General features: G+C 41.6%; 1 protein-coding gene and 1 long non-coding RNA gene across 4 annotated transcripts; one reads left to right on the plus strand and one right to left on the minus strand.

Moving 5' to 3' along the window:
* The first annotated feature begins 85,699 nt into the window (after positions 1-85,699).
* Positions 85,700-194,983, plus strand: Atp10b (ATPase phospholipid transporting 10B (putative)). 3 transcript variants are annotated; one of them, XM_027938720.2, is made up of 22 exons: positions 85,700-85,974; positions 86,918-87,112; positions 102,928-103,132; positions 118,980-119,065; positions 123,101-123,207; positions 126,827-126,958; positions 130,214-130,341; positions 132,041-132,293; positions 133,337-133,575; positions 142,585-142,776; positions 144,122-144,722; positions 146,998-147,107; positions 149,068-149,194; positions 151,800-151,984; positions 156,401-156,722; positions 169,533-169,609; positions 171,141-171,266; positions 174,607-174,807; positions 180,560-180,640; positions 181,829-181,933; positions 189,828-190,015; positions 194,527-194,983. In XM_027938720.2, the coding sequence occupies exons 1-22, from the start codon at positions 85,700-85,702 to the stop codon at positions 194,981-194,983; spliced, it is 4,392 nt and encodes a 1,463-aa protein (XP_027794521.2). The 3 variants fall into 3 exon arrangements, with proteins under 3 accessions (XP_027794521.2, XP_071467916.1, XP_071467917.1); XM_071611815.1 differs by having other exon boundaries at positions 132,077-132,293; XM_071611816.1 differs by lacking the exons at positions 85,700-85,974; positions 86,918-87,112 and adding an exon at positions 88,057-88,442.
* Positions 194,984-281,872: 86,889 nt separating this feature from the next.
* LOC114095469 (uncharacterized) lies at positions 281,873-283,898 on the minus strand. The gene is made up of 2 exons (XR_003583259.2): positions 282,517-283,898; positions 281,873-282,057 (listed from the first exon to the last, which is right to left on the minus strand). It is a non-coding gene; the product is annotated as an uncharacterized lncRNA (long non-coding RNA).
* Between the last annotated feature and the right edge of the window lie 4,460 nt (positions 283,899-288,358).

Raw genomic sequence — 288,358 nt, forward strand, 5'->3', positions numbered from 1 at the left:
AGTCCCAGTGTGGGTCTTGCAAGGCTAGAATCAAGATATTGGCAGAGCTTTGTTCCTGGAGGTGCTGGGGACAATCCATTTCCTTCCTGTTTTAGATTATTGGCTGAATTTAGTTCCTTGTCATTATAGCAGTGGGGTACCTCATTTCCTTTCTGACTGTGAACCTATTCTCCTTTTAGAGGCTGCCCATATTGCTTGGCTCATGACCTCTTCTTCATCTTCAAACCAGCAACAGTGGATCATGTCCCTCTCATGCTTCTAACCTCTCTTCCTCTTATCATAGTATATCTCTGATAATCTCTTCTGCCTCCCTCTTCCCCCTTTAAGAGCCCATATGATCATATAGGACCCTCCAGGATGATCTCCCTATCTTATAGTAAGGTCTGTAACCTTAACTCCATCTGCAAAGTTCCTTCATGTAACAGATCCATAAGTTCCAGGGATTAGGGCATGGACATCTTTAGGAAGCTATTATTGTACCTACCACGAGGAACATGAGATTCCCTCAGCACCCTCATCTCCCTGTAATGTATGATCTTGTTTCAGCTGTTCTCTATGTGCACAGACACAGTGACTTAAGGGGTGACTTTCTATGGATGTTTACATATAATCCAAACACAGTCAGGAGTCCTGTCCTGGTCTAACTTTCAGGAGTAATGCAGTACCTTTTCCCAAACCTCTATGTACCATGGAAGTGATGCACCCTCTCCAAAAAGACACTAATGGAGCTTTCAGGGACCAGATTTCAGGCCAATTCACATTGGGAGCGGTTTTCTCAGGTAGGTCCTGAGTAGTTACCGGGTTTAATATTAGAGTCTCGAACTTTCCTCAGTCTAAACATAAAACTAAACTAAACTAACTAGTACTAAAAAACAAACAAACAAACAAAAAACACTAAACTGAAAAAATTACTCTTGTCTGTTGAGTGAGTTGCAAAGTGAAAATTTCTTATAGATTCTTTCAAGTTCAAGTTGAGGATAAGATTGGAAATGGGTCTGTCATATCCAAGGCAGTAATTTCAGAGAGATCAGAACAGCATAGAGATTAACATATTCCCCCTGAAGAAAATAAGAAGATGGGGTATCGCCTGTTTTAGTCAGGTTTTTGTCACTGTGACCAAAATGCCCCAAAATAACAATCTGAAGAGGGAAAGTTTATTTTGGCTCACCATATTGGAGGTGTCACTCCATAGATGGCCAACTCCATTTCTCTGGGCCCAAGAGGAAGCAGGACGTCATGGTGGAAGAGCCCAGCAGAGGAAGGCTGATCAGCTCAGGGCAGGAAGGAAGTAGGGAGAGAGGAAGAGGGGAAAGGGGACATAGGAGAGTTGTACCCTTCCAAGGCACAGCCCCAGAGACCCCACTCTTTCAGCCCCAGTGACCCACCTCTTTCAGCCATGCCCACCTGCCAATAGTTACAACCCAGTCAGTCCACTGAAATTAGGATGGACTGATTAAGTCACACCTCTCATAATGTAATCATTTTACCTTTGAATATTCCCACATTAACAGAAGATTTTGGGAGACCACCTCTTATCCAAACCATAACACCATCCAAATTATCTGAACAGAACTGGGGAATGGCTATCGAATAGTCCTCTCTTGGGAAATCAACTTGAAGACCAACTCTGGTCTTTGTACCAGGAAGGAAGGCATTTCAATGATGTTACTAGAACACAAATTTCAAGAAGACCAGAATCTTGCTGTTTCTTTTATCCCTAGCTTTAGGAATACTGTTTTTCTCAGAGTAATCAACAAATACATATTTGCATAATAAATGAATATGTTGGTTGATGGGAACCCAAGTCATCCTTTAATACCCCCACAACTAAGCAAAATTACCTAGCAGTAGATAAAACTTGTGCTTTGAAATCAGACATGGATTCAGGTCTTATCCCTGTCATCTATTCTACCAGCATATTTCCTGAGAACTTACTTGAGACTGTTTGCTGTCTGTAATTTGTAGCCAATGATTACTATTTTGCTTTGTGAAGTTTCATTAAGATAGTACGTAGAAAGTGCTCAGCACAGTACTTCGCAGTGCTCAAACTAGCTCTGTGTGTGAGTAAAAATCCTCAGCTTCTGCTAACATGGGTCTCCCCTCGATTTTCAAATTTAATTTCCACCACATGCCTCTGCTTGTATTACTTGGCTTCTCCATCCAGCATTTCATGTATCACTATGAATATATGCAGGCGCAGAATAACAGGACGAAGGCAAGGTGTTATCTTCTTCATGAAACTAACCACCACTGTGGCCTTAGTCACAAGTCAGCTCTTAAGTTTAGAATTTTTGAATGCTGGTTACATCATCTGTGTATTCATCACATACCAGGCCTCACTGCATCCAACATGATTTAGAAACAACATGTTTGGGATGGATGGATGGGTAGGTGGGTGGGTGAATGGTTGGACTGAAGACTCTTAACGTTCTCTGGCAGCTCCACAGTAATTTCTTATCTTTACACCCCTGACGAGGCAGCATAGCTTCTTGCACATGCTAGACACTGAGTGTTGGATGGAGGAGAAGAAAAATCAGAAAGAGAGAGAATGAAGACCAATCCCCACCTGCAATCATTCTCCTTTCAGGGCATCCTGTTGAAAAATGTTATTGAGTCGAGAAGTGGGGAGTTGACAGCCACTCTCTGGACTCTCTCCCAGGGCCTTTTTAGAACAGAAAAGTTAATTATGGAACCAGATTAACAGTTTCTTTTTTGATACAGTCAAAGTAAAACCAGCAGGATGCAATTTAGCTCTTCCCCACTTTCCAAATAGCAGCAAATTTTCATACAAAACAAAGAGACACTTGAATTGCAAATTACTTGGAGAATCAGCTAGCAACCCCAACGGAAGAATATTTCTGCTGCTTTCAAAGGCAAGGCTGTTGCCTTTTCAGGTTTAACCATGTAGTGGGTCCTTCACGAAGGCCTGGGTACCTTGTGGCTTGCACTCTTGGTCACGTGGGAAGGAGGAGCAATTCCTGAAGGTTCACTGGAGTGCTCCCATGTGATCTTTAAATGCCCAGTTTTTGGTAAATAAGAGTCAAATGGATGAATTTCATGATTGCTTTTATTATTTCTATAAGGAATGCCATTAGGATTTTGATTGGAATTGCATTAAATCTGTATAGTGCTTTTGGAAGTATGGTCATTTTGATAATATTAATTCTATCTATCCAAGAGCAAAGGTAGATCTTTCCACCTTCTAAGGTCTTCTTTGATTTCTTTCTTTAGTGTTCCGTAGTTTTCATTGTAGAAGTCTTTCACCTCTTTCATTAAGTTGATTCCTAAGTTTGGTGGTTTTGTTTTTCGTTTTGTTTTGAGGCTATTGTAAATGGGGTAGTTTTCCTAGTTTCCCTTTCTGAGGATTTGTCACTGATGTACAGAAATGCCTTTGATTTATGGATGTTGATTTTATATCCTGCTACTTTGCTGAATTCATTTACTAGTTCTAGAAGTTTTCTGGTAGAATTTTTTTGGATCTTCTAGGTATAGAATCATATTGTTGGCAAATAGTGCTAACTTGAGTTCCTCTTTTCCTACCCGTATACTTTTATTTATTTATTTTTTTTGTCTAATTGCTCTGGCCAGTGTTTCAAGAATTATGTTAAATAGAAGTAGTAAAAGAGGGCATCCTTGTCTTGTTCCAGTTTTTTAAAGGGAATGCTTTCAATTTTTCTTCATTTAAAATGATGTTGGCCTACATCAATGATCATAGCGGCACAATTCACGATAGCTAGACTGTGGAACCAACCTAGATGCCCTTCAATAGATGAATGGATAAAAAAAATGTGGCATCTATACACAATGGAGTACTACGCAGCAATAAAAAATGACAAAATCATAGAATTTGCAGGGAAATGGATGGCATTAGAGCAGATTATGCTAAGCGAAGCTAGCCAATCCTTAAAAAACAAATGCCAAATGTCTTCTTTGATATAAAGAGAGCAACTAAGAACAGAACAGGGAGGAAAAGCATGAGGAAAAGATTAACATTAAACAAAGACGAGTGGGGGGAGAGAAAGGGAGAGAGAAGGGAAAGCATATGGAAATGGTAGGAGACCCTCAATGTTACACAAAATTACATAGAAGAGGATGTGAGGGGAAAGGGGGGGGAACAAGGGAGAGAATTGAACAACAGCAGATGAGGTAGAGAGGGATGATGGGAGGGGAGGGGAGGGGGGATAATAGGGGAAAGGAAAGGTAGCGGAATACATCAGTCACTAATATGCCATTATGTAAAAATGTGAGTGTGTAACTGATGTGATTCTGCAATTTGTATTTGGGGTAAAAATGGAAGTTCATAACCCAATTGAGTCAAATGTATGAAAGATGTTATATCATGAGCTTTGTAATGTTTTGAACAACCAATAAAAAAAAAATGATGTTGGCCTGGGGCTCAGCAGAGATAGCTTTTACGACGTTGAGATAGGTTCCTGTTATCCCTAGTTTTTCTAGTGCTTTGAACATGAAGGGGTGCTGTATTTTGTCGAATGTTTTTTCTGCATCTAATGAGATGATCATATGATTCTTATCTTTAAGTCTATTGATGTGATTAATTACATTTATTTTTCTTTTTTTATTGGTTGTTCAAAACATTACAAAGCTCTTGACATATCATATTTCATACATTTGATTCAAGTGAGTTATGAACTCCCATTTTTACCCCGTATACAGATTGCAGAATCACATCGGTTACACATCCACATTTTTACATATTGCCATACTAGTGACTTTTGTAATGAATTACATTTATTGATTTCTGTATGTTGAATCAACCTTGCATCCCTAGGATGAACCCAACTTGGTCATGGTGCACTATATTTTTTATATGTTTTATATTCAATTTGCCAGAATTTTATTAAGAATCTTTGTATCTATGTTCACTAGAGATATTGGTCTGACGTTTTCTTTCTTTGATGTGTCTTTGTCTAGTTTTGGAATCAAGGTGATATTGGAAATAGTACTGGGAAAACTGGAAATCCATATGCAACAAAATAAAATTAAACCCCTATCTGTCACCATGTACAAAATTCAACTCAAAGTGGATCAAGACTTAAGAATTAAACCAGAGATACAGCACCTATTAGAAAAAGTAGGCCCAAATCTCTATCATGTCAGATTAGGCCCCTACTTCCTTAATAAGATTCCTATAGCACAAGAATTAATATCAAGAATCAATAAATGGGATGGATTAAAACTAAAAAGATTCTTCTCAGCAAAAGAGACAATCGAGTGAATAGAGAGCCTACATTTGGGGAGCAAATTTTTACCACACTGTAATCAGATACAGCACTAATCTCTAGGATATATAAAGAACTCACAAATCTTAATACCAAAAATACAAATAACCCAATCAATATATGGGCCAAAGAACTGAACAGATATTTCTAAGAAGATGATATCTAATCAATCAACAAATACATGAAAAAATGTTCAACAACTCTAGCAATTAGAGAAATGCAAATCAAGACTACTCTAAGATTTCATCTCACTTCAGTCAGAATGGCAGCTATTAAGAATACAAACAGGGGCTGGGGTTGTGGCTCAGCAGTAGAGCAATTACCTAGCATGCGCAAGGCCCTGGGTTTGGTCCTCAGCACCACATAAAAATAAATAAGTAAAATAAAGGTATTATGTCCAACTACAACTAAAAAATATTTTTTAAAAAAGAATACAAACAACAATAAGTGTTGACGAGGATGTGGGGGAAAGGCACATTCATACATTGGCTGCACCAATTTGCAGTCCCACCAGCAATCTGGAAAGCAATATGGAGAATCCTTGGAAAACTGGAAATGGAAACACCATTTGACCCAGCTATCCCACTCCTCTGTCTATACCCAAAGGACTTAAAAACCACATACTACAGGGACACAGCCACATCAATGTTTATAGCAGCACAATTCATAATAGCTAAACTGTAGAACCAGCCTAAATGCCCTTCAGTAGATGAATGGATTAAGAAGCTGGAATATATACAGAATGGAATATTATTCAGCATTAAAAGAGAATAAAATTTTGGCATTTGCAGGTAAATGGATGCAGTTGGAGACTATAATGCTAAGTGAAGTTAGCCAATCCTATAAAACCAAATGCTGAATGTTTTCTCAGGTTTAAGGGTGCTGGTTCATAAGATTGGGGGCGGTCTGGGAGGATTACATGATCTCTAGATAGGGCAAAGGGGAAGGTGGGGAAGAGAGGGGGCATGAGGGAAGGAAAGATGATGGAATGAGATGGACATCGTTACCCTAAGTACATGTGTGAAGACATGAATGGTGCGACTCTACTTTGTGTACAACCAGAGATATGAAAAATTGTGCTCTATATGTGTCAAATGAATTCTAATGCATTCTGCTGTCATATATAACAAATTTAAATTTTAAGAAGGAAATGCTGTGCTGAAGCTAATCTATACCAGTTCATGAGAGCCAAGTGTTAAATTATCAACAATATTTCAACCCAATTTTTAAACAGCCTAATAATTAAATTGTGTAACAGATGATCTTCAAATGTTTAAAAAAAAAAAAAAAGTCAAAACTGATACCAAGTGGCAAGATTTTGGCTCTGAACTTCCTCTTTGTGACCTGTGCTTAGTGGCTCCCTGAGGGTGTATGGGGCCCTGGGCAGCTAAGTGAGCTGGGTGAAGGGTTTGCTTGTGATCAGTGCAGTCACAGGTCAGGAGTGAGAGACCTGTATCCTGCATGGAGATGACCTGGTCAGGACCCAAACTTAGGGCGTCAGGCCCCTGTGGGGAGGGGATTTCAACCAAAGCCAGCCTACAGCTGGACAGATCCTTCAGGGAGAAGATGTGCTCAAATCCAAAACAGATGTAGCCTTTGAGAGAGAGTGTGTGAGAGCGTGTACACACATATACAATCTTCTCCTTAAATAATAGATCATCTCCCTTGGCAACTCTAAAAGACATCTTCATTTTCTTTAAAGGAGAAACATTCAAAGTCAGAAGCACTCAGAGACAACAAATGTGGCGACTTTGCATTTTACTTTAATGAGTCAATGAGTAGGAAGCAGAATGAAATGGAAGGAATCTTGAATGTGGGTCCTGGACCTCCCCATCCTGACCCCTCTCTGAGCTTCCATTTCTCACTCTGTAGAGTGAGAACTATGACACCCGTCTTATCTCCCTAGGTAGATGAGGATATTTGATAGAAAGAGACAAAAACCCAACTGCCTTAAGGGGGGAAAAAAAAGTTCAAATTGGTTTGTTCTACTGAAAAGTTCAAGCATTCCAACCGTAGCTGAATCCAGGACCTGAATATCAAGGTCGTGTACATTTTGTTTGAAACTTCAGTCTCAACACCCCCAGTGCTCCAGGAACTCATCCCCACCAGGCCATCTGCAGTGGCAAGAATGTTCCCTTCCCCTGAATTGTCAACACAAGTGTCAGGACCGACTTTTACTGGCCGCAGTCAAGTCCCATGCCCATTCCTGAACCCATCAATGTGGCAAAGAAGATGAAATATGCTGAGCGACTGGACCAATACACATTCTGTGGAGCAATGAGGCACTTAGCTTGGAACATGATTTCTCTTCCTGATAGTGGCAGATGAAATAGTAGACCTGATGCTCTGCTAGGAATAAACCATTCCCATTGAAAGAACTTCCTGGGAAAATGCCCAGCCTGCTCTATGAGGTTTATTTAAAACTAGAGTCATCCAGCTGGTGAGAACAGGGCAAAATACTTAATTACTGCCTGGTGCCAAAATGAGATGGTCTATTTTATGTATATTTTCTCTCCTGTGTCTTTCAGGCTTGCTTTGACAGAATCAAGAGTGACAGAGGACGCTTGTTTCATTGAAAGCAAGAGGGTGAATAGTGAGTAGTTTTTCTTATTATTCATAAGTGGTAGGATATAGACTCCTTTCCAATGCCAAGATGAGCTTCATTAAACTACAGTTCCTTCCCCTGATCCATTTAAACAGATCTCATCCAGCCTCGTTGGAATATCGCATATCATAGCTTAAGTTTCTTTTTTTCTAATTTATATGTGTTCTCCAGAGCATTAATGGGACTGCCATGGTACATGTCACTTAAGATATGTTCTTCATTGCAAGTAACAGAAGATGCAGATTCCAAGTGGTTCAGTAAATTTTTAAAAGTTACTCTTGAAACAAGGAGTCGTAATATAGGGACAGGTTCCTTGGAGCTAAATGGAGTAGATCAACACTGTTGACAATACCTAGATTTAAACATCTTCAGAAGGATCTCTCTTCATTTGCCTTTCTAGAAAGTCTCCAGGGAATTACTACTCACATTCATTTGTCAGAGTGGGTCACATCCCTTGCATCAAAGTGTACTGGGCCACCAGGATTGGCTTAGACGAAGCATTAGTCTCTTGCTAGGGTTAGGAATGGAGCCCAAATCCCCTAAAGCACATGGTTACATAGAGAAAAGTGAATATCTGAATAAAATTTAAGTCTAGAAATGAAAAAAAAAAGATGAATGTTGTGAAAGCAAACAATAGAATGTGCTAGAAGGCGATGCTGTGTAAATCTTGGCCTATATGGGTACCCCCCAAGTCCTAAGACCTCCTAACTCCATCTCTGATGAAAAAAGTAAGCACTCAGCCTTGGCTAACCTCCCCTCAAGCCATGGGTAAAATTAAAGAAATACTTAGAAATGCTTTTGACTCTGGAAATAAAACCCAAGGCATTATCATTATACCATATGCAGACTGTTTCTCCAATTTGCATAATTATAAACTCTCCCTCAAAGAGTAAACATTGATTGCTGCCAACTTAAAAAAAAAAAAAACAACTACAAAGCAGTATTAAATATGCATTGCTAATTTGACTTTCTGATTTGTCTAAGAGCTTCACAAAGACATGCACAACTCCACGGATATTGAGTACTTAATAAAACCTTCCACCTGTCTGAAGTCAACAGGAAAAGAAAAGCTAAATACCAGTTTTTTAGCTAAAGAGTGAGTCGATGCTGGAAAATTACCTGTGGGAGTTCATTCTATTAAATGACTCTGATTTATTCTTCTATGCATTGACTGCCACCGTTCAAGCAATGGCTTTGTTCAGCCAAAGGAAGGTAATATTTCCTCAGGATGTCTCCATTCAGTTTTAAAAGTCTCCTGTGAACTGGACATATATTTAGACAATTATAGGAAGTGATTCAATTGATGCAGGAAGACTTTCCTGCCCCAGAAGTCTATCTCATTGATTTGCTTCAATAACCACAATAATTCTGGATTGGGCTTTGAAGTTCCTTGCTATAGTGTAAATATGCTACCTGGACAATATTCTCAATATGATAGTTCACCAGTTAGTACCCAAAATGCCTAAAATACAGAATATAGATGTACATAGAAGAAGACTGGAGTTGTATTACAAATCACATTTAAAATATATGTGTATGATAATGAATACATGTGATAGGTATATCTGTATTCATACATATCTATATGCCATGTTACGTAAGGGTGCTCCTTTTATACAAGCTATTTTATAGCCTGCTTTTTAAGTTCGACAACACATTCTTGCAATCTGTGTATGCACGTGTATTATGTATGTCTATCTTTTTATGGTTGATTAGTACTGCTTTTTGGGAATTAATGGTCATTTATCTATTCACCTATTATCTGCCATTTCTGCTTATATTTTTACTATTTTAAAGTAAACCAAAGCATTCTTCTGCACAGAGATTTTTTCTCCACACATATGGCTTTCTTCTGGAAGGTTAATCACTATCAGTGTGGGGTCACTCAATTGGGTCTAGGGCTGGAACAATGAGGTGCCTGAGGACTACCAGAATATGGCCTCTGAGTCTTCTGGACATGAGGGCTCAGGTTCCTACAGAAAAGTCTAAATGTCAGGAGCAGGAAAATGAGGACAAAGTGCACCAATAATAATAAGAGATTTGCTGATATGACAGGCAACCGACCTGTCTTTGTGTTTACTAAATAATGTCTCTCTACCCTTTGTCGAGACTCTGCAGACTCACTGTGGGCAGAAATGAGCTCTGTTTTCTGTGGTGATTATTGCTCACCAATGTACAGTGAGTGCCTAGCATATTTATATTACCACGTATATGTATTTTTTGGCAACCACCTGTATGGGTGGAATCTTCCAGTAAAAGTTATGACCATACAAATACACATGTGGATGTCCCCCTTTTCCTGTTGCCAAAATGGTTCACCCTCTGTCTGCACTTTTTTTATTCACTTTATTATTTCTTGGAGATGGTGTTCCTTTAGTATGTTTAACTTATCATTATTTTCAATGGCCACATAATGTTCTACAGTATGAATGCATCAAGTTTATATAACCAGTGTCCTATAGATGGATACTTAGGTTGATTCTGATTGTTTGCTTTTATAAATAATGCTGTGATAAATATATCCCTTAAAGAATTGCTTTTGGAAAGCACTGGACTTTCACCGTTGGTATCAATGGCTTTTTTTCTGATATCGTAAGAACCACGAAGTCATTGCTAGGGCCAGATTGGGGGAGTGGCATTGAAGAGCAGGAACATTTGATCCCCCGTTGTACTTCTCCAATGTAATTCTTCTACAGTGATTCCCTTGTTCCAGTCCTGGGTGCCTTAGCTGATCAAGTCCCAGAAAGCAACTAAGAGAGCACTGTGGCTTTTCTGGAAGACTAGAGACTTCCATCTTTGGACTTCTCAATACAATTGTGGGAGATGCATGTAAGACTGCTCCCATGGGCCAGCTGCCAGGCTTCATCCAGAGTGGCACAGATGTCCCTGAACAGTGGCAGCATGATGTGGCAGGAGAGCACCAGCTGCAGGTCAGCATGATTGACTCATGTGGGTGTTTCCCCAAATCAAGACACTGTCACCAGGAAATGGGGGAGTAAACACTGGAATGGCACAAACCATACACTCTTTGGATGTTGACCCTTAGTCACCATTGCTCATGTGGCTTTGACATTTGTGGCCTCTCTAGTCGTCTTTCCTCATAGGCACTAAATGCTTTGAACTTTCCCCAGGTTTGTGGTTGGCCACTACATATTGGGACATGAGGTCTCAGTCAGGCACCTGCCTTTATTTCTTTAATCTCCATCTTGTGAGATCACACAGAGTTCTCTAGATGTGGCAATCCACCCTCTTGCCTTCTGGCTAGCTGGATGTGGGCATGATTAACAGCTGCAAAGCTGGAATGCCTTCTGAAGACACATAGTATTCTGGGCCAAAAACACACACACTGAAACCTCAGCCTGAGTTCTGACTGGGTGAGGTTTTCAAATGCAGGCATATTGTTATAAGAGTGGAGTTGACTAGGCAGACTAAATCTTCCCCTCATTTCTGGTGTTGTGGGGGTGGGGGGAGGAACCAAAGCCTGTATATAACAACACAAGTGGCAATGGGCTACCTTTGAGTTCCTGTTTTGCCCCAGAGTCTGTATGAGGTGTAGAGCATGGTGATTAAGCATAAGGAACCAGTCTAACAGGGTTGGGACTCCATCTCCACCCCTCAGTAGCCATGTTGCCCTGGCACGTGTCCCAACCTCTCTGAATGTCAATTAGAACATCTGCAAGACCACGGTAACAGCACCTACCTGGTAGAGCTATTGAAAGGATCAAATGATGTAGGCCATAGAAAGTACTTAGCCAGGGCCTGGCACAGAGCAAGCGCACCGAGCTAGCTGACAAGTAGTATAGCTCTCCCTGCAGGATCGTTTCTCCCTGTTTCCTAAGTGTGCAGAATCAGAATCAGAGAAGATAAATAACTTGCCCAAGACCAAAAGTAGCCGGAGTGGGATTCAAACTTAGGACCATCTGCCTCATTAATTGTTCAGATATTTATTGTTATTCTCATAAGCACTGGGGATAGGGAAACAAATGACCAAGACACACTCCTGCCCCCTCCTCCCCCGGAGCTCACAGCCTGAGGAGAGGCCAGGAGTTTCCCTGACATATCTATTCATTCATTCTCTTTGTAAAGCTTTCCAGAGCCCTTATTGGAAATGCCTCTGGAGATTCTTGACGATAACTGCAGTAACTGATATTTATTTGGTACTGTTAAGTGCTCATCTACTCTCCCCAGCAGTCCTGTAAGGCAGGTACAAGTATCATCCCCATTTTACAGATTAAGTAACTAAGGCTTGAAAAGGACAAAACACCTTGTTAAGCTCACAGATAGAATGTGGTGGAGCTGGGATATGAAATGGGAGCAGACTGGCATGCTGTAGTATGCTATTTAAAGGATTCAGGGTGACTTGTGACTATCTCTGAGGCAGACTTCATAGAATCACATATAAGCTCTGTCCTATATTTGATCCCCAAGCTCCTGCTGTTTTACCCTCAGATCTAAAAATACTCCAATCAGTACCAGGAAGCAGGACTTATACTAAGTGCTCCTTAATTGCATTTTTAAAGACCCCTGTATCAAGCTCAGCTAGGCCCACCAGGGGCCACTGCCCACCCACATGGGATCGTGGTCATGGAGTTTGCCTGGGCCAGGTGCAGATAGGCATGACCTGGGCAGACAGAACGAGGGAGTCTGGCTGGCCGACACCGCCATGGCCTGGTGACTTCTGCAGAGCCACCACAAATCACAGGAGTCAAACAGACTTCAGTTCTGCCTCCCTGAATTCTAAGATGCATCTGAATCTCTCCAGGTGCCTGGTGGGTCCAGGGAGCCACCGTGATTTTTCCCTACTCACTGGCTTTATTCATGGCTCACAGTTACTGCCAGTGGGAGCGTGGGGGCTGCGTAGCCCCAAGACACTGAGAGATTGTTGACTAGGAGTGAAAACAAGGCAGAGAAGAGAGGTTCCCTGCAGGAAACAAAGCAGACTCGCCCTTCACAGACAAAGGCAGAGGCCACCGGGAGCCTGAGCTTAGGTCTACATTGCTTGCAAGACAGAACACCTAGCAGAAAGCAGAGGCTAGATTTGTATTCTGGTTCCCAATCTGAAATTGAGAAATCTAATGCATAGAATCCTTCTCAGATCAACTCCACGCCTGCCTCCCCGGCTAGACAATCACCTCAGGAAGACACACAGAAGGTCCTAGGACTGTGCTACAGAGGAGCAAGTTAATAGAGTCATACGGGTCTCCTTGAAGCCTCACAGCACCAAGGGAGGGGACATGGGACATTTTAAACTCATTTTACACATGTACAAATTCTGAATATCCAGACAGGCTACTAGATCTGCCCAAAGTCATGCAGCAATCTGATGGAAGGAAGACAAATAAATCTCTGATACCTCTGCCCTCGCACACACTTAGACTTTAGCTGCTACTTCGGGGGAAATGTGATCATGCGTGGAGGGTGCTGGCCTGGCCAGAGCAACCTCAGAAGCACTCAGTCCTCAGTGGCTGCCATTCCATTGCTGAGTCTTCCAGTCGCTCTTCCTGCATGGCAAAGCTGGACACCAATGTCACTTATTTTGTATGTGCACCTGCGGGGATTATATTGGTGAAGTTTGTGTTGAGCCACGTCCTCAATTAGCGCCCTTAGGAAAGCCTGCTGCACTGTCCCTACCTATAGAGGGAAAGAGTAAATCGGGAATCTATACATGAATAACAACAAGAAGAAATATCTATGATAATTCCACCAAAGGTCAGTTTTTATAATGGCGGATGGCCCAACAGCCTTCAGAGTCACCATTCTAGCTTTTTGTAAAGTAGCTGTGGTGCTGTTCATGGAAACACTGGGCTTTTACCTAGACAGATTTTGCAATTGTGCATCAGAGGGGCTTAGTCTGCATGGAAAAAGAATGTTTTCCTGTCCTGTGACCACCTGCTAATACAGATCGTGTCCCAAACCACTCTCACCTGAAACTTGACACTACATTGCTAAAGAGTGAACTGTAGAAGGGTGGTCAAGGGTCAGCTGGAATTAGGTTTGAGACCTAGATCTGCCATATTGTGATGCCTAAAAAAATATTAACCACTTCCAAGACTAATTCTTCAACTGTAAGATGGAGCTGCTAACATATCTAACAAATAGCTCTCTTAACAAATAGTATTTAATTGAATCAAAGAGCATCCCCATTCATATTAGGAGCAATAGTAGTATCATTTTAATATAACTGAAAGGAATCCTCACCCAGAGATTCCCACACTGGCTGAACATCAGCATCACATGGAATACTTTCTAAAATTATATATGGCTGGGCCCCACACCTGTTAACTGTGCAGCCTGATTTAATATCCTCAGCATCCTAGACTTCCTTTCCTTTGATAAGCATATATAAAAATCTATCTAGGGCTCAAATGGAGTGCTTCCATTAGCCAAGACTACAAATGTTTTTCAAAATCCCTGAGTCTAGAGACCAAGCTTCAGTACTTTTTAGAGATTCTCAGACAATTATTTTTCTTTTTTGTGCCGGTACTGGGGATTAAACACAGGGGCACCCAACTACTGAGCCACATCCCCAGCCCTTTTTTGTATTTTATTTAGAGACAGGGTCTTACTGAGTTTCTTAGTGCCTCACCATTGCTTGAGGCTGGCTTTGAACTCATAATCCTCCTGTCTCAGCCTCCTGAGCCACTGGGATTACACTATGCCTGGCCTCAGACAATTCATAAGCAGTCAGATGAATATCAGTACTTAGGGTCATTTTGGAGAGCCACTGAACTGAGCCCTAAAGAGGCTAAGCAACTCTCAGGTCATAGGACAATAACACTCAACAGCAAATGGTAATAAGAATGACAAATACAAACTCCCTCTTTCTGATTTCCAAGGTAATAACCTTCTCACCAAGTCAGCACAACAAAAACTAAGAGAACAGGCAAGTTTTTGTTGTTGTCTTAGGTGGACCAGATGACCATAGTCTTCCAAGTGTTTCAGTAGTTTAAATCCATCAATAGATTTCTACCTGAGGCCTTACCTGTGGATTTCAGTTTGAATGACAGACCCAGTGATATTATGGGATCTCAGCGTTTCAAAGTATTGCTGACTTTCCCTAGGCAAGGCTGGCTTTTTAGGACCTGAGATTATAGCCCAGGTATCACAGCTACATCCCATGGATACCACCTCTAGTTAGCTTCCTGAATCATAATAGTGCCCAGAAGGGAATGAGCAGATCAGAAGAACAAATCTGGCACATAAATCCGTAAGGAATAGGACACATTGCAGGCATAATCTGAAGATGGTATTTAGAAGAGCTTGTAGAGAGAAGGGAGCCCTCATACACACTGTTAGTTAATTAATACAGCCATTATGGAAAACTGCATGGAGTTTCCTCAAAAAAACAAAACAAGAACAACAAAAAGATACTATACAGCAGTTCTACCTCTGGGTATTTGTCTGAAAGATCTAAAATCAGCTTGTCAAAGAGCTATCTGAACCCCATACACCACTGTTCACAGTAGCCAAGGTACTGAATTCACATGGTATCTACCAACAGATGAGTGAATAAGAAAAATGTGGTACATACATATGCAATGGAATGCTATTCAGCCTTTTTTATTAAATTATTTATTCTATTTGTTATACATGATGGCAGAATTCAATTCATTTCATATTATACATATATAACACAATTTTTCAAGTCACTGATGGTACACAAAGTATTTTCACCCCTTTTGTGTCTTCATACATGTACTTAGGGTAATGATGTCTAACTCATTCCACCATCATTCCTACCCCTTTTCCACCTCCCTTCCCTTCCCTTCATCCTATCTAAAGTTCCTCCATTCCTCCCATGCTCCCTGCCATCACCATTGTGAGTCAGCATCCTCATATCCAAGAAAACATTTGGCCTTTGGTTTTTTGGGATTGGCTTGCTTCACATGGCATTATATTCTCCAACTTCATCCATTTACCTGCAAATGCCATGATTTTATTCTCTCTTAATGCTGAGTAATGTTCCATTGTGTATATATTCCAAAGTTTCCCTAGCCATTCATCTACTGAAAGGCATCAAGGTTGGTTCCATAATTTAGCTATTGTGAATTGTTCTGGAATAAATATTGACATGGCTGTATCCCTGTAGTACCCTGTTTTTAAGTCCTTTGGGTATAAACCAAGGAGTGGGATAGCTGGATCAAATGGTGGTTTCACTCTCAGATTTCCAAGGAATCTCCATACTGCTTTCCAGATTGGCTACACCAATTTGCAGTCCCACCAGCAATGTATGAGTGTGCATTTTCCCCACATCCTTGCCAACACTTATTATTATTTGTATTCTTGATTGCTGCCATTATGACTAGAGTGAGATGAAATCTTAGAGTAGTTTCTATTTCCATTTCTCTAATTGCTAGAGATATTGAACATTTTTTCGTATGTTCGTTGATTGATTGTATATCCTCTTAGAAATGTCTGTTCAGTTCCTTGGTCCATTTATTGATTGGATTATTTGGATTTTTTTGGGGGGGGTATTAAGGTTTTTGAGTGCTTTATATATCCTAGAATTTAGTGCTTTTTCTGATGTGCTTGTGGTAAAGATCTGCTCCCGTTCTGTAGACTCTCTATTCACCTCATTGTTTCTTTTGTCGAGAAAAAGCTTTTTAGTTTGAATCCATCCCATTTATTGATTCTTGGTTTTCATTCTTGTGCTATAGGAGTCTTATTAAGAAAATTGGGTCCTAGTTTGACATGATATAGTTTGGGGCCTACTTTTTCTTCTACTAGGTGCAAGGTCTCTGGTTTAATTTCTAGGTACTTGATACACGTTGAGTTGAGTTTTGTGCGTGATGAGAGATAGAGGTTTATTTTCATTTTGTTACATGTGGATTTCCAGTTTTCACAGCACCATTTGTTGAAGAGGCTAGCTTTTCTCCAATGTATGTTTTTGGAGCCTTTGGCTAATAGAAGATTAACTGTAGTTGTGTGGGTTAGATTCTGTCTTCTATTCTGTACCATTAGTCTACAGGTCTATTTTGGGTGCCAATACCATGCTGTTTTTGTTACTATTGCTCTGTAATATAGTTTTATATCTGGAGTAATGCCACCAGCTTCACTCTTCTTGCTAAGGATTGCTTTGGCTATTCTGGGTCTCTTATTTTTCCAAATGAATTTCATGATTGCTATTTCTATTTCTATGAGGAATGTCATTGGGATTTTGATTCGGATTGCACTGAATCTGTATAGTGCTTTTGGTAGTATGATCATTTTGACAATATTAATTCTGCCTATCCAAGAACAAGGTAGATCTTTCTATCTTCTAAAGTCTTCTTTTATTTCTTTCTTTAGTGTTCTGTAGTTTTCATTTCACCTCTTTTGTTAAATTTATTCCCATGTATTTTTTTAGGCTATTGTAAATGGGGTGGTTTTCCTAGTTTCTCTTTCAGCAGATTTATCACTGATATACAGAAATGCCTTTGATTTATGGATATTGATTTTATATCCTGCTACTTTGCTGAATTTATTTATTAGTTCTAGGAGATTTCTGGTAGAATGTTTTGGGTCTTCTAAGTATAGAATCATATCATCTGCAAATAGTGCTAATTTGAGTTATTTTCCTATCCATACCCTTTAATTTCTTTCATCTGTCTAATTGCTCTGGCTAGAGTTTTAAGAACTATGTTAAATAGAAGTGGTGACAGAGGGCATCTCTGTCTTGTTCCAGTTTTTACAGGGAATGTCTTCATTTTTTCTCCATTTAGAATGATGTTGGCCTGAGGCTTAGCATAGATAGCCTTTAGAATGTTGAGATATGTTCCTGATATCCCTAGTTTTTCTAGCATTTTGAACATGAAGGGATGCTACACTTTTTCAATTGCTTTCTCAGCATCTATTGAGATGATCATATGAATTTTATCTTTGAGTCTATTGATGTGATGAATTACAATGATTTCCATATGTTGAACCAACCTTGAATTCCTGGGACGAACCCTAAACTTGATCAGTATGCACTATCTTTTGGACATATTTTTGTATTATATTTGCCATATTTTTATTGAGAATTTTTGCATCTTGGTCTGAAGTTTTCTTTGATCTGACTTTGTCTGGTTTTGGAATAAGGGTGATATTGGCCTCATAGAATGTTTTTGGAAGTGTTCCCTTTTTTTCTATTTTATGAAATAGTTTGAGAAGTATTTGTGTTAGTTCTTCTTTAAAGGTCTTGTAGAACTCAGTTGTGTATCCATCTGGTCCTGGGCTTTTCTTTGTTGGTAGCCTTCTGATGACATCCTCTATTTCCTTGCTTGAAATTGATCTGTTTAAATTGTGTATATCATCCTGATTTAGTATAGGCATCTCATATGCCTCTAGAAATTTTCCAATGCCTTCAGTATTTTCTATTTTATTAGAGTACAGGTTTTCAAAATAATTTCTAATTATCTTCTGTATTTCTGTAGTGTCCGTCATAATATTTCCTTTTTCATCACAGATGTTAGTATTTGAGTTTTCTCTCTCCTTCTCTTCATTAGCATGGCTAATGGTTTATCAATTGAGTCTGTGTTTTCTTTGTTTAGCTTTTGTTTGGTAGATCTATCTAGTGGTGAAAGACGCGTGTTAAAGTCACCCAGAATTATTGTGTTATGATCTATTTGACTCTTGAACTTAAAGAGTTTGATTGATGAACATAGATGCTCCATTGTTTGGGACATATATATTTATAACTGTTATGTCTTGTTGATGTATGATTCCATTAAGCCGTATGAAATGAACATCTTTATCTTTTTTGATTAATTTTGCTTGAAGTCCACTTTATTTTACATGAGTATGGAACTCCCTGCTTGCTTACATAGGCTATGTGAATGTATATTTTATCCCAGCCTTTCAACTTCAGTCTGTGCATGTCTTTTCCTATGAGTATCTTGAAGGCAGCATATTGTTGGGTCGTTTTTTAATCCAGTCTATCAGTCTGTCTGATTGGTGAGTTTAAGCCATTAACATTTAGGTTTATTATTGAGATATGATTTGTATTACTGGTCATTTTTATTCATTTTTGGTATTAGCTTGACTTGGTTTCTCCTTCGGTTGACTTTTATTTTATTGTAGTTCTTCCCTTTGCAGATTTTCAAATTTGTTTTTCATTTATTCCTCATGAACTATTTTGCCAAGAAATGTTCTGTAATGTAGGCTTTTTTTGCTGTAAATTCTTTTAGTTTTTGTTTATCGTGGAAAGTCTTTATTTCACCATCAAATTTGAACCTTAATTTTGCTTGATATAAAATTCTTGGTTGGCATCCATTATCTTTTAAAGCTTGGTATACATTGTTCCAGGATCTCCTAGCTTTGAAAGTTTGGGTTGAAAAATCTGCTGAGGTCCGAATTAGTCTTCCCTTATAGGTTATCTGATTTTTCTCTCTTGTGGATTTTAAAATTCTACCTTATTCTGTATGCTGGGCATTTTTATTATAATGTGTCTTGGTAGATCTGTTGTAATTTTGTACATTTGGTGCCCTACAGGTCTCTTATATTTGATTTTCCAATTCATTTTTCATGTTTGGGAAATTTTCTGATATTATTTCATTGAAGAAATTGTGCATTCCTTTGGTTTGAATCTCTGAAACTTCCTCTATCCCAATAAATCTTAAAGTTGGTCTTTTGATAGTATCCCATAATTCTTGGATACTGTTCTGTTCGTGGTTTCTTACCATCTTCACTGTGATGTCAACTTTATTTTCAAGATTGTATATTTTGTCTTCATTGTCTGAGGTTCTGTCTTCCAAGTGGTCTAGTCTGTTGGTGATGCTATCTATTGAGTTTTTTAATTAGCTTATTGTTTCTTTCACTTCAAGGATTTCTGTTTGTTTTTTTCTCAGTATCTCTCTTTCTTTCTTAAAGTAATCTCTTGCAACTTATATTTGTTCTCTTATCTTTTTGTTGGTGTGATTGATAGTTGCTTGGATTTGTTCTCTTATCTCTTTGTTGGAGTGATTAATTTTTGCCTGTGTGTACTCACTTAGGTCATTCTTTAATTCCCAAATCATTTTAGTTATGTATATTCTGAACTCCTTCTCTGACATTTCACCTACTGCACTATCTATGGATTCTATTGTTGTAGTATCTTGGTTTGTTTGGGGCACTCTCCTCCCTTGTTTTTTCATGATGTCTATGTGTCTTTCTCTCTTGCACTGCAGATCTGAGGTATTGCAGCTTCTGCCCTATGGGGGACTGGCTGAGATGTTTATGAGGTAGGATATGAGAATATGGAGGTATTATATTATATGACTAGTGAGAGGGTAATCATAAGAAGTTGGCTGTAAGTAGGAGAAACAAGAGATAGGCAACTCCATGCAAGACTCCCTGTTACTACACCTCTGGTGTAGCCAGGCCACAGGGACCTTGGTGACATCTTACCAAGTCCTTGTTGTCTCTTAATAGAAGTGGCGATGGTGGTGGCAGCCTCAAGCCTATATGTATCTTGATGTTGGGCTGTGGAGCCACAACTTTGGTGAATAAGGGACCCCAGTGTATGGTGGCTCTCTCCCAGAACTCCAGGCCACGGTGGTGCGGGATGGGCAGGTGAGCTGTGCCTTGCTCTTCAGCCTTTTAAATCAGATGGTTTTGTCCTGTGTGACAACATGGATGGAAAGTGTGATGCCATGTGAAATAAGTTATGCTCAGAAAGAGGAAACCTCATGTTCTCACAATGTGGAAGGCAAAATAATCAAACCCCAAAGAGGGAGAGAGAAGAATGGTGGTCATATAGGCTGGGATGGTGGGGGATGGGGAGATGATAGTGAGGGGGTACCAAGCCCCAATTAGATAGGAGGAATAGAACTTTTTACTTTGAGATATATCGCAAGATGAATACTGTTACTAACAACATATTGTACCTTTTAAAATCACCAAGAGTAAATTTCAAATGCTCTTACCACAAAAATTATAATATCTGAGGTGATGGATATGTTAATCTGATTTAATTATTGTGCATGTATTCAGAGATCATGGCAGCACTTTGTAACTCATAAACATAGAAAAATATGACTTGTCATTTCACCAATAGAGTAAGAGGAGCTACCTTTCCCTGGGAGGCAACAGTTCCAGGAAATGTGTTGCATGTTGAGATAAGACTCAGCAGTTCTAGAAGAACAAAGCCTGCATTTATTCTGGCTTTTTAATTAGTATTTTTGCTCATCAACGTTGAAAAGAGAAGTAGACATAACCTTGAAAAGGGGAATGCCTGTCTGTGGGGAGCATAAAGGCATATGAAAAAGTCAAATGGAAGAATCCTGCATTTACCAAAGGGAAAAGTTTGTTTTTAATAAGTGCCTCACTGTGGGAACAGAATTTTTGTGGCCATCAGTGTTCCTCTATATTCTAGTTTCCTCAGGATTCATAAGTGTCCACTCTTAGGTCACGAGGACAAAATGATTTAATGTATATAAAACACTTAGCAAAATGAACACATCATGATTATTCAGTGAATGTTAGCTATTATGATAATTGCAGTAGACTGTGGATTTGGTTTTTATCAACAGTAAAATTTACAATTTAAGAGTAAAAAAATATGATTCAGTTGAGTGAATTTATAGATAATAAAACTAATTATATGATTATTGCTATATTTAGGGTTTTGGATATTAATTTTTTATTACTATGAAATGACCAGAAATCACAACTTAAAACCTATTTATTATGTCACACTTCCTATGGGTCAGAAGATCAGGTGGGGTATGGCTGGTTCTCTGCTCAGAGTCTTTTAGGACTATAATCAAGGTGTCCAGGGGAGTATGTCCTTTTCTGGTGACTTCAGGGAAGAACTCTCCTTAAAACCTATTCAGATTGTTGGCCAAGTTTGGTTCCTTGCATTTATAGCTTGCAGGGTCCCCATTCCTTGCTAATTGTCAGAGCTGGTATTATTCTTAACTCCCAGAGGTCATGTGGCTCTGTCTACCCATCCACTGAAAAGCCAGCAATAGAATATGTTTCTCGGGCTTCAAATTTCTGTTGCCAAGAAGAGCTCTTGAGGGGTCTCTCTGGATTAGCCAGTCTCATTCAGGTTAATCTCTCTATCTTAAGGTTAACTCTGTTGGGACCTTAAATATGCACCAAACCCCTTACTAGCAATACTTAGAATAGTATTCTTTGAGTGAATGAGAGAAGGTATGTGTAAGACAGGGGTCAGGAATCTTGAGAATCATCTCAGAATTCTTCCAGTACAGACTCATTCTCTCATGTACTCTGGCTTAGATTAAAGCAAGATGGGACATAGAGCTAATTGACAGCATGTGACCTATAGTTAATAATATTGTATACTGGAAATTTTCTAAGATTTATAACACACAACTATTGAGATGATGGATATGTTCATTTTCTGGGTTTTAGTAAGCATTTCTCTCTATGAATACACAAAAAAAAAATCATGTATATACTTTAACCATGCAAAATAAAAATAAAGGTACATGTATCTTAACAAAACAAGATATCAAAGTAAAATAAGTGACTTTATGGGCACATTATAAAATAATACCTTAAAGATTATTCTCATTTTTTAATAATCATGCCCCACATGTGGGACACACCAGACCCTTGGCCTCCACTTAGAAATGGGGGTTAAAGATGCTAATGATACTGTATTATTAAACAGTATTCACAAATAATTCCAAACACTCCTCAGTATTGGCTACAGGTCGCTTAACTTTTTAATGTCTACTTCATTACCTGTAAAAAAGAAGAGATGGAATGTTTACCTCATAGGGATGATTTGAGAGAAAAAAGATTTGTTGTTGTTGTTCTGGGAATTGAGCCCAAGGGCCCTTTACCACTGAGCTCGTCCCCAGCCCCTTTTATTTTTTGTGTTAAGACGGGGTCTCACTAAGTTGCTGAGACTGACCTCAAACTTGTGACCCTCCTGCCTCAGCCTCCGGAATCCCTGGGATGACAGGCATGTACCACTGTACATAACGAGGATGTTTCGCATCAGTGCTGGTGCTGATAAACATCTGCTGTTTCTTCAAAGCTTACTATTAGACCCACTGTGGGCACTTCTGAGAGCACTGTGGGCTAACTGAAGGTGCATGACTCAGAAGTGAAGCCAGAGCTACGATTCCATCCCAGTTCTGTCCCCTTCAATGAACGTATTAACCCCTCAGTGCCTCAGTAACTTTGGAGAGTGGGGACACAGAGGATAGGTGACAACCTAAGTGTGGACCTTGTGTATGGTGTCTGCACCGCATATGGTGTGTCAATCCCAGCTCTTTCTAAACTTGGGACACCCAAGTAACACTTTAAGTTTTTCCAAACTGCAAACCATCTACTCTGCAGTTTGCTTGACATTCTTTAAATCAATTTTTTTTTCTTACCCATGACATGGCTTTGATGTGCTTCTTCCATTTTTTCCCTAAGATCATGTTGAAATAAATGCTTGGTTATTAAAATAAAACTATAATGACCAAAATTACCATCTGTACCATAAGCAAGGAAAAGCTCCAGTGAGAAGACAGGAGACCCCTTGAAATTGGTAAAGAGTCTGCTTTAGGGCCTCTGATGAAATGAATTGAGCTACCACATTTTAAATAATTTGGGGTTTTGAGAGAGTGCCTTGGAATTAAATTCATTTGATTTTTGAAATAAGTCTTAGGAACAGGGGGAAAAAAATGTGCTCCGTTAAAACAAAATGAAAATGTCAGGGTCAGGCCTCATATTCAGACAGCTCAGACAGTCCTAATTTCAAGGTCAATGTCGCTGTTTGTTTGTTGTTGTTTTTTTAACCCAACAAAATATAGGTACAATGAAGAAGCAGGGAGGTTGGAAGAATGGGGTGAGCGAATGAAGACAGAAAGACTGAGGAATAGGGAGGAAAACAGGAGTCCCTAGAGACGGAGAAAGAATCTACATTAGGAAAGAGGGCGAAGGAGGATATGGTAAACTCAAGTGAGTCTAAACTTTCATTATCACCCTGTTCTTGGGCTTCTGTGAGCTTTAAAATGCAGTTACCTCCCATCCGTCCACTTTGTATGTCATTTAGGGGATTGACAACTCTTCACCAATTCCGTTCTCTCAAATTTTTAGAACTCAGTAACCAGGTGACACAGCTGCCCCCTCAGTCAGAAGTATGAACCGTACAGCACAGTGGTCATCAGCACAATATGGCTCTGCCATCTGAAGGAGCAAGCTGGGGTCCTCAGCTCCAAGTCTCTTCCCTGGATCTAAAACATAGCAAGACTAATTGCATTATGATACCAAAGTGCAAATGATGTCGAACAAGAAAATGAGACGGTTTCTTTTTGACTTTCCACAGCTTGCTAAGTGGTTCTCAGGAGGTGGATTTCTTGCAGCCATTTGCTTCTACAATGAGAATTAAATTTCCTAGCTTTGCCATCCCCTGTCCCAAGAAGCATGGCAGTACTGCCTGCTCAGTACCTAGGGAAGAGCACTTTCATTCTATATTTTAATTAGGCCCTGACATCTGGTGTGGACTGTGAGTGCTTATTTGCACACCTGCAGGCTATTGGCTGTAAAGGAGCCCAGCCTATGGGAAGATTACGCGCCCAGATGGAGACTGCAGTCGTTTAATTTAATAGAGCAATTGTGTGGGCCTTGTCGAATGTGCCGCAGTTGTGAAATGTGGGCCTCGTCTCAATTCCAGGTACTCCGCACTGTTCCTTATGTAACACGCATTTCACCTCCTCTGTCAATCTTCATAACAAATACAGTCAGTCAGAACAGAAACTTGGCAACAGAGCAATCTTTGAAATCTTTCACAGGAAAGGGAAGAGAGGGCCCTGGGAAGGAGCTGGATTTATAAAGATAATGAAATTTGCCAAGGATTTGAGTGATCGTCTTGCCTCTGAATGTTAAACAAATGAGCTGTGTGTGGCTCCAACCTCATCTAATGAGACTGTGCCTTCCAGCATGCAGGAGGTGCACATCTGGCACAAGAGGGAGGGGAGTCAGGCAGAGTGGGCATGTGCCACCCTCTTCAAGACGTGTGGAAAGACCCCTGCTTCCCCAAGCCTGGAGTGCTAATCAAGTCTTCTGTCTTTGGGAGTCTCACCTCTTATATCTGCTGTATTGACCACTATGTCCCCAATACCTCTCATGGTGTCTGACATAGATTATATGCTCAGTAAGCATTTATGGAATGAAAGAACAAATAGGAGGACAGAAGAAGTATTGCCAGACCACTGAGCCCCATTTGCTTCCTGAATGAGTCCTTCTGGATGGTCTCTTTGGGCCTACTCTGGGTCACTTGCTGGCAAATTCTAGCTGTCAATGTGTTCACTGGTTATAGAACTAAGTTTTTCTTAGTTGGCTTAATCTTGCTTCCTAATTATCTCTTGCATGCCTTTGGGAAGGCAGCTGCTTACATTTCACCTGAGGATCAAGGCCCTTGTAACATAATAGCCTATGATAAAAAAAATAATAATAATAATACCTAAAGTTGTAGTATTAATGAAATGTTGAGAGGACAAGGAATTCTTTATGGCCCAGGAATGTGAGACAGATTTTGCTTTAGACCTCAGGGTGTGGGTCATCAGCATAATTGCGGGAAGTCTCCCAGAAAAGAGGAATGTAAACGTAAGATAGTTAACTCGGATTATGGATGTTCCTGGTTTACACTGCTAGTTTCACCATTATCCAACCATATGGAATTTAGGTGAATAGCATCATCTGTCTAAACCTTAATTTTCTCCTTAAAAAAATGGGAATAATCACTGGGCACAGCGACACACACCTGTAATCCCAGCTGCTCAAGAGACTGAGGCAGGAAGATTACAAGTTCAAAGCCAGCCTCAGCAAAAAGCAAGGGACTATGCAACTCAGCAAGACCCTATCTCTAAATAAAATGTAAAACAAGGCTGGGGATGGGGCTCAGTGGTTGAGTGCCCCTGGGTTCAATCCTCAGTAACAAAAAAAAAAAAAAAAAAAGGAATAATTATGATGATTCCACATACCTTCCACAAATAATTTAAAAAGGCAATATATATTATAATTAACATATTGAGATAAAATATGTTTATCTATATTTATAAAATGTGTACCTTCTGGTGCATACTAGAAGGCAGTAGGTAATAATATACAATTTAGAATGGAGGGGGGTCTGCAAAAGGTTGGGCATCACAAATGTAAAACCCAACTGTATAAGGTAATAAAGGGTACCAAGCTTGCTTTTGTCTATTCATATTGGAAGAACAGCAGCTTTCCTCTGTGATTACCATATTCACAAAGGTCAAGCCATGTCCACAGACACCAGCATAGCAGGAATCCAAGATAAAATTGTTTTGTTGGGAAGTCAAGGATTATGTGATGTTATCAAGGTTCTAATATTTTGAGGATAAGAATCAATCAGGGTTTTCCTGAGGATGTGCCCCCGACTCCTCTAGTGGAATCAAAGTGTCAAGTTTTGCTTCTGCTGATGCAAGGATTAGGATTCACTTCATTGCCTCAGATATTTAATTACACATTGAGAACTCTGGAGTCAGGCAGACTTGGGTTCAAATTCTAGAATTACCCTAAGGTGGTACTGTGAGGGCAGAGAAGCTGCTTCACCTCTCTAAAACAGCCTCTTCATTTATTAAACGGGGTGAATTGACCTCTCTTGTTTTCCCCTTATGGGTTAACACATAGGTAAGGATTGAGCACAGTGAACGACATATTGGAATGGAGGCAGAGACAGCTCATTTTATTGCATTGGGCAAAGCAAGACTTCTTTAGGCTGCCCAAGTGCCTCAGGGAAAATGAAAACTTAAAGGTGAGAATATTGCCCAGGTGACTCTGGGAGCCTGGATCTTCTCCACTAAGACTGGAAAATCCCCTGCGACTGAGCAGGGGCAGGTGTCAAACTCCAGCTGCCTTCTACCAAGACCTGGGTGGATGTGCTTGGATGAAATAGTACCATAGTTACCCTTGAGGCAAACTGCAGAAAAATAAGAAAAATGAAGGCAATGTCATACATGGGTCAGAAAGTTAAATTTAATTCATTCCAGGGCTTTTATTTATTCTAAGATCATGTGCTGCTGAATGTTTTAGCTAAAACCATCGAGAGTGAAAATATCTTGTTGAATTGGGTTTTGCTATTTTACATGACTTTTATTGGAAAAAGCAAAAACTTGACAGTCATAGATCAGCATCCAAAATGTCTTTGGAAATTTTTACACCACCAGATAATGCAAATGCCTGGGGATCTTGGTCCAAAAAGCAGAATTTCCTTGTTTTGTTGTCTGGGGATTAAGAGCAAGCACAGTAGTTTTTATCCCTGGATATTGTATATTTATTTGAGCATTTCTTGAAAGCAAGGTCTTGGGGAAAAGGATTCTAGCCTGCTTGGTTACTGATTATTTCAAGCGGCATGTACATACTTTAAAACCAGTCACATCTCCCTTCACTGAAATACCAAGGCAGCAGCTGTTAAGTGTTCATAAAGTGCCTTTTAATACTTACTAAGTTGATGTGTCACTTTATGTTTTGAGGGTAGCAAGGTGCTCAGACTGCCTCATTTGCCTAGAATAGGAGTTGAAATTGATCACTCAGTTGATGAAAGAATCTGGAAGCCATACTCTAAAACCACAGGCACTTTCCTCTGTGACCTGAAGATACAACTCTGAGAACATGGTAGGGTGCTAGACAGGGCCCTGGGCCCTCTGAATGTGGCTAAGACCCTGGCTCTGTGGTAGAAGTATTCGTGGTGATGGAAGGACTCTGGCATTCCTGTTCATAAGCTCATCCTGGAGTAGAGCCAGATCAAAAATGAGAGATGAGTTACTACAGTCAAACAGAAACAAAATTTAAGGAAATAGATACAATATTCAGATTTCCTCTCCAGGGAAAGATATTTCTAAAAATGTTAGTGATTGGTGAAGAGGCAGTGTGAAGAATGAGAATGAAGTATTTGCATTGAGGAAATGTAAAGAGGTCATTGGAGGAGCATAGACACATGAGTATTTCTTTGTGTCAGTGTACATATTGACTATTCTTAAAAATTGTTTTAATTGTCTATAAAACATAAGTTCTGATACCTGGCATATTAATCAGTTTTCCATCACTGTGACAAAATACCTGAGATATTTGGCTTAAAAGAAGAAAAGGTTCATTTGAACTCATGGTTCAGTCCATGCTTGCTGAGCCCTGTTGCTTTTGGGTCTGTAGCAAGATAGTACATTATGGTAGGAATGTATGGCAAAAGAAGCTCCTCACCTCATGGAGGGTGGAAAACAAAGAGAGAAGGAAGAAGAAGAACCAGGGTCCCAATATCACCTTCGAGGGCATGCTACCAATGACTAAATTCTCTTCCACTAGGCTCCACCTCCTAAAGTTCCACCACCTTCAAGAGCACCACAGGCTGATGACCAAGCCTTTAACACACAGGTCTTTGGGGGACAATCAAGATCCAAACTATTGCATTTGGAAAGATTAGATTTAGAAGACCTCAAATATTCACCCTGCCTTACTAAGCTCAGTAAAACACATGGACAAACTATGATCTTTTTTTTTTTAAGAAGGAAAAATATGGCAGATTTTTTTTTCTTTTTGTACACTCAATGAAAGATAATTATGGATACATCGTTCATAGGTGACAGAGCTGTTCTCTTAGTGTGTTAGAGCCTTGAGAATTTACCTGTGTTTACTTATCAATACAACTTAAGACTGAGGTGTTGTGCAAATTCTATCCTTCCAAAAATTACCATGTAAGTTGATACACTAGATAGATACCAGGCAAAGCTGTCCTGATCATGAAGGGTACAAAATACTTAATGATGGCTGTGCCTAGATCTCTATTCAAAGTCCAGTAATAAGGCAAACTCAGAGAAAATAATTAGAGCTTATGAGGACTCTTTGAGGAGTCCAATCTTCTTTTAAAGATTTTTGAATTATAATGATTTTTATGATCCAAAAGGAAATCTAATGATCCTATGATAATTTATTATGGATTGGGTAGTTGCTTTGATGCTTACATTGGCATTAGGCTGGAATCCTCAGAGGTCCAAATCTAGCTAATCATCCTACCATTTTATGGTTCCGCAAGAAAATGGCAAATGTATAATGGCAGAAAAGAGATGGAAAGTGCTACAGAACTGATGGCTTGGAAGGCGCACAGATCTGGTGTGGATTTTAGGTTGTATCACAGCACTAAGACCTCAATTGGTCATCTTACACACATGTCACATGCGGGCAGTCTCTGTGTCTCTGTCTTCCCTCGTTTAAATCTTGACCCCAGTATTCCAACACATGTCTGTGGTAAAAGAGCAATGACTAGGCCCCAAGAGGGACTGAAGTCCACTCACCTGCTTGGGCACACTGCATCTGAAAAGGAAGACGCTAACAGTCCAGTTTCCAGGCTGCCTGCATCTGTTCACCACACAGAAGATAAGGGCATCTTCTCTTGTAGAAGAACAAGGAGGACCAAGGTGAAGGGTGCAATCCTGCAACATCTACTCTGGATGAAAAATACATATGTGCTACTCAGCTGCTCAGAGGGCTTTAGTTACATTATTTCACTTTATCTCCACATAACCCTGTGGTACTGGTATTATTATTACACTCGTGTTACAAGTAAGAAAACTGAGGCTTAGAAAGGTCGGTTCCATCTACTTCAACTAACTCTGTGTTTAATGTGGTGATGGGCAGCCACCTACTCTTGGCTGATTAAAAAAAAAAAGAAGTTCACTTTCATCACCACCACCTCCACTCTTGGTTTTACCGTTGGTAATTCTTACCATGATTCCTCCTCCTGTTGAAAATGGTCTCCCTCTCCCTCACCCTACACTGAACACTATTTGCACCCTCTATAGAAGTGGTTTTCAAACATGGGGATTTTGACCCAGTGGACTTTTTGGTAGTATCTAAAGAAATTTTGGGCTGCCTCACTTAGGATGGAGGTGCTACTGGAAGCTAATGGATAGAGTTCAGGATCCTGCTAAATATCCTCCAATGCATAGGACAGACCCACAGCCAAGAATATTCAGCCTAAATATTAACAATCCCGAGACTGAGAAATGCTTCTCTGCAGATACACAAAGCAAATTAAGTTGCATTCTGTCTTGGCCTTTATGTCTGAAGAGAGCTATGCTGACATGTCTAATCCCCCTGGTCTGCAAACACCTCCATTCTTACCACATGGACTCTGGTGTCTTCCTTTACCTACCCATTTTAATATTCCCCTTTTCTTTAAAAATGAAAACAAAGACAAAAAAGAAAAAACTTCAGACGATTACTCCAGGTTCAATGTAGTGAACTTCAAAGCCAGGGCTGGGTCTGAGATTATCTCATTCCCATTTCAGCTGTCCTTCAAGTTTATTGTGTCTAGTCTTCCAGTCTATTCACTGGGAATAAAGGTGAATAACACAGTGTCTCTGCTCCCGCAAAGTTTATACACCAGTGAACATTAACCCAACGTGCTCCCTGCCCACGTATGAATTATCTCCCCTCTTGTCATTTGATTTGGTCATGTCTACTTTTAAAGCCAATAAAAAGATTCCCAGAATCAAGGCTCTCAAAGGAAAACATGAATAATTTCGTGTCAAACAGAAGTCTCTGTATACAGATCAATAGAACAGAATAGGGAGTCCAAAAATGGACCTGCACAATTGATTTTTCTAAAGTGCCACAGCAATTCAATGGGAAAATGATAATCTTTTCAACAAATGGATCATCATTTAAAAAAAAAAAATCTTGAACCTTACACCATAAAAACAGTGAGTCAAAATGGATCATAAACCTGAATGTAAGGTCTAAAATTATAACTTTGAAAAAAAACTTAGTGACCTTGGGCTTGGCCATGATTGCTTAAATACGACAAGAAAGCATGAGGTATAAAAGAGAAAAATCAATAAATCAGATCTTATAAAATCAAAAACTTTATACTTCAGAAGACACTGTTCTAAAAGTTACAAAAGCAAAGCAAGTTTTAGACTAGGAGAAAATATTTGCACAACATAAATGTAACAAAGGACCTCTCTCTTAAATATATGAATAATGTTACACAAAGGAAAAAAAAATTAAGAAATGTAAAATATGGGTTGGGGCTGTGGCTCAGTGATAGAGTGCTTGCCTAGTATGTGTGAGGCACTAGTTTTGATAATCAGCACCACATAAAAAAATAGATTTTTTTAAAGGGAAAATAGTTGAATACATTTGTCAACCAAAAAAAAAAAATTACAAGTAGTAAATACACATGAAAAATATGCAACATCTAAGGAAATGCAAATTAAAATCACAATGAGATACTACTGCTACTCCTTAAAATGGCTAAAAATGAAAGACACTAACGCTATCAAGTATCATGAAGGTAGAGTCACTGTAACTTTCTGACACTGCTGTAAGGAGCACAAAATGGCAAAGTGACTTCCTAGAATAGTCTGACAGTTTCTTAAAAAGTTAAATGCATACCCACCATCCAACTAAACCATTGCACTCTTAGATAAATAAGAGAAAAGAGAAACACAATCCACACAGACTTAGCCTGGGTTCTTTATAAAGCTACTCTCATTTGTCTATCAACTGTTAAATAAACAAGATGTGTTAAATCCACAAATAAAAAAGAACTACTGATATATACAATATCAATCTCAAAGTAAGTATGCCGATTAAAAGAAGCCAGACCTCCCCAAAAATAAAAGAGCACGCATATTGCAAATAATCTATAGAATGGAAAGTAAATCAGTGCTTACCTGGAAAATAGGTGAGGAAGGCTGGGGAGTTTTAGAGAAGCAAAAGGAAATCTTGGAGGTGATGGGTGTTGCTGTGGTTTGGATAGGAGGTGTCCCCCCAAATCTCCTGTCAAGCAGGAGCAGTCAGTGGTGAATTGGTTGGTTTATGAGAGGTACAACCTATATCGCCCGTCCTAGTTTGAATGCACTGACTGGACGTTAACTGTAGGTAGGTAAGGTGTGGCTGGAGAATGTGGATCACTGGGCCATGCCTAGGAAGGGTGCATCTTCTCTATAGAACCTCTCATTGCCCACTCCACAACCCCGCTTCCTCCTTTCCCAATGATGTGCTACTTCACCTCGGATCCAGACCTCCAAAACTGTGAACCCAGAGTAAACTTTTCTTTCTCTAAGTTGTTCTATTCAGGAATTTTGGTCATAGTAACAAAACAAAAAAAGAAAAACATGCAAAAAAAAATTTAAAAAAGCTTTGCTCCTTGCTTGTGATGATTTCACGAATTATGCATACACAAAATTTATCAACTTGTGTGCTTTTAGTATATGTTGTATGTTGAGCTTCAGATATATTTCAACAGAAGTATACAGAAAGGAGATAGAGCAAAATAAAAGTATCTGTGGCACAGGTGATATGTATGTGACCTTTGAATCCTTTTCCCCATTTCAGGGGCTCTTGCGCCTTTTTCTATCCCTCTAGTGCTGAGTGTGGTGGCTGTGATCAGTACTTGCTGTCTCTAGTGTCAATGGGTATGATCTCCTAACCCCTGTCACCTCTAAGAAGATGTAGTTACTCAGTGCTCAACCTGCCCATCCACAAAGAGCTAAAAAGGCAGCAATTTCTTGGATATTTTGCATTGGTGACATCAGTGACCTCGTCTTGGGGAATCTTTGTCACTATGTATGAACTGACTTTCAGTCATTTTAGAGTCAAAGCTGTAGCTTGGAGGTCACCTGAGTCCCAACCTGCCAAAATATGTCATCTGAGCCTGTCCTTTGTTTCCATGGAACCCTACCATACACCATCCTTCACTCTCATTTCACCTCTTTATTTGCATATCTGATGACATGTCTTGGAAAACTTATTTGTTTTGACTTCTCAATGTCTCATTCCTGACCAAGAAACAGTGAAATCCTGAGCCACTTAAGACCTACAATTCATCAGGACAGATTTGTTTTCCAGCAACTGTTTTCTTGGGTACAGGTTAAGCATGTTTGAGAGTGAAGAATTTAATGGACAGTGTTTGGGATGACAATGATAATGCTCTTTGACAAATTTTTATTAACATCAGCTTCCTTCATATCTGTATATAAAAAATAGGAAGTGGCTACAATTTATATTATACACAAGAGGCTGCCAATATAGTGGAAATTACCACAAACTTTGGCTCCAAATCCTGTCTCAAAACTCATTTGATAAATTTCCTAGCTGAGTGTAAACTTTAGCAAGTTTCTTTACTTCTTTTGTTTTAATTGGTTCTTTTTAGTTATACATGCCATTAGAATCCATTTTGATACATTCCATGCTTGTAAAAGGTTATCTTTTTCTAATTAGCACCCCACACAATGGTGAAATTCACTTAGGTATTTTCATATATGTACATATGAAAATTAGGTTAGATTCATTCTACTGTCTTTCCTATTCCTGTCCCTCTCTCTTCCTTTCATTCACCTTTGACGAATCTACTGAACTTCTCTTCTTCCCTCCCCACCTCCTTTATTGTTGTTTAGCTTCCATATATCAGTGAAAATATTCAACCTTTGAATTTGGGGGATTGGCTTATTTCACTTAGCATGATATTCTCCCAAATCTCGTTTTCTCTTCTGCAGTTTGGAATAATTGTTGTAAGGGTTTGGTTAGCTATTCTCTTTCAAGATCCTTGTACAATAAGATATAAAACCATGGGATATAAAACCAGATGGTCTAATTCAATCCAGACCTTACCAATGAGTTTATAGCCCTGTGCCTCAGTTTCCTCACTTACAAGATGGAGATAGTAAGCTCATCTACCCACTAAGGTTAACATGTGGGTTAAGTTAGTCAATACATGTAAAACATTTACATATTCCTGGCACAAGATGGGGACTCAATGTTAACCGACATCATCATCATTACAGTTTTTTTTTTTTTTTTTTTATCTCATCTGATAGATGTTGGATAAATGATTGGCATTTTACATTTAAACTTGTTTGGTTTTGAAAACCACTTCTGTCCCAAACAGTCACCCGTAAGTATTTCCAAGAAATTTCCAATGTTCTTTGAATCCCAGTAAGAATGATATATTTTTCTGTGAATGAATGTGTGTGTGTTTGTGTGTGTCACTCAGCAAAGCAAATAGAATAATAACTAATGTGAGATTTTAATTATCATGTATGTGAGTGAGGCTGTTTTGTAAATCAAAGCTAATTGATTCTGAGTACTGCCACTTCTTCAATCTTCCCACCAGCTCAGGAGCAAGCATGCTATTTTCTATGTAAACAAGAAGTGTGCTTCTAGAAGGGGTGTTTTGAAACAGCCGAGCGCCATCTTTATAAAGGCAATTCAAGGCCAGCAATTCAGACTGGTCACACTGAGTTCCATGTAGACACATCCTAAAGGGGCAGAGTATTCTTAGCTGTCCTCTTGGGTAGAACGCAACTTTCTCTGTCATTTATCCTTTGACTCATCCTTCACAAAATGGTCTGGACTTTTGAACTGACAGTTTCATCCTAACAGTCCTGGGGAGCACTCTTTAATAAAATAGGTTCAGCAATCTAATTGGCTGTTTGTAAAGCAAAAGTTTTATTTATCCAAATGCCTGATATTCATATGTGTTTTTTCATACTAAGTCTTGCAGGGAAATGTAATTCATGAAGCAGAAAACAAAAGCCGAGAGGTGCAGGTTGAAAAGGACAGTAAGCACCAACCACACACAGGCGCACACTCTTGGTCCCTGCAGCTGGGCCTAAAGTACTCCTGAGAAATGCAAAGTGCTCTTCAGATCACAAGTGGAAAACTTTTGCCTTAAAGTAACACTCTTCAGTTTTTCAAAGCAGCCTCTTGATGGTTGCATTTGCATATTTTATGAAAAGACTAGATCTCCCTTGGCCTTACTGGTTTTGCTTTTATACATTTTGACCCTATTGACTTTAAGCTGCTTGGTTTTCAAAATGAAAAATCCAGGGATGTGGAGTGTAACTCAGTGGAGGAACATCTGGTTAGCACACTGAATCCCTGGTTTCAATATCAGCACCACTCCCCACCCCAAACAAAATCACAAAGTTTTCAACTTGACTTAAGCTTGGTTTACACCCTGATTAAACCCATCCATACGTTGACGATATCATAAACCAGAAGTGCATTGGATACCCCTAATCTACTCTCTATCTTAGCTTACCAGGACAACACCCCGTAGAGTACTGGTTCTTTACCCTCAAGATCATGTGGCCAATTGATGCTGCCTCTGACCAGCATCACACCTCATCACTAGTCCAGAAAAAGATCAAAGTCACAATTACAGTCTCTAGCAAAGGGGTATTGCTTTTATACTGTCATAAAGTCCCAAAATTATAAGTTGAAGCTTTGTAAGTGGGGGACTCTGTGTAAATCAAAAAACCTTTCCCATCCTCCCATCCACGTCTATGAACACTTTAATGACTGGGGTGGGGGGTGGAGCGGGTTGGGGAGGGAGACTTAAATTTTCAAGATATTTTAATATGGAAAAATATAAGAAAAACTGAAATGATAAAAGTCCGTGAACTCATGGTGGGGCTGGGGAGAAGGAAGGTAAGTTTGTTCAGCCATTCTTTGTAGTGGATCTAGAAAGGAATGTTCCTCCGTATGGCTTGAAAATAAAGATCCATGAAAGTAGGGGAATTTATTATTTTTGTACCCAATAGAGATCGAAATATAGATGATTTTGCAGGAGACTGAGCAAAGATGATCAAACTACCAAGGCTTACCCATTCAGTCCTGGGTTGGCGAGTCTGACACTGGTCCTCCCATCCCCACTTCCAGGGCCCATGACAAAGGCACAGGTGAACTGTCAGCCCTGCATAGCACATTCCAGGTGGCACCACCAATTAATGAATCAGCCACTGAAGGCTTTCTACCAATTGTCCAGCCACTATATTTCACACATGAAGGAAAAAAGGCCCACAGGGTGGCAAGTGTCCCCAGTATTGCACATCTAAGTGATAGCCAATGACCATGTTCTTTCACCAACACATCTCTAGGTCCCTTAACACTGAACACGTTAGAAAAATCCTCAGACCCTGTGTGAGAATTCCTGTGTTTTCACTCCCATCCTCTCTGCAGGGAGGAAAGATCTTTGCAGCCTTCTTCTAGTGCAAAAGCTGTTGAATGGTTTCCATTCCCCTTCAAAATCACTGATGGTAGAGTGACAGGAGGTGGTAGCCTGTGAAAGTTAAGGACACAGGATTTGCCTGACCAGGCATAACCAGGCTGTGATTACTACCTTACTGCTTGATTTTTTTTATCTACTGAAGGCAATTGAACCTCTGTTTCCTTATGGATGGATTCCAAAGCCCCCTTACAGAGAAGCTTGAGATTAAATCAAGCACTACATTTGAAAATGTCTAGTGCAAGGTCCAAAACGTGGTTGATAGAATATTTAACTGTCAGAGTTTTTCTTCCTCCCCTTCCTTCTCTCTTCCTGTTTGTATCACAAGTTGTTAACTCCTCAACTTTAGGCAAGGGAGTTAGCCTTTCTGTGCCTCTTTGTTTTTAAAACAGGGATTACGTTAGTACTGACCACACAGTTCTGTCAGGAGAGAAAGGGGTTGTATCAGCAGTGATAGCAGCAAACTCAACTCATACTATGAGTACAGGTTACATCGAATCTTCCAGAACACTATCTAGTATGCTGTGCTCAAATTTCTATCAGTAGAGACTTTTGTCAGAAGTATTTGATACAGGCAGGGAAGGAATAATGCAAAGGGTAGCTACTGTGAGATGAGCAGGACCAGCTCTTTCTTGAGGAGTGCTTGTACAATGAGTGGATTAGTGTCTTAGTCCATTGCTCTAACAAACCACCTGAGACCAGGTAATTTACAAAAATAGAAGCCTCCTAGTAGAAAATAGAACGGAAGCAGGGACATGTGGAGGAGAGATCATGATGAGAGAGAGAACTTTATTGGTTTTTTGTTTGCTGAGTTTTGAACTTGTGATCCTCCTGCCTCAGCTCCTGGGTACAGGTGGGAACTACTGTACCTGGTTTATTTTGCTCTAAACAACCTGCTTTTGTAACCAATCCTGTCCTAGAAGAGTGAGAATTCACCCACTTCTGAAAGATGGCATTAATCTATTCATGAGGGCTTTGCCTCTGTATCCCAAACACCTTCCACTGGGCTCCATCTCCCAACACTGCCACATTGAAGAAATAAACCTCAGCATATGTTTTTGTGGGAACAAACCATATTTAGACAGAGCAAATAGTCACTAGATTGCGAATTTGAAGACCTGGATACTCTTTGAGCCTGTGACTCTTGGCAGATCATTTAACCTCTCTGAACTTTAGGGTTACCCACCACACCTGCATCATGGCATTGGCAACACCAATGAGGTGCTATCCATTGAAATCCATGGCTGTACAGATGAAGGGCGGCATATTTTGTTTCCCTTTTTCCTGGAATAAGTAATGGGAGATATGCACCCTGGAGTGAGATTCAGCTGCAGCTTATCTTTATTTTCTTGCATGCACAGATGGCTTACTATGTGTCAGTACTTTTTTTTCCCTTTAATAATTGGACATGTGTCTTCCCTGCTCCAAGTCAAGAATGTCTGTGAGCAGCTGTTTTTAACTCCCACATATACAGCTAGTTAGAGGACTAATCCTGGGCCTCCAAGACCCTCCTCATCCTTATAGTAAGGACCTCATGTTTAGAGACCTCTTGAGTCAGTGTAGCTCATGACCTGGCTCGGCCAAGACAAAGATGGGAGACCTGTCTCCCTGTTTTCCTGTTGTCCACAAGTGGACACGTGCATGGCATGCATATTCTCTCCCCCTCTCCCCCTCCCTCCTCTACCCCTCTCCCCCTCCCTCCTCTCCCCCTCCCTCTCCCCCTCTCCCACCCAACACACCCCTCCAGATCCCGTGTCAAAAATTTTACAATTCCTCCTGTCAAGACTTTATGCAGCTCCAGGGTAACCAAGGGGATAGTGCCAGTGACACATGCCCATTCAGATGGACCATTTTGACCAGCAGCAAAAAGTGTCCAGAATGGCACAGAAGCACTAGGTAATGGAGAATGAGTCCTTTGGGCTCTTAGGTATCTTGCAGATAGTAGGATAAATTCTCATGTTTTGCTAGTTATGGAAAAAGAGACGTATTTTCCTTCTACAAGAGAAAGTGAAAGGAGTAGGCTATATCAGTTACCATGGCAACTGAGATCCACTACGTGCCTAGTTCATCCTGTCACTATGGAAGAGTAGGGGGGAGGAATCACTGAGCTTCTGTTTTTTGTCAAATATTTCAAAGTGACATTTCATGGCATGAGCCTGAAACACCTTTATAAGAGCGAAACAGAGAAGGTGGCATGAGAGGGAGATAAAGTGGGGAATCATGAGCCTTCGGTCAACGAGGATGTGTTTAAGAGGACCTAACTGTGGCTGATGTGGTCAGTACCAAGAAAACTGAGAAGGGAAGAAGAGAAAACAATAAATATTTATTGAGTGTCTACCACATGCCCGGTGCAATCTTTAATAATGTACATCCCTTGGTCTCTCATGAGCTCTGTGTCTGCAAGAGAAAGACTGGTAAACAAGCAATTAAAATGCAAGGGGCCCATCCCTGGATCCCTCAGGGCAAAATCACAGGGCAGAATGGGAGCAGGTGGCAGGTGATGCTGACAGGTGTTGGGGTGGGGAGGGAGATGTCCCACTAGAAATGTCTGTGCTGGTATCTGAAGAATGTGTAGGGGAGACCAGGCTTTCCTGGTATAGAGAAATGCATAGTCTTTGGGGTAGGGGCAGAGAGACAGACAGACCTGGGATTTGGAGGAGTTTTGAGCTCCTTGTGAGTGGAGGGGAGTGTAAAAGGCTGAGGAGGAGCTCAGCTGAGAAAGTTAGCAGAGGCTAATTGTGATGTCACTTGTAAGAAGTCGTTAGGGGTTTGAAATCTGTCTAGAAGATAATGAGGAGCCATGCAAGTGTTCGAAGCAGACTTGTGACAGAGTCATACCAACCACAGAATGAAGGATGGCTCTGAACCAAGCAGTAATGGTGCAGGAAATGAAGGAGTTACTCTAGTGTCAAGAGTGTGGATGACAGATTAGACAAGAGTAATGGCGGGGGATGGAGCAATGGGAATGAATTCTAGAAATGTTATGAATTTAGAACCAACAGTCCTTATTGGGAGGAAAGAGAAGAAGTAAAAAATGAAGCCCAAGTTCGCACGCCATTCTCTAGATGGGTATCAGGATTGAGGGAGGAATCTGGAGCCGTTTCATTGTTTACAAAGACCCCAAGTTGTCTGGGTCATGTTAAGTCTTTGCAATGGCCCCGGTGAAGCTTTTGTGTGAGATTGTGCTTGAGTGTGTTCAGAGTTTAACAGGTCTCATGGGATGCTATGACAAAGTGACATGTTTAGCTTAAGATGTGACAAAGGGGATTCTAGAAGGAGATCATGTGGAAACCTGTCAGCAACCACAACAAAATGACTCAGAGCATCTGTCCTTAATCAAAACTGCACACTTTCCAAAGCTTTTGTTACTATTCCCTGCACGTGAAAGATGGGAGGTAGTTGGTGGTCCTTAACCTTGGAAGAAAGAAAGTTAATTCCCCTGTTGGCTATTTGCACTGTTGTTTGGGAACTTAACTCTTGCAGAGTTCAACAGTCTCATTCAGGTTTGAAGAAATTGATAGTGAGAATTCCCAAGTGGCACCTGATAGGCCACATCCCACCCTCACTGGATTCTATGACTTCTTCTGACACTGGCCAACAAGCTGCCTGGCGAAGGAATTCACCTGGGATCCTCCCTGGTGCTCACTCGCCTTCCATTCTCTTCCAGAACTCCAATGCTGAACTCGTCATCCTCATCCTCTAGTGGTCCACAGGCTTGTTCCAAAGGCTGAACTCACTCATACACACAGCCAGGTGAGATCTGGGTTTATGCCATTTCAAATGCCAGGCATGCACCTAAAATGAGAGCATTTGAGACCCAGCACCACAACTAGCTGACCTGTTGATCCTAAGCGAGTGGCTTAAATTCTCAGTTTCTTTCTCTGTAGTGGAGGGACAAGAATGAGTCCCACCCCAGAAGGTGACAATGAAGAATAAGACAAGACCTGGGATGGAGGTGTGGAAACTGGAACAGATGTTGGGGCTTACTTTCATAGTATGGAAATGGCAACAGGATTGCAGAAAGAGAATAGGACCCCCACCTTCTTATTGCTACTATCTAGACCTGTCTGGGAAGCATGCCCTCTGAGTGACCTTGAACCTTCTGTAAGTGGGCATTGAGGTCCGAGAAGATAGAATTCTATGTTTGTAATGGGGCTACTTCCATGTGTTTCTTCTCCCATCTGGATCAAACAATTAAGAACAAAAGCTCCTTTATATCTTCACTGTTGGTCAGCCCTCTAAGTTAGCCTAGAACACACTCCCCAAATATGGTTACTCAAATTATGTTCCCTCCAGGAAAGTAATGAGTCACTCCAGGAAGAACATGGATTTTAATTCAGACTACCTAGACTGATCTCTGACATTTGCTAGATGTGTCATCTCGGATAGATCATTGGACTTCTGAGAGTATGTGTTCTCTCCTCTGTAAACCAGAGATAATCCTTCTCCAATGTTGTTATAATGATTGGAAATAATTTATGCAAGGAGCCACATGTGGGGCCTAGCATAAAGTAGGCATTCATCAACAATAGCTCCATAATTTTATTTCTAATACTTTATAACAATAAACAATGAGAGGACATTTTTCCCCAGACCCTTAGCCTGCCCTCTCTCAAATTTGCTGTGAATTTCTATGTCTGCATAATAATTTTCCACAGTCCTGAGGGAAGCCTCTGAATTCAGTGATTATAAAACCAACATCAGAGAGGGATGGGGAAAAAAATCCCATCTCTGACTCTAGTCTGTTCAGAAATCTCAGCCCGCATTGCTTGGGCTGCCATCTAGAAGTTGCTCCTGCTTCTCAAAGCAGCTCTGCAGGAGCCAGGTCTGGGGAGAGTGGGCAGCCTGTTCTGTAGACAGAGAGGGAGGGAGAGCTAGAGGGTGCCTGGCTGGGCCTGTGCTCCCTGCACTGTTTGTACCCAGTGTCTGTGTGAAGGGTGGATGAAGGGTATTTGGTTTTAATTGGGAAATGCTATCAATTGTCCTAGGCTCATTTAAAAATCCATTAGTATCAGGAAGTGGACAGATTAAGCAATGAGGAAAGAAAAAGAAAAAAGCTGTCAGCGCCCTGCTTTGTAGGGAGCCTGCGGTCTGTCTAAGCTTCACCAGCGAGGGCTGAGCTGAATGCTAAGAAGCTGCTAAAGTCGATTTCAAGATGCTGGGGAGGGAGAGGAGGTGTCTCGGCCAATTCACATGAAATCCTGGGTGAGCTTGTTGTTCTCGCAGCTTCCAGAAATGAAATTGCTGAGATCTACACTGCATATGTCAGGTTCTTATAGCTGCTCCTGGCAGCCTGGTCCCCGCCACCCAGCTGTAAGCCACATCAACACCTGCAAATAGGTGCTCCCCTTTGCTCCCTCCCTATTGGCTGAACTCGCGACTGGGTTGGGTCACCCTTTCATCCTGGGAGCCATCAATCCGGCTGAAGGTCCATAGTAGGCTGGAGGGGACTGTAAGAAAGGTCTTAGAAATGTGCTGGAAAGCGGATGAAAAGGGGGAAGAAGAGAGGATAGAGATAGACAGCTCTGAGAGCAGAAAATGAAAGAGACCTGTGGTGGGCTGTGTATTAGTTTCCTGGGGTTTCTATAACAAAGTACCAAAAATCAGAAGCCTTAAAATAATAGAAATGTATTATTCCCTCATAGTCCAGAAGCCAGGAATCTGGTGTGGGCAGGAGCAGTTTCCCTCCAAAGCCTCTAATACCAGATCCTTCTTCGATGCTTCTGGCTTCTGGTTGCCAAGGTGCTTGTGGTCCTATCACTCCAGTCTCTGCCTGTCTTCACAGGACCATCTTTCCACTGTGTCTTTATTTTGTTAATAAGGTCACACTATTCTGTATAAAAGTCAACCCTAATCCAGTGACCTCATTTTATCTTGATTACATCTGCGAAGGTCCAACTTCCAAATAAGGTCCCATTCATAGGTACCAGGGGTGAGCATTTCAGCATCTCTTTAGTGAGGAAGTGGGAGGACAGGGACACTGTTCAGCCCAAGCAGGCTCCTTAGGGGACTGATGCCTGGTTCATTCCATCTGGTAGTATAGAAGGTGCTGGGAAGGTTGGGAAAGTACTAGTCCAGAATCCAGGGTCACAAATTGAAAAGCCTACCGAGGTCCAGGCAGGTATCATAGGCTCTGAAATAAGAAAATGTTTTTTCTTTAACCTGTAGCTGTGGGGACAGCAGTGACCTGGACTGCCTGCCCTTAATAGAGGCAAAAGCTAATTAACTCTAGTCATTGTTGCCTTGTGGGAAAGAGGCCCAAGGATACCAGTTCTGATGTGGGATCAAGAATCCAGATTAATGTGAAATTCTCAGTTTTGTTTAAAACTTAGGCAACCTTTTGCTTCCCCCAAAAAAACATGGTGGAAGCCACACCAAGCCCATCGGCAAGTAATGTGGAGCTATGGGTAACCAGCGCCACCAATGACCCAGAGCTCGGGTTAAAACCCAAGGATTGTCATTTACGATGCGACCTTGGGCACTTCACCTCCTATCTCTGGGCCACTGTTTCCTAGTAGGGGATGAGACAGACTTATTCATCCCATAGAGTATGGTGGTGAATGTTCAGGTGTTCAGGATGCCAGGCCCCTCCTGGAGGTGCTTGCAGATCAGTGGAAGAAACAAGAATTACGTGCTGGGAAATTGAGCAGCATCACCTGGTGGTTCTGAGTGTTACATAAGTCGATCAATTTAAAGCTGCTGAAAAATGCCTACCCCTGCCTCAGGCTGAGTAATTCCCAACCATGTGTTTAACCCTTTACAGGGGCTCCTCTCTGGGTAAGACTGTTTAGCACAGGGAGTTAAAAAGCATGAATTCTGCATGCAGAGATGTAAGGGAGTGATGATCTCATGGATACAAAAGATGTAATAGAGACAGACTTGGGTCCTGGTTTTAACGCTACCAATGATGACAGCTAACCACTAATGTGTGCCTGTGCATATTCTATACATGAGGCACAGTACTGATAGCTTGCATGATTACTCACAATTGGGCCTCCTGTAAACCCCATAGATAGAGGGTAGATATTATAACTGCCCCTACTGCATTGATGAGGAAACAGAAGCTGGATTTTAAAGTTTCAAGTAAAATCTAATTTCTTTAAGTTCTGGAAGCTCAATCAAGTATTTTTTTCAAAACATTACACAGTCTAAATTTAAGTTCATCTGCAAATTGGGTCTAGCCATAAGCAATCACCTTGCAACCTTTGATCATGAGCCTTGGGTTCCAGACCTAGATTTGCCATTGTCTGAGTGACCTTAGATGAAATCATACCTGGTGGTGGGACTGCAGATTGGTGCAACCACTCTGGAAAGCATATGGAGACTCCTTATAAAACTTGGAATGGAACCACCCATTTGACCCAGCTATCCCACTCCTCGGTCTATATCCAAAAACAGCATACTATAGTAACACAGTCACATCAATGTTTATAGCAGCTCAATTCACAATAGCTAAACTGTGCAATCAACCTAGATGCCCTTCAGTAGATGAATGAAGAAAGAAACTGTGATATACATATGTATATGTATATATATATATATATATATATATATATATATATATATATATATATATATATATATGTGTGTGTATGTGTGTGTGTATATATAATGGAATATTAGCATTGAAAAAAATTATGCCATTTGCAGGATGGAGTTGGAGAATATCTTGTTAGTGAATTAAGCCAATCCCCAAAAACCAAAGGCCAAATGTTCTCTCTGATAAGTAGATGCTGATCCATAATGGCAGGGGGCGGGGCATGGAAAGAATAGAGGAACTTTGGATTGAGCAAAGGGGAGGAAGGGTAGGGGGCATAGGGGTAGGAAAATGGTGAAATGAAATGGACATCACTATCCTAGGTACTGCACAAATGTTGTGACATCATATACAATCAGAGAAATGAAAAAAGTTGTGCTCCATTTGAAAAAAAAAAAAAAAAGAAAGAAAGTATACCCAGGCCCTGAGTGGCATATTCAATAACAGGCTCAAGGTTACAGAGCTTGTATGTGGCAAAGTCCAGAATTTGAACCTAGGCTGTCCAGCACCACTAAGTTTAATCATTATGCAGTCTTTAGTATGTCTGATAATTTTCTAAAAATCCTTCAACTAAGCTACCCAGATTTAGATGAGACACAGAACACTCACTCTCTTGTGTTAGTTTACATTGTTAATAAACTCCAATGAGTCGGTGAAAATGAAAATGAGTGTTTCAAGGGTTGCATGGACTTCTGCAAAGGAAAAAGGTGAAACAGAGACAGGAAGGTCCCTGCTCAGCCCTGGATCAGTTGGCTTAAGATTACATAATGCAGCTCCCTTGACAATATACATTCATGAGACAATTTCAATTCATGCCTCAAAAGAAGAGAAATCTGGCTTTAATATTGGGTGTCAGTTAGTCTTAAGAACTCTTGATATGAAAATGAAGCTGCCCAGTGGTTTCTCATATTTATTTTTAGCAGAAAACCTTTTTTTAAAAAAAGAAATCTTACATAGAATGCAAGCATATAAAATAGAATCAGCTGGTGTCCATTATGTGCTGCTAAGCCATAATAATGATGATGATGGCAACAACAGAAGTCATTAATCCATGCTAAGAACTTGCCAGGTGCCAGGCACCATTTATTCTAAGACCTTCCCAGAGTCACTCATCTGAGCCTTGCAATAAGCCTAGAGAGAAACTGAGGCACAGTGGGTTAATGAATGAGCTCAAGGTCATAGAGTTCAGGTGGAAGTCAGGTAGCTGCCTGGGGATCTATTCCATGCTTTCCCATCCCACTGCTCTGCTGTTGGCCATAGTACAGTGCGATGCCTGCAGAAGAAGCAGCTGGTCACCAAGGACAACCAGTAACAGTAACTGTGTGGCTTGTGATTTGGGCTCATATTTGAAATACCCTTTTATATATATAAATCTACAGGGACTTAACACATGTAGAATGTCTGTCCCAGATGACAGTCACACAGGCCTGTCATTGAATCTCAGTTTTAGCAATCGGTCATTGAAGTGCTTCATAGTGTCTTGTAAAGAGAAATTCATGTTTGCTTCAAAGCCAGAATTATGTTAGGATATTCTAGCTGTTACTTTCCAAACTTGTTGAAAATCTGTGTGGTCTTTACTGTAGTAAGGAAAACACAGGTCCAAACTCTAGTGTATTTATTTAAAACAGAAGCAGGAAAAGGGGAGCCAGGATCCCCAGAGCCTACTGGCTACTGAAGAGGTGTGTTCAGGGAACCTAGTCCCTGGGAATTTGCAAAGCTGTGGTCTACCCAGGTAGAGATGGGCTTGTCTACAGACAGGAAGGGAGATCATTGTTCTGTCCTGGGGCTGGAGAAAAATGACAGAAGTGGGGTCAGCATAAGAGAGATTGGGAATGGAAAGACGGCAAACCTGGGAATCTGACCCTCCAGCAAGAGGGTGTTTCCAGAACCTTCTGAGATATTTGGTAAAGGCACAGCTCAGGTCTACGAATGCACTACTTGCATCTTTCTTGTCTGGGATTGAGCATAAGAGATTTCAGTTGCATGATTAGGCAGGGGCCATTGATGCTAAGCATGAGGTTTATTTTTTCTGCTTTACTAATATAACTTTTAAATAAAATATGGACCTTAAATTAAGCTCCAGAGTTGAACTAAAACAGGTTTCTCAACCTTGGCATTTTGAACTAGATCATTTTTTGTAGCGGAGGCTGCTCTGCGCATCGTAGGATGATTCAAAATGTCCCTGGCCTCTACTCAATACAAGTCCCTAGCATATCCCACTTCCTCATCTGTGACATTCAAACATATCTCCAAATAGATCTCAGTTGAGAACTCTAATTCAGAGTCTTTCAGAGGTGTTTGTTAGCTATAGTCCTATGATTTCTCAGATAATTTTAGGTGACTTTTAAATAAAAATTTCAACTTTATTTTTTTTATTCTGCTAATCATGTCCTTTGTCGGGAAGCCTGGTTCATAAGTGGAGGCCAGGATCATAGTGGTGTGCTGTCAGTTCACTCACTCTTGGCTACCTGACCCCAAGTCAGTTGCTAAAAACATCACCTTAATCATCCTGAGATTAACCTCTTGCACAACATTTTCTGCTTCTAGCTTCCTTCTGTTGACAGCCCTCCTCTTCCCACAACTGTGAAACTAGAAGAAAAATGAAATCTCAAGTGTCTCGGTTAAATTGGTATAGCTTACCCAGACCACTTTTCTCTTACCAAGGGGAATTACTTACTTTTCACTTTATACTTTTAGATTGTCTTTTTCCCACTGACTTTCTCCAGTGATTACTGCCTCCGTGAAGGTAATAGAGAATTAGGTCTGCGCAGGGGTAAGAGTAGGAATTCCACAACCAGACCAGAGCCTGGCTTTGAATCCTGGAAAGTTCCTAGAACTCAGCTTCAGTTTTACTGTCTAGAAAACAGGGGCAATATCCTGCCAGCCTGGGAAGGATGTGATGAAGATTTAATAAAACATTCTAACTTTGTAGCAAAGAACTGCTCATCCAGTAGGTAATCTGGTACATGCAATCACCCGAATCACCATCACCCTCCTAATTGTTTCTTAATTGTCCCTTCATTCCCTTTCCTCCTGCTTCAGCTGGAAATATCTAAAAGTGAGGACTTCAGGTAGCCACAGGATTCCTTTAGGAACTTTTGTAGAAATCAATATTGTTAAAAGCTATTGAAACTTCTTTCACCATACCCTACCGTACCCTTCAACCACTCTGAGGTCACCAGCCAAGATATCCATAGAATGTCCACAATGGGTACAAGGAAAGCGGTCAGCATGAGAGCCAGGGAGTCCCCAGAGATCTTACTGCTGCATTTCTCTAGGCACCTGCACAGGGTCGCCTCCTGCTCCTTTCCTCTTTCCAAGAGTAGCACTGCCACCATTTGAAGTGGCTACACTTGAACTCAGAATGACAAGGGAGAAAAGATCTCATTTTCTTGGTGGCATTTATTTGCTCAACAGGTAAAAGAAAACTCCCACAAGAAAAGGGTGAATGACACCAACGAATGACAACTCCTATGTCCCATTGGAGGAAAACAGCCCTGTGAGACTTAATGAGAGTTAAGATCTGCCAGTCCCCCAGCTTTTTTTTTTTTTTTTTTTTTTTTTTTTACTACGCAATACAGTTTCTTTTTTGCAAGGAAGCGACTCGTCATGAGAGGTCTGGGTAATGGCTTTGGGGGGATGTCATTACTCTACACGGAAGCATCGTGCTTACATCTTCATTCTGGAAATGCACAGGCTTGGATTTTAATCCCAGCTCTGCCATTGATGAGCTCTGAGAAAGGGATTATCCCTGCACACATTTCAAGATATTTTACTGCCAGTTAGCACAGATGGTTCCCCCATACCAGCTCTTAAAATACTGGCAAATATCATTAACCCCATTAAACCAAGAGTCAGAGAGGTTGTCATTTGCTCAGAATCACACATTACTTCATCATCAATTGAGAAGGACAACCAGAAAGTCATCTGACCTGTTGGAGTCTCTGTGTTTCTTCTGCATTTCGTTGTTGTAATGATTTGGTACATAGCAGTGTTTATAAAGTATTTAATTAAAGCCTGGCACTTAATAAGTGCTTAATAAGAACAATTATTTGGATGATAATGATGTAGTAGATCATGATGACGTCCTCCTACAAAACAGACCCCTGGGATGGCAATTAGAAGAGCCAAATAGGTCTCAGACACCAGCTCTGTCTTTAATTGTTCTCTTGAGCTGCTGTCTCACCTTCCATAGCATAACATCTTATCAAGATCAAATCAAATCAAAACCCTTGCCTGTACATGCTGATAAAGAGAGTGAAAGGTACAACTGAGACATAGGGACCCCTGAATAGTATAAAGTGAAAAATAGATTCAACTAATGAATGGATTTCTCATCTTTTCATGCCGCTGATGTTATTATATTTGTTCCTGGTGATGGTAGTTGACAAACTGGTTCACCAATAACCGCTTGTAATACTATTCCTCAACAAGGAGGGGCTTCTAAAACCTGTCACTCAAGGCAACTCAAGGCAGAGTTATGATTGGAAAACAAGTCCCTGACCTCAGTGGCTTATTTCTCCCCCAGGGAACGGGAGGGCCCCACAGTGACACGCCCTCAGGCTCACCTTCCCGGGGAGACTAGATATAACCACAGTGGCATTAACGAGAGGAGAGGCATCAGACCATTCCTTGTGGCCATTCTGTTTGCTAAATGTACAGAAGCATTTCTTCGGAGCGCTCTCTCCTTCTCCAGTTCTTCAGAGAGTGTTCCGGGGCTGACAGCTGGTGATGTGCTGACTCTGTGAACAGTTCATAAAGCATGACTGCTTCCAGGAGAGCTGTTTGCACAAGCCTGGGAGAGGGATCCGTCCACTATTGGAGGCAGCGGAGATTGCCTGCAGAATAAATATGTGGATTCTTAAAAATCATTCCCATATACTGAATAGTTCCCTAAAGGTAGCTGGAGTAAGGACTGGGGACTATTTTTTTTAAACCAGAGATTGAACCCAGGTGCACCCAACTGAGCTGCATCTCCCAGCCTTTTGTTTTTTGTTTGTTTGTTTGTTTGTTTGTTTGGAGAAAGGGTCTCCCTAAATTGCTTACTCCTTGAGCTTATCAAGTCGCATTGAGCTGGAAGCCTAGTAGGTCAGAGCTGTCAAGGGAAGATGTTTCTCCCAAAGCAGATGGACAACAGGTTGGGAACAGACATCAATCAAAGGTCCAAAGACTCTCATCACTGCTATTCCTTCTCACAGAGCCCAACAGTGAAAATATAACCAGCATAAGAACTCCTGGTATTCCAAGGTTTCCGGTACCTTGCTAGCTGGAGTGACCCGAGGACAGGTGGTACCAGTGTACTCTTGCCTAACTCGGCATTTGATTGGGTGAAGGTCACAGGCCATTGCTGGGCTGATTACAGAAGGGAAGAGAAAAATCCCTGTCGTACTAGGATTGTTTGTTTTTAAGATAAAAGACCAGATGTGAACCTAATAACCCTTCAGGTTTTTAAAGAGAAAAGTTGACAATTTTTCAACATGTCCCCATAGGGCAGAATCAGAACCAATGAGCAGAGGTCATAACAAGATGAAGTCACTTTTGGAAAATTGATGGTCTAGCAGCTTAAAATGGAATGAAATGCTTTGTGAAGTAACCAGTTTCCTACTACAGGTGCCCAAGATGCAGAACAGTTCGCCAGTTGTGTTCTGGGTAGACTTAAGCCGCTTCTCCTGAGGTTCAATATAGTCACAAGACGGGAACTAGCTTTGGCAGCTAGCCCTAAAATCAAAAATTATTTTTGGTTAAAATTACCTTTGAAAATTCTTTAAGTGGTCCATATGTTAGAATATATGCATGATTTTATTTTTTCACGACTCTGAACAGTTCAGCCTAGATTGCCTCTGGGGACACTGTTGTCAAAATGGCCATCTACAAACCCCAGAATTACTTTCAGTGGGATTAGATACTTCAGTATTGTAGGAATGAATCTGGCTGTTTGTGTCTTTCACCCATGATCTCTCCAGGACACAGGCTCTGCTAGTGAATGGAATGACAGGAGGAGCCACCATATGATTTAAATGGTTGTGCATTTAAAGGTGTGTAGTATATAAGTTTAAATGTAGTATTTTAGTCAGTTTTATGTCACTGTGACCAAAATACACAACAAGAAAATCTTAGAGGAGGAAAAGCTTATTTGGAGACTCATGGTTTCAGAGGTCTCACTCCATAGATGGCCAACTCCATTGGTCTGGACCCAACGTAATGCAGATCCTCATAGGAGATGGGTGTGACAGAAGAAAGCAATTCCACATGAAAGTCAGGAAGCAGTGAGAGTTCTGCTCACCAGATGCAAAATATAAGCCTCAAAGACAGATCCCATTGATCTACTTCTTCCAGTTACACTCTACCTGCCTGCAGTTACCAGCTAGTTAATCCATATAAATGGCTTAACCCAATGATTTGGTTACACCACTTATGATACAATCATTTCATCTCTGAAAAATTTTGTATTGTCTCACACATGAGCTTCCAGGGGACATCTCATATCTAAACTATAGTATGTACTAATTTAAAATAGAGACACTTCTGGTTTATGGGATGAGAGCAGGGATAAAACCTCAACTCTTCCATCTTTGCTAAAATTTCAGATTCCTTTTTCTCACACATTAGGGTTAAGGTTTATTGAGGATATAATTATATAATAAAAATTCTCATTTTACATCTAAGTTTTAGGAACTGTATTTTTAGGAACCATTCTCAAATAATTTTATAATTACTATAAATTATTATATTAATATATATTCCATTACCATAAATTATTATATTTGATTTGCTAATATCTTATTAAGGACTTTCAGCCTATGTTTATGATAGATATTGATATATAGTTTCCTTTGATGCTATTTTCTTGCTAATACTGTGCTTATAGCTTCAAAATTACTTGAGAAGGATTCCCTTCTCTTATAAAATTTTGTGGGATGTATGCTTTGCAGTAACTCCTTAATAGTATGACTCACCTTTAGATTTTCTTTAAACACAGAAGATTTTGATTTTTCTATAATCCAGCTCATAGATTATTTCCTTTTATAGTTAGTACTTTTGGTGTCCTTATCTGAGAAACCTATACTAACCCATAATAATAAATTCCTAAAACTTACCATCCATGGTTCCTAAAATCCCATCTGAGTTTTGGGAACTGTGTATGGTTCTGTGACCATCAACACAAGAACAAGACACAGAACATTTCCCTCACCACTAAAGGTCCCTTGTGTCTGGAACCCTGTGCAGGTAATATTCTCCTCTTACTCTTGGATCCCGGAAACCACTGGTCTGCTTTCTGTCACTAGAGATCTGCCTTTTTAGAACTGCCTCTAAACAGTCAGAGTTTATAAGCTTTCTGCATTTGACCTCTGTTACTCTGCATGATGTTTGTTAGATGGATTCACCTTCCTGAGTTTATCAAGTGCATTCCTTTTCATTGCTGAGTAATAGTCCATAGAATAAAAATATGACCATTTTTTTCTATTCAAATGTTCATCTATTCAATGGACATTTCAATTGTCTCCATTTTTTTTACTATGATGAATGTTACTATAAATATGTACATTCATATCTTTGTGTGAACATATGTTTTCTTTCCTCTTTGATACATTCTAGAGGTGGGATTGAGAGATTGTGTTAAGTGTATATTTAACTTTGTGAGAAGCTAAGCTGTCTTTCAGGCCAGTTGTCCTATTTTGCATTAGCATCACACTATTTGAAGGTACCAGTTATTCCAAATTCTTCTCCACACTGGATATTGTCACTCTTTTTCATCTTAGCCAATTTAATTTGTGCAAATAAGTGGCTTTAATTTGAATTTTCTGATACCTAATGAATGGTGTCAACCAGGTTTTCATGTGCTTATTGGATGTTTTATCTTTTTTAGCAAAGTGCCCATTCAAAGAGTTTGTTCACTTTCCAAATTAGTGAATTATCTTACTATAATTGAGTTTTAACAATTCTTTCTCTCTTCTGGATAAAGTATCTTTCTCAGATGTATGCTTTGCAGTAATTCCTTTAATAGTATGGCTCACCTTTTTTGTTTTCTTTAAACACAGAAGATTTTTATTTTGCTAGAATCCAGCTCATGGATTATTTTTCTTTAATGGTTAGTACTTTTGGTGTCCTTATCTACGAAACCTGTACTAACCCACAATCACAGATTGTCTCCGATGTTCTCTTGTGGAATTTTGTTATTGTTTTAGCTCTTACATGTTGGTCTATGATTCATTTCAAATTGTTTCCATATCGTGATGTAAGAGTTAAGGTTCATCGTTTTTTCCCTACACAGGTATCCAGCTGTTCCACTACCATTTGTTGAAATGTCTATGCTTTCCCATTGAATTACCTTGGCACCTTTGATAAAAACAATTCACCATATAAAGATCCACTTTAGGATTCTCTGGTCTACTCCATTGATCTGTCTATAATTTAAACATTAAATCCAACCTTGATTCTTGGAGTACCTCCTAATTGTTCATAATATGCTCTATTTAATATCTTATTAGATTTGATTTGCAAATATCTTATTAAGGACTTTTAGCGGATGGATATTGATACATCGTTTCCTTTCTTTTGATGCCTTTGTCTAATACTGTGCTTCTAATTATAAAATTGCTTGAGAAGGTTCCTTTCTCTTCTAGCACCTAAAGAAGTTTGAATAAGATCAGTCTATTTTTACCTTAAATGTCACATTAGAACCCACCAATGAACCTATCTGTACCTAGTTATTTTTTTAAGATTATTATATACATAAATAAAATATTAATTTAAAATTTTTAATGAAACAATTTTTCATTTTTGTTTTCCTTTGTTTTTGAAGGATTTGTTCATTTTCAGTTGCCACATTTATTCCCGCAAAGTTGTTTGTAATCTTCCATTATTACCCATTAACTACTATAATATTACAGTGCTTGGTGATTTTAGAATTTTATTTCTTGGGTCTTCTTGAGCAATCAAGGAGAAGTGTATCAATTTCATTAATCTTTTGAAAGAAACAGTTTTGGCTTCATTGATTATTACTTGTCTATTATGTTATCAATTTCTATACTTATCTCTATTACATTCTTTTTATTAATTTGAATTTAATATTTTTCTAATTCTTAGAAACCTATATGCTTGATTTTAACTTTCTTCTGTTCCTAATATAAGCCCTGAAAGCTGCAAATATTTCTCTAAGAACTCATTTTAGCTGCATCCCACAAATGTTTCGTTGAGTTCAAAACATTTTATTTTTCTACTTTTTATTTAGCCCACAAATTATTTATAAGAGCATTGTTTAATTTTTAAACTTGGACCTTAATGGATACCTTATTATTGATCTTTGACATAATTCCATGTGGTCAGAAAACATGCTTTGTATGACTTACTGATGTTTAGTATGGGGGCTACTGAATCCTGGTTATCACGGGTCCTTAGAATGTGTTTGCTGCAGCTGTTAGGTTCTAGCTCTGTGACTGTTGATCAAGGAAAAGTTGGTAATAATGTTCAGATCTTCTGTGTCTTTACCAATATTTTGTCTGGTTTTACCAATAGATGAAAGAAAGGTATTACATTTCCAACTATAATTGTGGAGTTGTCTGTTTTCCCCTATAATTCTGTAATGGTTGGCTTCAAGTATTTTTTAAAATATATTTTTTAGTTGTAGATGAACACAACACCTTTATTTATTTTTATGGGGTACTAAGGATCAAACCCAGTGCCTCACACGTGTTAGAAAAGAGCTCTACCACCGAGTCACAACTCCAGCCCTGGCTTTGAGTATTTTGAAGGTCTATTATTAGATGTATACATGTACATGATTATTAAATTGATATATAACATTATGAAATCTCTCTCTTACACTCTTTTCTCCTGTTATTAATGTAGACACTTGAGGATTCTTATGCTTAGTGTTTGATACTCTTAATCAGTTCATTTGATTTCATCCTAACTTTTTTATCTTAAAATTTACTTATTAATTCATTGACTTTTTTTTCCATTCTGACAATTTCTGACTCTTAATAGAAGAGTTTAATCATAATGTAATTTTATATGGTTATGTTTAGTCTGCTCTTGTGTTATTTTCAATTTTCAGCCTCTGTTTTGGTGTTTGTTTTGTTTGGGGTTTGGTTTGGTGATTGTTCCTCTTTTTCCTGAAATTTTTGGCTTACGTTAATATTTTTTATAATTTTAATTTTTCTCTTGCCTTTTTAGCTATATGTCATGTTAAATTTTAGATGTTTGTTCATCTTATAAATTAATATAATTCCTTAACTTTTAGTGATCTACTTGGAGTTCATACATAGCCCTATGTATGGAGTACACATACACAGTTTTGCAATCATGTAAACCCATTTATTCTACTTGCAACCTTTATGCTATTGTTATATGAACATTGACTACACAAAGCTTTTCAGAAGGCCAGGGATTTTTTTTTAAAGAGGCACATGTATTGAAAACAATAATAAATGTTCTTTTTTTATATTTAAACAGAAATTTATCACTTTTTGTACTCTTTTCTTCTTTCTGAGAGTTTGAGTTTTCATCTGGTATCATTTTTCTCTAGCCTGAAGAAGAACTTTCAATATTTTCTGTAGTGCAATCTGGTGGCAGCAAATTCTCAGTTTTCTTTTATCTGAAAATGGTTACTTTACCTTCACTCTTGAAGAATTACTTTTGCTGCTCTATATAATTCTGTGTTGATATTTTTTATTTGATTTTTTATTTATATATGACAGTGGAATATATTATAATTCTTATTACACATACAGAGAACAATCTTTCATATCTCTGGTTGTATACACAGAATATTCACACCCATTCGTGTCTTCATACATGTACTTTGGATAATAATGATCATCACATTCCACTATCATTAATAAACCCATGCCCCCTCCCTTCCCCTCCAACCCCTCTGCCCTATCTAGAGTTTGTCTATTCCTCCCATGCTCCTGCTCCCTATCCGCTATGAATCAGCCTCCTTATAGCAAAGAAAACATTTGGCATTTGGTTTTGGGGGGATTGGCTAACTTCACTTAGCATTATCTAACTCCATCCATTTACCTGCAAATGCCATGATTTTATTCTCTTTTATTGCTGAGTAATATTCCGTTGTGTATACATGCCACATTTTTTTTTATCCATTCATCTATTGAAGGGCTTCTAGGTTGGTTCTACAATTGAGATATTATGAATTGTGCTGCTATAAACATTGATGTGGCTGTGTCCCTGTAGTATGCTGTTTTTAAGTCCTTTGGGTATAGACCGAGGAAAGGGATAGCTGGATCAAATGGTGGTTCCATTCCCAATTTTCCAAGAAATCTCCATACTGCTTTCCATATTGGTTGCACCAATTTGCAGTCCCACCAGCAATGGATGAGCGTACCTTTTCCCCACATCTTTGCCAACACTTATTGTTATTTGTCCTCATAATAGCTGCCATTCTGACTGGAGTGAGATGAAATCTTAGAGTAGTTTTGATTTGCATTTCTCTAATTTCTGGTGATGAGGAACATTTTTTCATGTATTTGTTGTATATATCATCTTCTGAGAAGTGTCTGTTCAGATCCTTGGCCCATTTATTGATTGGGTTACTTGGGGTTTTTTTTGTTTGTTTGTTTGTTTGTTTTTGGTGTTTAGCTTTTTGAGTTCTTTATATACCCTAGAGATTAGTACTCTGTCTGATGTGTGAGGGGTAAAGATTTGCTCCCAAGATGTAGGCTCTCTATTCACCTCACAGATTGTTTCTTTTGCTGAGAAGAAACTTTTTAGTTTGAGTCCATCCCATTTATTGATTCTTGATTTTAATTCTTGCGCCACAGGAGTCTTATTAAGGAAGTTGGGGCCTAATCACACATGATGGAGATTAGGGCCTACTTTTTCTTTGAGACGCAGGGTCTCTGGTTGTATCCCCAAGTCCTTGATCCATTTTGAATTGAGCTTTGTGCATGGTGAGAGATAGGGGTTTAATTTCATTTTGTTGCATATGGATTTCCAGTTTTCCCAGAACCATTTGTTGAAGAGGTTATCTTTTCTCCAATGCATGTTCTTGGCACCTTTGTCTAATATAAGATAATTGTAATTTGGTGGGTTAGTCTCTGTGTCCTCTATTCTGTACCATTGGTCTACTGGTCTGTTTTGGTGCCGATACCATGCTGTTTTTGTTACTATTGCTCTGTGGACTGGTATAGTGATGCCACCTGCTTCACTCTTCTTGCTAAGGATTGCTTTAGCTCTTCTGGGTCTTATTTACCCAGATGAATTTCATGATTGCTTTTTCTATTTCTATGAGGAATGTCATTGGAATTTTTATCGGAATTGCATTAAATCTGTATAGTGCTTTTGGAAGTATGGTAATTTTGATAATATTAATTCTGCCTATCCAAGAGCAAGGTAGATCTTTCCATCTTCTAAAGTCTTCTTTGATTTCTTTCTTTAGGGTTCTGTAATTTTCATTATATAGAGCTTTCACCTCTTTCGTTAAGTTATTTCCCAAGTTTTTTTTTTTTCTTGAGGCTATTGAAAATGGGGTAGTTTTCCTCGTTTCCCTTTCTGAGGATTTGTCACTGATATACAGAAATGCCTTTGATTTATGAGTGTTGATTTTATATCCTGCTACTTTGCTGAATTCATTTACTAGTTCTAGAAGTTTTCTGGTGGAACTTTTAGGGTCTTCCAGGTATAGAATCATCATTGTCATGTAGTGCTAATTTGAATTCTTCTTTTCCTGTCTGTATACCTTTAATTTCTTTCATCTAATTGCTCTGGCCAGTGTTTCTAGAACTATGTTAAATAGAAGTGGTGAAAGAGGGCATCCCTGTCTTGTTCCAGTTCTTAGAGGGAATGCCTTCAATTTTTCTCCATTTTAGAATGATGTTGGCCTGGGGCTTAGCGTAGATGGCCTTTATGATTTTGAGATATGTTCATGTTATCCCTAGTTTTTCTAGTGTTTTGAACATAAAGGGTTGCTGTATTTTGTCAAATGCTTTTTCTGCATCTATTGAGATGATCATATGATTCTTATGTTTAAGTCTATTGATGTGATGAATTACATTTATTGATTTCCATATGTTGAACCAATCTTGCATCCCTGGGATGAATCCCACTTGATCATGGTGCATGATCTTTTAGATATGTTTTTGCATTCAATTTGCCAGAACTTGGGGATCTCCTTGCTGAATCATTTCTAGACTAGTTTGCCTGCCCCAGAATTAGGCTCTTGTTATCTACACCAAAAAGACAGAGATTTTTTTTCCATAAGCATCCCTACCAACCAGTTTTCATCAACCATATTTAATTCAAGTCCAAAGTAGCAAGAAGGGAGAACACAGTCCACACAACTTCCATCCTCCACTCAACTCATCTCCTGACTGATACCAGGTTCTTCATTCAAACACTGAGTATCGAGAGTTCAGAAAGTCACTGCATCTTGTGCATGAAAGACACCAGTAGGGTAACTTTCCTCTGACTCAGACACGTGCAAAGGTGTTAGGAGGTACTGCTCACCTGCCAGACAGTGTCCTCTTTGCACACTCCCACAGATTAGCCCAGGTACAACAGAAGTTTGGTTTGGGGCCACGCAGCTGCTCTGAACTTAAGCACATTATGAACATTTTGATTCTCCATCTTTTCTCAAACTGTAACAAGGCAGATTGGTAGGTATCCTAGGGCTTAAGACTTTGATGTTGAACGTGAACCAAAAATAATGAGAGTCTATTGTCAAAAAAAGCAGCTTCTATATTCTCCCTATATATAATGTAATTAAAATTATTTTGTTGTTTCAATTTCTTTGGTTTGCTTACTTCAAACTTGGGGAAAGGCATGCATGTGAAGGGTGCCCCAGAGCCTCAGCAGCAGGGATTTAAGACACTCACACCAGTGTTCTGCCATTGGAGAGATTCCCCATTAACTCTGAGTGTGGAGAGAATCCAATCGACCCATTCAATGAGAGGATGCATCCAAGTTCAACCTGTCACAAGAGGGGAGGTCCTAGAGCAGAAACATAGTTTCTGGGGTGGGGAAATCCCTTTCAAAAGAGAGGGATCAACTGGACTACACCCCAAAAAGTGCCTAGAACATGTGCGAGGCATGAGGGGCCTTAGGGGACCAGAGCAATTTCAGAGGAGCAGCTGTGTGGCCAATGTAAAACTGCAGAAGGAAAAGGCCTTTCATTCTCAGTCATCCAGTCCAAAACAAAAAAAAAAAAAAAAATTTTCCTCCCAGCATTCCAGCATCTCATTCAGGCTTAAGCACGTGAATTCAGGTGTGCACTAACAATTGCAGTGAGGGCGAGGGGTGGGGGCACATTAGGATGCCAAAGAATTCATTTCCATCCTGGCCGTGTGGCCTTGGGCTAATTAATTAATCTCTATTTGTGTTGGGTTCCTCAGCTATAAAATGGGAAGGCTAATATTTTTCCAATGCAGGATGAAAGGTAGCAGGTAGCAGAGGGCAGAAGTCAAGAGCGCAGACGAGTCTTAGAGATGGAGCCTGGTCCTGGGGTCTGGAACTCTGGTGCCCTTGGTGTCTCTCACTTCTACTTTCCACGTCTATAAAACAAGGGTAAACAAGGATGGGCTTTGTCCGCATTGAATGATTTATATATAAATCTCCATGCATAGTAACTAACAGTTACCTGACTTACAATTGTAGTTAAAAAAAAAAATACTTTTTAAGAGACAGTGCTTTGAAAAATGCAAAATAGCTACAGGTGCACACCGTGGGGTTTCTTTCCCCCCTTTGAACTTTTTAAAATTAGTGCATGTGAATTTTACAAAACGAGAGATTTGGCAGTAACCTTTCCATACGTGCATGCGGCATGCTCATCAGAGGATTTTTGTGTGAATCTTGTCCCCATGACTGTTAACTAGTGTTGCAACTGATTCAAGGAACCACAGGCAAGGAAGAAAAATGAAGAGACCATAGTCTCAGATCACAGTCTCATTCTTCCTCCTTTAAGTGACCCCTAATTCTTTCTCGCGTGGTTAAAATGCCCTGATGGACAGGAGAGGCTGCCTGAGCTCAGGTCGCTATCTTTCTAGCCTCATTTCTCTGCCCTTCCTCTGCTCCATACTATACCCCAGACCCACCAGCCCTGGGCATCCCCCACCTCTATCTTTCTTCATTCCTGTGTCTGCTCTTGGAAAGACCTTCATATTACAGAACAAACTCCCCCTAGACCCTTAATACTACGGCTGCCATTGTCACTGCCTCAATAACACATTCACTCCTTCAAGCCTTACCTGTGCCTCTACTCCTACTCAGCCCTTATTTTATTTCAACATTCTGTTTACTTACTAGCATCACTTCCCTCTAGTTCCTTTGAAAACCCACATAGAGCAGAAGGACGGGACTGTGCCCTCATCATCTTTGTGACCCTGTTACCTAGCACCACAGATGACATGCAGGTGGATGCAACAGTCGTTGGAAACAAGAAGGAAGGATGGCAGGAGGGCGGGAGGATTTGTGCCATAAACTGCTCTCCGTGGAGCTCAGATCTGTGACCGTGAACTCTGTGTTCTAACCAACCAAGCTGCCGGCCCAGCAAGAATAGACAGAAATGGAAAAATAAACTTATTTCCTTGATTCTAAGCTTCCAGAGGGGTTTTCATCTTTCTATGCTGTCAGATCAGGAAATCCCAGAAACTCTGAAGCCTTAGGGACCTAGTGATCATTTAATTTTGCATCTCCATATTACAGGCATAAAACCTGAGGCCACGACAGATTTAACCTCTGTCCCCAAAAGGCATTCGGTAAATAAGCAGCAGAAATGAGGCTAGGATCAGGGACCTCTATGCCTGCTGCGGCCAACAGCATCCCTCAGCTCCTATTCACCGCCCTTGGCTTTGCCTGCTTTTCCTTGCTTGAGCTTGACCCCTAGCCTCATGTCCCAGTTCTCTGCTGGACCAGCCAAGTGTGGCTGATCCCAGAGGCCTGTCACTCAGACAAGGAGAGAAAAGAATAACATGTTCCAAGAAAACAAAGCTGCCAGCAGGAGAGCCAGACAGCAGAGTTAGAAGGGCATGTTCCTTGAAACCAGTCTCACTCCTGACATCAAGTGCAAGTTTGGGGGTCCCTCGGGTTTGGTGATTCATTAGCTGATTCACTGAAAGCTGTTATGGTTAGGTTCTGTTTGCTTGTTTGTTTTTTTATGTGAAAAGGTGATCGATTAAAATCAGCCAAGGGAGAAGATGCATGGGTCAGAGTCCAAAAATATTCTCAATGCAGATTCACTGTCCTCTTTCTCTGGAGTCATGGAGAGCATTGCTTTCCTGGAATCAGGTGTGTAAGGAGATGGCACAGAGTATTACCAACCAGGGAAGCACCTGAGCCTGGTTGTTCTGAGTTGTGTTTTTTGTTCTTTTTTCGGCGGGGAGGGGGAGAGTCCATCACGTAAGTGTGGTTATGCCACACAGCTGATCTCAGACTCCAGTCCCTCTGACCCAAAGACTGAACCCTAAATCACATTGTTAGACTCTCCAGCATAACCTGACACTCCCAGGTGTGGTATTCCAAAGGCTTAGAAATTACTTCCCAGAAGCACAGGACAAAGGCCAGACCTCTGGGGGAAAAGATTAAATTTTTTACTACACACAGCCCATTGCAGATATTTTTCTTGACCTTCTTGGGCCCCATTTGAGCAAAGCATATGGAGAATGCTGTACGTAGGAGCAGGATCTCCCACTAATCACCTGTGTGAATTCAGCCCGTCAGTCAGGACTCTTGAGTTTTTTCCTTTGGAAAATGGAAATAGAGATGCCTGTGCCTTGCATTTTTGTAAGGATTGGAGTTCATGCTTTTGATGTTCTGAATATAATGCTAATGTATACAGTTACCCAAAACACCAGAGCTCACATTAATAGCCTTTTCGTATTCTTAAGTTCCTCTTCCTCCTCACACTCTCTTTCTCTCTCACTGTCTTACTGTTTCCTTTTCCATCCTTCCATATTCTCAAAGGACAGGAGGCTGTCGCGTCACTTGCTGTGACTAAGGAAATACCAAACACAAGGGATCCACATTTTCACCACACTCTTGAGATCTGCCACTGGCTAGAGACAGTCCCTGACGGTATCTGTTTAAAAGAGCTAGCTGTCCAGGGCTGAGATGAATGGAACTAACACTTTGTAATGACTTAGCTCCACTCCAGGTTTGGTGTAAATTGAAGATGAAAATGTGTTTTCCAAAAATACACAGGCTGCTGCGGATGTCTGGTCCTGTCTCACCTTTGGTTATGTAATGGTCTTGTCAGCTCTTCTTCTGGGCTCGCGTGACTGGGCTTGCATGTTGGGAAACTTTCAGAAAAAAAAAAAAAAAGCCCAGTACTTCTCCCTGGTTGGAGCAAACTCACTACACAGAAAGAGTCTAAAGTACCCTAGAGAAGCATTGGCCACATTATGAAGCAGTCTTGGTGAGACCACAGGACGGGCGTCAACCCAAGTTAGGGTCATGCATCTCTCAGGGGCTCTCCTGATGTTTTCTTGGAATTGCTCTGCAGTTTGAGGAAAGATGGACCTTCTCAGATCCATGTCTTTGATGGAGATGAGGCTTGATGTGTGCTTTTTCCAAAATTACCTTCCACTCCCATGCTCGCCCCCTGACTATGCATCCTTCTCTTTTACAGAACCCTAATCACAAAGAAAAACAAAAGCAAAATCTCTGGCTCAGTGCCTATTTTCAGATTATTAAAATCAAAAATCCAAATCACAGATTTTGCCATTTCTTCCCTTCACCTTCTCTCTCAAATGGGGCATTGAGAATGCTAGCAACAGGCCTGGATGTTTTCCACCTGAGAACCCTATAGTAAGCCTGTGATGGACTCCAGGTGGTCACACTGGGAAAGAGAGTTCAAGGTTCATGCACTATTTTACTTGCAAGGTCAACAGAGAGGGAGGTACTTCTCCAAGGTCAAAATGTTCCCAGTGAGCAAAGCAGAGTCATCTCCATCAGCCTAGGCATTATGAGGGCGAGGAGCTCACCCACCCAGTCCATGCTACATCATCAGCTTCTACGAGTGTTTTAGCCTCAGCACGTGCAAGGTGCATATTCAGGAGTGAACAAAAGCACTTTCAAATTACACTTCCTCTGAAAATATCCCCTCCTTCCTTCATCTATTATCATTCTTCCTTCTTTTTCTCCTCTGGACCAAATTATGCCCTCTTTTTCAATCTTAAACTTTATTATCAAGCCAGAGGAATAGATCTTCCTTAATTCATTCATTTAATGGATATTCATTTAGTGTCTTCTAAGGAGTTACTCTGAGCATTTTGGAAAAAGAAATGAACAACAGACAAAAACTCCTGCCCTCATTTAGTTTTTTTTTAGTAGTAGGAAGCAAGCAATAGGAAACAAAAGAGTAAAAGCATGCATTAGGCACTGATAAATGTGTTGAAGACAAAAATGTAAAGAAGGACATTCAATAAGACTGGGCAGAGGAAGTTTGTAGTTTTAAAGAGGGTAATAAAGGAAGTCCTCACTGAAATAAAGCAAGAACTAGAGGAAGGGATTGGAGCCTTGTGAGCATCGAGATAGTAGTAAACACAGGTTGGAGGGCTTTGAGGTGACACATAAATAATGTGGCCTCAGACCCACTGGAAAGGAAATCAACTGGAGCAGAGTGAACAGGAGAGAAGAAGGACTTAGGAACAGAGAAGACAGGAGGGGTCAGAATGTGTCAGTCCCTCAGTAGTAACTGCAGAGTAACAAAAGGATAGGCATGCCAAAAAAAAAAAAAAAATGGAGTTGCTTTTATTCTGAACATAGAGGAAGCCATTGGAGGGTTTTGAGCAAAGTCAAGAAATCACTTGACTTTTTTTTTTTTTAAGAATAATTACAGTTTCTCTATTTAGAATCTAAGGAGGCAAGACATGCAACAACCAGTTAGAAGTTGTTGCAAGAAGCCAGTTGAGAAATGATGGTGGCTTGGACCAAGATATTACCCCCAGAGGAGATGAGAAATGGTCACACTCTGAGTGTGTGTGTTGAGAATGTGGTATTTCTTGAATCATCGTATGTAATTGGGTTTAAGAATCAAGAGAGAAACAGAGGGAAAGAATGATGTAGAAGTTTTTGGCTAACAATTGGAAGGATGACAGGGTTGCCATGGCCATTTGAGGAACAATTATGCTCCTCTTCTCTCTGCCTCAGTTTTCTCATCTGCTAAATGGGGAAAATAACCAAAATGATAAGTTGCTATGAAAGTGAACCAAACAAAATGCTTAGAATTGTTCCTGTGCATAAAAACCTTGGAACCTTGGTTTAGCTATCACTATCATCTTTCTCTTTTTTTTTTTTTTTTTTTTTTGCTTGAATCCTTCAGAGAAGTAAGCAGAGTCTGGGACAATGTGGTTTATTTTTCTTCATTTTCTCCATCAGCCTAGGCATTATGAGGGCGAGGAGCTCACCCACCCATTCCATGCTACATCATCAGCTTCTACGAGTGTTTTAGCCTCAGTGCGTGCATGGTACATATTCAGGAGTAGAAGCATGAACAGGTCTGACACTCGGGCAATCTGGATTTCCCACAATAGCTGTCTTGACATATGTACTCTTCTTTGGCTTGAAAATTTTTTCAATGCCACTAGTTCACTCAAAAAAAAAAAAAATCTCTGTTATGTTTTGATAAAGGAGAGTTCCAGGCACACACAGGCATTAGTGGCTCTGAGACTGCAGTACAGCAGCGTAGCCTGCTCCTTCTGATGCTGAAATCAGCACACCTGGTTGTTCTCTAATTAGCAGCACTGCTGCCCTGCCTATCCTCTGGTCCTGCTGTCAGGGTGTTGCCCATCTCCAGGCTGGCTTTCCGTCCCAAGATGACTTAGTTCGCTGTGCATGGCTGAAGGAGGAAGGGAAAGGGCAAGGAGCCAATTAAATTGAAATGGAATCTAGTCTGTGGAGGCGCTTGTCAGGGTGAGGAGTATTGGATGTTCTCAAAGATGACAGATGCTTCTTTATTTGAGCTGATCTCGGGGGTTAAAGTTCATTTGTAAATAAGATTTGCTCCATTTGGTATGGCAAGTCCTGTTCTCTGTGCCTTATTGTTATTTTTTTTTTTTAATCCCTGAGTCTTTTTCCCTGCATTTTGACATGCTTGCTGCCAGCAGAAAGGCCATTTGGTCTGGAATGAATATTTCAAATCCTTTGTAGCAGCTGAAGTAGCAACTAACAGGTTCCTAAGGGCACTGATGATCGGTTCACATGGTGCTGAATCCACCCAATGGGATGGGGGAATGCACAAACAAATGGTAGAATAAATGTATGAATGCGAGAGTCAAGCCTTAGGGACTGTTTCCCGTGATTCTAGCTGAGGGAAGGGGGAACAAACAAAATTCTACTATTTCACCTGCGTGTCGTTGATCAAAATTGCTCTATACACAATGTTCCATGGAATGCGATTTTCAAGGAAATGATATTCTGAGTACAAAATTTTAATCCAAATTAGGGTATTGTTAACCCAGAATAATAAACTCAAAAGACTCCATTGACTGTCTGAAATATGTGTATTTAGATAACAACAACTTATTTTTTTTTTTTTTTAAAAAGTGCTTACTCTCTTTGGGGCAGTCCCTGTTCCAATGTTTTAGAAATGTCATTAGTGTTATTCCTACTCTGAGATCCTGAATTCACAGCTAGTAAGCAGAACTCACAGCTAGTAAGCGGCAGCGCTAGGATTTGCAGCCAGATGGCCTGTATCCAACTGCATGAAAAAAGGCATGATGGGTCTCCAAAAAAGGTCTGGATTAGAGGCTTGTTTTGTCTCATAAAGAGTGTATGCTGAAAGGTGCATTCACAGAATTCAAGAGGAAAGGTAGCAGTCTGTTGTGTAAGGCGCTGCACTCAGAGAGGGAAAGTCTCTGGAGTCTTGGAAACCATGGATCTGGTCTCTCAGCCCCTCAGAGTTCGCAAGACTGGCCACGGACCCGCTTCCCAGCTGGAGTGAGGCCCATCGTGCTGATGAGCAGGGCAGCCCCAGCCTCTTGGCCTTTACCATCTGGCTCTCGCATCCACCTCTCATCTGTCTCCCAGTCAAATGCAGCTTTAAAGATAATAAAGACTAAGGTAAATGGGCAGAGATTTAGAGGCTTAGTTTTAGAAGCTTTGGGGAGAATCTTGAGTTGGGTTGCAGCAGCCGGTTCAGAACTCCCCATTCCACGCTCCTTCCTTGACACTGTGGAGCCCATGGCAGTGAACCTGGGCTGTAGCATGGGTGCTGTATCCCAGGCACATTGGAGGTCTAAAAGAACCCGTTGTGTACCTTGAAACCTTATTTTCCCCTTTGATAAAGATCAGCATTTTAAATCAGGTCAATGTCACCATGACTTCCTATGGAGGTCCACTATTCAGGAACTGTTAACATCCCATAAGGTCAGAGCATCACTGCCCACGACTCTGGGTGTGCTTTGTGTTTTGTTTGTGGTGCTGGGAATGAAACCCAGGGCCTTGTGAATGTTGGGCAAGTGGTCCACCACTAAGCTATATCCCCAGCGCTGCCCTGCCCGGGGTGTTCTGAGACACCCTGCTTCATGAATCAAGCAGTGTAACATGTGTGCACTGTCTTCAATCTGTGAAGGCCTACCTGGCAACTCCACATTCAAACAGCTTTTTTTTATCATAAATATTACAGACACACCTCTCAGTAACCCCAACTTGTATTTGCAACTGACCTACTTCCTGCAACCTGTTCTCATGTCAGTTCTCCGCTGAGTGAAGAGGCAACAGTCCAGTATAACCAACAATAAAAAGGGAGCAACAGGCCTAGTCATGAGATGGCACATTTTTGATGGCATGGCTTTGCATGAAGACATGCAAATCATACTTTTCCACCAAAGCTTCAGTGTTGACCAGAGCACCAATTTTCTTTGAAGCTAAGCACAAAAGGGCAACGTGAAAGAAGGCATGTTCAGCATGAGCAAAAGGATGGTTTGAACTCTTCAGAATGAGAGACCTGTAAAGTCGGGGAAGGATCATCCAGAGAACTGAGCTGAAATTGGTGGAGTAAGAGGCTAGTAATTGCAAAGAGCATTTTATAGCACAAAACCAGAACCAAGGTTTCCTGGTCAACACCTGATTGCAAAGGCTTTCAGGCATATGGACTCATAAGAAAAGTTCTAAGAGAATTGACTTTAAATTCAGTTCAGAGGGCCCTGGAGTGAGGAAGAGTGCTTAAGAAGCTTGTTACAGGGATCTTTTCCACTAAATGAAGCCAGTGTTTTCGTTTCAAACTTCGTTGAACACAGATTTTTAGAAAAGCCTCTTATAAAGAAAAAAAAATTACAATGCAGCTTTTCTATGCAGGGTTTGAATTTTTGCTCCTTAAAAAAAATATTTGCAAAAGCAGGCATTTGGGGGAGGTGGTATTTTTTCTTCATTTACTTTCATGATTAGTGTTGGTATTTTTTTGTGGCCTACAAAGAGTTTCCATTAGCATGATATGAACTCATAGCATACCAATGGGAAATAACGGCTTATATTACAACTACTAGATTTGCCCGCAGAAAGCAATTAGGTTAGGAGTTCTGATATGCTCAGAGTAGTTCGAGTTCCCAGTGTCTTGGGAAGTGTCACAGAGCATTATAGAATCTTTCCTCCTGGATAAATGCATCTCTTTATTGCCCTTTGTTGACGTTTGCAACCCAGGATATAGAAAGAAAAGGGTCTAGACAACAGAACAGCTCTGTCAGTTTTGCTTACGATGGCAGAATCAGTCTTCGGAACCCAGAAGAAATTCATTTAAATCCTAACTGGGCCCTTTAGGATTTGATCTTTGGAAAATCATTTAACCTTTGAGGACTGAGTCACTTCCTTATAAAGTGACAATAATAAAACTTACTGTGCAATGGTTTTAGGGGGAATCTTCTCAGCAGTGCCTGGCACACAGAATAGGCCAAATAGATGGTGACCATCATTATTTTATTTCTGATAATGAGAATAATCATGTTTTTTTTTAATTTTTTTCTTGGGTACTGGGAATTGTACTTGAGGGCATTCCACCACTGAGCCACATCCCCAGCCCTATTTTTGTTTCTATTTAGAGACAGGGTCTCACTGAGTTGCTCAGGGCCTTACTAAATTACTGAGGCTGACTTTGAACTCTCGATCCTCCTGCCTCAGCCTCCTGAGCTACTGGGATTATATATATGCTCCACCGCACCCTGCTATAGATGAGTTTTGAATCAGAAATTTGGAATGGTGGTCCTCAAAGGGAAGCTCTTTACATACGGTTCTCTGGAATGCCCCAACACTATTCCAGTTTATTATTAGAAATCCTTGTTTTTATTTGATAATCCATCTCAGTTCAACTCGGCAGTTTTTAGCAAGCACTATGTTGGGTACAGGGCTGGGGCAAAGTATAGAAGTACACATGCATTGGCCTCTGCCCTCCAGGAATAATTTTCTGTCTGTTGCACTAAGCACTAACCTTAGACCACAGAACTCCACTGATCCTCAGTCCTATGAGTTTACTTTTATTCATTTGTTTCTCCATCTGTTTATTCAATAAACACTTAAGTTCCTACCATGTGTCACTGCTGTGGGAGATCATGAGCTAGACAAGGTTCCTGTCCTCAAGGAGCACTCCAGAGGGGCCACAAAGGGAGCAGGCAGAGTGACAGGTGTCAGGCCCTGGCTTAGATTTTAGAAAAAGGACACTAGGAGCATCAGCATATGGAGACTCTGGCCACACTTTCTTCCTCCAGCACCTCACTGCTTCCTGCCCTGCAGAGGCAAGACTGTGAATGACAGAAGGTTGTAAATCCTTCTTTATTTCTTCAGTTTCTAGAAAGGTACAGTCATCCCCTGTCTTGCTTTCTCCTTTATCCCTGGCCCTAGGCACCCCTCTCAAACTAAGACCACACTGAGCGCAAGGGAAATCCAGCCTATTTCAACATTCCTGACCCTACATCCACCTTATCCCTGTGTCTTGTTTTAGGTACACACCAGAGTCCTCCCTAGAAAGTGGGCATGTGACTCAACACCAAGAGCTATCCCAGTGTCTCAGTACAGCATATGGTTTTGAGCCGGGTTCTGGAGTCAGACAAGGGTGGATTATAGCCCCCTGTGAGCTGGAGAGTCAGGGGGAAGATGTTTAACCTCTCTGAGCCCCAGTTTCTTCTTCTGTACTATGTAAATAACAAGTCCTTAGCTCAATAATTAAATAAGTTAATACTTGCAAAAGGACTTATTATGTGGCATTTGATAAACTCTCAACTGGTTCATTGCTAGTAAAGAAGATATTCTTCAAAAACTTCACTTTAGAACAAACTGCCCCAAGTTCAGTGAGGGCAGTTCTTGGGGATCTAGAGAATTGGAGACACATATATACCACCCCCGCCCCCCTTACCCTTCATTCAAGTTACCAAATGTAATCTTGTCATTTTTGCATTACATTAAGTGCAATAAGTACATTAAAAATGAGGGACACAATTTATTGTGTCTCCCTTTCCTTCCTGCCTCTCCAAATATAACTGCTATCCTAAATTTGGTATTAATTATTCCCATGAGAGTGTTAGACTTTATATATACTTATTGCAGTATAAAAACAATCATTTTGCATACTCAAAATGTAGTATTGTTGGAAACTTTATGTAAATGGTATTTTTGACAGAAATCCCTGGTTGCCTGCTCCTTTGGTACTTTTCTTACAGAGTACATAGTTTTTTCTGGAAATTTCTTAAAACTGTTGGGGCAGCCAATGAGATTAAAGCAAGTAAGTGAGACTAAACTTTTGCTTCAATCTTTTAAAAAAAAAAAGAAAAAAGAAATCAGTCGGCATTTCCTCCCTTTTTTTCTCGTCCTGCTTAAAACATGACTACAGTGGATAATGTACCAATAGCCCTTTCATTCATGAAGTGGCCTTGATGTTGGAAACCAAAACTAAAGATAACAGAACAGATAGATCTGGGTCTCTCATGGCCTTGGAACCTCCCTATCAGCCTTAGACTACCTACTTCTACACATGTTTTATGTCATAAGTAAATATCTCTGGTAAGCCACTAACCGTAGCTAAACCTAACCCTATAATGTGGAATCTTGCTATACAGATCATCTTCCAAACTGAATGTTTTGTCCAACATTATCCTGTGTGGCTCAGCATTCTGTTTGATGAGGCAAGTGTGGTGTTTAAAGACCAGGCCTGTGGTTAGAATGCCTAGTTCATAGCCTAGCTCTACCTCTGACACCTATGAGACCTTTGAGTAATTATTAAACTTTTCTGTACCTTATTGTGTTCATTTATAAAATGCAGAATCTCATAATACCGCTATCAAGGGTTTTCATGGGAACCACATGAGTTAATAATCACATGCAAAGTGCTTATCGTAGTACCTAAAGCAAAATAATAATTAGACCTTAATGAGACTTCTTATTTTGCTCTTTTCATAATACAGTTCAACCTTAACGGCCATATAACATTACCACTTTATGAATAGGCTAAATTTATATTTTTCATTCTACCATTAGATAGGCATTATTTCCATTTTTAACTTTGACTCAATGATACTGTAATAAACACTGCGAAATAGATCTTCTTGTGTGCACATGTGCAAGTTTCTCCAGTGTGACTACTAGGAGTAGACAAGCTGGCTCCAGGACATGTGCCCTTGGAATCTTAACTTGGTTTCCAGAACTGGCCATGACAATTTTCCTGTTGCATCTCCGCTTTGCCAAATCTCAACTTCATTAGACTTCGAAGGCCAATCTGATGGTGTAACAAGGCACCATCTCATCATTATTTTAATTTTTATGTCCCTGTTTACTAGCACAGCTGGGAATAATTTTGTATAAGCAACGTGTTCCTATCATTTCCTATTTTTCTCCTGGGTTGTTTTTGTTTTTTTTTTTTTTTTTTTTGTAATTCATCTATGTAATAATGTTACTAGCATCTCCTCCCAATCTGTGACTGGTCTTTCCTTGTTTAAGGCATAGAAATTTTAATGCAGTCAGATCTATTAGTCTTTAGTTAATCCTTGATGCCTGTAACTCTAGAGTTCCCTCCTGCCCTGGAAGCATAAGGACCATTCTCCTGTATTGGTTTTAAATTCCCCTTCCCCAGGAGGGAGGTCCTTAGTGCACCTGGAACTGAATGTGTGTGATGTGAAGTGGAAACTATTTACTGTTGTTGTTGCCATTGTTACATGGGTTACCAGTGAGCGCAACACTTTATTGAGTGGTCCATCTGTCTGCACTGACTTGCAAGCCTGTATCTGTCATGTCTCAAGTTCCCGTGTGCATGCAGATCAGTTGCCCCCCTCTGTGGAGTGTATCGTTTGCCTGTTTGCTATCCTGGTGCCAATACACAATACACACCGTCTGGGTTTTAGTCTCTTGGGGGCATTTAATCCATGCCATAATTCAAGAAATTTGTTTGGTTGGCATCTTGCAGATACATCAAATCATAGTTAAGAGTAAATATTTTCATCAGTGTACAAGTCTCAGTGCCCCAGGAGCACAGCAGAAGGGAGATTTAGCTCAAACTTGCCTTTACTTCTCTTCTCAATGTGCACCCTGCGACGTTTGAGACTCCAAAACCCACACGTCTGCTGCCTCCTTCAAAGGCACCCTCCCTGACTCTGCTCAGCAGTGTCCCATCCGCATGGCTAGACAGCAAAATCATTTGTTTTACTAATGCTCCAAGGAAAATAAAAGTTGCCTAGATGAAGTATGTGCAGGCTGCATAACTGTGAAGCAATGTGACAGAAACCATTATAATGGAGATGTGAAACGTCACCAAATCCCCACATGCAAAACTCAGAAAAGATTGAGAAACATTGAAATAAATTATCCACTCGCCAGATGGGGTGTTATCTCCTTGGCCCTTTGATGAAAGGACAGAATGAAATTATTAGGGGGTAGGAGTGGGGGGTTTGAGTCTAGATACCTACATGTGCTAATTTACTTTTATCTCAATTTCCTATAACAGAAAAAGAAGTCAAAGTACCCTAGAGATAATGCTAATTTTGTTCTATAAATTAGACAACAAAACTCCCACAAAATCCTAAAAATGTTTCAATAGTTGCCAACCCCCTGGGCATCAGGAGATGTCAGCAGGTCTGCCTCAGGAGCCTCCATCAAAACACAATCAGAAAGGAACAGGAAAACAGTGCCAGTGGGTTTTCTCAATATCCAGGGTCTCTGGTCAACACTTGAGGTTTCATGAAGAGGGGAGAATCAAGCCTGAGATGCTGTCCTCAGCAGGCAGATGTTTCTAGAGCCAATGTGGTGCCTGACCTTCCCCAAGCTGTCCAGTCATGGATGTCTCTCTCCTCCTTCAAGCTCCTGGGTGCCGTTTGCTTGATCACTATTTTAATTCCCTGTGTCTCCAAGAGCCCTGGCCACAGAAGCCAGAGGAGTAATGGAATGTTGAAACTTGTTTCTCTACTTTCTTCCCATTTCCTTTTTCGTCTTTCCTTTCCTTGCCTGTCCCTGGGCTTGTGGTTTTGTGGTCTCATAAGAGATTCTAGGACACGGTCTCCTTATAGAGCCTTTCTACAGGTTTCGTGGGACTGGGAGAATTTCAGGTGAAGAAATCTGTATTATCTTTGCAATTTTTCTAGTAACCAAAAGTATTCTCAAATATGAAGGTTATTTTTTTTAATTTTTTTATTAGTTGCTCAAAACATTACAATGATCTTGACATATCATACATTTGATTCAAATGGGGTGTGAATTCTTATTTTCCCACGTGTACAGATTGCAGGATCACATTGGTTTTACAGCCACGTTTATATATACTGCCATACTAGTGTCTATTGTATTCTGCTGCCCTTCCTATTCCCTCCTCCCCTCCCCTCCCCTCCCATCACCTCTCTTTACCCAATCTACTGTGACACATTTCTCTTTTTTTTCTTCCCCCTCATACCATCTTATATGTAATTTTGCATAACAATGAGAGTCTCCTTCCATCTTCCATGCAATTCCCCTTCTCTCTCCCATTCCCATGGACCTCTCGTCCCTATTTAATGGCAATCTTCTTCTCATGCTCTTCCTCCCTGCTGTTTTGAGTCACCCTCCCTTATATCAAAGAAGACATTCGGCATTTGTTTTTTAGGGATTGGCTAGCCTCACTTAGCATAATCTGCTCTAATGCCATCCATTTCCCTGCAAATGCCATGATTTTGTTATTTTTTAGTGCTGAGTAATATTCCATTGTGTATAAATGCCACATTTTTTTTTATCCACTCATCTATTGAAGGGCATCTGGGTTGGTTCCACAATCTAGCTATTGTGAATTGTGCTGCTATGAACATTGATGTAGCTGTGTCCCTGCAGTATGCTCTTTTAAGGTCTTTTGGGTAGAGTCTAAGAAGGGGAATAGCTGGGTCAAATGGTGGTTCCATTCCCAGCTTTCCAAGGAATCTCCATACTGCTTTCCAAATTGGCTGCACCAATTTGCAGTCCCACCAGCAATGTACAAGTGTACCCTTTTCCCCACATCCTCGCCAGGACTTGTTATTGTTTGACTTCATAATGGCTGCCTTTCTTGCTGGAGTGAGATGGTATCTTAGGGTGGTTTTAATTTGCATTTCTCTGATTGCTAGAGATGGTGAGCATTTTTTCATGTATTTGTTGATTGATTGTATGTCCTCCTCTGAGAAGTGTCTGTTCAGATCCTTGGCCCATTTCTTGATTGGGTAATTTGTTTTCTTGTTTAATTTTTTGAGTTCTTTGTATACTCTGGAGATTAGAGCTCTATCTGACGTGTGAGGGGTAAATATTTGTTCCCAGGATGTAGGCTCCCTATTTACCTCTCTTATTGTTTCTCTTGCTGAGAAAAAAACTTTTTAGTTTGAGTAAGTCCCATTTGTTGATTCTTGATTTTAACTCTTGTGCTATGGGTGTCCTATTAAGGAATTTGGAGCCAGGCCCTGAAGGTTATTTTTAGAACAAATCCCCCAGGGCAATATCAGATGCCTCAGGCTACAGGGAAGCACATGTGGAATTCTGCATCACATTGAGGTAGAAAAACCAAGGGTCATGGCTTTCAGGCTGTAAATAAAGGAACTGACTTGAACTCTGTTACTCACTATCTTTGTGACTTAAGAAAGCCACTTAAGCCAGGCATGGTGACGCACACCTATAATCCCAGCAACTCAGGAGGCTGAGACAGGAAGAACATGTGTACAAAGCCAGCCTCATCAACTGTGAGGCACTAAGCAACTCAACTGACTCTAATAAAATATAAAATTGGGCTGGAGATGTGGTTCAGTCGTTGAGTGCCCCTGAGTTCAATCCCTGGTACCAAAAAATAGCCACCTAACATCAATTCATTTTTGTTGTTTATTATCACCACTTATATATATGTGCATATGTATACACACATAAGTATGTTTAATATATATATACATTTATATAGTTAAATGTTATATAAGTAATATCAAAATATTAATTATACATCATTATAAATATTATATCAAAAAAGCACTTAAATTCATCATATGGAAAAATTCCAGTTTACCCAGCCATTCTCTAAGCCACAATTTCATCATACATGAAAATCCTATATAAACAAGTTTACTTCTGCAGATCATCTAGTTGATGTAGGCAATTTCAGGTCCAGTATATGCAAATATCTGTTCATTTCTAAGAAAATGGGGAACTATAGGGTTTGAAATAAAGATAGCATATGAGAAATAATACATGAGGAACATCCAAAACAGGTAAATGGGGATCCCTGGGTTTCCTGGAGGAGGCTTTGATGTGAGACCCCATCCCATTACAAGTACTTTGGCCAGAAATCCTTCTTAGTGGGCATGAGAATTTGAAGCCCTGGGTAATGGAAGGGTGGTTTCAGCAACACTTCCTGATCACTCATGTGTCTCAAAAGTCTATTACTCAACAGTCTCTGAGATTCAAGGAACTCTAAAGCCCTGAGTCATAGGATCAGAGCGATTTTGTTTTAATGCTTTATAACAGATGCTAGCTGCAAAAAAAAAAAAAAAAAAAAAAATTTTATAGCAAGTTTGTTGTGCCAGGAGAGGCAAGCATTAGATTCTAGGAAGCAGATCCAAAGAGAAATCACATCATACATATTGTTATTAAATGCCATTTATGTTGATGCTATTTATTTACTATGTTGTCTTGATGCACTCCCAATATTTTTTGTTATACTTCCAAAACATGGCCCCAAGAAAAGGGAATTTCTATGAGCTCTAAATCTGTAACTACAGAGAGCTTCTCCATGGGAATACTGAGAAACTTCACACTTGTGTTGCAGAGAACCACTATGATACACACCCAACCAACCTCCCAGGAGTATTCAGGGAAGAAAATGGGATAATAAGAATGAAGGTTTTTAATTTAAAAAATAATAATAAATTGCAAATTTGGGGATTTTATTCATTGCACAAATCTAGCTTACCTTTGTGCTAGTCATTGCACCTGGGAAGATCTGAAGTGGTGAGTGTCCTCACAAGGTGCTGGGGTAGAGTAGGGACTATCCCCCGGAAGCAAAGGTGGCTGCTTCCAAGAGGCCTTAGGGTAGATTGTGGCCTGTAGAAACCCTCAATTCGGACAAGTCCATAATCAATGCACAGAAATAAGAGGTAAAATGGGACAAGGACAGAGTATACACAGCACATGCCCCTTTCAACTATATACTTCAGAGGTCCAGGAAGCCTTTCTGGGGGAGGTAACCTCTGTGTCTTAAAGAATGCACAGAAATTAGCTAAGCATTTGGGGAAGGGGAGAGGGGTAGAGAGTGCTAGAGTCAATGGTATGACAGAGAAAAATGACAGAAAAGAAAAGAATTTACTTATGACTAGAGGAAGAAGGAGCCCAACAAGATGGCGTCGGTGAGAGAGGTAAGTGGGTTCACAGAAGAGCTGCAGGCTCTGTCAAAGTGTCGTTCCTTATTTGAGGAAAACGGAAACCAGGAAAAAGTTGTAAACAAGGTGGTGGCACCCGTGGGTTTACAGTTTGACAATGCCTTTCTGGATTCACTGTGGAAAACAGATTGGGAGAAACATTGGAAGCCAGGGATACAACATGAAGTCATTTGAGTAAACCAAGACATGAGAAGGGTTGGTAGCACTGGCCCAGAGAAAAATGGAAAGAACTTAAAGTTTATGGTTTAAAATCAACAGGACTTGATGAAACACTTGGGGGAGAGAGGATAGGTTTGGGCAACTAAAAGAATAGTGTTGCCACTCCACAAGGTGGGAACGAGGTGGCAGTGCCATATGCATGGAGATTAAATCAACCATCTACCTGCAGGCAAACTGAGATTGACATCCTTGGGAGATGTCCTAGTGGCCATGTCCAATGGACAGTTGGATCTTTTCCAGAATTCCTCCCTATTTGGGGCCCAGAACTTGGAAGCCTTTTGGTCTAGTTATTCTATTAATCTAATATAAAAGAGGACAGAGATGAAAATGTTCAGTTTTTTTCTTTGGAACTATGAAAATGTCTGGCTCAAATCACATGTGAGAGGAAACTCGACCTAAACAAATGGAAGTCTCCATTCCTGGAATGAGAAGGAAGGGATCAGCCACTTAGCAATCATGCCCTGTGAAGTCGTTTAGCTTTTATTGAGAGTTGAGGCTGCCATCTGGGGTGGAAATAAGCTGCCCCCTGGAAAGGTCCATTATGCCCCGACTTCACATAGTATGGCTGAGAATGAAACCCGAGATGAAAGACGCATATGTGAGCACCTTATCCCAATTTTCTTATTTTATAGAAGAATGAATTAGGGCCCAAAGAGAAGAATGACTTGCCCAGGGTCACACAACTGATTAGCAGGGTGTATGAGCCAGCTATCTGGGCTCACCTTATTCTGCCCTTTAAGGTCTACATGAGATCAAGGTGAACCCTAATCCCATATCCTCATGAAACCCCAATGCTGTTTCCCCCACAGCTTTTGTGATTCCTCAGGACATATGTTTCTCCCAGTTATCTCTGGTTCTAATTTCCAGCATTTGCTATTTCTTGTTTTTCTTTCTTGTGGCTTTTCTTTTATCTTCTTCCATGTCACTGAGCCAAAGCTGGGAATAATTCTTCCTCCTTGACTTAAGAGACCTCTACCTCCAGTCATGTGAAACCAAACAGAGCAACTCTGTTTTAAAGTTTTAATAAGAATCTTAAAGTAACATGGAAGGACATTATAATTCTGTGTCTCATATTTTAAGTGGACATTTCACTTCTTTAAAAAAAAAATTCCCCTGTCCCTTCTTCCAATAGATAAACTGCTATGATCCAAATCACCATGTTTTCAGTTATTTTTCCAAATTCTCCTTCCCTTCCCCTTAATTCTGTCCCCTTGTCTTTCATCCCAGTTGCTGATCAGAGCACATTCCTTCCTGAAAGAAATTCTAGAAGCAGTTACTCTTTGAGTTTTTCTCACTCCCCTTTGCGAATCTGGTCTCATCACTTTGCACTAAACCAGGTGCCCAGTTATTTTGAATTTAACAAATCTCCCAAGTTTCTCAGGTCCTGCTCCCTGTCTCCACTTAATTCTATCATTTCTGCGTTTTATGTCAGCAATGTAATTTGGTGCCATGCATATGTTTGAGTGCAGTGAATCAAGTCAGTCAATATGTATTATTATCTGTTAATTGCCTTCAGCTTTATGGACTTTGGACAACTTTCTTCACCCTTCAGATCAACACTGATATATTCCAGCTTCTGCAAGCAATTTATTCACTTTTAATTAGACCCAACTTAATTATTTTGTCTACAAACCAAAAGAATCTATAAAACAACTTTTAAGTGAAAACACATTTCTGCCTGGAGGGATATTAAAAATGAAATTATGCATCTCATTTTACTTGTCTCTTAGAAAAGATTGCCTGCCTTGTCATTTCCTTTCCCAGATCTTTTTCACTGGAAAGATACCTGGGAAATCATTCTCGAAACAGGGAAGAAAATGGGAATAGGTAATTCAGCTTTCAATAGAAAAGATAGGTAACGCATATTAAGTGGAGTCTCTTCAGGTTTGCTGTGTGGCCACCCCTACTTTACTGTGATGTAGGGGCTGCTCAAGACTGAAAGCTTCCCACCTCCACACCTAGAGCTTCTGCTGCAGGGGGTCTGACATGGTGAGATGTTAAGGTTCCCAGTTACCCATCTGGCCTGCTCTGGATACCCAACACTTCAAATCACTAAATGGTTACTTGCACTTCTTCAGGAAGGTTGCCGCCTTAGTTATCCATGTTTTCTTCCATCTCTGACTACTTCTGGTGCTTACCATCTTCTCTTTAATTCTCCATTGAAAGCCTGTCCAGTTACCTTTTCATGTGTGTGTGTATCTCATCTCTCCAGTCATTGTATCAGGACAGGAACTCTGCACTACTGATCTTCTTTTCCACATGTCACTGATGACCCCACTCTTAGTTCTAGGCTCCTTTAACCTCAACAGTATTTTCCAAACTTCAGAGCTCTAACATAATTTTTTTTTTTGTTATCAAAGAATTCACAACCTTCACCCAAGACTAGCTATTTCAGTTTTCATGGAGTAAGAAAATACAGAAATAGGAATTTTTACCATGAAATTGGCAATCCCTTTAAGTTTGTAATGTATTGCAACAGGATCTACTACACATAAAAATACTGGCTCACATAGCAAATATTGCCATACTGCCTGGCAAACACCTAATATGTGGCCTAGCGTGTATCTAGCAGAACATGAGTGAAACAGGTAAAGAGAAGATTGTATCCCGGGGGATTCATGTCAGAAAAATGAAGGGGAGTCCAACTTGCTTTCCCTTTGAGTTGGTGGCTCACATGACCACCTGAAGAGGGTCAGGAAACTGAACAGGCAGGTGTGAACATGCCCAAGGACTAAGCCTGGGAAGGTTGTGCCCTTGGGCAGCAGAGTGTATGGAGGATTGGCTTCCCAGCCTGCAAGTAGAATTCTTGGGAGGCTCCTGAGATCCCGACACCTGACAGAGATCAGCAGCTGCCAGGCCCTCAGGCTGTGTTGATCTAATCTCTCCAAAGAAGATACCACCTACACACCCTCTAAGCCCCAGTCACTGGAACTCCGTTATAGAACTTCAGCAGCCCACCCTGGGAATGCATGGATCTGGTCTGTGCAGGTGAAACTCCAACTGACAGCACTTCCCATTCTGTCTTACCTCATACTGGTGAGAAGGGAAGCTGGGAGTTATTTCAACAAGCTCCATTTTAGCCTATTCCAAGTGACAGCTCAGTGAGTGACACAAGAAGATAAGGTTAACAACCCTCAGCACCTGTGCATGTGCTCTCTCTCTCTCTCTCTCAGTACATAGTCTAAGAAGAAATGGAAAGGACAGTTGGGCAGAGGCAGTAACCCATCCATTCCTATCAGCAGTTGACACCTCAGTGGAGATAATTCTTTTTTTCATTTAGAATCTTTTTGGTGTGTGTTTTGCTTGCTGTGCTGATTGGTTTGTAGACATATATGCATATACATATTTGTTTCCTCTTTCTCATTTTTAGCATTTATTAATATAGTTATTCTTCCTTGTCTTTTAAGGGTTAGGGTTTGAGATTGTTTATTTTGATCTAGGGTTTGGTTTCCTTTTGTTCTTTCTCTGCTTTAAAATCATCACTTGCTAAATCTCTTCTACATTCTCTGTTCATATCTTGACCTTTTAAACTCTCCTACCTTCCTATACATTTTCTCTTAATGAACTGCATTTTTACCACTTAAGAACTATTCGCCCCACTGTTCATATTGTTGCAGTTATTACTGCCGTAGATGACATAGTTGACACCTATCATTTGCTTTAATGCCAGATATAGTTTAAAGTTATTTATTGGTTTTGCTGTTGGCAATTACCTCACCATTTCTGCTTCTGTGGTAATTAGTGTTGTGCATGTCATAACAGGCACCAGATACTTAATGCTGTGTATTCTTTGCAGCAGTTACAGCTATTATTTCCCCTTTTCTGTGAGATGCTGGGAATCTACAGGGACACTACAAGTTCACAGGGTAGAGACTCTGCTGCTGAACTAAACCAGCCAAAAGATACTGCACCTTGTTCCACTTACAAGTTAGCAATACTCAAATTTCAGTTACACTTCAAAACATAGAAGAGTCCAAGAAATCCAAATTTATAACCATGCCCCACGGTAGGAATGGCTAGGGATGGACCACAGTTCCCACTCACAAACTCCCATTACTACAGCAAAAACAGAGAGCTAACACAAGGGCTGTGGATGCCACACCTCTGAGGGGGATTCGATCTAGATCACTCCAGGACACTTTAGAAAGAGAAGGCTGTGCCCTAAAAAAAAAAAAAAAAAAAAAGTCCCACATATAAGAGTGGAAGAGAAATTCATCCCAGGAGATGCATAAAACCTAACAAGGGAATACAAGAAATATGAAAAAAAAAAACAAGGTAACAAAACATCTCCTAAAGTTCATAATTATCCAGCAACTGACTCCAAAGATCTTGAAGTAGAGAAAATATCAGATAAAGAAATAAAAAGAATAGTTACAAAGATGACAAATGAATTCCAAAAGAATACAGAATGAATCAAGGAAGTTAGTATAGAATAATAAGAAATTCAATAGGGAAAATAGAGATGTTTAAAAAGAAACAGAAATGTTAGCACTGAAAGACATAATAAGTCAAACATTCAGTTTTAAAGTCTCTCTAATAGACTACACCTTACTGAAGATAGTCTCAAAGCTAGAATACAAAGTGGTTAACCTTGAACATTCAGACAGTATTAATAGGAAATAAGTAACCGTAATCTGAATACACAGAACTATGGAACAATAAGACCAAATTTAAGAAGCAATGGAATTGAAGAGGGTTGTTAGACACAGGTTAATGGAATGAATAACCTCTTTGGGGAAATAATCACACAATTTCTTCCAACCTTGAGAATGAGCTAGACATTCGGTGCAATTAGATGAGAAAGGAAATATAAGGGATAAAAATAGAAAAGAAAGAAGTCAAAGTATCGCTGTTTGTAGGCGATATAAGCCCATATTTAGACGGCTAGCGCTGATAATCAAATCAGCAAAGTAGCAGGTTACAAAATCAACAGCTTTTCTACATACCAATAATCTTCTGAGAAAGAAATCAAGAAAATAATTCCATTCACAATAACTTAAATAATAATATACATAGGAATAAATCTAACCAAAGCAGTTCAAAGATCTCTATGATAAAACTACAGAACATTGAAGAAAGAAATGGAAAAAGACACAAGAAGATGAAAAGACCTCCCATGTTCATGGAGAGGCAGAATTCATATTGTTAAAATGGCCATACTACTAAAAGTAATATACAGAGTCAATGCAACACCCTTCAAAATACCAATGATATTCTTTACAGAACTAGAAAAAAACTAGTCCTAAAATTCCTTTGGAAGAATAGAAAACCCAGAATAGTCAGAGAAATTCTAAGCCAAAAAAGCAAAGCTGGAGGTTTCACAATACCTGACTTCAAATTAGACTACAGAACTATAGTAATAAAAACTTCATGGTACTGGCATAAAAAACAGATATGTAGACTAATGATACAGAATAGAAAGCTCAGAGGCAAACACACACAGAGGCAGTCATCTCATCCTTGACAAAGGCGCCAAAATATACATCCGAGAAAAGACGGCCTTTTTAACAAAAAAGTGCTGGGAAAACTGTAGAAGAATGAGACTAGAGGCTCACTTCTCACCCTCCACAAAATTCAACTCAAAATGGATCAAAGATCTAGAAATTAGACCAGATCTAGAAATTAGACTATGGAACTCCTACAAGAAAACAGGGTCAACACACCAACATATAAGCACAGGCAATGACTTTCTCAATAGGAACCATAAAGCTTGGGAAATAATGCCAAAGGTGAATAATGGAATGGTATCAAATTAAAAAGCTACTACTGCACAGCAGAGGAAACAAGAAGTTGGAGAGCCTACAGGATAAGAGAAAATCTTTGCTAGTTACTCTTCTGACAAAAGATTTATATCCAGAATATATAAAGAAGTTAAAAAAAAAACACCAAAAAATCCAATTAAAAAAGGGGAAGTAAACTAAATACACTTCTCAAAAGAAGAAATACAAATGGCCAACAAATATATGACAAAAATGTTCAACCTCATTAGCATTTAGGGAAATGCAAATCAAAACCACACTGAGTTTTCATCTCTCACTAGTGAAAATGGCAGTCATCAAGAATACAAATAATAATGATAAATACTGAAGAGGATGTGAAAAAAGGAACACTTTTACATTACTGGTGGGATTGACAATTTGTACAACCACTGTGAAAATCAGCATGGACATTCCCAAAAAGCCTAGGTATGAAGCCATTATTTGACCCAGATTTTCCTCTCCTTGGTATTTATCCTGAAGAATAGTTATCATACTACAGTCATACATGCATACCCATGTTTATAGCAGAACAATTTACAGTAGCTAAACCATCCTAGGTATCTATCAACCAAAGAATAAAGAAACTGTGGTATATATACACAATATGGTTTTATTCAGCCATAAAGTAAAATGAAATGATGTCATTTGCAGAATAATGGATGCAATTTGAGAACATTATGTTAAGAAAAAGAAGCCAAACTCAGAAGGTCCTATCAGGGACCCAGATGTGAATTACCCTGCTTTGCTCATCACCTAATGTCCAGAACTTGTTTCACAGCCTCTTCTACGTACAAGGGATGTTGGGCTCTATGGGAAGTACTTAAAAGTATTAGAAGACAATTGACTATCTCTGTCAGGACCCAGATTGAAAGACATTTTTTTTGAAGAGTTGGGCATAGGATTAATCTGTGAGGTCTACTGGGTACTGTTATAATAGCCCCTACTAGCAGAAAGTACTTTTTATTAATGCCAAAACTTTTTTATTAATACAAAGTACTTCCTATTGGCAATTCCTATTTAAAATATGCATATATATCAAGCTTCTTAGTTTCAGATATCGAAGCTTTTAGCACAAAGCTAACATTAGCACAAAGTCAACATTTAAGCTTTTAAGAGGCAATTTGATTTAAATAAAGTATAACTGCATTTAATTAAACACATATTTGGGTGTGGTAAAAATTGGGAATGTGATTCAAGAGTGGTCACCATTTGAGGAAGACTGATAGAATTCACCAATTCAAGGAAGTGCCAACTTCAGGTCATTTCTTCCAAGATGGTTATTGTGTGTTTATTGTCTAGTAGTAGAAAATTCTTAGTGAGATTTACACATTTTGTCCTGAGGATTGATTACTTTAAAAATTCCGTGGTTAATTGATGACCCAGCTTTATTAGATTCTAATTAATTCTAATATCAGGGTAATATACTGGTTGTCAATGGAAATTTCCAACAGGGTCTCAAGAGTGTGCTCAAGTAAGTCACTAAATGTGTCTCCATCAAACACAGAGAGTCATCAGCTAAACCCTACTGATTACTCACTGGAAGTCTCAGAGCAAGGTGCTTCCCAAGAATTGATGGGCAAAATATCTACCTATCATACAAGCAAGCTTAGAAAATATCTTCTTAAAATTGTGATAAAACTAGTTAAAATCCTGATAAAACTGGTTTTCCTAAACCAGTTAGCATCTAATAAAACCAGTGCGAAGAACAATACAATTTAAAACAAAAAAAAAAAAATCTAAGTATAGATCTTGATTGCATAGTAGCCCCCCACACACACCTCCACCCACCATGGCCCATGGTCCTGTCCAACTGATTCACATGTTTTTAGAGAATTGGTCTGCTGCATCCTGCTTCCCCTGCTCATTCCCTGATCTCAGCTCAAGCCCCACCTCCTCAGGGACAAACTCAACCCCACTGAAATGTAATCGAATTGCCCCCTGCTCTCCTTTGTGATACTTATCCTGGTTGGTGAGTATCTATTTATCTCTCCAAGCGTCCATTTAAAATCTCTCAGCCACACCCAAGTAAGCTCCTAAGGAGAGAGATCCGAGTGTAGTGTTTACTGCTCTTATACAACAGAAGGATTCAATATGTATGTATTAATCTGGTGAATATCTGTTTAGTTGGCCCCCTGCCTGTAAAAATGGAATTTGCTAATGATGGGATTTATTTGGATTCATCAAAAAGAGGAAGGAACTGAGGTCAACTGAATGGGGCATGATTAAGAAAGTTTGGGAATGGCAATGAGTTTCCAAAAATAAAAATAGGATATTAAGCTAATGGCACACCTCATAAAAATGCCCCCTATAATCTAGAGGACATCCTGGCAAGAGGAAAGTCATGTTGGGGTACTTGTGAGGGTTGCCAAGGTGATCTGAGCGTGACTTAGCAAAGCTAGGCAATCCTGACGTCCTCTGATAGTGGGAGCTGTGGTTTCAGGAAAAAGCAGGATGAGACAGACTGTAACAGGAAGGACCTTGGGCGGCTCTTCCAGGTGCAGTAATAAAACACACCTCCGATAAAAGAATCGTGAAGTGCCCTGTGTTCCTGTCCCACTGTTGGCAGGAAGCACTTTATGTAGAGGAGACCGGGCAGTGGGTGGAGGGTTGCCTCCACACTCCAACCTTGGTCCCTCCACCCATTCCTACCTACTTTGCCAGCATAATGTGTGGAGTCCAAGATGACACCATGTCACTTTCTGCCTAAAACACTTGAGAAGCCACACACACACACACACACACACACTGCCTCTCAGCATAAGAGATTCAACAGGCCCTCTGACCCTGCTCTGCCTCTCTAGTGTCAACTTTTGCTGGCCTCTGTTCCCCAGTTCCATGTCTTCCTGGGACACCCCTATGGACTTCTTGCTGTTTCTACTACTGGTTCATCTACCTAGAACACCATTCCCCAGCCTCTCTGCTAGCTCTTATATTGTCTTTTGGGAACTATTTTAATAAGTATTCCTTTTCCCAGGAAGACTCCCCCGATTCTTCCACTCTGTGTGTGAGTGTGTGTGAGCATGCGTGTACGCCCGCGACCACACTCATATTCAAACACACACTTTTTTTTTCTGAATCTTTGAGACAATTTTCCCTTAACCCTAACTACTTTAGGATAGATTCCCTAAGAACAAGATTTAAAAAAAAAATTACCCTATTATCACAAAATTCAGAAAATATGACATTATTAAAATACTTTATCTAAGACTGGGGATGCAGCTCAGTGGTAGAATACATTCCTAGCATGCCTAAGGCCCTGGGTTCAATCTTCAGTCCCACAAAAAAAAAAAAAAATGTATACACACACACACACACACACACACACACACACACACCCACAGAGGCCTAATTTTTAAGTTCCTATCCAAATCTCATCTACTGTGTAATAAAGCCCTCTGTACCTATTTATCTCCCCTCTAGTCTAGGCTGCTATTCAAATCACAGATTATATTCCATTCTTACGTCTTTTTAAGCTTCCTTCCATCAAACAATTCCTTTACCTTTTTGACTTGAAAAGCACAGGCCAATTATTTTGTAGAGTAACCTGTAATTTGAGGTTTGTTATTGTTCCTGCTGAAATGAGGTCACATTCTTCTCAGCACGGCCTGTCAGGAGGCACAAGAGGTCAGCTTATCCCGATATTGGTGATACTTGCTTTGCCCTCTTGATTTGTTTGGTGTCCGCCAGATTTCACCATACCAGGATGATCATTTTTATCATTGGAATTCATGATTGGGAAGAATTCTTTGAAATTAGTTCCTCATCAAACTAGATGCAAGGATTTGACACCTATCTTACATTCGCTTCGTTTTTACAGAAGCTTATTTTATGTTGTTAGAAAGAATGTGATTATGATAAATGGGCATTTAAACCACCCTTCTAAAATACCTTCATCTCCTGTATCAATTTAATCTCTTCATTTAAAAAGATGTTAGCAGCTAAAAATGAGAAAAGTCTGATGTGTATGGCCTTAGCCAAGGCAAAATTTCTCATTTGTATTTTCAACTCTATTTGTGAGTTATCTTTTCATTTCCTTTTCCTTTGCAATAAAAAAAAGAATCCATGAAGGGGGCATATTTTCTTATAATGAGAAAGAAGATGTATGATATTATTTCTGGCTTGATGAATGTCATAATATTGCTTTTGGTCATGTTATGATGGGCACCTGTAATTGCATTTATTTTTTCATGCTTGCTACAAGGGCTTGCTAAGACTCTGAAAAGCTTCCAACAAACAGCCTTGGGGTCATGGATTAAAAATCATTTGGGTTGATTAAAGCTATGAGGAGAATTATGATGAGGTTCTGATCATATGGGCATCAAGAAGATAAAATATTACCATTCATACTGGAAATGGAACATTTTTTTTTCCTAAGTGATAATATTTACAATGACAGGCTGGGCCATTCAGAGTAAGATTAATAATACCTGACACTTACTCATTCATTTACTCAAAAGAGAATCATCCTCTGAGCTTACTAAGTGAGGACAACAATTATACACCACTTCTAACTTTGCAAACTGAATCTTTGAATAATGTATTTCTGAGTCTTTTTTTTTTTTTTTTTTTTTTTTTTGCTGCTAGGGGTGTTTAACCACTGAAGCCCAATCTCCAGCCCTTTCTTATATTTTATTTAGAGACAGGGTCTCACTTAGTTGCTCAGGACCTCACTAAATTGCTGAGGCTGACTTTGATCCTCCTGCCTCAGCCTCCTGAGCCGCTGGGATTACAGGCATGCGCCACCATGTTGACCTGTATTTCTGAGTCTTAAAGCAACATTTGGCCATGAGGACACTTGCAGCTTTACTCATAAGTTCCATTAAAGCCATTCAGGAAGCAGAAGAGCCTAGGTGGACCACATTCCTCCACCATCTGAGAAAAGCATCACTGTGCCAAGGGCTCAGGTTCAGAAACCACCAGGTGGAGTTGGGGAAGAAGGAGGGCATGACCATCTACCGCCAGCCACCAGCTGATGTCCAAGACTCCAGCAGTGATCAGCACGGCCATGCCACCTCTAGCACCTGTGGAAAACCTCCCTGTGCCATTCTCCCCACCATTAGAGGTTCTGAACACAGCTGAGCTTTTCTGAAATGTCATGACTATCAGAAAATTTCAGAAGCAAAAAAATCCTAAAGAAAAAAAATACCTTTCCCTTTGTTTTAAAAGGTGTCGACATTCTTTTCTGTCTTGTGCAATTTGTTCCTTTCAAAGTTCCCACGAGAAGGTACAGTAAGAATAGTCTTTCTCAGTTTTCAGTAAGGAAAGAAAAGGTGGGCAAGGTGAAGGTGGGCAGTTCAGCCTCGGGCATCAACCAGCTCTAGGATTCTCACCTCCAGGGCTGAGCTCATGAGCCCACACCTGGGCTTTTCCCTCAGTGTCACCAACTGTGTCATTAACACCTCTTATTCCCCTTAACTGCTTCCAAATGCTTACCACAGCTCAGTTGTATATTTTCCATGTGATTCTTTTTAACATCACTCATCCTAGAATGCATGGATTATAGGGAGCAATCCTAAACTTAGGACCCCAGCATCTACCTTGCTTGGACAAAGGGATGGGCTGGCATGACACCTGCTTCTCTTGATACTGATGACCTCACATGTCTGCTTTCAGACCTTCGCTGGAAATGGCCCTCTCCGTGGACTCATCTTGGCCCAGGTGGCGGTGGCGAGTCCCAGACGGCTTCCCGGGGTCTCCATCAGAGACCACGGCACTGCTCCCTCCAGAGAGGGGGAGGCAGAACCCGAGCCTGCCGCAGCAGCGGGTTGTGGTCCCCAACAACAGCCTTTGCCACCAGGATTGGGAAAAGGTCTCCAGGAGATACTCGGGCAACAGAATCTGCACGACCAAGTACAGCCTCCTCACCTTCCTGCCCCGGAATCTCTGTGAGCAGTTTCACAGGTACACAGCCACTTGTCCAAAGAGCACCTGTTTTAACCAGGTGTTTGCCCCTGAGATGAACTTAGATGCTGCTATCTGGGGCCACCTCTCCTTTAATACCCTAATGCAGGTGCCTAGAGAAGATTTCTTCATTAAATATTTATTAGGTCCCTTGTTGAGCACTTGAGGTACCTGAGAAAAAAAAAGAGACCAAACTCATGAGTGTATTCTCTAGTGAAAGAAACACTAATTTCTAAGTTATGTAACAAAATAAAATTACCACTAGAATAAATACTTTCAAAGAGAGGTATATGGTGATATTTGAGGGAAATTGGACCTAGTTAAGGATCAGAAGAAACTTCCCTGAGGAAGTAGCAGTTGAAATGTAAGCTGAAAGGAGAAAATGTATTAGCTGAGTGAAAAGAAGCAGGTAGAAGTCAGGCAAGGGAGCAGAAGAGTGTTTCAGCAGATAGACCTGCACATGCAGAGGCACTGTGGGAAGAGGACATAGGATGTGCTTGAAAACTTTGAAAACTCAAGCCACTCTTCTGAGATAAGGTATGAAAAATCATTGCTGGTTAAAAATAAAAAGGTGGTCTTGGGAATCATCCTAAATTTTATAATTATTATAAACTGCCATTTGTTGAGTAACTACTATGCTCTGGAGCACTCTGTATCCTAAGAAATATTTTAGTATGGAACATTTATAAGAGCTTTCTAAGGTCAAAAGTACTCTCCCCACAGTATATAAGCAAAAATAAGATCAGGTGGTTAATCAACCAGTAAACAATAGGAATAGCATTTATATCTAGATCAGCTGGCTTCAAAGCCCTACCGCAACATCTGAGATGACATGGAAAGTAGAGGTCATTTCTGTCCATCCGGGCCAAGAGTAGGAAGAAACAGGAAAGGGAGCAGATTTTTCCTCTGCAGCCTTCACTCACACCTGGCTTGCCCCTTGCAGAGGGGCCAACCTCTACTTCCTGTTCCTGGTGATTCTGAACTGGGTGCCCTCCCTGGAAGTCTTCCACAGAGAGATCACCATGCTCCCACTGGCCATCGTGCTGCTCATCATCATGGTCAAGGACGGCATGGAGGACCTCAAGAGACACCGCTTTGATAGAGAGATAAACCACTCCAGCGTCAGAATATATGAAGGGTAAGGGAAACTTGCTTCTGTTTTCTCCCTTGCAATTGGGTTATACAAACTCCCCAGTAGGTTCCAAGAATGTAGGTCTCTTTCCCTACATATTTTCTTACATTCATTTAATTCAGTGATTCTCAAGAGGAGGCAATTGAACCCCCCAGGTAGCATTTGTTATTGGGAGATATTTGGGGCTGTCAGACTAGGAGGGAGAGTCCTACTGGGATCTACTGAAAAGAATCAGAGGGTACTGGTGAGAACCCTACAACTCCAAAGGCAACCCCCGCACACAGTGAAAGATTATTATCTGGTCAAAAATGTCAATAGTGCTAATGTTGAGAAAACTTAATGTAACTTGGAAAAGCACAAGTGGTTGCATTATTAAGAGTGTGGGGTGGGGAGCTGGGGTGGTGGCTCAGTGGTAGAGCACTTGCTTCACACGTGTGAGGCACTGAGTTCGATCCTCAGCATCGCATGAAAACAAATAAAGACATTGAGTTCATACAACTAAAAAAATATATTTAAAAAAAAAAGAGTGGGTTGGAAACCAAAAATTTAAACTCAGTGAAGACAGAATCATCTCAGGAGACAGTTCAGGAGAAACCCTTCGGAAGGTGTTGGGTAATTTCTCCCAAGAAAATGCCATCTCTAAAGGCTCAGAATAAAACTGTTTGCTTTTAGAATTGAACAGGTAGGTTTTAGGACCCTGTTGCTGGCCGCCCTGGATGAAATAGGAAGACACCTGCTGGTGACGTCCACATTCCAACAGGTGGGGTTTCCAGGAGTAGAAGGAAGTGGCCTGGTGGGTACACACCCATTCCCTGAAGGCTCCTGGCTTGTCCTGGCTGTCTCCTGGCTGGTTATTTTGAGTCTTCCTTTTTGAAAGAAGAGGAGAAGTTCTCAGCCGAGCAGGCCAGTGGATGGAATTATGAGGATTGGAGAGGCAGGGCTGCATGGAGATGAGAAAGGAGGGGAGGAAAAGGCGGAAGAGGAAAGACGACAAGAGGCGGGTGGTGGTCTCCAACCTGCCCTTTGAAGGATGGTCCCTCAGGGAGAACCCCAACCAACAGTACTGTGGGAACCAGATCAAGACCAGCAAGTACACGGCGCTGTCCTTCATCCCCAAGAACGTCTTTGAGCAGCTGCACCGGTTTGCCAACCTCTACTTCGTGGGCATCGTGATTCTGAATTTCATCCCCGTGGTCAGTGCTTTTCAGCCTGGGTTGAGCGTGATTCCAGTCTGCGTCATCCTGGCGGTCACTGCCATCAAAGACGCTTGGGAGGACCTCCGCAGGTACCAGTCGGATAAAGTGATCAATAACCAAGAGTGCTTCGTCTACAGCAGGTAAAGCAAACAACCTGGGAGGTCCTGCCGGCCCCCAGTGTGATCCTTAAGAGTTGGGGGGCTGGGGTTGTGGCTTCTGCCACTCCAGCTGGGGCCGGTAGAAGGCTGGTGAGGGGAGCTCTCCTTGGATCTCAGTGCTCAGTTCCCTAGAGCGAGGATTACAGTCTGAAACCCAAAGGGGGCAAGTCAGTCGGAAGACTTCATTATGGAGCATTTTCTTAACTGTTTCAGATTGATCCAACTTTAAGAATTTTGTGTGAATTGTCGCTCCTTTTTCATTTGATGTGGCCATAGGCCCATTTGAGTGTGTCTGGGGACCTTGAAGGGAGGAATTCTGACTTTTCCTAAGGGAAGTAGTCCTCAGAAAGCCTTGTGTTAGGAGAACCAGGACCAGAGAACACTGCCCGGGTTGAACGCTAACTACATGACCTTATGCAAGTAAGGTGACCTCTCCTAGCCTCGATTTTCCACTTGTAAAATTGGAGCCATTCCTCTGGTCATCATAGGAGTTGCACAAGATGATCTCTAGAGAAAGTGCTTAGCATTATGCCTGACCTGACATGTAATAAATGATCAATAAGTGCAAGTTGCAGTTATGGTTAGAATGTGCAATTTGAATTTCCCCCAGCACTAAAACTGCCCTTGCATGTCCTTTCTGATGTTTCCTGACAGAGACTGCAGGTCACCTTCGTGCCACATGATTTAGTGTCACTTGCTACATATTGCTGTTTTACAAAGCTTCTTTTGGGCGAGGGACCACCTTGGGCTAGGAGGATAAGACACACTCCTGATGGGCAAGGGAAGGAGACAGAGTTAGAGCGAGTCATGACTTCATGACCACCTACGTGGCTCTCAAGGAAGCGTGGGAGTTGCACCTGGGCTTGCTAAGAGATGACGATGACAGGGTACATGTGCCCCAGCAGTCAGCAGCCTCAGGTGATTGACTGGCCAGCAGAGTAGGGCTCGGCTCCCTGCAGAGAGGAAAAGCACCCACCTCTCCCAAGAGCAGCTTGGGTCTCTCTCACTGCCTCTGACCGGATCAACCCCTTTCAGGAGAAAGGGCACAGCTGCTGGCCCCTGCTGGGATGATGGGACCAGCTCCCGGGCTGTGGGCTGTGCACTCCAGCCAGGAAGAGCCACTAATCTTCAAGGGGGGGCTCTCTTCCCCAGGAGGATGAAGTGGCCAGCTCAGAGCTGGCTGGCAAAAGGGTGGATGAGAGAAACTCCCCTCGAAAAGCGGTAACTGGGGAAGCCTCCCAGGAGGGGATCTGGTACAGGGACTTGTTTGTCACCAAAGAACCCCTAAGTGAAATCCCACCCTCATCTGTGAGCGGCAAGTGAGCTTCTGCCTCTTTGCTGGATGGGCCTCAATTCCATGTGCAGAAAAAACTAAGCTGAGGGGTTTGGAGTTTTTTTAATTTTAATGTTTTTTAGTTGTTGATGGACCTTTATTTATTTATTTATATGTGGTGCTGAGGATGGAACCCAGGGCCCCACACATGCTAGGCAAGCACTCTAACACTGAGGCACAACCCCAGCCCCATAATCTGAGGGTTTTAATTCGTTTTCCAACCAAACCTAATTGTTTTGCATGTTGTGAGCACACTGGTCACCTAGAATTGAGAAGCACATGTCCCTTTCCTTTGAGTGAGGACACTGTAAAAAGAGGAAAATTAATGACCGGCTGCGAGGCTTTTGTTGGAAGAGGCAGATTTTAAGTTGCATTATTTTTCTGTGGGTACCAATCCCCCTGGGACCTTTCTCCCGTCATTTTTTCCCCCAGGAAGTTGGTTCCTTGGTGTGAACCAAGAAACTGGTTCCTTAGGGAGGAAAGTGAGTGGGCTGCAGAGAGCCTGGTCCTGTTCTCCTTGCTCTGCCAGAATGTCCCAGAATAATGAGCCTCTTCTTGGGGATAGTCTCATGCTCACCTGTGCTAGGAGCTGGACCCACCTGGGCCAGCCTGCTATTATTCTGTTCTCAAAACAGCTTTCAGGGAACATCAGAAAAACAGGATGATAAAAATCTGAGGAGGAAAGAAAAGACATTAGTCCAACAGCTCTGTGTGAGGACACAGAACAGCAAGGGTCCTGAGGGCAGTATTCAGTAAAATAATAGTGGCAGAGATGGTCTCTGAAAAGATGTCCATAGCCAAAAAATGGATGCTGGCCCTCACGCCCTGCAGATGAAGACCCATAAGTAAAGAATCTGTTCCCTCTCTCTTTAACTCAGGGTTGCTCCAAACTGATTGGACTTTGGACCTATTTCTTCATATCTAACTTTGGGTAATTTAACTTTCTCAGTTATAACAAGATTATTGACTACGAGGGCAAATAGGGAATTAAATAAAATGGACTAGTTATAAAATGTAAAGCAACATTCCTCCTGTCCTGGTACTGCAAATGGCATCTGTGTTGGGAGGTAACAGGGAACAGTGGGGACTGCGGATCACTGGAAGCCAAGAATTCATCCCAGGAAGCAGAGCTGGCCTTCAGCCAGCCCGGATCTCACCAGGGGAAAAGAGAGGCGTAGTGTTGCCAGATTATCTGAGCTTTATGCAGGGAGCTAGAAACTGATATTTTTGTCTGAAATACCTGATTGTTCAGTGTTGGCAACTGATACTTCAAACACTTCAGATCCATTTTATTAGACCTCATGTTCTGTTCTGCCTATGGAACCCATAATTTGCAACCTATTCCAGTAAACTGGAGTTTCTGCAAAAGAACCATCCCGCTCCTGAGGTTCATCAATGAAGAAGGCTCTTTAGACACAGAAGAAGGGCTTGATGTTAAGGTGAGAAGCAGACCTGGGAGTCAGGGGCTTGGACTCTGGCATGAATTGGCAATCCTAACAGCCAGGAAGCTCACCTAAATCTCTAGATCTCAGTCTCCATTTTTGTAAAACTTGGTAGTCACACTAGATCCGGTCCTTTGAGACGCATTATGAAAGAAGAGAACCCACAGCCAATTTAATTGGGGTAATAGTACATGCGTGATGCTTGAGTCTTGATGCACATTAATATGAAAAGGTTCTGATCACCCTAAGTATTCTGCCCAGTTTTGTTTAACTTATGTGTGTCAGTTGAGATGTTCCCCCCTGCAAGTAGCAGAAACCTTAATTCAGATTTAAGCAGAATATTTGTTGACTTAAGTTACTACAGAAGTCCTGAGGTATGCAAGCAGTCGGCATGGCTCCTTCAGCATTCTGGATCCAGTCTCTGCCATCCTTTTCATTCAGTCTCCTTCTATGTCCTCTTCACCCTCTGACTTGCTTCATGGCAGTGAGATGGCTACAGTAGGACCAGCCCTCACAACATGTGGTAACCCAGGAAGGAAGGAAAGATACTTCTGATGACCCTCTTAGAAGGTCGAGGAAGCTTCCTTCATAAACCTGCCTCATCTCTCAGTGGCCCCCAGTGGTCATATGCCCACCCATGATCTAACCCTTAGGGAAAGGAGCTGGGAATGTGGAAATGAGGTGCCTCCAGAGCCACAGCGCTTCCCCACAGCACCCAGCATGAGGTTAGCTTCCCTGAAAGCACATGGGCTGCTCAGGGGAGAAGTAAAACCCAAGTGATAAGAGAAGAAATGATTTCTAAGAAAAGGGGGACAGATGTTGCGGGGGTCACCTCTATGTCCTCACCACTGTCACTTTAAAGTGGTTTTTGAATGTAGATTCTTTGTAAATTGCTTTTCACCAATGAACAGGAACCTGCCCACTTTTTTTTTTTTGGGGGGGGGGACATTCTGTACCATTCTGCCCCTACAAGTTCTTCTAACTGGAAAGGACTGAGTCTACCAAAGACCCTGAAATGAGAAGCTAGGAATCTACCTGACTGTTAGCCATCTTGACGGACAGGTGTCAAAGGGCAGATCTAGGATGTGTGATGGAATCGCAGGCAAAGAACACAGGATCTGAGAGCATAATTTTTTTTTTCTGAGAAGCAACAAAAAAAAATAAAAACGTATGATCTTGAGCACCGACTCTATCCATTTTATCTCAGATCTACATGTTTCAAGACCCAATGCCCTTCTTTTTTTTTTTTTTTTCCCTTTGCGTTTTTGTGCAAACATCAGGGCCCTTCAAATTTTGCTTTTACTTCCTAATTCCAGGCATCAGCCAGCCCAGGCTTGTTAATACCGTGAGAAAATGTCTCTCTGCAAACAGCAGAAGCCTTGTTAACAGAATTACAATCCTGTTAGAGTGCTTTCTTTTAATACAGCAACTGTGCTTGTGGTCGAAAAGTGACCCATTAATCAGATTTATGGAATGACTTGGAGGAGAGATTAGCTTCAGAATTGTATTAGCTTAGTTTCTCCCAGGGCTCAGTTTAATGAATCTAGAAACCATACCCAGCAAGAGACTTGTATTTTTCCATCTAGTTTAGTAAATTTGTATTTGCATTCAGGAAACGTGCAAAACGGAAGAATGTGAACCGAGGGAATCCAGGGTGGGTTTTGTCCCCAAATCGAAAGGAAGCAAAAGCCACCCAGAGTTTCATTAGCCAGGCGTCCGCTTACTCACCTGTTCAGCAAATATTGTTTCAGGATTCGGTGTGTGTGCACCCCTGGGCAGGCCCTGTGTGCTCTCCTGGGCTGCGCAGTGCGGTTCTCATGAGGAACTTACAGTTGTAATGCCCCAGGAGCTTTGGAAGCCTATGTTCAAAGTGACACAGTAGTACGGAGGACGTGGTGACTTGGCTGCCTGCAGGAAACTGGGGACCCAGGGACTCCTTCCCTGCAGAGGTGACATTTCAGGAGGGCACTGAAGGGGGAGTAACATTTTTCCAGGCAGAGAGGACACACTTCAGTTCACAGCCTGTGCAGACCTCAACTCAAAGATGCACTTGTGGCTTCTGCCGATATCAGAAAGACCAGGTCCTGGAAATGTCAGAAATTAGGGGGGAAACACAACAGCTTCAGCTTCTTTTTTCCATCTGACTTTTTTAACAAGACTTGGAGAGGGTCCCTTCTGTAAATCAGGCAGCTGTTGTAACATCAAAGTAATTTGCATGTCCAACAGGAGAACAGGCAGTCTCCTGAAAGCCTGGCGCTGGGGGACCTGGCCTGCTCCCTGATTTTGACTGCCAGTTCCTTTTCATGACTGGGTCCCCAGGGAGACACCTGAGGGATGAGGTTCTGACCCTTGCTATATTACTAATTAGCTATGTAGCCTAAATGAAGCTGCTTCAGCTGGGACCCTCTTGGTCTCCTCTTTCGATTGTGGCCATAATATCTCTGAGATATTTTGTGAAAAGATAGGCAGATGATGTACAGGCAGGCTTGAAAATAACAGGTCTACAGAGGTAAACCACACATCACAGTGCCCAGGAGGGTGAAGCAGGCACCTCAGGGGGGACCTTCCTGCCTGCTACCAGCAAGGACTTGGGTGTCAGACCTGGGCTTGTCTCTGAGCTGCCACTCAGAAAAGGAGTGGCCCTAGATAGTTGCTCCCTCACCTGAGGCTCCATTTCAGCATCTATGAAATGGGGAAAGCTGTAGTACCTACTTCCCAGGGTCGTGTAGATTGAATGAGATAATCTTATAAACCATTTAACTTGGTGCCTGCTGAAAGTAGCAACAAATAATTATTTTTTAATCCCACACATCTCAATTCTAATTTTTTCCATAGCCATCCCAGACCAAGCCTTCAACTTTCTTGCTACCTTCCCCAGGGATACAGGGGAATTGCTCATTTTGTTGTTAAAAGCCAAGAGCATTCACTGAGCCATGTTTACCCGTCAGTGGGCAGAGAGAACAATGGTTTTAAAAACAAACACCAAATTTCTCCTGTCTCATATTTTCTCCCATTTTTTTCTATTTATTTATTTATTTGGGGGGTACTAGAGATTGAAACTCAGGGGCACCCAGCACTGAGCCATATCCCTTCCCTAATTTGTGTTTTTATTTAAAGACAGGTCTCACGAGTTGCTTAGCACCTCGCTGTTGCTGAGGCTGCCTTTGAACTCACAATCCTCCTCTTTCAGCCTCCCGAGCCACTGGGATTACAGGCGTGCACCACCATAATCAGCTCTACTTTTTAAAAATTTATTGTTTTTAGATATGCATGACAATAGGATGTATTTTGACATATCATACATACATGGAGTACAACCCATTCCAATTTGGACAGCATTCTTGTGGCTGTACGTGATGTAGAGTTTCACTGTGGTGTGAACAATATGAACATAAGAAATTATGTCTGATCCATTCTATTGTCTTTCCCCATCCCATTCTCCCTCCCTTCCCTTCATTCCCCTTTGTCTACTCCGGTGAGCTTCTATACTTACCCTCCCTATCCTTTCATTATGGGTTAGCATCCACAGAACATTTGGCCTGTGGTTTTCAGGGATTAGCTTATTTCACTCAGCATGACATTCTGAAGTTCCATCCACTTACCAGCAATTGCCATAATTTCATTCTTCTTTATGGCTGAGTAATTTTCCTTTTGGGTGTGTGTGTGTCTGTGTGTGTGAATGTATCACAGTTCCTTTATCCTTTCATCTGCTGAAGGGCATCTAGGTGGGTTCCATAGCTCAGCTATTGTGATTTGAGCTGCTATAAACATTGATGTGGCTGTGTCACTGTAGTATGCTAATTTTAAGTTCTTTGGGTATAAGCTGAGGAGTGGGATAGCTGAGTCAAATGGTGGTTCCATTCCAAGTTATTTTCTCCCTTCTATGTGGCAGGATTTTAAAATCCTAAATTCAGCACGCCCCTCCGGAGCCACCCTATCCACAGCACACCAGAGCATAACTATTCTAAGATTTAGATTCAGAGAAGCCTCATCCAGGGGCCTCATCCAGTCCAGAGCATCAGCCACTTGGTCCAACCCAACCTCTAATACAGAAAGTGCAATGGGTCATCAGGTGTGTGCAGCTGTTCATAAAGCAGTTATTTGAGCGAGGCACAAGGGCGCACGCCTATAATCCCAGCAGCTCGGGAGATTGAGGTGAGGGGATCACAAGTTCAAAGTCAGCCTCAGCAAAAGCAAGGCACTAAGCAACTAAGTGAGACCCTGTCTCTAAATAAAATACAAAATAGGTCTGGGGATGTGGCTCAGTGGTCAAGTGCCCCTGAGTTCAATCCCTGGTACCAAAAATAAATAAATAAATAAATAAAGCAGTTATTTGGCCCCCATTTTGCCATAATTTCCCCTAAAGAGTAACTCTCTGGAAAACTCTAAAGGAAATAAATTGTTTGACAAGGTGGAATGTACGCTATGCCAGGGCCATCCTCACTCCAAAATATAATCACGAAACATCCTGGGGTCGTTTCTGGTATTAGCGGAAATAACACATGTAAAATGCTTAGCATAGTTCCAGGCTTCAGCAGTGCAAAGAAGCTATGATCTACACTATTGCTAAGGAGAGTTCTAGAAACTCGACAGCTGGGAGTCATCATGAACTTGAGCCAAGGGAGTAAGAAAGGCCACTGGCTGGAAATTTTAAATGTACAAGACAAAAATATATAACAGCAAACTTAACTGCAAGCTCTAATAATCTAGCAAAACAGGCCTTGGGGAGAATCTGGAAAAGGCAGACTGTGGAGGAACACCCAGCACCATTTGAAGCATGATTAGGAAAGGTGCCCCTGGCTGGAGTTCACAGACCAGCAGACTGTGGCAGAAAGCCCCCAGGACTTGTTCAGCATTTGACAACAGCAAGTTGGGCTTCCTCCAGAGGTGTCCATCTCACAAGTGCCCCCCAACACGAATACACACTCCCGCTCCCTCCCCCTCTTCTCCCTACTTTCCTCCTCCCCCTCCCCCTCCCCCTCCCTCTCCATTGCCTTGCCCTGAGCCCAAGGTAGGCTGTAAACCACTGGGGCCAATTCACCTTGTCATTTCAGGAGCGAATGCATTAGCTTCTCCCCAAAAGCAGGGTAGGAGAGTCATAAAGAATTCAGGTGTCCCTGAAGCTCTGTACTCCAGACACCAGACATGATTTGTATCTCACAGGTGAGGATTTATAGCCACCGTCTTGCCATTATGAAGCTCAGAATTCCCAAAGGCAAGGTCCCTGTTCTCACCCAGCCTCTGCTAGGTTTATGCCACCTACTTCTTAGGACTTCAGCTGCTATGTCCCTCATCCCCCAACATTGCCACAAGTCCCCTGGAGACAGGACACTCCCGCAGCTGCCGCTCATGTCCTTGTAGGCACACTTATTGTGACCACCTTATCCAAGTTAGGTAATCTTTCTGGACCTCAGTTTTCTCATCTATGGAACAGTGATGATAATAAAAATCATTTCATTATTAGGCAGATAAACGGCCATGTAAATCAGGTGCTGCATTCATTATAGGCGCTCCATACTACTAGGTAGGCGAATAACATCATAATGTTGTTATCGGAAGTCTCCACTGGGGGGTCTGTAATAAGAAGAGTTTGCATGCTACAAGGACTAGAGAGTAGCAAAAACTTTCCTTCCATTGTCTTGTGTTCAAGACAGATCTATAAGAAATTAATTAATATTTACTGAGTGCTCCTTATGTGCCAGATACCATACCCGACCCCGTGAGGTACATAAGGGGCAGGTCCAGGGTCGTCCCAGCTCTCACAAGCCTATTACACAGTGGAAAAGGTGCATGAAACAATGATGAAGGAGACCATGACATGCAGTGTGGCAACAAGACGGGCACCGTGGGCAGTCAGAGCCCAGGGGGAAGGAGAGAGAGGCTCCAGGTCTGCACGGGTTAGCAGAGAGTACTGAGGGCATCATGGCACAAACCCCCAGGCTGCTTCCCCATAACCTGAGGCCGTGAAAGCACCTGGCTCCCCATCCTCTGAGGCACGGTGTTTCCATAACCCTCACTTCCTGGTAACATTCCGTACTCACTGCTGCTTTGTGTGGGTGGCAGCCACCTGGTCAGTAAGGTCAGGGGTGGACTACCCCTGGGCCTGGGATTCCAACATCCTGCTGTACAAATGGGGCCAAATGTGTCAGGCCTCCCCAGCCTCTGGATAAGAGTGAGGTCACATTCGAACAGATGCCCCACTGACAGTGGCGCTCACCCCAACCTGTCGATTTGGGACTTCAGTCCTCCCACCTAATCGTCAAGGCTCCCCAGACAGAGCTGGGCAGCTTGGGAAGGGTGAATGTCACTCATGTCCCCCAGTGTCTCCAGGCCAGCCAGGACTCCTACTGTTCTTGGGCCTCAGCTGTTCACTTCTAGGGATTCAAGTCCTCCATTTCTAGCCTCCACTTTGCACCGTGGTCTACAGCAGACCGGCAGGTTCAGAGAGCAGAGACTCACCTGTGAAGTGGGGGAATTCAGCCCTGCTGCCCTCTGCCCCAGGCCCAAGCTATCTTTACCGTAAGTCCTTCAGCCTCTGTGCCATTTCCTGGGGCCACGTCAGGGACTAAGGTCATATTGGCCTTTCTCCCTTTTTAATTCCTACTTCCTCTTAAGTTGTTTCTCCAGCCAGAAGGTCTCACACCTCATGTGTGTCAGGTAACAAATACAGACAACTGCATCCCTTGCGACTCTACTGTCTCCCCAGCCATGATTCTTCCTGCTCCAAGCTGGTGATGGCAGCAGGGACACTTTAGCAGCTATAAATGCCGTTTGCTGGGAGGTAATTAGGTACTGTTCATATGCTATCTTAACTTTCACCCACAGCCTGTAGGAGAGGTTTGACCCACTGGATAGATGAAAAAGCTGAGGATCAGAAAGTTAAGTAGCAGGTTCAAGGTCGCACTCCATGTAAAAGGGAGCACCAGGTTGCCAATCCAGTTCAGCTGACTCCAAAGCTCTTACCCATTCTACTACAAGGCGGCCTCAGCACATAGCTATCCAAAAAGCCGGGCATTCTGAGTGTTCCTAAACCAGCCACCAGACCCTTGGTTCTCCTCGTGGGAGCCATAAAAAGAAGGTCCAGCCTGAGTGGTGACTGTGCACCTTGGCCACGAAATCCCTTCCCTGCCCAGTCTCAGTTTCCTCATCTGAAGAATGTGGGTCAGTATTGGAGATCTATCAAGTCCCCTCTGGCCCTGACTATAAGGACATGCAATTCTGGGAATTTGCCCCGGTAGCCATGCTCCAGGGTCAGAAATATTTGATCTGCTAAAATTCAGTCCCTCTTTGCAAGGCTGGGGAAAAGGTTTGGATTTTTAGTTTGTGCGTATGTGTGTGTGTGGTGGTTGTGCTTCAGCCCAAGCCGTGAAATGTGATTATCAGCAGAAAACAGAATGAAGAGGAAAACACTGGGGGCCATAAAACAACAACATTAACAGGCATGTTCATCCTGTCATGAAGAAGCTGGTATTTAAAGAGGACTTGCTAAGGGCCGAGTCTGAGCCCAGTGCCCCACAGTGGTCATGTTGGCAATTCTTTTTCATCACCTCTCTGTGGCAAGAGCACATGTTATCTTTTACTGGAAGGGTCAGAGGCTCTGAGAGGTTAAGTAACTTGCCCAAAGTCACACAGGTCAGAGCAGTGAAGCAGGGATTCAAAGATGCTCTTGATTCCTCTATGGTGCTCCTCCTTCCTGGGGTTCTCCCTTCACCCTGGGGTGGCCACATGAAGCCTTCTGGGCCTGGCGTTGGAGCTCCTGAAAGACAGCCCAGGTCAGCTCATCACAGTACTTTGACTAGGAGATTCCTCCAGACAGCTGATCCTCCTGACACTGTCAGTTCTCTGACATTCTTTTTTATGCCTTTGGCATCCTCTCCTCCTCTCTCCTCCCCCTCTCACCTGTTCCCTTCTGGCCTACAGTTGGTTACAAACCTCTCTTGCTGTCTATTTACCTTTTAATAAACCCCATCTCCTTTCGGAAAGCTGCTTAAAACTGCACCACTTAATTTCTCCTCCAGGCGGAATCTGCCAGATGGAGCCTTTGTCCCAAGCCACGTTGATTTGTCTTATTTTTAAGCAGCCCTGAGCATGAAACCAAAATAGCACTCCGTTCCCAGGTGCGGACTCACTGAGCAGGGGGACCATCAAGAGTGTATCAGTGCGTCCACCTGGGGCAGCTGTTCCAAATGGGCTGGATTCATGAGGGAACGGCTCCCACAGGCGGCTCCCAGCCAGCTGCTGGTCGCATCTGGGCGTCACTCAGTGCAGACGCATGCTGCTTTTACGCCTCAGCTAGATTCTGCCACTTGTGTCACCTCTGCTGGCTTGACCCCCTCAGGCTGTGCATCCCTGGCTTCTCCACAGTCCTGATAGCTCAGGGGACAAAACAGACCCTGGAGAATGGGGTGACAAGTACAGAGTGACCAAATGCAAGGAGGACATGTCCCTCAAATCTCTCTTTTTTTTAAATACCCCAAAGTCCTATCACATTTGCCTGATTGTATAGAATAACTATAGTGAGCTCATGATAGATGTCATTGTTCAAATTGTGTATCGGCTCAATCACTCAAACTCTGTCCTCCCAAAGCACAGTTTTTTAAACGAACACCCTGAAATCACATGGGTGCCCTAGTGTCACTCCTCCTGACAGGGTATCCTGGGAGAGGTATGCACGTTTGCCTATTCGAGAAGGGCATTCTCTGTCTTGGGGAGGACCTGCCCCCAGGAAGGTCCCTTCACTGCCAGGTGCCATCCTAAGGAAGGGAAGATTTCATCTAAAAGAACAACAGGGCCTCTGCTGCCAGTCCAGTGGTGACTTCCTTGGGATCCAAGGAATGATATACAGAAGACAGGCACAGATCTGACTTGTGGCTTGTGGGTGGCTCCTTGATCTTGCGTTGCCTTCGTCATGATGGGGATTGACAAGACGTTTCAGTCCAGTTCCCATAACTGACTCTTCTTGAACTTGGGCATGCCCTAAATTCATCTCCGAAGTCCTCCTTCTTCCGTCATCTTACTCACCCATGTCCCAGAATAAGCAGTGGAAGGAATGAGTGAGATTCAACATTCACAGAGGGTGGTGCTTCAGCCACCAGCTCACCGTTTGCCAAAACCTTCAGAAACAGAGTCCTCTGGAAGCACTGGCCATCGGGATGCTGCTCAGAGTCGACGGTGTTTTCCCTAAATCCAAGCTCCAATACCAGGTGGAATGCTGAGATTCTCCCAGGAATTCTCCAGTGGAACATGGCAGCTAGAAGGGGTTGGGAAAGGGGGGGGGGGCGGTGCTGATGTGTTATAGATAATCATTGGTTCCTTGGGGGCAATTTTTGCTACAATATTTAAAAATTCTTCTATTAAGCTTTTTCTCAAAAAGAAAGAAAGATTTACAACAGAGAACCAGTCCCCTCTTGACTCTTGAGATTCCTTTTCTCACTGACATTACGAGCCTTTCCAGTGCCTTTAAAGAGCTTTATACTTGAATATTGATCAAGTGATCCCAGAGCTGCTTTGAAGAAAAAACTACTGTCCCCAGAGCAGGCAGAGGGACCCTAAAGTGTTTGACAGTCACAATGGCACTCGTGGTGGTGAGGTATCTGACCTAAATATATAGACAAGCATATTTTCAAACATATTTCTGAAGTGACATGGACAGAAAACCATGGCAACCACCCCTATTCTTCATTTTTTAAAAAGTGATATTCAGCAGAGTGGTATTTAATAGATTGAGATAATCAATTGAAAGGTGCTTGGAAACCTGTTGTATGCTTTTTTGCATGAAAGAAAGAATTCTCACTAAAATGCTACAGACACTTTACTCTCCTCGGCCACCAAATATGCAAAAGTGGTCTTGGTAGTCACTGGGATGACATAGCCCATGCTTTGATTCAACTGAGTCTGCTGCATTGAGTCCCCAGGGCCATGGGCCACTGCCAAAGAACCCTGAGTGATAAGCTAGTTCCCCAGTTCAAATGTCCCTGTTTATTATAGACTGATCAGGTTTTCCTTCATCCTTCCAAATGGAAGCACCTTCATTTCAAGGGCTTGAGGGAGACTCCTGGCAGGACCTTTTAGGACCAGTAAGATGGACTCTTAGCAGGGGAGCCCCAAGAAAATAAGACATCAAACCCCTCAACCTCCCAGGTACTTTTGTTCACATCCCTTTCTCTGTGAAAGAGTGATATTGTCCTGCCCAAGACAGCTCAGATTCCAAAAGAAACAGTAACAAGCCCAGAGAGGGCAGCATCTGTGTAGAAACAGCAGAGGAGCCGGGCCTCTCCAGACCATTGCCCTTGGAGACCCCCAGCTTCAAGCTTCCGGGGCTCAGGTAGAAAGACCCCATGTGGAATACTGGTTTGGTTCCAAATCCCAGAAGAAGAACGTTCCAAATGCAGCCTTAGAAGATCCCACACCTCCAGGGCAGATCTTCAAACTCATTCAAGAAATAATTTAGGACTCCTGGAAGGTTGAATTTGGCCTGGCCTGTGCTAAGGTTTCATAGGACCCTCTCATGAGGACCTAGAAATATTTTTTTTAAAAGCAGAAGATGGGTTGGATCAGATTACCCAAGAGAACAGAACTCTTTAAATGTTCAGGAAGACTTTCTGGACCAAGAGCTCTATGGAAAATGGAGTGTGTTGCCTTCAAAAATGGGGAGATCCTGTGGGGCCCCTGGAAAAGGCTGAACACTGGATGCCACCTGATGAAACCTGTGAGCTTCACTGTCACGTTGGGTTCAAGCTCAGGACTCGGCTCTCTTTTTTTGTGAGACTGGGAAAAGTTTTGTTTTGACCCTCAATTTCCTCATCTGGGAAATGGGCATGATAAAATATACACGATGGATCATTAAGCAACTGAACAAAACATTAGCCCCCATGCTCGGCAAATTAGAAATGCTAAATTTTCAATTGTTACCGCTACTGCTGATATCTCAGCTTGACAAATTGAATGGGAAGATGTCTTCCCCTCGGCTTCCCCCAACCCATCGAAATTCCTGTTGCCTTCTTCCTAATGCCCTGACTACCTAAGGTTTTCTATTTTATCACTGTTTCAAATATTCCTAAATAATGACCAGCATCCCCACCTCTCTCTCTTTTTTTTTTTTAATCTATTTTTTAGTTGTAGAGGACTCAATACCTTTATCTTATATATTTTTATGTGGTGCTGAGGATCGAACCCAGTGCCTCACACATGTTAGGCAAGTGTTCATCTGCTGATCCCCAACTCAGCCCCGCCCAAAGCCACTCTCCCCCTGCCCCCGCCTATGATCAAAGCAATCTTCTTTGCAAACCTTTGCAAACCTCTTTTCTTCAATGATTTCTGGTTATGTTGGTAAATTATATAAATGAAGAGTTTCACTAAAATAGAAGTAGAGTTCATTTTCTTCTGGAATTTTTCTCCTGCTAAGAAGCAAGGGCTGAGCACAGTTACCTGGTCAATAGTTGGCAGTCAATCAAAATGCTAAAATCATCACCAGGAGAAATCTTTCCCTGGTGGGCTTCTACAAACCATGTCTCGGTCTTCGAGAGAGAGATCATAAGGGTGGTCCTCTGGGGGAAGATAGTATCCAGAACAGTCTCGTGACAGGCTGACCAGGGAGGTTGCTAAGTGCTGGCGGGACCTTCTTCCATTCATTTATTAATTTTTTGGGGAATCTTAAAGCTCACTGAGACCCCTGTCTTTTTCGTCCCCCAAGAAAACAGCAGCGCTACGTGCAGAGGTGCTGGAAGGATGTGCGCGTGGGCGACTTCATCCAGATGCAGTGCAATGAGATCATCCCTGCGGACACACTCCTCCTCTTTTCCTCAGACCCCAGCGGGATCTGCCACCTGGAGACGGCCAACTTGGACGGAGAGACAAACCTCAAGCAAAGATGTGTCGTGAGGGGCTTCTCCCAGCAGGTAGGACTTTTTCTAAGCTCTTCGGTGGTAAGGTCAGAGGGAAGAAGCGAGCTATTTCTACTGGAAAGTTAAACTGGAAGGTAGTGCAAACAGGACTGGATGACTCTGTCCCAAGCACCTCAGAAACACTTCATCCTCCCAGCACCCCTGTGAGATGGGAAGAGTACCCATATTGCAGATGAGGAAGTTGAGGCTTTGCTAAATGGCTTTCTGAAAGTGTTCAAGTTCTCTAATGCAGACTGGTTCTGAAAACCCAGGAGACTAAAGGCTGTTCAGTTGCTATGGGGTCAGCCACTCCTACTCATTCTGCTCAGTTCAGCTGCAGTAGCCACTCCCTCCTTGAATCTTTAATACTCCGTTGGCCACTTCTAAGCAGCAAGGAATAAATAACTATTTTCCACTCATGCATGCCTTCTCAACAGTCCTGAAGCCTCTATGAGTTCAGGGAGCCATTGCACTTATATCAGTGGTTCCTTGGATGTCATGGAGAAGCTGTTTTGCATGGTGGTTACCAGCTCAGACTCTTGGGATCGATAGAGCTGAGTTTAAAGATTAAACCCTGCCACTTACAACCTGTCTCTTACCCTAGGCACCCTCATCTAGAAAATGAGGACAAAAATCGTACCCTCTCCACAGGGTTATTCTAGAAGACGAAATGATATGCACACAAATGACTTAGCACGAAGACAAAGCACAGGGAGAGACTGGTTAATAGTTGGTACTAATATCAATGACTTTTTTAGGCAACCCGTGTGTTGACTCACTGAAGCTGGGTGTCACGTTCTAGTTTTCATTATAAAATTCCCTTTGTAGGTGTTGACTTCCAACCTGTCACCTTTATCTTGTCATAGAAAATAATAAGATTTTTCTGGCTTCTCTTCACTCCACCAGCCTGTGGCTTGGGAGAAATTGAATGAGTCACAGGATTCGGGAGAAAGAAGACCAATGGTCAGTTCCTCAGAGAGTCTCCTGAGCAGGGGTGCAGCTGTCTAGACTGACTCTTCTCCAGAGTTCAGCTCTCCCTGCCCCATGCCACACTCCCTGGTGAACAATCCTCATGGTTTATTGTGTGTGATTGATCTAATTCTCAGAAGTCTGTGGTCTCCTCCTCTATTTAATGCTCAACGTTTTAGGTTTCTCCACACTTTTACTGGTGCATTGTAGTTGTACCTAGTGATGGGACTCGTTGTCACTTATTCATGGATGCACATAATACAGTTTGGCCAATATCATTCTGCAGTATTTCCCTCCCTTGGTCCTGTTCCTCCCTTGGACTTTCATGAGATCTCTATACCACACACCTTTCTTTTCCTTTTTTCCAAATTCCACATATGAGAGAAAATATATGACCCCTGACCACCTGAGTTTGGCTTTTTTTTCACATAACAGAATGTCTGCAGGCTCCATTTTCCTGCAAATGACATAATTTTTTTTTCTCCCTCTTTCAATGGCATGCTCACAGCTACTCCAGGGTTTTGCTGGGAGAGTCAACGGGGACAAGGAGAGTAAAACAACAAAATACAGGGCGTGGCACCTGCGGAATGCACAGTAGGGGCCAACTATTACTGCTGCACTGGAAATGGGCTTGTCTCACCCCTCTACCCCCCACCCCTGTGTCATCACACTGCCACTGTCACCACAACTGTCTGCCTGTTGGGCAGTTCTGGAACTAGGCATTGGCCCCTGAGTCTCTCACTCTTTGCTTGTCCCTCCCACAGTCACTGAATCACCCCCATGTTGATGAAAAGGCAGGGTGAGATCTGCTCTGAGTTTACCAAGTCAGCCTCGTCGAACAGCAACAACCTGACCTGGCTTCAAAGCCCTGCGGCATGCTTTCTTGGCCAGAGGTTTTCAAACCTTTCTACTCGTTTTTATTTACAGGAAGAAATATATATTACACACATGTGCATAACACTGACGTCTTAGCCTGACTACTACAATGAGGCGCTCTCTCCCCCTCCCCCTCCCCTCGTCCTCCCTCCTCCTCCCCCCTTCCTCCTGCTTCTTATAGTAAATTTCTGTTTGCTCACAAATCTCGCCCCTCAGCCTCCATAACCCCGACATTCTCATCCAGTTCTGAACCGCTCTGAACTCTCTCTGGCAGTCAGGCCAATGCTGTTGCCTTTCAACCAGTGACATCATCTTTGGCAGTAGCTCCCAAACCGTTCCATGCATGTTAATTAGATGGTTGGGGATTAGAATGAAGTCAGGGGAAAGGGTCATTCACACTCCGTAGACCAGCCAACTCAGTAAGTCTCTCAAAGTCTCGCCCTGAATTCTCACAAGGCACTTGGCTTGAAAAATAAAGTCAATTCACTTGTGGAAAGAAGATGTATAGGAGCTTGACGTTTTCCAGAGTTCTCTGCTATTGGATTAATTCTCCTTCTCCTTTTGTTCAAGAGCATTTTTAATACAATAGTGAACTTGGGCCCATAATGAGGGCTTTGCATGGTTATCTCGTTTATCCTCGTGACAACACAAGAGATAGGAACTACCACTGTCCCTTCTGAGCAGTAAGGAGACTGTAGCACAGAAAGGTCACATAACTCACCCAGCATCACTAAGCCAGGGAAAGTGGGAACTAGGACTCAAAGCCGGGTTTGTCCAGAGCCTCAGCTCTTAAAGTCTGTACTAGTTCATCTCCATGGCTATTTGACTGTTACCTGAGTTTACCCAGAGATGCTAACTTGAAAGCACGTATTTATTATTTTCAATAATCTTTTCACATAAAAGTATCAGGTGGCAAGAAGAATTAAAGTAATAGAACTAAAGAATTAGATCTCAACCCACTGTCTGGGCAATAGTGTTGACTACTCTTTGCTACCTTGTTTCTCCCCTATACTTTAGTGCAAAAGACATATGGATAGAACTCACTTTGGGCTAACTGTATCATGTAGGATCTCTCAAATATGTTGGTCAAAGATGCAGATGAGAGTTGCAAGAAAAATGTTGCAAGGTCAAATAAGGTGAGAAGACAATTTAAATATTATGTGCCACTAACCTTCTCTGATACTTGAATATAATCCCCAAGGAGGAGAAGGGCCAAGTGCCAGTGTGTAGCATTTCTTAACATTTAAGAACAGAAACCTTTTATTCTAAGCAATGTGTCCCAGAACCACCATAGGAAGAGTAGCATCCCCACTTGAAAATTTGCTGCAGATATATTACAGGAGTTTAGGGTGTATCCCAATCATCACTGGGGAAGCTTTTAAAAGACACATGCATCCTGCCCTACTGCCACCACTAAGTTACAATTCACTGGGACTGAATAGGGACCTGAGCATGAAGATCTTGATATGAACCCACCACCACCTCTGTTTTAGCCAACTTTTCCACTGCTGTGATCAACAGACCTGACAAGAACAATTTGGAGGAAAAGTTTATTTGGGGGCTCACAGTTTCAGAAGTCTCAGTCCATAGACACCAGCTCCATTCCTCAGGGCTCCAGGAGAGGCAGAAAATCATGGCGGAAGAGTGTGACAGGGGAAAGCAGGTCAGGACATGGCCTTCAAGAAGCAAAGAGACTGTATTAACCAGATACAAAATATATACCCCAAGGGCATGCGCCCAAGCCCACCTCCTCCAGCTACACCTTACCTGCCTTTAGGTACCACTCAGTTAATCCCCATCAGGGGATCAATTCACTAATTGGGTCAAGGTTCTCATAACACAATCATTCCACCTCTGAATGTTCTTGCATGGTCTCACACATGAGCTTTGGGGGACACCTCATATCTAAACCACAATAACCTGCTTGAAGACCCTTGAAACCCTTGAAAAACAAAGGTGCCACCTTGAGTCCTTCCAAAAGCCACTTAACCATGATGAGAACAAAACCACACCTATGCGCTTTATCCTGTGTGCCTGTGATACATTGTCCCTTTTAGTCCTTACACCCACCCTGTAAGGTGGCCATCGCTGTCCTCATTTTACACATGAACACTCCGTGAAACAGAAAAGGTGAATCTTACTCATGGTCTCAGAGAAGATTTGGAACCCCTACAAATATGAAATGTTTGGAAACTTGATGTCTTAAATAACGAATACCAAGGGCTCTCATTGACTTTTTCCCCCTCTAAATCTCGCTTCACCTTCCCAAAAGGGTTTTAACTAATAACATAGATTTCTAGAAATTCCCCACCTCATCCCCACACAAAATTTTTACTGTCTTGTGGATGACAAGAGATCACTAAATTCGGTTAATTCAATGTTGGCTTCCCTAGATCAGCATTTCTCAAGGCCCAGGACACAAAACACTTATCCCAAGAGACAGGTTTTGAAAAATATGGTTCCTCGTCGAATCAAATTGGGAAGCCAATGTCTTGGGACCACCCCCCCCCCCTTTGGAAGTTCCAAAGTTCATGAATATGTGAAGTTCTCTAAGTTGTACTGGGACAACCAGGTGTGTTAGACTTTAACGCTGAGCTCTCCAAACTATTTGAATAACCTTTTTCAGCACAAATACTTATTCACATTCCTTTTTGGGAAAGATTTACCTGAATTGTGGTTCAGACGTGATCCCAGTGGGTGAAGAATGATGGAGAAGTTGACAGCCCTCTTGGCCCATGAGGTTCATGCTTCCCTTTCCTATTTAGGCTCAAATGGAATTACAAACAAAGAGCCCTGGAAAGGGTCTTCTTTCCATGACACTGTGGTTACTAGAGTTGGTTTCAAAATCCTTTTCTCAGAATCCAACTCTGGATCAAACCAATTACTTGTTCCGTTGAACCCTTTATCATGATATGCACTGTCTTTAAATTCACAAAATTATTGATCTACTTGTGAAATATTCATTCCCATCTCATCTCGTGAGGGAAAGGGATTAGGATTAGGATTCTGGTAAATTCCATTGCCCAGCAGGCAAGAGGACTGGATTAGAGCATTAAATTGTACAGTTTTCTTTGTGGTGGCATTCTGATGCCTAAAACCTCTTCTTTAAAGAGGGTTTTAGCCTAGAAAATTGACAGGTGAAAATGAATACCTGTGGCATTTGTTTTTGGTAAAAGGAAAAGTTACCAAAGCCAAAGAATCAGAAATGGATTCTGCCAATTAATACTTTAAATCAAGCATGTTTCTGGAATCTATAATCCATATCATTGAAGCTCAAGTCCTATTACAATGTGTATCAGATCCTTTCCTGATGTCAATTAGAAACCTGCAAAGTCAGAACAACAGACTAGTCATTTCAGCATCACCCAAGAGCTTATCAGAAATGTGGACTCTCAGACCCCACCCCAGAGTAAACCAGATTCTGCAGTTTAGCAAGATCCCCAGGTCGTTCACACTCCTATTAAAGTGCCGAATGCTTTGGCCCAGGGCATCATTGAGGAATGTAATAATTTGCTCATCTGTTGATTGTTGAAGTTAAAAGTTCTTCATTGAGTCTCCCTTCTCGCTTGCATTCCACTCATAGTTAGTGCTTAACTGTCATGTGCTTAGCTGAAACAGTTGTTTGAACTTGGATCCTCTGCAGTGAGAATACACACTGGTTCTAACATAGTCAGATAGAGGAGGATTTTTCCCACAAAAAGTGGAGGTCTGATAAGGAGAAATTTATCACCATCCCAGTTCAGTAATGACAAATGTCAGATGGAACAAAAGATGATTGCCTGTCTTCTCAACCTTGGCTGTCCTAAAAAAAAAAAAAAAGTACTCTTCCCTGGTGGATTTCGTAATGGGTCCTGCCCTTAATAGATTGTTCCAAATTTCCATTAAGAATGCTATTTAGTGTTTTCTACCTGTTGATTGTTTGCCTAAATGTTGAGCAGAGATCACATTTTCTAGAATTATTTTAATATAGGATCTGTGTAGCAATGCATAATAATGAACAGCATCAATAGAGAACGGGATTGAACACATACCTGATCGAACTGCCGTGGGTCATTCTTCTAAATGTTGGACACCTATTGTCTCTGTTCCTCACAAATAATCCTGCTCGGTGGCACTAGCAACGGACTGAGCTCAATTTAAACGCAGGCAAAGTTCTTTACTGCTGCTTCTTCCTTTTATTGTGGAAATTTCTAAATATGAACAAGAGAGAATTATATAATAATTTTTATGTACCTATTGCCTAATTTCAACAATGAACTCATCACCCATCTCGTTTTTCAACGTCCCCTCCTTTTATCCTCTGCAAATTATTTTGTAAAAGATTTTCCATATCACAACATTTCATCTGTAAACATTTCTGTATGCATCTCTAAAAGATAAGATTTTTAAATATACCATGGTACCATTTTCACACCTAAAAAAAAAATTAGCAGTAACTCCTTGATATTAACTTTCAAGTCAGTGGTCAATATTTCCTCACTCGTTTGTTTAAATCAGGAACCAAACAAAGCCAAATATTGATATTAGTTTCTTAAAGTTAACTTACTCTACAAGTTTCTCATTTAGCTCTTTTTTCTGGTATATTTAGTTTCTGTTGGGTAATAAACCTAATCATTTCTGCAAAATTTCAAATAGTCTGGATTTTGCTGATTGCACTGACTCCCTGTGGTATTATTTAACATGATTCCCCTTGCACTGTATTTCCACAAATTGGTAGTTGGATCTAGTGCCTGAATCAGATTCAGAGTAGATCTGGTGTTTGTGTGACATATGCTGCATGACCATCTTGAGAGAGAAAATGTCTTTTTTCATGTTGGTAGTCCCTGGTAAAGATTCTTTATATCCATTAAGCCCATGGGCTTTGCAAAATGATGCTACTCTAACTCACATCTATTTTTACAAATTCCCCTTCATTATTGGGTTGTGCTGAGTTGTCTTCTGGACAGGAAATGCTGGGTAAGTGTTTGATGCTTTCTTTTCATTTATCAGTTTTCAATTTAATGATTTGGTTCACTAGCATCCTCCAAGGTGGTCAAGTGAGTTTTTCTCTTTTAATATCCGTAAGAATTCTTAGATATAAAAGCAGTGGATGCGAATCAAATCAATGCAGCTGTACTCTTTACTGGTTGTCCATCTTTAGCCAGTAGGAACTTCAAAAATAGAAGTGGCTCCTGAGTCCTTCTGACAGGACCTCAGTAGTTGCCAACAGATCTGGTTCCTTTCCACAGAAACTTATATTTAGAAACTGCAGTAAGTATATGCTAGAGGTGCTCATTGCTGTCTGGATGACCATTATTTCTATGTTATTTAAGTGACAGAATTAGGACTTTTTTAGAATTGAATACATCAGAATTTGTGCTGATAAGACAATTCCAACTCAGGACTAGAGGTCTGAACTCTACCTCATCAATACTGAACGTGTCAATCCTCCCGCCACATCAGAAAGAGTCCTTAGCCACTTTGCTACTCTACTCCCTTTTAATATTTACCACTAACAGGAGCCTGTGAGGTAGAAAAGGTAGGAATTAAAAACATTTTAGGGTTAAGGAAACCTGATCTCGAAGAGATTGGATTTTCAAATATCACCCAGTTAGTATGGCACGTAGTCAGAATCAGAATTCAATTCTGATGATCCTGGTTGTTTTTCCCACTGATAAAGTAAATCCTTTTATATGTAGTTTTTATTTCTCAAATGAATATCATTTTCACGTATATGAGTGTGCTGAAGCTATCCAACTTCTAGGTTATAATTGTTTAGGGTAACTAATAATTTTATGGTGAAGAAACAACTCTATGAAAAACCATTATCATTTCTTCTGGACTCTGTCCTCCTTTTAGTGAGTTTCTTCTCCAGTCTCCTACTGGGGTGTGGACACACACATGTACATTGTAGAAGGGAAGAGTCCCTCTTCCCAGTGTTTAGCAGCATTTGTACATTTCCACTGAAAATCATTTTCCACTTGTATCCCTCCAGGGCCCTATGAGGAAGCTCTGCTAGGTTATATGAAAGATGTAATCAAGCTAAGGTGCATATGGATGAGAACTGAAAAATTGCCTCCTACCTACTATTTCCATATCTCAAGATAACACATTCACATTTTCATATTGACCATCACCACCTTAACCAGTAAGAATAGTCATTATGGGAAATATTTGGTGTCTCAAATGATAATCATACCAATCTACCGATTAGTCAAAACTTAGTTGTACATAACAGAACTCGGCTTTAAAGTAGCTTGGACCAAAAGGGGATTAACTGGAAGAATTCAGGGCTGAGGGGGGCCTTATGGTCCTGTGCAACCAGAAAGTCAGAATCCACCAGTACAACCTCCAGCTCTCATCTGCATTTCTCTCAATGTTTAGCCCCAACCTTTCAGACCAACAGTGCTTGTGCTTACAGCTTAACCCCAGAGAGGGATGAGGAACCTTTCGTGATGTCTAGATTGAAAAAACATTGCAGAGTAAAAGGCTGAGTGGCCCAACTGGTACCATGTGCCCACTCTTAGGCCTGTTAGCTCTGGCCAGAGGAGAAGGAATCTGTGAGTGGCAATCCACAACTTGAACTTCATAGCAGAATTTGGTCTATGGGGTGGAAGATTTCTGAGCAGTGCAGAAATAAGTATCCATGACACCTATTACACACTGGGACTGTGTAAGCCTAATTTATATATGGACAAAGTCATCCATTCTCAAGGAGAGGGGCTAAATATCCTCTGTGTCTCCCCCGTAGCCACTAGAGTTCTTTCTCTTCCCAAAGGGCCCTTCCCTGCCTGGCCTCTCTCTGCCTGGGCAACATTCTGTACTGTGCAACAGGGTTACTTAACTTCCTTATGCTCCCATAGGTTTTGTTCTTGTCTCTGTTGAAATCTATTCAACAAATTCACTTAGCATCTTAGGAGGTCCTCCTGTGGCAGACACTGTGCCAGGAGTTTGGTTGTTATCAGCAGAGGTGACGCATCCTGATCACACCTTCTGCCGACAACTCCTTATGATTCCTCAAAACTGAAATTCATGCTTTTCTTTCTTTTTTATTTATTTCTTACATATATGACAATAGTAGAGTGCATTACATTCATAATTATCCATTCACAGCACAATTTTTTATAATTCTGTATGTAAAGTATGTTCATGCTTTTCTTCTTTGCCACCTCTTTTGACAAAACATTGGATTTCATATCATTTTCTTTTATCTCAGTTATGCCAAGGAAGAAAAAAAATGGGCACAGAAAAGATTTGTCTGTGTACTACTCATGTAAGGCACCAATGTCCATATTTTAGACATCTTGCTATTTGTCTACTCATCCATTCAAGCTTTGACCCCTTTATGTATGGCCTCTACATGGCCCTCTATGTGGTGGGTCTGTAGCATACTCTAGGGGTGCTGGAGTAAGCGAGAGACAGGCAAGCTGTGAAATTACACAGACCATTGTTAACAAACAATTCTACTAATAATTCCTCTTAGAAATGACAGAAAAAGATCAATGGTACATGCCTATAATCCCAGCTACTCCAGAGGCTAGGACAGGAGGATTGCAAATTCAAGGCCAGCCTCAACAACTCACAAAAACCTATCTCAAAATAAACAAGTCTGGGGATGTGGCTCAGTGGTAGAGTACCTCTAGGTCAATCCTCAATACTGAGAGAGAGAAAGAAAATGACATGTGTTAGTTTTGAATGACAAACTCATGCCTTATATGTTAGGAAAATGTCCTAAAAAGATCTCAAGATTACTCAGCCCTGAATATGAAACAGAATAGTTGTCCACTTACAAAAAAGGACCTCAGACTATATGGAATCCTTAGATGGAGTCCCACTCACCGGACCCTCCAGTCCAATCTGTGTGCTTTGTGCAGATGGCTGGGGCAGCAGGGACCCTGTGGCTGATTGAATACCCATCATTCCTCATCCAGAGCCAGAGGAGAGTAACTGGCAGTCGCTCTGTTGTGTGTTATCTTGAAAAGGATTCTCACCAACCAGGAAGCAGAGAGGTTATCTAGTGCTGGGTAGCTGTCATTAGTTTTCAGATTGCATTTTCAGAAATCATGGTGTTGTTTAATTTATATTCCAGGAAGAAAGAGTCAGCAGCTAGGGTGTGAAGAACATTTGTATCAGACAAGCTGGTAATGGAAAAAAAAAGAAACCTGTAAGAAGTAGTCTTCTGAGTTTTCAGCACATACTACCATCCCTGTGTGTCACTACCTTATTGGGTGCTGCTTGCCTGTCCTGTAACTCCTATGACCTGGGGTGGTCCAGGTGAGCAGTCCATGGCTGAGGGTCACTGCACTGCCTACCATCCTCATGCTGGGCACAGGTTCTTCTTGTAGTCCTCTCACCCAAGGATCGCAGAGAACAGACTCAGAGCTGCTCAAAAGCATGATCCCTCACAGTTCCCTTCTTCGTTTTCCCAGATATCCTTGGCTCACAGGAGACACTCCATGTTAGAGGTGTTTGCTGATTTTCCTTTCTTTGATCAACAAATTATTTGTTGAATGATATTTCTTAGTATCCATTGAAGGGGTGTCACAGTGATCTAAGGTGTTCTTCTTGTCCTATAGGAATTTCATTGTGGGCCGCTTTTTCTTTGTAATGTCAAGATCCTCTATGACTATGTAGTTTTTTAAAAAGTGCTTTCAATGTTTATTATTTAAGAAATTTGATTTTTGGGAAAGCTATGCATTTGGTGGCCTTTAAAAATATATTTGTAATTTACTAATCTCAAGAATTCCTGAAGAAATTTGAAAAGTAGCGGTATATGTATGTCTGAAACTTATTTTACACAGTTTTTTAGTTCACACAGGAAATTCGTGGATAAGCTACAATAGTTTAGTCTACCAGTTGAAAAACAACTGACTTATAGAAACATCTTGGTATTTGACAGTTTAAAATGTAAGATATCACAAGTGATATTAAGAATTGTTGAGGTTCAAAGAAAAAAAGATTGCTCAGGTCTGTGGTGAACAGAGATGGGTTCCTGAGAAGTGAACCCTCGACCTTGAAAATGGAAGTTTAAAAGAGCAAGAGAATTGCCAATATAGAAAATTTAGGAATAAAACATTTAAGGCCCAGATCATCTAGGCAGGCAGCACTAAATGCAGCAAGTGAAAAACAAGGCAAACTTTATAATGAGACAAACCTGAGTTCTCTTGAGACATATGACCTTGGGCCAGTTACTTATCATAATCAGCTCAGTTTTCACCTCAATAAAATGGGGCTAATCAGTTTCAAACACTTCATAAATAAGGAGTAAATAAGGGGTAGCCGTTTTGAAATGCAATTTTACCAAACACCACCAGAGGAAAATATTTAATAGCCTGTGGCCTGAGTAGATGCTGTATTGGTTAGGAGTCTTTGTTTCAATAAACAAAAGCAGCTGGCACAGGGGTGAACACCTGTAATCCCAGCAGCTCAGGTGGTTGAGGCAGCAGGATCACAAGTTCAAAGCCAGCCTCAGCAAAAGGGAGGCGCTAAGCAACTCAGTGAGACCCTGTCTCTAAATAAAATACGAAATAGAGCTGGGATGTAGCTCAGTGGTCGAGTGCCCCTGAGTTTAATCCCTGTACTCCACCTCCCAAAAAAAGAAACAAAAGCAATTCTGCTTAACTGAAGCAAACTGGAATATTGGTAAGAGTGTGGTAGGAAAGGGGAGAAATCACACGACTTACAGAATCAAAGGTAGCTGAAGATCCGGGCTCAGAAATAAGAACCAGGAAACTTGAAGGCAGTGGAAGTCTAGTAGCAGCAGGAATCATTTGATGGTCTTATTCTTTTGATTCCTTCCTTGAATCATTATACAGAATCCAAAGTCTAACAGCGGAGAGTGTCTAAGGGTCTGGGTTTCTGGACTTACAATCCCCTCAAGATTATGAACCAAGGAGGGAAGGTAACATCCCCTAAGAAAGTCAAAGCATGTTTATGCAGGAAAAGTGGAATGGGAGGCAGGCAGGCAGCAAACAATGACCCAGTGCAGGAAAAAAACTTCAAAAGATCATGCGTACACATATTATTTAATCACATTTATTGATCAACTTGATATTCAGTTGTGAAAAATAGTGGAAAGCAAACCCCAAAGGTACAATGTGTGGCAAGCACCAGGGAAATGGCCTGTTCTGGTTGCCTGAATGTATCTCAGTCTGACGATTTCTTCTTGGCCTCCCCAGGGGCTCAGGCTGTATCAGGGGCACAGGTCAGCCAGGAGCACCTCAACCCTGGGGAGTTATTGCACCCTGACCTTTGGCTCACTTTCTCTGGCCTTCAGAGGTCCCGCCATGGACACACCTAAGCAAGACCGGGAACTGCAGTGTTTTATAACTCCAGTAATTCATTTGGTTTCTAATCTCTTCCTCCTTCCCTCCTGGCTTGTATAACATGGGTATTCAGTAAACGCTTGAACTCATGAATGAATGAGTGGGATCTAGGATTTTGAAGATGTTTTTTATTTGCTGAACCAAAATGCATTCCCATAAAAGAAGTGACCACCTTCCTTCATATCAATTAAGATCAGACCTGAGACTTTACTTAACGTGTGGGTAAGTCTTTACAGCAAGGCCTGCGTTCTATCTCCTCGTCCATCATCTTTCATGATGTACATTCCTAGAATCATGCTCTCCAAAACTAACTCTACTTTAACAAATCTTCATGGTGTATCTGTTGAAATAAAGTGTTCCAGGAACCACTCTAGAGGAGATCGACAGTCTACTAGACCTAGATACACATGTGTTAAACAGAGACATAAACCTTGCACCCAGAAAAGAGCAATCAATTCTGATGGGGTGGAGTAAAAGGGTCTATGGGGATTAGAGTGGGCTTCATAGGAGAACTGGAACAAAATCGCCTCTTCAATACTAAATTTTAAAGCAATCCTTAAGAGAATGTTTTCTAGGCAAATTAGTGCCTTAACTTCTATGCATACCCGTCATGGGTACCCTACTTTAAAAAGCAAATGTGTTTGAAAAAGGCAACATTGCACTGAGTACTATGGCCATTTTATGTATTTTCTATGGAGAATGGATTCACTTAGTACATCAGGCACTTCATTCACAGGAAGTGGGAAATAAAACCAGAAAAGGAAACAGGGCCAAGCGAAGAACTCATGCTAGCCTTTCCTTCATACACCCAATGACACTGTGGTCAAGAAAGCAGACACCATAGTATTCGAAATCATAAGGGTAACCCCTGTCTTCCTATTCTGCTGGCCAAAAGACACTGGGGAAAGCAGGGTTTCTTCCTAAGCCTCAGTTTATTTATCTGTAAAACAGGATGATAATGGAAACTATGTGATAGTTAATCATAAGAATTAAAGAAGCGAGCATGTTTAAAATACTTAGTTCCTTTTACCAAGCACTCAATCAATGCTGACAATAATGACAAGAGCAGGAAGAATAATCAAGGTGATGATGATGGTGATGAGTAACTTTGGATTTCAATGATGTGAGTTGCAATTCCAGCCTGTTACTCAACAACCACAAGACTTTACTTCAGTCTCCTCTTGTACCTTTGTCCAAACCTCTTAAAGCTACCGCAGTAAATTAATGACAAGTGTCTGGGACAAAGTGCTCACGATCGGTAAGTCTGCCCTAAAGAACCAAGGACATACAATCTTCCCTGGAAGAAAGACTTTCCTTGTGCCTTCCTGGCAATCAGTGAGACTTCACCAAAGGGCAGCACCTTAGATAAGAGACTGACAGATCTCATGTGGCATGGCGGTTCCTCCCATCCCCGGGCTATATCCCAGCAACCTCCCTGGAAGGAGCTCCAGCAAATCCTCAAAGGCAAGAGGGCATGAGTACCCTTCTCCAGGGTCTGTGATGCAGAGGGGAGGAAGGAGCCAAGCGACAGGTGGCTAGAGAGAGCAAGGTCACCTTGATATGGAGAAAGGCAGGCAGAAGACCCAGGCCGGTGCCCAGAGAGAAAGGAGAGAAGGGAATCAGGGAAGGGAGGCCTCAGGAGGAAGTCACAGAATCAACTTCACCTTGGCTGGGGATCCAGAGTGTGATGAAAGCACAGTGTGGACTCAGTCATTGCAGAAGGCTCCTGACTGCCACTCATCTGTGAAATGGGTCTGGATGCGGAAACCCAGTGATGAGCTGAGTGGTATGGGTCAGAAGTGAACATGTGAGGGCTGGGGCTCAGCAGTAGCACACTTGCCTGGCACATCTGAGGCACTGGGTTCGATTCTCAGCACCGCATATAAATAAAATAAAGGTCTATCAACAACTAAAAAAATTTTTTAAGTGAGCACACGACTTAATCAGGGGTCTGAAAGCTAACAAAGTACAGCATGATCTGTGCGTCTCAGAACTCGGCAACTGTTTGTCCCTGAAAGGATCGATTCCTGGAGGGAAGGGGGCCATATTTTTAGAAACTCCTAGATGGGTAATTTATTTCAAGTGAGTAGAGAGCTTATTTATATTGGCACCGTCGCAGATGCAATGGAGAGTATATTTACACAAAGGCAGAAAACGCTATCATTTCTCCAAATCAATCTGCCCTTTCGAACAGCTGTACCTTGAAACTCTAGGGATAAATTCATTCCTAGTGCTATAAGCTCTGCCTAGGTAAGCATTTCCAATCTGACAGAACTACTGCCTTCTATTTGTTCCACATTTCCAAACTTTTCCATCCAGATTCTCTCTTCTGAGGCGTGAGTCAGGCAGGGTAGGTGGTGTTAATCAATGTGTAAACTGAGGCTGAAGAATTGAACATAGAATGAGTCAACCAGGAGTGTAGAGTTAGAAACAGTTCTTCACCCCTAACTGAGTTTTACCCATTATACCATAAAATCTTGTACAATTAAAATGCCTTTAATAAGCAGAGTTGAGAATATGTTTAGATACTTAGCTACAAGTTTGTTCCCCAGGAAGAGGTTTTGCAGTTGGATTTGAATTCAAATCCCTCTCATGGTATGACCTTGGACAACCTCCCTTACCTTTTTTTAAATTAATTTTATTCTTTTAAATGCACAACAGCAGAGTGCATTACAATTCTTATTATACACATAGAGCACAATTTTTCATATCTTTGTATATAAAGTATGTTCTTGCCAATTCATATATATATATATATGTTTGTTTTTCCAAACTTTAATGGAGGGGGATGATAAAAGTTCCTGCTTCATAGGATAATTATAAGCCCAAAAACAAATAAAAGTGTAAACTTCTCATCACAGGGTCAGGCAGAATTAAGAGTCTGGTAAATGCGATTTATTTTGCTTTATTAGCTATTATTTTCACAGTATTTTTAGAATAGAAAATGAATTGAAACATTGTAACTATTCAATAGTGAAATGCTTTTACAGGTAATAGGGCACATTCACACAATAGGTTTCTATTCAGGTCTTCATAGACAAAATTTGTAGCATGTAAAAATGTGCAAGATACAGGAGCACCAACTCATTTTTGAAATGCATAAATGTACCTGTGGGCATGCATATGTGTGAATATATCTTTTAACACCCTAGAAGTATTATATTTATATAAGCGTATAAGTTGTGGCTCTCTCCAGGTAGTGTGATTTATGACCCCTTCATTTTGATCATTTATTTTTGTGCTGCCTAATGTATTAGCCACTGGCCACAGGTAGCTATTTGACTTTAATGAAAATTCAATTTGAAAACCAATTCCTGGGTCAAGCTTCAAGAGTTCAATAGCCACATGTTTCAAGTGTTCAGTAGCCACATGTGCTTGGTGGCTCTGTGTTGGACAGCACAGCCTTAGAATGTACATGTCCATGATTGGAGTAGGTTCTATTGGACAACACTGGGCTGGGGACTGGAACCCTGGCCTGCCTGAGAAACACAGTCAGTTCAGAGGCATTCCTGCACCCATCTTTCCATTCATATCTACTTTCTCCTCCTCAATGAGGATTTAACTCTGCTTCCTACACGTTGCAATTGTCACTGTGTGACAAAGCAGGAATCACCTTATTCGTGATGGTTCTAGTAGCGATCAGCTCTCTGGATGATCCTATTAAGACTAAATCAGTAGGACTTAATAACCTCACAGAATTCTGTCTCTCTCAGGAGTTGCAGTTCCAACCAGAGCACTTCTGCAATACCATCGTGTGTGAGAAACCCAACAACCACCTCAACAAATTTAAGGGTTACATGTAAGTATCTAGTGCCTCCGCTCTGCTAGCAAATGTCTCCTCTGCAGCTAGGAAATTTGCTTGCAATGCTCAAACAGATAAGCACCTGGATCCTGAGGAATCTTATTTTTTTTTATCATAAAGGAAGATTAGAGAGAGATAAGTTGGATATTTTTTTTTTCCTGAGTGACCTTCATTAAATGTCAAGGTGAAATTCACCAGAGACTTATTTAGAATCTTAGTGAAATTGCATCACAATGAAGATCATCTCTGAGTTGGGGGAGTAAAGGATAATTTAAGTAAAATGGATTATAGTTACGAAAGGAGACCTCAGAGTTTGACAGACCTGGGCTTGAATTGAAGTTCTCCCATTATAAGCTGTGTGAACTTGGGCAAAGGAATTAACTTCCCTGAACCCTAGTTTCCACATCTGTCAAATTAATATCTATGTCATAGGACTTTTCCATGAATTAAGTTATCAAGACCCTCAGCATAGCAACTGGCAAAGAATAAATGCTCATCTATTGGTATGCTGTAGTTGCAATTACTGCCACTCTTCCACTTTGGTTCAGTCTAAAAATTTTACTGTAATTCTGCTTCCACATCAGACTACTGTGCTGTCTGCAAAATAAGGGCGATGGTAACAAATGTGAGTACGTGCCTTCTACAATGCTCGAAAGGTTCTTAGAGCACTTCACACGACATCTAAATGTTCCCAGCAACCCAAGGAAGCAGGTGTCATGATCCCCATTTTTCAGATGGGGAGTCTGATGAACTAAGATGTCAAGATGCACCAAAGACTCACGCAGGTATAGACAAAGCCAGGACTTAAATATGGGTCTTCAGACTCCAACCCTGAAATGTTTCTACTGTCCTGCTTCACAGAGTCATGCCAGCCTCTCACCAATAGGCCTGGGATGATCTCGAGAAGACTTCTGTGCTTCTCTCCATTCGCATTTCCTCGGCTGTCTGGGATGTCAAGAGGGAGAATGTGAGAAGTGAAAGATTAAAAACAGTGCAGGAGAAACCACAGCTTTTAAGGCAAATTGCTTTTTAAATACACAGGAAGGGTGGTGGAGACAGGCAGGGAAAGGCATAAGCTGGGGACAGGGAGGACTTCATGGCGGGCATCTGGCAAGGCAGAGCTTGTCACTAGCCCTGGCAAGGAATGCACTCCTCGCACCTGCGGTTTGTGGATTTGGTTCATCCCAAGTCATTTTCATTTTCGTAGAGAACAGCCTCATGGATGGGTTTCTATCTGTGACCCTGTCTCCTTCAAATACCTTCTGTCCAGCTGAACTTCTCAGCTTTTAACCTAGGCTCTAGCCTATTTTAATCAGAGAGATTTTGGGACAGAACTGTCCCAGCTCCACTCAACCCCAGCATCTCCTCTTCCTGGTTGCTGCTGCCAGAGAGCTGACTCTCCCCCACCGGCCTGAGCTCCACAGATGATCCTGAAAGCCCAATGGGTCAGTCCCATAGCCAACCCATGGACAATGGGCCATCTTGATGTGGTCCTGCATCCTGGCCATGCTAGGCAAGGAGAATGACCCAGAGACGGTTTGCACCTTCTTCATGAGGGAACCCACTGGGCCCTGGGTGCAGTGGTGCACGCCTCTAATTCCAGCAGCTCAGGAGGCTGAGGCAGGAGGATTGCAAGTTCAAAGCCAGCCTCAGCAAAATTGGGTACCAAGCAACTCAATGAGAGCCTGTCTCTAAATAAAATACAAAATAGGGCTGGGGATGTGGCTCAGTGGCCAAGTGCTCCTGAGTTCAATCCCTGGTACAAAAAAAAAAAAAAAAAACATTGGTCTGATGTCTCTGGGTTTCCCCCAGAAGCTTCTGTGGATCTTCTATAGTGTTCACTGTGACTTCACAGGTCAACTAGAAGATGAACGGCCTTTATTGATCTAATCAAAGATTATAAATGTCAAATTTGAAAATGCAATTTTTAAACAAAAGAATCTATAGAACAGTGGCTGTCAATTAGAGGAAATCTCCCTCTTCCCCAGCCAGGGGACACTTGGGAAGATCTGGAGGCATTTTTGGTTGTCACACTGGGGAGTCGTGTCACTGGCATCTTGTGAGTTGGGACCAGGGATGCTGCCCAACATTTACAGTTCATAAGACAGCCCCCGCCACACTGAATCACCCAGCCCAAGATGTTAATAATGCCAGGATTGAGAAATGTCTCTGAGTCCTTTAAATAGAGCATCCCTGTAAACAAAGAGCATTCAATAAAGCAGTAGTTATGAGAAAGCTAATCCTTTCCCCCACCGGCCTGCTTATTCCTACTGTCCTTTGGAAAAAAAGAACGTTATTACTAGAAGTGGAAGCTTCTGTTATGATATCTCCTCAGATCATCATAAATGTGTTCCTTAAACCATAAGCTACTGACAGACACATTCAAGATTCATTAGCCCGAGAGTCAATCCACAACTAGCCTCTTCCTTGATAGATAGATAGATAGGAGGAGCAATCATGGGTCCTAAAAGTCATCCTCAGACCACCTTTATGATTTTTTTATCATATTCATCAAAATCTATACTTTTTCCTACCAAATTTGTAATTGCTTGATTTTTAAAATTCATTTCAAAAGGAAAATTTATACAATTAGACCTTTGAAAAATAATATCACTTGCTATACATAGAAGGTCATAGTAAAACGCATATGGTGACATCAAAACCTTTATTGTCGAATTTAATGAAAGACCATTTGTCATAAGCCTCCTCTGTGTTAAAAAATAGGATGGACAAGTGGCATAGCAGGGTTAATACTCCAACCTGAAATGAGGACATCCTCCTTGACAGATTCACAGAATCAGGTAAGGGGGTGGCACTTTGAGAACCCCAGAGTAGTGAAAATCTCATCAGGGGTTGTTGTCTGCTACCTGCATTTCCAGGTCCTCCAATGCTCCAGGCACTAGATGTGTGGCCTTGGAAAAACTCTCAGCCTTTCTGAGCTTCAGTTTTTTCATGAGCAAAAATAACCACCCTGATAGCTTTCCAGAGCTATAAAGATTCAAATAAGGCCAAGTAAGTGAATGTAGTTTATAAACACAGGAATTATTAGCATTAAAATGCACACTAGGTTGCAGCCGAGCACTCAGGAGCCAGACCTCCTAAGTGTGAATCCTGCTCTGCCACCTACTAGCTCCACAAACTTGCCCCTGTTTTCCTGTCTGTGAAATGGGTATGACAACATGCCCTAGCCTCTTATGAGGCTTAGTTAACACCTGGAAAAGTCTTGCAAGCAGATGTAGGGAAATGAAATACTGAAGAACTATAAGGAAAAAAAGCTTTTAGAGTCTGAACTATTTTTTTTCCTCTTAATGTTTCTGGAGCATTATATTTAAAGTTGGTTTAAAAAAAAAATTCTCCAAGGAAAGGCATCATGATAGACTAAGGGCCAGAACCCAGGAAATAATATAATCAGTCTTACTCAGAAGTTTCTAGAGCAATGGAAGATGCAATGTTCCCTAAGGCTGCAGGAAGGAAGAGATTTCATCTCCTAACTAAGAGGCTGCCACCAGTGAGTTGGGCAAATAGCGATTATCCAATTCTGCTTATTTTGTGGGAGATTGAAGGAAGGATACAACGGGAGAGAGGCCAAATGCTTCTCAGAATGAGACGAAGTGGCGACTGCCCTTCCTTGCCTGACCCTACCGCCTTTCCTGTCTCCTGGTAAAAGAGAGACCTATCTAGTGTCCACGATGCACTTGGATGTCCAGTTTGGGTTGATCAGGTCCCTGGCAGCAGCAAGCACAAGTGTGTGAATGCTGCGTAAGGGGCACCAGAGCAGGCCTCACAGGGGAGTAAGTGAGGATTTCCTAGGGTGGACAACTCCATTCTGATGGTCCAGCCCCCCACCCAGGCCTAGGAACCATGACAGGTGCCCTTGAACCTACAGGAGAGTGGATTCCCGGTTACTACCGCCCTCTGAAAATGAGGGAGGAGAAGGTTTAATCATATACTCACAGTTTTCTTCTGTGATACAAACCAGTGACCATGTGGACAGGCCACCAAACCACCCTGTGTCTCCTTCATCATCCCCAGGGAGCATCCTGACCAGACCAGGACTGGCTTCGGCAGTGAGAGTCTTCTGCTTCGAGGCTGCACTATCAGAAACACGGAGATGGCTGTTGGCATTGTCATCTATGCAGGTCATTGTCCTTGGGCCTTTCTGTTGTCCAACATTTTCTTTATTCTTCTATCCTTTTCCTCGAAATCTACATTCACTCGATAAGAACTCTCCTCAGTTCAAAGGAGCAGAGTCACATAGCAGCCCATCCCTCAAGTAAACAAACTGAGGCTGGGACCACACCTGCTTGCTCAGTCCACAGGAGGCTTCAAAGTAATAATGAGATTCCAAAGTCATATCACTCATCTGAAGCAGATAGGGTCACACTCACCCACCCAGTGGATTGGTGACACTAACCAAAGGGAGGATAAAGAGGGAGTGTCTTGTGACTGTCTTCTTGGGCCTATAGAATAACCTCACTAAACATAACAACCTCATCTTTTATGCCCAAATTTACTCATTTTGTACAGTGCAAACAGTACTTGTATCTGCTCTGGAGAATTCTTGAGGATCAGATGACCCAACCCATAAAAGGCACCCGGCACTCTCTCTAGCACAGTGAGAGCTCAATGGGCTTGGATTATGGGTTTTGTAATTTTTTTACATAATTTTTGTAATTATGCTTTTACTGTTATCTTTATTTTATGGCTGTAGATTGGAGAACTCTGAGTCCACTTTCACTGCTACTATGAAATACTTGATACATGGTAACTTTTAAAGAAAAGAGGTTTATTTAGTTCCCAGTTTGGGAGGTTCCAAACTGGTGTTGACTCAGCTCTAGGGAAGACTAACATTTGGTGGAATAACTGACATCCAAACCATAGCAGGGGTCTCCCTCCTTTCTACTTTGATTAGCTCCCCAATAACACAGGGGTGAGAGCAGTACTCTTCCTAAAGTAATCAAAAGTCTCAAAGGGCACTCTTGTGAGTCCCTGTTGCCTAACTGCTGGTGTGTGGTAGGTGCTCGGTAGATTTCTATCCTTACATGAAAGACATTGTCCTCTGGAGAGGAAGTGGTGTCTCTGGAGAGTCTATAATTCACTAGAAGCATCTCCATTTCCTGGGATGCTTTGGAGTTTTTTTGCTTTTTTGATTTCATTGGTTGGTTTCATTCATTTTGGTCTGAGTAGAACTCCATATTGATAGACATGAAAGATAGACATAAGTATCCATCTACTCTAAGGTTTACTTTTTAGGGTTGTCAAAGAAAAACAGGTCTTTTTAAAATTAATGTCACTAGTTAGCTAGCTTTTCCTAATTGGGGGGAGAGGAGTATGTTTTTCAGTTCAGGTGACTTCTTTCAAGGCTCTTTGGCAAGGAAGTTCAGCACCATCTGGTAGACCTACTGTACCTGAACTCTCCAGAAATCTCTGCCCCCAGAAAACAGAAAGAGAAAAGCCACACAGATTTAGAGCTGTGCTTCTCTGCCTGAGTGAAGACAAAGAACCACTAAATGAGTGATAAGTAACTTTTGGAAAGGAATTTAATGGATAGCCAGGCAGCCTGGGGAGAAGATCCACTGTGTTCTGAATGTTCCTGTGTGAGCTGGTGAAATTTTCTATGCAAGAGGAACTAATAGTTCCTACCTGGCAGCAGTGTAAGGATCAAAGGAGGTTGTTTGTGAAAAGGCCTGAATAGTAACTAGAAGGAATTAGACACACACAAAAATGGAGCTCATTGTTTTGAGTATCACTATGTAGATCAGGGTCTCTCAACCTGGGCATGACTGATGTTTGGTCCATTGATAACATTTTTTGCAGGGAGGGGCTTTCTTGTAAAATGTTGAGTGACATGTCTGGTCTCCACCCAGTACAGCCATTAGACCCACCCCATTTCTGAGTTAAGATAGTCAAAGATGTCTCATACATTGCCAAATGTATGAGAATAAATCACCACTGGTTAAGAATAACGGTCCAGAGTTATCTTCTCTTTTGTGAAACTGTCGACAGACATATAGGGCCAAGAACTCAGGCCAAGTTGAGCTTTCCAGAAGGAAGAGATGCAGTGTGGAGGTGTGTGCTCATCACTGCAGGCAGTGTTCAAGCCCCTACTATGGGCTAGGAACTAGTTTAGGTACTTGATCTATATTCATTCAGGCCCCCACCTCAAATGCACCCATGATCATTATCTCCCATTTGACCAATAAGGAATTGAGGAGCAGAGGAATTCATTGGCCTGAAGTCACATGTCTTTTAGATTAATTCCCTGTAACCCAAGATCAAATATCTGCCGAATTGAGTTCTGACTCAAGAGCCACAATACCACAGGGCCTCCCTATGTACCCAACTCCATCCCAGGTAACAGGTGGAGTCTCAGCAGGTGAGGAGCAGGTGGGCAAAGAGCATGGTCCCAGGACCCCCTGCGCACACTGAGCTTGAGGCGGGTGGAAAGCTATGCGTGCACTTGGCCTGTGCTCCTCATCTGCAGAACTCCTCCCAAGCACAGCCACTTGAGCCTAACTTAATAAACCTGGGGTTCAGTCCCTCCTGCTGTTCTGTTGCTGCTTTAAATCCACAAGGCAACCAGCGAAGCAGCATTGAAGCCATTTGCTTCTGGAACTGATGCATTGGTTTTCTTTGATTTTGCACAGAAAATATGTGACTGCCATTTTTAAATTTGACCACCGAGGAAGAGTGCAGCTTGGACATTAAAATCCAGCAACCCTAGAGGGGAGGCTCTGTCCCAAGGCAGTGTCTCAGGTTGACTCTTAGCTCTCTGCTGTGTGACGTGGGGCACCACAGGTTGGTGGAAGGAGACCCAGACTGGGACTCAGAATCGTGGCTTCCTATGGTGACTTTATTATGTCAACTTATTCTCTCTCTTTGGAAAGGTCCATTCCACTCTCTGGTTGTTCCCTTTCCCAACTGAAAAAAGGAGATAACTGGAAGAGATAGAGAGTCTTCAAATTTTGTCATCCTTTGGTTGAATGAAATTTTATACAAATGTCCCAGTTAGGGTTGAGGCTACTCGGAGTCAGTGCTAGGGTGATGGCCTTTGGTCCCTATTACTGTCGCACAGAAAACACCATCTCTTCAAGCACAACCAAAAAGGGAAATATAGGAACTACTGGCCCTGAGTGCTGTCCTACCACAGAGTCTTTGCACAGCACAATCTCACAGCCTAGAACTTTTTTCTCCCTCCCTTAAATGTTACCTCTTTGGAGAAGCTTTCTCTGACCATGCTGTCTAATGGCATCCCTTACCTGCCTCAGCCCTTTGATTACTACTTTCATTTATTTTATGGGACTAATTAATACTGGGATCTCTTATTTGTTTCTTTGTATAACTTTGCCAGAAAGGGAACGCTTTGTCTTACCATAATGGCCAGAACAGTGCCTCTGGGCAAATTAGAAAGACACAGCCCTTCCTAAAGACAGCGGACTTTCATCTGCCACAAGTTTGTCCTACTAACCTTACTAGTCTCCGACTACTAAATAAGGGGTACCCAGAGAGCTGAGCCATGGTAGCTCTGTCAGTGTCCACCACCATGCCTGGCGCGTAGGGGACACTCGGTGAACACCTGCTGGCACACTGGTGAGGCCCCTCTACCCATCCTCAGCAACCTCCTCAAGGCAGGACAGGCTCCACTAGCAAATGAAACCTTACTTTTATCCCCAGCTCTGATGAGGAAAGCCAAGGGTGTGATCCAGGGCAGAGGTAACAAGGGACCAAGGGACTGATTTTTCTCATTCTCTCCCAAAGGCCATGACACAAAAGCCATGCTGAACAACAGCGGCCCCCGGTACAAACGCAGCAAGATGGAGCGGCGCATGAACACAGACATCTTCTTCTGCATCGGGCTCCTCTTCCTCATGTGTCTCATTGGAGCTGTAGGTATGGAATGTTCTGGAAAGGAAGCACACTAAGCTGTTTCTTTGAGCAAGTTGCTTCAATTCTCTGAGCCTCGGTTTCCTCATCTATAAAATAGGGCTCAGAAAAAAATGAAATTTATGCTGCCTACTTGACTCAAATGCCAAAGAAATAAAAATGCAGAAATCTCCTGAAAGTAATATGTGCTCGTAAATATTGGGGCTATCATGTATTGGTTCATGAAATACTTATGGGACCCTGGCACTCTCTGGGCGTGAGAGACTCACAAGGTGAGTTGGCCACAGGACTGGGCCTCCAGGGCTCCTGTCTAGCATGAAGGAGTCAAACATGAGCAGGACCACTGGTCCAATCTGCCCCTCTCAGTGAGGGCTGCACATGAATACTACCTTCATTTTCTATCACTGCTTTTAAAAATGAACAGACTGCATCGATCAGTATAAAGTTCTGTTCTGGAGGTCAGAAGTCCAGAATCTGTTTTTTCTGGGTTCAGATCAGCAGGTCTGGTTCCTTCTAGAGGCTGAGGGAAGGATACATTCCTTGTCTCTTTCAGCTTCCGGTGGCTGCCTGTGCCCCCTGGTTTATGGCCATTTCCTCCACCTGCTCTCATGCTCAGAGCACACCTCTCCAGGCCCTTCCTGTCCCCCTCTCATCAGGAGCAGTATCTCCCTCCTATATAAGGATACTTGTATAACTTATACTTGTATAACTATATACTTGTATAGTATAAGGATACTATATAAGGATGTAATTAACATCCCTGAACCCCCCCCCCAGGTGACCCAGCAGACTCTCTCCATCTCAAATCCCATGACTTAATCACATCTGCAAAGTCCCTTTTGCCATATGAGAGAGCATATTCACAGGGCCTGGGGACTAGGCTGTATATTATGGGATGGGGGTGAGGGAGGACAAACATTATTCAGCCTAAAGTGGGTGTCATGGGAACACCAATGTCATCTTCAAGAGGCAGCTGCTTGAGCTGATTCCCAAATGGAGTAGGCATTCACTGGAGGAGGAGATGACAGAGGCGAGTTTAGGGGTAGGATGGGGTGGCCAGTGGTGAGGAAAGAAAGAGGGAGGGCTACTATAGCCTCATGGACAGAACCCATAATGCACAAGGAAGAACACAAATCACCACAGACAGGGAAGCAGTTGGCTATCTGACATGGCAGGAGCAAGGCCAAGAACAGAGACTGAATCCACACCATGCCATGGCCAACTTCAGGAAGTATGGACAGGAGTGATTTGGAGTCTTTAAGTTGATCCTCGGATTGAAGGTAGAGGACCCTTGATAAAGCTTTTACACATTCACCCCCTTAAGTTGAAATCTAATAATGATACTTGGGATGCTAAAGGAGACCTCAAAAGAACCAGGGATGATCATGAGGAAGGACTTGTGGGCTGGGTGGAGACCCCACTGCTAAAACCAACCCCATGAGCATGATGGTGCTTGCTCTCTGCTTGCCTTAGAAAATGTAACATTGCTGCTGCTGAGATAGTATCTGAGAGGTGAAGACCTACCCTGGGCTCAGATCTAGGGTAAACCACCCTGGGGGTGGCCTGGAGTTTTCAATAAATATACTTCCCAAGTTTGTCTAGTAGCACTCCATGCAACGGTGGCTCATGGCTGCAAGGAGAGCACTGGGGACAGGCACCTGCCCATGTGGCCACCTCTGTGCCCTCAGAGTTCTGCAGGACCCTGCGTTGGGACAGGTTTTTCAAGGCCTGTCAGCACTGAAAGGACATTTAAGATCATCTCACTGTATCTCCAGAGAAAGGAAATTAATGATTAAAAGGCCTTATAGCAAGATAAGGCACAGTCAACTAGATCAGCTGGCAGGTTCCCAAAACAATAAATAGAAAGATAAAAGAGGAGGGGATGGGATTCTGAGATCAGCAGCTTCCATACAGCACAACAATGTGGGTGCCTCATTAAAGCTCAGCCCTGCAGGAGCAGAGAGCTCCCAGGTGAGAAGGAGCAGCACTGCAGGGTTCCTGACCACAGGTCCACCTGGTTTTTCTAAGGGTACTGTTTTTTGTTTGCTTTTATTTTTTTTTTAATTGTAGTCGACCCAATACCTTTATTTATATGTGGTGCTGAGGATCGAACCCAGTGCCTCACACGTGCTAGGCAGGCGCTCTGCCACTGAGCCACAACCCCAGCCTGCTGTTTCTCCTTTCTTTGCTCCAACTGCCCTTCCTGGCCTTTCTGACACCCCCCACCACACACATACATACCCTAGTCCAGGTTCTGGGACTCCACATGTCCTCCTCCTCCTGACACCTTTTTCTGACTTCTCCTGTGTTACCATCTTGTTCCTATATAAAGATCAGGGCCCCTCACTGTGCCACAACATTTGCTCCGTAGTATCACCCTCAAACAACACTGTGCCCATAAGTCTCCTTCCGTCTGCCATATGTGGTGGCATCTGGCCCATCTTCCTGGGCAATGACGTGTCTTTGGGCAGAGCAACATTCTCCAAAATTCCCTGTAGGTTATACCCTGGAGCTGAAAGCTTTATACACAGTAGGTTATAATGACCCTGTAGTGATGTGTCATTACTGAGTATTACTGATTACACTGCTGATCGGAGATGTTCGGAGAGCCCTGCAGCAGGTAGTAGAAGCACTTCACCTGTGTAGGCCTCAGACATGGGTGTTATCATCCCCTTTGCAGATAAGGAAACAGTGTAGCGGCTGTGGCTCTGATGGCACTCCAGGCTCTGTGTAGCACCCCTCATGCTGTGTGCAGTGTGTCCTTTTACATCGGGTGGTTGGTAGGGAACTCCTCAAGAACCAAGACAGACTCCTTGAATCGATAAGCATTGGCTGAAGGAGGAGTGAGTGGGCAAACAGAAAGATGGGTAAATGGATGGAGGGGTAGATGAGAGAAGAAGGGAGATCAAGACTCCCAGCCACACACTTTTGCCCACACAACTAAAAGGAACACACGTCCTTCTCCCTGTGTCCAACCCCTCGGGAACCAGTCTTCACCAGAACACAAGTAATCCGCATGTTCATCTCCTCCAGGAAAACAGACTTAACGGTGATGGTGAAATCTAGGGATTGATTGTAGGGTACGTGAAGAGCGCATTCGAGAGGGACGAGCTACAGACCCCTACACCTGTGTCGTGTGACATGAGGATGGGCTCCTCCCAAGCCCTCCCATTTCCAGGAGTATGTCAAGAGCTGATATAATGGACCGACTTCCGGCCTAAATGCAGACTCTTTCTCATCTCTGGGTCCATTTCTTCTCAGGTCACGGCCTCTGGAATCGGAACTTTAAGGAACACCCTCCCTTCGACGTGCCGGATGCCGACGGCCACTATCTTCCCCTTGCTCTGGGGGGCTTCTACATGTTCCTCACGATGATCATCCTGCTCCAGGTAGGGAGGCTCTCTAATCCCTACAACTTTGCAAAATAAAGAAAGGTCAGTGTTGGCCACAAGAGAAGTGACTGGACGGAGGTGAGGAGGTGGCTATTGCTTTCCTGTGAGGCTTTAAAAATATTGGCTTTGAGGTCATTTCAGAGCAGCCCAGGCTTCTAGAGGGGACCTGGTCCCTCAAGATAACAGCTGTAGGGAAATGTTTATCAGGCTTTTCTATTAAGAGTAGGGTTACAACAGTGACCCACATGCGCCTGTCTCTTTGACAGAAACAGAACAGACAAAACACTAATGACCTAGAGCCACCAAGAACTCCCCAGCCCCTGAGCATCAAGAGAGAAGGGAAATGGGAGTTGGTGCTTTCGCATCTAATAGATGGAGAAGGAAAAGGGGAAAATGGAAGAAAACAGAGAGAACCAACCAAATGTGAGGCATTTAGGGATAAAGAAATGAATTTTAAAAAGTCTTCATGCTCCATAAGAAAATGTGGTCAATGAAAAGATGAGAGAAGTTGTAGTAGTCTTTGGTGAAGTTGCACTAGGCTAGATTTCTTGTGCTTTATGAAGGTGTTTCGTGATCCTCTTATTGATGAGCCACTTTTTTGTGGGTGGGTAGGGGGGTATGGGGGGTTGAATTCGGGGACACTTGACCACCGAGCCACATCCCCAGCCCTATTTTGTATTTAGAGATAGGGTCTCACTGAGTTGCTTAGCTCTCACTTTTTGCTAGGCTGGCTTTGAACTCACGATCTCCTGTCTCAGCCTACTGAGTTGCTGGGATTACAGGCGTGTGCCACTGCACCAGGGCTGATGAACCACTTTTAATCACTTGCTTATCAAGGAGAGTAATCCTTTTGAAAAGTAAACAAGCACACCTGTCCTCTGCAGAGTAATTTCATATCTGCTCAAGGTGAAATCCAAAGTCCTTGAGCGCAGACAACAGGGCCAAGTGATCTGGACTCTGACTCCCTCCCTGACCCTGGCTCCTGCCTCTCTCTTCCTCATGCATGTGCAAGGCCAGCTCATTATTACCCATCAAACACCGATTCGGCTCCCCCATCCAGACCTCTCCTCCCTCAGATAACCTCACAACTCACACCCTCCAAAGGTCATGATCTGAGTCCCTCCCACCCATCACTCTCTACCAACTGTTTTCTTCTATTCTCCATCATAAGACTTAAGGCCACCCAATATGTCTTTATTAGTTTGCTTCCTGTCACTGAAATGTGAATTCTTTAAGGAATTTTGTTCAGATAACTCCCATTTCTAAGATATAGAACAGCATACAATGCAAAGAAAGCCCTGGATGAATATTAGGTGTTGAATTAGTGGACAGTAATCGGTGGTAAGTACCTATAGAAATGGGTGGTGGCCCTGCATTATCTAGAGATCTAAGAGGGCTCAGGGGATGCTGGACGGTGGCACTAAGACTTCCTCACTTGCTTCCTCTCATTCAAAACCAAAGGTGAGGGCCTGCCTTGTCCCAGGCACCCCAGGTTGAAGAAAACACCTCCTTCACAGATTCCCAAGAATCTCCCCAGGGGAGGCGTGAAGTCACTGACCTTTAATTTCTCAGACGACGAACATCCTGTGAGCTGACCTCAGCTTTCCATCAAATGCCTTTGCTACCTACTCTTGATGGGTCCGGAGGTAGGGAACCCTCCTGGTTTCTGACTCGGCGGGCATCCATCTCCCCTCAGGTGCTGATCCCGATCTCATTGTACGTGTCCATTGAGCTGGTAAAGCTGGGGCAGGTATTCTTCCTGCACAATGACCTTGACCTCTACGATGAGGAGACCGATTTGTCCATTCAGTGCCGAGCCCTGAACATCACCGAGGACCTGGGCCAGATCCAGTACATCTTCTCCGACAAGACGGGGACGCTGACCGAGAACAAGATGGTGTTCCGGCGCTGCTCCATCATGGGCAGAGAGTATTGTCACCAAGAAAATGGTACGAGGGCTGCCCAGGGCCTCCATCCCCCCTCTAAAAGGAAACACTTCCTAAGTGAAGAGGACTAAAAAAGACATGAGCTGGCTGTGGGTGTAGAGGCTGTGTGGCATTTGGACAGGTTGCCTCCTGTATCCTGTGGCCTTCCCTGTCACACCTCAGGGCTCTTCTTATTTCCTGTCAACTTTCATGTGTTGACAAAGGCTAAATGTGATCCCCATGTAGAAACCCTCCAGTGGATCTCTGTCTGGTGACAGTGATAACACAGCCTGTGTATGTCAGGAAGGGACTGGGGACATGTCTCAATGGATTGGCAGTTATGCAGGGAAGCTTTAGGAGTTTCTCGGGTCACTTTAGCTGACAGGTCAGAACAGGTCTAGATCTAGGCACATGGTCATATTTGACATACCTAGAAAATTCCTTACATGCTAACTTATTTTGAAAAAAAAATCTCTTAGACTTTGAGGCAATGTTTTTGGTTAGGAGATAAGGCTGTAAGTGTTTTATTTTATCTGGGCTGAAAGTAGCCCATAAAACACTCTCAGCCACACTCCCACCCCGCCACGCACACACTGTCTAATAGACTATCAGGAGAGCAGTGTTCGTTCTTTTGGTTGGGAGGCATGGAGAAAGAAAGGCGCTGCTAGAGGCAGCCATATGCCCATTCGATGGTGAGAGTTCATCATCTACACGGGAATTTCTGATCCCTTTTTACTAACTACTACTTCTAACCAGTATGGATGGTTTGCTAATCACTTTCATACATTATGTCACCATTAAATCTTATAAACAATCCTAGAGTCAGGTACTTTTTGAAAACCACTGAGGAAATAGAAACACAAGTTGTCGAAGCTCAAAGTCACATAGTAGAGACAGAATTTGAATCTGTGAGAATTAACCGTATCCCTCTTTCTCTAGCATCAGTAGCCCAGTTACCAATTTTCCACAGCAGCCTCAACCCTTGTGGTACTGCGACCTTACCTGGGAAGTCCAGCATCTGCCCAGCTGTGGCCCAGCCAAGGGATAACAGGACTCCTTTCTTGCAGCCAAACGACTAGAGACCCCAAAGGAACTGGACTCGGACAGTGAAGAGTGGACCCAATACCGATGCCTGTCCTTCCCAGCCAGATGGACCCAGGGCCCTGCAACGATGAGAAGTCAAGGTGGTGCCCAGCCTCTGAGGAGGTGCCATAGTGCCCGGGTGCCCATCCAAGGCCACTCCCGACAAAGGTCTGTAGGACGCCGTGAGAGCTCACAGCCTCCTGTGGCCTTCAGCAGCTCCATAGTAAGTCCCTGTCTTTCCTCTTTGGATTACAAGTGTCCCATGGTAGGAGGGTGTGAGTGAAAGATAAATGACTGTGTAAACTCTGAAAAGCCCTAAAATGGTGGCCCTGGCGTTGAATGGACTCCACACAGGTGCCCTGTCAGCATGTACAACTGTTCATTTCAGAGGTGCAACACTTAGAAATCTGGAGAGTTCATCTAAACATGTAGATTCTGGCTTCTCTTAAAAATGGAATCGGAAAAATTCCCCACACTAGGCCAGAGTTCCTCATGGCCATCACTGGCCTGAGTTAAGGCATCATGTCACCTGGACTGGGCACGCCATCTTCAGTTCACTACAGCCCCTCGCTCTTCTGCTGATCCCCATCACTGAGCTGAGAGCCAGCAGTTGCTTCTTGTGCATCTTTTTCCAATTACGCAATTAAGAGAAAAAAGAAATATGTGTGGTGTCCATGTTTCCATAAAGTAGAGAAATAAGAGATAAAACCTGGAAGGTCTCCTGTGTCTGAAGGAAAATGAGAGAGTATGGTTTTGGTAGAATATGTATGAACAGTTACAAACATAGACTGTGTCAAAATTACCCAGCCTATTTCACCCTTAGGTTAACTCTGGCCGCTGTGGGCATTCAAGTTTGTAGCATACCTATTAGAAATGCCATATTTTTGACCTAACATATCAAAAGCACTTTTTATATTACTATCTAGTTTTCATAACCCAGGACTCTATATCCTAAAGAAATTGATAAGTCACTGCTCTAACTTTAGGTAAGTACTAAGTTGAAGAAGATTGTAAGAGTTAAGGTTGAGTTAACTCTCTTCATGTTCAGTACATGAACATCATGTACTGAAAAGCAACATTAAAAGGTTAAAACGAGAACAGTGTGTTAAAACAAGTGGCCCTCATAAGCATGCAAGAGAAGCAAGTGAGCCCGCAATGCTTCACAGAGATTCTGTTCAGTTTTGTTTCCCTTTTGATCTTTTGATCAACAGGACATGTGCATCGCAATCGTTCTTCTCTTGAATTTTGCCTCCTCTAAATGGAATGTTCTTCCCCAACTCTATGCCTGAACATTTCTTTTTAAATGAATTTAGTGAATTGTCATCAGACATAGATTCTGTGTGTCTTTGGGCACCTTCCACTTAGATACCACAGGCATCTCATGCACAGGAGAATGACTGTCTTCCTCCCCTGAGGAACTAAGAAGAAAAAGGAAGGTTTTGGTTTTGGTTTTTTTCTTGGTGTGTGTATACAAATCAGTTCCCTTCTTGTTCAGCTCACAAATCTCAGCAGCCCAAACCAGGCAGAATGAATTTGATGCAGATTCCATAGCTGATGGACAACGGGAGGGACATCTTAACCCACCCACTATCTTTCCAGAATATGAACATAGTCATTCTGCCCTGGCCAGCATATTTCAAAGCCAAGTTCTAAGTTCATTCAGGCGCAATGAGGAAGTTGCTGCAAGAACTGAGGTGCAATTCTTGTTGCGTGGGCAGGTGGAGATGGTGACACGTTTGTACTTGTTATGAAGAGCAAAGAATACTGCTGTATAGTCAGGTTGAAAGTAGTCTGGGGTTGATGGTAGAACAGCATCTATGGTTAGCTGTCCAGGAGGGTGCAGGCTGAGAGTCAGGAAATGTTGGTTCTGCTTTTAGCTCTACTCTGGCTTGCTGCACAACCTTAAGCCACATATTAAACCTCTTTCTATTCCATTTTTTTGTCACCCCAAAAATACTTAAAATTCTTCTAGGCTTTTCAAAGAATCAAACAATGTGATGTCTGTGCTAACCTGCAGGGTCCCCTCTAGTTAAGAAGCAGGCACATTTGGAGTGCAACACCCAGGTTTCCATCTCGGCTCCAGTATGAATTTGCTCTCCATCTCTGATCAACTTGATAAATTGGAAGCCTCAATCTTCTCATCATTAAAGTACAAACAGTGCTTCTGGCTCATGAGTTATTTTTATGATTTAATTTTTTGGGGTGTGGGGGAGGACCAGGGATAACTCAGGGGCACTTAACCACTGAGCCACATCCCCAGCCCTTTTTTGGATTTTATTTAGAGACAGGGTCTCACTGACCTCCAGATCCTCATGACTCAGCCTCCCAAGCCACTGGGATTAGAGGCATCTACCACCACACCCAGCAAATATTTAATTCTTAAGATCATATTTCCCCCACTACAGGGAATCAAACCCAGGGGCACTTTACCACTGAGCTACATCCCCAGTTCTTTTTCTTTTTTATTTTGAGACAGGGTCTTGTTTTGTTGCTTAGGTCCTCTCTGGGTTGCTAAGGCTGGCCTTAAACTTGCAATTCTCCTGCCTCAGCCTCCTGAGTCACTGAGATTATAGGCCTGCACCATCACACCTGGTGAGATCCTATGTTTTAGACACAGGGATACCCAATAGATGATTTGTTTTCCTTTATATTTTTTTTCTTTGCTGCATCATCTAGCCGACATTTTTGAATACTCTTTCTACAGGGAAGCTGTCTGCTTTGGGCAAATACTTGCATATTTGACATCACGGAGGGAAAATGTAGAGTTTTCATAAAGCACAGTGATTGAGCTCTCTCCCCTGAGATTCTGGTATATCTGGTCCAGAGTGGGGCAGGAACATTCATGTTCTCGTTTCTGATGATTCTAATGGGCACCCAAGAGTGAGGCCACTCTAAGGAGACCATTGCCCTACCAAGAAATAAGTCTTCATGCGGCTCCTTATACAGGCCCCCTCATACAGCTTGGGAGGCCTTGGCAGAAGCAGGTGATTCATGCTTTTAAGGGGTCTCATGCTCATGTGTGAAATATCTCTGGCTGCAGTGGGATCGCTGATGTAGTTCTTAGAGACTTCTGTAGCAGCCCCCAGTGGTTCTCTGTGTGTCCACCCTGCCCATTTTTGGCCGGGCTCTGAGCCTGCTCCTTTCCCACCAGCCTTTGGTCCCTCACCCCACCTGCCCATCTGGTATCCGGTCTGGTCTGATAATCTCTCTGAGCCACCTGTCCTTTACCCTCCTTTCGTGAGCCGAGTCAGAACTTGCACAGTCTTGGCTGTGCTTTCTGCCTCCTTCCCAAGAAGCCTGTTATTGGTTTTCCCGGTTCTTTACTATAGACCAAAGATAAAATGAGAGTCAACAGTAACAACAACCATCAGAGACGGGGTTTTTTCTTTTACTATAGAAAACAAGGAAGTATCAGTGATGATCTTCTAATTGCCTGCTATAAAATCCGTGACCGTAAGGTGAGTAATACACTTAGGAAAATTGTAAGTTCTGGGCCAACGTTTTATAGTCCTGGCAGATGGAAAAGGAAATGCCTTTTCTTTTGTTCCTGGCCTGTAAGCAGCCAAGTTTTTAGCAGAGTCATGTTTAGGAGATGCCACTTGCACAATGTTTTCCCGACCAAAGAATGTCATCCCATCATGGCGTTTGCCCGGCTCAGCTAGGCAACCCCCCACTCCAGTGCTGCTTCCTTCTGTGGGAATGCCCCCTACCACTCCAGGAGAATGTGTTAGAGGGGGAAAAGGTTCTCTGCCTCTTTTCCTTAATCTTGGCCCTCTCTCCTTTGGAGAAGATCCTGCAGCACCCCAGTCTGCTACAGATGGGAGGGGTGGCCCTCATGCCACACAACCTCTGCAAGATTAGGGAAGAGTCTTCCAGGACTAATGTGGCCACACAGGGAAGGAACTGGTGAATCCCATCTCAGCTGTGCTTCCCTTGTCCCCCAGGGCCCCAAAAAGCCACCATAACACTGTTCACAAGAGATGGGGTCTGACGAGATCTGGAGAACCCCCTTCTTTCTAGTCCACTGAGATCTTCCTGGGCTTATGTCCCATTTGGGAAAAGCTGACCCTAGCAACCTATGGGCTACTTAAGTAAGACATGTACTAACATGGGTCTTTCCCATTTCCTTATCCAAACTAATGTCACCAAGGCCACAACCTCTGCCAGTACAAAAATATCACTTCCCCGAACAAGATTTTAGCCTCCAGATCCCCAGCAATAAAGCAAGTCTGTGTCCGTGACATTAATACAACCATAGGATTATGTATTAAAAGGGAACCGGGGCTGGTGGTGTAGCTCAATGGTAGTGTACTTGCCTACCATGCCTAAGGCCCTGGGCTTAATCCCCAATCACTATCAAAAAAAGGGAAGGGGCAATCAAAGACCCATTGGAGGTAAGTCAGTGTGCCTCCCCTCCTCTGTCCCCACCATTCCCGAGACAATCATCATTAGTTTCCTGTGTGTCCTTCCCAAAGAAGTATTCTGTACAGAAGAGAGCATAATTGCTGAATTGGGAAGCAGGTGTGTTTTATTTTAATTTTTCCCAAGTTGTACCACTTGAGACACTCACCACCAACAAATAGAAGGGTCTCCTGATTCCCACCTCTGCCAAGTCTATACATGGTGAGTGTCTGTATTTCCTTTGAATAGACTTTCATTTATTTGATCAGTCAGTCAACAGACAGTCAGCATTCCCTCTGTGGCAAATACTGTGCTAAACACTGGGGATATAAGGACTAACGGGGAATTGCCCCTGATTTCAGGAGCTTTTAAACCAATGAGGAAGCAGGAAGAAAAGCAGAGACGACAGGATGATGCTGTCGTGCAGACACAATGGGTGCCAGTGTGCTGTGAGAACTCAGGCACAGCTGCATTCTACTGGGGGCATCGGGAGGCTTCAGGAAGGCTTAGCACCTGAGCTAAATTTTGAGACAAGAATCAAAGTTAAGTAGAGGAACGAGAAGGACTTTTAATGAGGAGAGAGTAAGGAATGAGGGGTGTTGTCCGAGAGACCATCTGGGCCAGCAAGAGAGAATGGGGGCTCTTTGAAAGGAAAGGTACAAGTCAAGGAGAATCAAAGGAGGAGGTGGGGACATAGGTGCAACCATACCACAGAGGGTTTCCTTCCAGAGCTAAGTGCCAGGCGTCCTGCTTATTTCCATCACTAGCTCAGAGGATTCCTTTAGCATCAGGCTGCTGCATCCAGTCTGCTTCCAGTACCAATCTCAACTTGGGTGCGTTTTCATGAAAACAGAGAGGAGATCAGCAGAGTGGAGCTTGGCCTCCTTTTCTCAGCCTTCAACTTGGCAACACATCCCAGCCAGAAAGGAAGTGGAACCAGTAGTATTCCACTTCCTATTCAAACTGTGGTCCCTGGAGCAGCAGCTATGCTGGAGCATGTTAGAAACACTCCAGACCCACTGAACTAGAATCTTCATTTTAATAAGATCCCAGTTGACTGTGGGAGAAGGGCCAGCAGAGTGTGGAAGGGTCCAGGCTTTGGTATCAGGTGGAACTAGATTCAAGGTCCAGCAAATTATTGATGATTTTGCAACCTTGAATAAATTATTTGACTGCAGTGAACCTTTTTTGCCTCCCAATGAAAATGAAAGAATGGGAGTAGCCTTATCGCACTTCGACGATGATTAGATGATGCATAAGAAAGTGTTTAGCAAAGGGCCTGACTTCACTCTACATTCTCAATAAAAGCTATCTGATAATAATAGGACCCTGGAGGGTGAGCTCTGAGAGCACCTTCCTCCAGGAGGGTTGTTATGAGTTTAAGGTGTCCTGCAATAGAAAGAAATCCAACCAATTGAGAACCTGGTGTCCATAAACTTCTGAGTTGAATATCTAGTGACCTCCCACGAATTTATATTTCTTTTCCTTCAGAGAAATGGACTGGCCAAAGAGCCAGTGGTGGGCAGAGGCACTGCTTTTATCTAAGTGCTCCAGGGGCCGAGTTCCTAATGTTAATGGACCACAAGGAACCACTGGGCTGGAGCAGAAGGAACCGTGAAGAACCTGGCTCTGCAGAGGCAGGTCTGTGGTGACTGGATAAGATCGACTGATGTCCACTCCTGGCACCTACAGGCTGGGCCTGCTGCCAGTGCAGGACCTTTGCAGAGGAGCCTTTTTAAAAAATGCATTTTTATGTGATTGGGTGGAAAAAATGTTTTGTTTTAACAAAAAGATGTAAAGCATTAATCAGTGGTGAGGTATAGTGATTCCAGAAAGGAGTCAATCAACAAACATTTTTGAGGGAGTAAGGTTAAACCCAGAGGTGCTTAACCACTGAGCCACATCCCCAGCACTTTTTATGTGTTTTACTTAGAAACAGGGTCTTGCTAAGTTGTGAAGAGCCTCACTAAGTTGCTGAAACTGGCTTTGAACTCGCAATCTCCTGCCTCAACCTCCCGAGCCACTGAGATTACAGGCCACAGCACCTGGCTCAACAAACATTTTGAGTGCCTGCAATCTGCCAGGTACTGAGGACCCATCCAGAGACAGTCTTGGCTCTCATGACACTGAGAGTAAATGTACATGAAGTAAATAACAGTCAGTCATTTTACATGTCCCATTTGGAAATAGACAGCTTGGAGCAAAGCAGTACATTGTAAGGGGCTGAGGTCCAGTGAGTAAAACCTGTCTTAGCTCTGACCCTAAGTCAATGCATGATCTTGAACCGTTCACTTCCCTTTTCTTTTGTACTTAGTTTCATCATCAAGGAAAAATAGAGGGTCTGGCTTTGAGGGCCCCCAATTTTGTTCCCCACCTCTGGGTATCTGTGGTCAGGCTTGTTGATGCCTGGTCTGGGGTTGGAGAGAAGAAATTTTAGAGTCAGGCCATCTGGAATGAGCTGAAGGAATCCCTCCCACTTACTGTGTGACCTTCAATAAGGTACTGAACTTCTCTGGACATCAGTTTCCTCATCTGAAATACAGAGGTTAATGGGGGACTAGCACTCAGCTGCTGCTCAGGGATGCAATGAGGTAAGGGCACACTTGGAACATAAGATATGCTGTGTGGACAGGAGCTCTCACTCTTATCACGAGAAATGGGCTGACAGTGATTTGGGGGAGTTGGTGAAATGGTGAGAGGCACTGGAGGAAGCCCTGTACTAGCTGAGATCCAGGGATCCCAGCTCTGATTCTGGCTTTACACTACCTCACTGGGTGACATTGGGGAAGTCAGCCCATCTCTTTGGATTTCAATCAAGTTGAGATTAGCTTGATCTCAGCCTGAAACTGCAACAACCTGGTGAGGTCAGGTGAATGGCATGGATGAGGAAGGTAGGAAAGTCAGGAATGTGAGCTCCTGTTATGAAGGCTGTGCTCAAAGCCAGAGAGGGTGGATAATGCACGTGCCCTTTGCAAGTCTTCTGAAAATAGTGTGGATGGCTTACCCTGGCTTAGGGGGTGATGGACGGAAACGCAGATTTGATATAGTTTTACTAGTACTCTTCCTTTGGGTAAGTTGGCTTTTTCTGGATATCAACTTCTGCTATGAATAAATTGGGTGCATACCTAAATGGGAGAGGATGCTTGAAGAGTGTGCTGTATTCCTGTAGGGTGTGCATGCCAGTTTCCTCCCCGTGGCTCTCACCTGCACGGACAGCCCCAGGAAGGACAGAATAGAATTTCGGGAATCACTGCATTTGGTATTTAGAGAAGACATCTGAGGACTCTTTACCCGCTGGAATTTTTTTTTTTTTAATTCAAACTTGGGTTTTTATTTGTAAAGCTCATTGAACCTCAGTCTTCCTCCTGCACTCGTCAGTCAAGATTCCCTCGGTCTGTTCTTTTTAACCACTGACCCTTCTAAACTATAATTTAGCTGTAAACTCTGAACCCAGAGAGAAATGGCTTTATGTGTAAATGTCTTTGTAGAGTGAGTTTGTTGTATCAAACTACTCAGAACTGGTTGGTGGTTGAGCTTCTGCTTCAAAGAAACCTGTAGTTAAAAGTTCTAGAAGATACAACCACATAGAAAACTCAATCTCTTCTTTGAGGCCCTTGCCTAACTTCTGGAGAGAGTCAATAGGGACAGAAAAAAGTGAATTTAAAATGGGTCAGGTCAAGATGGCGGCAGAGAAGTAAGCAAAGCTAGACATTCCTCCCCTCCCATCACCACCCCGTGAAGCTGTCCTGGCATCAATTCCTGAGGGGAAGGGAGGGTGGAGATAGAGGGAGATGGATGAACTGTCAATAAAACCAGATATAGGCCAATATGTAATGAATACCAAAGGGATGGTATTAAGTGGCAACTTCTATAAAGATGTTAAAAATGGAAACCCATGAGTCAGATCCAGCCCAGAGACTAAAAAGAAAAAAAGAAAAAAAAAGAGGTCACTTATCTCTGCTTTATCCTGAAAAGTCAGGCTATTTAGCAAAGTGGATCAGCATGGGAGCATTGCCCACCACTCTTCAGATAGGGTCTGACTTGCCAGTTCTGTATTTCTCACCATCCTGAAATATCCTCATCTGTATCTTGGTCCATCCATGCATGTTACATGTGAACGTTTCAAGAACTCATTATTGCAGTTCAAAAGGAAGAGAATTCATTGGAAGCTGGATAAAATCTCACGGGCAGGTGTGACTTCTGGTTATTTGAAATCTAGGTAGGACTTTGGTGGATAGGAGAGGATTTTTCAAAGTGTTATCAGAAGCACAGAAGGAAGAGGGAGCACATCTCGAATGCAGCAAACAGACCACCAGGCTGAGCTGAGGGTCCACACTGAGAAGAAGTGGGAGTAAAAAGTGGAAATCTAAACTGCAAAACACTCTAGATGCCATATGAATCGATCGTGCTAACAGTGGAGGTCTGAGGTTTTTCGAGTGCCAGGAGGAAAATGGAGTTTTAGGGACTGAAAAAAAAAATCATACACGTGAAGGGTCAAAAAGAAAAGAAATGAGAGCCAACAACCTGGGTTTAGAGGATGGTATGGAAATCCAAGATGGAGGGCCAGAGGGTCTGGGCATGGTGAGAAGCATCAGGAATGGTGAACAAATGGAGAGGCATAGCGGGGAAGAAGGGGGAAGAACTTCCAGGACCTGGTAGCTGGAAGATATGGGGAGTTGATAGACAGGGAGTAATCCAATAAAAATCGGCAATGATCAGACCAGATGCAAGACTGCTGTGAAGACTGTATCGCCCTTTCCTCCAGGCATGCCAAAAATCTGATGATGGGGACCTTCCTTCCCAAAGACTCACTCAAGGCTGTCTCTTCCAGGAAAAAGATGTGACTCCAGATAAAAACCTACTGACCAAGGTCCAAGATGCTGCCCTGTGGCTGGAGACCTTATCGGATGCCAGACCACCCAAGTCGTCTCACTCCACCACGTCCTCCATCGCTGACTTCTTCCTTGCCCTTACCATCTGCAACTCTGTCATGGTTTCCACAACCACAGAACCCAGACAGAGGGTAAGGACCAAGGGTAGAGGTGGGGGTGGGGGAGGGGAGGAAGGTAGGAGGTAAGGGAGAAGAGGGTGCGAGAGAAGCAAGGGGAGAAACCCTGATCAGAGAGACATGTGGGTCCTAGCCAAGTGTTACCATTTCGTCACTGTGAGACTTTGAACCAATCTCTTATCTTTTCTGGGTCCTCATTTGAAATAAAATGGAAAAGTTATATAGGAGCACTCTCTCTGCAACTTTCAATTTCTTTTTTTATCTGCCTGCAAGATAGATATTAAGAGTTAGTGTTTACTGAACGCTTGGCTATGTGCCAGCCCCATACTAAACACTTGGCCTGCATTATCATTTAGCCATCACAACCCCAAAGCACTATGGGTTTTACAAGTGAAGTAATGGTCAGTCTAAGAATGTCAGTAACTTAACAAAGGAGTTAATATATAGCAGAACCATAATGATTACTAATACCATGTTACGCTGACCCCTGTTTTTATGTAGGGATTAAAATATACTAAGTATTCTTATCATGGAAATATGCACACAATGGTCACTTATGTAAAGTTTTACTTTGAAATTTACCGAAGTGGATTCGTCTTCAATTATCCACAAACTCTTCACCACACCCCCTGGGGAATTGCTGATGAGAATAACTAGGTGATATAACGTGCAGTTACAAAATAAAGAGAAGGGAATTCACTCAAGCACCAAACCACAACCTTCCTTTAAGATGCCCAGATTCCAAACTACCCTGAGAAGTTGCTTTGGCCCCAGAAAAATCACCAAGTGATCAGAAGTTTTCAGGGAGATTTGGGAGTCAAAAAGCATTATCTGGAGAAATTATTTTGAGAAGGAAAGAAGTGCCTACCATTTTGGAAGAGACAGCATCCAACTCTCAGTTTTCGAGTTCATAGGGGGACTCGAGCTGGCAGAGACCTCAAGAGCCCAATCTCTGGAGTCAGACAGACCTACGTCACGAGTCCCAGCTTTGCCAGCAACACACTGGTTGATCTTGGCCAATTTATCTAACCCCTTGGTACCTGGGCTTCCTCATCCATAAACCAAAATATTGATAGTGCCTGACTTTCATCTCCTTGTCTTCCTTGTGTCCATGATCAAGGTGGAATGACAAAGGAAAATGGGCACTCTCACCCCATAGACTTTCAGGCCTGCAAGGAAATAAATTTGAGTTCTCCCATTTTTTGGGTGGGTAAGACAAGGCCCAGAGAGGAGAGGAAACTTGCCCTTGATCTCAGAAGGCCCAGATAGTCCTCTTAATGCAAAATTGTCTTCCTGTTCTGCATGAAATAGCTTGGTAGTATTTCCAAAATGTAATGCTCGACTTTCCTCCTGACCACAGGTCACCATCCCACCCTCCAGCAAGGCTCTGGGGATGTCCCTGGAGAAGATCCAACAGCTCTTCCAGAGGTTGAAGCTAATGAGCCTCAGCCAATCATTCTCATCCACTGCGCCCTCTGACACAGACCTGGGGGAGAGTTTCGGGGCTAACATGCCCCCCACAGACTCAGACGAGAAAGACGATGCCTCTGTGTACAGTGGAGACTGCTCCACAGATGGCGGCTACAGGAGCAGCACGTGGGACCAGGGTGACATCCTGGGGTCCGAGTCAGGGGCATCCTTGGAGGAGGTACCAGGGGGCCCAGCTCTCAGCCTGACCAGCCCCGAGTTCTGTTACGAGGCCGAGAGTCCTGACGAGGCAGCCCTGGTGCATGCTGCTCATGCCTATAGCTTCACACTAGTGTCCCGGACACCTGAGCAGGTGACCGTGCGTCTGCCCCAGGGCACCTGCCTCACCTTTGACCTCCTCTTCACCCTGGGCTTTGACTCTGTCAGGAAGAGAATGTCTGTCGTTGTGAGGCACCCGCTGACCGGTGAGATCATCGTCTACACCAAGGGAGCAGACTCAGTTATCATGGACCTGCTGGAAGACCCAGCCCATGGTGAGTCACACCTTCTAGGGCTCCAGGGACAGAGAGCTCTGAGGTTTGATGGGCAGTGTCCGATGGCAGTGAGCTCAAGTTATAGTGTCACCTTGTCCAGCAGGCCTCAACTAGAATACAGGCCCACAAGATGTCCTCAAAGCAAGGTCCTTGAAACACTGTATTTTACATCACTGTGACCTGGAGAATCATTGCTCATTAGTGTATTAAAGACTCTCTACAGTCTCGTAATAGAGAAGGCTCTTTAACTTATCTAGTTTTCCAAACTCATTCACACATGGATTATCCACAGGCAATTTTTTGTTGTTGTTGTTACATCAGAATATCCATTAACAAACCTAGAACACAGTGTGCTCCTCACCCTTCCCTTTGGAGAGCCGCCAACTCAACCCAGGGAGAGAAGTGACTTGGAGAGATGATGGGGTTAGCTAGTGTTAAATCCAGGGTCCTGGATCCCAGTGTATGCTCTTTTCATCTGCCAGAACCCTGCACTGGGCTCAGTTCACTATGGGAAGCCTCAAGGGTCCCTCCTTATCATCCTTTTCCCCAGCCTCTCCCAGATGGATTTTCATAAACTTGCACTGAGCCACAAAAATGTTCCAAAGTCCCTACATATCAGTGTCCAATTTTGGAGCAGCATGAATTAGTGTGCAGCCGCTTCCTGATTGCTAACAAGGAGAAGACAGTTATGGGCCATGATTCTCCCAGGATAGTAGATTCCAGCCAAGTTTTAGAATTGCCCAGGCAGCCCTGCGCCTCCTGCATTATCAGCTGTGGACCACAGCCAAGAGGTTCGTGGGGATTGATTAGTGTTTAGAATGGGAAGGGAGCTAATTAGTTCTCTTCATCTCCAGACTCTGGCAGACAAGCAAATTCAGTGCTTCTGAATTGAAGGAGGCATAGTCCTCTATCTCTGGGTGACAGCCATCCAAGTTACCTTGGAGATGTTTATTTGTTCCTCACCTGCTTGCAAAGTGAATTAGAGATGCTTCCAATGAACAACAATGTTACTGTAAGAAATGAGAAGAAAAACTTTGAAAGGGGGAAAATATTAATATATTTCTAACCCCGTTTTTAATATATTTCCAGTGTTTGAACATTCAGTTTGACTATGAGGTTCCTGGCAGCCTCAGCAAAAAGGTAAACTCAAAGTCTCATGAATGGAAGACAAGGGTTTAATCTCAAGCACTGGTGTCTTTCAAAATAAAATATTGTAAGGCAATGCCCAAATGAGATGTGTTTCAGGCACCTAAGCAATGAGAAAATAATAGTTGGAAGGATTTTTATAGCATCTAAAAACAGCCTCAAAGTGACATTATGAGAAAACCAGAGCTTTGTTGGACTTTATGCTTGTGCCACTATTAAGAATTGTATTTTTAATTTTGCATTGTCTGTAGGATTAATGAGATTCACATATTCTGTTCACTACTTAGGACCTCTAGAGATCTCAATCCAGCCCTGCTAAAGGCAGATTCTGAAGTTTTTTCCAAGCTTAGCTTCACAGAGTGCGGCAATTGATTGATTAGTGATGTCTGTGATAATTAGACCAAGGAAGTGGTGAGGACTGGGATCCTACCCCACACCAGCCAACCCAGGCTTGAAAGCTTTGCGTTTTATGATTAAAGTATTAGAATTTCAAGAGAAAAAGACAAATGACTTCTGAAAGAAATTTATTATGTAGAACTTCACAGAGGAGACTTTGAACAACCCACTAAAATATTTTTTCAGACTAGATTTACAGGAAATGCAAAAAAAAAAAGGTTTTTTCTAAGATCATCTCCTATATAGAAATCAAGCCTAATTGAACAAGGTTCGTGTGGTGACGGATTTAACTAATGAGATGCAGGTTCTAGTTGTTTCGAGACCTAACACAACACAGAAACAAAGCAGATGACAAGATTGTGGATAGAGAACAATCTGAAAGTCAGGACCACCTTAGGTGTAAACAAGGATTTAGACTTCTGGTCCCAATTCACAGCTTCCACAGGACCTAGAAATATCCCTTAAGTTCCAGGTGATTTTCATGCCAATGGGTGTTTGAGAACAATACCGTAAGGACCTACTTTCCCTAGCTAGGCTTTCAATGAGATGTAGAGAACAGACAATTTAAGGACTCTTGGAGTTATCTTCCAGGGCAACCTGACAGCCAGGAGAGTTCTACGATGTTCCTAGGGAGTGCTATTGCTAGAATGTCTCTGCTGAGGAGATCCCAGGGGGATGGGATTCTTAAGCATTTTTGTGCATGGTCTTATGGGAAATAATGACTATTTGACAGTGGCTGACGTTGATGTGGAAAAGAAGCTGAAGAAGATCCACGCCCGGACACAAAAACATCTAGACTTGTATGCAAGAGATGGTTTACGCACCCTGTGCATCGCCAAGAAGGTGAGAGCACATTCCTCCAGGCATGCTTTGAGTATCATCAGGTAGCTCAACGGCCTTAGTCCTGCTTTGGTCTCTTTATAAAAGATGCTTAGTGTTGTTTGTTTTTGCATTTTTTTTTAATTTTTTAATTTTTTATTGTGGGTTGTTCAAAACATTACAAATTTCTTAACATATCATATTCCACACTTTGATTCAAGTGGGTTATGAACTCCCACCTTCACCCCATACACAGATTGCAGAATCACATCAGTTACACATCCATTGATTTACAAATTGCCATACTAGTGTCTGTTGTGCTCAGCTGCCTTTCCCATCCTCCACCCTCCCCCCCCTCCCCTCTCTCTACCTCCTCCACTGTATAACCCTGATTTGTCACAAAAATCCACGACTTTGACTAATTTTGTTGGAGCAGAAATTTGAGCAGCAAGATCCCTTATCAGTGTGGTTTTCCTCATTCTCTGCTCTTCATTGTACATGTAAGGGGTAACCTATAACTCGATGTTAAAATTTTGCATTATTTGCCTGGATTCAAATTGGGAGGACGTTTATGTGTTCACATAGAGTCTAAATGTTTGGCTTCTCTTGAAAATTTAGAGGATCTGGGTCTCTATTGAATGTCAGCTAAAAAGCGTGTAGCAGCTGATTCCCATGATGAGGGACATAGGGACACATTCAGCAATGTTCTGCGGAATTACCCTGGGCCCAGTAATTGTTATGTAGATTACACACACCATGCTCCACAGATCTTTGTGGCCCATGTAGGAGCAAGAGGGCTGCAAATTGCAGAGTGGGGGCATCTGGCAGGTAGGAGTGCCATGATGGGCATGCATTGCTAGGTGGTGGCTTCTCCTCCCTAAATCCCCCGAGCTCCTCCTTTCTTTCATTATGCTTAGTGCAACATAGAGATCAAAAATTCTTGCTTCAAAGCCAGACCTCCCTGTGTGCAAGTCCCAGTCTCCACTTTGTATATATAACCTTGAACATGTTTCCTTGCCTGAGATGTTTTGTTTTGTTTTGGAGCAAAATGGTGCAAATGCTGTCTATCTTATTTGGTTAACTAAGGCTAATGCACATATAATGCCAGGGATAGTAATAAGTGCTTATTACTCTGAATTAGGATTATACCCTTACCATCTTCTAAAGTTATTTGTGCATATTTTGTTCCCGCTAATAGACTGTGCATTCCTCAAAATCAAAAGGCCTACCTGGGTCTTGTGGGTTTGTGCTATAATGTTCCACACAGGGACTGGGAATATTTGGTGCATGGACAAAAGAATCCTTAATTTATATAAGAGAATGCATATCACATAAAAAGTAGGGTCTACAAGTGCTAATGGACACTGAGGGAAGAAGAAATGCACCTATGTGTAGGACAGGAAGCCTAGCAGAGTGGTCCCTAGACTGTGCAAAATAAGGCTGCCCTCTCCTCTCCAGCCTTGTTTTTGGTCCCTTCCAACTTTACTTTTCATCCTTCCACCAACAGATATACTCAAGGCCAAGTTCGTTCCTATTACCCAGGCTTTGCATTTCCCAGGGCTGACCCTTTCTCATCATTGGATCTTAGCTTGCCTGCCACTTGTAGAATAGACCTGAACAGCCCTCTATCCCAGTTTTCCTCTTACCCCATCATCACACTCCATGATATCATCCTTTTCACTGTCTGCACAGTACTCCTGAAAGTGATCTTTTAATTTACCTATCTAATGTCTCTTATCTTCCACTAGCACATTAGCCCAGTTCTAGGACCTTGTCTGCCTGATCATCTCCAGTGCCCTGAGCATGCTGGGGACTCAAAAGATGTTTGGTGGTATAAGAACATACAGATCAATCTTTCATTGATTGAAGAGAGCGCCCCATCTGATGATGTCCTGTAGCTCAAACAGGCCTTGCAGGTGTGAGAGGAGGGATTCTACTTGCTGACCCACCCACAGTTATTAACAAACCTCTTTCTGTCCTGAAGGTAGTAAGTGAAGAAGACTTCAGGAGATGGGCCAGTTTCCGGCGTGAGGCCGAGGCATCCCTTGACAACCAAGATGAGCTTCTAATGGAGACAGCACAGCGTCTGGAGAATCAACTCACCTTACTTGGTAGCTAAAAATAAGTTATCATTATACAAAAAAAAAAAAAAAAGGAATTCCCTAAGTTGGAAGGGAGTTCTTGGCCCTGATTCTGATGTCACTATGGAGTTGTCTCAATTAGCAGCCTTCCCTGGGTACCCTTCCAGGTATTTGGCATAAATGGGCCATGTCATCACCCAACCCAAGGTTCCTGAGGAGGCCTGGGAGCATTCCTACTCTCTCTGCTGGAAGAAACCTGTGAGTTTGGCTCTTTCTCTAAGAGCACATTTTTTCTGTCCATTCAAAGGTTGGGCCCTAACTATGGGTCGGGTAACATGCTAGGCTTTGGGGCTACAACAGGGAGCAAGAGCCACAACTCTGCCCTTCCAGAACTCAGAGTCTAGCATGATACTGAATCCTTAGGCAAGTAACTTCGTCACTCTGAACAAGTGATAACAGCTGGGCTGGAAGAGGTACCAGATGAGATGGAAGTACAGGAAGGAGGTACTAACCTGACCCCTGGGCCAAGGAGGGCCTAGGACAACCATTAACTGAAAGGACCCAAATGAAGGCCCAGATATGAGATTCTCTGTGGCTGGAACAAAGTGCGGGGGAAGAATTGATGAGAGGTAAGAGAGGGCTGTGGGGCCCACACTACGAAGGATTAGATGAATCAGATGCTAAGTGTTTGGAGAGGGAAAGGCTTAGATTACAAAAATTGCCCTGACTACTGATATATGGAAGGTAGATTGATATACTGGGGGAAGATAAGAAGCACCAAGACTGATTAAAAAATAGATTGCATTCCTACTGTAAGAAAAGCATTGCAAAAGAGGAGGCTTTGTTAATCAGACCTTGGGAACAAGGTCTTGCCAAGGCAATGTCTGACAGCATGCACTGACAGGGAAGTAATGGTGACCAGAGGATGAGGGCCAAGTTCAAGCCCTGTCATGACCTTGCTGTATGCCCAGTGACACATCCCTGCACCTTAGCTTCTCTGGACAAATATCTCTTGAGTACCCAGCCAAGCAGAGCCCAAGGAAAAAGACCAAAGTTGCTATAAGAATATGTGCCTTTTCATATAAAAGGTAGCAACAAGATTTACTTGAACAGCCAGCAAGCAAGGAGAGAGAACTGCTCCCTACCTCTTTGGGTCTTTAGTTTCCTGTATCTTGGCCACAGAAGCCTTTGCTTGCTGCCTTATAAGGTCCTTTTAAGCTGGACCAGAGTCACTTAGTAATAGCCAGAAAATGGGCAGGCCAGAAACTTACCAACTATAAAAGGCTACTGAAGTTGCCCCTCCAAGAGGCCTCTCTGGTTTCTGGGTAGCACTGTGGCCCCAGGTGGCAAGAAGCGGCTGTCACCTTGGTCTGCTAAATGAGAGCTTGTCAGAACCCACTGGCCTCCCCTAGCAGGGAAAGGCTTCACTACCTTCCCCTTTCATTTTCCCTTTTGCACAAATAAATGTGTGTTTCTTCCTCTCCGTTACATAAGTCGTCTTCAGAAGCTCACCTGCAGTCTCACCCTGGGAGGGAAAGATGAGGCTCATGCTGTCACTTTTCAACCTGAAACACAAAACAGGCACATTTTGGGACAGAGAGGTTCCTTTTCTCCCCTCAAGATAGCTTGGAAAGTAGAGGACTGGGCTGAGGAGGGATTTCTTCTTGCCACCAAGAAACTGGCATGCCACTAAGAAGCTGCCTTGTCTGCATACTAGGTCCCCTAATATGAAATGATCTCTTCAATATGCATCCAATGTAACTGCTTTGCCAGCCTATTATCACTCTGGATTATTAAAAGAAACAAAATGCCTTGCTTCTGCCCAGAGTGAGATGGGTAGCCATTAGTCTGTGGCCTGAAATGAATCTCAATTTAAATGCAGATTTATTTTTGCTTCATCACTTAGCAACTATTCAATATTTGGGTATATATTCATCCGGATTGATGCAAAGCTTGAGATCCTTCAAAAACTGTGAAAGCTGCCTGTATATTATAAAAAATGTCTCTGTTAATTCCAGCAGGGTTAGTTACAAAGAGTTCAGTGTCTCCACTTCTCCTCATTCTTTGTGATAGTTTGGATCACCAAAACCTCTCCCCTGCACTCAGCTCAACCTCCTAAGTAACTGCTAGCCCTGAATTTCATCTTGCTTCCTCCAACCCCTAATCCATTCTCTAGAATGATTTTAAAACACAAACTGATCCTGTCCCTCTCCAAGTTAACACCCTTTAATAACTCTCGTTGCCACCAAATAAATTGCAAACCCCTCAAGGCTGACGGACTCTGCCTGCAGCCCTTCTCTTCCTCCCTGGCTACACCTCTCACTTCATCTTCAATATGTCCCCAGCAAGGCCTTTCCTGACCTCCTAGGTGAAGTCCAGTTCTCCTCCTGTGTACGTACAGGGCACATTGGCTTTTTCTAATCACCTAGCTCAGTTATAAATCCTTCTTCATTGACTTTCGATTTCTGAGAGGGTAGGAACCAGCTCTACCCAGTTCATTGTTTACCCTGGGTGCCTGACCTAGCACATATTAATAACATTTAATAAACATTGCCTTGCTTCATAGGGCTTTGGGGAACTTAAGAAGCCACTATTTCACCATAAATATGAGCTATGGTGTCTTTGATCACTCCAGGAGCCACTGGGATCGAAGACCGGCTGCAGGAAGGAGTTCCAGATACAATTGCTGCTCTGCGGGAGGCTGGGATCAAGCTCTGGGTCTTGACAGGAGATAAGCAAGAGACAGCGGTCAATATCGCGTATTCCTGCAGACTGTTAGATCAGACCGACACCGTTTACTCCATTAATACTGAAAATCAGGTAAGACCAAAGTAGGAATCACGTATAAATATAGAACTTCACCCTAGTCAACAGGAGAAAGACTCATAGGTAAGATTTGGGCACACAGGGAAAGCACATCGGATCACACAGCTTAATATGCCCCCCCCATGTTGTCTGATCTTTTGTGTTACCTGCAATATTACAAGCTTGTACCTCTCCTCAAAACCGCCTCAGCAAAAGCAAGGTGCTAAGCAACTCAGGGAGACCCTGTTTCTAAATAAAATACAAAATAGGGCTGGGGATGTGGCTCAGTGGGCGAGTACCCCCGAGTTCAATTCCTGGCACCAAAAAACAAGTTAGTTGTATCTCTCCCAAATTCCATTCCTGGTCCAGTTTCCCCGTTTTACAGACAAGGAAATTAAAGACAATCCCAAAGGCTCAATCACTTGCTAGTTTCTGATAAAACTAAGGCCAGAACTCTGTTCTCCTGCTGGGCTAATGCTATTTACACTCTAAAACACTATTTACTCAAGAATTGCATTTTTAAGTTTCTTACAACATTAATTCACACGTCAGAACAGTCACAATTAAATTGAAACTGTTCCAAGTTTAAGGCTTCAGCGCCAATTTTATGTCCCGAAACCCCAAGGGAATAATAATGTAAGTCCAGTATGTTTTGATGGTGAAGGAAGAGAAAGAAGCCAAGTCCTAAAAGGCAATTTTCAACCAAAGTAGGGTATATAGGTTGTGGGTGGCAGGAAGTGAGGTTCAGGAAAGTGCTGTGTGAAATGGGAAGAAGAACATTCCAAGCTCTTATACAATTTTGCATTTAGGAGGCAAAATCTATTTTCACAATGCAAATTATTTTCACAATGCATCTTCTTGGCAAGAAGGTTGAGAGGTGAGCATGGAGACGTTCACACCTGTCTAAGGGGGCAGGGATTGGATTAGGCAGGCTGGTGGGCATCCCATAGGGAAAAGGACGGAGGAGGAAGGCCAGGAATTAAAGAAGCCAGGAAATGGGGAAATGAGGACACTGGCCTCTCTTCTTCAGCTTGCCTAAGTGCACTCTAGACCTAGAATGAAAATTTGGGAAGTTTTATATTTGGCTTTTATTCCATGCACAAGTATTTGAAAACGCATACACACACAGTATACTGTGAAGAATGCCTGAGAACCTTTAGATTATTTTTAATCCTTTTATGTCAGATGCCCAGATTATGCTTGATTAAACACCAGTGAATTTTGAAGATGAAAATACTCTCATGTAAAACTATAGCTTTAGTATTATGTCTAGGAAAAGAAGGTAATTTTCAGCTTGTTTAAGTGCTTGATCTCTGTAATAGTATTGATTCTTGACAGTCCTGCTTGCAATAGGAAATTGTCTGCCATGATCCGTCCTTCTGTCATCCCCCCACACACACCCGTGAATTCTGAAAGTAAGACACATGCAAATCTGTGAGGTGGCCAGCATGAAGGGGAGGGGTGGGATTCTCTTAAATGCAATGCATTCTTTTCGCATTGGGAGCCCAGGTTCCCAAGAAACAATGGGCCACACTCCAAGTAGTCGGTTCAGTCATGGAATCTTTAATTCCATACTGTCAGTCCTTTTATCACTGTCCAGGACCCTCAACATGATGCCTGAATCCTTATCCCTGCGCCACTAAACCTGCAATATTAGTCTTTTTCACCCTTGCCTGGGATTAAGCAGTAGGTACGTAAATATGTCAAGCCAGAAACTGGAAAAATACATTCTAAATCTTAGATTTATTTAAACCCCCATTTAATGTAATTACTTATTCAGTGGATATTTTCTCCAAGGGTTTTAATCTGCCTAATTCATTATAAATTGATTTAGGGTTACTGTGTCTTTCCTACGTACCTTAAAGCAATAAGCAAATTTGAGACCTATCTAGACCTCAGGGTTCTCATCCATAAAATGAGGGAAATACTAAGTCATCCCCAGAAATGTTAATTTGTCAAGAAATTTTTAAAGGGACTGATAACAACAACTGCTGTTATCAACAACCTGTAGTGCAGCTTAATAGTCTAAATACGGTACTTCTTGAACTTCACTCTCCTAATCTGTGTAAAAGGGTTTAAAATATTTACTTAAGAGGCTACTGGAAGGATTAAATAAGACCACAAAAAAAGCATTCACTTATAGTAACCAATACTAGTTACCTATGGCTGTATAACAAATTACTCCACAGTTTAGCAACTGAAACGGGGATTTAGGAGCCTGTGGGTTGGACTTCCACAAGCATCATCCTCACAGGGTGCCTGTGGTTCAAGGTCTCTATTGAGGTTGTAGTCAAGCCTGCAGGGCTCTGGACTCATCTAGAGGCTCAGCTGGATAGGTAGTTTGGGAGTAAGAAGAGTCCTGCTTCCAAGTCCACTCGTGATTGTCAGCAGGCCTCAGTTCCTAGCTGTTTGGGCCTCTCCACAGAGCTGCTACACAACACAGCAACTGGTTTTTTCCAAGGCAAATCTTTTCTATAGAATGAGAAAGAGTAACACCTCTTCGTTTTTTTTTTTTTTTTGTGGAATTCTTCTTCATTAGAAAGAAATAGGTAGATCTAATTCACACTCAGTGGAAAGAGATTATGCGAGAGCATGAGGACCAGTAAATGGGCAATTCCCCAGGAATTGGCCACCATCGAAACTTGACAGTAAATAGTCACTATTTGTAATTAATCCTTTGGAAATAAGCAAGTCAAGAAATTTGATTTTTGAGACTGACATTTCTAATGCCTTTCTGAAGACATATATTGGAGGGATTTATATAATCAATACCAACCCCGCTTCCAGAAAAGACCACCTTGTGTTATTTCCTAAATAAGTGCCTCTAATACAACTATTTGCTCCTGGAACCACTTCGTGTGGCTTCTTTGGGCTCTGTGCATTCCACATTGCCTCACAACATTTACTATCTCCTAAAGAAAAACTTGAGAACAACCAGCTACAGCTATGGCCGCATTTGCTCTAGAATGTATTCTAAACATTCCCAGATAGGTCTATGGGATATTGTTAAGAGTTCTATCACTTCAGAACTAACTTTACAAGTTTTGCTGATATGTGCATATGATCTGAAATGTTTCTAATTATTTCATTTAAATCAACTCATTTGAATTTTTATTTTTAGAATAATTACTTTGTGGGAGTTGCAGGGAACACTGGGGATTAAACCCAAGGACTCTACCACTGAGCTACACCCCAGCCCCCCTTATTTTAACATTTCATTTGGAGACGGGCCTCAAACTTGCAATCTTCCTGCCTCAGCTTCCCAAGTTGCTGGGATTACAAGTGTGTACCACTGCAACCCAGCTAGAATAAAATTTTAGCACTTCAATAAATGAAAAAAGTATTATTTCTTGCCCTGGATAAAAGAACACTGTAAAGTAATTACCATATGAATAAAGCAATGCTGCTAAAATTAATACTACCATCTTCCACAGCCTGTTCAGACATTACAGAGATATTAAGAATATAATGAGAACCAAAATCTGATTTTATCTTTGATATAGTCAAAAGTAATGGAAAACACTTATGAATAAATGACTTCCTCACTATATTTCAAAGTAAATATCAGTGGGGAAAAAATCAAGGGGATTCCTCCAAACCATAAGACTTTCACAGGGATGTTTTGTCCAAATCAAAGTGAGCAACATTTCATGCAGCAGTTCTTATGACCTTTTATGGAGTAGACCAACAGATAAAAACAAATCCAGGATAGATGTGGGTTTTTTTGTTTTATTTTTTGGTACCAGGCATTGCACTCAGGGGCACTCAACCACTGAGTCACACCCTCATTTTGTATTTTGTTCAGAGACAGGGTCTCATTAAGTTGCTTATCACCTCACTTTTACTGAGGTTGTACTTGTGATCCTCCTGCCTCAGCCTCCCCCCACAGTTGGGATTACAGGCATGTGCCACCATGCCGGCTGATGTGTTCTTTTTAATTAGGAAGCCACAGTTTGGGTAGTAATGGCCCTGCCTCCTCTACTGTGTTTGGATGACCTTGGGTGAGTCACCTGAGAGCTCACTGTTCCAATCTCATCTCTAAATGAAGCTCTGTTGTACCCATTAGGATGCTCTAAGAAGTAAAGAGCACTGAAATGACCTGTTAAAAAAAAAAAAAAGCACCATAACCGCATGAAATATTGTCATCATTTACCATCTTATTAGCATTATTTATCTTAAACCAACCTTGGATCAGTCTTCATCTTGCTGAGTTATTTCCACTTCTCAAGCAGTGTCTATTTTGACCGTTATTTGATTTCAAATTAATATTGCTTTGGTGCTATTTAAAATATTGCAGAAAAGGTAAACATTGGAAAACAACTCCCGAGTCATACCTATGATAGTAAAATTGTTATTATTAAAGTGAAAATTTTAACATACATTTGCAAGGTTGCTCGCTATGTTATAACCATATCCTCTCACTGTGTATAGGAGACCTGTGAATCCATCCTCAATTGTGCACTGGAAGAGGTCAAGCAGTTCCAGGAGCCACAGAAGCCAGGCTGCAAGCTCTTTGGCTTCCGCCTCCCTTCCAAGACCCCATCCCCCACCACCAGAGCTATGGCTCCCGAAGTTGGTGTGGTCATCAATGGGAAGACGCTGAATGTCATTTTCCAGGGAAAGCTGGAGAAGTTGTTTCTGGAGCTGACCCAGTATTGCCGGTCTGTCCTGTGTTGCCGCTGCACCCCACTTCAGAAGAGTATGATCGTCAAGTTGGTGCGAGACAAACTGGGCGTCATGACCCTTTCCATAGGTACCTATCATGCATAAGGCACAGGCGGCAGCTTAGCTGGGATTATCTGACAAAAGGCCTGGACCAGAAGTGGGAGGTCAGGGACCAAAGCAAGATGCTTAGACTTGTGGAAAGCCCTGGTCTCAGAAAGGTCAAAACTACAATCGAAAAGTGGCAACTAGGAGATCCAGCAGAGGTTGGAGTAGGAGAGTGCATCAAAGCTTTTGGGTCTCACAAGTCATATAAAGGAGGTTCAGGGCTTAGATGGAGGTTGATGCCAATGAGCGCCTTGAAATTCAGAACCTGCAAGTAGCTCAAAGTGTCACCAACACTGCACACTCAGGCCATCTCCATCCTAACATGCAGCCCATTTCTCCTTCAGTTCTTTCTGTACAGGGAAATAACCTCGGGCTTAAGAGCATTGAAGTCTGATGAGATTGTCTCACTTTTTAAGTGTATTCTAAATAAAAGGCTAACACAGAGCAGGTCCTCCATAAATGCTGGCAAGTTAATTGAATTATTCTGAGGGGATAAGCTTCAATCATTGCGAAACATAGATATAAACAGTACTCACTGAACACCCTCCACCAACAACCAGACCTGGTTTACAAGGGTCTTCACAACCTGGTCTCTGCTAACTATGCAGCTGTGTCTCCTGCCATGGCCACCTCCATTTCCCTGTCCTTTTGGCTCTCCATGTTCCAACCCAAGGTAACTGCTTGCCATTCTCCACGAGTCTTGTCCCCTCTCACACTTTTTACAAGAAGTTTCCTCTGTAAAAACACTTGGTCTGTTGCTATATAACCGCCCCTTCCCCTGGGATGGCCATAGGACCCACTGCCTTGGTATCATGCACTGTTATTTTTTCATGGTGGCCTCCTCTGTATACAATGTTTCCCTGAAGTACCAGGACCAGTCTGTTTTATTCACATTTGATCCCACACCATTGCATGCCAGACGTGCAAATCACAGCAATCCTCCCTTATCCATGTTTTACTTTCCACCGTTGCAGCTACCCATAGTTAAATGAGATCCAAAAAAAAGCAGAGAATTCAGGAAACTGATTCCTAAATTTTAAATAATTATTATAGTATACTGTTTTACTATACTGTTCTAGTAGTAGCTATTGTTAATGTCTTGTATATGACAGTAGAATGCGTTACAATTCTTATTACACATATAGAGCACGATTTTTCATGTCTTCATTTATACATATATACATATATTCACACCGATTCATGTCTTCATACCTGTGCTTTGGATAATAATGATCATCACATTCCAGCATCATTAATTACCTCATGCTCCCTCCCTTTCCCTCCAACCCCTCTGCCCTATCTACAATTCATCTATTCCTTCCATGCTCCTACTCCTTATCCCACTATGATTCAGCCTCCTTACATCAAAGAAAACATTCAGCATTTGGTTATTTGGGATTGGCTAACTTCACTTAGCATTATCTTCTCTAACTCGATCCATTTACCTGCAAATGCCATGATTTTACTCTTTTATTGCTGAGTAATATTCCATTGTGTATATATGCCACATTTTTTTTTATCCATTCATCCACTAAAGGGCATCTAGGTTGGTTCCACAGTTTCGCTATTGTGAATTGAGCTGCTATAAATATTAATGTGGCTGTGTCCCTGTAGTATGCTGTTTTTAAGTCCTTTGAGTATAGTCCAAGAAGGAGGATAGCTGGGTCAAATGGTGGTTTCATTCCCAATTTTCAGTCCCACCAGCAATGTATGAGTGTGCCTTTTCCCCCACAACACTTATTGTTGTTTGTCTTCATAATAGCTGCCATTCTGACTAGAGTGAGATGATATCTTAAGAGTAGTTTTGATTTGCACTTCTGATTGCTAGTGATGATGAACATTTTTTCATGTATTTATTGATTGTATATCATTTTCTGAGAAGTGTCTGTTCAGGTCCTTGGCCGTTTGTTGATTGGGTTATTTGGTTTTTTGGTGCTTAGCTTTTTGAGATCTTTATAGACCCTAGAGATTAGTGCTCTAACTGATGAGTGAGGGTTAAAAATTTGCTTCCAGGCTTTATATTCACCTCACAGATTGTTTCTTTTGCTGAGAAGAAACTTTTTAGTTTGAGTCCATCCCAGTTATTGATTCTTGGTTTTAATTCTTGAACCCCAGGAGTCTTATTAAGGAAGTTGGGGCCTAATCCCACATGATGGAGATTACAGCCATCTCTTCTATTAGACACAGGGTCTTTGGTTATATTCCTAAGTCCTTCATACATTTTAAGGTTTTTTTTGTATGGTGAGAGATAGGGGTTTAATTTCACTTTGTTGCATATGGATTTCCAATTTCCCCAGCACCATTTGTTGAAGAGGCTATCCTTCCTCCAATGCATGTTCTTGGCACCTTTGTCTAAGATAATTGTAATTTTGTGGGTTAGTCTCTGTGTCCTCTATTCTGTACCATTGGTCTACCAGTCTGTTCTGGTGCCAATAACAGGCTGTTTTTGTTACTATTGCTCTATAGTATAGTTTAAAGTCTGGTATAGTGATGCGACCTGCTTTATTCTTCCTACTAAGGATTGCTTTAGCTATTCTTTTTTTGTGTGTATGTTGTTTTTTTTAATTCTTATTGTTGGTTGTTCAAAACACTACATAGTTCTTGACATATCATATTTCACACTTTGATTCAAGTGGGTTATGAACTCCTATTTTTACCCCGTATACAGATTGCAGCATCACATCGGTTACACATCCACTGATTTACATATTGCCATACTAGTGTCTGTTGTATTCTGCTGCCTTTCCTATCCTCTACTATCCCCCTCCCCTCCCCTCCCATCTTCTCTCTCTACCCCATCTACTGTAATTCATTTCTCCCCCTTGTTTTTTTCCCCCTTTCCCCTCACTTCCTCTTGTATGTAATTTTGTATAACCATGAGGGTCTCCTTCCATTTGCATGCAATTTCCCTTCTCTCTCCCTTTCCCTCCCACCTCTCGTCCCTGTTTAATGTTAATCATCTTCTCATGCTCTTCCTCCCTACTCTGTTCTTAGTTACTCTCCTTATATCAAAGAAGACATTTGGTATTTGTTTTTTAGGGATTGGCTAGCTTCACTTAGCATAATCTGCTCTAATGCCATCCATTTCCCTGCAAATTCCATGATTTTGTCATTTTTTAATGCAGAGTAATACTCCATTGTGTATAAATGCCACATTTTTTTTTATCCATTCATCTATTGAAGGGCATCTAGGTTGGTTCCACAGTCTTGCTATTGTGAATTGTGCTGCTATGAACATCGATATAGCAGTGTCCCTGTAGTATGCTCTTTTTAGGTCTTTAGGGAATAGACCGAGAAGGGGAATAGCTGGGTCAAATGGTGGCTCCATTTCCAGCTTTCCAAGAAATCTCCATACTGCTTTCCAAATTGGCTGCACCAATTTGCAGTCCCACCACCAATGTACAAGTGTACCCTTTTCCCCACATCCTCGCCAGCACTTGTCGTTGTTTGACTTCATAATGGCTGCCAATCTTACTGGAGTGAGATGGTATCTTAGGGTGGTTTTGATTTGTATTTCTCTGACTGCTAGAGATGGTGAGCATTTTTTCATGTACTTGTTGATTGATTGTATGTCCTCCTCTGAGAAGTGTCTGTTCAGGTCCTTGGCCCATTTGTTGATTGGGTTATTTATTTTCTTATTGTTTAATTTTTTGAGTTCTTTGTATACTCTGGATATTAGGGCTCTATCTGAAGTGTGAGGAGTAAAGATTTGTTCCCAGGATGTAGGCTCCCTATTTACCTCTCTTATTGTTTCTTTTGCTGAGAAAAAACTTTTTAGTTTAAGTAAGTCCCATTTGTTGATTCTAGTTATTAACTCTTGTGCTATGGGTGTCCTATTAAGGAATTTGGAGCCCGACCCCACAATATGTAGATCAGAGCCAACTTTTTCTTCTATCAGACGCAGAGTCTCTGATTTGATATCTAGCTCCTTGATCCACTTTGAGTTAACTTTTGTGCATGGCGAGAGGAGGGGATTCAGTTTCATTTTGTTGCATATGGATTTCCAGTTTTCCCAGCACCATTTGTTGAAGATGCTATCCTTCCTCCATTGCATGCTTTTAGACCCTTTATCAAATATAAGATAGTTGTAATTTTGTGGATTTGTTTCTGTGTCCTCTATTCTGTACCATTGGTCCACCCGCTTGTTTTGGTACCAGTACCATGCTGTTTTTGTTACTATTGCTCTGTAGTATAGTTTGAAGTCTGGTATCGCTATACCGCCTGATTCACACTTCCTGCTTAGAGTTGTTTTTGCTATTCTGGGTCTTTTATTTTTCCATATGAATTTCATGATTGCTTTCTCTATTTCTACAAGAAATGCCATTGGGATTTTGATTGGCATTGCATTAAACCTATAGAGAACTTTTGGTAATATCGCCATTTTGATGATGTTAGTTCTGCCTATCCATGAACAGGGTATATTTTTCCATCTTCTAAGGTCTTCTTCTATTTCTCTCTTTAGGGTTCTGTAGTTTTCATTGTATAAGTCTTTTACCTCTTTTGTTAGGTTGATTCCCAAGTATTTTATTTTTTTTTTTTTTAGGATATTGTGAATGGAGTGGTTGTCCTCATTTCCATTTCAGAAGATGTGTCGCTGATATACAGGAATGCCTTTGATTTATGCGTGTTGATTTTATATCCTGCCACTTTGCTGAATTCATTTATTAGCTCTAATAGTTTCTTTGTAGACCCTTTTGGGTCTCCTAGGTATAGAAACATGTCACCTGCAAATAGTGATAATTTAAGTTCTTCTTTTCCTATTTTTATGCCTTTAATTTCTTTTGTCTGTCTAATTGCTCTGGCCAGTGTTTCGAGAACTATGTTGAACAGAAGTGGTGAGAGAGGGCATCCCTGTCTTGTTCCAGATTTTAGAGGGAATGCCTTCAATTTCTCTCCATTCAGAATGATGCTAGCCTGAGGCTTAGCATAGATTGCTTTTACAATATTGAGGTATGTTCCTGTTATCCCTAGTTTTTCTAGAGTTTTGAACATAAAGTGATGCTGTACTTTGTCGAATGCTTTTTCTGCATCTATCGAGATGATCATATGGTTCTTATCTTTAAGTCTATTGATGTGGTGAATAACATTTATTGATTTCCGTATATTGAACCAGCCTTGCATCCCAGGGATGAATCCTACTTGATCATGGTGCACAATTTTTTTGATATGTTTTTGTATCCGTTTTGCCAGAATTTTATTGAGGATTTTTGCATCTAGGTTCATTAGAGATATTGGTCTGTAGTTTTCTTTCTTTGAAGTGTCTTTGTCTGGTTTAGGAATCAGGGTGATGTTGGCCTCGTAGAATGAATTTGGAAGTTCTCCCTCTTTTTCTATTTCCTGAAATAGCTTGAAAAGTATTGGTATTAGTTCTTCTTTAAAGGTTTTGTAAAACTCTGCTGTATACCCATCCGGATGCTTTAGCTATTCTGTGTCTCTTATTTTTCCAGATGAATTTCATGATTCCTTTTTCTATTTCTGTGAGGAATGTCATTGGAATTTTGATCAAAATTGCATTGAAGAAGTATGATTATTTTGATAATATTAATTCTGCCTATCCAAGAGCAAGGTAGATCTTTCCATCTTCTAAAGTTTTCTTTGATTTCTTTCTTTAGGTTTCTGTAATTTTCATTATACAGATATTTCACCTCTTTCATTAAGTTTATTCCCAATTTTTTTGAGGCTATTGTAAATGGGGTAGTTTTCCTTGTTTCCCTTTCTGAGGATTTGTCACTGATGTACAGAAATGCCTTTGATTTATGGGTGTTGATTTTATATCCTGCTACCTTACCGAATTCATTTACTAGTTATAGATTTCTGGTGGAACTTTTAGGGTCTTCCAGGTATAGAATCATATCATCAGCAAATAGAGCACATTTGAGTTCTTCTTTTCCTATATGTATCTCTTTAATTTCTTTTGTCTAATTGCTCTGGCCAGTATTTCAAGAACTATGTTAAATAGAAGTGATGAAAGAGGGCATCCCTGTCTTATTCTAGTTCTGAGGGGGAATGCCTTCAATTTTTCTCCATTTAAAATTATTTTGGCCTGGGACTTGGCATAGATAGCCTTAATGATGTTGAGATATGTTCCTGTTACCCCTAGTTTTTCTAGTGTTTTGAACATCAAGGGGTGCCATATTTTAGCAAATGCTTTTTCTGCATCTATTGAGGTGATCATATGATTCTTTTCTTTAAGTCTACTGATGAGATAAATTACATTTATTGATTTCCATATGTTGAACCAACCTTGCATCCCTGGGATGAATCCCACTTGATCCTGGTGCACGATCTTTGATACGTTTTTGTATTTGATTTGCCAGAATTTTATTGAGAATTTTTGCATCTATGTTCATTAGAGATGTTGGTCTGAAGTTTTCTTTTTTTGATGTGTCTTTGCCTGGTTCTCGAATCAGAGTGATATTGGCCTCATAGAATGAGTTTGGAAGTCCTGCCTCTTTTTCTATATCCTGAAATAAATTGGGGAGTATTGGTATTAGTTCTTCTTTAAAGGTCTTGTAAAACTCAGCTGTGTATCCGTCCGGTCCTGGGCTTTTCTTGGTTGGTAGACTTTTGATGGTGTCTGCTGTTTCATCACTTGAAATTGATCTGTTTAAATTGTGTATATCATCCTGATTCAATTTGGGAAAATTATATAGTCTAGAAATTTTTCGATGCCTTCAATATTTTCTATTTTATTGGAGTACAAGTTTTCAAAATAATTAGAAATTATTTTCTGTATTTCTGTAGGGTCATGATATTTCCTTTTTCATCACATATGTTAGTGATTGGAGTTCTCTCTCCCCTTCTCTTCATCAGCATGGTTAAGGGTCTGTCAATTTTTCAATTGTTTCTTTTGTTTCAATTTCATTTATTTCAGCTTGGATTTTAATTAGTTCCTATCTTCTGCTGATCTTGGTGTTGATTTGTTCTTTTTCTAGGGCTTTGGGATATAGTGTTAAGTCATTTATTTGTTGACTTTTTTTTCTTTTATGGAATAAACTCCATGCAATGAACTTTCCTCTTAGAACTGCTTTCAAAGTGTCCCAGAGATTTCGATATGTTGTATCTGTGTTCTCATTCACCTCAAAAAAATTTTTGATCCCCTCCTTGATGTCTTCTGTAACCCATTGTTCTTTCAGTAGCATACTATTTAGTCTCCAGGTGCTGGAGTGGATTATAGTTCTTATTTTATTCCATTATGATCAGATAGAATGCAGGGTAGTATCTCTTTTATATTTGATAAGAGTTGCTTTGTGGCATAGTATATGGTCTATTTTAGAGAAGGATCCATGTGCTGCTTAAAAGAAAGTATACTCACTCCTTGAGGGATGGACTATTCGATATATGTCAGTTAAGTCTAAGTTATTGATTGTATTATTGAGTTCTATAGTTTCTTTGTTCAGCTTTTGTTTGGAAGATCGATCTACTGATGAAAGAGGTATGTTAAAGTTACCCAAAATTATTGTGTTGTGGTCTATTTTACTCTTGAACTTGAGAAGAGTTTGTTTGGTGAACATAGCTGCTCCATTGTTTGGGGCATATATATTTATACTTGTGAAGGCTTGTTGGTGTATGGTTCCCTTGAGCAGTATGTAGTGTCCTCCTTTATCCTTTTTGATTGACTTTAGCTTGAAGTCTACTGTATTTGATATGAGAATGGAGACCCCTGCTTGCTTCCACAGTCCATGTGAGTAGTATGATTTTTCCTAACCCTTTACCTTCAGTCTGTGCATGTCTTTTTCTATGAGATGAGTCTCTTGAAGGCAGCATATTGTTGGTGTTTTTTTTTTTTTTTTTTTTTTTTTAATCTTTTGATTGGTGAGTTTAGGCCATTAACACTCAGGGTTATTAGTGAGACATGATTTGTATTCCCAGCCATTTTTGTTTATTTTTGGTATTTAATGTGACTTGGTTTCTCCTCTGATTAGATTTTCCTTTAGTGTAATCCCTCCCTCTGCTGATTTTCATCACTGTTTTTCATTTCCTCTTGGAATATTTTGCTGGGGATATTCTATAGTGCAGGCTTTCTAGTTGTGAATTCTTTTAACTTATGTTTATCACAGAAGGTTTTTATTTAATCATCAAATCTAAAGCTTAATTTTGCTGGATATAAGATTCTTGGTCAGCATCTATTTTCTTTCAGAAAGAAGGAAAACAGTAAATGTTGTTCCATGATCTCCCGACTTTGATAGTCCGGATCAAAAAATCTGATACATGAATTGGTCTCCTCCTATATGTGATATGATTTCTCTCTCTCTCTCTCTCGCAGCTTTTAAGATTCTATCCTTATTCTGTATGCTAGGCATTTTCATTATAATGTGCCTTGGTGTAGATCTGTTGTGATTTTTGTACATTTGGTGTCCTATAAGCCTCTTGTATTTGGTTTTCCAATTCATTCTTTATGCTTGGAAAATTCTCATAGTATCTCATTGAAGAGATTGTGCCTTCCTCTATTCCAATAACCCTTATATTTGGCCTTTTGATGCTGTCCCATAATTCTTGGATGTTCTGTTTATGGTTTCTTTTTCACTGTGTGATCAACTTTATTTTCCAGATTGTATACTTTGTCTTCATTATCTGAGGTTATTTCTTCCAAGTGATACTCTGTTGGTTATGTTTTCTATTGAGTTTTGTATTTGATTTGTTGTATCCTTTGTTTTAAGGATTTCTGACTGGGTTTTTTTTCCAGGGTCTCTAGTGAAGTATTCTTTTACCACCTGTATCTGTTGGAATGATCAATTTTTGCTTGTATTTGCTCATTAAGGTCATTCTTTAATTCACAGATCTTTTGTTTTATTGATTTTTTAAAAAATACATGACAGCTGAATGCATTACAGTTCTTATTACACAGAGTACAATTTTTCATATCTTTGTATATATATTATGTTTACACCAATTCATGCCTTTATACATGTGCTTTTTTTGCATTACAATTCTTATACATATATACCACAATTTTTCAAATCTGTTTATATATAAAGTATGTTGACACTCAATTCGAGTCTTCATACATGTACTTTGGATAATGATGTCCATCACATCCCACTGCCCTTGCTAATCCCCTGCCCCCTCCCTCCTACCCCTCTTTCCTATCTGCAATTCATCTAATCCTCCAATGCTCCCCCTTCCTATCCTACTATGAGTCAGCCTTCTTATATTTGAGAAAACATTCAGCATTTGTTTTGGGGGGATTGGCTAATTTTGCTTAGCATTATCTTCTCCAATGCCACCCATTTACATGCAAATGCCATGATTTTATAAATACATGACAGCAGAATGGATTACAGTTCTTATTACATAGAGTACAATTTTTCATATCTTTTTATTCTCTTAATGCCGAATACAATTCCATTGTGTGTATATGCTATATTTTTTTTAATCCATTCTTCCACTGAAGGGCATCTAGGTTGGCTCCACAGTTTAGCTATTATGAATTGTGCTGCTATAAACATTGTAGCTGTGTCCCTGTAGTATGCTATTTTTAAGTCCTTTAGGTATAGTCCAAGAAGAGGGATAGCTGGGTCAAAGGGTGGTTCCATTCCCAGATTTCTAAGGAATCTCCATACTGCTTTCCAGATTGGCTGCACCAATTTGCAGTCCCACCAGCAATGTATGAGTGTGCCTTTCCCCCACATCCTTGCCAACACTTGTTGTTTGTCTTCATAATAGCTGCCATTCTGACTGGAGAGAGATGAAATCTTTAGAGTAGTTTTGATTTGCATTTCTCTGATTGCTAGAGATGAGCATTTTTTCATATATTTGTTGATTGATTGTATATCATATTCTGAGAAGTGTGTGTTCAAGTCCTTGGCCCATTTGTTGATTGGGTTATTTGTTTTTTTGGTGCTTAGCTTGTCCTTTATAGACCCTAGAGATTAGTACTCTATCTGATGTGTGAGGAGTAAAAATTTGTTCCCAGGATGTGGGATCTCTGTTCACCTCAGATTGTTGTTTTTGTGCCGAGAAGAAACTTTTTAGTTTGATTCCATCCCATTTATTGATTCTTGGTTTTAATTCTTGCACCATAGGAGTCTTATTAAGGAAGTTGGGGCCTAATCCCACATGATGGAGATTACGTCCTACTTTTTCTTCTAATAGATGCAGAGTCTCTGATTTAATTCCTAGGTCCTTTTGAGTTAAGTTTTGTGGATGGTGAGAGATAGGGGTTTAATTTCACTTTGTTGCATATGGATATCCAGTTTTCCCAGCACCATTTGTTGAAGAGGTTATCTTTCCTCCAATGCATGTTCTTGGCACCTTTGTCTAATATAAGATAATTGTAATTTTGTGGGTTAGTCTCTGTGTCCTCTATTCTGTACCATTGGTCTACCAGTCTGTTCTGGTGCCAATACCATGCTGTTTTTGTTACTATTGCTCTCACAGATCATTTTAATTATCAATCTTCTGAACTCCTTCTCTGACATTTCATCAACTTCGCTGTCCGTGGGTTCTATTATAGTATCCTGGTTTGTTTGAGGCACTTTTCTCCTTTGTTTCTTCATGTTGTCTATGTGTCTTCCTTTCTTGCAGTGTGGATATGAAATACTACAGTTTCTTCCCTATATGCTTGTAGTACCTATGCAGGTTGTCTGTACCTCACCTTGATGTGGGCTTCCAGACCCTGCTGATGCCCTCAATGGATGCTCCTGGATCTGGGTCCTGCACAAGTTGGTATGGGTAGATCTGGGCCACTGGGCTTGACCTCCCTCAGTGGTCTTCTGGTAGGAAGAGGCAGTCCTTTGCGAGAGGCTAGGGTCTGGTGGGTGTCTACCCTGCCAGGGGAGGAGTGGACTGAGCCTGCTGTGTGCGCCTGGGACCAGTGTTGGTGGATCTAGATCACAGGGCTTGACCTCCCTGGGTAGTCTGGTGGTCAGAAGGGGCAGTCCTGCGCCAGAGGATAGGCTCTGGTGGGCATCTGCCCTACCAGGGGAGGGGTGGACCAGGCCTGCTGTGCGTGGATCCCAATTTTTAAATCAAACTTTATCATAGGTACATATATACAGGAGAAACCTAGTCATAGGGTTGGAGCCTATCCACATTTTCAGACACCCATTGGGGGTCTTGCAGTGTATCACCCACAGATAAGGGGGGGGACATTTCAACAGATGGTGCCAGTCTCTCTTCCTCCTACACAGGCATGGAAAGAGATTTTTTTTCTTCTTCTTTTTCAAACAAGAGACTTATTATAGTGTTTCCCCCTGGTCTTCAGGTGAAAGCAGTTTGGAATGTAGAAGTGAGGGAAACCGACGCTAGGCAGGGAGCAGAGCTTTGGCAACTGCATGCTCCTCTTGTACCTGTGTCATCATCTTCTGTAATTCAAGGCACACAAGGCAATAGCCAGGACTGATCCTCCGGGGGTCAGAGATTAGCTTCCCTCATATAGCGACAGGAACTGAAACCAGCAAGGTGGGAAATAGCATAGTTCCATGCCTCTCCTGGAGCGCCAGCTGAAGAGGTCAAAGATTAGCGTTATTCTGCTGTGGGAGGATTAAAAATATGCACTGCTGTGCTATCAAGAAAAAGTCTACCTATGATCAAATTTTTAACTGACACAATTATAAAAATTTATGGGGGAGATAACATGAGGGACAGAATTTTTAACACATTTTTTGTTGCCAAGTAGGAGAATTATTTGCTCTCCTTCCTCTCCAGACCCTCTGTGATGAATAATACAAACTTAACTGCAATTTATTCTAAGAAGCTACTAGAAGTAGTGGGAACAGGAGAGTGACTGTCTACAATAGGAGTGGGCAGAGCATAGCCGGCAGGTGGAATCCAGGCTACTACGTGTGTTTGTGGATGCTAATTATAAAACTTATATTTAAAAATATAAAAACCACTAAAGACTACTAGCCTTTAGTGAGAATAGTTGATTTGTTTGATTTTTGTGTCTTGGCTCACAAATCCCAACATGTTTACTATATGACCCTTTACAGAGTTTAGTTTGCTGAACTCTAGCTTAAAAGATGGTCACTGGGGATGGTCAGGCTTCAAGGAAGGCTCACTAGATGGAGTGGAGTGCTGTATGTGGCTACTAAGTTAAAATTAAATAGAATGTCAACAGCCATTTGTAGCCCATGGTTCTGTTGGGATGAGGTAGAAAACAGAACATTTCTGCCGGCACAGAGGAATGCCATGTCTACATAATGTGGCTTGAACTCCAGTATCCTGAAGCAACTCAGTTCACTGAATGGAAACTCAATGCAAGTGAATATATTTCAACCAAAAATTTACAAATTAAGACTCATTTCCTATATTCAGAAACAAAACTGAATGTCATTCCTCTCCTTGGACACCATCAACAATCTGATGATTTGGTTGCCGTATAATCCATTTGTCTTGACTTGGCCATTATTCCAAGTTATAGTGAGGAAAGTGTGTTGGCCGTGGAATCAAAGATCTGAGCACCAATCCTCCTGCATGTTTTTACTATCTGGGTGCTGAATCTCTAAATGTGCTCAAATTCTCTATTAGCTGAACAGTAAAGCCCATTGTAATATTTACAGAAGACTTTGTCAACTGTAAAGAACTGCCCATGGCTTTCTGGATTACCATTGAATCCCCCAATACCTCATATTCTGTTCAGAAAAAAAAAAGACACTTAGTATTTGTTGAATGATAAAGAAAATAGGGATTCTCATATAGAAGACATCTTTCAGGCCAAATACTGTAACAATGACTTCCTATGGGAAGTGTTAAAAGGATTCAGTTGTATTGATAGGGGGACACTTTAGAGCTATTTCACTGTCCCTGAGCACTTGGACCAGGAATAAATCTGCATCCTGACCTCTTTCAGGTGATGGAGCAAACGACGTAAGCATGATTCAAGCTGCCGATATTGGGATTGGAATATCTGGACAGGAAGGCATGCAGGTATTGTGCCCTGAAACTGCTCTTGCTTCTCCCTACTTTCCTCTATCCGTATTGAAGATTTAAGGAATGCCCCCACAGCACTGGAGGGACCTTCCCCAAGAGCTTCATGGAATTACCAGCCATCTTCCATGCCTCTACCCGACCTCCGACACCACATTCCTATGGCCCAGCCTTTCAAAAACAGAGGGATAGTGAAGGAGGTTGGCTTTTTACAGTGAGCGGATGATAGCTGTCCTCTGAAGCTGATTAGTACCCAAAATATAAGCCTTCCTCTGACTCCACACCTCTGCGCTGTAACCCACATCCAACGGTTCAGTGCCCTCTGTGAGCAATTAGCCATCAGGGCCTTTGAAAACATTTTAAGTTGCTGTTTTAGCTATGTGGGTTGATGGACCCATTAGTTGCTTGGTGTACTTTCACAGTATACCTTGTTTACTGAAAAGTTAGCTTTGACCAAGCAGACTAACTTGCCACAGTCTGGCTGGGCACAATTCACGAGCCACTTGTCAAGCAGAAACGCACCACAGGAGCTCTTCAGGAATTCCCTCAGAGCCCAACTGCCACCAACGGCTTCCGGGGAGCCTCTCAACCCCCCACTCTTGAGAACGATTGGCTGGGTCGCATGGGCGGAGCCAAAAGAGTCCCCCAATGAGCAGCTGCGAGGTCTGAAAGGGTGGGGAAACAGCCCAATGAGCATCACCACAGAGGAGCCAATCAGCTGGAAGTTTGCTGGGGCCACTTCGGCTGTGGCTCTCAACACTAACTAAAGCTGCTCTTCTGTCTCCTTAAAGCAGACCCTATTTTGTGGTTTTGAACCATAACGGTTGTATTTCCACTCCCCCTGCAGACATTTGACATTGACTAAGTTTGTAAGGCAGTTCTGTGTTACCGCCTGAGTGTCCCCCACCTGCCAACATTGTCAGGCACTTCATGTGTACTACACCTTGCTGAATTTGAGTTGTCACTACAACCCTGTGTTAGGGATTATTCTTCCATTGTCTTCAGATGAGGGAATTGATACAACCTGACCCAGATTCATACCAGGATTTATAACTAGGTATAACCAAACCTCGTGATCTTAAAAGAGTACTCTGGACTATTTTATTATGAATAATCCCAAGGGCGGAAGACATTTCAGTTCCTTGTAAAGGAGGGACTAGCCACCCATCAGCTCCATCCAGAGGGGCTGGAGAAATACTTGAATGGAAACCCTACTCTCTGGTTAACCACCACATCCCTGCAATGGCCCCTGCCACATACTGAGCCACAGTAAATGCTTATTTGATAAACAAATGGAGAGGACAGACTAAACCATTGGTCCTTCTGGTTACCCTTCTTGGAGTCTAGTGAGGTCTCCATTTCCCAGGTGTCAGAATCCAACCGTCCACCCAAGAGTGACCACATAATTAAACAAGGGGCAATTCAGACCCTGCAAACTCCAGACCTAGAACAAAGCACTGCCCTCAAGGGAACTCCTTTGGGACTTTGGTGGCCGCAGATGGAAGCTAACATCCCTGCTCTTCCCCATCAGGCTGTCATGTCCAGTGACTTTGCCATCTCCCGCTTCCGGCACCTCAAGAAGCTGCTGCTTGTGCATGGTCACTGGTGTTACTCACGCCTGGCCAGGATGGTGGTGTACTTTTTCTACAAGAATGTGGTGAGTGGCACTGGTGGCAACCTCCCACCTCATCCCCTGGGGGAGATCCTGGCCAGAGCATCTCAGAAACATGGAATGAGGCATGCGGACCTGAATTTTTAGATCTTAAAACTGTTCACTTCTCTGGGCCATAATATCCCCCTTTGATAAGAAAGAGCTAATACTTTTTTCTATAAAGTTAAGAATTGGCAATATCGCGCATAGAGGAGAGCATGAGTAGTTATAAGTGTGGAGTCTGGGATCAGATACATTGGGTTCAAATCTGGTTCCCAGTTGGTGATGAACCTAAGTCTCACCATCTATCTGTCAAATGCAGATGGTAATAGTATCATTCACATATACATGCTATGATAGTTTTCTGTCAGTGTGCAAAATACCCAAGATAATCAACTTTACATGGAGGGAAGGTTTATGTTGGCTCATAGTTTGAGGTTTCAAGCCATGGGACAGTCAGCTTATTGCTTTGGGGCCTATGATAAGGCAGGAACACATGGCAAAGGATGGTGTCCGTCCAATAGCAACCAGGAAGTCAAAGGAGGAGAGGAAGGGCTGGGATCCTAATATTTCCTTCAAGAGCATATCTCAGTTCCTCCCACTAGACCCTGCCTGATAAAGGTTCCATCACCTCACAGGTTCTCCTACATGGGCCTCTGAAGAACGCATTCCAACTATAGTTTGTGCTGTGAAGCACAAATGAAATCTTGTATACAAAGTGACTGACATGTAGTAATAACTCTAAAGTTAGCCATTATTATTCTTAGAGTTAAATTTCATGAGATTTATGTTCTGATTGCAAGGAAAAAGAAATTGAAAACCAACAACCAGTCTGATTCATACCTTAGAATTCCCTCTCCAAAGACAGCCATCCCAATTCAAGATCAGCATGCCTTGCCTTGGAATTGTATAAGACCAGAGCCCACGGCTTCAACCTGCACCTCCCTTAAGGAACACCAGACTTCCTTCCAGTGGGTTCCAAGAGGGCAGGACTCTAAATGAAATATGTATCTGCAAGATGTCTAGGGAAGGCAGCTCATCTGGGTGTAACATGACAGGAGACCTTGGAAAAGTCACTTCACTGAGCCTCAGTTTCTCCACCAACAATATAAGGTGATTCTAGGGCTCTATGAGCATAGGGAGAAGTCTGTTTTTGTACTAACGGAGGGAACAAGTCCTGAGTTTTTCATTACCTAGTTCAAGGACCTTTGAATAATCCCCAAGAGTCTTCAAATAGTATCAGATTCCTCTTTGCATAAGAAAGAGGGAAGAGAAACAATAGCCAAGAAGCAGCTACAGACCTCTTTATCCTTCTTGCTCGTTTTCCCAGTCCTCCTTTCAGGCTCTGACACCATCACCCTCACTCAGGAACAAATCTTTCTGTGCAAAGTTCAATGCACATGTAAATAAACAGCATGACAAAAAAAAAAAAAAAAAAATCATGTAAATTCGATCAACTGGATGGTAATATTATCTCAGCAAGTCTATGCAAACAAGTCATTCCATTTGACTTGAAACTCACCGAGTATGAAAGACTGGTTACTTAGAATTCAAAATGCTCCCCCATTTCTTTTTTGCATCCAAAGGAAACATTCTTTTGAATGAGCACAGCCTCTTCTCTGCATTAAATTTGTGAAACAGAAAAGGAAACATTTCCAGCCAGCCACGCTTTCAAAGCTTAAATGATCTTTATTTCGAGCCCAATGCCATGCTTGAAATTGCGACGCTGATGCCACATTATCTCCCGGCTGCAATTAGAGGGTGGAGAACTATGACTTCCACATCCGAAACCAATTTCAGAGGGGATTAAAACACTGCCTGCTCTGAAATTTGAACAATGAATTAATTACTGCACCGTCGCTTCTTGGGAGGGAATGCAGGCCTCCGATCTCAGCCAGGCTGCCATTGAGATGCTCCCTGGGAGATGCAAAGATTCCAGCAAGGCACAGGAATCAGCAAATAGGCAAGATCCTACCAGGGCCTCGGGAGGAAGGAAGCACTCAGAGCTGTCAGAACTCCAGGATGAGTGTTAGAACAAGAAAACAAATATTTGCTTCACGTATAAGCACTGAATGTCTACTATACATCAGAACAGTGCTGGGCCATGGGCACAGGGTCAGGTCAGCCTTGGCCCCTGCCCTCAGGGGGCTCCCTGTCTATATCAGGCCTTTGCAAGGGGTCAGATAATGCATCTTTTCTGCTTAGCAGGCCATAGACATCTAGAAGAATCTCATTGTGTAAACCAAAATTAGGACCAAAAGAGGTTGAGGGTGGGTAAAGAGAACTTTGAAAATGCAGGTGCTCGTTGTGCTACTTTCTAGCTCTCAACTAGGTCGAAGGGCAGCTGAGCGTCTCAGAGCCTCATCTGCAGGCTGGGGCTAATATTATTGTCACTATTGCTATCCATGTTAATACAATAAATATGCTATTGGCAATAATCTTACAATTTTGCTAGGACAAATTATTATATTGTACGTCTAGTGTACTGTACTGACATTGTGATATGCTATAAGGTATATTGCACAACACATGTAGAAACTTAGTTATCATTTGTTCTAAAACCAATTATAATATTGACATATTAATAATGGCCTCTTCAAAACAACATTAGCCCAGCAGTTTTGAAATGAGGGTTTTAGTTTGAATACAAACCTGCTGAATGATTTCTCGTAAGGCCCTTTATCACAACATGCCTCAGGACTAGGATTTTTTTGGTTCGTGGAGCTACCTCCAGGACCAGCTGTGGTTGGGTCACCAAACCACTTCACAATGTGGCAGACACTAATGGGGACCCAGCCCATCTCCAGGGAGGGAGATCTGGAGGGGGAAAGAGCTTTAGAAAAGATAAAGCTGTATTTAGGCAGACTTTTCTTACCCCTCCCCCTCTGAGTTAAATGACCTTTAGGATAATCCCAAATGATAAACCTTCTCATGAGATCAACAGGTTTCCTGTTCGTGGTTCAGTCTTTCTGTCACTTTTATGCTGAGGCATTAGTTTCTAGTACCATGCTGTTGCCATCTATTTATCACCATGGTCTTGGTATTATTGTTCCCTTGACAGAGGACAAAATGATATTTAGAAAGGTTAAGCAGTTCGCCCAAGGTCACACAGCTAGTGACAGACTGGGGGACTTAAAAATCAGGCCTGCCTCCAAAAACTCTGCTCTTAACCAAATAACATTCTCCAGTGTGGTAAGGTGTGTGTGTGCTCTCAAGAGCAGTAATGTTAACAGAAGCTGTAAATGAGGGAATCGAAGCTCCAAGAGCCCAGGAGACAGGGAGCTCTGAAGCAGCAGCTGATGACCAGCAGGGGCCTCACTCACAAAGCCATGCTCTCTGCCTGCAGTGCTACGTCAACCTGCTCTTTTGGTACCAGTTCTTCTGTGGTTTCTCTGGCTCCACCATGATCGATTACTGGCAGATGATATTCTTCAACCTCTTCTTCACTTCCCTGCCACCTATCATCTTCGGAGTCCTTGATAAAGATGTCTCTGCAGAAACGCTGCTGGCGCTGCCCGAGCTCTACAAGAGTGGCCAGAACTCCGAGGTAAGGAGCTCAGGCCTTCAGGAGGTGGTGGCCTCAGTTTTTCCTTGACCACTGACAGCCCTTGAAGATCAGTGTAAGAACAGTTGGCTAGGTCACAAGCCCTGCTTTCTGTCCCTTAACTCCCATGTGACTTTAGGCAACTCTTGCTCCCATACTTGAATTTCATTTGGTGCTGGAGGATTGAAGGTTCAAAGCCAGCCTCGGCAACTTAGAGAGACCGTAAGCAACTTAGCAAGACCCTGTCTCTAAGTAAAATGTTAAAAATGGCTGGAATGTGAGTCAGTGGTTAAGCACCCCAGGTTCACTCCCCAGTGCCAAAAAAAGTGACATATTAATGTGACTGCCCTGATTGAAAGGGAGGAGGACATATAGAAAGATTCCCAAGCCCAGTGTTTCCTGTTGCTGGGTACTGTACAAACTCCAGGAGTTTATCTATGGGGCCCTGGGCTGTAGCACAACATGGTGATGGCATCAGGATGGGATCATGTGAGAATGAGCTCACAGGGAGCTGGAAAGCTGCTGGGAGCCATTAGCCAAGTAGGTATGACAATTTCCTTGCCAGCGTACCCCATGTTGCTGACATGTTGCAGCGACATTGAATGTAGGTGACCTTGCTCAAGGACCAAGGCAGATTAGGGTGTTCCCGGTTTTAAGATAATCCTGTTTAGGGCGTTCCCAGTTTAGGTTCCAGGTTTAAGGTTTAAGATTATTCCTGCTGGGAATAGGGCGTATCCTGCTGCCTGAGTTCCCCTTGAGTTCTCACGGGATTCAGACAGTATATTTTGGAGATAGAAGCCCAGTGGAGGTGAATTTGGGCAGAGAACGTGAATTTGGGCAGAGAACGTGGATTTGGGCAGAGAACGTGGACTTCCCCAGAACGTGATTGTAGACGGCTGGTGTGAGTTCGGGAATAAAGAGTTGCTGTTTGAATCTACAAGCTGTGTGGTGGCTCGTGATTGTGTGCCCAGCCAGACTGCGGCATTTGTGCCCAGCAGACTGTGGCATTTGGCGGCTCGTACGGGGAACATCTGAAACTTGGAGGTAAGTGAAATTGCTTGCCCCTGAGGGAAGGCGAGAGAATGGGTGATCAATTCAAAAAACAATGTGTTCCTGTTGTGATTTATTTTGTTTTTGTTTCAAGCTGCCTATCCCTAGAAATTTCTCAGGCAAACTGGGAAAAATGGTTGGCTAAAGGTTTGAAGTTTGTCAGCCCTGAGGAAGAGAAAATTGATACAACGATTTTTTATTCCGTTTTTGTTTCATTCAGTTTCGGCTTTGTTTTGTGCTATCTTATTGGGTTGCGTTATCTTTATAGTAGATTAGAAATTAGTAAAAAACAAACCGAAAAGATGTTAAGTAAATTGTTAGAGGTTCAGACCATGGAGAAAGACATTTTAGATCAAGCAAAAGAGAAGGTCTCTCGAGCTAGTCAGACAGAGGAAGAAAATTTAAAGGAAAAGGGGTTGTTAGGAAAAAGGCCACAACAGGAGGCTGTTACTAACTCCGTTTTATCACAAGAGGGCGTAATTCAACCAACAGCCCCACCGATGGAGACAGCTGAGTGGCCCTCAAACCCCGTAGTTGATAAATGGGATCCTGAGACAGGACCTCAAAGATTAGCATGCCCTGTACTTGAACAGGCAGGAGGGCAGCGAATTCACCGTGCATTAGATTTTAAAACAGTGAAGCAGTTAAAGGAGGCTGTAACAACCTATGGTCCCCAAGCTCCCTTCACGGTAAGCATGGTTGAGTCCATTACTAACTTGGACATGACGCCAGCAGATTGGGCTAGCATGTGTAAATCTGTACTAAATGGAGGACAATATTTGTTATGGAAGGTTGCCAATGAGGAATTTTGCACGGAGACAGCTAGGCGAAATGCAGCAGCCGGTTACCCTCAAAGAAATCTAGATATGTTGTTAGGAAAAGGACCTTATGAGGGTCAACGGCAACAAATTGAATATGATCCTGCTATATATGCACAAATTGCTGCAGATGCAGTTAGGGCATGGAAGACTTTACAAGGACATGGAGATTTACAAGGTCAGCTATCTAAGGTAATACAGAGAGCTAATGAACCTTACGCTGACTTTGTAGATAGGCTAATTCAAACGGCTGCCAAAATTTTTGGGGATACAGAACAAGCAATGCCATTAATAAAACAACTGGCTTATGACCAAGCAAATCGTTGCTGCAGAGAGGTTATTAGACCATGGAGACATGAAGATTTAAACACATATATTAAATTATGTAGAGATATTAATGAACAAGGGCAAGTCTTGGCAGCTGCAGTACAACAGGCTTTAGATGCCAGGCCAAAAACATGCTATGATTGTGAACAAACAGGACATTTTAAAAGGAATTGCCCCATAGGAGGAGGGTTTAACAAAAGTAGGTATCAAAGGAATAGAATACCGGGTATTTGCCCACGATGCCGTAGAGGGAGACATTGGGCTAATGAATGCCGTTCTCAAACCACCATAGAAGGTACTCCCTTATCAAAAAACGGACAAAGACCAGGTATTTATCCAAGATATCGTGGAGAAAGGCATCAGGCTCCATTGCCAAAAAACGGACAGGGGGGCCCAATGCTCCGGGGCCCACAACCACAAATATACGGGGCAGTGGAGGATCCCAGCAACACCATCAGGCTAGTGCCCAGGACACATTGTCCATTAAATCCCTCATCAGACAAACCCGAGGGAGCGCAGGGTTGGACATCTGTGCCTCTGCCAGAGCAGTATTAACTCCAGAGATGGGAGTTCAAATCATTCCCACAGGAGTAAAAGGACCTCTTCCCCAAGGAACAGTAGGCTTATTATTGGGACGTAGTTCATCTACATTAAAAGGACTTATGATAAGTCCTGGGGTAATTGATCCCGATTATGTAGGTGAAATAAAAATTATAGCTAGTTCTCCAAGAGGTATATCAGTAATTTCACCTGGAGATAGAATAGCACAGTTGTTAATAATACCCAGCCTACATAATAAATTTCCTAGTCATAGTGTAGAAAGAGGTTCCAGGGGATTAGGCTCCACAGGTGTAGATTGGGCTATGTTGTCTTTAAATTTAGATTCTCGCCCAATGCTAAAACTAAATATTCAAGGTCATGAGTTTAATGGGCTACTGGACACAGGAGCTGACCTTAGCATCATATCTCGTCAAGAATGGCCAAAACATTGGCCATTACAACAAGCCACTCAAACGCTTCGAGGCCTAGGAGTGGCGACTAATCCCCATAGAAGTTCTATGATATTAGATTGGAAAGATCCTGAAGGATGTGAAGGAACTATACAGCCATATGTATTGGATCATCTTCCTATAAATTTATGGGGACGAGATGTCCTAGATCAATTAGGTTTGACGTTAACAAATAACATCAATCCTAATGCGCCCACTACTAGGGCTAGACAAGGCTTTAGGAAAGAAAAAAGATTAGGAAAACAAGGGCAAGGTATAGCAGCACCAGTACAAATAGATCAAGGAACAGACAGACATGGGTTGGATTTTCAGAAAGGGCCACTGAGACAATCAAAATTACTTGGAAATCAGAAAGACCAGTGTGGGTTCCTCAGTGGCCCCTGACTAAAGAAAAGACACAAGTAGCCCATGATCTGGTCAAACAACAATTAGCGGAAGGACATATACAACCTTCCATATCCCCCCCCCACTGGTGCATAGACCTATCCACAAGTATGGCTGTATGCTGGACCGGTAGTCAGTGACGGGTATGATTCAATTGCAGTGGTATCAACCTAAGACAGGAGGCTGACGCCTAAAGGTCAGTTTTCCGATGACGGGTAAGAACCATATGTTGAATTGGACAACCTACCAGGCACGGTCCTTAAGCCACATTAACCTCACTCCCCCACTGGCACCAAGGCCAAATTTGGGGGCCAACAGAGGTGAGGCAAAGAACCTCACCCCCCCCCACTGGTGCATAGACCTATCCACAAGTATGGCTGTATGCTGGACCGGTAGTCAGTGACGGGTATGATTCAATTGCAGTGGTATCAACCTAAGACAGGAGGCTGACGCCTAAAGGTCAGTTTTCCGATGACGGGTAAGAACCATATGTTGAATTGGACAACCTACCAGGCACGGTCCTTAAGCCACATTGCTTGTTGTTTAATTAATCAGAAGGGGGGAGATGCTGGGAGCCATTAGCCAAGTAGGTATGACAATTTCCTTGCCAGCGTACCCCATGTTGCTGACATGTTGCAGCGACATTGAATGTAGGTGACCTTGCTCAAGGACCAAGGCAGATTAGGGTGTTCCCGGTTTTAAGATAATCCTGTTTAGGGCGTTCCCAGTTTAGGTTCCAGGTTTAAGGTTTAAGATTATTCCTGCTGGGAATAGGGCGTATCCTGCTGCCTGAGTTCCCCTTGAGTTCTCACGGGATTCAGACAGTATATTTTGGAGATAGAAGCCCAGTGGAGGTGAATTTGGGCAGAGAACGTGGATTTGGGCAGAGAACGTGGACTTCCCCAGAACGTGATTGTAGACGGCTGGTGTGAGTTCGGGAATAAAGAGTTGCTGTTTGAATCTACAAGCTGTGTGGTGGCTCGTGATTGTGTGCCCAGCCAGACTGCGGCATTTGTGCCCAGCAGACTGTGGCAGAAAGCCACCTCCAAAGTCTGTAAAAGAGCAAGGGTGGACTTGCTCTTTTACAGTAGCCCACCATGGCTTCCCCGCATCGCCACACTGAGGACCAAGCTTCCTCTAAGGGACATGCACAAACCATGTCCCCCAGCTTGAGAAACCTGGGGACTAGCTACCAGTTTGCTTATCCCTAAAGTATACTCGAAAGCATACTTCACATCGTCCAGGGAAGAATGTAGAACTCAAGAGAGCATGGCCTAGAACTTTCTGGTATGAGATAGACTGCAGAAGTCCAGAGAGGCTACCCTGAGTGATTTGGAGAAGTGAGGCAATGGGCAAGGAGGGCTGGTGGAGGGGCCCCTGGATGCTTTGAAGGGGCCTTCTGGGAAAGAGGCCTTGAAACACCTGTAAATAGGGCACCTGTGCACCTGGGGCAAAGGAAGGCAAAGCCAGATGTGGTGTTCTCAAAAAAATATCAGCTCGCAACAAAGAATCAAGCCCCGTCCTAACCCAAAGAAAGGAGCATAAAGTGACACCTCAGGCCGAGGAGTATGTGCGAGTCCTGGAGGCAGCACAGCCATCTCGTGCCTCTGGGTAGGTGCCCCTCCCAGAGGGGAGCAGAAGTGCTCCATGGGCATCTACAATTCCAAGAAAATATAGTAAAAACCAACCACAAAGGTTTCTGTCTTCCCCAGAAAGAGCAAAGGCTCATCTCTGACACAGTTGAGCTGTCTCTGGGGAGCCCTGGATCCCGGGCTGGGCTCTAGCTGTTCCTTTCAGAAGCCTCCTGGACACTTCAGACTCTGATGTACCCGGTGTGGAGTAGTTTTGTCAATAGAAACTGAGCGCTAATAGAGACCAAGGCACCGTGGCATTTAGTCCTCTTGAACCCCAAGGAAACAGTACTATTTCTAGCCTCATTTTATGGAAAAAGAAATGAGTCCTCAGAGCAGTTCAGCTCTCTGTACAAGGTCCCACAGGAATGGCAGAGCCAAGACTTGAACTGAGGTCTCAAGAGCCTGTGCTTTTTGTTGTGGCTGAGAGGCAGGTGCAAGTGGCCAATCATCCCCAACCTCTCCCCCAAGATGGTTGCTTAGGAGGAAAAGGGCTGTGTTATGTTGTAACCATGGGCGTCTTCTTCCCTGGCAGAACTACAACCTGTCGGCTTTCTGGATTTCCATGGCGGATGCGTTCTACCAGAGCCTTGTCTGCTTCTTTTTCCCCTATCTGGTAAGACAACTAGTCCATCAATCACAGCCTGCAGTTGGTACAGATTATATGAAATTCCAGACAAGCGGTGTCTTTTTGGATACTTCAGACACAGGCTCCAAACTGGTGGTTGCAAACCACATCCCACCCAGCTGTTTGGAATAAGTAGAACACTTTATCCTAACAGTTTAGTATCTGGAGGATCTTGAAAAACCAGAAGCTAGCATTATTGCCATGAGGCAAAAATTCAAATTTGCAGCCCTGCTCAGATGGGAAATGTGTTCTCCCATGTGCCACAGTCCCCACCATTCCCCTTACACCTGGACTTCTTTGTTCATACTGCTTCCTGCCTGATTAGATCTCAAGGATTTTAAATTCAAATACCTTCCATATACATATGTGTGAATATATATAATTTGTACTTGCAAAGTCAAGGTAGCAAGAAGAGATACTATATTATCTTAAATAAACAGCAATTGCATAGATAACAAGGGATACCAGCCCTGTCTCAATTTGTTTTCTCAGTTTAAATAGAAGAATATTCTTCCTGAACAGGGGGTCAGAATATGGAGTAATTTCCCCCCAAAAAAACCATGTTGCTTATGGTGAGCCTTTGAGCTCATTTTTTTTTCCCCACAATTAGCAACAAGATGGGGGTGGGAGCAACTTCTGCTTTTTCCAAGTTCCCAGGCTTGTGTTATCCTCCTAGTGAAGCATCCACTGGCCTTTCCTGCCTTATCGTCTGTCCCTGCCATATGCTCAACAGACCCATCCTGTTCTCCTGTGACCTTTGCCTGGACTGCATTTCTCTTCTTATCTCAGCTGTCATATCCTCTGTGTTTCCAGGACCTGTTGTCATTTCCCTCTATTATGGCACTCATGCCCTTAACCTGTACCACAGCTACCGGGCCTAATGGACTGTAAACTCCTTGAAGGTGGATATGAAAGTGTCCTCAGCCGGAGCCTGGGGGGTGCTCCATAAATTCTTTGTTCACTCAGAGGTTTTACAGCCTTCATTCTGGCTTCCTCTGGCAAACATGTTTCTTAGTAATTTAGTCCTGTCACCTCATTTCTCATCTGTCTGTTCTTTGGGTGGACAGCAACTGGATATCTTCTCTCCCTGTTCATCCCCAGCCTGGACACTTGCCTTCATTGATGCTTTATGTCCACAGACACATCTGACAATGCCCATTTGTTCCTCCTCTGCAGACCTACAGAGGCTCTGACATCGACGTCTTTACCTTTGGGACACCAATCAACACCATCTCCCTCATCACAATCCTCTTGCACCAGGCGATGGAAATGAAGACCTGGGTAAGCGTCCCAAAGCCTCAGTAGCTCAAAAGCAAATCCCTTTCCATTGCCTACATTCAGATTTCCGAGTTGTTTCACTCTATCATTGATTCATTTGGTCACTGCATATTGAGCTCCTAGCTGTGTCCCACCTGGAAAGGGTTGAAAATAGTGAGGAAGATACAGTTCCTGGCCTCCACTTGCTTATCATCTAGCCAGGATGACAAAACTAGATCAGCATTATTTGCAAAAATAGATAACGCTGACACACAAAGTTCAGGAGTGGTATAGAGATGAACTGTGTTAGAGGAGGTCTGTTTCTCATTTAAATTTTAGGATGCAATATTGGAAACTGCCTTCAGGTCACCATATCTCAAGCAAGTCCAAATATCACATTTTAATACCTAAAAAGGAATTCCAACTTCTTTACAAAGAGATGAAAAGTATGTGCCAGGCACCTACATGATTTGCATGGGTTATCTCATATAAGCTCACAGATCCCTTTGTGTTAAGTGCAACAGGGCCAAGAAACTGGCCCCAAACATTTCAAAACAGAAGAGGTTTTGAGCCCTGGAAATCTAACAACTTGGTTAATAATGTGAATAAATAAAATTAAATGGTACATGGAGACCATAGTACAGAAAGATTTGTCCTTAATCACATGGAAATGGCTCTTTCCGAAAGCGTGAATTTTAAAAATTTGGAAATCTGCCCCCAAGTAGGCTCAACCTGTTCCTATGTTCTGCAGTAGAACTTATCTCACCTCCTACCCAAACCAGGCACTGGCTGTTGAAACCACTAAGGGAGACACTACATCACAGGGTTCCCCTTGTATTTCAACACATGCCAATGACAGAACCTAGTACTAAAACCAAAAAACACAGCAGGCTTAAATTTCTTCATGAACCACCTCACCAGAGAGCCTGCAACACATAGGGAAGAGGTCAGGTTCTGGGCAGGCTCAAACTAGGAGGTTTCTGAGAGTCAGAAATAACACAGGGTTGATGGCAGTGGGGAGATTGGAGTCCCATTTACTACCGGGTCCAGCTTCCCCCACTCAAGAAAGCAACCTATAGACAATGAGCAGGCATGGTGGCACATGCCTGTCATCTCAGTGAGACAGGAGGATCCCAAGTCTGGGGCCAGCCTGGGCAACTTGGCAAGACCCTGTCTCAAATTTGAAATAAAAAGGGGAGTTAGGGATGTTACTCCAGGGCAAAAGACCCACAGGTTCAATCTCCGGTACTGTCAGGAAATATACCACAAAGCTATTTGGGGTTACTACAGCAGTTGTATCAGAATTGTGAGCACCGGATCCTAGGAACTGAGACAAGCTGCATGTTTAGAACTCTTGGAAATGAAAAAGTGCTACTTGTGGGATCCTCTTTAGATCAGACACTGGCAAAAAGTAAAATACCAAATTGGAAAGTCATACTGGGAACTCATCCAAAATGCCACACGAATAAGAAAAGTAGCTGAGAACAACTGTGGCTCCAGCATCCACATGATAGGAGTCTTAGGAGAAGATACAGGAGAGAATGGTAAAGAAACAGCATTTGAAGGGCTTGAGAATGAAAATCAGAATGACTCTGGCTGTATCACCTGGATATACAATAGGGAAACTGTACAATCAATGTAAGATACAGCAATGATCTTAAAGTCCACCAGAGGATCTGGACAAGATACATGGACACAAGCCACCAGAAAAAACAATGGATTCATCAGCCTACTATAGTGATTCGAGCACATCCATGTTTATAGCAGCACAATTCACAAGAGCTAAGTTATGGAATTAGCCCAAGTGCCCATGAGGGAGATGAACAGATTAAGAAAATGTGGTATATATACACAGTGGAGTTTGACTCAGCCCCAAAGAAGAATGATTCACATAGTTTCAATGAATAGAACTAGAGATCATGAGGCTAAGTGAAATAGACCCAGAAAAATCAAGGGCAGATGTTTTCTCATATGCAGAGGTTAGAGCAAAATATGGGGAATGAGGGAACAGTGGGAGGCATTGACCAAATTATGCTAGGTAGCTATACGAATATACCACAATCAGTTGCACCTTGGTATCTATAAAGCAGCAATTTAAAAATAAAAAACCTACAAATGAATAGAATGAAGAACAGTAGAGGAAATACTTGGAAATGAAGTAGAGCAAATTATATTCCATGCATGTCAAAATGAACCCCAATATTCTGTAAAACTAATGCACTAACAAAAACATTTAATTTAAAAAAGGCACTACATATCTATATGTATCTATGGAAATATCACACTGAACCCCACTAGTCGTAAAGTCAAAAAAAAAAAAAAGTCCACTTTCGCAAGAACATCAAAAAGTTTAGGAAATAAGATGGTAAAGAAGGGCTGGGTAATTTGTGCTAAATCCATGATGCATAGGAGATAGAAATATACATTTAACCATACATTTTCATAAAAGTCCCAAAATGTAAGGTTAATAAAAGAATGAAAAAATGCAGAGAATAAAAAATACAAAATATGTTCAAATACATCAGTACTCTTAGCAAATGATAGTTTGTTTTAAAAGAAATTAATTCATTATCACTATATATATATATATATATATTGTCCTTATATAATAAGGCAGATGGACAAATTCATAGTCATAACATGATCTTTTTATGCAGCTCTATCAGAAACTGACATGGATCAAATATGCAACAAAATAAAATATATTTGCTTTAAATAAATTATATCTAATATATTTGTTATCTGGAACAGGATTTTATATATCTTTTTTCACCAAAGAGACCATTTATAAAAAGACCAAATTTTGAATCATAAAGCAATCTGAAAGATTGATAATTATAGAGACCATGGTCCTGGACAAAACAACATTTGAACTAAAAACAAGAAGCAGGTAACCAGAAGTAACATACTTGGAAATTCACTTTTAAGTAATTCATGAGGTAAAAAACAATGCTGGAAATTGTAATATTATTCTTGCTGAATGATGATAAAATACATTTGCAGACTTCTTTAATCAACTAAAGCTTTTACTATGGAAAACAAATGAGAATTCACATGCAGGAAAATAAAATTACCATATATACTGAAGAAAATGGAAGAAAAAAAATCAACAATCCAATGAAAACTTTAAAACCCTGGCAAAGCAGATTCAAGAGAAGACACGGAATGAAAATGATAATAATTATCTGATTTTAAATTATGTCCTGAAAATTTCTTTAAATGTAAAATTTACCAAAACCTAGTCAAAATTACTCAACAAATATGAATAATCCAGATCCTGTCCCCCAGAAATGAATTAGAGATGAATTTGAGTTTAAATTTATAAGAGAGAGATAATCTCTTATATAAAATTTTTCATGGACCAGAAAAAAATAGGGAAAGATAGATGTTCTAGTCCATTTATGCCACTATAACAAAATACCTGAAAAAGGGGCAATTTCCAAGGAAGAGAAATTTCTCACACCTCGAGACTGGAAGAGCAAGGTACTGATAGTTTCAGCATCTGGTGAAGGCTGCTCTCAGCCTCCAATTTGGAGCCTTCTTACTGCATCTCTGGAGAGGAAGGAGACAAAAGGGGTGAATACTGTTCTCACATGGTAGAAGGACAAAAGGCACTGAAGCTCTGCCTTCAACCTCCAATCCATCATCAAGACACAGTACTCATGACAATCACTTCCCAAAAGATTCTAACTATCACTCTGGGTATTAAGTTCCCACATAGGAATTTTAGAGGGACACCCATTCAAAGTCTAGTAATTTGTTTTTTCATGGCTAAAATAACACTGATACCAAAATGGGCATGGACAATCCAAAGAAAAAATTGTGAAACAATCTTAATTAATATATCTTTAAGAAGTCTAATACAGCATTGGCAGATCAGTTCAACAATCTGTTTGATGAGAACACACAAGGAACTTTCTTGTTATTAGACTTTAAACTGATACACCCCTTTAAAAAGCAGAATTTAAAATACTCATACACTACAACATGATTTCCCCCATACACTACAACATGATTTCCCCTCTAAGTATTTATGAACCCATAAAATACTTACACATGTATATAAGGAGGTAAGCATGTTTGTTCTAGTACCTTTTTTTTTTTTTTTTGCTAATAAGAAAAGTGTTCATCAACAGGAAAAAGGATGGTCTATTCTTAAGTAGAATAGACAGTCCTGACAGTGATTTGACATGCAGTTTTACAACTGTATTATCACATTACTGAGAAAAAGATCATTTTTCTTGAATTTCTTCTCATAAAGACTAACCCCTTTCATGAGAGCTCCCCTCACATGACCTCCCAATACTATTACAGGACTTTAACATATAAATTTGAAAGGGTACATTCAGGACACAGCAAGAAGTACTATAGCCTGTAGCTCAGTATTTATACATGATAAAGTAAAAAGCTACCATCACCATGGATAAACACATGTATGCAACATGCAAAAAATAACGAACACTGAATTTATATTCAATATTAAAGAGGTCATTTGCAAGGGACATATGGGTACTTTCATTGTATCTCCAAGTCTTAATCTTTGTATATTTAAAAAAATGTAATTACTGTGAAATATTTCAAACAACCAATCCAACATATTTTCCTTAAGAAACTCTGCTATGACCTTCTTAACCATTAGATATTTTTAAACTTTCAAAATGCCTTGCAAAGTGTAATCAGGCCTCGACTATATTATTAAATAGGTGACAAGACTAAAACTTCTAGATCTTCTGCAGTCACTTAGCCTATTTCTTGAAGTACTGCATATATCTGCTTTAAAAAGAGGAAAATATAAACTGAGCACAGTGGCACATGCCTATAATCCCAGCTACTCAGGAGTCTGAGGCAGGTGGAAAGCAAATTCAAGGCCAGCCTTGATAACTTAGCTAGACTGTTTCAAAATAAAAAATAAAAATTTTTTAAAGAGAATTTTTTAAATTTTTTTTTTCAGTTTTCAGCAGACACAACATCTTTATTTTTATGTGGTGCTGAGGATCAAACCCAGCACCCCTCGCATGCCAAGCGAGCGTGCTACCGCTTGAGCCACATCCCCTCAAAATTTTTTTAAAAATTGGGAAATACTGTCTGCCTCATGCACCTCTAAAACAGGTACTCCAACCCCAATAGTTACTAGTCCTTTCTGGAAAGGAGTCAGTTACTAAAATCATTTGTCTCCTTTTTTTTCTTAGTTCTTAAATATTGTTTTAAGTTGTCAATGGACCTTTATTTATTTATATGTGGTTCTGAGAATTAAACCCAGTGCCCCACACATACCAGGAAAGCACTGTACCACTAAGCCACAACACTAGCCCATTTATCTTTCTGAATCAGGGGGTCATCTTTCTTGTCTGGGCTAGAAATAAAACAATTTTAGTGGCTATGACATAGTCCTCACCCAAGCAATTATAAAGTTAGTCCTCCTATTCAACTGAGGTATTAAGCTAAGTTTAAGAAAACTATAGTACAATATGACTATTATATTCTTAAACATCCATACAAGATTTCAAGTGTTCTCAACCTCAAGCATGTGAGATAATGCCTCTGTTAGTTGTCTCTACATTCATTCCACAGTGCATACATATTTCAAAAACTTAGCTAAATAATTTCAGTTAGAAGTTCAGGAGATCTATTGTACAACACAAGGTTAATAAGAAATTTCAAGAATGATACATTCTTAAATGTTCTCACCACACACAAGTATGATCATTATGTGAGGTACTGCTTGCTGACTAGCTCAAATTAGCCATTCCACAATGTATACACGTTTCAAAACATGTTGTGCATGATAACTATGTACAATTTTGTCTAATTTAAAAAGAAAAAAGGAAGTTAGCTAACTTTTTCCTTCTTCAGAAACAGGGTTGTTTTTGGATCACTGCTCACACTGAAAACAACTAAAAATATTGGATAACTTTTTTCTTTAAAGAAAACTCTGTGGAAGAACAATAAGCTCACAGCTGACAGGAGAGTAAAGACCATAATCTGAGCCAGCACCACTTTCCTTGAGGGTGCTTGTGACCCTGCCCAAAATGAACCTTGAGTGAAAGGCTCAAAAATTAAAACCCAGGCTCCTAAAGTAGGAGCCTAATACAAGATCACATTACACTGGGATCCGAGAGGCTACACTTTAGTTGGGGAGAGGCATAGAATTAGGTGCACCTAAACAGAGAAGATGAGCATAAAGGACCTGTTCTTGGAAAATGTGACCAGAAGCTGGCCTCACGTAGATTTGCAGCCCAGATTCGCATCACCTGGGTGAGCCAAAAATCAACCTATGAATTACACTTGAAGTGATTGAAGGGCACTGAATCACACATGCCCTCTCTAGAGAAAGGTACCTTCCACTTTCAAAGGTTGAAATGATCCTCCCTAATTTTTTCTGAAATGACCAATCTCCCAAAGAAACCAATAAGTGAGAATAAAGAAACAAATGGATACAAAATTATCAGCTGTAAGTGACAAAAACACTATTTCTTTAATCATAGTAAAGAACAAGCTTTAAAATATCTGCACAGATTGGGAAATTATACAAAGAAATATAAATTTGAAAAGAGATCACATGGAGAATTTACTTGTAAAAATTATAGTAACTAATTTTTAATGGTTAACCTTATGGCAGATTAGACACAGCTAAGAGGTATTCAGTGAGTTGTTCAAAAGAAATTATCTAGAAAATAGAAGAAAAAAATAATAAAAATTATAGTAGAGATATTAGTGGTATCTGAAAATCACTTTATATTGATAATAATCCTTGAAGGAAAGAGGATAAAACAAACAATATTTGAAAAAACAATAACCTGAGAATTTTGTAGAAGTGATCAAAAGATATCAATCCACAGATATAAGAAGATAGCAAACAAGCAAAACAAAAACAATTCACTATTAAAGAAACTGTAGAATGCCAAAGACCAAAAAAAAAAAAAAATTAGATTTTTGAGAAACATTTCCATTTAAGGAAAAATGGACAGAGATTGCTAACTTCTCAATAGCAACAATGGAAGCCAGTGGACAGTGGAATGCTAGCTAAAAGTTGCTCAAAGAAAATCCTGCCAGACAAGAATTCTATATTTAAAAATCTTTCAAGAATGAGAATGAAATAAAGCAGAGTGTATCTCCATCAGACTGAAACAAGTCCCTGCTAATGGATGTCCAGAAGGAAAGATCTCAGATGGAAGGTGAAAGAAGAATGGCTATTGGTCAATATGTAAGTAAATCTTAATGAGTATCGTTCATATTAAACACTGACTTGCGTGACTTAAGAGAATTAAAAGAGACAGCTAAGATAACAAATGACATAGGAGTTAAACAAATGGAGCTCAAGTGATCCAAAGCACTTTGTAATCCAGGAGGGGAAAGATGTATACTCTAAACTCCAGTAAGATTGTTTGTTACTTGTTATCACTGAAAGAGTAAAAATGGTATATGTGACTTTCAAACTAGTAAAGAGAAAATTAAATTATACAAAATAGTCACAATGTTTAAAAGACAAGAAAAGAAGAGGCACAAACAGGACAGTAAGACCAAACGACGGAACATAGTGCTTCTTTCAAAGTGAATAAATTACTGCCATGTGTGGAAGAAACGGACTCCTCACACAAACAATATTGAGGGAGAAAAAGGAAAAAAAAATACTATTTATTCAACATTTAAAAATAGGCCACATAAGGAAACATAGGTAAGTGGTAAAGCTACCAAGGATGGTCTGGCAATCACCCATGTCAGGAGAAAGACAGATTTGGAGGTCTCTGGGTTAATAGCAACAAGAATATCTGCTTTATAATTATCCATTCAACTGGTCTCTTATTTATTTGTGATTACATTTCAAAGAAGTTTAAAATGGAGTTAGCCAAGTAGTTCAACCATAGTGCCCAAAATCTGACCTTTACCTTCAAGAGTGCTTTCTTCTTTCCCTCCACAGACCCTTGTCCATGGACTTGTTCTGCTAAGCAGCTTCCTGATGTACTTCGTGGTCTCCGTGGTGTATAATGCCACCTGTGTCACCTGCAACAGTCCCACCAATCCCTACTGGGTGATGGTGAACCAGCTCTCAGACCCCACGTTCTACCTCATCTGCTTCCTCACACCTGTCGCGGCTCTCCTCCCAAGGTCTGAGCACTGGGGTCGTTTCCCATCTAGAATGCCCATCTCCCCTTAATAAGCAATTTTCATAACCCAGGAGTCATTATTTGGCCCTTGATGGGCTCCTAGTGGCTGTTCTTCCAGAGGTAAGGTGCTAAGACGGAAAGAACAATGAACCAGGGGGCAAACAAAGCCAACTCTGGTTCCCAGGTCAGCCACAGTGCAGCAAAGTCACCAAATCTGGTGTGACCTCGGTTGTGACATCTGTAAAATAAGTAAAAATGCCTACCTTTCTGACTTAAGATTATGGTTGTATGATAGCCGGGGAATGCCTACAGGACAGGCAAGCAACTGCCCCAAGTCAGGTTTAGTGAAAACAGTGGGGGAAAGAAACAGCAAAGCATTACAGAGTTTTCAATTTTTCCCAAAAACTTAAATTTTACATGAAATAGCCAACTTTTTCAACATCATTTAAATTTGTTCAAAACGCTCATACAAAACCTGTGTATGCCAGATGTGCACAGACTGTTCCTGATATTCCCAACCTAACATTCTTTGCTTTCACGTTTTCCATAAAAAGGGCAAAATGAATAATGTCTGGCCTTTCTGTGGAGCTCACCCTTGATACACACTTTTCTATAGAGCTGATGGAAAAAACAAGGGGCTAAGAATTTGGTTCTAGTTCAACTTGTTCCTGACACTGCTGATGTGTCTATAAAACCAGTACCCCCTTAGAGTGGGAGCTGGATTCTCCCAACCCAGGGATCAATGTTTTGTTCTCCATCCCACACTCTCGACCCAGAGAAATTGGCTAATTTCACAGTGATATACTCATAGGTGAAAGCATGTCTCAGTCTCATTACCCTGAACTTCAGAGTCCAGCCACTTACCATTAGAGACTGTATTCAGTAGAATCACAATATTGTAGAAATTTTTCTATCCCAAAATTAGAGACCATCAACACCCTTGGCTGTACCTATGCTGGTCTCCATTTGGTCTTCTCAAACCCTCTCAGAACCTTGGCCCCTGATGTAGAGCTGAAACTGCCAAGATGGCAGAACACCATAGAAATGAGTTCTAAGTATTCACTGTGTACGTGACCTCCCTTATCTCCCTATCCTTGCCTCAAACTTTGGGTTCCACACTACCAAGCTGTTTGTGGCCCCTTACCATTTCTCTCCCAGTTCCTTCTACTTGGAATGGCCTTCCCATTACCAAACCTCTTCAGCCTTTGTAATCTTGTCAGGTATGATGATTTTCAGAAGTTCTGTGACATCGTCACTTTCCACAGGGTGAAATAAGTCTCTTTCTCACATAGTCCACCACCTGGTATGTCTAACATGATCTTTCTAGCATTGATCACAGTCTCTCTCTTACCATCACTGCATAGCACACTTCCTGTCTGCACTCAGATAAATGAAAGGAACAACAACCTTAAGAAGTCTATGATCCAGTGGATGATTTGGATGTGAGTCTGACCATAGTATAAGAGGCTGGTATCAAGAGTAAGCCCTACGAATATTGTGGGAAGCAATCAGGCACAAGCAGAAGCCTCAGGGGCATAGTTCCCACCCTACCCTTTCTTTAAGATAACCACTGAAGAGAGGAACTATGACAATCATGCCCTTGTCAGAAAAGGGTATCAACTATGAGGGTTGAGTATTCTTGTCAATTTATTTTGAGGTTATTTGAGATGTGCAAAGCCAAATTTATAAGCCCCACATTCTTTAACTAAAAAAAGACTTGGAGCCAGAATATAAAAGACTGATGCCTCATTTTAATAAAGCAAAGGGTGCTTTGAAAAGATGAACAGATGAGGGACAAGTAAGGAAAAAGCAGATATTCACTTGCTAGTTACCCTACCTAACACAGAGAGTAAGCAACCTATCAAAATAACCTATCAAAATAAAGTTGAATTTCTTAATATTTATTGAGAAGCAAAGAGATTTCCTCCGACATGAAAGGATGAGATATAATAGTTGGAAGGGCTATTGATTTGGAACAGTTATTCACCTGTAGAAAACTACTTGTTTACTGATTGTTATAATAAATGCAGCTTACATCTGAGATTGATTTTCCACCCAAACTTAAGATAATTAGCCCACTAACTATGACCTCTCAAACCTAGTTATTTCACCCAGCATAAAACACAGTACAAATTCCCCTAACTACAAACAGAAGAAAAGCAAATGAAATTTTGACCTTAAATGTGCCTCTTAATTAGCTACAGTAGAAGGTAACAGTCCCTGGACCCTCTTTCCTTGGCTTCAGGGACTCTACACACTATTAAGTTTTTCCTCCTTTCTTTTGCTGGCTCACATCTGTTATGTGGTGTAGATGTCAATCCTACCTCTAAGTTCCCTTCTAACTTTATTCTTACTATTGTGGATTTTTTAAAAATCACTTTTAGCAGATGAATCTTCATTCTAAATCACCGAGACTGACTTCTCTTCTGAATTCCAGAGGCATCTCCCCAGGTTCCCATTCTTTACCTCCCCTAGGCTTATTAAGCCTGAGGAAACCAGGCAACATCTCCAATTCACAATTCCACCCTCCATCACCAACCAATCCGGAAAGCCGGGTCTTTTCCACAGCTCCTTCCAGCAAGTGCTACCCACATGGAACCAGAGCAGACCCTTGGGAGTTATCTGACCCACGGGTTCCCTAGGTGCATCTTACACAGCACCGAGTTCTGGTAGCTTTACCTTCTACACATTTCTACAGCCACCATCATGGGTGGGCCATGCCCCTTCCACCCAAATTACTTCAAGGGTCTCCTATCGAGTCCATTATTGTGTACCATCACTGTATCCAAGTGTGATCACGTCGCCCATTTATCATTCTCCTAGGGCTTCTCAATACATTTTTTAAAAATCCTGAAAACAAAACCTTGGCCCTCAGCTCTCACCTGCCCTGTGCCAACTCTCCATACCTGAGTCATTACTCTTGGCTTCTGGCCCATCTCCTGTGCAGTCCTCTGCTTACATGTCTCTTCTCCGAGGAAGGTCTTCAGACCAGATCAGGTGCTGCACGTCCTCTTGCCTCCTCCCCACCCCCATGTATGGCTGGACTCATGTGACAAGAGAGCAAGTCTCTGGCTCATTCAGAGCTTAGCCTAGTGGGGCCTGGCCCATTGTGGGAATTTGAAGTATTTTTTGATAAATGGATGAAGGAGAAAGGTAGTGGTTTGGGGGACAGGGTCAGACTGAAATTCTTGTTTCTAGGCAAGAAGCCTAATCTTTCCTGATGTGCATATAGGGCCCCCTGTGACTTCACAGGTGAGGTGAGGAGGTTGTCATCAAAAAGCCCTCACCCACCGTGGGGTCACCCTGCAATTTGAAGATCAGTGGAAGACTGGGAGCCCCTCTCTGCTTTTAGGACTTGAATAATTTTTTTCAAGAAAGATGATTATTCACCTTTGGGAAAGACTTTAGATGTCCCCTGGGCCAGATGGATTGGGTGTCAGATTCTTTCTCTAAAAAAAGAAAGAGGGGATGTGAGCAGCCCATGTTACAAGCTGGTATTTGCTCCCACACACCACCTAAGGTTTATTCCCCTCCTCATACCTTCCCTAAATTTGGAACAGGGAGAAAATTCTAGCTACATATGGAGACACTGAACTCCACAGTCCACCACAGGAGGAAAGGAAACCTGGGTTAGTCAACAGATCTCAACTTCTCAAGAGAACTTGCAAATCTCAACTCATCACTTGGGGCCTTAGTGTTTTCCCTCTGGCAAATAATGATGCTTTCCATTCAGCATGGTACACAGATTCTAGAAAATAAGATGAATCTTAAAATGACTTAAGTTCCAAATTGTTGGCATTACCAATCAATTACATTTGCCTAAATTAGAGTGGCCCCAAAACATAATTCGTGTGCTTGGTATAGTCATGCACCATGTAATGATGATTCTCCCAATTCTCCCAATGATTCGTGTACAATGTGCATGGTAGGTAGGACACACTCTGGATTCAGAGTGCTTGGTTCTAACCAGAGTGGACCACTGTATGGCTCCAGTTACATCACTTGGTCTCTCAATACCAATTTCCTCATCTGTTCACAAAAGGGGGGGAAAGAATGTAGCCCTGTCATTAAGCAGCACATGACTAAGTGCATCCTTTGATGGTTTCATTGTAGTGTAAACATCATAGAGCATACTTACCTAAACCAAGCTGGCTATATCCCTAAGCTGATCAAATCTTATAGGACCACCATAGTACCTGCTGTCCATCATTGATTGAATCATCATTACATGGCACATGACTATACCAAGCACACGAATTATTGGGAGAATGAGCTAATATTCAAAGCCCTTGGAATAGTCCTGGTATATACTAAATGTCAGCTACTCTGTTGTGCTCCTCAACCCCCATGCACCCAAGCTTAGATTTGATAACCAGAAGTTATCAAATCTTAGATTTGATAACCAGAAAAACCTGGCTCTTTGTAGGAAGGTAGATTCTAATACCCCTTTCAATACTGAAAATAAGGAAGTCAACAAAATCAGAAAACATTTATTCTTTTGTTTCCTATTAGATACTTTTTCCTGTCTCTACAAGGAACTTATGGGAAAACTCCCATCTCAAAAGCTCAGAAAATTGACCAACTGCCCACAGAAAAAAGAAACCTGGAAATCCAGAACTGGAGAAGCAAACTAAGACCTGCCACTATTCCTGTAGCAGCTCAGCCCACTCATGGTCCAGTGCCACCTGTCCCAGAGCAGGACTTCAGGACCAGCACCCCAAAGAGCTCTAGTCCTCCCAAGCGGAAGCACATGGAAGACTGGGTGTTCCGAGGACAGAGAAGCAGCAGAGAGCATGGGAGGGATGGCCCATGCTCAGGGGACTTCTCAGCTCAACTCTCATCTGGGGAGCATCTTCTAGGGCCAAATAGGACACAGGCTCCCAGAGCTTACTCCAGGGAACAAACGGATGTGTCCCGGCCCTTGACCAGAGGCAGCCATCGTCGATCCCAGAGCTCACTGACCATATGAGGGGCTGTAGACATTCATGCAGACTCAGAAGAGGCCACTGGATCACGGGCCCAAGTACCCCTTGACCCTTCCTCATAGAGGGAAGAATTGGCCAGCCTTATTCTTTGTTACCCACCAGACTTGACTTCCTTAAGGGAACTGCTGGTTCCAAGGAGGTTTATTAAGAAGGACTGAAAGGCCAGTCCACCTCTAAGTTTCCTCTGCTGCTGAGCCGCATGTCTTGTAAACAGGGGTTTTATAAGGAGGCTATGTTTCTATTGCACTGAATTCCTAATTTTTTTTTTTTTAGCCCAGGTATTCTTATGATCTTCTAAATAATTGAAACCTAGAACCAAATGTAACTGGGCCACACATTTCCACGATTCCAAGAAGCATACCAACCCAGGCAAGAACTCAGGAACATACTGGGTTTGTCAAACCATCACCTCACTCCTCAGTGCCAAGAGTTGAAGTCTCAGATGAGACCTTTGTATACAACGGCTTTATCTCGATGACCAACTCAAGGTTAACATTGCTTCCATTCATAATTAGTCTGCTTTCTGTCTCTACACCAAAGAAAAAACAATCTAAAGATGCTTCCAAGGGCTGTAGGGTCACAGCTAGTGTAAAACGGAAGGGTGCGCATGCTAAAGGTAATGGGTGCACCAGAGGATCCTGTTCAAAGTAATGGACCACAGGTGGCATCACCTGGGAAATCGTCCAAGAGGACTATATAGATAGCACCCTATACTTAAAAACTATTTATTTTATTTATTTAAAATAAAATTTATCATCTACATTCAGCTCTTAGAACATGAAAAATCCAACGATCAAGCGATCCTAACACATCTGCACCCAGAATACACCCATATGATAGAGCAATTCTAAACACCATCTTAAAGGATAGGGCTAAGTATTAAGCCCCACACTCATTCAGCTTCTCCCAAAAATATCACCACCAGCATGACACTGCTTCAATTAAACTAAGTCAGGGGAAATCTCACTTCACAGAAAAAAGGAAGGTTTGCTATACTTTATATTCCTAGAGGTCATAAATGCCAAAAATATAGAATTGTAACGGGGCTTTCAAGAAAAACTATGTCTACTGTTGGTAGTGGTAACCTATGCCCAGTCTTTTAAGATAAGCCAGAGTGGGTTATGGAGCCCTCTCAACCTTGAGCTAGAGACTGCAGATTAGGTGATAAGTATACTAGTGGGTGTAACAAGTGTGGCAAATCTTAGAACCTGAGAATCACAGCCATCAGTCGTGAGTTGACCTATCACTTGAGTAACTCCTAGCAAAGAGGCCCCAAAAGAGCTCAAAACAATCAAGTTGCCATTGGCAGACTGAGCCGACCATCCTCTTGGAAAACCTGGACTTGAGCCATTTGGAGCATCATCCTGAAGCCAATATCACTGTATCTCTCTGTCTCTACCATACCATGATGCTTCATGGCCAGCAGGTGGGGGCTCAAGGGTATCCAACATGGAGATTGCTATGGGGAGACCAACAGCAGGCAGAGCAGAAAGGATTTGAATTGTTCCAAGGGAGGACATCAGTCAAGACCTGGCTCTTAGGGCCCCCCCTCCTCTTCCCATGTTTCTTGCCTACTGTTGTAGCCAGAAAGATCCAGGTAGAATGCTCTAGAAGAGAATAGCTCAGTGGCCTCCAGAAATCCAAGTTTGAGTCTTTGCTCTGTCTCTATATTCTTTGGGATCCAGGAGCCTTGAAACAGGAAACTGCACTTGCATATCGGGTTAGAACTGTCCTACAGCCCAGGTTAGCATAAGGATCAAGTTGAAATTCACTGGGGAAATCCTTTGAAAGAAGTAACACCCTCAGTAATAGTACAGTGGATTTTACTTCAGAGATAAGGGAGAAAGGGCTGACAGCAAAGTTGAAGAACGCCTAATACCTCAACCTAAATGCTATACTGTACTCAGTACTCTGTGGCTGCCATTTCCCTTGCATGACCAACTGTCTAAATTTATCCAGGACTTTCCCATTTTTACAAAGTTCTACATCCTGGGAAATTGGACCAAGTGGTACAACTGGTCATCTCCTCTTGCCACTCTTTGTAAACCAACTGTGACCAAACCCATGTGCCATCTTACTCAGAGGGAATGGTTGTAACAAATTCCTCTGTAATATAACACCAGGGTGATTGTACTTAGTACATTTTTATACATGTTTCTTTCATTGATCAACTGGAAATACACTTTTTAGAAGAAAAAATAAACATGTTTTTCCATAATTGCCTGCCAGCTGTTATATATCATCACTGGTTCTAAGTATGCTTTATTCATCATCCTTCACATTCACTCATTCATCTAATAAACTTAAGCCCCTATTTAATACTTCATCCTTTTTACCTCACAGATTGATTGTTTTGCCAAGAAGAAACTTTTTAGTTTGAGTCCATCCCATTTATTGATTCTTGGTTTTAATTCTTGCACTACAGGAGTCTTATTAAGGGAGTTGGGGCCTAATCCCTCATGATGGAGATTACGGCCTACTTTTTCTTCTATTAGGGGGTCTCTGGTTATATTCCTAAGTCTTTAATCCACTTTGAGTTGAGTTTTGTGCATGGTGAAAGATAGGGGTTTCATTTCATTTTGTTAGAGAGGTTCATAACCTTCCCAAGACTAAAAGTATCAAGAATACCTTTGACCCAATATGAAAGAGTGACAGAAGCCAAAAGACCTGTAATAATTTGATACTCACCTGACCACTCCTCTCCTGGAAACCCAGCCCCAACCTCAACCCCAAATTGACTAGAGGACCTCTTTTTGTTAGTTCATTCATTTAAGTATCAGTTGAGAGCCCCTGTACACAGCACTGAGATAGTCAGCAAGGAGGAACGAGAGAACAAGGACAAGCCCAGCTCCTATCTCCTAGGAATTTGCAGTCTGGTGAGAAATACATACAACACTAAAGGATGGAAGTCAGTAAATAGGATATTATACCTGAATGAAAGGAAATCTCAGCGGAGACCTCAACCATGGGGATGGGATTGGGGGGAAGCAAATGTTGTTGCAGAGAATTAAGTGCAAAGTCCTGAAAAGGCAAAGAATATGGTATATTTAATAAAAAGAGGTCAGAGTAGCTAGAACCCAATCAGCAAGAGGAAGTGCCACATGATTGTTGGTACTAGCTGCTGTGCTCTGGTTGCTGGTCTAAGCCACCCCATCATGTAATCCTCACAACAGCCCCACAAGTAAGGTCTGTTTTTATCCCCTAGTCCAGTTAGCCTCTGCTATGTAACAAACTACCTAAAACCTTGGTAAACTGATACAGCCTTGTCTCTGTGCTCACAATGCCGAGTGGGCAACTTAGGCTAGGTTCTACCAGGACATCCTGTCTCTGATCCATGTGGTGTCCACTGATCTCACTTCTATCTGGGGCTTTAGCTGGGATCACCTCCACTTGGTCTCTTATCTTGAAGGAGGCCATCCAGGCTTCGTCACATAACATTGACATTCTGAGAGTGAAAACAAAAGCTGCAAAGCCTCTTGAGACCTGAGCTCAGAGCTCACACACCATCACTCTCCACCATATTCTCTTAAGTCAGCCCAATCTCCAGGGTGTGGGGAAATACAGTCCATCTTTCAACAGGAAGAGCTGTAAGAAAATCTGAGGCCATTTGCAATCAACCATGTTAACCCCCATTAACAAAGGAAGATAGTGAGGCAGAGTCACACACAGCAAATGGCGAGAAGTGGCGAGAAGGTCCTCTAACCCAAGGATTCTGAAACCAAGGCTGCATCCTTAGTCACAGAGTTGTACAACCTCATGGTAAGACTGCAGGGCCCGGTGACATTCTCCAGAGAGGCAAGGTGATGCAATGGTTAGGGAGCCCGAGTTCCATCCCAACTTTGTCACCACTGGCAATGTGACTTGGGGAAGATCACCCCATGTCTGGCCAGGTTGTTGCCCAGCAAAAGCTTCAGTAAGTAAGAAAGATACCAGCACCTAAGGAGAACTGAAATCAAGCTTGCACTGCCATAAAATATCCCCCACCCATTGAGCTGGGCACACAGCCAGAAACTCCCACATGATTGACTGACTTGGGCTCCTGGGGATAAATCAGTCACATAGGAATAAATCCTCCCAGGAAACCAAAGAACAGACCCCCAAGGGGGCCTGAGACCCAGGCTGGATTCAGTGATAAAGGGAGCCCATGTGCTGAGGCCATGACACAGGCAGGCAGGCCTTTTGAGGGCCCAGCCCATACTTCAGGATGCTTGCAATGAGAACCTGGGCACCATCAGATGGGGGCCGAGTCCGTGAGCCATTTCTCCAAAGGCCATCTGGTACAAAGGAGGTAGCATACTGGAGAGTGCTCCCCGCAAGTAGAGCATGGAAGACAGGAAAAAGGAACCAGAGGTCAGTTTCAAGTCCAGGGCCTCTGGAAGTTTCCATGGTCATTCTAGACAAATCCTTTCACAGGTTGTGACCCCAAAATGAAGTTCACCTCAGGTTCCCCAAACTCTCAAGCTGGGGACACTGGTTCTAGCATTGTACGATTCTAGAAGCTATTGGGGGAGACCATTTTCAGTTTAGGAAAGACCTCTGGCGCATTCAGGGCCTGTGATTTTCCGCCTGCACAGCTACTTGAGTCTCTTTCTCATACACACAGATATTCACAGAGTGGAAACCCCACGGGGCAGCGCTCTGGGATGTTGCTCCCTGCCGTGTTCCCAGGGCTCAGCATATGGCAGCTCTCAACCATACTGTGACTGCTGCTGTTGACGAAAATCATAAATGGGGCTGGTCTTAAGGGAGCTGAGCGAGAGGAGGATGGCAACCCTGCCTGGGAAGATAATGGGTTCCCTAAGCCTTTTGAGGAGCCCCTAGATTGCCTTTTTCAGGTGAGTAGATGAGTAGGAACTACAAATCACCATTTCCAACTGTTGGGAGGAAAGCCAGGGCTGGAACATGCCTAGTCCTCCCACAGCCCTAAGGAGTGGGTGAAGAGCTTTAATCCCCCCTCAGTCTCCATCAACACGTCCACCCTCCCCCAACAAACATATGTGCTCACTATGTAAATAAAGCACTAAGCTAAGTCTCCAGTATGTCAATGCCTCAAAGTCCCTCCTCTGTGCATATTCAAACCATCCCTCTCTCCCCCACCCTTTCAGTCTATAAGAGGGGCCAGACTTTCACAGATCAGCCTGAGGAAGGGGGAAGCCCAGGCACCTCAGGGACAAATACTACCTGGTACAGGGTAGGATCCTGAGCCTGTCCTGTCCTGTCCTCAGACTCCAGAACAGCACAGACGGGCTGGCAGGCCAGATACTTGATTGAAGTTTATGGAAAATTTTTTTGTTCCAGAGTCAAGATCCATCCCAAATCCAGGTTACCTGTGTTCCCACAAAGTGAGGCAAAAGATATTCCTGTATATGTATAATACCATCATTTCATGCACATGATGAAACTCAAATAAGAAATAAGTAGAGGTGACCACAGTCACCTAGCAATTTGGAGGCAACGCTAAAAATGGAATTGGGTCTTCTGACACCCTCCATGAGGGCTTTTCAACTGCCTCTCAGCTAGAGATAACCCAGCAGTCATCCCATGGCTGTTGGGATTCTTCTTCCTGTAGAGGCAGAAATTAATTCTGAGGCTCCACCAACTGCTGCTGCTAAGCCCCCAACTTGCCTTTAAAATGACCCACCTTTTCCCACAAAAATAAATATACACATACACATTTTTAGTAAATGCGGAGAGTGTCCAAATACGTGAAGAGAAGCACACGTATTCCATTCCATCTCTTACAGATGATTAGATACTGAGAATTCCCTCTTCAAGCAGGGAATACAAGTGCTCTGGGCAATATAACATTAGCTGGACCGCTACATAAGACTCCTCCTTTCAAAGGAGAGACGGAGGCCCAAAGAGGATGAGAACTTGGCAGAAGTTGAGTCACCTTTGCAATTCACAATCACCCCATGAGCCTACCCTCATGTCCAGAGGAGAAAGAAGATGAATGCCATGTTGAAATGAAACATCCGGGCGCTGCTCATTAGGTGCTTCTACCAATGTGGGCCCATTAGCTCCTTCCCAAGTAGCTAATTACAAACAGGATCTTTATCACCCACCAGACCCTGCCATCCATCAATTGGCTCAAGACAATCAGAGGACATCACCCAGGCCATGGTCTTAATGAACATCATGACCCAATGTGAGATCCCATCTTGACAGCTCGTCTATTTCAATGGTGGTTTGGGGGTACTTTGTCCCAAAGAAGTAGGCCTAGGATTTCTCAGTGCAGGATTTCAGGCCCAGGTGGTGACAACGTCTCCTTTGGTCAGAAGACCTCATGGAAGGGACTGCCTATATCTCAGCTGCTCCTGGTACAATAGGACCCAAAGAATATGCTCCCCCGCCCTTATTCCCCACCCCCCAACAAATGCTAGTGTGTTTTTCCATCTGGCTTCTTTACCCCACTGACTGGCTAAGTCACAAATGAAAATGAGAATGGGGGGCAGGGCAGGTAATCAGGTAGCAAGAACTAAGTCTGAAAGATGTTTTAAAAAAAAAAAAACTCCCAAAATAAGTGACCATCATGTACTCTAATTACACCAACTTCTGAACCAAGTGTTCACCCATCACTTGGCCTTGACCTCCCTCACCAGGCCCAGAGCCCATGTTTGTTCGTGGAACTCTTGTGAACAGCTGACCATTCTAAACACATTTCATACTTTTCAACCTCTGTGTCTTTCTCCAGCCACATCCTCTACACCTAGAGTGCCTGCTCAAATGCACATCTCCAAAGCAGACCTCCCAAACTGTCCCTGAACTCCCAAACCACTGTGTGTACCACTCGTGGAAGCCTATATGAACTCACAGCTAGTTACTTCGGTCTATGTTTGATTTTTAATCACTCCTGCTATAATGTCAGAGCCTGACACCACAGGCCATGCATGATTCAGCTTTAGGTCCTCCAAGCGCTAGCACAGGCCTTGGCCAATGATGGCAGTGAACCAGCTCATCAGAACATCTCCTCAGCTAATCCTGTCTGCACGTTCAGGAAGCAGAAGTAGAGAGACACATTTTCCCCGACTTTCCCCATACCAGGGGATCTCTGTCTTGGCCTCCTCCCTCCCTTTTCCTCATGAGGCGATGACCACATGATGATTCAGTGGTCAAAGTTCCAGAGAAATCCTACAAGTTCCAACCACAACCAGACACATGTTCTCTCCCCGTTCCCCCCACCGCCCAAAAATCTCCTGCACAATCTCTTCAACACACACTCTCTCCGACTCTCTTGTGTGTATGTCTCCCTCCCCCACTCATGTTTCCCTTCCTCCTTCCATGTAATCAGCCAGCAGAACCAGGTTGAGACCCACCCTGCAGACGGAAGGCCCACCTTTTCTGTCTTTGGGCCATTGGACTGAGTTATAAATAAATTAGTTTGGTCCTATTCTGTTAATGTTCCTTATGGTATTGGCCTGGGGACAGGGCCTGGGGTAGGAGCCACAGAAGGAGATGTGATTGTCATTGGAGGAAGCAAAACTGACCAAGGTTTCTGTCTACCAGTATACTATTAATATTTCAATCTGTATTTCCCCCCCATTTTGCAGGTAAGCAAACTGAGGCTTTAAAAAAAAAGTCACACAGTATATCTAAGGATGCACCATTAATAAGAGGCAGAACCAGTCTTCCAAACCCAGGTCAGACTCCCAGCTCATCATAATGAGCAACCAGGTCAGCAGGGTCTTTGGGAAGCAGCAGGGTAGGGCACATGAATTTCCAGAATAGTCCTGGTCTCACAAACTCCCCTGGTGCCTCAGCTGTGCCTCCAGCTGCGCCTCCAGCTGCTTACATTCTAGAGCCTCATTTCCTCCCAGCGTCTCCACAGACACCAAGTCCAAATACTGACACAGAGCCTGGGAGAAAGTTTGGCACCTAAGAGTGCCCCGGCAGCCTGAGCCATGCCTAGTAGACAAACCAAACCAGAGGCACATTGATTTCTGCCCCAGCTGGCTCCTTATGGGTTTGCTCACAGGAGCATGCGCAAAGGAGCTCTGCTCCAACCCATAATGCAGGAGGAACGCACCCAGCCCTGACTCTCTCCTTATTTTTAATTAGAAGTTCCCATTAAAACCACTACAGCAATGAGGCTCCCACCAGGCAGCATACTTCAGGACAATTAGCACACTCCTCAGGTGGCTAAAATGGCCCAACTCTGGCCTGGAGCCGACATAATTGCACCAAAACATTCAGCCTACCAGGAGGTTCCCGTTTTAAGTGGAAAGAAACAATTAGTCACACAATCTATCGGGCAGTTAGATCTGTAGGAGATTATTTAGTGTACATAATTTAAAAGTTTGCCAGCAGTTGAGATATATGGAAATCATCTCTTGCCTATGTCTCAGTACATCCATAAAACAAATCTCTATACCTGCCCCCTCCATGCTACCAATACTCCGTGTATACACACAGACACCAACTGTGAAAGAGAGGCTTATTGCAATTATGAATCTAGATCACTGGAGACATGAGCATTCCATTCCCGGAATGTGGAAATAATTAGTGGGGCAAAGAGGTTCTGGAACCCCCATCTACCTCCCTGCTACTGTCTGAATCCCCAAGCCACTAATTAAAACCTGCCTGCAAGATAGCTCCTAGCAGAGTCACCCTGATGATTGTGTAGAGTAAATAAAGAGAGCAAATTAGAGAATCCAGAAAGACCACTCTAAACACCAGGAGAGCTGCAGAAAGCGACCCTGAGGCGCCCTGGACTCTGTGTGAAGCCACACGCTTGGATTCCACATGCATAAGCCCCACATCTGCGTTTGCTCTTCGCTCTGGGCTCTCATGGCTGAGCCGTTGCACTTTCTGCAGGCAGCAGTGCCACGCTATAATTAACATTCAACTGGCATTTCCACTGCGCACTCAAAGCCTGCTCTTTCAGCCTTTTCAAATCCAATTCAGACCCAAGTAATCTTTGCCCTTGCGTTTGGGTCCAGGCGCAGTGATTGTTAGGATTGCAGATTATGGTTTATTAGCATTTATTGAACAGCAAAGGAGCCCTGCTTGATAGCAGTTGTCACTAGGTCTCCAACTTCCAAACTAAAATTAAAAAAACAGCAGGACACAAATATTGGGGCAGGGAGGAGGCCCATTCAGAGAAAAGTGTTATTTATGATTTTTCATTCGTGACTATAGATGTATTGGAGTGTTGTGAGGCTTTGAAGAAAGGGGCAGTCTGATTAATAGGAAGCAGCGGCTGTTTGAACGCTCACTTCAAAGTCTCCATCGCCCTCCCTTCTGTGTGAATCTGGAGGAAGTGGTGAGGTTTAAAGAAGCCTCCATTCAAATTCTGAACTAATCAAGTATGTGAACTTGAGCATACTACTTTTTTTTTCCTGGGAGACAGCTCATCTTCAAAATGAGAGTTAACAAGACCAGTGATGTTCAGTGGTGTTTAAACCTTGTTCCTCAACACCACTGGGAAAATGCAAGCAGAGTGGACAGGGTCAAGACCCTCCCCCAAATTACCCAGAGCAGCTCCTATCTCTCCTTCATATTCCACGTTTTCCCCCCAAGATTTTATGCAAACAAAATTCTTCATTTTAATCTATAAGATGCAAGTTGGAAGGTATTAACTACTCTCTAAAATCCCCCATGGCTCTAAAGTTGATTTGGTAGTAACAACTCAAAGGAGTATACTGGTAGACAGAAACCTTGGTCAGTTTTGCTTCCTCCAATGACAATCACATCTCCTTCTGTGGCTCCTACCCCAGGCCCTGTCCCCAGGAAAGCTACCATGTCAATATCAAAGCAGCTGTTGGAGTACATCTTGAGTGGCTAAAGTGATATGAAAGCAAGGCAGTAGAAAAAGATAGGCATTATTACCCTATATACATGTATGATTACACTAGTGGATTGATTCTGAACCATGTACAGCCCAGAGGAATGAGAAGTTGTGCTCCCTTTGTGTGTTATATGTCAATATGCACTCTACTGTAAAATAAATTTTTAAAAAAATTTAAGAAAGGAAGGCAGAACAAACAGATAAACATGGAATCTCAGCAAAGCAGGGAAAATACGCAGAGATATACTAATGACCATGGATAGACAGAGTGCAGGGAGGACCTGTGAAACGGGGCATTGCAGGGTGTATAGGCTTTATGTAATCACCAGTGTAGTTCAGAAATAATAGACGGGCAATTTTCTGGGCCAGATGGAAGGCTCTTGGTCTAGGTTGATGGATGCAGTTTGGTAAGATCTCCTGGAGAAGTACAGCCAAAATGGCTAAGGAGACATCTGGTGCACGATTTTGAAGAACAAGGGCAACAACAGAAAATCTATTTCAAGAAGAATGACAGAGAACACTTTGGAAATAAGCAAGGAAGTGATGGAAACCCTGAGTAGCATGGAGAGTTGGGAAGACTACCTAGGGAAAAGAACAATTTGCAGTTTCAACCCTGGCTCCCCAAGTGTCAGTGGGGGCACTAAAACTGCCAGGAAAATATAAGTGACAAAGAGCCAGAAACTCCAATGAGAGCGCAGACTGCCAGTCCTAACTGCAAGAGAATTCCACAGTTCTCAGAGACTTTAAATCCAGTTGGGGAAGCCAGCTGGATTTATCTAAGCAGTTATCTAAGAGGAACTGCTCTGCTCCAAAGAAGGAGCCCACTTTGACATTTCCCCAACCCCCAGAGTCCAAGCTACAATAGCCACTGCTAAGTGCCATCTTGTCACAGGAGCTGACAGCTAGCCCCCTGAAACCAGCAGAGGCCTTGGCTTATGGGTCCTTCACTGGGCAGCAGACAGCCCCCTCAGCATCCTATAGCTTCAGGACCAATAGCTTCTGTAGCCACAAGTCAAGTCCCACCCACTCTTGCCCTGGAAGGAATTAGGGAAGATCTCCTCCTCCCAGCCTACAACCTTGGGACAGTAGCTACTGTTTCAAACTTTTACCTGTTCATCGGGAGCTGGGAAAGCTCTGTGTTCTATACCTCCAGGAACAAGGCTACCAGTGGCCCCTATCCCAGCCACTGTTGAGTTCCACAACTCCCAACTACTAGGAACCAGAAAATGCCTCCTTCCCAGGTTCCAGCCTTGAGACTGAACCTGCTGGTGCAAACAGCTTCAGCATGATCCACAAGCTTGTCCTAGAAACAAGGGGCAGGACACGCCCATGTCCTGAAGCTCCAAAAGTGTGGCTACCAACGCACCAGGCTTGTCCCTATCAAAGCTGGCCTTGCATAACCTATATCCTTTAGTTCCAGGACCACAGATACCAAGGCTCCAAACCCTGGAACTATTTGTACTCAAATTGCAGAATCTCCGGACATTCTCCCCTGTGTCTTGCACATTTAGGACAATGGATACCAGTGCCACAAGCCCAAACCTAATCTGCACATATGTTAATGGGGCCTAGGAAAATTCTCCTTATCCCAGAGACTTCATGTCACGGCTGCTAGTGACAAAGTCCTGATGCCACTTATGTTTGTTCTTGGGACCTGGAGAAGGTAACATCTGGGTTCCACAACTCCACAAAAATCAGTTAACAGTGCTACAAGTCCCAGCACCAAGTGCAATCATCCCATGGAACTTAGGGACGGTGTCCTTTGTATTCTGAAGCCTCAAGCCTACAAACTTTTAATGTCACAGACCCCAGTATCACCTGCATTCGCTCCACAGGACCTTGCAAATGACCCATTTTCCATCCTGTAGCTCCACAACTGTAACTGCTAGAGCCACAAGCCCAGGTTTCTTCCATATTTATTCTGAGAGTTTGGGGGAGGGTCTCTCAGCACAGTGCTTGCATGGGGGGATTTGGCAACAGTCCTGTCTACATCCTGAACCACCAAAACCGTGGAAGCTGCTGCCACATACCCCAGTGTCATAGCTTTGTACTCTGTGGAACCTAAGGGGACCTCTAGAAGTCTACATCCACTGTAAAGTCACACAACTACCTTCATGAACTGCTGCAGTCTAGACTATTGAGACACTAGTCACTGTCAACACCAATAAAAGATGAATAAACTACACAGAAACGAAATGCTTTTGAGCCTCCTCATAACCAAACCCAAAGCACACTCCAAACTGACATCCTAGATTCCAACTAAAGGATAAAAATATTTTCCTACAAAAGCTACTTCATACAATTGAAAGAGGTGACAATCACACCAGAGAAGTGTGGATATCAATGTAGGGACACAAAATCCCCAAAAAGAAACAAGACACCACTAATAGAAAAATAAGTCTCCAGAAATAGATTTCAACTTGAAGGAAATCTATGAAATACCTAGAGAAGAATTTAAATTAATGATCTTAAGGAAACTCAGTGACATGTAAGGGAAAACAGATAAACATTATAAAGTGGTAAAAAGCAATCTTGACATGAATTAAAAATATAAATCATTAAAAACAACCCATTAGAAATCTTGGAGACAAAAATCTCAACCAATAAAATAAAAAATAAAGAGCTTTCACAACAGAGTAGAACAAACAAAAGAATTTCTGGGCTTCAGAAGAGTCTTTTGAATTATCCCATTCAAAAAAAAAAAAAAAAAACAGATAATTTAAAGAGTGAAGAAAGCCTGAGGCTTATGGAAGAAATTGTTATGATAAATATTTGCATTATGAGAATTCCAGAAAGTGAAAAGTGAAAAGTATAGAATACTTTATAAAATAGCCAAAATATTCTCAAATTTTCAGAAATATGAACATCCAAATACAAAAAGCTTCCAACTACATTCAACTAGTATAGACCTCACCAAAACATTAAAACCAAGAAGTCAGAAGTAAATGACAAAGATAGAATTTTAGAAGAGCAAGGGGAAAATGCCAAATCCAATTAAGGAAATACCCATTAGATTTATAGCATATTTCTCAGGAAAAAAAAAATCTTAAAGAGAAAGGGATGATATATTGTAAGTCCTGAAGGAAAAACTGTTAACCCAAAAATTCTAAAACCAGCAAAAATATCCTTTAAAAATGAAAGCAGAAAAAGTCTTTCCCAGACAAGCAAAAACTAAAGGAATTCACTGCCACCAGACCAGCCCTACAAGAAATACTTAACAGAGTCCTACACTGTGGATGAAAGCATGACAACTACCATTCTAAAAACATTTGAACGTAGGAAACTCGTTAGAAGAACGGGAAACTCATTAGAAGAACAGATGTAGGAAAGAGAAATTATTTCTAGCTTGGCAGAATATTAGCAAATCATAAAACAATAAGTAGAAGAAAGAATCAAACATTGTATACAAAACCACCAGAATACATTTAACAAAATGACCGGAGAAAGTTCATAACTATCAATAATAACCTTGAATATAAATAGATTAAATGCACCAGTCAAAAGATAGACTGACTGGATTAAAAAACAACAAACAACAACAACTACTACTATATGCTGCCTATAAAAACTCACTTTGTAGTAAAGACCCAGCAAGAAAAGTGAAGAGTAGGAAAAAGATGTATCATAAATGGAAACCAAAAGCAACTGATAGCAGCCATATTCAGATAAAGCACATTAAATCAGAACTGTAAAAGAGACAAAGAAGATCATTTATAAACTGATTAAAGGATCAATTCAGAAGAATATGTAACAATTTTAAATACAGAGAGAGAGAGAGAAGAGCTCACACATACATAAACCCAATATTGGACCACTCAGATAAAGCAAGTATTATTAGATCTGAATGGAGAGAGAGAGAGAGGCTGAGGTGTAGCCCAGTGGTACAGCTTAGCATTCAAAGCCTGGGGTTCAATCACCAGCAATGCAATAACAACAAAAAAGTAAATAAAGAAATGGAGATAATAATACAAAAATAATTGAGGACTTTGACATCCCATCTTTCTCAGTGGACAGATTGAGACAAAAAAAAAATACATCAGCAAATAAACATTTGAGTTGAACCACAATATCAAGCAAATGAACTTAACATTTACAGGACATTCCATCCAGCAGTAGCAGAGTATGCTTCCTTCTATTCAGCACATAAAATGTTGTCCAGGGTAAATCATATGTCAGGCAAAGAATGGGGTCTCAAAAAAAAAAAGGAACTGAAATCATATTCATGTATCTTCTCAGACCACGTTGGAATAAAACTGTAAACCAGGAAGGAAAATGCAAAGTAAATCAATATATGGAAATTAAATAACATGCTCTTAAATGACCAATATATGGAAATTAAATAACATGCTCTTAAATGACTTATTTCTCAATAAGATACCAATAGTAATTAAAAGAAATCCAAAAAATTTCTAGAAGGAAAATATAGATGGCAAAAGAAGCTATCAAAATCTGTGGGAAACAGCAAAAGTAGTCCTAAAAAGTGATGTTATAACAATAAATGCATACATCAAAAGATTTAAAAGACATAGGAAAGAATTAAACCCAAAATTAACAGAAGAAAATAATAAAGATGAGAAATAAACAAAACTGAAAAAAAAATACTAAAGTTTAATGGTCGATTGTTTTTGGAAAGGATAAGCAAAATTGACCGAACTTTAACTAGCCTAACCAAGAAAAAAAAAAGATGACCCAAGTAAGTACAATTATAAATGGAAAAAATTAGAGATTAGACAATATAACAAAGGATCATAAGAAACTACTATGAGCAATTATATGCTAGAAAACTGGAAAACCTAGAAGAAATTACTGCCTTTTCTAACACCTACAACCTATCAAAATTAAAGAAAAAAACAGAAAATCTAAACAAGTGAATAATGAGTAATGAGTTTAAAGCAGTAATTAAAATTTATCTTTTAAAAAAAATGTCCAGGACAAAACATTTAAAGAAATAGTAATTCCATGGGGCTGGGGTTGTGGCTCAGTGGTAGAACGCTCGCCTAGCACATGCAAGGCCCTGGATGCGATCCTCAGCACCACATAAAAATAAATAAAGGGTATTATGTCCAACTAAAAATAAACAAATAAATAAATAGTAATTCCAATTTTCAAACTATTTCAAAAAAATTAAATTGGAGGGAACTCTGCTAAACTCTTTCACAAAGACATCTTTACCTTATTACCAAAACCAAATAAAGATGCAACAAAAAATATATATAGGCCCATATTCCTAATGAACACAGATAAAAAATTTCTCAATAAGATACTAGCCAGAAAAAAGATACTAGCAAACCAAACCAAGTCAACACACATCAAAAAGGATCATATACCAAGATCAAGTGGGAGTCATTCCAGGGATACAAGGATGGTTCAACATGTATGAATCAATAAACACAACACATTAACAGAATGAAGGACAAAAACCATGTGATCATTTCAACAGATGCAGAAAAATCATAAGATTCAAAATCACCTCATGTTTAAAAACTCTTAAACTCTACAGAGAATGAACCTATCTCAAAATACTAAAGGTATATATGAAAAACCCACAGCCAACATCATACTGAATGAGGGAAAAGCATGTAGTGTTTCTTCCAAGACTGGGAACAGACAAGGATGTCCACTTTCAGCATTCTTAATTTAATCTAGTACTGGAAATCCTAACAAAATAATTAAGCAAGAAAAAGAAATAAAGGGCATCCAAATTAGAAAGGAAGAAATTATCCATTTTTTAAGATGGCATGATTTATACATAGGAAAACCTAAATACTCCATCAAAAAACTATTGGAACTTGTAAGTAAATTCAATAAAACTTCAGGATACAAAGCATAAAAAAATAGCATTTTAAAATATACCAATAATGAATTTGCTGCAAAAAAAGTTTAACAATCACATTCATGATAGATAAAAAATAAAAATAAAAAGTTGAGTAAATTTTACCAAAGCAGTGAATGATCTCCACAATAAAAAATATAAAACATCATTGAAAGAAATTAGAGGACACCAAAAAAAAAAAAATGAAACCCACATTCATGGGTCAGAAGAATCAATATTGCTAAAATAACCATACTAACCCAAAGTGACCTACAGATTCTATTTAATTTCTATTGAAATATCAGTGACTTTCTTCACAGAAATAGGAAAAAAAAAACAACTAAAATTGATGTAGAACCACAAAAGACCTAGAATAGCCAACGTGATCCTGAGCACAATGTTAGAGACGTCACAATGTCTGACTTCAAAACATACTACAAATGTACACAACCAAAACAGCATGGTGCCAGCAAGAAAAGCAGACACACAGACCAACATAACAAAGTTGAGAACCCAGAAATTAATCCACATTCAAGAACCAACTGAACAGAGTGGAGGAAAGGCAGTCTCTTCCATAAATGGTGCTGGCAAGATTGGCTGTGCATATGCAGAAGAACGAAACTAGATCCCGCCTCTCACTGCACACAAAATTCAGCTCAAAGTGGACCAAAGACCTGTGTGTTAAACCTGAAACTATGAAACTGACTACAAGAAAATACAGGTTGGGGGAACCTCAAGACATTGGGTCCTATCTAAAAACTCACAGCCTCTACTAAAGACATAGGCAAAACTGTAAAAATAGGCAAATGAGATTATGTCAAGCTAAGAAGCTTCTACACAGCACAGGAAATAATCAGAATTAATAGACAATGTATAGAATGTAGTGAAAATATTCGCAAAACATTCATCTGACAAGAAGTTGATATCCAGAATATATAAGGAATTTGAAAAGCTGATCACCAAAAAGCTAAATAACCCAATTTAAAGATAGGCTAAATAGCTAGATACTTTTCAAAAGAAGGCATAGAAATGGCCAACAAATATCTGAATATACTCACTAATCATCAGGGGAATGCTAATGAAAACCTCAAGGAAATATCATTACATTTCCACCAACAGTATATACACAGAGTTCCCCTTTCTAACCCTGTGAGAATGGTTACCATCAAAAAGAAAAAAAGTAATAAATGCTGGTGAGGATTCAGAGAAAGGGGAACTCTGCGTATATACTGTTGGTGGAAATGTAAATCAACACCATTACAGAAAACAAAGATGAAGATTTCAAAAGACACTAAAAATAGAGTGATCACATGATCCAGCAATTCCACTACTGGGTATATATCCAAAGATGAAATCATTATACCAAAAAGACACACCCTTGTTTATTGTAGCTCTAGTCATCATAACTAAAATATGGAATCAACCCAGATGCCCATCAGAAGATGAATGGATGTTAAACAGAGTGTAAGATATTCACATAATGGAATATTATTTGGCCCTGAAAATGAAATCCTGTTGTCTGCAACAACATAGATGAACTGAAGGTCATGATGTCAAGTGAAATAAGCCAGGCACAGAAAGACAAATTGTACATATCCTCTCATTGGTGGAAACGAATAACTCAATTTCATACAAAGACAGAATGGAATAGTGATGACTATAAACTCAGGATTGGCAAGAATATGGGGTACAGAAAGAAGTTTAATAAAGAGTACAGAAAGAAGTTTAATAAGGAGTACCAAACACAGCAGGAATTATTTCTGATTTATTCTATAGTACAGAGGGTAACTGTTGTTTTGAAAGACCTACAATATATTCCAAAATGACTAAAAAAAGTATAAAATTTATAATATAAAAATGATTAATATTTGATGAGATAGAAATACATAGTACCTTGAATTTATTATGTACCATTTGTACCCCATAAATATATATGAATGTTATGTCTCAAAAAGATGTAGGACCTGCTGCCCTTTCTTACTTAAGGGCTACATTGCTCACCCAAATAAGCTTTGATAATAAGGAAGGCGTCAACACGTTTGGTTAAAACTCTCTAAAGGCAAACTCTGAACCCCAAGAGAAATCTCCTTAGGTCTTCCAAGATGAACTCAAACTGCTGTTTAATGGAAGCCTACAAAACCAAACAGCCAAAAATGGCAGTTATCTTCCGAAACAAAAAAGATAAGAATATCCATCAACTTGCAGTTGAAATAGTGGATTGACATTTCGTTTATGTTCACTTTCACCTGAAATCCCACTAGAATATAATTTGAGAGAGAACACAGACAGAAACCCACTAAGATATAAACACAAAGTCTTCTGTGAACCCAAAACACAGACTCCCTGGGAGGACCACCTCACAGGAGCTGAGACAATCAGTTGAGGAAATAACCCCAGAGGGTGGGGGAGAGCAGATAAATACTTGACCTTGCTCCCTTTCTCCTCTTCCTTCCCTCCCATCCCTCACATACTCTGAGGAGTGTATCTACTTTGGAGAAGGATCAAATTCCCATCCGTCCTACACCTTGGGGAGTATTAGGGGCACAAGCTGCCGCCTCGTCTGGATTCATTTATTCATCCGCCTCACACCACTGCATCCTGGTTGAGAATTGCTCACTTTAAAAATGAGCAAAAATACCTCATTCAGCAAATGAAACCACTTGCCAATAAACACCAAGGAGATGCCAATGTCTTTGCATGCAATGGATTTTTGTCCCTCTCCCCTGCACTTGAAAGCATAACTGTGCAAGAGACTTCTGGATTGACACCCTAATTGAGAACTCCATGGATCCTGCATCTCTTAGGGCAAGTAGCTTGCCCAGAGAGGAGCCCTTCAGAGAAAGGAGAGGAAACAGGGCAGCAATGCTAAATCACCGTCTACCAATTAGAAAGGGACACAGTGGCCCTGTCCGGGCTCTAACACTGAAAACAGACTTATACCATTTTCTGATACTATTACAGGATGCCACTGAGTAAATTACAGACAATAGGAGTTATTTGGCTGTCAGTTCCAGAAGCTGGGGATTCCAGGAGCACAGCACCAGCGTTTGGCAAGAGACTCCATGAAAGCATCATCTTGACAGGGCAAGCAAGCAGCAGCAAGACAGAAAGAGGACACGGGGCTAAACTCGCCCTTTGTATCAAAAGCCCACTCCAATAAGGAGCCCACTCCCACAGTACCAGCAAGTTCGTTTGTAAAGGCGGAGACCCCTATCTAACCACCTCTTGAAGGTCCTGCCTCCCAAATCCTCACAGTGGCAACTCAATTTCAGCACAAGTTAAAGAGGAGACAGAAACCATCAGGCACCAAGTTCTCAGAGTTGAGAGGAATGAGAGCAATCACAGCAGCTATTACCATTTCTTGAGTATTTACAGCACTGAGGTCCCATACTAATCTTCTAGGTATAAATCAAATCTTCTTGCTCTATACAAGGTATCCCCACTTAGATTTTACAGATGCCCTGACTCAATGGCATCAGGTTACCTACAAATGGCTCCCCAGGTAGTGTGAGGCAAAGCTGGGTGTTAACCTAAGTCCCTCTAATAGCAAAGCCGTGCTCCTACTCAATAACCTCTGGATTTTTCTGGCTCATTCTTTATCTCTTTTATGATAGCAGAGACATCTCTCTCCTTCTCAGGTTTCAATAGCCTCTTACTGCTACGGCAATGGTTCTCAAACCCGACTTTACACATCAGGCAAATTCAACCACTCGCTATTGCCTAGAAAGTCAAATATGTTTCCCACCTTTACGATCTTCTGTATATCACTCCCCGAGCAGGGAAAGCTTTCCACTATTGAAGTGAATATTGCCTACCTTTAAGAGATTAACCAAGGTCAATCATCTCATCTTCTGTGAGCATATTATACCCAAAAATTTTCCAGAGAAATTGGAAAATTTCTTGTCCTTTGGGCTTTCAAAACCTTGACCACATCTCTTTCCATCTTGGTAACATGACACTTTTGCCTTGCCATTGCATATGTTGTGTTGGTCAAGATCCCAGCAAGAAGCAACTTCACATTAGTGTAATCTGAAAAGCATTTAATAAAGGGACCATTTGCAGAAGTACGGGGAGGCTATCAGGAAACTTCAGCAGATGGCATAAAACCCAAGTCTGGCAATGGAGGGTCCTCTAACCACTCCTAGGGCGAGAGGAGGGAACAGTTGTGGTTCCTGGTACCCAAAACACAGAAGGGAGGACCACCTCACAGGAGCTGAGACAATCAGTTGAGGAAATAACCCCAGAAGGTGGAGGACAGCAGATAAATACTTGACCTTGCTCTCCTCTTCCTTCCCTCCCATCCCTGACTGACATTCTGCATTGACAGAACTCAACCAGAAGTTAAAGGGCAAGAGAGCTCATTGTCATGGACAGCAGTTCTCAAACTTTAACAAGTATCCATCATCTTGAAGGACGTTAAAACAACACCAGAGTTTCTGATTCAGACTGTCTGGGGTTGTACTTCAGAAGCTCCCACAAGATCACAGCCATGCTGGAAGCTGATCCCAAGAGCATACACCAAGAGACACCATCATCAACCCTACCATATAGGCCAGTCTCCTCAGTGATCTGGAAGGAGAGGGGACACCTTACACCTATGCATATGTTGACTCTATCCTGAAAGTGGACTTTGATCTCTTCCCAGGCTAGCAATATGCCCTACAATACTCACAGGAAGCCATAGCCCCCAGTCAGCCAGCGGTTATGAGAGCAATGACCCTGTACAGTATGCTGTGTTGCTAAATTATGATGTTCAGTGGGCTAGGCTTATTCAAACAATTTTTTTATTTATATTTTCAACTTGTGATGGCTTTATCAGGATTTAACCCCATCATAAGTCAAGGAGAATCTGTACTTCTATTTCAAAAACAATTACAAATACATAGTGAGTGAATATGGCTGTGTTCCAATACAACTTTCTCTTGTTCATCTTTTCTTTAAAACTAAGGGATTTATTTCTATCGTTTTTAATTGTTGAATTACCATAATGGTAGGATTCACTGTTAGATATTCATACATACACACAATACAACAACATAATTTTGCCAATATCATTCCCCAGAATTTTCCTTTTTTCTCCCTCCTTCCCACTGTTCCTTTCCTCTACTCTACTGATCTCCCTTCAGTTTTCATGAGATCCCCACATATGTATCTCTTCCTTTTTCCCTTCTAGCTTCCACATGAGAGAAAACATATGACCCTTGACTTGCTGAGTTTGACTTATTTCACCCAACAATGTTTTCAAGTTCCATCCATCTTCCTGCAAATGACAAAGTCGTCATACTACAGCAATACACGCATACCCATTCTACAGCATCACAATTCAAACAGCCAAACAGTTGAACTAGCCTAGCTGTCCATCAAAGGATGATTAGACAAAGAAAATGTAGTGAATGGCTTCTGTATGGCGAATAAAACCCTACCGTGTTTTATTCAGCCATACAGAAGAATGACTTCTACTGTAAATTCATGGGACTCCTAACTACCATTCAAAAACACCCACTAGAATCATTCAAGTGCCCACATGTAAAAGCCAAGAACTTAATGCCCATTATCTCTTTGCTTCTAGGAAACCAAGATCTAATCTGTTCCACTTAGGATCAGTACTCGGGCAGCCCTCAATTCAGTTCTTAACCAAATGTTTCATGTCTATTCTGTTCTATGAATTGTTATTTACTCAGGATCCAAAAGTAAATAATAGAGCCACAGTTTCCTAGCTTCCTGGAGTTAACCTGCTAATGAGAAGACATCAGTTAATATTTTCTGGCTGCCAGCAACAGACATGACCCCATGTAACTTGAAAAGAAATGTACATTAAAAGAAATGTGTTGAGAAAATATTGGAATGTGGACTAGTAGTGTTGACAGCCACAGCCGAAGGGGCCCCAGCAAACTTCCAGCTGCCGGCTGATGATTGGCTCACAGTGGCCCCAGCAACATCTAGCTGATTGGCTCCTCTGCGGTGATGCTCATTGGGCTGTTTCCCTGCCCTTTCAGACCACGGAGCTGCTCATTGGGGGACTTTTTTGGCTCCGCCCACGCGACCCAGAGAATGGGCCTCAAGAGCAGGAGGATTGGGGGAGGTGGAGAGGCTTGTGGTTGTGAGAGAGGCTTGTGGGAAGCCGATGGTGGCAGTTGGGCTCTGAGGGTTTTTCCTGAGGAGCTGTTTTGTTTGGCGTGTGTGGTTCTAAAAATAAAGTTCCTTTCTTTTGACAAGTGGCTCCTGAATCGTGCCCAGCCAGACTGCGGCAGACTAGGCCTGAAGGACAAACAGGTCACCCATTCCTCCAGAAGGACAGAAACTCAAACAAGCTCCAGCAAGAGCAGCCAGAGCACAGGCCCTACCCCTGGATGCTCTCTTAACACACTCATGGATGGAAATCTACGGCAAGCAGTTTTCACGTCTCCCCAGCTGGTTCTAACCTGTAACCATGGTTGACAACTCCTGCTCTGTTCTCTGACAGAGTTATTTTGCTTCTCTCATATGTAATTCTGATTTTTAATAGATCAGAACTTATCAAGTTATAGTAGACTTTCCAAAAATCACCCAATCCCGCCCCCACAAGTATGTACAACAGGTTTGCAGGACTTATTTCTTTGCAAAGCATTCTTGATGCCTATAATCTCAAGTGAGCCTCTTGACTGCCCTAGGGGGTAGACAGTTGGCACAGATGTTAGCCCATTATTTCTCCTTAAAACAGGAGGACTGAGACAGGTGGGGGATGTCCCCAAGTTCTCGAGCAAGTGCATGGCAGAGCTGGCACTAGACTTGAGTCTCCATAAAGCAATAGTTCCTTAGCTTCAGAGTGATAGGGTACTCTGTGATGCTTGTCCCCGTGCAGCATCCTCAGCTGCAAACTCAGAGGTTCTGATTCAGTAGGTCTCGAATGATGCTCAAGTACTGACACCATCCGTCGAGGTGATTCTGACGCATACGGCCCCACAATTTCTGGTGGCAAAACACTACCACAGAGGAAATCATCTTTGGTCCATGACTTTGAATATTATTCTACCCAGAAGAAAGGGAAAATATCAGCAGATCTAATTTGAGACCCTTTCCAAATCCATGGTATTTCATTTGCTTTTTTCCTTCTCCGATTACCTACCAATATAATCTTTCCAAAGAAGTAATAGTTGACGAAAAATGCTAGACCAGTGAAGATCCATAAATTCATTGTCAGTGTGGTTGAACCAGTAGTGGTTTCTCAGAGTCTTGGATTAAGCAATGGGGCTGCCCCAAGGCCTACCAGGAAAAATGGATGGATGGATTAGTGACATCTGCAGTGGACACAGTGAGGATTTTGGCAGATGCGCACTTTCATTGTTCTAGGTAATACGTTATCCCCAGTTCTGTTCTTTTCCTTAAGGGAACTTCTACAAAGACTTAGTTTCTAACTACAGCTCATGAGAAATGACTTTTGAAATTGCTGCTGTCCTACCCATACACAGAGTTCTTGAGACATTCTGGATGCCGTGATTCAAATGTAAATATCCCCTGAAATCCATCAGTGTCTGGGGAGCTGATTAAGCACCATGGACTATAAGTGTTCCCTTTTCTGATCTTCAGGCAATTTTTATTTTTGCCAGCTGACATATTACCATGGTGAGGGGACTTTTGCACACATCCTGCTCATGATAACGAATGAGGTGTGAAATTGATTTTCAGCATCTAGGAGGGTTATGATTTATCTTCACACCTTAGGCCTTGCAGAGCTTTACTAGGTGAATCCCAGCTGCTGCACTCAAAATCCAACCAGCCTTCTAAAGACTCTTGGTGACTCCATATGTATTAAATACAGGTGTTTCACACCTGATATCCTTAAGGAACCCTTTCATTCATTCCATCCATACATATTAACTGAACACCTGATATATGCCAGATACTTTTCCAGGAGCTGCAAATATCACACTGGCCGAGACACAAGGTCTCTCCTGACTCACTTATCAGTGGATAAGCTGGCTCTCCTTCCTGATCATAATTTATACTCACCACTAGGTAAATACACAACAATCAACGGGGACCAATACTTGAGGTGGCCTTGATCAAACATTGTTCCACACGTATCTGATGATGGCTAACACCTTTATTATAATTCCAATACTGTCACCCTGGGTACCAAAAAAAAAAAAATGAGCCTGTAGAAATGTCTAATGAGGGTGGGCACCCTGAGAGTCTCAAGAAGTCACTAATTTGAGAAGTAAATTTCAGGTAGTAACAGCCTTATCAAAGAAGGTAAAGAATCCTCTCTTCTGCTAATCAATGCCTACCTGAGGATGAGGCAAGGTAAATGGCAGGCAGGACATAGGAATCATAGAAAAGTCATAGGAGTATTTAAAAAAAATAAAAATAAATCCTGTGTCCTGCTTCTGAATTTCTTTTTTTTTTTTTATTGGTTGTTCAAAACATTACAAAGCTCTTGACATATCATATTTCATACATTAGATTCAAGTTGGTTATGAACTCCCAATTTTATCCCAAATACAGATTGCAGAATCACATCGGTTACACATCCACATTTTTACATAATGCCATATTAGTAACTGTTGTATTCTGCTACCTTTCCTATCCTCTACTATCCCCCCTCCCCTCCCCTCCCATCTTCTCTCTCTACCCCATCTACTGTAATTCATTTCTCTCCTTGTTTATTTTCCCATTTCCCTCACAACCTCTTATATGTAATTTTGTATAACAATGAGGGTCTCCCTCTATTACCATGCAATTTCCCTTTTCTCTCCCTTTCCCTCCCACCTCATGTCTCTGTTTAATGTTAATCTTTTCTTCCTGCTCTTCCTCCCTGCTCTGTTCTTAGTTGCTCTCATTATATCAAAGAAGACATTTGGTATTTGTTTTTTAGGGATTGGCTAGCTTCACTAAGCATAATGTGCTCTAGTGCCATCCATTTCCCTGCAAATTCCATGATTTTGTCATTTTTTAGTGCTGCGTAATACTCCATGGTGTATAAATGCCACATTTTTTTTATCCATTCATCTATTGAAGGGCATCTGGGTTGGTTCCACAGTCTAGCAATTGTGAATTGTGCTGCTATGAATATTGATGTGGCAGTATCCCTGTAGTACGCTCTTTTAAGGTCTTCAGGGAATAGTCCGAGAAGGGCAATAGCTGGGTCAAATGGTGGTTCCATTCCCAGCTTTCCAAGAAATCTCCATACTGCTTTCCAAATTGGCCACAACAATTTGCAGTCCCACCAGCAATGTACAAGTGTACCCTTTTCCCCACATCCTCGCCAGCACTTGTTGTTGTTTGACTTCATAATGGCTGCCAATCTTACTGGAGTGAGATGGTATCTTAGGGTGGTTTTGATTTGCATTTCTCTGACTGCTAGAGATGGTGAGCATTTTTTCATGTACTTGTTGATTGATTGTATGTCCTCCTCTGAGAAGTGTCTGTTCAGGTCCTTGGCTCATTTGTTGATTGGGTTATTTGTTTTCTTATTGTCTAATTTTTTGAGTTCTTTGTATACTCTGGATATTAGGGCTCTATCTGAAGTGTGAGGAGTAAAAATTTGTTCCCATGATGTAGGCTCCCTATTTACCTCTCTTATTGTTTCTCTTGCTGAGAAAAAACTTTTTAGTTTAAGTAAGTCCCATTTGTTGATTCTAGTTATTAACTCTTGTGCTATGGGTGTCCTATTAAGGAATTTGGAGCCCGACCCCACAATATGTAGATCGGAGCCAACTTTTTCTTCTATCAGACGCAGAGTCTCTGATTTGATATCTAGCTCCTTGATCCACTTTGAGTTAACTTTTGTGCATGGCAAGAGGAGGGGATTCAGTTTCATTTTGTTGCATATGGATTTCCAGTTTTCCCAGCACCATTTGTTGAAGATGCTATCCTTCCTCCATTGCATGCTTTTAGCTCCTTTATCAAATATAAGATAGTTGTAGCTTTGTGGATTAGTCTCTGTGTCCTCTATTCTGTACCATTGGTCCACCCGCCTGTGTTTTTGTTACTATTGCTCTGTAACATAGTTTGAAATCTGGTATCGCTATACCGCCTGATTCACACTTCCTGCTTAGAATTGCTTTTGCTATTCTGGGTCTTTTATTTTTCCATATGAATTTCATGATTGCTTTATCTATTTCTACAAGAAATGCTGTTGGGATTTTGATTGGCATTGCATTAAACCTGTAGAGAACTTTTGGTAATATCGCCATTTTGATGATGTTAGTTCTGCCTATCCATGAACAGGGTATATTTTTCCATCTTCTAAGATCTTCTTCTACTTCTCTCTTTAGGGTTCTGTAGTTTTCATTGTATAAATCTTTCACCTCTTTTGTTAGGTTGATTCCCAAGTATTTTATTTTTTTTGAGGATATTGTGAATGGGGTGTTTTTCCTCATTTCCGTTTCAGAAGTTTTGTCGCTGATATACAGAAATGCCTTTGATTTATGCGTGTTGATTTTATATCCTGCCACTTTGCTGAATTCATTTATTAGTTCTAGTAGTTTTTTTGTAGACCCTTTTGGGTCTTCTAGGTATAGAATCATGTCACCTGCAAATAGTGATAATTTAAGTTCTTCTTTTCCTATTTTGATGCCTTTAATTTCTTTCGTCTGTCTAATTGCTCTGGCCAGTGTTTCGAGAACTATGTTGAACAGAAGTGGTGAGAGAGGGCATCCCTGTCTTGTTCCAGATTTTAGAGGGAATGCCTTCAATTTTTCTCCATCGAGAATGATGCTAGCCTGAGGCTTAGCATAGATAGCTTTTACAATGTCGAGGTAAGTTCCTGTTATCCCTAGTTTTTCTAATGTTTTGAACATAAAGGGATGCTGTACTTTGTCGAATGCTTTTTCTGCGTCTATCGAGATGATCATATGGTTCTTTTCTTTAAGTCTATTGATGTGGTGAATAACATTTATTGATTTCCGTATATTGAACCATCGTTGCATCCCAGGGATGAATCCTACTTGATCATAGTGCACAATTTTTTTGATGTGCCTTTGTATCCAATTCGCCAGAATTTTATTGAGGATTTTTGCATCTAGGTTCATCAGAGATATTGGTCTGTAGTTTTCTTTCTTTGAGGTGTCTTTGTCTGGTTTCGGAATCAGGGTGATGTTGGCCTCATAGAATGAATTTGGCAGAGCTCCCTCTTTTTCTATTTCCTGAAATAACTTGAAAAGTATTGGTATTAATTCTTCTTTAAAGGTTTTGTGAAACTCCGCTATATACCCATCCGGTCCTGGGCTTTTCTTGGTTGGTAGTCTTTTGATTGCTTCTTCTATTTCATCCATTGATATTGGTCTGTTTAAGTTGTGAGTATCCTCCTGACTCAGTCTGGGCAAATCATATGACTTAAGAAATTTATCGATGTCTTCACTATCTTCTATTTTATTGGAATATAGGTTTTCAAAATAATTTCTAATTGTCTTCTGTATTTCTGTAGCGTCTGTTGTGATATTGCCTTTTTCATCCCATATGTTAGTAATTTGAGTTCTCTCTCTTCTTCTCTTCGTTAGCATGGGTAAGGGTCTGTCGATCTTATTTATTTTTTCGAAGAACCAACTTTTAGTTTTGTTAATTTTTCAATAGTTTCTTTTGTTTCAATTTCGTTGATTTCCGCTCTGATTTTAATTATTTCTTGCCTTCTGCTACATTTGCTGTTGTTTTGCTCTTCCTTTTCTAGGGCTTTGAGATGAAGTGTGAGCTTATTTGTTGGTTTTTCCTTTTTTTGAGGAATGACCTCCAGGCGATGAATTTCCCTCTTAAAACTGCTTTCATTGTGTCCCATAGATTCCGATATGTTGTGTCTGTATTTTCATTTATCTCTAAGAATTTTTTGATTTCCTCCTTTATGTCTTCTGTAACCCATTGATCATTCAGTAACATATTGTTCATTTTCCATGTGATGTAGGATTTTTCCTTCCTTCTTTTATCATTGATTTCCAGTTTCATTCCATTATGATCAGATAAAATGCATGGTATTATCTCCACCCCTGTATATTTACTGAGGGTTGCCCTATGGCATAATATATGGTCTATTTTTGAGGAGGATCCATGTGCTGCTGAGAAAAAAGTATATCCACTTGATGATGGTTGATATATTCTATATATGTCAGTTAAGTCTAGGTTGTTGATTGTGATATTGAGTTCTATAGTTTCTTTATTCAGCTTTTGTTTGGAGGATCTGTCCAATGGTGAGAGAGGTGTGTTGAAGTCACCCATAATTATTGTGTTGTGGTCTATTTGATTCTTGAACTTGAGGAGAATTTGTTTTATGAACGTCGCAGCACCATTATTTGGTGCATAAACATTGATAATTGTTATGTCTTGTTGGTGAATGGTTACTTTTAACAGTATATAATGTCCTTCCTTATCCCTTTTGATTAACTTAGTCTTGAAGTCGATTTTATTCGATATGAGGATGGCCACCCCTGCTTGCTTACGAGGACCGTGTGTGTGGTATATGTTTTCCCAACCTTTCACCTTCAGCCTGTGTATGTCTTTTCCAATCAGATGTGTCTCCTGGAGGCAGCATATTGTTGGATTTGTTTTTTTTAATCCATGTTACCAGCCTATGTCGCTTTATTGGAGAGTTTAAGCCATTAACGTTTAGAGTTACTATTGATATATGGTTTGTACTTCCAGCCATGTTTGATTATTTATCTTCTTTTTTTTTTTTAATTTAGTTTGTTTCTCCATGATTATTTTTCCCCCCGCCCTCTGCCTTTACAGAGGCACTTCCCACTGATGGTTTTGGTTATTGTTTTTCATTTCTTCCTCGTGTAGTGTTTTGCTCAAGATGCTTTGCAATGCTGGTTTTCTGGCTGCAAATTCTTTTAGCTTTTGTTTATCATGAAAGATTTTTATTTTGTTGTCGTACCTGAAGCTTAATTTTGCTGGATACAGAATTCTTGGTTGGCATCCATTGTCTTTCAGTGTTTGAAATACGTTGTTCCAGGATCTTCTCGCTTTCAGCGTCTGTGATGAAAAATCCGTTGTTAACCTTATTGGTTTACCCCTGAATGTAATCTGCCTCCTTTCTCTTGTAGCTTTTAATATTTTCTCTTTGTTCTGTATATTGGATATCTTCATAACAATGTGTCTTGGCGTTGGTCTACTGTGATTTTGTGTGCTCGGTGTCCTGTATGCATCTATAATTTGTATATCCGTTTCCTTTTTTATTTCTGGACAGTTTTCTGTAATTATTTCATTCAGCAGGTTACTCATTCCCTTGGTTTGAATCTCTGTACCTTCCTCTATCCTGATGACTCGTAAGTTTGGTTTTTTCATGTTATCCCATATCTCTTGGATGTTTTTCTCGTGATTTTTTACCAGCCTTTCTGAGTTGGCTAGACTCTTTTCAAGATGATATATTTTGTCTTCATTATCTGACATTCTGGCTTCTACTTGCTCCACTCTGTTAGTGATACTCTCAATTGGGTTCTTAATTTGGTTTATCGTTTCCTTCATTTCTAGAATTATTGTTTGATTTTTTTTATAATCTCTATCTCCTGATAAAGATGCTTAACTTCTTTTATCTGTTTATGTAATTCATTTTCAATGTGTTCTTTCACTGTTTGGATTTGCTGTCTCGTATCCTCTTTAAGGTTCCATTCCATCTGTCTAAGGTATTCCTTGAGTTCTTTATATGACCATTTTTCTGATGACTCTAGGTCCTCCTGAATATTTAGGCTGTCCTTCATTGTTTGTACTCCTTTTCTTCCTTGCTTTTTTATGCTGCTCATGTTACTTCTTGTTCTGTTTGACTGCTGAGTTACTGTTTACTCCTATAAATTTATTTGATGCTTGGGAGGAAAGATATTAGAAGGGAAGGGAAGAAGTCACTAAAGAGAATGAGAGTAGGCAGGTAGAATTCAAGGAAGGGGGAATAATAAAATGAAAAGAAAAGAAAAAATAGAAAATAAAGAAAGAAAGAAAAAAAATTTTAAAAAAATAATGATAAAAAATGAAAATTAAAATTAAAAAAAATAATAATAAAAACATTTTAAAAAGTTGAAGAACAACAAAAAATGAAAATGAAAGAAAAAGAAAAAAATAATAATAAATGCAGTCATAGAGTTCGATTAACTTCTCTTCCAGTAGGTGGAGCTGTGCCCACTGGGCCAAGCTTCTCCTCTCAATAGGTGGGAACCAATCACTGTGCAGCAGCTCTTCCTCACAGACTGGGCGGGTCTCCAATCCTGAGTGTCTAGGGCCTTCTCTTGTGTTTCCTCAAGCCAGGCCCTGCTCACCTGTGATGCTCACCACAATACTGGCTACACGCCAGGTCTGCTGCTCCTGGGAGCCCCGTTTTCATGAACGCCTGGGCACACTCTCCCTGTTTGCCTCCGTCAGACCCTAAGTTTGTAGAGCTTGGGGCTGAGAACCCCCAGCGAATTTGCTTGCCCTCCAGTAGCCACGCCCCCAGTAGCTGGTGCTAGAGACCTCAGTTGTCAGCACTGGTGGGAGCGGTAGCCGGGAGTTCTGCGCCGCGAGTCCTGTGCCACTCCTGATTCCCTCGGTCTGGCTATCGCGCTCACAGGAGAGCTGGGAGGGGCCCTTACGGGAGGGCTGGGAGGGGCCCTTAAGGTTTCCCCGCTGTGTGGAGAGAGATGACTAGGGGATTACACACTTGTCGCGCTGGTTTCAATGACGTTATCTCCTCCGCCCGTGATGTCAGTTCTCTGCCATGGTGGTATCCCATGCAAATGGTGACCGTTCGTTCCCTTTGCCGGGTGACCAATGCAACGGGTGGGTCCTGACTCTCTCTCCCAAGCCCCGTTTCAATCCTGTGGCCACTGCCTATGAAGGCTCGGTTGGCTTTTACCTCTGTAAGTTCAGACGGGCCAACCAGTTATTTCAGCAGGATCGTTAGTGCCGAGTCACGAGAAGCAGGTGAACTTGAATGCAGCCGATCCGGGCTCGGTGTGTGTGTTCTGAGGGTCCCAGACTGTTCGCCTCAGATCCACGTCAGCTCAGCATTGCCTAGTGATCCTGAGCAAACAGCATTTAGACAATTTACGACTCCCTATGCCCGCGCAGCTGAAGAGGTCAGAGACTTGATCTCTCCGCGCCCGCCGCCATGTTGGATCTCTGCTTCTGAATTTCTGGTTTGGCCTCAGGCACATCTGTTTTGAAAAAGTACTCATGAATGATCCTGATGAATCAAAATTCAAGTTCCTTTAAGTTCCACTGGGATACAAGTTAGGTCTCTGTCAAAATGCAAGGTGCAAACAAACTATAGCAAAACTGGGGGTGGGGGGATGAAAACACACTGTTATGGAAGTTTGAATTCTGGTCCCGATTTTGTCCTTCCTCAGCTGCTTGGCCGCAGATCAGCCTCTATAGCTTTATGGACCCCATTTCATCATATGTACAACGAGAGAGAGAGGAGTATTGTGATTTCTTAAGAGCCAAAATTATATAACTTGTATTATGTCCCACCTGCAGGCCAGTTTCAGGCAATTGATTCATCTCCAGTATAAACGATCGCTGTTATGCATTACTTTCCTGTAAGAATGGTTTATTTAAAACACATCACTGTGCCAGATCAGCGTGCAGCATATTTCAAGGTCTTCAGGACCCACACTTGAGCTTCCAAGGTATTCAGTCCAAGTTTTCTATAAATTCCTCAGTCACAGACTCATTCTTGCACCTTTTCTCCCTCTGCATTCTGCCTCCCTACCCCTTGCCCCATTTTGTGCATTTCTGGACAGCTAGAGTAGCCAGTAATTGATTCAAAGTGGCAGCTACTGGATTTCTCTAATAGGTCTTTAGATTTCTTATTATTAAAATAAAAGCCCACAACTCTAGATTCTTTAACATGGACTTTAAGCAGACTGACATCTTGCTTAATCATTTCCACTTGAGGAATATATTTGATCTTTTTGGTGCTGACTGCCTGCTTCTCTCTACCCTACAACATACCCCTGTATACAAAATCTCAGGGCCAATGACTACCACCATTGGCCAAGGGACAAAGGGCAAACATCAAGCTTTTTATATTTACTGTACTTTTTCCATAAAGATAAGCTCCTTTGAAATACTGCTAAATGACATTAAGATCTGGGGATTCTCTTGGCCATTCCAACTAATTATGTAGCCCACATACCTATCCCCAACCAAATATAGTCCAAAGTGAACAAGAGCAATTCCCTGGGAATTCACCACTTTGCAGTGGACTCAGCCAAGGCTCATCTTTGGAACAGGGCTTACATTTCACTACTTCCTTAGGGTCAGAACATAGTAGAGCAATGGATCTCACACTTTTCTGTGATAAGAATCTCAGAGATGTGACAATGCTTTTTCCCCACTTCTATGCCCTGCTAGATCCACATTGCCAGACCTGGAAGCCAACACGCTACATTTCCCCGATTCTCATTCTAGGGCTCTTGGTTAGGTTCAGCCAACGTGCATCATTCTGAAAGCATAGACAAGAAAGTCTTCCTGGTTCTGGCCCGGGCAGAGGTAGCATCCCTCCAGCAATCCAGCACCCACATGTCACAATCCCGAGGCCCCAGTACCACTACGTGGATTCCAGACCAACAGCTTCCTCATCAAGCAACACTTCTGACCTATAGCATATTTCTTTTCCCTCCTATTCCTTTCCACTGTCTTAACTAGATGTGCTCCAAGAGCCCCAGGGGATACCAACAGCTATGGATACTACCAAGCCATGCCTACTACGTTTTTCCTATGTATGCGTACCCATCATAAATTTTAATAAAGTTTACAAATTATGCACAGTAAGAGATTAATAACTAACCAAAAGCTTATTTTGCTCCTTAACCAACTTCAACCCTGCCAGCAATGTGGTACACAGTTTCATCAGCAGATGTGGGCTCTCCAGTAATTTTTATGTTTTTCAGTCCAAAACCCGTCTGAATCCATGTGACCACCGCTCATTGGTTTGGTGTCGCTCATTCCCGTGGATCCCTTGCTGAAGGCTTCTGTGCGAATTAACAGTGCAACATGCAGCCATCGATTAGAACATGTCCTCCTCCTCAAATTCAATGCCTTTTCCTTCCATCTAAGCATTTATCACATGCTGTGGCTGTAACTTGCATGCTTTAAAGTCCAACAGCAAAACCATCAGAAATTTATTTTTCCTTCTTCACAATTTCACAGGTCAGTGATGGTTTGTTCTTACTGTAGATCTTAGGAAACCAGCCTCAGATCATGTGTCTTCTCCCCTGGTTCAGAACTTTCACCTTTTTGAATTAAAGGAAGCCCTTTCCTGCTTCCCTTGGGCATATCTGATCCACGAGCACAACTCTTGCACTGTGGGGACACTACTAAGACAAGTAAGGGTTGTTCGAACACAAGAACTGCCACACGACAGTCACCCTGGCATCTGAAATAGGCTAAGTAGGGGACAGGGTGAGGTTTTGTCATGCTACTCAAGAGTGCAGAAGTTCTAAAAGCTTATTAGTTATTGATTTTTAGAATTTTCCATCTAACATTTTCATATTAGGGTTGACGATGGGTAAAGGAAACTGAAAACCAAAATCAGGGATAAGGGCAAACTAGCAAGCTGGCAGAAAATGGTTCCCATTAATCCCATATTTTCCACAGTCTTTGCAATGTGACTTTAAAGCTTCTGCCATCAAAAAGTGGGATGGCATAATCCTAGCGGCTCCAGAGGTGGAGACAGGAGGATCAGGATCGTGAGTTCAAAGCTAGCCTCAGCAACCATGAGATGCTAAGCAGCTCAAAGACCCTGACTCTAAATAAAATATAAAATAGGACTGGGGATGTGACTCAGTGCTCAAGTGCCCTCAAGCTCCATCCCCCCAAAAAAACTACTTCCTTTAGTTGATCAACTATAGCAAATGCAATACTGTATCAGTTCTGACTCTAGCTCTGAAAAGACTGAGCCTGCTGCTCTTGCCACATGAACAAGCCCAGGCTCGCCTGCTGCAGAATGAGAACTATCAGAGAACAACCAGTTTCCCCAGAATCACAGCCACCCAGAGGACCCAACATCCACCCAGTCAAGACCTGAAAGGCAAACCAGCCAACCAACAGACTCCTGAGCAGTAGCAAGTGGTTGTTCTTGGGAGCTACTGGTCTGGGGATATTTTGTTACCCAGCATAAATAATAAAGTAACGATTGCATTAGATCTCTCTCCTTTACTGGTTTTATGACTTCAGTGATTGATAAAGGAAACCAGTTAAGAATGCAAATTCAATTCAAGCACCCTAGGCAATTTCGATATATATAGTTTCAGACCATTTTTTGCCAAACACAACTTTCAAAGGAAAGAGATCAACTTAAAGATTATTTATAGATTACCTTAAGCCAAAACTCACCCTGTTTAAATACTTGTAACAAATTCCAATGTCAAGTGAATGTCATTTCATTGTTCAGGGTTCTTTTTCTCATAATTGCTAGCCTTGTTTCCTCAAGCTGCAATCTTTATTTGTTCTTTTATTTCTTGCTCAGAAGGAAAAAAAAAATAGTGGCTGGTAGATGTTTCCTCCCTATCCTGGCTTTTACAAAGATAGAAGGGTCAAAAATTATACATATTCAAGGTTTGCAAATGTTACGTTTCACTATACATGTGGATTGTGATGACCACATTCAAGCCAGTTAACATACCACCCATCACCTCACATGGCTACATTTGTGTGTAGGTGTGATAAAGACATATCTGCTGTCCTGGCAAACTTGAAGTACAGGACACATTAACTGTCATGATTATGCAGTACACAGGGTCTCTAAAACTTGTTTGTCTCAAAAAGTTTCTACCCTTTAAGCAAAAATCCTAATTCCCACACCCCAACCCCTGGCAATCACTTTTCTACTGTTTTCCTGAAATAAACTTTTTTCTTTAGATCCACACACGTGTGTTTATGTTCTTCTTGTCCTTCAATGTCTGACTTATTTCCTTAGTATCATTTCCTCTGGATTTATTCCTGCTGCCAGAGTGGTAGTACCTCCTTTTTTAAGGCTGATTTTTATACAAGTAAAACCCTCCCAAACCTCAACCCCAGGTTAAATAGCCCCAGCCAGATTGTTTAAGTTTTCACTTCTGGCCCTTTGGATTTTTTAATTTACTGTCATATTGATCTTGGATAACCCAGCTCTACTGTGTGACATTCTGTAAGTCATTAAGCTCTCTAAACCTCAATTTTCTCAGCTGCAGAGTAAGATCTGTTCTGAAAATTAAGTGACAAAGTTTATAAACTATGTGTAGAATTATAGAACAAAAAACAAAATACTGTGAATTTAGTAGGGATCCAAATCACCAGATTCCAAACTTTTAGCAGAGTGTCAAAAACAACCTTCCAAAATGATAGCCCAGGAGGTACCCATACCTGCAGCAACTGACCAGTGCCAAAGCTAGCCACCTGCCAGGGGAAAGAGGGCCCTGGGGAAGCCCTGTCTCAAGGAAGCCCCCAAGAGGCTGATGGATTCTTCCGAATTCACCCAAACAAGAAGGTTTTTCTAAATACTGAGGTTTAATTAGAAAACAAGAAACAAAAAGAAGTTAAATTCCTTATGCCCCAGAACAATCGCTGTCCCACTCCTCCAAGCTCGTCCAGCTGCCCTTCTACCTCCACCTCAAGGCCAAAAGCAGCAGAGAACAGAAGGGAGAAGGAATCTCAGAGGACAGAGGGGGCTTAAAACATCACACCTTCCATAGCAGCCACTTCTAATTCCCCTCTTTATGTGTCTGCCCTCTCAAAGCCCCCGTTAGGCTGTGCTAGAGGGGAGAGGACAGAAATCCAGGGGGGGAAGGCCAGAGAGGAGTAGAGTGTCCCTCCCTTCCCTTACCAACAGTGCAACATTTCTGGATCCCAACTCCCTCCAAAACACTTCTGCCAGGGTTTGAATGAGTGTCCCTGCAAAAACCTCTGTATTAAAGACTTGGCCGCCACCCTGTCACATTACTGGGAGATTTAAAAAAAAAAAAAAAAAAAAAGTTTAAGTTTTGGTAAAAGGAGGTAGGCCCTCCAATGGAGGTCTTTCCATTTTGTGTGTTCAATTTCCTCAGTTTTAAACACCTTATTTTTATAGTCTATGCAAGCATAGATGGAGTATCCATTGTGTTTAAGATTTCAGTTACAAAATGTCGAATATATAACCACACACATGTGCACACACAGCAGTGGAGACAACTCCGTCCACTGGAATCCTTCCTAGGGTATGCACTTCATGTCCTTAATGACTTCATGTCATGGTGGCTGGGGAGCCAAAGTCTCCTTCCAGAGCACACCCCTGGTTCCCTGACCTCCTCCCCTTCCACTCATTTCCCACCAAGAGGGGAGCAGCCTTGCTGTAGAGCAGGTGCTACCCACCATGATGGGCTTCCTTGTCACAAGCCCAGAAGCAATGGGCCCAGCAGGCTGTGGACCGAAACCTCTGAAACCAGGAGCCCAAACAAATCTTTCCTCCTCTTCAGTTGGTTTATCTCCAGTATTTGTTATGGGCAGGGAAACGTGATTAACAGCTCCTCCGCCACTTGGGCCAATGTAGTAGCATTTTCCTTACTTGGATTCACCTCTCACCACCCCCATCCCACGCATAGGGAGTGAATGTCTTGTCCTTAATAGAGCTCCTAACAGAGATCCCAATGAATGGGGTCATCTCTACTGATGTGTGCACATATATACAATATTCTGTTGTTGAAATCTCAGACACAATGAATACTGTATATTCATGTAGACAATAAATATAAGGTTTAAAACTATTGAAAGAATTTGAAGTAACAATACCAAAAAAAAAAAAAAAAATGCAAAGGCCTTTCATGTTCATGGACTGTAAAAATATTGTTAAAATGTCCACACTACCCAAAGTGATTTACAGATTTAGGCAGTCCCCACCAAAACACCAGTGACATTTTCATGAAGCTTAAAAAAAAAAAAAAATCCCAAAATTCATTTGGAAGCACAAAAGGCTCCAACTAGCCAAAGCAATTTTGGGCAAAGAGGACAAAGCTAAAAGCATCACAATAACTACTTTCCAAATACAAAGTATAGTAATCAAAACAACATGGTATTGGGGGAAAAAAAAGACATAGGCCAAGAGAACAAAATAGAGATCCCAGACATCATTCCACACAATGTCAAATTATTAAATTAAAAATCACATTTGTTTAAATATTCATTTTAATTAGGTATATGACAAGAAAATGCATTCTGATTTATTGTACACAATTGCAGCACAACATTTCTCTGGTTGTACATGATATAGTGTCACACCATATGTGCAGTCATTCATACGTGTACCTAGGGTAATAATGTTCATCTCATTCAAAATAGATTTTTTAAAAAATATTTTTTTAAAGAGAACTTTTTAATATTTACTTTTTAGTTTTTGGCGGACAGAACATCTTTGTTTGTATGTGGTGCTGAGGATCGAACCCGGGCCACACACATGCCAGGCGAGCACTCTACCGCTTGAGCCACATCCCCAGCCCATGAGATTTTTTTTAAACAAATATATATTGGAAAAATGACAACCTCTTCAATAATGGATGATGAGAAAACTGGTCATTCACATGAGAGACTTGAAATTTGTATAGAGCAAAAGAGGGGAATCAAAAGTCAAAATGGACCAAAACCTAATTGTAAGATCTGAAACTACTAAAAGAAAACATAGGCAAAGAATTAAAGACATCAGTATAAACCAGTATTTTTTGGACAAGATCTCAAAAGCAAAAATAAGCAAATGAGATTACATCAAGTTTAAAAACTCTAGAAAAAAAAAGTAAAAAAACCATGAACAGAATAAAAGAAAATATTTGCCAACAATTCTTCTGACAGGGTTAATATCCTAAATAATATGGAACTCAAGACACTTAATAAATTTGTCCAGTTTAAAAATGAGCAAATGATATGAATAGACACTTCTCAAAAGAGATTCAAATGCCTAAATTTATGGGAAAAAAATGCCCAATGTCATTAGTTGTTAGGGAAATGAAAATTAAGGTCGCACTACAATGTCATCTTACCCTAGTTAGGCTGTTATTAAAAAGACAAATACAGGTGAGGATTTGGGGAAGAGGGAAGTCTTATACATTGTTGGTATAAATATAAATTAGTATAATCATTACAGAACACAGTACAAGATTTCTTCAAAAAACTAAAACTAGGTCTACCATAGGATCCAGCAATGCTACTTATAAGTACATACCCAAAGGAGGTTATATCAGCATATGAAAGAGATACTTGCACTATTCACAACAGCCAACTACAAAATTAACCTAGACGGACCAATAATGAGAATGTGGTGTTGATACACAATAGAATATCAGTCCTTTACAAAAAAAAAAAAAAAAGGAAAAATGAATGAAATCCTATCATTTGCAACAAAATGGATGGAACTAGAGGATATTATTTTAGAATAAATAAGGCAGACACAGAAAGACAAATGCCATATATTGTCTCATATAAAGACTCAAAAACTCAGATGGTAAAAAGATCAGAGGCTGGGCACGGGGAGGAGGAGATGGATACAGGGTGGCTGGTTACCAGGTACCAAAGCCCACAGAGGAGGAAAGAGCGCTAGTGCTCTCCAGCATAGTGAGGGGGCTTCATTCACAATGACCCATGATATATGGACAAGTAACTGGAAGACAGGAGCTTGACATCTCCAAGCACCAAGTATTGATAAGGAAATAGAAACATTAATGACCCTGAATTGATCAGAAATATTTAAGGTAGACGATAACTACCCTGATTTGATTATTACATACTTGTGTATGAATTATCACATATTTGCAATGAATTATCACACTATACCTCATAAATGTGCAATTAAAATAAAAGTAAAAATATATGTTTAATCTCATTTTAGCTTATTAAAGCATCTTTACTTTTCAGTAAATACTCCACAATTTCAAGACTGTATATATACATATATTATAAATATTTTCATATGCACTACATATGCATATGTACTGTGTATCAATTTGTAATTCTGTAGGTAGCTAGGCTATTGGTAGTTTTCAACAGTATAAAAGAGGAAAAAAAAAAAAAACATTCTGGTATGATCTTTCTCCCTTGCCCAGTCATACCTATAAAGAGCAACAGCCGAGTTGAAAGATGATAATGTGCGCACTTAATGCTTTGATACGTTTTGTCAAATTGTTCTCCAGGGCTGAACCTGTACACAGCCCCAAGGGAACCATGAAAGGGGATTTGTGGGCTCCAGAGGGAAAGAAGCATATGTCAAAAGACCTGGAGGTCTTTCTCTGCACACTAGAGCTTTGTTTTTCCTTCCAAATATGCTGGTCTCCTTGTTGTCCATGTGGAGGCTGGGAAGAGCTCTGCCTCCTTTACCTCCTCCCTCATGTTTCCTCAGGCACCAAAATAACAGCTATAACAAGAGCTCATACTGCATTTTATGGGCTTCCTCTCCTATGATCAAGAGGCCCAGGTGCTCTGCTGTGCAGGTTCTGGAAGGTCTATAAAGAGAACACTGGATACATTGAAAGCCAGGAAAAGAAGTGGTGCTGTACCCACTTTTTGAGAGGTATACAGTGATGTACTGTTTGGAGTGTATCTGAAAAACTACATTGAAATATGACTTATGGAAGATGGCAGAGCAGATCTAGTCAGCAATCCTTGACCTCTCCACAGTCTTTTTACAAGGAAGGACTCAAAGAATGGCTGACCAGAGAGTGACAGTAAATAACTCTAAAGCCCAGTATTAGACAATCTGAGTCTTGGAGGGGCTTGGAGTTTGGTTACTGGAACAGAAAATAAGGCAGAATTCCCTGACACTGAACCCTGACAAGGTGGGATCAGTGGGGAGCATAACAGAAAAGGGAAGAGAAACAGCATATAAATTTACTTCCTTAAAGCTGGAAAGAAAGCAGGAAAGAAAGGCAGGAAAGAAAGCTGGAAAGAAAGGCAGGCTGAGCTCAAATCCATCAGGAACAGCAGAGACCATGAAGGAGACCGAGGCGTTGAACTCAAATCGTGTGCTGGAAGCTTTGCCAGGTGTGAGCCATTTTGTGGAGTTCACAGCTAGCCAGCCTCCCCAGGGGAAATTAAAGCAACACAGCTTCTCTCCACCTTCACACAGCAACTCATTAAACAGAGGGAATACCTTTGAAGCAGAAGGAATTTGTAGAGGACTTGCTGCTGGCTGAAAGTTACTAAAACGAACTCCCACACCTCAGACTAGAGGAGTGGGGTGGAGTGGACCTGAGAGCTAACTCCTCCCAGGGAATCCTAGCCCTGGCCCAGCACTCCACACAACCTCTGCAGGAGCTGCAGCAAAGATGGGCCAACTGATATGCTAACCCCATCACAGTGGTAGGTAAAACCACCGAGTTGCACAACGCAGGAGAGAGGCGTCTGTGCCACAGAGGGTCCATAGGGAGCCTCCACCTTCAGGCAGTTGCCAAATGCTTAGACAGAACTTCCCCCACAAAGGGGGCTCAGTAGGGGGCAGTGGGTATACATCATTCACAACCACGAGCAATAGAAACTCAGACACAGGTGAGCCAACCAACTTCATATCTCTATCACAGGGATGGGACCCCAGTGATCCACATCAGCCAGTGGGGAGGCTTTTGCTTCACAGACCCCCTGTACACAGAGCCCATGATCCCAGGTTCCACAAGTGCAGATGGCCACCAGGCTCTATGCCACTTTAAAGAAGGACCTGTGAAGAGATAGATGCACAGTGTCCTGCAACAGTCAGCACGACAGTCCTGAGCCCTGCATCCTGTGCTCCCTCACCCAGTAGAAACAGCAGTCACAGCACAGCACTCTCCAAGTATGCAAGCTTAGGCCCCTGGCTGATCAAATAGAACCAGCTGGTGAAAATCCATAGCAACCAGAGAAATAGCTCCTGTGCCCCAGCACCTCTAGGATGATTCAAAACTGAAGAGTGATGAGCATCTTCTAAAGGTCCCAAATCCTGATGACAAACAAGACTAGGAAATTTCTGTACCTTGTCATGGATAATTATAAATAACTCTAATGTAAATTTTGATCTTAGATATACTATCCTTTATTTGAATCAATAGTTATTTTCCTAGTGTTCAATATTATGCTTGCAACCCATTTGGTTGGATTTCTTCTGTTCTTTTAAAACAGGATTCTTTTATCTTTGTTTTCCTAGCTCAAGTTTATACTTGCTTCTCTTAGTCCCTATTTTCCCTCTTGCATTACTTGAAACTGCCTTAAATTCCACCCCCATTCATCTTTTTTGCCTTGTTTTATATTATTCTTTTTTATTTTTTTAATTTTGCTGTTTTTCTCCTCTCCCCTTGTCATTCCCTAAATGATGTAAGAGTAATCTTGTTATCTTCAACAACTACTTTCTCAGGCTATTCTAGAACATTACTATAATTTTATATTTGGATTAGAAGAACTCTGAACATTTAAGATAGAGAACATTTTTTAAAAAGTTGATTAGTACACAGCTTTGCTCTGAAGTGATTAGTAAATAGGGTTTAGTGTCTTCTCAAAGTGGTGCTGATACCTGGAACAGCAGAGGACATATATTGAGTGAAAGTATCAATACCTAGATATTCAATTCTCCCAGAACAAGGAGCTTAAGGAAGGAGCTTACTAAATAATCCCTTGCATAAAAGTAGAAGCAATAATCATCCCAGAAGATCGGTACACATATGAAAAAGAGAAAACCACCCCAAACAGCCCACAATACCTTAACACTAGTCACATTGACACCACAATGAAAGAAATGGAGAAAGGATATAGAAAGTTCAGTTAAAATATTCACTGAGCTAAAAGAAGATGTAAGAAATGAACTTAGAAAATACAGGAAGTGGAAGACCATTTCAATAGAGAGATTCTTAAAAAGAACCAAACAGAACTCCTGGAAATAAGAGCTCAATAAATCAAATTTAAACCTTGGTGGAAAGCATCACCAATATATTAGACTATTTGAAGACAAATCCATAGGCCTTGAAGACCATTTATAATCTTGAAAAAAGAAAAGATGCTAAGAGGTCATCACCAGAATATTCAAGAAATCTGGGATAACATTGAAACAATCTAAGAATCAGACAAAGGCAATACAAACTAAAGGAATGCACAATCTTTCCAATGAAATATCAAAAAAATTAAACCTTAAGAACAATTAGAAATCCAAATATAAGAGACATTTAGATGCCAAATAGGCAAGATTTTAAAAATGATCCTCTCCAACACACATAATGATTAAAATGCCTAAGATACAGAATAAGGATAGATTTTTTTTTAACATTCTATAAATGTGAACTCTCATTTTTCTTAGAGTTAATCCTATGACTATTTCAACTAATTTCTCAGACCAGACCCTAAAGGCCAGGATAACTTGTAATAATATACCGAGTCCTGAAAGAAAATGGGTGGCAATCAAGATTACTATATCCATAAAAAACTATCTTTCAGAATTGAATAATAAAAATCTTCTATGATAAGTGAAAAAAAAAAATGATGACCACTAATCCTGTACTACAAATATATCATGCAGATGAAAAATAAAGATGAGACCCAGCATCAGGGTTAATCTCACTAGAAAAGCAGTAAATTAAAGAGAATCAAGTCTTAATTGAGCATTAGAAATAAATCAAAATATCTATAACACTGAATATAAATGGTCTAAATTCACTAATCAAAAGACAGATTGACAAAATACATTAAAAAACAAGACCCAATCATATGTTATTTACAAGAGACTCAATCCGCAGCCAAAGACATCCACAGGCTGAAGGGGAAAGATGTACCATGCATATGAAGACAGAGCAAGCAAGGGTAGCTACCATCATATCAGACAAAATAGATTTCAAACCAAAATTAATAAGGAGACAAAGAAGTTCACTTCATATTGGTTAAGGAAACACAAAAACAAGAGACAATTATTGTAAATATTTATGACCCAACTGTCAGTGCACCTAAGTACATAAAACAAACCCTTCAATATAAAGGATCAAATAAACCAAATTATAATAATATTGGGCTATTTCAATACACCTCTCTATTACAGATTATTATAATTATTAATATTATCTCTATTACAGACAAATACTTCAGAAGTAAAATACTATTCATAAAATGAACCAAATAGACATTTATGAAATATTTTATGCATCAGAAACTTAATTCACTTTCTTTTCAGGAGCACACAGAAATTTCTTGAAAATAGAGCATATTTTAAAGCACAAAGCAAATCTTAGAAAATACCAAAAAATAGAGATAATTTCTTCATCCTATCAGATTGTAATGGAATGAAATGAAAAAAAAATTACTATTCCTGCAGTTAAATACGTTTTTGAATAAGGAATGGATAAGAGAATAAATCAGGGCAAAATTTTACAAATTCTTAAAAACATCAGAATACAGATACAACACAGAAATGTCCAAGACAGTATGAAGGCAGTTCTAAGACAAAATTTTGCAGTACCAAGTTCCTACATTAAAAAAAAAAAAAATAGAACTCCCCCCACCAAAAAAAAATACCTAGAGACCTTTAAAAGAACAAATTCTGAAGTCAGTAGAAGACAGAAAATTATTACGGTTTGAATATGAGGTGTCCCCCAAAAGCTCACATATGAGACTACGCAAGAAGATTCAGAGGAAAATGATTGGGTTCCAAGAGTCTTAACCCAATCAGTGAATTAATCCCCTGATAGGGATTAATTGAGTGGTAATTAAAGTGATAGGGTGTGACTGGAGGAAAAGGGAATGGGGTATGGCTTTGGATATATATATATATATTTTTTTTTTTTTTTAATCTGGCAAAGAGACCTGTCTCTTGGCTACCAGATCACCATGTGAGTCCCTTCCCTCCGCCAGTCTCCCACCAAGATGTTCTGCCTCACCTCGAACCCAGAATAAAGTTGGCCTTCTATGGACTAAGATTTCTGAAAACCTAAGCACTCTAATATTTCCTTCTTTAAAATTGTTCTGGCCAGATCTTTTAGTCACAGCAGCAAAATAGCTCACTAAAAACAATAATTAAGATCAGAGCTAAAATAATGAAATTGAGAATACAAAGGATCACTGCAACTGAGTTGATTCTTTGAAATGATAAACATGATTGACAAACCCTTAGCCAAACTAACCAAAAGACCCAAATCAACAAAGTTAGAGATGGAAAAAAAAAAGATTATCACTAACATTTCTGAAATAAAGAATCATTGGAAACTATTTTGAAATTTTCCAATAAACTAGAAAATCTAGAAGCTAGTGCCATATTTCTAGATATTTGACCTACCCAAATTGAACCATAAGGATATAGAAAACTTAAATAGACCATTTAATCTCATTACAGTGACATTAAAGCAATAAGATTGAAGCGGCAATTAAAAGAGCCTTCCCAAAAAGAAAATCCCAGGACCAGACAGATTCTCAGGCAAGTTCTACCCCAGACCTTTAAATAACAACTAACGTCAATACTCCTCAAATTATTCCATGAAATAGAAAGGGAAGTAACACTGCCAAATTCATTCTTTGAAGCCAGTATCACCCTGATACCAAAACCAGACAGACATGTCAAAGAAAAAAAAAAAAAACTTCTGACCAATATCCCTGATGAACATAGATGTAAAAATCCTTAATATTGGCAAGTGGCATTAGATGACACATGAAGATAATACACCATTATCAAGTTGGTTACATTCCAGGGATGCAAAATTGGTTCAATATAAGCAAATCAAAAATTGTAATCCATCACATAATCAATAGATGCAAAAAAAAAAAAAAAGCATTCAACAAGATCCAATACTCACATTTTTTAAAACACACTGGAGAAACTACAGATAGAAGAAATTTATCTCAACAATGAAAGGCTATAAAAGACAAACTCAAGGCCAACATCATATTGAATAGAGGAAAAACAAAGCATTTTCTTTATAATTAGCAACAAAACAAAGATGTGCACTCTCACCACTCCTATTCAACATAGTTCTTGAAACTCTAGACATAGTAATCAAGTAAGAAAAATAAAGGGTCTTAAATAGGAAAACTGAAGACAAATTATTTGTTTTCTAATGACATGATCCTATATTTAGAAGACCCAAAAAAACTCCACCAGAAAACTTCTAGAGCTGATCAACAAAGTAAGCAATGCAAGATGCAAGATCAACTCACACAAATCAATCGCTTTCCTATACTCCAATAATATGATGAAAGAGAAACCAGGAAACCTATCCACTCAATAACCTCCAAAAATTAAATACTTGGAAATAAATTTAACCAAGGAAGTGAAAACCCTTTACAATAAAAGCTATAGATCCCATAAGGAAGAAATTGAAGAAGGCCACCTTAGAAGGCATAAAGGCCTCCCATGTTCTTGGATAAGCAGAATTAATATTGTCAAAATGGCTATGATACCAGAAGTGTTACAAATTCAATGCAATATCCATCAAAATATCAATGACATTCCTTCACAGAACTATAAAAAAGTCCTAAGTCATTTGGAAGAATAAGAGAATCTAGAATAGCCAAAGTAATCCTGAACAAGAAGAGCAATACTGTAGGCATCACAAGACCAGACCTCAAATTACAATATAGAGGTATAGGGGGAAAAAAATAGCATGGTGTTTGCACCAAAAAAGAGACACAAAGACTAATAGAAGACACAAAGACAAATCCAGAGATACAGCCATCTGATATGCAATAAAATATGCAAAAACACTGGAGGAAAAAGACAACCTTTATTAACAAATGGTGCTGGGAGAACTGGATATTCACATGCAGAAAAATAAAACTAGATCTCCATCTTTCACCCTGCACAAAAGTCAATTCAAAGTGAATAATCAAAGACCTAAGAATTAGACCAGAAACTTTGCAACTGCTAGAAGAAAACACAGACTCAACAACCCAACATATTGGCACAGGCATCAACTTTCTTAACAAGACTCCTAAAGTGTAAGAAATCAAATCAAGAATCAATAAGTGAGACAGCATCACATTAAAAACTTCTGCCCAGCAAAGAAGAGCATGAAGAGGGAGCCTACGGAATGGGAGATCCTCCAACATGGGATTAATATCCAAAATATATAAATAATTTAAGAAATTTAACCAAAAAAGACCCAATTAACAAATAGGCAAAAGAACTAAACAGACACTTCTCAAAATAGATTGTCAACAAATATGAAAAAAATTTTAAAGATCTCTAGCAATTAGGGAAATGCAAATCAAAACCATATTGATGTTTCATCTTATTCCACTCAGAATGGCAATTATCAAAAATACAAATAACAAATATTGTCAAGATGTGGGGGGAAAAGGTACATTCATACATTGTTGGTGGAACCGCAAATTAGTATAACCTCTTTGGAAAGCAGTATGAATAGTCCTCAAAGGGCTAGGAATGGAATCACCATAGGACCCAGCTATCCCACTCCTTGGTGTTTATCCAGAAGAATCAAAATCAGCATACTACAGTAATACAAGAACATAACATTAATAGCATTTCAATTCACAATAGCCAAGTTATGAAATCAACCCAGGTGCCCGTCAACAGAAGACTGGATAAAGAAAAGGGTATATACACACACAATAGTTTTATTCAGCCATAAGAAGAATGAAATTATAGCATTTGTTGGTAAATAGATGGAACTGGAGAACATCGAGCTAAAGTCAAACAAGTCAACTCAGAGTCAAGGGTCAAATGTTTTATCTCACATGTGGTAGCTAGAGCAAAAGGGAAAAGCAGGAGTGGGGAATCCACAGAAATAGAAGGGAAAACAGTGGAGCAGAGGAAGGGGATTGAGCAGAGGAGAGAGGAAGGATGGGAAAAGGGGAACAGCAGAAATGAAAGGATCGAATTATGTTATATTAAAACATACCACAGTGAATTTCAACTTTATGTAGATCTATAAAGCACTAATTTTTAAAATAACAATAAATAAAAAGAAAACCAGTAGAGGAAGGAGAACAGAAGAGAAGGGGAGAGAAGGCAAAGTTCAGGGACTGAAGTAGAGCAAATTATATTCCATGTTTGTATGATTATGTCAAAATGAACCCCAATCTTATGTATAATTATAATGCACTAATTAAAAATAGATCATGTGGTACCTGCTCTCAGATCTCACTTATACTGGTATGTTCCAGGTCAGCCCTGTAGGAGGTTTTACATAACAAAATATTACAAAATTTAGTTTATAGTAGCATACACTTATTTGCTTGCCCACAGGACTTCATATTGCTGCAGGTGATTGGGCAGATAACTAAGCTTCAGGACCATTTCCTCTGCTCCATTTCTCTCTCTCTGGAGCTCAGACTAAAGGGGTAGTGGCAATATGGAGCAGGCATTTCCCAAACACCTGGAAAATTAATTTTTCCCATATCTCACTGCCCAAAATAAGTCACACAACCAAGCCAACATCCATGCATCATGGAAATGTCCTCTTTCCCTCTAGTATATTGTAAGGACAGAGGGAGGAGAGAAGGAGTGAAGATCTGAGGGCAATTATTCAATCTACTACAACATGTCAATTGTTAAAACACTGAAACACTTCCAGGGTGGTTGGTAAAAAGCCATTTCCTCTTACTAAGATTACGGGTTCCCTAACAGCGCTGCCCAGCTAAGGCACCACAGCAAGTCACAGGCCTCTGTCTGCCTGGATGTGGGCAGCTGCCTCTTTCTGACTGAGTGTGATGGTGGCAAGGCCCACCCACGAGCCTGGAAGGGCTCACCATTGGTGAGACACGGAGGCGAGCAGTGTGGTCAGCCTGCCCACATGTCCCTGGCTGCAAGGTCAAGGCCAAATGGGAACTATTGGCGTGGAGACATACAATCATCCTCAGCTCAACAGACAACACCCTACCCCCACCCCCAACACACATCCATTGCAAGAAAAATGTGCAGGATTTTTGGACTCATATTACCATCCATGTATTGAGAAAGCCATCATCTTTTATGCAGCGCCTGAGATAGGCATCACTTAGCCAGAGGCAGTTGCCCTGAAAAAGGACATCGACAACATCTAAAACACAACAGGTGATTTGGAATGATAAGTGATATGCACTATAACTGACTCCCTTTTCCAAAAATTTTTCTAGAAGTATACAAAATGTAGAATAAATTTTTAAATTTAGTTGTATGTTATTTTCTATTGTAATGCATATTGCATATTGTTATTAAACATTTTGATCATCGAGGCCTACATTGCCAAAATAAAAATAATTTTATGTTTTTGTACTCATTTCTGACCCCTTACCTGCCACGAGGAATTTCTTCCCTACCATAATATTCACATGCCAGAAAATAGCAGGTTCTGGCAAGTATCTGAATCACTAACTCATATGTCTGGTATACCCTTTGAAGATTAATATTCAAGTTCACTTCACACTTGAGAAAACTGGAAGCTAGATGTTATAGTTTAGATATTAGGTGTTCCCCAAAAGTTCATGTGTGAGACAATGCAAGAAGGTTTAGAGGTGAAATGACCAGGTTATGAGTTTTAACCTAATCAGTGCTTTAATCCCCCTGAAAGGGATTTACCAGGTGGTGACTGCAGGGAGTGGGTGACTGCAGGGAGTGGGTGACTGCAGGGAGTGGGTGGAGGAGATAGGTCATTGAGGGGTTTGCCTTTGGGGCATATATTGTCCTTGAGCACAGCTCTCCACTTCCTGGTGAGATATCCTAAGCCACTTTTTCCTCCACCATACTCTTCCACCATGAGCCTCAAAGAATTAAGCTGACCTTCTATGGACTAAAACATCTGAAACCATGAGCTTCAAAATCAACTTCCCCTTCTTGAATTGTTCTTGTCAGGTCTTTTGATCATGGCAGAAAAAAAAAAAAAAAAAAAGATTAAAATACCTAGCAAGATTTGAACCCAGCCTTCCTGACCTCATTGAGGGAGTGCACCAGACCAAGGGGTAAAAGCAGGCGACAGGGAAACAAGAGTCCAAACCCCAGTTCTGCCACTCACCAGCTGTGACACCTTAGACAAATTGCTCAATTTCTCTCAACTTGTTTCTTCACTTGAAAATTTAGATCCTCTGACCTCCTAAGACAGATTGGAGGAGTCAATGAAAATATGTGCATATATGTGTATGTATGTGAAGCTCTCATTATTATTTTCTCATCATAATCCAATCTCTATCCTCTCAGACGCTATGATTCATGTATTGGAAAGTTCATCCCCAATGCAACAGTGTGCAGAGGTGGGACCTTGAAGCTGTGCTTAGGTCATGCGGACTCTGCCCTTGTGGGGAGAAGGATGCTATAAGTTATCACAGGAGGGAGTTCCACTGCCTTCATACCCCTCTCTTCCTCTCACCCCCTTTGTCTTTTTCTGCCATAGAAGATACAGCAAGAAGACCCTCACCAGACGCAGCCCCTGGATCTTGAACTTCCCAGCCTCCAGAACTATGATCCAAGTAAATTTTTAATCATTGTAAGTTACCCACTTTCAAATCCTCTTAGGAGGACACAAAAAGACTCAGCACTCCCATGGCCACAAAGAAAGGGCAGGATGTGGGAAATTGGACGAGTTGAAATTTGACCCTACTAAGAATGATACAGCTTATCTGGATGTGCCATGGAATACAATGGTGATGACTTGAATATCTGCTGCTTAAATTTTGGGGTGGCTCTGGGTCACCATTTGTAAATTACTTGAAAAATTATGTTAGGGGAAGCAGGGTAACTTTCAGATGAAGAGCTCAAAGCAGTGTGCACAGGGACCAGAAAAAAAGTCTTCTCTTAGATTGGAGGTAGCTTAAGCTCTCACTATTGGCAAAAGAAATATGTTCCAGGAGACAGACTGGTGGGTAGGCACGGGAGCTCACCACTAACAAAACGCTGCACCAGCAGAATTAGGAAAAGCAAGAACTGTGGGATTGGTAAAACCCCTACCCATTGAAAAAAGGTTAAAATCTAGAATACACAAGGAGAAAAACCACATGACGCAACTAAAACTAGGATCCACATCAAGTCACATTCAAAAATAAACACAAGACCCACTCCATAAGCCCTCAAGAGTAACAAAGTCTTCAGGGTAGGGATCGGGTATCTTGAAGATGAGCGGAAGGAGAATATGGCACACCTTGAGAAATTCTACTCACGCTGGGTTTCAAATGCTTCCTCCAAAAGTTCACGTGTTGGAAACTTGATCCTCACGTTTGTAATGTGGATGGCATTTAGAGGTGAGGCCTTCAGGAAATAATTAGGATTAGATGAGATCATGAGGATGGGACTCTCATGATGGTAGAAGTGGCTTTATAAGGAGAGAAATTGAGACCCGAGTTCGTATGCTTGCTGCTGGCTCCACCTCAGCATGTGATGCCGCTCTGCCAGGTTAAGACACAGCAAGGTTGTCTTTACTAGATGAAAGCAATAGAAAAATGGACCCCACTGAACTTCTTAAGGACCCTGCCTGGCCCCTCACACCTCCCTCCCCCCAAAGGTGTCCCGTGCATTCTCCACAGCAATCAGCTGCTTCCCAAATTTTTTCTTCCCCAGAGCCTCAGCTCCTTCCTCCTGCAAAGTCACCACTGCCTCCCGCTGTCCTGTCAGACCATTATCCCAGGGAGCTCTACAGAGGCCGGTGGCTGGGCAATGAATCTTGCCCTCCTTAACAAAAAAGCAATGGAGACTATTTATTCTTTAATACTTTATTCCTTAATGGTCTATTTTTAATGTCATTGAGTCCATTTTAAGGCAAACGTGAAGCTCTGAAGATTGACAGTCAATGACTCGTCTCCTGCATCATCATCTTTGATTGCTCAGGAAAAGACAGCTAAACTAGGAATGGAGTGGGGCAGATTCTCCTACAGATTTTATCCTCACCAGCGTATTCTGTTCTTCATTCTCAGGTTTGAAATGAGCCCTACTTGACTTGAAATTTTAATCCTCTTAGCTCTTAGTCTCCCTTGTTTTATATCAAAGTCTCCACCAAATGCTTGGGAGACACATGACCTTTATTAAAACATTGCTATTTTTAAAGGGCATATTCCTGGGCCTGGATTTCTGTAAACAATTGAGAGAAATGTAAACAGATCTCTCTTAAATTGAGCCACAGATGGGCACATTTGTTCTTTTAGGTTTTCCATCTTAAAGGATCTGAATTAAACTATACCATGCAAGAATATAAGGATATTTTAATATACAAATAAACGACAGTTATCTCCAAACCACAGCACCTCAGGATAATGACATTATACAAAAGATACATTAGTTGCCCCAAATCCCAGGATGTCTAAGGGCAAACATGCCTGTATACTTTTGCAGCAAAGGTAGATATACTTTAGAGGTCATGGCTTACCTCATGACCAAGTACTAATAAAGATTTTGTTTGTTGGTCTCTTGGACTCTATAAAGCTTCAAATTCTTTGCATATGCTGCCATCAATAAGGGGAGTTTTGAAGCCAGGCACAGTGGCACGCACCTGTAATCCCAGAGCTTGGGATGCTAAGACAGGGAGGATCGCAAGTTCAAAAGCCAGCCTCAGCAAGTTAGCAAGACCCTGTCTCAAATTTTTAAAAAAATTAAAAATAGCTGTGAATGTAGCTTAGTGGTTAAGCATCCTTGTTCAATTCCTAGTAACAAAAAAGAAAAAAAAAAAGGTGGGGGTGTTTCCCAAGCTATAAATCTGGGCTGGTTTTGACTAGTACAATATGACACAAGTCACACAAGTCCTGGAGCCTTGCAGCTCTGTCTCCACCATCTCAGAATGCCTCCCTGAAACCACCTAGAAGGAAGCCAGTATAGCCTAGAGATGAGAAGCCACAGTGGGAGAAGCAAGGTAAACCACATTAGCACAACTGCTCTATGCGCAAATGGGATTGTCTTTTACCACCCAACTCAAATGACTCTCCAGCACCCATGAGTGATCCAAGACAAAACCAGCAGGAGACACTATGGAACTGTGTAGAATGAGCTATTACTGAATTTAAGTTAGTATGCTGTCACACAGTAAGTACTAATCAGATCTGTTTCCTCATTCAAAATAGATGATATATATCCAACTATTCATTTGTTTCTTATTCAAGGAAACATTCAGGGGCTGCTACAGAGTATCTACAGAATATGTATTTTTGTTATATATATATATATATATATATATATATATATATATATATATATATATATATATACACACACACACACATATGTGTGTATGTATTATATATATGAGAGGGCGAAAGAGAATCGAATAAAATAATGCATGTTAAAATGTTCTCAGGATTAGTTTTGTTCTTGTTAGTAGCACCTCCCTTGAGTTTTCACATTTTTAAGCATTTAAATTCACTTTGCACTCAATCCAAAGATAAAATAGCATCATTTCCAGTCCTCTCTGATGGAGATGATCCGTTGATGTATACCATTCTGTTTTTCTGAGAAACCATATCTGTACTTGGGCAAAGATCCTCTGAAATTTTCTACCTACGGGGCCAGAAGTTCACTCATTATCAAGCACTAAGGCAAAGGGCTTCCCATTTCCATTCAATGAAACCCTTCTTAGCTGAAGCCAACCAAATAGAAGTGTCTCTTCCACAAAGAGCCACCAAAAGAAAAAGTGTACTGATGTATTGTGAGATAAAGGATTTTGTGAGAACACTGAACATCAGCTAGACAGACTGGAACCTTTCAAGATTAGGGATGTTGGATAACAGGTCAGAAAGACAAAATACCCTGGCATCTGCCTCCCTAATTTGCACTCCCTACTCCCAGGCTTTTGCCACCATCAATAGCAGAAAGGAATACTACAGTCTCCACTACCACAACACCCCTTGCCCCGTCTCACCATGCATTGCTGTCAAGACGAGAGGCCAGTGCATTAGAGTGGGTGCTGCACTCCACCACTGCACCTTCCTGTGCAGTCAACCCACACCACTGACTGGCTGGAGGACAAGTGTATCAGGCCCCTCACCACTGTTGGGCCACCAATGCAAAGTCCCTTGCCAGTAGCAAACTCAGGAATTTACTCGGGTACAGTGATGCTGTCACCTGATAGGGGCCACCACTCCCATTGAAAGAGTAGCCACACAGTGAGCAGCCCACACCCACTGCGGTCTGCACCATACCTGCCTGAACTGATAGAATGCCCCATTCTTGTGTGGCCCACAGACAGTGGGTCCCTCCCACTATGGTCACTGGGCCTGTGCACAGTGCACACTGAAGTCATTAATCACAGCCAATGAAGCTATAGGGACACTACACTGTGGTGCCCAGAATGAAACCTAAGACTGTATAACAAACTGACTCTAAGACATATCATAGGAGAAAGGTACTAAGAAGTTATAATGGTTTAGATATTGGGTATCCCCAAAAATCTCATGTATGAGACAATGCAAGAGGGTTTAGAGGTGAAGTGATTGGGTTATTAGAGCCTTAACCCAGTCAGTGAACTAACCTCCTAATAGGGATTAACTGAATGGTAACTGCAGGCAGGTGTGGTGTGGCTGAAGGAGGCGGGTCATTTGGGAGTGTGCCTTTGTGGTACATATTTGGTGAGCTGAGCTTAGTCTCTCTGCTTCCTGGTGTGATATCTTGATCTGCTTTCCTGTGCCACACCCTTCCTACTCGGTGTTCAGTCTCACCTTGAACCCCAAGACATGAAGCCAGTTCTCTGTGGACTGGAGTCTCTAGAACCATGAGCCCCAGAATAAACTTTCCCTCCTTTAGTTGCTCGTCAGATCTTTTGATCACAAAAAAAAAAAGCAGCTAACAGAAGGCCTCCCTATAAAGAGATAAAGATATATAAATGTATCCGATCCACCAGATACATAAATCAACATAAAACCCCAAGATATATGGAAAAAACAACATAATATGAAGCTTCCAAAAGAACATAATGACTCTCTAGTAATAGACGTCAAGAAATCAATATGGATTAAATGCCTTATAATTTTAAAGAATGAAATGCAGAAGAACATGGATAAAAAGCTTTTTTAAAAAATGGGAAGACAACACAGTATATAAATTTGAAAAATCTCTATTGCTGGATTTTCTCAAAGAGCAAAACAAAACTTGGAAATGAAGAATTCAATAAGGCAAATAAATAAATAAATACAGTGAAAGCCTGAATAGTAAACTAGGTCAGAAGGAAAAAAAACCTGAACATGAAATTAGGATTTTTGTGATATCCCAGGCAAAAAAAGGAAATAACAATTAAGAGAATTTTCCAGACCTTTAGAACACTATCAAATGAGCACACAACTGCATTTTTTTAAAAATACCAGAAGTCAAGATGGGAAAATACTTAAGCACATAGAAAACATTCAGTGAAATAGGAGCAAACTTCCCCAATCTTCGGGAAGATGTGGAAATCCTCATACAGGAGGCAGTAGACATGACAAGAGGTCTTCACCATGGCATATTATAATCAAATTGTCAAAAGTTTTTTTTTTTTTTTTCAAGAGAAAAAAATTCTTCAGGACTTCCTCCTTAGACCGACAACACATTTATCGGCAGACACCCCACAGGCTAAGAAGGAATGGAAGACGTACTTCAAGTCCTAAAACAAAATAAATGCCAACCAGGATCACTGTAGCCAGCAAGGCTGTCCTGCAGAAAAGAATAAATATCTTCTAGATAAGCAAAAGCTTAGAGAATTCATGACTACCAGACCAAACTTTCAATAGATGGGTAAGGGAGTTTGACAGCCAGAAGTGAAAGATGGATAAACTACCATCATGGTAACATGTGAAAGTATAACCACCAGAAGACTACACACACACACACACACACACACACACACACACACACAAAAGAGAGAAGAATCAAACAATCATCAATACAGTAAACCATCAAACCACACAAATAGAAGAATATTCAAAATGAAAAGACAAGCAACAAAATAACAGAAATAAATACTGACCTATAAATAAGCTTGAATATAAAAGATACAGACTGGCTGAAAGGTAAAGTAACAAGACCTGACAATATACAGACTAAGAAACTCATACACTGGCTGAAAGTGAAAGGATGGAAACTATCACAAGCAAATGAAACCTGAAGTGAGCAGGAGTAATTATACTTATCTGAAAAAATAGACCTTAACACCAAAACAGTAAGACACAAAGAAGGTCAGTATATGGTAATCGAGTGATAAACTCAACAAGATATACCAATTATAATCTATATACACCTAAAGTCAGAGCAACCAATTTTATAAAACTATTAGACCTAAAAGTAGAGAGGCTCCAATACAATAATAGTAGGAAAAAGAAATCAATACCCCACTTTTATCAACCATTCAGACAAAAAATTAGCATAGACAAAGTTAAACTCTACTATAGATCAATGTACTTTAAAAAAAGACAAAAGTCTGTTGTTTGAGGTTTTTTGTTTAGCCATGCTAGGGATTGAACCCAGGACCTTATGCAGGTTAGGCAAGCACTACCAGGGAGCTGAATTCCCAGCCCCATTAATTGATGTTTATAGAACAGTCCATCCAACAGCCAAATACATTCTTTTCATCAGTGCATGGAATTTTCTCTAGAACAGACTATATACAAAATAGTCTTTAAAAGTCAAAACATTTTTTTGAAATCAAATCTAGTATCTTTTTTGATCAAGTTGGAACAAAACTGAATGGCAATTAAAAAAGAAACTTTAGAAATAATACAAATCCCAGAGGACTGAATAGAACACTTTATCAAGGAAGTCAGAAAGGAAATTTTAAAATTTCTCTATACAAATGGAAATGGAAATAACATAGCAAAACCTGTGGAACACAGCAAAAACAGTACTAAGAGGGAAGTGTATGGTATTAGTGATTGCTTGCATCAAGAAAGTAGAAATATTTTCAATAAACAACCTAATAATATATCTCAAGGGTTTAAAAAAAGAATAAATGAGATCCAAAATCAGAATATCAGAACAGAAATAAATCCAGACTACAAAATAAATGATTAAATAAATAGTTGGTTATTTGAAAAGATATAGTCAACAAACCTTTAGGTCGACTAACCAAGCAAAAAAAAAAAAAAAAAAAAAAAAAAGAACCAAATAAATAAAATTAGAGATGAAAAATGAGATATTCCAAAAAAATCACAGAAATACTAAGGATCATGAAGGATTATTATGAAAAACTGCATGTTAAATAGAAAAACCTAAAAGCAACATAAATTTCTGGACACATAACCTACAAAAATTGATCCATGAAAACATAAAAAGCATGAATAAACCAGTACCAAGTAATGAGATTGAATCAGTAATAAAAAGTATCCAGAAACAAAGAAAAGCCCAGGACTGAATGACTTACCTGCTAAATTTTTAAGGAACTAAAGCCAAATTTTCTCAAAGTATTCCATAGAACTGAAAGGGATAGAACCCATCCAAGCTCATTCTATGAGGCCAGCAATACCTTGTTACCAAAACCAGACAAGGATACAAAAAAAAAAAAAAAAAAAAAAACCCACACCCTATAGAATAGCCCTCATGAACACACATGCAAAAATTCTCAAAATACTAGCCAACCAAATTAAACACCTCATCAAAAACAATATTCACCATGATTGAGTTGGTTTCATTTCAAGGATGTAAGAGTGCTTCTGCATATGTAAATCAGTAAACATTTCACATCAACAGTATATATAAGTAGATATAAATATATTATATATGGCAAACTCAGTCAATGTCATACTAGATGGGGAAAAGTGAAAAGCATTTCATCTAAGATCAGGAACAAGACCCTGGTATTCATTCTCCCTTTTCTTATTGTGTATAGGACTAGAAGTTTTCACTAAAGCAATTAGGCAAGAGAGACTAGGCAAGAAGTAAAATGCACAAAATAAACAGGGATAACTGTTTAGTAGCTACCAATACATACTTGCATAGCCTTTTTATAGCCTATATTATTATCCTATAGAGAAAAACTGAAGATTCACCTGAAAGACTATTCAAATTAATAAATTCAGTAAAGTAGTAGGATATAAAAATCAATACGCAAATCAATAGATTTTCTATCTAGCAGTAACAAGTTTGCTGAGAAATAATTCATGAATATTATTATTATTACAATAGCTATAAAAAATAAAATACCTAGGAAAAACTTAACCAAGAGATTGCAAGACCTCTGTAATGAAATTACAAAACAATGATGCAATATCCTAAAGATGACACTAAAAGATAGAAAGACCTCCTGTGTTCATTGGTTGGAAGAGTATTGTTCAAATGTTCACTGCCCAGAGAGATTTAGACTTAATGCAGTCTCCAGAAAAATATGACATCCTTCACACACACAAAAAAAAAATCAAAATTCACATGGAAGCACAAAGACCCCAAATAGCCAAAGCAATCTTTAGCAAAAAAACACAAAGCTAAAGGCATCACAAGTCCTGATTTCTAGATATATTACAGAGTCATGCTAACCAAAACAGCATGGTATTGGCATAAAATAGACCAGTGGAACAGGAGAAATACAATAATCCACAATCTACAGCCACCTGATACTCAACAAAGTACAAAAAATATCCACTGGAGAAAGCTTCTTCAAATGGTGCTGGGAAAATTGGGCACAAATATTCAGAAGAGTGAAGCTAGATCCCTCTCACATATTAAAAAAAAAAAATCAACTCAAGTGGATTGATGATCTAAATACAAGATCTGAAAATACTAGAAAAAGAACACATACAGGCCGTGATTTTCTGAATCACAAGTAACAAAGATTTACAAAGGGAACTACATCAAACGAAAAACTGTTTTTTTTTGCTCTATAGAAAGTAATTTAATAAATTACAAGTGACTTTTTAAGATGTTTGCTCAACTACAGAAAGCAAATTCAGTCTACATAAATAACTGGTAAATATTGCAGATGTGCAAAAGAAAAACTGGACTAAGACCATAAATCCTGAAACAAGGCTATGAAATACATGACAATATCAGCTGTAATTCTTTAGTGACTGCCAAGACATTCCTGCATAGCCTTTCAACTGCAACTTTAGGATTATATAATTCTACTGGTTTTCTTTCCTTATAATCCTTAACAATCATATTTGCATGTTTTTTATTTTCTTTAATATCTGGACAACTTTTTCCCCCAATCAATATATAGAAATGTCTTGAGACCCAGGAGAATGTTAAAGTTAACATTAGCTTTAATGCTATGAAAACTATCATCGCCTTATTACATACAAAGAGAATCACTAGGATGTTAACCAAATTCATTTGACCATGATAAGGAAAATACTTTATAGATTTGATCTAGATTTTGGTGGCAATATCTAGGATTTATTTTCTTTTTTTTTTTTTTAAATCTGGGCAAGAAAGGAAAAAAGGTCATGTGGGTAGAACTAGAGGAGGGAAGGGAAATATGGATAGTGTTGAAATACTGCACCAGCAAACCATGTTAATTGTGTTTGGATAACTTTGCTATCTCATACATGTATGCTAAATAAAAGTGTATAGCTGCTAAACAAAAGGAAAGATATTAAATATATAGTATATCACTTTCATGATGAAGAATTACTGCCCACTTCTTCTGAATGGACATTAGACTGACTATGCCTAAGACATGGTATAAAGGACTATCAATTCAAAGAACTATTTGGGGAAAATAAAGATCACTACAATCTCAATGGAACTTATATAATTTTGTAAGTACATATATAAGGGGTTATTTTACATAAACATTTTACTGGTAAAAGTCTTAGAAAACCTAATACAACTGTAATTCATAACAAACAACAGCTCTACCAAAACAGTGAATGTTATTTTTTTCTGTAGGAGACAACCACAGTATTTTTCCCCTAAATTTATACCCTTGCAAACTTGATCGCTGACTTATTCAGGTACAAGAAAAAAATGCAAATATTTCTCTCTCCTTAGGATGTATACCTATTTTTATGTTCAATTCAGTTCTGATTGTCTTTCAATGTATATGGTGGTGAACCTGCACCTCTACCTTGTCAGATTAGCAGCTTTAGCAGGAGAAATTCTAACACAAATCAAATATCAGACAAATTTTACATGAAAAAGGATTCTAAGAAATTGAAAAGAAGCCTTGGGCATCCCTTTTGTACTTTATAGGTATAACTGTACATCTTTGAGATTATTCAAAATGCGTTTTCAAAATTGTCAGCTCAGTATATTTAATATAAACTGATAACCCAACACTGATTCAGAGCAATATTTGTCTGCTTACACCTAGAAACTCAATGAATTCAGGCTATCTGAGTTATTACATTACCACTATTATCTGATATTTTGGAATATTTCCATGACATTAAACAGAAATCTACACAAATAAAGCAAATAAGTTCTTTTACATGAGGTATACTGTGTTCTTTTCAGTGGCATTTCATGAGTCTGCCTTTTCTTAAACATAAAAACAGACATTATGTATCTCAAAAATAATTATTCTCTAATAGGATGCCAAACTTTTAAGTCTTTTTTAAATCTATGTCCATAGGGTGCCAAAGTCACATGACACAGGATTATTTCACGACTCAATTTTAATGATTCCCAAATTAAACTCGGCAAAAAGCAAGTCATTACTTGCCAGATTGACATGATACAGGATATTTCAAAACCCTCTGAAAACAGGTACAGAATTAGAAACAAATGTGAGCTTTCTAAACTAACTCAGCTGAGGTGACAGGTAGCCAGTTAAATTAGCTGCCTGGTAAACTTTTTTGATACTGGGGATTAAACCTGGGGGCACTTTATCCCTAAGCCACATCCCTGCCCCTTTTTATCTTTTATTTTTTTTTTTTTATTTTGAGATAGAGTCTAAGTTGTTGAGGCTGGCCTGGAACTTGTGATCCTCCTGCCTCAGCTTCCCAAGTCTCTGGAATTACAGGTGTACACCACCACACCCATCTTATAAAAAGCTTCCTACCAGCAAGGGAAACAACTAACAGAGTAAAAACTCAACCTACAAAATGGGAGAATATATTTACCAATTGCTCCTCTGACAAAGAATTAATATCCAGAATATACAGCAACTAAAAAAAACACTAATAATTAAATTAAAAATGGGCAAATGATCTCAAAGGAATAAATATGCATTACCGATAAATACATTAGCCATTAGTGAAATGCAAATTAAAACTATGCAATAACATATCACCCATTAGAATAGCTATTATTTACAAAAAGACATTGCTGGAGAGAATGTAAAGGAAAAAAAAAACTTACATGGTATTGTTGGAAATGCAAATTAGTACATCAATATGGCCAAGAGAAGAGATTCCTCAAAAACTAAAAACAGACCCAACTATTTCTTGGGTATATATCTAAAGGAGATAAAATCAGCATTCCAAAGAGACACCAGCACACCCATTTATGATCACACTATTCACAATAGCCAAGATGCCCACTTAGAGACGAAAAAAGAAAATGTGGTATACACACATGCACACAGAGGAATATTCAGACAGAAGAATTACACCTGCCATTTTCAGCTAAATGAGTGGAATTTGGGAACATTTTGTTAAGTGAAATACACCAGGCCCAAAAGGCATATTTGGGCCCACATGTTCTCTCTCATAGGTGAAAGCTTGGGGGGTGGGGAGGAAGACAACCTGATTACTAAAGATTGGATGTGATGGAGGGTGGGAGGTCAGGAAATGAAAACAATAGATTTGATGAGTGCATGCTCTATGTGTATATGGAAATATCACACAACTCCTGATATATACAATACATGTTAATTAAATAGTCTTTAAGAGCAAAAATATGTGCCAGGTGTGTTGCCAAGCTCTTTAGTGAACAATATTTTAGACTCATTAAAACACTTTAAAAGGCAACCCCTATTATTTTCCCCATTTGGGAGCAGGAATAATGAAGGCCAAACATTAGCCATTAGTGAAATGCAAATTAAAACTATGCTCAACGCATAGTTAGGTAACTTGCTCAACGCAGATGGCATGGACCAAAATTCAATCACTGGTAGTTTGAACACAAAGCATCATCCCGAAACCCTGCCTTGACCTTCTCCTTGACGCGTTGTAATACAGTTCCCAATAGCTACCCAGATATGGAATGTGCCTTTGTCAAGCTAAGCTCTCTGGAGGTGAGACTCTGTAACCTTGGCCAAGCTATCTCCTCCTCTAGATAGTCACTTGTAGACATGCTAAAATGCAGGATATAAAGAGCACCCGATAAATGCAATCTGTTAGTGAAGTTAGTTCATTTCCTGCTGTGGAAGGATAGGTTTTATCTAGGGCAAGATGATAGAAGGGATGTCAGAGTCCAGGGAACTGTTGGGAAGCTTTAGGGCAGAGGACTCTTCCCTAGTCCCATGCTGACTGGGACAGTCCCACCCTTCCCCAAACAGCCTTGAGCTCACCTCATCCAGCACCTCCAGAAACTCAGCGCCAAGCCCTGCTTACTCTTTCAACGGTCCCACAAATGCGACCCTGGAGAGAGCTTGAACCGGTCCTAAATCTTCTGTGCAGGGAGTTTTATACCTTCCTTGCCAAAGCCTCAAGCCTATTTTAATGAAATTACTTCATTCAGTGTTAGGCTTAAAGAGCACCCTCAAGGTCCCAGCTCTGAATAAATGCATTTTTAAAAATCCAATAATCTAGATTGCGACATAATCCTTGAGGGAGATACTAACAGAAATTCCCTGTACACCTTAAATTTCCCTACATTATTTAATAAACACTTTAATGGCATCTGTTTTCACTTCTCCTCCCCCTATTGTTTTTTCATTGCCTCAAAGAATAAGACTGTAATGCCTGTAATCCCAGTGGCTCTAGAGGCTGAGACAGAAGGATCACAAGTTCAAAGTCAGCCTCGGCAACTTAGTGAGGCTTTAAGCAACTTAGCGAGACCCCATCTCAAAATAAAAAATAAAAAGGGTTGAGAATATAACTCAATGGTTGAGTGCCCCTGGGCTCAACCCCCAATACAAAATATATATATATATATATATATATATATATATATATAAAACAAGGTTTGGGGAAATAACTTTTTGGCAGAGGATTTTATCTTAGTTTTCAGGGCTGGAAGGGATTTTAGGCATTGTCTGATAGCAGCACCTACACTTTGTTAAAAGAGAGATGGATGCCTAAAAGAAGGGGGGAAAGCATACAAAATTAAGTTAGTGAAAGAACAAGAAACCTCAACCCTAAATCTAACCACGAGGGCAGAGGATAGGAGAAGTGAGGTACCTACCAGGTCCAGAGAGTGAGACACCAATGGCTAGACGGCTGCTCTGAACCATTCGCCCCAGAAGGGTGATTTTAAACCTGGGCATGCATCAGCGTCACCTGGGAAGCTTGTTAAAGCGCAATTGGCTGGGCCCAAACCACGAGAGTTTCTGATTCAGGGGATCAGGGAGGTTTTGCATTTTTAACTGGTTCCCAGGTGATACCAATGCTGCCATTCAGGGTATCAGCATGCATTGTCCTAACACCTCGGGGATCAGTAGAATTCCACTTCATTGCGCATTAGAATCACCTTGAGGATCTTACAAACCCCTGCCAAGGTTGTACCCCTGCCTAATTACATCAGGATCCCTGTGGGTGGGCGAGCTACAGGCTGCTTGCATGTTTTTCAAAACTGATACCAGGTGACCCCAACAGGCAATCAAATCACAAAGGAGATGATGGAGAAGATATTATGTAATACCCTAAGTATTACAGTAACTGTTCCCTGAGCCCTTGTGACAGCCACTCTGCCAAGTCCATCTCTGTACACTAAAGTACATCACATCATTTATCCATTTAATGACCATGACACAATCTAACCCACAGAGCGATGGGTCGAGACTATGATTCCCATTGTACTGATTAAGAGGGTCAGAAAATTTAATTTGTCACAAGGCATGAACTGACAAGTGACAGCTCGAGAATCAAATTCAGGTCCATGACTTCCCATAGACGGCTGACTACTGGGGTCTTTACCTCTCTTCCCCAAGCTACTGAGTGCCTGGCTTCTGCCCTAACCCTTCAGTATCCGGCTTGGTCAAACGACAAAACAATCTCAAATGGAACAACTGGAATCAGCCTCATATCTGACACCGTATACACCAACACAGATACCTACACATAGGTATCATAGATATGCACATGAATAAACAAATGCAAATCACAGAACGGTTGTTTGACAAAGTTCAATGTTTTTTTAAAGAGCCAGTCACTGTCCTGCTTGTCCTCCCTCAATGACTCACAATTATTCCAAGAAAAGTTCGGATTCCAAATGTGGCACATAAGGCCCTTCATGATGGGGCCCCTGCCTGAGACTCCACAGCCCTTCACATGTCCTCTGACCTCATAGGTCTGCTGCTGATTCCTTGAGGCCATCCCTGCCACCATGTCCTTGTCCATGCGCTTCTCTCCTTCCTCCCTCTTTATTTCCTGTTTGGGAAGCTCCCACCCCTCCTTTAAAGACCAAGGGCCACTCTCCTCCTCTCTGCAGTCCTCCTCTTGTCCCTCTCTGGCAATCACAGCATTGTGTGCATCCATACCCCACTTCCTTATCATTTATCGTTCTCTGTACACGTCACCTGTTCACCAGATTTCAACAGAATCCCATGTCTATTCACCGAGTTCCCTCATCTTCTCATACCCCATGAGCACCTCCTCCATTTCTGTTCAGCTACTCATTTCCATGGTCTCACCCAGACCCCAGGTCTCATCATCTGCAGTCACTAAAACCCTCTGAAATCTCAGCTTCAAGCATCCCTCTCTGCAAGCCCCACCCCAGACTTCCAATGAGTTCCCTCTTGTATCCGACTCCTACAATCCTTTGGCCCCGCAGGGACCAGGAATCCATGGATTCCAGCCTGGTTCACTGCACCTCACCTTCTCCCCAACACCCTGTCCTCACTGGCTGTCCTTACATGCTGGTCAACTATTATGGCTCCCTCTTTCCCGCTCTGCCTTTTATCAGACTCGTCTGGCTAAACCACACCTTTCTCTGCCTGTTCCGCGCCTGCACCCTGAGCTGCAAGAAGAGCAACCACACCAACTGGGTCATTGCAAAGTCATCATGGCCAAAGTCTTTATGAGGTATCACAGACCTCACGTGGCTCCTATTCAGCCCATGCATACTCCCACCTGCCTCCGTGGCCCTTCGTGCCTTTTCCTCTCTTGCTAAACCTCAAGCCCACTTTCCAAATCTCAACCCCCACTTTTAGCCATTGGCTGCTCCTCTAAATCATTAATAAATCAATAGGAACCTCACAAGCCCCACCCTCACTCTCCTCTCCTGCATATGCACCCACATTCTCTGCCCCCCTCCCTGTGCCTATGTTGTAAGAACCCAGAGCCATCCTCTCTGGCCACCCAGGAATTCTAGCCCCCATTCTTCCTTCTTTGTGCCAAATTCTCTAGCTTTCCTGATGATCGGATGATACCACTGAGACAGAAAATGAGCAGCAGCGTTAGGGACATGGACCTCTTTTCTTTTGTTAAATCGGCAATTTAGATGGTTCCATTGTGTTTTGTGCCCAACTAGGACAGGACTCTAGATGTGCTGTTATTTCAACAAGGAAAGGGCGAAGAATCCCTGGACTGGTTTTTTTTCCAGACTATTCCTCTGCTTCTACTTATTGCAAATACAGTGACCCAGAGAAGAAAAATAAAATAGGATTTGAAGTCCTGAATGTATTGTGTATTTATTTGGATTTACAAAGAGCAATTGTTTGATTGAATCAGTAAAGATAAAATTGTATTCAATCTCTTCCCCTCGTAATCATTGGAGGATATCAAACGTGAATAGCATCTGGGGGTGGAAATCATGTGTGGAGGCCGGGTGACAGTGAGGTGGAAAGCCGGATTTTGTCATCTTTTTGAAAAAATTCTTCACTTTTCCTACACAATTTTCGAAAAAGAAAGAGTACCACATATGATTTTTCTTCGCAGCCCCAAATGTCAACAACTCAAATTCCTGCTTTCTGTATTATGTCAGTTAAATCCATAGGAAGGAAACTTCTAGAGTATTTGCATTTTAAATTACAGTGAGCACTTCACCATCTGCCCTGGAAATATACCAGTGCTTTGTATCTGTTATCTCAATATCCATGCCCATAGTATTTTAGCATCATTTCCATATACAGATTGGGAAACTGAGGCTTAGGTAAGTTAAGAAATCAGCCCAAGGTCATTGGCTCCTAAGAGGGGGAGCTGAGAATCAAACCTCGGCAGCCTGAGACCTGAGCATGTAATCCAGGGACTTCACAGCTCCTTCTAATCCCCTCTCCTAGATTGACTCCTTCATCTCTTGTAGCCACCGGGCTTTGAAGGGAAAGTGGGATGAATCAAACTTTTTCCCTGACATGATAAAAAAAAAAAAAAAACAGCTAGGTCTTACTGAAGGGGTTGACTTTCTCGAGAATTAGTAAAGGGCATAATGCAAATTTGGCTGGGGAAAATGTTCCATGTCAAGTTCTTATCTGCTGACACAATGGCAGGACAGGACGATCCCAGTCTCTACGTGGCAGAGGGAGGCAGCCGAGGGAAGTGATTTCTGGGGTGAAACTGCCAATATTTGAAACTGGGCTCTTGCTAACTGTGTGATCACAGGCAAGTTTCTTAACCTCTCTGATCCTCAGATTCTTCGTAGGTAAGTCAGGAATGACAATAAAAGTAACTACTTGACAGTCAAGTTTCTGTTGTTAAAGGGATATCTTTAAACTTGAAAGCAGCATGAAAGACTGAATAGGTACCATGACTAGACCATATAAAAAATAGAAATCTAACCCACAATCTGGCCCAGAAAACCAACCCATTTACTTTAGTCACCAGTCTAGAAGCCAGACATATAGATCACTAGACAATGATTTCCTAGAGAAGAATTCTGTCCAGGAAGCCAAATAATAATACCTCTGACAATCAGCTCCAATGAGTCAGAGCACGATCAATAAACTGACAATAAAATCTTGTTCCTGCCTCCAACTTAGGACCAACCAGGGAAAAGCCATTTGTACCCTCAAGCAATCACACAAGATGCCAGCTCCCAGCTGGTTAGCCTCCGGCTTCCCCTGGCAACAGCCCCTGATCAGGGGACACCTGCAGCCTGGCCTTATTCCCACCCCAGGGCTTTCCCTCCTCTCTGCCTGCCTTTGGGTCTCCCAAAGCCTAAGTGATGGTGGTTAACGCCCTTGCCACAGCAGGCTCTAAATAAATACGCTCTCTCTGTTCCCATTGGTTGGTCTTTATTTCCCTTTGTTAACTGAACTCATCTCTAGGTGAGAAATAATGAGGCCAGTCAAGGTGGTAACAGTAAAGACAGCAAGAAGTGATCAGATTCAGGATGTATTTTTAAGGTGGAACTTTCAAATAGACACAGCAAAGCAGCCAGGTGTGGTGATGCACACGTGTGATCCCAGTGCCTGGGGAGGCTGAGGGAGGAGGATGACAACTTCCAGGCCAGCCTGGGCTGCAGATGTAGCTCAGTGGTAGAGCATGCTTGGGTTCAATCCTCAGTACCAAAAAAAAAAAAAAAAGGAAAAAAGTCCAGGCAAAGTAGTTTGGTTAATAGGTAGGCAGTGGTTACAGGACTGGGGTCTTCATGAAACTGAGACAGCCCAAAGGCCCCCTTTCAATCCCTGATTCTTGTGATGGAATCAGAATATTCAGACATGTCGCTCAGAGTAACAGGCATGAGTTGATTAAAAGAGACAGGAGAAGGGATAAAGGGACACTCTCAAGGGAGAGAGTGGGGCCTCCCAGAGACGAGAGGGACAGTGCGCCTCTCCTGCCCTCCAGTTTTATTGAGGGTTCCAGGGAAGTTTACAAAAGAGTCCTGCCCAGGTCCACCTCTTGTCTTTTGAGTGACAACAGGATGACGTTAGACTTTCCAATCCTCACTGCCACGATGACTCTAGTTCACTTTGACCCATGCTGACAGGTTCTAATTGGCACCTGTTCTTACATATTTTATGGTTAGGGGGAATCATCCTTATCTCCCTGAGTTCCAGGATCTGGTCTCTTTAAGAATGACAAAATTCCGCCCCCCACCTCCATCCACCCCAGGGTAACTTGAGTGCCTCCTGTGGGCATTTCAGGGCCGGCATTTCTTTGCAGTTTGCTGAGGAGTGTAACCTATCCTGTGGACTTAAACCAGGCAGGACTGCAGGTCAATTGCTTTCTAAGAGTGAAAGAAGGTGGGTGTCAACTCAGTGAGCCCAGTTTATAGGATTATCCCCTACACTCATGTTCCCACCCCCATGTTTACCTGTCCCTGCTGTGGTTTGGATATGAGGTGTCTCAAAAGCTCACTTCTGAGACAATGCAAGAATGTTCAGAGGTGAAATGATGGGGTTATGACAGTCTTGAACTAATCAGACATTAATCCACTGATCTGGATTAACTGGGTGGTGAAGGCAAGTAGGGCGTGGCTGGAGGAGGTGGGTCACAGGGGGCGTGGCTTTGGGGGGTATATTTTGTCCCTGGTGAGCTCTTTGCTTCCTTATTGCCATGTCCTGAGCAGCTTTTCTCCTCCACACCCTTCCACCATGAGGTCCTGCCTCACCTTGGGCCCAGAGCTATGGAGCCGACCATCTATGGACTGAGACCTGGGCACACAGGAGCACCAAATAAACTCTTCTTCCTCTACATTGCTCTTGGCAGGTCTGTTGGTCACAGCAGCAAAGAAGCTTACTAAAACATTCCCCTAACTGTGCCATGGACAAATCAGGGGAAGGTGGCAGCACATACACTCTCAAACTGGAAGGACAGCTTCTTAGGTTCCCCTCCTCCCTACACATGCAGTAATGTAACTAGCTCCAAAGAGCTCGGAGAGCCCATGTCCACTGCCCAGCATGTGGCCAGGGACTGTGCCCTTGGTGGAAGTCCTTCCCGGGTTATTTCTTAGCTCTCTACATATCTCACTACCCACCCCACCCAACTCACTTCCATTTACTGTGTGACTAACCCCCATTAAAAAAAAAAAAATCTCTAATAATTCCCTGACTGCTATGTGGCTTCAGCCTCAATTAAAAAGTTAATAAAACAGCGTAATCTCCTTTTTTTAGTAGATCTGAAAGCAAATATAGCAAAATGTTAACAACATGAGTTATCTCTCTGAATAGTAGTATTTAAATTTCTTCTTAATACATTTCTCCAGTTCCTAAGCCTTAAATAATGAACAAGAACTTTTCTTATTATAAAAACACATTTCTTACAAATTAAATCTCTGGAAGGTTAAAGCCTATCAGTCGTTTTTTTTTCCTTGGCATGAGTGAATGGTATGTATATCACTACTAAGAGTCTTGATGGTATGAAAATATGACATGTGGGGTGGGGTGACTAACAGGGTCAAAGGCACAGGGAGGATCATGTTCCCCAAACATTACCTGACAAGCCCAGCATCAGCCTTGCTAGAAGCTACAGGCTAATTTGTGGTATTCTCCTCTCCACCATCTCTGCAGGTGTACGAGAGAGAGAGTAGAAAGTTCAACTCAGGGGCAGCATGAGCTATGGGAATTACAAATAAACCCGGTATTTCCAAACACCATTTCCGTGGAGTTACTGCCAGCCCAAGAACAAGGCCTGGCCTATTTCTTAAACAAATAACTAAAATGTTTGAACTGCAAACAGAGGAAAATTCAGAAATAGGCAGTCCCATGAGAACCTTGATTGAGGCTGACTCAGCCTTGACCCAACCTCTTGGCCAAGGCCTGACCTTCAAGAAACACCAAGGTATGTGGCACTGAGGTGAGAAAAAGAAAGAAAGAATTTTAGGGACACACACACATACACAAAAAGGGGGGGAGGAGGTACAACTGCCATTCCAATGCCACAGGCTCCCTGTTCCAAAAATTTTAAACCCTTGACTGATTCCCACACTTTCTTGGCTAAACTGACAAGGATCTGTTTACTTTGGCTTCAACAAAGAATATTTCCCTCCTAGGCTGGGATTTCCCACTCTCAGCAGTTAGGCTGGTTACTAAGTGGAGGACTGAGTCAGACTTTTTTTTTTTTTCCAAGGACAACTCTTTCCTATAGTATGAGCACAGGACTTTCATAGATGGTCTCACAAAGAAGAGAGGGCCCAGAAAAATCCAGAAGCACATTATCCAACGAAATTAGCTAAGTAACATTTGAGGACCCCCAAGACAGATTTTTTTCCATTATATCCCCATACTAACTCTTATTAAGAAAAACTATCTGAAAAGAAAAACTAGCTAAAACAGGAATAAAATAGGGTGATCTGTGCACACTCTTTTAATGTCATTTTTTTTTTTTGCTTTTAAACATTAGCTTTAATGTGCAATGTTATAATTGGTGTTTCAATCTTTTATTTTCAAAAAAGAAATATCACAAGATATGATTGATAATATTCAAAAAATAACCATTATAAAACGAAATAATGAATACTCTGAAAGAGAAATAGGAGGCAATAGAAAAACAGAACTTTGCTATGTCACATCAAACCAAAACAAAAATAGTTTCAATTCCAAGAAAAACACAGATTGCCAAAATTATTATACAAAAATCTCTTTGATGTTGGGTGACAAAAGTGAAAAAATAAAATGAACTTAGAATTTTTTCAACTCTTTGAACCTGGAAATTCAGCCAAATGATACTTGCAAAGCTTAAACGATTAACTGCAATTATTAATGTCATTCTTGAACAGATTCACAAGAAGATTAGTTAATTCTCTGGAACTTTGATTTTGCCTTTCACTACTTAATCAGAAAACAGACTTTGTAAAAAATAAGATGAACTTGTGAATTTCTGTCCCAGAAGTTATGATTCCATTGTGCTGGATGACATTAACCAAATTTTGTGTCTCTTACCAAAATTATTTCCACACTCCTAGGACTAACTTTTGGTATCAATCTTTGTTCCTCAAAATCTATCTGAACAAAATTTATCTTCTTACTGAATCATTCACTAACAACTAATGGGTTTGGCGAAATCTTTGACACACTTTCATTGTCTTTTGTATGAATCGTGTTTTGATTTGGTTTGGTTTGGTTTCAACATATTTCCCATTTTGCAAAAGAGGAAATTTAAGTCTCAAGGAGAACCAAAGAGCCACACTTCATCAGGCACACAGCTGGACCTTGAAGCTAATCCTGACCCTAAATTTCTTGCCATGCTGACAACACTAAATATCTGTGTGACCTTGGCCAAATCACATTCCCTTTCTCTGCTCAGTTTTTTTATATGTAAATTCGGACAGATGAAGTAGGCGGTCTGCACAGTTCCTTACAGAACTACTTCTTTCTGGTAAAGTAACTTACTTAAAAAAAAAAAAGATAAAAAAATTGTCCAGTCTGATCTTTCAGATCCTCTTCCCATTTCACCTCCACCCCTAATATGAGGACACTTCATGGTTGAGCTGTTTCTCCCCATTGGAAGTTCATATTCCTGAATTTTCTCTCTCCCCATCAATACTAACCTGTCCCGAATCCCATTCCTCAGGGAAACTTTCAAACAAGGAATTTGCTTCAATTATAAACTAAGAAGTACTCAGTGCTCAAGGGGAAAGCTACAAGCAATTAAGGTCTCACACAAATGTGCCCTCCGTGGTGGGGGAGGGGTGTTTGTATTTATGTGCCAGGAAAGGAAAAAATCCTTCCTCGAGTGAGTTATAGGACCCCAATCCATGTGACAGGCAAGCAAGGTAGCTTTGTGAGAGTCAGGGAACATTAATAGCTCTATGTCAAATGCATTTGAAGGAGTGACCCAGAGTTACTTCCTGGTCCCAATCAGTCCCCAACTCACCTCAGCTGTGGATATGTTGAACCTCACCCTTATTTTTTTTTTTTTAATTCACTCAGAGTCACATCTACCTCCAAGGACACAGGACAACATCTCTTCATCTGTTGGTAGTCAGTCATTTCCCAAAATGTAACATTTACACTTGAACACTCCTGTTGATTAAAATGATTAGACTTGATTCTCATTATTCTTCATTAAGTAGAAAATAGACGTTTACGTATTTTTCTTTTCACTTATTAATCTGTCCTAATGTTTCAGCACAGACTATTTCTTCCATGACAGAATTTAGATAATGAACGCAACTAAGGCAGACACTCTATTAAGGATCAGGAAAGAGTTTCCCTTCAGGTCCCTCCGATGAAGCTTGTCTTGTCAATGTTCTAGTTCCTCTTCCTGGCCATCAACAGGCAAGCCACCTCACCAGAAAAGGGTGTGCGTGTGCCTGTTTCAGAGAGAAGGGAACCTGTGGGGCACTTTTTGCCACTGCTCATGTTCTGATGACATTGAGAATAGTGACTCTTGGAAGAGTCCTTTCAACATGGCTCTTAAAAAAATTAATGATGACGCCAGGTGCAGTGGCACATGCCTGTCATCTCAGTGGCTCAGAAGGCTGAGGCAGAAGGAAGCCAGCCTCAGCAAAAGCAAGGCCCTAAGCAACTCAGTGAGACCCTGTCTCTAAGTGAAACACAAAATAGGGCTGGGAATGTGGCTCAGTGATCGAGTGCCCCTGAGTTCAATCCCTGGTATCAAAAAAAAAAAAGATAATGATGAGTCTTCTCAGTTACCATCAGATCTCAAGGGAATGTCCTGGGCTGATTCAGACATGGCCCAAGTTATCATGGAGAACAATCGTCCTCATCCCTGATTGCACATTACAATCACCTGAGAGCCTTAAAAAAAAAAAAAAAATACCCCTGCCTGGGCAGTGCTTGGACCAAAAAAATCCCAGAACCTTCCATTCCCAGCTTAGGGATTGAAAAGCTCTCCAGGGAATTCTAATGTCCAGCCAGAAGTATGAGCTCCAGGTATGGAGCTTTGCTTACAGAAGGAAATCAAACTTTATAGCTTATCAATTGGATCTGATTAATTAAATTATGGCTCATCCATGCAGTAAGATGCTAGTCAGGCTTTTTTTTTTTCCTCTCTTTTTTTTTAACTTAATGAAGCAAATGTACAGGAGTTGGTCAAGGACATTTTTTTCCACTAGTGCTTTGGGCACAGTGATTAAGTTTGGGGTGGGGGGACACTATAAAAACACTAGAAACCTAAAAAAAAAAAGCATTAATTATGAAAATGCAAAAATAAAATTGAAAATTTGTAACCAATAAACATTTGTGTATAAAACATAATGTCCCATCAGATTCCACAGTTATTAGGTGTATATGCATTAAAATGTTATTACATTTGAAAACAAATGGTAAGTTACATTCTTACCACAGGAATTCCCCAGAATATAAGGTCAGCCGTTCTCAATATGGCCCCCGGAACAGGAACATCAATATCACTTGAGAGCTTATTAGGAATGAAAACTACTGAATCAGAAGCTCTGGAGATGGACCCCAAATACCTGTTAGAACAAGCCCTTCAGGAGATTCAGATACATGCTTATATGTGAGAACCACTGTGCCACATGCTTACCAAGATAAAGTAGCAATAATCTTACAAAAATGAAATAAAAATTAATCATAAATTAAGCAGTAGTGAGTAATTTGCAAAACCCAGTATGAAAATTGCTTCAAAAATGTTTATTATAATTGATAGATAGATAGAGATATAACTCCTCAAAAAGTCAAATAAATAGCCAGGCGTGGTGGCACAGCTTGGGAGGCTGAGGAAGGAGGATCAAAGGTTCAAGGCTAGCCTCAGCAACTTAGAAAGACCCTGACTTAAAATAAACAGCAGAAGAGCTGGGGATGTAACTCAGTGGTGGAGCACCCCTAGATTCAATCTCCAGTAACCCAAAAGATTAAAAAAAAAACAAGGACAAATTATAAAACTACCATATTTTAGTGATATTCAATAGATTCAATAGAGGTACTAGGAAGAGACAACAAGAAAAGACAGACTCTTCAAAAGGTGTTAGGGAAACAAGATATCTTCATAAGAAAGAATTAAACTGAACATTTACATCATGCATAGAAATCAACTCAAAATGAACATAAGGCTTAAACGTAAGACCCTAGAAGAACAAACGGGGAAATGTTGGTGACATTGGTCTTGGCAGTGATTTCTTGCATATGGACCACCAAAATCACAGGCCACAAAGGTAGAGACAAACTAGTGAGACTACCAACAACGTTCCACATGGCCGAAGAAACAACCAACAGAGAAAAGTGGCAACTATAAAATAGCACAGAACACTTGCAAACTCCGTGTCTAACAAAAGGTTAATTTTCAATATATATGGGGATTCCTACAACTTGGTAGCAGAAAAGCAAAAAACCTGATTGAAAGAAGGCAGAGGATTTGACTAGCTATTTCTCTAAAGAAGACATTAAACAGCTAATAGGTGTAGGACAAAGCCCCCGCTCTGAAAAACATTTTCCTGCATCTTTTGCTTTATTTCTTAATATTACTCCTCCAGCCTTTTATTTCCAGCCGGCCCACACCTCCCAGGGTTACTTATTCCCTCCCCACACAGGTCACAGGTGACAGGGATGTAGCTCAATGGTTAAGTGACCCTGGGTTCACTCCCTGCTACCAGAAAAATAAAGAAAAGGAAATAGCAAATTGACTATATATAACAATAATGTAGTGCATGTTTCAAAAGCTATAAGAAATAATTTTGAATGTTTTCATCATAAAGAAATTATAAATGTTTGAGAAATAGATTAGTTTACCCTGATTCTAACATCACACAATATCAAAACATCCTGTATTAGTTTTAACTAATAATCATGTGTTAGTGGTTAATTCAAACATCATGTATTAGTTAAAAACTAAATTAGATTTAAATTAAGAAATCGTAACCCTTTTAACTACTGCTAAGAGTGTATCTGAAATAGCATGTGGTTGCCAAGGGCTAGAGGGAGGGGGGTGAGAAGCTGCTCTTAAGTGGATATAAAAATCTCAATTATGCAGCATGTATAGATTCTGGAGATCCACAGATCTGTCCTACAACATACCTATAATTAACAATGCTGTATTATCATTTAAAAATTTGTTAAGAGAATAAATCTCATGTGTTCTTACAACAAAAGGGAGGAGGAAAGATTACTATGTACTCCTGGATGTGTGGTCCCCAAAGGTCCATCTGTTAAAGGTTTGTTCCCCAGGGCAATGCTATCAGTAGGTGCTAGGAACCTTCAGAAGGAGGGGCCTTATGGGAGGTCCTTGGGTCATTGTGGGGGTGTGCCCTTGAAAAAGATCTGGAATCCTATGGCTTCCTTTCTTTCTGCTTCCTAGCCCATAAGGTAAGCAGTTTCTCTGTCATGTATTCCCATCATAATCTCTGGCTCATATTAAGAGCCAAAGAAATAGGGTCACTCAATCTTGCTCTGCAATCTCCAGAACATGTGCCAAAATAAGCCTTTCTCTTTAGGAGTTAATTGCCTCTGGTATTTTGTTACAGTAATGTGAACCTGACATCATATGATCCTACAATTCTACTCCTAGATATATACCCTAAAGAATTGAAAACAGGGATGAAAATAGATACTTAAATACCAATGTTCATAGTAGTATCACTCACAATAGCAAAATGTGGATCTAAGTATCCAAGAACAGAGAAATTGATAAACATAATGTATATAATAATGTAGTGGAATATTTAGGCACGAGAAAGGAGTGAAATTCTTATGCATGCTACCACATAAATGGACCTCATAAACGTACCAACTAAAGTAAGTAAAATGCAAAAGTTCAAGAGTGTAAGATTTCACTTATATAAGATACAGAGGACAGTCAAATTCATAGAGACAAGAAGAGGATTGAGATTACCAGGGACTGGAAAGAGGGGGAATAGACTTTAATGCGTATAGTTTCTATCTGGGATGATGAAATAGAAATGGAGAGTGGTCATGGTTGATGGTGGATGGGTATTGAACCCAAGGCTTCATGCATGCTAGGGAAGTGCTTTACCACCGGCTACATGCCCAGCCTACATGTATACCTAAAATCATTGAATTGTAGACTTACAACAGCTAAAATGCAGAATTTTATGTCATATTTTTATATATGTTTACACATATGTTTATACATGTAAATGTGTGTATTCACACATACAAATTCTTTCATGTTTCATATAATTGTGTTGAATCCTCCAGGCATTAGCTTTCTTAGGCCCTAAGGTCTTCAAACATCCTCGATCATCACTTAGAAAAACCAAACCATAGGGCTGGGAGTAGCTCAGTGGTACAGCACCTGCCTAGTGTGCATGAGGTACTGGGTTACATCCCCAGCATCACAAATGAAAAGAGAAAGAAAGAAGGAAATCAAGTTGATTTGCTTTGTCAACATTGAACCACCTGCTCTAAGACTGTCACAACAGCCACACTAGCACCTCTGAACTCCCCAGGCATCTCTACCTGAGCTTGCTAAAATGGTCTGTTCACCCGGGTAGAATATCAGCTCCTTGAAGGCAGGTCCATTGCTCATCAGTCTACAGTATAGCGCCCTGGACCTCGGCAAATCCACCAATCAATATCAGTATAATGCACCAATTATAAAAACATGAAAAGAAAATAAGCTAGAAATGTAAGATTACAGAATTTGCCAACTAGTTATGGAAACAAAATGTAAACATGCTAGGTGGTGGGAGAAAATGTAGGGCCAACTATTTCAGCTTGTATTTGCAAAACCTTGGCCTTGATCAAGGGTTTCAGTTTCTCCATGGAACTTTCTGTCCCTCATAACTTCAGCCTCAGTTTCATTACCATGGAGACTCTTGCTCAGTGACACTCACACCAAAGTTTTATTGAATATATTTATGAATTTGTGGGGTTGTTATAATTTTATTCCTTAAATAAAATAGAAATACAAATATGCTAACACTGTAGTTAAGGAAAGTCATTGAGGTTGAGGCATCATTATGTAATTTTGTAAAACAGAAAAAATCCAGAAAGCAAGGATTAGGTGTAATCTTCATTGTTTATCTTCTCTGTGCTGTGAATGATAAAACTATCATCACTTTATGTAGCACTGAAACTTTGTTAAAAAAAAAAAGAAATATTTCAAATATGCAAAATAAGCTCTACTTGCTCTATCTTGTGCCTAATTCTGAGTCAAGTGATGGTACAATTCATTAATTGATTATAAGCAATTCTTCCCCAGTGTCAGGCCTGAAGATTAAGTGAGGTTGAATACTGAACATCTTCAGAACTCCCCACTAGTGCCAGAACAGCCAAACAGAACAGCCATGACCACACTCTTCATCGCTCCATCCTACCACCCAGGGTCCATGGTCAGATATGTTGGGCCCTCTAGATCCCCTCATTAAGTATCTCTTGATAACCATGTTAGCTTCTCTCAGAAATCCAAGTCTATATTTTGGTCTAAAATCAGAATATGATAGTGATGCAGCCACACCAATATTTATAGCAGTGCAATTCACAATAGCCAAGTTGTGGAAACAGCCCCGGTGCCTTTCAACAGATAAATGGATAAAGAAAATGTGGCATCTACACACAATGGAGTTCTATTCATCCATAAAGAAGAATGAAATCATGGCATTTGCTGGTAAATGGATGGAACTGGAGAACATCATGCTAAGTAAGATAAGCCAGACTCGGAAAGTCAAGGATCAAATGTTTTCCATCATAGGCAGAAGCTAGATCAAAATAAGGGAAAAGAGGTGAGGGGGAGCAATCCCATGAAAACAGAAGAGAAGTCAATGAAGTAAAGAGGAAGGAGATTGAGGGGGAGAAAGCATGGAAAAAGAGAGGAGCAAGGAATGGTGGGATTAAACTGACCAGACTACACTATGCACATAAGTGAATAAACCATAGTGAATTTCACCTTTATGTGTATCTATAAAGTACAAATTTTTAAAAACTATAGATAAATAGAAGAGAGACCAATAGAGTAGAGAAAGGAGTACAGGGAGACAGAGGGGGGAAGGGAAATGGGGAAGTGCTCAGGAACAAAACTGGAACAAATTACATTATCTATGCTTACATGATTATGTCACAATGAACCCCAATATTATGTACAATTATAATATACTAACAAAAAAATTGAAATAAGTTTTTAAGAATTTAAAGGTCTCAAGTAGAAACAGAGAAGGGCTTCAATGAGAGCACAGAGCAGATGAAGTAGGGGTTCCTTCCCTGCTCAGCCAGCACCTCCTCCTCCCTCCACACCTGGACAGACAGGGATACTTGCCCAGCGCATACATTCAGCACAAAAGAAGATGAAGGCCTGGCTGGCAAGATGGATGGTCGAGTGGTCACCTATAGACATTAAAAGGGAACAAACAACTTAGAGGAACATGTTCAATGCCAAATAAGTTCACAAAATTATAAATGCCACAGAAATATAGAGCCCAAAGAAATCACTGCTAAAGGATACAGTTAAGAATGTGAAGAGAGACCCTGCAGAATGGAAGAAAATCTTGACCGCCTGCTCCTCCAACAGGGTATTAATATCCAGAATATACAAAGAATTCAAAAAATAACACCCCCCCCAAAAAAAAAAACCTCAAATAACCCAATCAACAAATGGGCAAAAGAACTAAACAGAAACTTCTCCAAAGAAGAAACACAGATGGCCAGCAAATAGATGACCAAATGTTCAACATCTCTAGCAGTCAGGGAAATGCAAATCAAAACTACATGAAATTCCATCTTACTTCAGTCAGAATGGCAATGATCAAGAATACGAATAGCAGTAAATGCCGGTGAGGCTGTGCAGGGAAAGGAACACTTGTGCATTGTTAGTGGGACTGCACACTAGTACAGTCACTCTGGAAAGCTGTTTGGAGATTCCTCAGGAAACTAGGAATGGAACCACCATATGACCCAATTATCCCACTCCTGGGTATTTTTCCCAAAATCAGCATATGAGAACAACACAGCCACATTGATGTTTATAGCAGCACAATTCGCAATAGCTAAACTGTGGAAGTAACCCATCAGTAGATGAATGGATTAGGATGTCCATCAGTAGATGAATGGATTAAGAAATTCTGATATATATATATACACACATACATACACACACACACAAACACACACATATACATATATATGTATACACACACACAAAATGGAGTTCTACTCAGCATTAAAAAGAATGAAATTGTGGCATTTTCTGGTAAATGGATGGAAATGGAGAATATCATGCTAAGTGAAATAAGCCAGACTCAGAAAGTCAAAGGTAGAGTGTTTTCTCCCCTATGCAGGAGCTACAGTAAAATAAAGGAACGGGGAGGGAAGGATAAGATTGCATAAAGAACCAATCAACTACAAATTAATAAATGAGCGAAGGGGGAATAGGGGAGGTGACAGGGGGCCATTGTGAACTAAAACCAATTTCCATGCAAGTATGACTTTATCAGGATGAACCCAAATATGATGCATAACTATAAAGCTCTAATAAAAAGAAAAAATAAAAGCAGAAGTCATTGCTAATATTTTTAAAAGACTTATCCTAAGAGGTAGGCCATGAGACTAAACCTTCAAGGATGGCAATAGTTTTATGGGTGACAAGGGAAGGATGTTGGAGGGGTGGAAAGTGAGTGAGCAGAGGAACTAAAAAAGCCAGGGGGGTGGGTGGGAGGCACAAAATACACGGAAGCAAATGCAAAGGCCTTTCTGGACCGATATAGGCTGTTTGATGAGAAATAGGAAGTGAGACCAAACCTTGAAGTGTCTTTGAATACCAGACTGGAGGCACCCCATCTTTATCCCTCCAACCCCCAGAGACACTAATCTGGTGATGGGATTCACAAAGACAGGTTAATGGCAAATGCCTTGGCTCCTTATCTCCGATGACCCAGGGACGGCAAATACCTTTCCTGTTCCATACGAAATCCACGTGTTGATAGAAACTGCATGAAAAACTGATTTGAGGGATTCCAGGATCACATCGGAGCATGTCATAAGTGATGTGAGTCATTACTCAAGTGTGTCATGGATAAAACAGGGATGGCCGTAAGAATGGTGGGGCAGATACAGTTTGCCACATTTTATCCAAAAGGGGTGACTCTTAACTGTGAGAAATTCAGGCATCAAGGCTGTTTAGCAGGGAAAGTGGTGTGGAATCGTGAAAGTCCTACAAGTTCTGCTAATCAGGTTAACCATTCTATCTATGTTTAAGACCCACTCCAAAGGAATGCTCTGCCCCAGACAATAGGTGAGACTATTAGGCACTGGAGCTGACGTCTAGCCTCTACAGTAGAATATATTGTGATTGATTAGTAATGTCTGCCTTGGACTCAGAAGAAAGAAGCAGCACAGGAAGCACGCTGCAGACTTCCTGTGCTCCATCCCATAATGGACATGATGCCCCAGGATGAACCCAAGGCAGCACCACAAAGCCTACTCATCAGCAAACTCAGGGATTTTAAAGCCTTTTGTAATCATAGCAGTTTGGTTTATCATAACCTACTCATTGCGTGTGAACTTGCTTACCCATGCCTGCCAATAGTTTCTGGTGCAAATCAGCCCTCACCCTCATCTCTGATCTCACAGCCTCTAATTTTCCCTGCTGTTGGAGGCCCTACCACACTCCCGGGGAGGATGGAGTTTGTCAGCAGAGAGAGCAACTTCTTCTTCCTCTTTTTATTCTTCCTGTAAATGCAAACAAGCATCCAGCACTACAAGAACTTTCATATTTGCAAACACCCCAGGGTGTTTCGCAAAAATCAATCTGACCAGAAACCATAAAATATACATTCACCTGATACAAGAACAGGATGGCTATGGAAGCTTCTCCCCGTACCTCCGCATTACACGGCATCCATACAAATGACTCTGGAAACTGCACCAATTACCAGAGCCACTGGATACATCTCAAGGTCAGGAGAATTTGCAGGAAAAAGAAAGCAAATGAAATGCATCTTTAAAGAGGTCCCTTCACATCTGAGAGGCCCGGCTGGAGCACGTTCAAACACAAGCAGATGATTGGGGCATGAAATTTTCCACCTTCTCCTCATGATTTTGCAGCTCTCTGAGAATGGCAACCCCCACCATCCATTCCCAGAGGCCCTTCCTAATCTGGAGTCTACACGATGAGCTCCTGTTATTGCAGAAGAAATGAGGATTACGCTGGTGGAGAGAGGATCAACCGCAGGGACAGAGCTGTATAAATATGTTATACACAAAACCCCGTTATTATGTTTAACTACAATTCTTTGCTTTTTTTCCCCCTAATTATAAAAAAAAAAAATCTTATAGAAACTTTACAAAACACAAGGAAACCAAAATAAAAATGAAAGTCACTCCTAATCCCTCTCAACAGGCGACAATAACCACTGCTTGGTGGGAAACCCACCAGGGCCCTCTGGAGAAGGCTGAAGCAAAATGTCCTGGTACATACAGGACACAGGACATGAAATCTCCTGTGTCTGCAGAATCCGGGGAGGAAGTCCTGGCATCTACATGTTTAAAAGGCACCCTGCAATTTTTAGGAGAACTCTCTCTCTCTCTGAACTGTAAATCCTCCAAATGTAATTACCATGTTTGTGTCCTTCACCACTGCGTCCCCGAACTGGCACACTAGGTGTACTAAATAAATATGCACCAAATAAGCCCATCAATTCTACTCAATCTTTTTTCCTTGGACATACACATTTTCTTCCTTCCTTCCTTCCTTCCTTCCTTCCTTCCTTCCTTCCTTCCTTTCTTTCTTTCTTTCTTTCTTTCTTTCCTCCTTCTCCTCTTCCTCCTCCTTCTTATGTCCTTATATTTTCCATTTTGTGATAGACACAGCATTTACCATGTGCTTATCCCTATTTATAAGCTTTCTGAGTACTGTCTCAATTATGATAAAACCCATAATTTAATTAATTATTATCTAGAACCCTCATTTTTTTCTTTAAGAAAATCTCACACATAGGAAGGTCATGTAATTTGTCCAACATCCCACAGCTAGAAAGTGGTAGAGGCAGTCTTAAACTCCAGTAGTATTAATCCAGAAATTTCGTGTGCATTTGTCTTGAATTTCTTAGGGCTTCGATATGATCCTGCAATCTTAATAATATGGTATTCTGCTATACCAATTGACCAGAATTTATTTAAGAAATCATTGGGCAGTTTCTAATTTTGTAATGATGTGTAAAAAAAAGCATGTTAACCAAATTTTCCCATATCCACATTTATACTTCCTTGGGATCATTTCTGAAAATGGAATTGCTAGGTCAAAGATATGAATGCTTTGGGGAGCTCTTGAATCATATCGCCAAGTTTTCCTCTTAAAGTTTTTTTCAAGCTACACACCCACCAACAGGAAGAAAGTGCCAGTGTCCCCCATAGACAATACAGAAACTTTGAACATCAGTAACCATATTTACATGTGCCTGTCGAATCTGGAGGAAGCCGTTGAGGCTTTTTTACTTCTCACTGGATAGGACTTGGGCTACGGAGGGGCAAAGAATTAGGTAAGGAGGCATAATTGGGGTCTTTCCCACACTCCCATGCACGCCTCTACAGCACAGCATGAGTTTTGTTCTGTATGATTTTTTTTGTTGTTTTTTGCCTCTGGAACTTTACATGTGTGACACCCCCAGCTGCTTAGGGTGTTTTCATTTCTATGCATTCCACGAATTCACTTCCTAACAGTTTCATCCAGGCCCAGCCAAACTGAGCAACTTGCCCAAGGTCACACAGCATGGAAAGAGGCTGAGTCTGGATTCACAGAACTGAAGCTCTTCATCATCACCATCCACTGCCTCTCGTTAGCAAGACTTCCTACCTCCAAAGAAAACCTGAGCTTTGAATCAATCATTCCCAGCCTGGCTGACCTAGCAATCCTAGAGTCAAAAGAAAAAAAAAAAGAAAAAGAAAAAGAAAAACGAAAAGAAAGAATTTACTTCTCCCTCTGCAGAGGAAGAGAGAAGCAAGAACCTCTACCCTTTGCCCAGGCATTTCGAATCCCCCTCCCAGCATCACTGACTTCAAACACGTTGCCTCTGGAGTAACTGAAATCCTTATGGACCCAGAGCATTCTCTAAATAAGCTGACCACCTACCATGGCTGCAGACCAGCCCGGCCCCGGGAGCCGCTGCTTCCCTGGTCAGCTCTTCCTAGCTCATATTTACACTGGGAAATTACAAGTTAAGAGTAAAAGCTGACAGAGGCGGAATTTAATTATGTTGAGCAAAGGCTTAATGCACAGAAAATGCAAAAGAGAATGATGGGGTTGGTACCCAGGCCCCACTGGAGTCAGAAACTCCGTGCCCTCCCCAGTGTCTGTCATCTGCTGATGTGCATGGAACTCCATGGAGCAGGGACTGCAAAGAGGTCATCTGAGCCTCCTCCTGCCTCTGCTGTTTTCCATGGGAGAGCCTCAGAGTTGGTCTCACAGCTCAACCAAGCCCCGTCCTGTATTCCTCTCCCAGGCTCAAGGCTCCACTTCAACTCCCTGTGCAGGTACCAGGTCCCGTTCACCCTGCACTTGTTATCAGAAGCACCCATCCCTCCTCTCATCTCAGCCAGCCTAGAATCATGTGTCCACCAGATAAGAAAGGAGTGCTATCCCTTAGATGCACTTGGAACAATCTTGACTCTTCACTGGGGATGAATTCTTACCCCAAACAAAATGGATGCTCTATGAAAAACAGAAAAAGAGAAAGATTGGCCAATGGGAATGTGTCCCACAGAGCAGAAGGTCTGGCACATAGTAAGTGCTCAATAACACATATTCAGTGACTGGGTGAGCACCTTAGTTATGTAACGATGGGGCGGGGAGCATGAAGTTGTGGGTAGGGTCCAAGAGGAGAAGAGAGGAGGAGGGTGGGGAGGAAAGGGTCTAGAACACCCAGGTGCTGTGGTGTGGGGTAAGGAGTTCATAAACAAGAAAGGAGCAAAAACAAACTCAGAGCAACTGAGGATTGAAGAAAGATTCGGCCTGACCACGAGGCAGTATGGCATAGCCTCTGAGGACTCAGGCTCTGGACTGGGCTGGACCTGGGTTTAGGGCCATGAGCTGTCACTTACAATATGATCTTATGTCTTTTAGTCTGAGACAAGTTTTCTTCATCTCTATGGTGGAGATAATTATCCTGAGCTCATGAAGTAATTCTGACAATTAAATAAGATACTAGTGAGGTGCCAGTCATATACTAGGTACTTGCTTCATAAATGCCAATTTAGACAGAAGACGAATCCTCAGCGATTGCCTGCCTCTAGGTCTTCAGGAATCTTAATGTCCTGTTTTGGTTTTTGTGTTTTTGTTTTGATTTTCTTTGTTTTGCTTTCTAAATCTTAAAAAAAAAAAAAAAAGAACTCCCCTTTCTGACTGCCAACTTCATGGTAAAGGGTGAAGGCAGAAGCTTCCTGCCTTTGGGAAGTGTGGTGCCTTTGTGTTTTGTTTGTTTTATTCAGGGTATTGTCGGGGTCCCTAGGCTCGGGAGGGTGTGGAGACCCTCTCTTCTGGAAGGACCCACCCTCTTCTCATAGACCTTGTCTTGTTGGATAGGCAAATAAAAGGCTCTGCCCACTCACATTCAAAAATCTATTCGTTATTGGGATGCAATTCACATTATGTCCCACTAATTACGTGAGGAAGGCAGTAAAAATTAATAAGGAACTACAGTTTAATTGTCCCATAATGACAGGGAGTCCCAAAGTGCCCCCTTGAGTAATAAAATTAACATTTAAACTAGTTCAGTCAAGGAACCTTCTCTTAAATATAACTCCTTACTATCGGTGTGGTTTACTTATTTATTTTCTCCTTGGGGCAGCTCTGAGGCGGTACAAATGGAACTTTGAAAATCTTCCCAGTGTTCCAGGACAATGACCACAGTGTCTCAGGTAAACTATGGGTGGCAGGAAGAGGACACACACACACACACAAACATATATACACACACACACACACATTTTCCTACATTAATTCAAGGGTGGAGATGTTCTCAAAAGCCAGTGCATCTCTGTGTAAAAAGAGAAGAACTAGGGACACCTGCTAAAACACTGCCCAAGGTAGGCTCCTATAAGATCTCAACAGTGACCTTTTTATTATGACCCCATTCTTTCAAATCTGAGTGTACATCTCTATTCCAGGGCCATCTTTGCACCTTCATGTAAGGGGATTGCTGGTCTTAAAATATCATGTGAACGGTGGGGTCTGATTTCCTTTCCCTTGAATGTGGAGAAGATTTAGTGATCCCCTTCCAACAACAACAGCAACAACAAAATGGGACAAAGGTGATACTGTGTGAGTTCCCTCTTTCACCTGGTTCTCTCTCTCTTGAACCTAGTGTGCACTCTCTCCTCCTCCCTCTCCTCTCCTCTCTTCTCCTCTTTCTCCCCTCCCCACCCGCCTCTCTCTCTCTCTCTCTCTCTCTCTCTCTCTCTCTCTCTCTCTCTCTCTCCTTGGAATCCAGCCACCATGTTGAGCACAACCTCAGACACATGGAGAAGACACACTTGGGTGGTCCAGACCAGAGACCCAGCATCAACTGCCAGATCCATGTGTGTCAATGACTTTTAGATGTTTCCAGCACCCAGGCTTCAAGCCACCCCACTCGGGACTCAAGACATCATGGAGCAGAGAGCAGGTGATGCCCCTCTCCCCACGCTCTCGATTTCTGACCTGAAGAAACCATGTGATACTAAATGACAGTCGCTGTATTAAACCATTGAATTTTGGAGTAAGTTGTTGTACAGCCACGATGACTAATACTACTATTGACAAATCCTGGCCCTCCTGGCTCCTGAGTGAAATCTTAAGGCCAGAAAGGCCTGATCCATCTAAGACAGAGGAGAACGCAGGGGACCCTGACTGCTGTCCCAGCCACCAGCTTCCAGTGTGCCCAGCACCCCCACGGTGTAACATTTTCCAAAATCTCTTTAGCTCTGAGCGATTTTTCAGGTTGAAGGATTTTCTTATAATGTACAGAGATATGACTAAGTGCAGTTTATCAACCTGGGATGTCTGCTCGCCCTAAAGAGCTAAGGACTGGCATTGATAATCCCCTGAAAATGGTCTTTCAGAGTTCCATCACGTGTGGCTCGTTTCCCACTCACTGGGGAGAGAAGAAAGCCAATGGAGAGGGAATGGCTGTGTTCTGGGGCTGGTGAAGCCCAGTCCTCCACGCTTGGCCCCAGCTCCACACCCCACATCCTCAGGCCCTCGCGGCAGGCACCCGGCCAGGCCAGCCGTCTTCTCATGGTTTCCTCCCTCCATTTCTTCATCCATTCGATACTTAATGGAGTCCTGCCTTCACTGGAAGAAATAGACATTCAACAACTAATCACACAAAGAAATAATTCCACTTGTTCTAAGTATGAAGAGGGAGAAGTGTGGGGTCCTCTTGAGAGCTCGGGATGTTTAAACTGAGACTTAAAAAAAAAAAATAAAGAATCAGCAAGGCAGACAGGAACAAGGCAGTGTCCGAGGAAGAGCCTTCAAACAAAATCACAGCATGCACAGAGGCCACACGCCAGGGAGGAAGTCGGTGGTCTCTGGAGACCTCAAGAAAGATCATTCGGGACACGGGAGCCGAGAGAGCAAGAGTGCACCATGGAAGCATCTGGAGAGACAGGCAGCAAGCTCATCCTGGGGGCCTTGGAAATAGATTCTATCTGTATCCTTAGACCAGGCAGCTACAATGTGTTGAGAACAGAAGATGGAGAGGGTGATGTTTCATTGGTTAAATCATTTCAGAATGAACGTGTGGGGATGCACGAATGGGTGAACAAATGGGTGAATCAATGCACGGTCCCAATGGCCACCCATCATTTCCCATCTCCATGTCACTTGGACCACATTAAACCACAGCTGGCTGCTGAGGTACCTTTTCCTCCTCAGCACGTTGATAGCCTCTCAAAAGCAGGGACCTTGGCTTAACCCTGTCTGAAACTCCACCAGGCTCCCCACTGCTCCAAGGGCCAAGTACAAACTTCTTCTGCAGCCTGCAGGGCTTGGCACCATCAGTCCTGCTACAGTGTGGAGGAGTTTTGAGGATGTCCCCTGAAGGTCGATGGGCAGGAAGCTCGGTCCTCAGGGAGGCTGCACTGAGGTGGTGGGACCTTTAAAAGGTGGGGCCTTGAGAAGATGTACAACCTTGGTTACCCAAAGTTCTCCTCAGGAGTAAGTCCAGTAGCATTATTTTAACTCCATATTAAAGTTATACGAAATTATTTTTTAAAAGAAGAGGCAGGGTTTGGTGGTAGGTCATTATGTCATTGGGGACATGCCCTCAGAAAGAACTGATGTAACTCTCTCAGGGCCTGAGTTGATACCCACCTGAATGGGTTCTTACCAAAAAAAAAAAAAAAAAGCAAGCCTGACCCCTGAATCTCTCTGGCTTCCTATCTCACCATGTAATGGCTCTCCCTCTTGTACATGCTTCTACCCTGATGCCAGCTTTCAAATTGTGATGCCGCCAGAAGGCCCTCACCAGAGGCCCAAAGACAGGACCACCCCATCTTGGATTTTTAGCCTCCAAAAATATGAAGTAAATAAATTTATTTTCTTTATTAAATACCCAGCCTCATGTATTTTATAATAGCAACAGAAAACAGACAAAGACAAGTCTCTTGACTGCTTCTACAGGATCATCTCAAGTCACCTCCCTTTTCTTTGGTCACTCACATTGGTGCAGACATATCTCTTTCTCAGAGCCCCCTCCACCATGCCCTGGAGAGGTTATGGCTCTTGGTAATGATTTTTGGAGAATAAATGCTTTTCCTTTGGAGCACATACCAGGATTCATATAACTACTTATATACATATAACTATTTATAATGTATACACATTATTAACTTAGTATCTGTCTCCCTCTCAGAGTGTTGGTTTCATGAGGGCAGAGAACCTGCCTCCCTTAGTCATCTTCATACCCCCAGTGCCTGGCACTGAGACACACACAGTTAGCATTCCACAAAGAGCCTCTGAGTCACAGAATGAACGTGTGGGGATGCATGAATGGGTGAACAAATGGGTGAATCAATGCATGATCCCAAAGGTCACCCAGACTGACTCAACAGCTAATGCTGAACGTCTCTCTGACCATCCTTCAGTGCCTTCAATGATATGACCTCTTTACTGGCCTCACTGACAGGTACTGGGAGAAATCAATGTTAGTAAAGGCTTTAATGGAACAGTTGGAAAGTAGAAGTGGGTAGAGGCCAGGAAGGCATTTCTGGCAATCTCTGAGTAGTTATTGTCTTAATTCTTCTTCCAACAAGAGGAAGAAAACTGACAGACACCCACACTCAGGTAATGACTCCACGTGGATGCTTCTGTGTGTATGTCTTCAGTTCTGTTCTTGCTCCCCAAGTCCACAGCATTTAAAGTCTTTCACAGGAACTCATGAGACCTATAGTAGTGCTTCTCAAACTACCTACAGTAAAAAGCCAAAGTTCATTTTTATTTTTGACCCATCACAGATCAAGACTCTATAAAATATAGAAATTATACAATCGAGTGTGGCAGCAATATGAAATTGCTATAGAAGTTTCTAAATGCGTATTCTTTTTTGGTGGCCGTATTTGAGTAACAAATAATGCAGACCCAGACGCATCGGCAGACCTCACTTTGAGTAGCGCTGTTCCAGGTGAGTTCCTGCACTCCGGCTGCATTGTTCTTCCGTCATGGCAGTCATCACTAATTGATTGTCACACAGTTTCCCATCAAAACCACATTTGGCATTAAAATCCTGCTCCTACCAGTGTTCAAGTCAGTCACCAACATGCAAATGGATATCATGAGAAATAAGCTTTATTGACCATCCCTGCTTCACCTGGTCCATAGATTCATCAGTTGTCATATTCACGCCCATAAAAAGGAAATAATCTGTCTTCTTGTTTCCAGCCTTATAAAAAGTCCACAGGAAAACAACATTCCCTCAAAGGGAATTCTTCCGTTCCATTCGGCACAGGTGCAATCTTTTGCAGCAAAAAAAAAAAACACCTTTAATCCATACACACTAAGAGAAGACACAGCAATCTATACCAGATACAGAAAATTCTGATGTGTTCTCAAATGCAAATGGCATGGATCGTATTTGGGTACCTGCACTCACAGGTCTTTCCTTCCTTTAAATTCTCCAGTCCCACGGCTACCCCCAAGGGTGGGTTCAGAATGGATGGTTTCGCTTTTCACTTCCCTCTTTGACAAACCACTGAGGTTTTCATTCCTTCCGTGTTCAATCTTTTCCCAAGCAAGATGAAAACCTTGCAGTCCTTCTCTGGTAACCCAACCCAACCTCTAGTGACAGTCATGGAGCCACCAAGGAAGAAGAATCCACAGGAGAGAGAGAATCTACTATTGCCTCTGCATTTCAGATGTGAAGCTCACCCTGGGGAAAAACAAACTTTACTTGGAAACTATTCTTTCAATCTCACCTGGAGTGTTCCCTTTGAGATGTTTTTGCAACCTCCTCTTGGACCCTGCAAACCATAGAACCTGTTAGAATCTGTTAGAGAGAGAACGGTTCTTAAGGAACCTCTGTCTCATCCAAAGCCCTCTTCTGACAAGTGAGGAACAAACGAGGTTAACTTAAGGAGTCAGAAGACCCAGGCTCTCTTACTCCCCAGGTGGACGGCCCCGGAAGAGCTAATTCACCTCTCTGAGACTGTTTCCAAGGAAGACAGATACGATCCTTTAAAAGGAATGATTGTGACTCATGATGATCGTGGCCACTTAAGAAGGGAATGAGATAATAATGTGAACAAAGGGGCTCTGGAAATGGGAGCACCATATGAATCTTGGGATTTTAACTGTCCTCGGGTATCACAATAGAGACAAACATCAGAGAGGATGGAGGCACAGGCGAGGGGCAGGGGATGAATGATTCAGCCAGCCTTTGGATAAAGACCTGCTTTGATTACTTGGGAGCTGGAATCAATTCAAGGGAAAGAATTAGGGCTTTGGGCCCATTTGTAGTCCAAGCAAGAGATGACAGTATCTTGACCTGGATTGATGGTCATGAACGGACAAAGCGGACAGATCCAAAAACACTGATGCCTAAGATCTTGGTGCATCTCCACTGCATATGGAGAGAGGAAGAAGGATTCACTCAGGGTGGTGTTTCTGCCTTACTTAACTGAATAGTGGTGTCCAATGAGATAAGAAATATCAGAAGAGACCTGGAAGGTAGTGTAGAGTTAGGAGACTCTGGGCTCACTTTTCAGCATGTTGCACTAGGACATGTGAGTGGAGATGTCACTAGGCCATTGGAGCAAGGGAACACGTGTGGCTCTGGAGTAAAGCATGAAGTGTGTACAGGTAGGAAGGAATCGAAGTCATGGGCTAGGATGAGCTCACCTAGGGAGAGAATTCAGAGTGGGAAAAGAAGTGGGCCTGGACTGAGTCTTGAGGGACTATAATACTTAATGGCAGAGAAAGAGGAACCTCAAAAGAAACAGAAGGGAGAACAGGGGAAGGAAGGGAAGGAAGAATGGTGTCCCTGCCAAAGCAAGGAAGAAAAGGCCAGGACATAAGTGTGTACAGGGTTCACTTGGAATAAAGCTTGAAGACCCACCTTCTGGATGAGCAATGGACATCAGTGTCCTTTCATGATAGAGGTCGAATCCCAGGTTCTTTCCAACCACAGTTTCTTTCCTTTTCCTTGCCCCATTTCCAACGTTCAAAGTGGACCTCCTAGTCTCTGGAAGATCCAGTCCTCCTTGAGGCCTCAAATACTGTGGCCACTTCAACATGGCAGCTTTGGGCCTCTGCTAAGCCTGTTGCTCCCTGGAGACCCCACTCCATCCTACATGCTAAGAGATCCTACAGTCAGAAGGTGAAGATGCAGCCAGCTGATTAACACCCACAAACCTGCAGACACATCGGACGTCACAAATGGAGCAGAAGTCCCACTAAGAGCCACTAAGAACGTGGGCCTCTGGGGTTCTGTCTCCATGTCTCCATTCCAGGCTGCCTGTACAGCCAGAGCCCAGGATCCCCTGCCCACCTCATTATCTCCATTCCCCATCCTCCCGTGAGGGAGGCAGAGAGAGCGGAGATGAGACACACTCTAGTGCCAGTTCCTCTCTGTCCCTGCTTCCAAGTCCCCGGCAGCCAGTCAGCCAGACTGTTGCATCTGTTGCCATACTGATGAGATTCGCAGTGATTTGCTTTGGAAATCAAAGCCTGGGGATCATCCCCTTCATTTGAAAAGCAGGCCCTGCTGCACTGGGGGACAGAATGAAGGACTGCGGCACTTGGGTTTGTTTGGATTTTTTTTCCTGCCGGACACAAACACCCGACAGTCCTGCCCAGCAGGGGCGATGCTCTGGCCTCCTCTAGAGTTTGATCTGGGAGGATAATAAGCCAAACAAAGGAGCAGATGATCACGGAGACTTATTTGCAGACTGCACAGTTTAAATTTAGCCATCTTATGACTGGGTTGCTGCCTGTGTGTGGCAATCGCCCTTGGGAAATTCAGTCCTGGGGGGATGCAGAGGTGGAACCAGATGGGAAGACATTATAGAGGTGTTTAAGATGCCACTTTGAGACATGGAAAGAAAGATCAGACCAAAATATGTCCAATAAGCAACCAGAGGACAACCGTATTTTGGACACTTATTCAGAGAAGCATAAAAGAGAATACAGACCCATGTATGAGGGGGACATTTTTCTTAATAATCTGTAAATTGCCTAGTGAATAGGAGTGTGAAGACCCTTAGTCTTCTCTTCATGACTACACTCCATAAGCTTGCCTGAGTAGAAAGGGAGTGGGAAATCAGAAAATCTGGATTCTCAGGCTAGTCTGACATTCGCTCCAAGCCATCATCTCCCACCCCTGCCAAATGAACCCTCTGGAGAAGGGACCCCAGAAGATCCTGAAATTTCCCACTTGACATGATCAAAAGAGGCCACCTACAGGTGGGACAGCTTTGGCAAAGAAGACCAGAGACAGCTATAACTGAACACTCTGCAATCATTAAAATCTACAGTGCAAAAAGTGAACTTCCACGAAAATGATCTTGGAGTGGGGCATGGAGGGGTGGGGGGATGGAGGGGTGGGGGGATGAGGGATGGGGGGATGGGGTGGGGGATAGGGTGGGGGATGGGGATGGGGGGATGGGTGAGTGCTAATCTCTATTTATTGAGATTGAAGGTATTTATAATATCTTGCTAAGTTAGAATGGCAGCAGCAGCAGCAGCAGGAAACAGCCTTTCCTTGTCAATCAGGGGTTGTGGAATGTGTAAAATGATCACAGGGAGCAAGAGAGCCGCTCACAAAGGCCTGGCAGAGCCTCTGCCGACACCTCCCCTCTGTATTTTGGGACTAATATGTACCCAGGAATGTGACTCCCGGGAACTGGGGCTGCTAGAGAAAGGAGGTTTTTATACAGGAGTTTTGTTGTTGCTTGTTGTGATTTGTTTGGTTTTTTTTCCGAGTATTCATGATTGTTTTGTGTCTGGGTATGGGGAGGGAGCGCCCGACCCATCTTTCCCCAATTTGTAGCTCTAGAGGACTATGAGGACACCAGCCCTTGGGGACCCAGTCCTATGGCACCTTTTAGAAAAAAAAACTGTGAGTTTGGGCTGCCCCATTTGGCAGGGCCTGGCCTACTCGAGATAGTATCCTCTGGGCATAAATCTCATTCTAGAATGACAAGGCAGGAAGAGCCTTCCTGATCATTCCCCTCCCAGAAGGGTCCTGTGTCTGCACTGTTCTCAGCCCCACAGCCCCAGGAGCTGGTTCATAGGACCTGGATTCCAGGGACTAATATGTACCCAGGAATGTGACTCCTGGGAACTGGGGCTACTAGAGAAAGGAGGTTTTTATACAGGAGTTTTTATACAGGAGTAATGGAGAGTTGAACAGCAAAGACTAGCACCTCCCAGACCTTCATCACTCTCCAAATCAGATCCTCAGCCCCAAAGACAGAGAGGACATGATTGTCAAGGTACAATTGGAAAGAACCAAGAGTACCTCTTTCACCTCTTGCCAAAATTTCACCCCTAGCTCTTTGTTCCTTTGTGTGAAGTATATTCATCTGCAGAAATGAAAAGATGCATGAGTCAGGAAAGAAAAACTCCCTGTGTATGAAAGAGACCCCAAAATTAGTAACTGCATCTAAGGAGGCAGCTCCCCAGTTGAGACTTCTCATAGACCCAGAGGGGTTATGTTTCTTAAGCAAGTTACACAGCACATTGGGAACCAATACTAAGGGCTTCTGAATCCTAAGCACATTTTGAAAAAACCCTTAAAGGTTCGTTTCAATTCAAGACCCCACATCTTTATGGGAACCTCCCCCACCAGACTTCTTTTCTAGCATTTGCACCTATAGTGATCGCAGTGTACGGGATGAAATCATCAGAGTAAGTAGACTTGGTGTATCTGAATCAAGACACACGGAGCTGGGGCTTGGAACGTGACACGACCCCCACCAGCACAAACCCTGGCAGACTGTCTTGGCGTCACCTGCGGACTTCATTTGCAGGCGCTGCTTAGCCCTTTGCCTTGGTGCTCCTGCCCTCTAGTGGTAATAAAGTTTAATGCAGCCACTTTCGCTGATAGGCAGTAAAGGGAAACTGAGAAGCCGCGCTTTGAGGAAGGGTAAGGACAACCTGCGTCCTTTCTAAAAAAAAAAAAAAAAAAGCAAGCCTAGCTATGGTGTGAAAAAAAAAAAAAAAGCAAACAAAACCGCCACTAACTAGACCTTAGCCTGAAACAGACCGAAAGCTTGGACACGAGGATCCTGGGTTGAAAAACAGATTATATAACTGACTCACAGATTCATGGGAATAAGGGGGGCTCTGGGAAGCTCTGGAGCAGGAACAGCAGACCTTAAAATGGCAATAGAGGAGGAAATTTTCCCAAGATGCCTTCCACCAAACATTGGCACAGAAATTCGAAGTCCTGCCTCCCCTGCCCAACTTCTCACTGCTGTGGCCGGTCCCCACCCCACGTGTCTTTGCCTGGCTGACTGCAGCTCTGAGCACGTCCCAGCTCTGAGCTTCCTCCAACGCCACAGGTGCAATGAGCCTGCAACTTACACTCCTGCTCCCTACACTCTTGTTACAGCGGAAATTTCCCAGCATAATAGTATTTTCATAGCCCCTGATTTTATGTTTCTGATTATTTTCACAGCCATGGCAAAGCGTAAGCACACTAAGGATGAGCCCAGAGGCTGCCTTGTGGAATGCTGAATCTGTGTCCCTAAACCAATGATTGGCACCTAGGAGGGCCTCGATTCTTACTGTTCGATGAAATTAATAAAATATTAAGTGTTGGTTGAATGGCTGGATTGCACTTGTTTACAGACTAAACAGTTTTGTTTTGGTGGAGAGAGAAAGCAACTGCATCTCACCTCTAAGGGGCTCTCCTCGGCAGGGCTGAGCAGAGCTGACCATGTGATGAGTCTTTGTTGTTGGGTCTCTGATCCCTCCTAGAAAAGGTCTGCAAACCCTCAGAACTGGGACCTCCCTACATACCACCCCAAATGCTTACAGCCACTCTGAGGGGCAGCTCAGCCTATGCCTTTACTGTAATGACACATTTCGATGCTCAGCCTTCACAGGTTCTGCCTGAGGACTGAGACCTGAAGGACAAGCAGCCTGATAGGCTGCCAGGGCACCAGGAGAACTGACCTCCAGTGCAGCCTCTCTGTGTGACCTCCCACAGTGCACCCCTGTACTGGGCCTCCACTTCTCCTTTGTAAAAGAAGGATTTTGAAAAGCATACGTCAAAGTATGCTTTTCTCGGGTCGGAAACCCCAACTTTGACTTGTTTAAAGGGATAAAAAGAAAATGTTGCTCATGCATGAAACTGCAAAGCCATGGCTTCAGGGTTCACTCGATCCAGGACATCAAGCAGCATCCTGGGAGCTGGTTTCTCCTGCTTCCCTCTGTGTTTACCCTTCTTGTAGGGATTTTTCCCTCTCTGTAGGGTATACAGCAAGCTTCAGGTTTCCATCCCCACTGCAGAAAAATAGAGGGATGCGCTCAGTCACATCAGATGAAGGTCTCATGCCTGCCCTGTACCGTGCCTTGGGGGCTATATGCTCATCCATAAGCCCATCAGAGTGGTCAAGAGAAATTCTCTGTTCGTTTTAAGTCACAGGGACCAGACCCCCAGAGGCTAAGCTCCCCTGAGAGTGATCAGGAAGTACTCTCAGAATGCTGGGGAGCTGTTACTAGACACACAAAAGCAAGAGTGGCTCTGCAGAGTAGGTGACCTTTAAGGACTTTCCCAGCTTATGTTACCCCGATGTGACTGAGGGATTTGAT

The sequence above is a fragment of the Marmota flaviventris genome, chromosome 5, assembly GCF_047511675.1.
Source record: "Marmota flaviventris isolate mMarFla1 chromosome 5, mMarFla1.hap1, whole genome shotgun sequence".
Lineage (NCBI taxonomy): Eukaryota > Metazoa > Chordata > Mammalia > Rodentia > Sciuridae > Marmota > Marmota flaviventris.

Coding starts and splice junctions, on each gene's coding strand:
- Atp10b (XM_027938720.2), top strand. CDS start 85,700: ATGGCCCTCTCCGTGGACTCATCTTGGCCCAGGTGGCGGTGGCGAGTC. Junction 119,066..123,100: donor AACAAATTTAAGGGTTACAT/GTAAGTATCTAG, acceptor CATCATCCCCAG/GGAGCATCCTGACCAGACCA. Junction 181,934..189,827: donor CGATGGAAATGAAGACCTGG/GTAAGCGTCCCA, acceptor TTCCCTCCACAG/ACCCTTGTCCATGGACTTGT.